The 278,408-nt window shown below is 54.7% G+C and overlaps 6 protein-coding genes and 3 long non-coding RNA genes across 26 annotated transcripts; 5 read left to right on the top strand and 4 right to left on the bottom strand.

The window, feature by feature from the left end:
- Nucleotides 1-18,310: 18,310 nt before the first annotated feature.
- Nucleotides 18,311-21,445, top strand: LOC106021110. The gene is made up of 2 exons (XR_001196456.3): nucleotides 18,311-19,552; nucleotides 20,682-21,445. It is a non-coding gene; the product is annotated as an uncharacterized LOC106021110 (long non-coding RNA).
- A 34,310-nt stretch (nucleotides 21,446-55,755) lies between these two features.
- Nucleotides 55,756-56,882, bottom strand: LOC110340863. The gene is made up of 2 exons (XR_002382691.2): nucleotides 56,279-56,882; nucleotides 55,756-56,172 (listed from the first exon to the last, which is right to left on the bottom strand). It is a non-coding gene; the product is annotated as an uncharacterized LOC110340863 (long non-coding RNA).
- Nucleotides 56,883-57,069: 187 nt separating this feature from the next.
- On the top strand, nucleotides 57,070-109,717 carry Slc38a10 (solute carrier family 38 member 10). 9 transcript variants are annotated; one of them, XM_040750166.1, is made up of 17 exons: nucleotides 57,073-57,446; nucleotides 61,416-61,533; nucleotides 67,492-67,537; nucleotides 68,371-68,464; nucleotides 69,889-70,032; nucleotides 70,963-71,087; nucleotides 74,150-74,252; nucleotides 75,949-76,131; nucleotides 79,269-79,380; nucleotides 80,146-80,252; nucleotides 97,200-97,356; nucleotides 102,801-102,968; nucleotides 103,282-103,731; nucleotides 104,240-104,344; nucleotides 105,428-105,451; nucleotides 107,471-107,644; nucleotides 108,103-109,717. In XM_040750166.1, exons 1-17 carry the CDS (start codon nucleotides 57,348-57,350, stop codon nucleotides 109,176-109,178), a joined length of 3,285 nt encoding a protein of 1,094 aa, XP_040606100.1. In that variant the 5' UTR covers nucleotides 57,073-57,347; the 3' UTR covers nucleotides 109,179-109,717. The 9 variants fall into 9 exon arrangements, with proteins under 9 accessions (XP_021082676.1, XP_040606100.1, XP_005069879.1 ...); XM_005069822.3 differs by having other exon boundaries at nucleotides 107,468-107,644; XM_013113314.3 differs by having other exon boundaries at nucleotides 57,074-57,446; nucleotides 108,100-109,717.
- Nucleotides 109,718-113,667: 3,950 nt separating this feature from the next.
- Ndufaf8 (NADH:ubiquinone oxidoreductase complex assembly factor 8) lies at nucleotides 113,668-114,831 on the bottom strand. Its single transcript, XM_005070182.4, has 3 exons — nucleotides 114,689-114,831; nucleotides 114,481-114,591; nucleotides 113,668-113,912 (listed from the first exon to the last, which is right to left on the bottom strand). The coding sequence occupies exons 1-3, from the start codon at nucleotides 114,770-114,772 to the stop codon at nucleotides 113,883-113,885; spliced, it is 225 nt and encodes a 74-aa protein (XP_005070239.1). The 5' UTR covers nucleotides 114,773-114,831; the 3' UTR covers nucleotides 113,668-113,882.
- Nucleotides 114,832-114,965: 134 nt separating this feature from the next.
- On the top strand, nucleotides 114,966-122,057 carry Tepsin (TEPSIN adaptor related protein complex 4 accessory protein). Its single transcript, XM_005069825.4, has 13 exons — nucleotides 114,966-115,136; nucleotides 116,201-116,273; nucleotides 116,582-116,673; nucleotides 116,779-116,872; nucleotides 117,458-117,525; nucleotides 117,727-117,802; nucleotides 117,926-117,997; nucleotides 118,775-118,966; nucleotides 119,266-119,440; nucleotides 119,929-120,042; nucleotides 120,138-120,216; nucleotides 120,465-120,599; nucleotides 120,931-122,057. Exons 1-13 carry the CDS (start codon nucleotides 114,966-114,968, stop codon nucleotides 121,417-121,419), a joined length of 1,830 nt encoding a protein of 609 aa, XP_005069882.2. The 3' UTR covers nucleotides 121,420-122,057.
- Nucleotides 122,058-126,739: 4,682 nt separating this feature from the next.
- On the top strand, nucleotides 126,740-151,094 carry Cep131 (centrosomal protein 131). Its single transcript, XM_040750164.1, has 26 exons — nucleotides 126,740-126,879; nucleotides 129,006-129,193; nucleotides 131,588-131,682; nucleotides 136,627-136,741; nucleotides 136,986-137,107; nucleotides 138,089-138,202; nucleotides 138,691-138,837; nucleotides 140,520-140,637; nucleotides 141,105-141,221; nucleotides 141,358-141,517; nucleotides 141,930-142,024; nucleotides 142,486-142,668; nucleotides 143,018-143,194; nucleotides 144,018-144,143; nucleotides 144,326-144,451; nucleotides 144,634-144,750; nucleotides 146,364-146,466; nucleotides 147,037-147,238; nucleotides 147,955-148,062; nucleotides 148,163-148,280; nucleotides 148,440-148,514; nucleotides 149,034-149,176; nucleotides 149,366-149,543; nucleotides 149,622-149,785; nucleotides 150,374-150,434; nucleotides 150,513-151,094. Exons 2-26 carry the CDS (start codon nucleotides 129,017-129,019, stop codon nucleotides 150,585-150,587), a joined length of 3,216 nt encoding a protein of 1,071 aa, XP_040606098.1. The 5' UTR covers nucleotides 126,740-126,879; nucleotides 129,006-129,016; the 3' UTR covers nucleotides 150,588-151,094.
- Nucleotides 144,425-149,112, bottom strand: LOC121141591. Its single transcript, XR_005878570.1, has 2 exons — nucleotides 148,977-149,112; nucleotides 144,425-148,628 (listed from the first exon to the last, which is right to left on the bottom strand). It is a non-coding gene; the product is annotated as an uncharacterized LOC121141591 (long non-coding RNA).
- A 12,341-nt stretch (nucleotides 151,095-163,435) lies between the features above and the next one.
- On the top strand, nucleotides 163,436-203,514 carry Aatk (apoptosis associated tyrosine kinase). Of its 4 annotated transcripts, XM_040750161.1 has the most exons (15): nucleotides 163,436-163,673; nucleotides 179,065-179,155; nucleotides 188,862-188,995; nucleotides 191,449-191,596; nucleotides 193,786-193,865; nucleotides 194,179-194,297; nucleotides 194,444-194,531; nucleotides 195,159-195,292; nucleotides 196,982-197,066; nucleotides 197,157-197,278; nucleotides 197,798-197,947; nucleotides 198,239-200,849; nucleotides 200,933-201,080; nucleotides 201,218-201,421; nucleotides 202,402-203,514. In XM_040750161.1, the coding sequence occupies exons 3-15, from the start codon at nucleotides 188,951-188,953 to the stop codon at nucleotides 202,440-202,442; spliced, it is 3,975 nt and encodes a 1,324-aa protein (XP_040606095.1). In that variant the 5' UTR covers nucleotides 163,436-163,673; nucleotides 179,065-179,155; nucleotides 188,862-188,950; the 3' UTR covers nucleotides 202,443-203,514. The 4 variants fall into 4 exon arrangements, with proteins under 4 accessions (XP_040606095.1, XP_005069884.1, XP_005069885.1 ...); XM_005069827.4 differs by lacking the exon at nucleotides 179,065-179,155 and having other exon boundaries at nucleotides 163,437-163,673; XM_005069828.4 differs by lacking the exons at nucleotides 163,436-163,673; nucleotides 179,065-179,155 and adding an exon at nucleotides 163,680-163,966.
- Nucleotides 203,515-204,090: 576 nt separating this feature from the next.
- Nucleotides 204,091-271,947, bottom strand: Baiap2 (BAR/IMD domain containing adaptor protein 2). Of its 7 annotated transcripts, none has more exons than XM_021227019.2 (15): nucleotides 271,781-271,947; nucleotides 258,234-258,309; nucleotides 255,313-255,399; nucleotides 231,048-231,109; nucleotides 230,369-230,440; nucleotides 229,670-229,807; nucleotides 217,588-217,740; nucleotides 214,753-214,977; nucleotides 214,386-214,587; nucleotides 213,775-213,976; nucleotides 212,724-212,792; nucleotides 212,035-212,197; nucleotides 210,379-210,413; nucleotides 207,844-207,892; nucleotides 204,091-204,538 (listed from the first exon to the last, which is right to left on the bottom strand). In XM_021227019.2, exons 1-14 carry the CDS (start codon nucleotides 271,832-271,834, stop codon nucleotides 207,865-207,867), a joined length of 1,566 nt encoding a protein of 521 aa, XP_021082678.1. In that variant the 5' UTR covers nucleotides 271,835-271,947; the 3' UTR covers nucleotides 204,091-204,538; nucleotides 207,844-207,864. The 7 variants fall into 7 exon arrangements, with proteins under 7 accessions (XP_021082678.1, XP_021082679.1, XP_005069886.1 ...); XM_021227020.2 differs by having other exon boundaries at nucleotides 207,848-207,892; XM_005069829.4 differs by lacking the exon at nucleotides 207,844-207,892.
- Nucleotides 271,948-278,408: the final 6,461 nt, after the last annotated feature.

Here is a 278,408-nt window from a genome sequence, read left to right as displayed (position 1 = left end):
CCTTATTTTTTTCACCCATCGGTCTGGTAGAACTCAGGCTCACCACTGGCTTCGGGTCACCTCCTCATGCTTGGGGTCCTCATAATGCTGTGGGTGGGACCCTGCCTTCGCTGTGGAAGGATACCAGCAGCCTTGCTCTGCATGGTGTCCTGGGCTGTGCCTTCAATAAGCTGCTGCTGCTGCAGTCTCCAATCTGCGTGTGGGAACCACCACAAACCCTGAAACCTCTTGAGTAGCCACGGGGTGGCGGGACAGGTAGCCTTCCTGTCCCTCTCCAGGCCAGAGCAGTACAGAATCCGCCCAGATATCTGAGAAGCTGTCAGGTTTGTCTGTCAAAAGGGGGCCCATGGATCATCCCCCTGCTCCCTCCTGTTGGCCCCAGGTCGGCTTCTGTCGCCCCTCTGCCCTGTATCAATGAGGTACAAAACCTTTTGCCTATGGCCCAAGACTTGGGCAGAGCCCAGAGCAGCCTGACCACAAACATTTTACCCCTTGGCTCTGTGGTTTTTGTTTTTGTATCAAGACAAGGTTTCTCTGTGTAGCCCTGGCTGTCCTGGAACTTACTCCGTAGACCAGGCTGGCCTCAAACTCAGAGGTCTGCCTAAGTCAGGAGGTGCTGGTGCACGCCTTTAATCCCAGCACTTGGGAGGCAGAGGCAGGCAGAACTCTGAATTCCAGGCCAGCCTGGTCTACAGAGCAAGTTCCAGGACAGGCTCCAAAGCTACACAGAGAAACCCTGTGTGGAAAAACCAAAAACCAAACCAAAACAAAACAAAAAGATCTGCCTGCCTCTGCTTCTCAAATTCTGGGATTAAAAGTGCACACCATCATAGCTGGCCCTTTCTTTTCGTTTAAAAAAGAATTATTTTTTTTAGGGTGCTGGAGAGATGGCTCAGAGGTTAAGAGCACTGGGTGTTCTTCCAAAGGTCCTGAGTTCAATTCCCAGCAACCACACGGTGGCTCACAACCACCTGTAGTGGGATCTGATTCTGTCTTCTGATGTGCACAAAGACAGAGCGTTCATATCATAAAATACACAAATAAATACATCCTTAAAAAAAGAATTATTTGTTTTAAATGTGTATGTATGATTGTGCACCAGTTGGAGCCCGATGCCTGGGGGCCAAAAAAGTGCATTGGATGTCCTGGAACTGGAGTTAATAGATGGCTGTGATCCATTATGTGGGTGCTGGAACCAAGCTCGGTTCCTCTGTAAGAGCAGCGAGTGGTTTTTAACCAGTGAGCCATCTCTCCAGCTCTAGCTAAGGGTAACTACAAACTTAAGATTCTCCTGTCTCTACCTCCCAAGTCCTGGGATGGCGGGGCACACACCACCACTGCTGGCTGCTTCTGAGGAATACACTTAGGTGTTTCTGTTGTGACTTTCAGGTGTCATTCTTGCCACATCCCCGTTTTGCTCAACCAGTGTCCAGGTGTCCACGCCCCCAAGTACTCAAGCATCCAGGTTCCCCAGGATCCAGGCATCAGCCCTGTCGATAGGACAAACTCAGGCTGTCAGACTTGCAAAGCAAGTTTGGTGGGGCCTTCCGACCAGGCCCCCTTTCTAATCTTTTTTTTTTTTTTTTTTTTTTTTTTTGGTTTTTCGAGACAGGGTTTCTCTGTGGCTTTGGATGCTGTCCTGGAACTCACTTTGTAGACCAGGCTGGCCTCGAACTCACAGAGATCCGTCTGCCTCTGCCTCCCGAGTGCTGGGATTAAAGGCGTGTGCCACCAATGCCCGGCAATCGTTTTCTTTCTATCCTTTCATTTATCTTGCTGGGGATGGAATGGAATCCAGGGTGTGAACTCATTCGTGTAAAGCTCATTCTACCCCTGAGCTACATCCCATATGTACAGAATTATTTCCTCCCCCCAAAAACAAATTTGAAGGACATAAAAAGATCCTAAAGCACAAGAATCTCGCAGGTGTGCATGGCTCCCCCGAAATGTCTGTCGTCGTATACAACGCAGGCCGCACACTTGGGCAGTGGCAGCCCACGTGGCTCAGCATTCTGAAGATGGTTTTTTTCCTCCTAACCCGCCTTCCCTGCTTCTTGTGTTCCACAGAATTCCCTAGCGGTCCGACCATCCCTTGTGCTGCCTCTTTCAGCCCACCCCTCCCTAGGCTCTGCGCTGGATTCCAGGCCCCCTGCGCTGAGCTGGTTCCCTGCGAGCCGCCTTCACACCTTCTTGTGCGATGGGGTATGACTGGAGGAGAGATCCCTAGTGGCAGAGCTGCCGGGTGGGGACACTCCCTCTCTGGAGTGAATGTTACTGGACCCCCAGACGCCTTGCCAGCCTGTCTCACACAGACACGGGAGGACTTGAGAATGGGGCTTACAGGGAAGGGCAGGCCCCTGGCCGGCCGTGGCTCCCAGGGTACCAGTCTGGTGCGCACGGACCCAGCTTTGGCTTCTGCCTGTGGGTTCTCGCAGAAACCCACGTCCGTCCAGTCTTGCCCACAGAGAAGCAAGGGAGCAGGGTGCCTAGACTTCAGGAATGCAGCCCAAGGCAGTGGGGAGGCTCTGCAGACTCCCTGAGCTCGTTGATGGACATGCAATTAACTCGCCTGTGGTTATGTGGGTAACTGAGCTGGAACGGGGAGTCAGTGTGGAAACTGGACCCTTTCAAGTTATGACAAAATCATCAGATGCACGAACCCATGAGCAGCGAGAGTGCCGTGGCCTCCATCGGGGAGCGGCATCTGGTTCAGCCCAGGGGACAAAGCCCTTTCTAGCCCTTTCTCAAAGGTCAGAGACCAGACACCCTGCAGAGGCTGTTTTGGTTTAACGCAGACCCTGGGGTGTGTCTTCTGGCGTCTGTGTGTCCATCTGAGACACCTCTGAGATCAATCTTGTTCTTCTTGGATCCCAGGTGCCAGAATAGGACCAAGACTGCTGACATCGAGCCATGAGCCTGACAAGAGAGTAAGTTCAGGGATCCACGCCCCCCCAAGAAGTGCCAGTACCCAGCTTCCTGCCTGCAAGGGGGAAATGAGCCTGAGGCGAGCATGGAGAATCTGTGCTCACTGTACCTGGGGTGTCTTAAGTTTTATGGGAAGGACAAGTTTTGGGGCTTTTTGTGTGGGTGCGTGCATGCGTGTGTGTGTGTGTGTGTGTGTGTGTGTGTGTGTGTGTGTGTGTGTGTGTGTGTGGTTGTTGTTGATTTGGTTTTTCAAGACATGGTTTCTCAGTTTAGCTCTGGCTGTCCTGGAACTCGCTCTGTAGACCAGGCTGGCCTCAAACTCAGAAATCCACCTCTCTCTCTGTCTCCTGATTGGTCTACTGATCGAATTCCAGGACAGTCTCCAAAGCTACAGAGAAACCCTGTCTTGAAAAACCAAAAAAAAAAAAAAAGTTCTAGATCAACAAGTTTGGTGAGACATCTCACCAAAACCAGACACACAGAGACAGACAGAGACAGCGACAGAGACTGATATTGAGATTGAGGTGCTAACCCCCTATGCCTGTGACTTTGGAAATAGGGTCCTTGGGTAGAACCCAAGGTTGAGGTAGAACCACTGACATTTGAGCCGGGCAGCATGATTGCTGTTAGAACCATAGTCCAGACTCAGTGACGAACATCCTTAAAAGGTAACAACAGTAACTTACATGCAGAGATAAGTGGCCTCAGCGGGGAAAAGGATGGAGCTGCTTGCCTGCAAGGAAAGGGCACCAAGGATCGTCACCCGCACCCCAGACGCTGGACAGAGGTCAGGGTGAGTCCTCAGTCTCTCAGAAGCCTGCCATTGTGAGCACCTCACTCTCCACCTTCCTGCTTCAGGATCCCAGTGAAAACAAATGTCCGTTGTTTTAACCCCCCCCAACCCCCTCCTGCCTGTAGTCATTCGGGGCCCCAAGAACGTCATATCATCCGTCCTTCTTCTGTTTCTTTTCATGGAACCCAAGAACCAGGGAGTGGGTGCTTGGTGACATGAGGGGGCAGGAGGCCGTGGAGAGGTGCTCCCGTGGGCTGCTGAACGCCAGCTGCTGGCTTGGGTCTAACAATGCCCGATGCCCCTTAGAGAGAGAGTGTGGTGCTGAAAGGGACAGCGCTGGGCTGCAGCTGTGGCACCGGCGAGAGCGTGGGTGTTCTTATTATAGACAGATCTAGAAATAGACACGGGAGAGTCTATGTCTAGGTCTGGCCCAAAGGCTGCAAAGTCCCATCAGCAGTGAACAAACAGCTCTGAGACACCTCCTCAATCCTGAGCTAACAGAAGTCAGGGGCTTGCGGGAGGAGCCAGGCCCAGGGCTGGACACAAAATATGCAGGAGGAACCCACACAGCCTCCGTTGAGCTCCAGGAAGCCAGGAAGTGTTCAAGAGAAGATGGAGTCACAGGGAAAGGCAGGGACTGGCCGGAAGGGCTTCCCTTTGGCCAGGCCTGGGACAATCTGAGCAACACAATATAGTAATGGATTGCTATCTTTATTTACCGTGTAAATAATTCATTATTTAAAAAAAAATACATGATTGAATACGCGAATGGGGGAGAAAGCTGACTCCCAAATGTAGGAGGAATAACGGGACTAGAAAGCTTCCATTTGGCAACCAGCTTATTAATAATTGATTCGGAGAGGAATCAGCAGCGGATGCTCCAACTCCTGGCGAAAGGTCAAAGGAAGCAGGCTATTTACTTAGCCTTGACTATCTGCTCTCAGAGCAGTTGCTAATTATTACTTAGTAATTAGTAAGTTCAAAATACTAATTAATTAACTGCACCATGGAGGAACCTGGCAGACATCACCTTCAGCCAAGTGGCAAATATTAGTATCACCAGAGAGGGATGATGACAGACACCCTGGGCCTCCTGACATGCCACGGCAGAGGCATGCAACATCACTTCTGAGAGAGAGACGGGACCTGGTGCGTCAGAGAGACAGGCAGTCTGAACTCAGGGGTATTTCACATCATCTGCGTGTACTCGTCGGGAACGAAACGCACAGAGGAGAAAAGCTCGGAAGCAAATTTACCAAGCTGCACGTGGTGGCACGTGCCGGTCATCCCGGCACTCGGGAATTAGACTCCGGAGGACCAGAAGGGTTAGCCTCAGCTACGTAGCGAGGTTGAGGCAAGACTCGGCTACTTGAGACCCATCTTCAAAAAGCAAGGGGGGTTGCCCTGGTTTTTTTTACAGCAAGCTCCTACGGGCTTTTAGCCATTCTTAGGAAGTGCTCTAACACTGAGCTACAACCTTCGCCCAAAACTAACAAAGATGCTTCAGTGGAGATGTTTAGAAGTGACCCTCTGAGCCGGGCGTTGGCGGCGCACGCCTTTAATCCCAGCACTCGGGAGGCAGAGGCAGGCAGATCTCTGTGAATTCGAGGCCAGCCTGGACTACCAAGCGAGTTCCAGGACAGCCTCCAAAGCCACAGAGAAACCCTGTCTCGAAAAATCAAAAAAAAAAAAAAAAAAAAAAGAAGTGACCCTCTGGCTGCTTTATCAAATGACTGTCACCTCCAGAGGTCCAGCTAGCTCTAGACCTTTGTGGTCTTAAGGAAGAGGCTGACAAGCCCAGGAACCCCACGGTGGACAACTGTGAGACCTTGAGTGAGTGAGCTCCCTGGCTTCCGGCCTTTATGTATGCATCTGCTAGACATCTTCGCCAAGCCGGCCCTTTTCCTCCCAAATCGGCCTTCCTCCCTGGATTCCAAGCAGCTGATTCAACTCTCAGGCCAAACTGTGGAAAGAATCTTCACAGGCCCACGTCTCCCGGGAAGACTGAGTTCTAAGTTGAAGGGCACCGCAGAAGCAAGAGGATAGCCTTGAAAGACGAGACTGTGTTCTTGACTTACAAGAGATTTTAGCGGGGTGGTTGGGGAAGCAAGAGAGGCTCTGGCGTCCTCGGCTGCATCAAGGTCCTGATTTGGATGGCTACGCTGCCTCCGTGTGGGGGGCTGGCCAGGAGACGGCAGGTAACTGTGTGCAACAAACTCCCAAACAATTCAGAAATAGAGTGAGAGAGTGTGGAAAGTGGCTGACACTTTGGGGATCTGGGTGAGGAGGATATAAGGTGCTTTTATTTTTTTTCACTAGTCTAACAACTTTTCTATAAGTTGGAAATTATTCAGAAGTAATAGAAAAAAAACAAAACAAAACTGAATCTGGGGGCATGGTTCTCTAATCCCAACTACTCCAGGAGGCTGAGGCAGGCACTTTTAACAGTCCCAGGCCATGCGGGGCGTTGGTGGCACACGCCTTTAATCCCAGCACTTGGGAGGCGGAGGCAGGAGGATTTCTGTGAGGTCGAGGCCAGCCTGGTCTATAGAGTGAGTTCCAGGACAGCCTCCAAAACAATACAGAGAAACCCTGTCTTGAAAAACAAAACAAACAAACAAAAAACAGTCCCAGGCCTTGTGAACCTCTCGGTGAGGTCCTGTCTCAAGACTGAGTGGAAAGAGGCCTGGTGTGGTGGTGTGGTGGTTAGAGCCATCAATGCCACAGGTTCTAGTCAGTGAGAGGCAAGCCACAAGCCACACCCACTAGGTTCACTGAGGACCCAGCAGAGGAGGCAAACGCCATTCCCCTTGGCTTGGGCGCCAGGCTGCTTCCTTCCTGCTGATCCTTCCCAAGCATGGTGGACTGGGCCCCTGAACTGTCCCCTTAAGTTTGTCTCAACGAACAAGTAAGGTGTCTGGGGATGCAATTCAGTGGTGAAACACTTGGGAGCTCGTGTGAAGCTCTGGGTTCAGGGCCCAGAACTACAAAACCTCTTCATGTATTTGTTTATTAAGAATGAGGCTGGGCTGGACGTTGGTGGCGCACGCCTTTAATCCCAGCACTCGGGAGGCAGAGGCAGGCGGATCTCTGTGAGTTCAAGACCAGCCTGGACTACCAAGCGAGTTCCAGGACAGCCTCCAAAGCCACAGAGAAACCCTGTCTCGAAAAACAAAAACAAAAAAACAAAACAAAACAAAAAAAAAGAATGAGGCTGGGGGGGCTGACTCAGCAGCTGAGAGCGCTTCTAACGAGATTCTTCCTGCCACCCTGGTCCCAGAGCTGCTTCAACCCCAAATAAACACACAGAGGCTCTATTAGTTACAATACTGTCGGCCAGTGTCCAAGGCTTCTCATTGGCTAGTTCTGTCTTAAGTATTAACCCATGACTACTAACATATATTTCTATATGGTCTTATCTTACCAAGGACGCAGCCTCATGAGTCCTCTCTTCCCGGGATCACATGGCGATCCCCTACCCTTGACAACATTTCCCAGACTCCTCCTCAACTCCTAATCCCACCTATCTTGCTTTCCTATTGGCCAACAGCACTTTATTTATCAACCAGTAGGACAAGACATAGATGCAGAAGGACTTTTCCCCCATCAAGCACTCACTGCTCTTCATGAAGATGTGGGTTCTGTTCCCAACACCCTTGTCTGGTGGCTCAAAACTGGCTCTCACTACAATTCCAGGGGAATCTGTTGCTCCCCCTTCTGGCCTCTATGGGCATTGCACACATGTGATCTACAGTGAGACATAGCACAGATACACATAAGTAAAATAAAAATAAGTCACAAATATGATGGTTTAAAAAAAAGAAAACAGTATAGAAAATGAGCATACAGATGGGAGCGGCTGTTTCATTAGAGGTGACACCAATGGCAGAGGAGCAGATGTCGAGGAAATGCAGATTAAAGCCGCCAGAAGATACCAGTGTATTCTCCCATCAGGACAGCGAAAATAAAAGATGGTCACAAAAGCATATGCCGGTGAGGATGTGGAGAAACAGAATTAGTCACTCATTGCTGCAAGAACATAAAATGACACAACTTCGGAGAACAGCTCAGCATTTTCCTTGGAAACAAACACACTGTGAAATAACCACACAACCGCATTCATGGGAATTCATCCCGGAGACATATAGATTCGTGTTCACACAGCATCCTTCGGGGAAATTCATGCAGCAGGGGATGGAGAGACAGACGTCTCTGTGGTCAAGAGCCCACATGGGCTTCCAGACTCTTCCAGAGTCCCAGCACCCACGCCTGGCAGCTCACAACTGTCTGCAACTCCAGGCCCAGGTGCACGCCTGGACCCAGCACGTACTTCACACATATGCAACAATATTGCCATTTTGTTTTGTGTCATTCAGAATAGAGCACATTCTGTGAGTCCCCAGGGTCCCACCCAAGGCAAGACCCAAACCTCCTAGCCATGAGTCTGAATGCTAAACCCATCTGTGGTAGCCACACAGAATCTTGGTCCCTGGGATCAAGGCAGAAGGGTGGAAAAGATTTCCTGCCAGCAGCAGTTTGAAAACAAATGCCAGCCAGCCGTTTTTGATGCTCCCCATCCCAACCTCTTTACGAGGCAGGCCAATGTATCTTCCCCTTGAGTGAAACTGGCCTTGGTGATTTGGAGGAATGGTCTAGAGAAGTTCTGCAGGTTTAGCCCAGCCAGTGGATTCACAAGTTGTTTTTTTTTTTTTTTTTTTTTTTTTTTTTTGGTTTTTCGAGACAGGGTTTCTCTGTGGCTTTGGAGGTTGTGCTGGAACTCACTTTGTAGACCAGGCTGGCCTCGAACTCACAGAGATCCACCTGCCTCTGCCTCTCAAGTGCTGGGATTAAAGGCGTGTGTCACCAACGCCCGGCTGGATTCACAAGTTCTTGACCAGAGCCCAGTGAAGGCATCCTACCGTGAGAAAGTCTATGCTCAGGTCCCCACGGATACAGTATCAAGGGAAGAGGTTTCTAGATGTCTCCAGCCCTGAGTCACCTGCAGTGGTTGAACCGTACACTGTGAGTTCAGGGTTGACTGTTATTCAGCATAAGACGTGAAGAATGCGGCAAACAGGCTGCCCCAGGCTCCTGACCTCGGGAACCCGCCTGTCTACGCTGCTTACCCTCTGACCTACAAGCCAGCCCAGTTCCTTCCCTGTGACCCGAAGGAAGCCTGACCACTGGGCTGGCCACAAGGCACTGTGGATTATCCACGTGGAAGGGAACAAGGACAGACAGAAAGGAAATCAGCAAGTTCTCAGCATGTAGGTGCGGCTGAGAAACCAAACCTCAAAGAGCAACCATCCAGAATGAGAATTCAGGCCGGGCTTTGGTGGCGCACGCCTTTCATCCCAGCACTCGGGAGGCAGAGGCAGGTGGATCTCTGTGAGTTCGAGACCAGCCTGGACTACCAAGCGAGTTCCAGGACAGCCTCCAAAGCCACAGAGAAACCCTGTCTCGAAAAACCAAAAAAAAAAAAAAAAAAACAATGAAAATTCAGAAGAGAGGGAACAGGGTGGAGTAGACAGCCATTTCAGAGCTTTGCAGAGAGAGAGAGAGAGAGAGAGAGGTGCTGCTGTTGAACACGTACCCCAAACTTCATGCTGCGATTTTAATTCCCAAAGTCATCTGAAGATAATATTTTGGAGATCATTAGGGTTAGACGAGGTCACAGAGGCGGCATAAGACCCAAGGTGGCATCCCTGTTCTGTCTTGCCGCTCAATGCCCTTGTCACACTAGGATGCCAGACTGTGCTCACAGACTTCACAGCTCCTGCACCAGGTGCTAAGCACACTTTATAATTACCCGGCCTGAGGTGTTTTGTTATAGCAACAGAAATCAGACTGATGGAGACAACATCAGTGAAAAAATTCGATTGACGGGACAATGCCTATGAAGAAAAGGTACAGAAACTGACAAGGAGTTGCCCAGTGTGTGTGTGTGTGTGTGTGTGTGTGTGTGTGTGTGTGGTGGGGGGCGGGGAGTGCTGAGGAGTTATAGGTCCCCTTTGGGGACTTTCATCAGTATGTAGAGATAGCAGCAGACATTGGGATGTGGGGTGGGGCTGGGGTACAATTCACTCAGAGAGCACTTTGCCTAGCATGCTTGAAGCTGCGCCCCCGGCACACGCGTGGGTGGCACAGAGCAGCTCTGGTGGCCCTGCGTGGCCTCAGACACACGCCCACCCAAGCCGCTGCCTCCTCGTCCACATCAAGATAAGTGGGGGAATTGAAAGCCGGCATTTAGCATTTTTATAGCAGTCTGACAGTGTGCGAGACGCTTGTTGGACCTAATAATAAAAAATTAGGGCCTGCATTTTGGATGTCTTTGGGGATTTTTTCCCCGTTTCTTTTTTTTTTTTCTTCTTCTTCTTCTAGTAATACTTCTTATTTTATTTTTACAAGAGTATTTGTCTGCAATGGATTGGGAACAAAACAAAACAAAACAGAAGCCAAGCACGGTCTATTCTTTCCAGATGCTCTCATGAGAGAGGAGTGGGAAGGCTGGGGTGTGGACCGGAGCTGAGCGGCGTTTGGCATGGAGGGAGATGTTTGGGTTCGATGGTTCACTGTCGCTTATGGCGATGACATTTACCCTAGGGATGGAGAAATTTAAACATGCTTCTAAGATGAGAGAGAGGAAAAAATGGTTGAGAAAAAGACGTCAGGCAGCAGAGAAAGGATTAACCTATGGAACAAAATCGCCTCCTAAGCTGGGGGACAGAGGAAAAACAACACACACACACAAGCATGTCTGTATGTATGCACAAGCATGTCTGTACACACATGTGCACACCCGCACACCCAAGCTGTGTGCACTGGGAACAACAATAAGACCTCAAAACAACAGGGCAGGCTTACAAGGTTTGGGGGAGTTTTGTTTGTTTCCACTTCCAGTGCCGGGGACTGAACCGGGGACCTTGTACTTGCCGGGCAAGTGCTCTACCGATAAGCTACACAGCCCCAGTCTCAGACTCGTCATTTGTTGTTGTTTTGTTTCAAGACATGGTCTAACTGCACAGCTCTGGCTGTCCTGGAATTCACTATGTCGATGAGGCCAGCCTTAAACACACAGAGATCTGCCTGTTCCCCAAGAGCTGGGATTAAAGGCGTGCACCACGATGCCCTGCTTCGGACTTAACATTTTTTTTTTAAGATCTTTTTTTTTTTCCAGTTTAAATTTAGATAAGAAACAAGGTTGCTTCACAAGTCAGTTCCAGGTCCCTCTCCCTTTCCCTCCCCTCCAACAATTTTTTTTTTGAGGTAGGGTTTCTCTGTGGCTTTGGAGGCTGCCCTGGGTCTAGCTCTTGTAGACCAGGCTGGTCTCGAACTCACAGAGATCGGCCTGCCTCTGCCTCCCGAGTGCTGGGATTAAAGGCATGCGGCACTATGCCCTGCTTCGGACTTAACAAATTTTAAGTTGCAGCAATGAGGGATACAGCCGGGCATTGTGGTACATACCTTTCTTCCCATAAGCACTTATCCCTACACAGATACACACACAAAGAATTATATTAATGAGATCTGTGTTCTAGCCCCCTGTGAACACAGACACGAAATCTCTGAAAACATGCTGGGCTTCTCTGCAGCTTCCTACCTGGTTTCTTCAGTTAAAGCTTGGTTTGTCCCTTTCTGCCTTTTCTGTTTTCTGTATGTGAAGCGTTGTATTTTTAACTTTCTCCTCCAGGCTCTGATACGGGTTTTGATATTTGAAAATCTTTTTTTGTTTGTTTGTTTGTTTTTATGTTTTTTGTGTTTTTTTTTTGTTTTTTCGAGACAGGGTTTCTCTGTATTGTTTTGGAGGCTGTCCTGGAACTCACTCGGTAGACCAGGCTGGCCTCGAACTCACACAGAGATCCGCCTGCCTCTGCCTCCCGAGTGCTGGGATTAAAGGCGTGCGCCACCAAAGCCCAGCGATATTTGAAACTCTTGATGATACTTCATCTTTTTTTTAAAAGACTTACTAACTTCCTATTATCATTATTATTAATAATTATTATATATGCAAAATAATACCTGCCAATTGTCGGGCAGTGGGGGTGCACACCTTTTACCCCAGGACTCAGGAGGCAGAGGCCGGCGGATCTCTGTGAGTTCGAGGTCAGCCTGGTCTCAACCAAGGCTACACAGAGAAATGAACCCTGTCTCAACAAACAAACAAACAAAAATCTTATTTATTTTATGTATGTGTGCTGCCTACATGTATATCCACGTGCATGAGAGTTCCAGGGATTGACCTCAGATTGCCAGGTTTTCACAGCACGTGCCTTCTTCACCCGCTAAGGCATCTCATGGGCTCTCCCTCTCCCTCTCTCTCTTGATCTCTCATTTTTCTAAAACAGGGTCTCTCTGTCGTGTAGCCCTGGCTGTCCTAGAACTTGCTGGGTAGACACCAGGCTGGCCTCTAACTCACAGATACCCACCTGCCTCGGCCTCTCAAGCGCTGGGATTTAAAAGTATGTGCCATCTTACCTGAAACTCCACTGGCGGTTTGTGAGGCCCCCAGGGATGTTCCCATCTCCATCACCCCAAGACTGAGGTCTCAGGTGCACACCCCAACACCCGGCTTTTCACGGGTGCTGAGGAGCAAATTCGGGGTCCTGCATGTAACCGACTGGGCTATCTTCCCTAATCTTCCAGTGCCCGCATTTTGAAAAGCGACTTGGCCTTCCCTCTCTCTGCCACCTAGAGCAATCACCCTTCCCCTCCTTCCCAGGGCTACTGCCCACTCTGAGTTCGCCACCGGGGTCCTCCCGGGCTCCGCAGGCACTGAGAGCATTGCCCATATCACCCCTGATGAAAGCGGACCCCGTCCCCGTATCCTTCCTTGGCTACCCCTTGGACTCTTTATTTACGTATTTAGATTGGGTACACTGTCTAGCAATTACTGCAGATAGTATTTGCCGGAAATAAATTCTCTGAACGCTGGGCACGACCAAAAAGGGTGTTTGTTTTCCCCCTGGTACTGAATGGCTGTCAGGCCAGGCACGGATCGGATCTTTAGGCTCAGCTAATTTTCCCCGTGGACAGTGAAGGTGCCCTCGCTGTCTTTGAATCTCCAGTTCCCAACATCAGATGTCGGCTCCTTTCCTTTTTTCTGGAGGTAGCAACGTTTTCCCACGGGAACCTGCATCTCTCTTCCCTGTGTTCTGAAATGTTTTCCTAGTGTTTTCCCTCGGCCCTGGACAGTTTTATTATTTCCTTAACTGTTCCCTCTCCCTTTTTTTTTTTTTTCCATTCCCCGGAATCTCATTTAAATGGCCCGTTTCCCATGTTGCTTAGCTTTTCCTTCACACTTTTTCCCCCCTAGGGGTGGGTGAGTCCTTTTCACCATGTGTTCTAGAAAATTCCTCAGCTTGACCTCCCCCCCTCACTGATGACCCACGGACCAGCCCAACCTCTTCCTTGGCTTGCTAAGAGCATTTTTTTCATTTCAGTGGGGGAAATATCTTATTTCCCAAGACATCTAGCTGACTTTTGGAAAGTATCTTTTAAAGTATATTTTTATTTTTCACATAAACATGATTTTTGTTTTTTCCTGAATACATAAATAATATATCCTTGTAAATTTCTGAATAATACATAAAATCGTAAAAGAAGAAAGCGAAATGCCACCAGAATATTCAATTCCCCAGGTTATTTTGTTATTTTGTCTTTTTCTTATTTTCAGATTCCGTTTTGAATCCTGGGTGGAGACTCAACACACGTTGCTCACACTCTAGCATGGCATTCCATCCCAAGCCCCTGGCTTGATGATTGTTCAGTTTTGTATAGTCTCACCACGTAGTCCAGGCTGGCCTGGCTTTCACCGAGTAGCCCAGGCTGGCCTCGAGTTCATGACGCTACAGTCGCAGCCTCTCGAGTGCTGGGTTCATAGATATGGGCCACTTCACTTGGCTGCATTTGTGCTATAGTTTTTCTCTCTGAAGATATTATTACTAGCGCTTTTTAAAAATATTCTAATGGGGAGCCGGGCGTTGGTAGCGCATGCCTTTAATCCCAGCACTCAGGAGGCAGAGGCAGGCTGATCTCTGTGAGTTCCAGGCCAGCCTGGTCTACAGAGCGAGTTCCAGGACAGCCTCCAAAACAACACAGAGAAACCCTGCCTCAGAAAACCAAAACAAACAACAACAACAACAAATATGTATATATATATACATACATATACATATACATATATATATATACATATATATATATATTTCATGTGTTTTGGAAACTCTCTCTCTTGTGTTAGTACAGACTAAACCTCTGTATCCAGTGGGCCCCCAAGCTTAGCTGCTCATCCCATCAGCAACACTCTCTGTTCTTTCTGGCCTACCCCGAAACAAGCGCTCTGGTTGAGGGGCTGGCATCCCAAGTAGCCAGTGGGGTCTGGGAGCTGGTGGCTGCCCTGCCGTTGTCCGTGTGGCATCTGTGAGTGGCTGTCTGCGCTCCACTGTGGGAAAGGGGACATTAGAGAGGTGAGTGTGTGTGTGCCTGACACAGATTCACCGTGTGCCTGCCACTTTGTGTGGTTGCCACACCTATCACAACAAAACCAGAAATGTAGCCCAGCCAGAGTACCCATGAGGAGTACACATTTGAGTGGAGAGACGGACATCTAATATAGTCTTCCTTCTGGCCTTCAGATGTCTGTGAGGAGTGCCCAAATCCTCAATCACGCTAAAAAAAAATGGCTGTCCTGTCTTAGGGAAGCGGTTGAGTCTGCAGCTTGGCTTCCCTAGGGTACAGAGTCTTTCCAACCAGTGGGGGACACGTTCAGTGAACTGCTACCCTCTCCATCCCTGTAATTTGATTGCTACTCTGGAGTCGTGTGTGTGTGTGTGTGTGTGTGTGTGTGTGTGTGTGTGTGTGTGTGGTTTGTACCACAGTACCCATATGCCGGGGTCCCCATGGGGAGGTCAAAGGACAACTTGTGGGAATCAGTTATCTCTCTCTCTATCTGGGTTCTTGGATCAAACTCAGGGCATCAGGCTTAGCAGCAGGAATTTTACCTGTGCAGCCATCTTGCCCAAGGAGGTCTAAGTCCTTTAACCAGACCAAGCTGTCGTCATCATTTCCCGCAGAACAGTAACCACCCCTTCTTCTACAGGTTTGGAGGTTTAAACAGCGGCCCCCTAAAAACTGGTGATTCTACGGCCCCGGTGGGGATGTGCGTTTGGTTACACCTGACCTCACTTTCTGCCAGGGGCAGGTGGCAGGTTAACATCCTGCTCTCACCTCCTTTCTCCCAGTTTCCCCCAGTTTGCTGTGGGGTAACCAGGAAAATGTGTTGTTATCTCCACCTCCTCAGCTTCCCTGCCATACTCCGTCCAACATGTAGACTGGAACCACATTGTTTTAGGTTCCTTCTGCCCAGTGTCCACATCTCTCTTAGTCAGGACAGGCGTCTTAGTCAACTGCCACAACAGTTGCTGCACAGAGAGTGCCATGGAAAACGGCTCACGGTGCCAAATTCACACTCACTGGCCGAGGTGCTGAGGGCTGCCCTCTCCTCCTGGGACCAGGTCCCACCCGTACATCCTTCCATGAGACTGTCTCCGCAGAGTGGCTCCCTGGCATTCACTAGAACGTGGCTGACCTTTCTAACACATTTCTAGCTTTATCCGCTTGGGTAACCATCCCTTGTGCCAGAGGGAGCCATATTGCCAAACCCAAAGTCAGGAAGAGCGGCAAGGCTCCTTATCCCCGTGGTAAAGAAGTAGACATAGAAGCAAGAGCTACTAGGCTCAGGCTGGGCGGGTGGTGGCGCACACCTTTAATCCCAGCACTCGGGAGGCAGAGGCAGGCGGATCTCTGTGAGTTGTTCAAGGAGAGCCTGGTCTATAGAATGAGTTCCAGAACAGCTAGGGCTACACAGGGAAACCCTGTCTCAAAAAAGCCAACAAAACAAAACAAAAAAACTAGGTTCAGATATTTAAGCTAAGATAAATTTAAGTTGAATTAGCCGTAAGTTTAATTGCCTGAAGCAAAGACTCTGGGCATAAATGGCCAGGCAAAGGCCAAGCGTCCTCTTAGAAGTATGACCAGGGCCCTCTTTCTTTCTAGCTTCAACTGCTAAGGTCACTGGTGATCCCAGACTGGTGCTGACCCTGCCTTCCACATGAAACTTCTTGGGTCACTCTGGTAACGGCTGCTGTTGAATGCAGCTGAGCAAGATGCCTACTCCATTCCTCGTTTTTTTTTTTGTGGGGGGAGCTGTCCACATGATCACACTCTTTGCAAGGGAACTTGAGAAGTGTAGTCCAGGACACGGACACACACACACACACACACACACACACACAGAGGATGGTGGCGAAAGGCTGTCAGGCTTAGAAGTGCTGGGGTGTTAGTGTGTCAGGTTGACCTGTTTGACAATTCTCTTAGGTTAGTGATTACTCTTAAAATTTTTTTTGATCTGTCTATTTTATGTGCATGCAGTGTGTGTGGCTTGGTTTCTGTGGACTCAGAAGAGGGCCACCGGATGTAGCTGTGAACCTGTGTCCTCTGCAGGTGCAGCCAGTGTTCTTAACCACCGAGCCCACTCTCCAGGCAGGGTCAGCAGTTCTGACTAGTGCTGCTCTTTGTGTGTAAGGGTCTGTGTGTCCATCTGCAACTGCGGAGAGCATCTGTTTAGTTTCCGTCCACTGCTGCTGAGCACAGGCCAGGGAGCGAATGTCTCCACAGACTTCCCACCCACCACCCTGACAGCTATCCCAGGATCCCACAACTTCCTCTGAGCAGCTCTCCTGGGAGGGGAGGGGGCCCTCCTACCGGCCAGCAGTTTTCCTCGGTTGTTCCAAGCCTCCTGCTTGCAGGAGCACTGCCCTAGCCTGTCTCCCCAGGCACCGTTCTTTTTCTCTGGTTGTGAGGGATTTTCAATTTTTTTTCCTCTATCATTTCTAGGGATTGAGGGTGGGAAGGGAGGCTGTTAGAAGTTATTTAGATCACTATCTTGATTCAGTCCCTCTTGGTCTCAAAATCCAGCTTGTGTCCAGCCTGGGATGCGTAATCCCTGGGAGCTGGGAGGCCATGATTGATCTGGTCTGTGGCTTGCAACATAGCCGGCAGAGTCCCAGCTCCCGAGTGCTACAGCCTGTCCTTTAGTTAGCCACAGGCCATCTCAGGATCCCTGGACTTTTTAAGAGAGGACTTTCAAAACAGAGCCATAAAGTACTGCCCTTAGCAACAAGGAATTAGATGTTGGCTTCTGTGACAACAGCGTGGGAGATGTGGGGATTGATAGTTTCCAGGTGGAGCCCTGCGGGTCCAGGGATGTAATGCACCTCGTTTACCCGGGAGTTCAGCTTTGCACTGGTGGCAGCAGATTGCAGCCCGCCCCCACCCCCACCCCTGCCCCAGAGCTGTTTCCTTTTCTACCTGGTTTGAGATTTCACTTTGAGTCTAAGGTGTAGGAAATGAGAAAACGCGTTGGGGAAACACGTCCAGGTCTGAGACCGGGACTAGGCAGTGGACTCTTCCTGTTTGTTACTCAAGCCTTCAGGAGGAGACATGTGATGCTTGCTTGTTGAGGATCTGGGTTTTTTTGGTTCTTTTTTGTTTTCTGCACCTGCTGCCCCACAGGGCTTGTTGGAGAGGACGCCTGAGATCCTTCCTTCGCTGCCTCTGTTTTGAGGGCAAACCAGCAACGTAGGCTGTGGTCACTTTGGTCTGAGTCTCCTTCATGACTCGGTATTTCCCCGTTCAGCTTGCCCATTTAAGGTGAGCGTGGTGCAGTGGCCCCCAATCCTGCAGTCCTCCCGGGGAGGGCCTTTGCACCTCTGCCCCAGAATTGGGATGCCTTTGAGTCAGAACATCCCATTACTGACCATTCGATCTCAGGGCACCTTCCTGACTTCGGGGATGCTGCACCCCCTGAATTTCAAAGTGCCAGGCAAGGCGTGACCAGGATGCAAAAGGGCTGTTCTCAATCAAGTCCCCTGAGGCTTCGGGACTGACTCGGTCTAAGCCACCTTCCCGCTCTCCACAGGTCGGATTTCACACTTCCTTCACGACTTTGGGGCATCTTCCCTGACAGCGGGATGGGATCCTAAACTCAAAATTCCATGGCGGAGCCGGCCCGAAGCTGCAGACACACTCTGGCCCCAAAGCCCGGGTCCCACAGCTTGCGGGTTTGCAGTATCTTCTCGGGGGGGGGCAGAGCCTCCGCCTTCGGCCACACCTCCTAGATCATCCATTGGCCAAGGTGCGCACCGCCCTCGCGATGCCATTGGTTTGCACCAGCTGCCCAGACAAAGGGAGCGGCCGCTGCGGGAGGCGATTGGGCGGAGCTAGGCGGGAGCGCTGGGGCGGGCGGGGAGGCTGCCCTGGCGGAGGTGGGGAGGGGGGCCGCCACGTGGGTGGGGCTCGGCGCCCCCTCCCCCCCGAGGGCCGTGGCCGCGGGGCTGTGGTAGCTCGCTCGCCCCTAAGCCCGGTACCCCTCCCGCCCCGGGGCTTCTGCCTGGACCGCGGCCGCAGCCTCCTCTTCCCGGAGGTCTCAGAGTCCGTCCCGGTCTCCTGGCAGATGGGAACGCGGACACGCAGGAGCTTGGATGCAGCAGGGCGCGCGGGATCCCGGAGCTGCCGCGCGATCCGCAGGTCTGCGTCTAGGCCGCCCCACTCCCTCCCGATCCGGAGGGAGCACCCGCGGGGAACCTGCGCGCGGACGGTGGCCCCGGAATTGGCGCGGGCCTTGGCGCCGGAGGATGGATACTGCTCCCGGAAAGGGGGGCCGAGTGTCCCGCTCCTGCTTCCTGGAGAATTAGCTCGGCGGTGTGCGTGGCCGGGGAGGGAGGGACGGACAGGCCTGGGGGCGACCAGCCGGGCAGGGAGTGGCTTCTGGGGGGGGCTCCCTTCGCCAGCGGAAGGCCCGCGAGGCCGCCCTCGGAGCAGTGCCAGGTACGTGCGTTTTCATCCTTGTTTCCCGCGCGCCCAGAGAGCGCAGTCTCTGGGGAGGTGGACGACTGAAAAAAACCTAACCGGTGCGCGCGAGGTTTTCGCAGCAAACGAGTCTTTTCCGAGCTGCCCCGGGATGGCAGCCGGACCCGGGGTAACCCCTGCCGCGCTCCCCACCGCGGGGCTCGGTGGCAGAGCTTGGTCGCCTTGCTGAGTCCCACGGAATTCACCCGGGACACCGTGGGTACTACAGCTCGATTTCCTAGTCCTTCCTACGGCTCTTCCCCCACCCGGAAACCCAGATTCTCGTCTTCGGACCCGGGGTGTTTGCTTTGGAGATTTAGGGACCTCAGCTGGAGGGAACTCGCATTAGGGAAGACCCGGCCTTGGCTACTGCTGCTGGGCGGGGGTCCAGGAACGAACCCCTCCTGGCCCCGGGAACTTCAGTTTTACGCGGTTAGGTGACACCCGTGGCGGACTTTTTTTCTTTCTTTTTTTTTTCCGGGTCAGAAAAGCCTGGTAGCGGCCCCCTCCCCTCCCCCATACCCACTTCAAACAAAAGAGCTCCTCGGAGAATAGTTTTTAGGGAGAGAGCTAGCCTCTGAATGTGGATGCGCAATTTTCCCCGCCCCGTCCCTAGGAAGGACCAGGGTTTTTTTGTTGTTTTGTTTTTTTTTTGTTACGTGTGTTTAAAACAAAGTGGAAGCTTGGGCGCGAGTTGCAGGGGGAAGGGACGCTTTTATTTTGGAGTTCCTGAAGAATTCACCTTCTTTTCTCCCCCCAAATTAGCCGCAGCTGTCTTACCTGATCATGGGATTTTACCCGGTCTGCAAAGGGTAGCTGCTTGAGAAGAACGTTTGAGAAGAGGAAATGGGCCTCTGGCCGGTGGGGTAAAAACCCCTGTGGAATGAAAAACACTCCCAGCCGCTTTGCGGAAGATTGCAGAGTAAGGTGGGTTTTTGGTTTTTGTGTTGTGTGGGGTTTTTGTTTTGTTTTTTAGTTTTGTGCCATTCTCCTCCTCCCTGTAAATGAGAACAAAAGGCCCCCAAGCGTGCAGGACCGGGTGTACGTTTGGAAGCCGCAAGTGGAATGGATCTCGTTGTAAAAGCTCCGGGACCCCAGGCCCTTCGGGAGTCTGTGCGTCGCAGTCTGGGGGTGACTGCCCTGCGCACTGGCGGGGTGGGCACCGATCCCGCCGGGGAGAGAGGGTCCCGGCGTTGGGAAAAGGACAAAGCGAGCCCTCTCTGTGGCCACCTCCCCGAGGCCCCGGCGTCTCCGCGGCGCTCGGCGGATATTCCCGCTTCCACCAAAACTCGAGACCTCGTTTCTCTTAAAAATAAAACTCAACAAGCCGTAAGCCCCCCCCCGGACGCCATGGAGAAGGCGCCGTGGATTTATGGCCACCCCGAATTCCCCACTCTCTAATTATCCCTGTTTTTAGTTGACTTATGGGTAGTGACCAATAAAATTATTTTCCATTTCGAATTTTTTTTCTCTTCCCAACATGAAAAATTGGAAGTCTCTCCCTTCTCTCACCGTCTCGTGCAGATTCTCCCCCCATCCCTGGGCAAGGGGTGAGGGAGGAATAAAAGAAATCCTCCTCGTGCCCCCTCTACCAAGGGTTGATGTTCCCCCCCAACTCCCCGATTAATTGCAATTTAGGGGAAAGCTGCCTCCCAACCCCTTCTCGGGATGCTTCCCTAGAAACCCTGCTGGGCTCGGGCTTTGTACCCCTTTCCGAGAACTGCAACGCCCACCCAGGCCCCGGGGTCGAGTCTCCCAAAGTCTCAGCTCCTGTGCGTGCGGTCACCCTTCCTCCGCTTCCCGGAAGGCTCCCGGGAGCACAAGCCTTGGGCTTTCTGGGGGCTACAGCCTAATAGGGGGACCCCACCACCGCCGCTGCCTTCCTACCCATCCCCCATCCTCATCCCTTTGTTCGCCTCTCCGGACACTGAGTTGAAGGTGGCAGGGGTAAAAAAAAAAATAATTAGATGGAAATCAAAGATTAGACGGGGTGCTCTGGCCGCCCGGGCGAAGCTGGCCCAACACTCCGCCGGCGCCTCATAAATCTTTTTCGCAGGCCTGACAAAAGCAACGTCTGCCGGTTCCCTGGGAATCCAGAAACTTATCGATCTCCTCGACGCCCCCCCCCAACACCCGTCTTTGAGATCCAGGGCGGAGAGTCCTTTGGTGACCCCTCCACTTTGGGCCAGCCCAGGACGCCCCAACCCAAGCCCGGAGTTAATTAATTTTCAGAAATGGAAGAAGATGTTAGGGGAGAGGGGGAGACCTGGGCCCAATCCCCTCCCTGGAAGGGCAGCAAAAAATACCCCCCATACACACACCCGGTTTGTAACACCAAAGTAAATTTCTGGGTGCTACGTTTCCCTTGATCCAGCTGCCTGGAAGAGTGTATTCTCTGAGCAGGGCGAGGGGCGGCTTTAACCCCCTCGTCCGGCTACTCCTTTGTCTCTCAACGGTTCCTGGAACCAGCGGGGCGCCCCGGGGCTGGAGCTGGGGCGCGCGGAAGCCGGGCTCCGAGGCGCCGGTCCCGCAGGTGTGCAGCGCCTATCGCCACCGATGCAGGTCCGAGCCGCGGATGTGTGTGTGCGCGCGGTCCACGTGCGATGCACCCGGGATTGCACCCCAGAGCCCTTCGCCGGAGCGGAAAAGAATTTAAGGAGTCTACGCCGCGTTTAGAGTTTTTTTTTTTAATACTTGAGATAACGGGGGAAGTAGGGTGCCTCCCGACGCGAATGGAGGTGTCTTAAAAATTATATCCCCATTGTTGAACCAGTTATTTCCGACCTTCCTTAGGTATTAAAGAAATGTTGCCACATTTAATTTTGGTCGCCGTGAGATAAAGAGGGCGAGCACAACATTTTGAAGTAATTTGATAAGCCTTCAAGTAGCAAATCCGAAAAGGGAGGCTGGCGGCCCAGGTATAGTTTCTTTATAACCTGAATTTACAATGAAAGCATTCTCCTTTATGGATATAATAGATTAGATTTCACAACTTAATTCTCTGCAATGGCTCCGGTTAAGGGAGCTCCGGCTGATTTTATTACGCTGAGCCAAATTGGATGTTTGTGGTCTTAACGAAAAGTGATTGTGACATAAAATATATAATTTTAAAGTTAAAAAAAAAACAACGGGTTCGACCCTGTCTCCCCCCACCCCCTCCGCCTTCCTCCTAACCCCTGCTCCCTTTTCCCCAGTTTGGGAAACTGGTGTTACTTGGTTTCTGCCTGGGAAACAGACGACCCCGGCGGTGGCTGGGCGGCCTGGATGGCCAGGGACACGCATTGTAGTTGGCCGCACAGGCCAGACCCTTCCCTCTGGTAGCCGAGAATTTGGACACTCGCGGCACAAGCCCGGGAATCTCCGAGTACTCGGGGCCTGAAGCCTCTGCCCACCTTGGCGACTTCACGGCTTCCCCAGGCCGGCGCGCGCTCTGAGCCGCACCGCGCTCACTGTCTCGGGGCATCTCCTGCCAGAGTGCTGCGTGGTGTCCTCCACGCCCAAGGCCACCACCTAGGCTATGCTGGCGCCAGCCGCTCAGTGTGCCCCACCTGAGCTCTCCACCTACAGCCAAGTGTGGTCGGTGGGGACAGGGCGGCGGCCCGAGGAGCTCTCTCCAGCCTCCTCCTCTGTGCGCCCGCCCGGATCCGGCCCTGCCATCCGCAGCCAGACAAGGACAAGGGTCTTTGGGCTCCAGCCGACCTGGCCTGCCAGCGCCCGCGGCCCACTCTGCCGTCATTTCTTATTAAGGTCGGGCTATGCTCTCCTGACAGAGACCCTCATTTCAGAGTGCTTTGTTGGGAGACTGATTCAACCCCCCCAGAAACTCGGGGCAGCAGGCAGCCTGAGTGAGGTCCGCTCACGGCCCCAGGCGACTGTGGGCCGGCCCCAGACTCCCTGCTGAGACGTCTGGAGCTGGGTCTGGTGTGCCCGACTCTCGGTGGATGCGGCGACAGCCTGGGTGCCCCCGGGTTCCCACAGGCTTCGACCCGCACGCTCGAAGGACGCGTGCGTGCTGGTGCGTGGCCCGCAGGCCGCGGGGGCGCACCTTAAATTAAATCTTTGCAGCGCCTGACCTTGTTTTTTCCTGGGGCGATAACGGCAGCAGCTGTTTTTTTCCAGAATTCCTGCTGCTGGGGGAGGGGCGTTATTATTATTATTATTTGGGGTTGTCACTGCCTCCTGGAAATCTTCCATGGTTTTGGAAAGTGCAACAATAGCCCAGCAGATTTCTAGAGGAAGCCCCCTCCCCTGCATACTCCAGGGACTGAGATATCCTCAGAATGAAGCTGGAGCCCCTCCTACTCGGACCGGTTTGCTCCTTGGCCTTCAGACTCCAGTCAGGGTCCTAAGTCCACCTTGTCCCCCTTCTGCCTGCTGGCCTCTGGCCACTCTTGGACAAAGCTCTCGACGGAGAAAACGGGGTAAAGTTAGCCGTGCGCGCCCCCCCCAGCACCGGTGGGGGGTATCCCATCTTAGGTCTGTTCCACGTGGTCCCCCCCCCAACCCTCCTCTTCCCAGCCCCAGTCCCAAGGGAGGTGCCTAGAACTGGGAAGAGCCGGCCCTGTTTGTTCCAGGGGTCAGGGTTAGCCCTGAAGCAGTTAAAGATTAAGAGGCCTGGGGGAGGGGAAGAGGGCCTTCCAGGGACTCTGGCTCCGGTTTTTTTTTTTTTTTTTGTCCCTTCTGGGGCCCCTCCCTGAGAAACCTGGCCTCTGCCTACAGTTCACCAGTGTCAACTGCTGTCGCCTACCCCCATCTGGAGAGCTGTGCGGTGTGGGTCTAAGTGTATGGTTGCTGGCCCTTTATCGGTTGAGGGGGGCTGACAGCCCTGGTTATTACCCTTGGTAACTCCAGCGGGCCTGTAATGTGGGATGGGGCCTTGGCCCTCCTGGCTACCCCTGCAGAGGGACAAGGAGGCCCCTGAGTGCCAGACTGGCTGGCTGGCCTTCTGAATAGGGAGTGCATGTGCCGAGTTGGGGAGCAGTCCTGATGACCAAACCCGGGTCTATGTTCCCCCTTCTAACCTGGACAAATTCCTGTGTGGTCAGCAAGGGGGGGAGGCCATCCTCCCCTAGTGGCAGAGGCTCTTTGTGTCCCAGGTCCCCAAATACATTCACCTGACACTTCTGCTGCAATGCTCTTGCCTCCAGCACTACTCTGCAGCGGGCACCTGGTCCTGCCTGCCAACTTATTTACAATTCTGTTTCACCAGGCCTGTGGTGGACAGGGAAGCCAGCCTTCACTAGAGATGGTGGTAGCTGGGGCAGTCGCTACACTTCGTTAATGGCTGTGTGGTAACAAAAAGACAAGATGGCCCCAATCTGCAATTTGAAAACCCAGTTCGGTCTCTGAGTAACAAGGGGGCCTTTTGGAGCTTGGCGACGGCGAACAGAGGTGAAGTGACCAGAGTAGTAGGACCCGTTGAGGATGCTGGTTCTTTCCTGCCCTGAGGCAGCTCAGGAGGAGACTGTTATGGACTGACTTTGAAAAAGCAGAGAAGGGCCATTCAATCCTCTGGGTTGCTCTGCAGGCCTGGGGTAACATTCCTGAGCCTACATCCGGAGGACACCTGGGGAAGACAGCGTCCAACAGTTACTCAGGCCTTGGGCTAGGTGGTTTGCCTTTCTCCGCTCCACGGTCTGCTGGGCAGGTTCCTCAGGACACAAGTAGCTGGAGAGTGCTCCCTCTTTCCCATCATCAGGACCCCTCTTGGGTCTGAGAGGACCAGGAGGAGGGGGAGGGAATGACCATCAGCACCCTTTTCTGAGATTCCTTCCTGTGCAGTTGGATTCTGTGCAGTTGGATTCCTGATTCCTCTTGTCTCCCCGGTGTCTCCTTCAGGGGGTTTTGCCTGGCCAGGCAGCCACATGCATTTCGTGGCATTCCTGGGGCTCAGGAGCCCATATGGCCACTGCAGGTGTCTCCTTGGTCTCCGTCACACTCTGTACTGCTCCCTGGATCCTGTTGGGAACGGGAGCATTGACCTCCGACTCCACCCTGGCCACACACACACACACACACACACACACACACACACACACACACACAGACCCCGATAAACCCTGATGGTGGCAGCAACGTTTAAACTCAAGCCACAGAGCCAAAGCAAACCGTCCCCCCAAGTGGGTCAGAGAGGCAGGAGACACCAGGAAAGCTTGAAGCACAAAAAGACTGGAGGAAACGGAGCTGGGGCTCCGGGCTGAGCACTCACCTAGCTGGGCGGGGACCTGGATTCTACTCCCAGCACCAAGGAAAAGAAGAGAGAGAGAGAGGGAGAGGGAGGGAGGGAGGGAGAGAGAGAGAGAGAGAGAGAGAGAGAGAGAGAGAGAGAGAGAGAGAGAGAGAGAGAGAGAACAAGAAAAAAAAAGAAGAATAAAGTGTATGAGGGGCCAGGCCTGGGGATTGTTGGGTTGGGCCGTCCTTAAGTGCCATGGAGGTCATAGCATCTCAACCACTGTTGGTCCTAGTACACAGGCCAGCACTGGGCCTGTCTTCAGCCATACCCATAGAACCATGAGATCCGGGGGTCCCACCCAGCCCCCCTCTACATTTGCAGAATATTACCTAGAGCCCTAGAGAATCAGGACTGGGGCAGCCTTACCCTTCCTGTGGGTTGGGGCAGCCTCCTGTGGCCTTGTCCTTGTCTGACCTTCCAGGGTCCTTAGGATGGATCCTTCACCTGCTACCCTTCCCTCCCCAGGGGGGGAGGGGAGGGAGGGGGGACTGGTTTGGGCCTCTGCCTCCCTTTCCCTTTTACTCTGGGTGTCTTGGTGCGCTAAGTTAATTGGCAAACTTTCCCAGAAGTAAACTTGAGGGATGAGAATTAATAATTTTCCCGGTGTTGTACTCATTGCTAATCAGGCCAGCTGGGGGGATGGGGCCTAAGCCTATGAGAGGACCCTGGAAAAGCCATTAATATGAACAAGATCTTCCAAGGGTGAGGAGTGTTCCCCCACCCCATGCAATTTAGCAGTTCTGCAGCACCAGGGCTGGGCACAGCAACATTGGTGGTTGGGGTGCTTGGGAAGGAGTCCAGCCATCCCTGCCCCAGGGCCAGACAGCCTGTTCCCCGCCCTCTGTGATCTGGGTCACCAGGTCACCTCGGGTACTTCCAATGGGCTCTCTCACTGACCCCAGAAAGCCCCTCACCGGTGCCAGCAGACAGGAAGGAGTGGCCTCGACAAAGCTGCAGGCTGGTTAGGAGCTTGAGGAGAGCCAGAGAGACGGTCACCTATACCCTTTATCCTAGCCCTTCCTTCCTGAGACAGGTGACTTCTCCCCGACCTCCAAGGTAGATGCAGGATGTGTGGCAGAACGTGCCTCTGGGCATCTGTCCTGCAGGAAGTGCAGCCCCAGTGTCTTTGGATCTACCCCTGACACATGGCTGTGCCCACAGGACCTCTCTGTGCAGCCAGCAGGAATGGGGTTGTGTCTGAGGCTCAGGTGGCCACTTCCCTGGGCCCTTGAGAGCCACAGCTGAGTTCCCAACAGACGTTTGCTGTCAGCTGCTTTGCCAACTCCTGGCTGCACCTTTGTATCCCCAGGGACAGTTTCTCAGGGACACATCTGGACGGTTTAGCCTACAAGACACAGGAGTGGACACCAAGAACCCTGGACAGTGCTGACCCAGAGCTTCCCCTAAGACCCGGACTGGGCCTGGAGGTAGCTGACCCACAAGTTTAATCCCAGGACTCAGGAGACAGAGGCAGGTGGATTTCTATGAGTTTGAGGCCAGCATGGTCTGCAGAGCGAGTGCCAGGACTTTTACATGGAGAAACACTGACTCGAAAAAAAAAAAAAGAAAACAAAAAGAAGACTTGGACTGGACTGTACGCCAGTATAGGGGAGGAGAAGATCTCACACACACAACACACACACACACACACACACACACACACACACACACACACACTGCTTTAGAGCAAAGGATGGGTGCAGGGATAAAGGGATGAATGCAGGAATGATGGAGGCGTCTGAGGCCTGAAGATAACCTCCTCACCTGTTAACAGGCTACCCCCATGCTGCCAGCCAAGCTGACCTCCAGGCCCTGTCTGGAGCTCTTTCAGGTAACAGAGTCAACCTTTAGGAGACTGTTCTGCTTGCTCACAGTGACAGCTGTGGCATGTGGGTGTCCCCATGCAGCTCCACATGGGTAAATGTGGCCCTGTGGGAGCTGTGACATACTCATGGAGACAGGAGGGATGATCGCATCAGGTGTGGCTAGAGGCTTGACCTCCAGTTAGCAGGCTCTGGGTGAGCACCAGAGCAGGGCAGGGCATTGCCTCAGCCATGCCAGCCTGCACCAGGCGGTCCCAACCCTTCCTAGGATCTGCTGGGTTTGGGGCAGCCCCAGAGTGCCAGCTTTGGAGGCTGACAAGCTTGTGTCCCTCAGCCACAGAGATACAGATATGAAGGAAAGGAAAGCTGTCATTGACCTGCACCTGGTTTGATATATCTATACCAACAGAACCCTAGGACTCCATGGCTATTCTGCAACAGAGACGTATTACTGTACATGAGTACAGAAAAGGTCAGTTACTTGGCCAAGGCCACACAGTAGGATTTGAAGTAGATCTGTTCAACTGAGAAATGCACTCTTTTTGTATGATACACTTTTTTTTTTTTTGAGACAGGGTTTCTCTGCATTGTTTTGGAGGCTGTCCTGGAACTTGCTCTGTAGACCAGGCTTGCCTCGAACTCACAGAGATCCGCCTGCCTCTGCCTCCCGAGTGCTGGGAGTAAAGGTGTGTGCCACCAACGCCCGGCTGTATAATACACTCTTAAAAGGTTAATTAGCATTATCATTATCTTCTTTAGAAAAGACATGTCTCTTCTTTAGAAAAGAGGTGTGTGTGTGTGTGTGTGTGTGCATGTGTGTACACACACATATGTGGCCCGCGGAGGCCAGAAGAGGGTATCAGATCCCCTGGAGCTAGAGTTACAGACGCCTGACATGGACACTGGGAAGCCAACTATTTCTCTGCGCTGGGTGTCACTGGTCTTTAGTCCTGTCTAGCTGTACCCACCACGTGAAAGCACAAGAGACCAGTGCTGGGCTTGTTGAGGCGTCTCAGGAACCCATGTGGACAGCAGAGGAAGAAAGGCTCAGGCCACCCCTTCCCACACTGTCAATGCTAGCAGGCTTGAGCCAGCCAATGTGGCTGGAGCCTTGGGTGCTCCTGAGTCAGCAGTAGGCCGGATCCTAGGGCTTGGGAGACTGGAGTAACAGATGGAGTTACAGTTGTGAGCTACTGTGTGGGTGTTGGGAACTGAAGCAGAGCCCTCTGTAGTAGGAATAAATGCTTTTTTTTTTTTTTTTTTTTTTTTTTTGTTTCTCTGTGTAGCTTTGGAGCCTGTCCTGGAGCTCACTTTGTAGACCAGGCTGGACTCAAACTCAGAGAGATCCACCTGCCTCTGCCTCCCGGGTGCTGGGATTAAAGGCGTGCGCCACCATTGCCCAGCTAATCATTGAACAGGTGCTCTGATCCCAGGATTGGACCTCTTAGCAAAAGTCAGGAAAGGGTCAAAATTCAAAATACAGCTTTTGAATGTGTCCCACTTTCACACCATCGAGAAGACAAAAGTTCTTTTTCTTTTCTTTCTCCCCCCACCAGACAGGGTTTCCCTGTGTAGTCCTTACTGCCCTGGACCTTGCTCTGTAGACCAGGCTGGCCTTGAACTCACAGAGATCCGCCTGCCTCTGCCTCCCGAGTGATGGGATTAAAGGCGTGCGCCGCCGCCAGTGCCTGGCAAGATGAAAATTTTCAAGTCAAACCATCATCAGTCTGGGACCATCTGTTTATTAGGGTTATTCCCAATTCAAAGACCAGAAAGTTCGACAGGTGGTGGCATGCGCCTTTAATCCCAGCACTCAGGAGGCAGAGGCAGGTGGGTCTTTTGTGAGTTCAAGGTCAGCCTGGTCCAGGACAGCCAGGGTTACACGGAGAATCCCTATCTGGGAAAACAAAAAGCAAAATGAACATCAGAAAGTTCAAGTGTCAGAGCTCTAGATGTGATGCCCAAAGGGGTGGGGGTTTAGCTCTGTGCAGTCAGCGCCGCCACAGCCTGCCTGCTTCTAACCCTGAGCAGCCCAGGCATGTGTGCGTCCCCACAGGTGTGTGTGTGTGTGTGTGTGTGTGTGTGTGTGTGTGTGTGTGTGTGTGTGTGTGTTCCCCCGCCACTTCTGCTCAGACACTGCCAGCTCCTTCTGCTCACAGTGAACCCGGAGAAGCACCACACCCCCCCCGGGTTTCCAAAAGTTATCCCACGATTGCCTTTGGTATTTGTCTGATCCATGATGAGGCAGAAAGACATGTATGGTAATTCTAGGTCCAACCTCCAAGCCTGTCACCTTCAGTGCTCTGGGTAGCCTTCCCCGAGGCCAGCAGTTTCAGGCAGGAGTATGACACCCCTAATCTGGGTCGGCGCTATGTCAGGTGGGTGTCCTTCAGGCCCACTGACCACCTGGCCTTACCCCTCCCAGTCTCTTCCTAGTCCACTTCTGGTAATGCTGTCCAGGGTCTCAAGCCCTGATCAGCGCCCTAAACAAGTAGGTATTGCTTTTGTGTGACTCCTGGCAGGCAGCAGCTAGCAGGCTCAGGAGAGAGCTTACATCGCTATTATTGAGTGTGCCTGGTGTGTGCACAAAAGGGAGCATGGTGTGTGCATGCAAGGGAGCATGGTGTGCGCATGCAGGGTGCATGGTTTGTGCATGCAGGGTGCATGGTATGTGCATGTAGGGTGTATGCAGGGTGCATGGTGTATGCATGTAGGGTGCATGGTGTGTGCATGCAAGGGAGCTTGGTGTGCGCATGCAGGGTGCATGGTGTGTGCGTGCAGGGTACATGGTATGTGCATGTAGGGCGTATGCAGGGTGCATGGTGTGTGCATGCAAGGGAGCTTGGTGTGCGCATGCAGGGTGCATGGTGTGCGCATGCAGGGTGCATGGTGTGTGCATGTAGGGTGTGTGCAGGGTGCGTGGTGTGTGCATGCAAGGGTGCATGGTGTGCGCATGCAGGGTGCATGTATGTGGTTGTCAGAGGCTAATGCCAGATATCTTCCCTTATCACTCTCCACCTTATTTATAAAATATGTATTACTTATTTGTGTGTGTGTGTGTTTGTGTTTGTGTGTGTGTGTGTGTGTGTGTAGGCAAGACATGGGTGTCAGATTCCCTGGAGCTGGAGTTGCAGACAGTTGTGAGCTGCCTGACCTGGGGTGCTGAGACCTGAACTAAGAACCTCAGGGAGAGCAACAAGTGGTTTAGCTGCTGAGTCATCTCTCCAGTCCCCACTCCATCTCTTTTCTTCTTAAACATTTATTGATATCAAAATTTCTTTGTTTTTATATAATAATTAACTTTTTTTGAGACAGGGTTTTGTCTGTGTACCCCTGGCTGTCCTGGAACTCACTCTGTCGACCAGGCTGGTCTTGAACTCACAGAGATCCGCCTGCCTCTGCTTCCTGAGTGCTGGGACTAATGGTAGACTCCTCCACCACCTAGCATGATTAACGTTTTTTTTTTCCCACCCTATTTTTTGAGGCAGGATCTCTCACTGAATCTGGACTAGAGCTAATCATTTCAGCTGGACTGGCTGGTCAAGAAGCTCCTGGGACCCCCGCCTAACACACACAGTGCTGGGGTCACAGATAACCTGCCATTGGGCTGGAGAGATGGCTTGGAGGTTAAGAGCACTGGCTGCTCTTCCAGAGGTCCTGAGTTCAATTCCCAGCACTCACAGGGTGGCTCACAGATGACCTGCCATGCCAGGCCTTTATACTAGAGCTAAGAATCTGAACTCAGGTCTTCTTGTGTACTCAGTAAGCACACACCACCCACTGACATCATCTCCTCAGCCAGGAGTGGTGCCTGGGCCGGTACCCAGGTATGCAGAAGCTGCGTGGGAAGCTTTCTCCACTGGTGACTGAAGGGAGGCAGAGACAGAACACATACCTAAACCCATCTCGCAGTATCCGAGTCCTACCTCTATCCTATCACTGGATACTCTAAAATATTAGATTAAACCTGCAAGGGAGGTGCTGGGTATGGATCAAGCCAGCCAGGAGGCACGGACCACTGACCATCCCCAACGTGATCCCTGCCGCAGGTCTTATCTGTGCTTTCCCTTTGCGGAAATTTGTCCTTTGTCCTGCTCCCCTTTTGAAGGCTCCAGCTCCCTGGAACCTCTGTGTTCCTAACACTGCAGGGTCCTGGGGTGACTGCAGCAGGGTTCTGGGGTACCACTACCACTTGTCTGTAGAAGAGAGCACCACAGTCTGGACACTGTTCATGACACCTCCACCTGGCACTGACTTGGTTTCCTGACTCGGAATGCCTGCCCTCATGATCCAGGTAAGGAAGGCGCCTGGCTTCTGGGTTTGGGGGCAAGAGGGAGGAGCTCTGGGTCTCAGGGGCCCACAGGTGATCGTGGGATCAATGAACCATCCAGAGGTAGGACACTGAGGCCCAGAGAGGGGTCATAGCCTGTCGAAGGCCACAGAGCTCACAGGTAGAAGGCGGCTGTAATCCTAGGTCACGGGCAGAAAAAACAAGACAGGTGTTCCCAGGAAAGTTAGAGCCTGAGATGAGTGTGTGTCCCCCCCCCCAGGCCCACCCAGACTCCGGTTGCAGGCCGGGGGAGAGGCAGCTGGTGTTCAGAGCCTGGGAGACAGGCAAGCTGGCCCCAGACACTGGCCTGAGGCCTGTGTGGGTGTGGGAGGGAGGCTACAGCCAGCCACACCTGTCCTGCCGCAGGCCTTGGACTGGGGCTTCTCATCGGCTTCTCACTTCACCTGGGGCAGGGGTACAGGGAAGTGGGCACCTGGCTGGCCCTGAGTCATCCATCCCTCCACCAGCCTGACAAACAGGCAAAACCAGTGGGGAGGGTCTGCAGGAAGCAGTCCTTTCTGGGCTGGGTGGCTTCCAGAGGAGCTCCCGCAGGGCAAGGCACCCTCCTTCCTCCTCAGCCAGCCACCTGCGTCGTGGGAAAGGAGCCGAACCGGAGAGTAGCCTCCCTCAACTTTGTTTACCCAGGCTTGGTGGTCTGCAGACACAGGCAAGGCTTAGTGGCACGTGCCTGCAATCCCAGCCTGGTCTACACAGAGGGGTGGTTCTTGTTTTTGTTTTTTACATTTTGATTTATTTTATGGGTATAAGTATTTTTGCGTACATGTGTGTGTGGTACCATGCGGGTTCTGGGAGCTGAACCCTGACCTTCTGCAAGAGCAGCAGGTGCTCCTAACCACTGAGCCAATCTCTAGCCCTAACAGAGAATTTGAGGCCAGTTTGGACGACGTAGTAAGTCTGAGGCTAGCCAGCGCTACATAATTCAGACAACCAAGACATAAAATGGAGCAAAAACAAAGAGGCACGCATCCCTGCGGTCTGCTTTCCCTGCCCTAGGCTGTGAGTAGCCAGGGCTGTGGCTCACTCACTACTCTCTGAGCCAGTGCTGGCCTTCCCCGCCCTACGCTCATTACAAGAGGGGCCCGGAATCCCAGCACTTGGGAGGCAGAGGCAGGTGGATCTCTGTGAGTTCGAGGCCAGCCTGGTCTACAAGAGCTAGTTCCAGGACAGCCTCCAAAGCCACAGAGAAACCCTGTCTCGAAAAACCAAAAAGAAAAAAAAAAAACAAAAACAAAAACAAGAGGAGCCCGGTGTTGTTCCACCCCCAGCTGACAAAGATAGGAGGAGACTGAGGAGCAGTGGAGGAGCTACCTGCCCAGGCCCTGCGGCTGTGGGGGGTAATTGTGATAATTCTGTGTTGAAATTTTTTTGTTTTGTTTTGTTTTTCGAGACAGGGTTTCTCTGTGGCTTTGGAGGCTGTCCTGGAATTAGCTCTTGTAGACCTGGTTGGCCTCGAACTCAGAGATCCGCCTGCCTCTGCCTCCTGAGTACTGGGATCAAAGGCATGTGCCACCACCACCCGGCATACTCGGACTTTTAAAAAGGGAAGGAAATCAGGACTGGAGAGATGGTTCAGTGTGATAAAATATTATTTTAAGGTGTGTGACTTTTGTTTATGCTGCCTTGGTCTAACTCTGTGAAGCTGTGACTCTTTGCCCGTCTAAAACACCTGATGGTCTAGTAAAGAGCCTAGCAGCCAATAGAGAAGCAGGAGCAAGGAAAGGCGGTGCTGGCAGGCAGAGAATATAAATAGAAGGGGAGGGGCCAGAGAGAGGAGGGAGGAGCGAAACAGAACAAGGAGAGGAGGACATCAGGGGCCAGTCACCCAGCCAGCCACGGAGTAAGCATGAAAGGAAGATACCCAGAAGAAAGAAAAAGAAAAAGCCCAGAGGCAAAGGGTAGAAGGGTTAATTTAAGCAAAGCTGGCTAGCAACAAGCCAAGCTAAGGCCAGACAATCATAAGAATAAAAGAGGCTGTGTGGCAGGTCTCTCAAAAGAGTTACAAAGTAAAAGAGTAAAAACATCACAACTACAGTTCAGGGGTCAGAAGGGCACACTGCTCTTGCAGGGGACCTGAGTTTGGTTCCCAGCACTCTCATGGGGCAGCTCACAACTGACTTTAATTCCAGCTCCATGGAATCTGATGTTGTCTTCTGGCTTCCATAGGCCCCTGCAAGCACATACCCACACACAGACACATATGCATATACATAATTAAAAAAAATTCAAAGCCGAACAGTAGTGGCACATGCCTTTGTTCCCAGCACTCAGAGGTAGAGGCAGGCGGATCTCTGTGAGTTCGAGGCCAGCCAGGTCTACAAAGCTACACAGAGAAACCCTGTCTCAGAAAAAAAAAATTTAAGGAAAGAAATTCTGCTACATGTTAGCACCTGGACCAACCTTGAGGATGTTATGTGAAGTGAGCAAAAACAGGCAAAAATGGGCACCACAGACTATCCTCCTGTGAAATATCTGAAAGAGGCAAGTTCATGGAGACAACGAGAGGATTAGAGAAGATATCAGAACTAGAACACCGTTGCCTAACAGGAACTACATTTCTGTTTGCAAAGAGGGAAAGTTCTGCAGATGGTGCTAGTAGCAGCTGAACAAGGGGGACAGGGGGGACATCTGGTGCCATAGGCCATGCCCTGAAGAGTAGTCCCAATGGCTACTTTTGAGTGTGTGTGTGTGTGCACATTAAAAAGAGATTTAAAAAGAAAATGCCTGGTGCTGGGGTTATAGCTTAGTTGGTAGAGAGCTTGCCTAGCATAAAGTTGCCGCGCGGGCACCTGTTTGTAATCCCAGAACTTGGGTGGTAGAAGCAAGAAGATTAAAAGTCCAAGGCCAAGCCTGGTGTTGGTGGCACACGCCTTTGATCCCAGCACTCGGGAGGCAGAGGCAGGTGGATCTCTGTGAGTTGGAGACCAGCCTAGTCTACAGAGCAAGTTCCAGGACAGGCTCCAAAGCTTCACAGAGAAACCCATTCTTGAAAAACAAAAAAATTTTTTTAAATAAAATTAAAGTTCAAGGCCATCCTCAGCTATATGGGGAGTTTGAGGCTAGCCTTGACTACATGAAACCCTGTCTCAAAAAGGGAAGCAGAGGTCCAGGGGAGGCATGGAAATGCTGCCTGGGGCCTCCACCTGGGTTCCCTCTGAGGGCTGGGAGTCCAGAGCCTCCTCCTAGCCCACGGCAGCATTCAGTTCTGCTTCAGCGGGAGGCTCAAAGCAGCCCTGTCTGCTTTGGTTTGTGTCCAGAGACTGGACAGAAAGCAGAGTTTGCCGGTAGGTGCAAACGGGGTTCGTGCGGGGCCTCTGTGATTTCTCACACGGTGTCCGTTGCTATGGCTCTGCCACCCCAAGCAGCTTCCAGGACCACAGGAAGTGCTGCCTCTGGTCATGGACCAGGCTGGCCTCGAACTCACAGAGATCCTGCTGCTTCCCAAGTGCTGGGATTAAAAGCGTGCACCACCACCAGCCAGCCAGCCAGCCAGCCAGCCAGCTGCATCTTTTCTCGTTACAGCCCACATCTCATTGTTAGCCACTGCCAAGGAAACCTCTCCGAGTTGTCTGCTGTGATCCCGAAGGCTTGCCCTGGCCCATGACTTTGGGAGGCAGTCTCCAGAGTGAGTGTGAGCTTCCTGGGTGCCCCCTCTGTCTCTGCCCACTGTGTGATGCTGAGTCGTGTCACAGCCCTCCTGGGCTGCCTGGGCTGCAGAGACCTGTTCAGATGAATAACTAACTCCACGTTCAGACACACAGGCTCACAGTGACACCTGGAGACGTTGCTCTTCTCTCTGCCAGGCATCCATAGCCATATTTCTGGCACCTGGAGGGAGGCGCCAAGCTTCTATTGGCTTCTCAGGCTCTGTTCTACAGCAAAGCACAGACCTGTAAATCAGCTACTTCGCAGCTGTGCTGCCCCAAGGTGGATTGCTTAGCGGTCTCATTTAAGGATTAAACACAAAAGCAAGCAAAAATACAAATAAACAACAAAAAAAAACCCAACACCCAACTTTATTCCCTTTTGCATGCGTGCCTACACACCCATGCTCACACAGGTGCCCCTGAAGGCCAGAAAAAGGTGTCTGATTCCCTGGAGCTAGAGTTGGAGGTGGTTGTGAGTTATCTGAGATGGGTTCTGGGAACTGAACGCTGGTCCTCTGCAAGAGTAGCATGCACTCTGAACATCTGGGGCCATCTTTCTAGTCTCTCTCGTAGGGAATACTGAGATGAGGTCATGCTGGGTGGTCCCTGATTCCAACAGGGCATGTTACAATAAGGAGAGAATGTCCATGTCAGGGAAAGAAGGCTACTTAAATGCTGAGGCCAAGACTGGAACGGTGCTGACAGAACCCCAGGGTGTACCCGAGACTCACTGAGCTGCTCCGGCTGCTGAGACAGACCAGAGCAGGTCTTCCTGGAGCTCCCCAGGGGCCAGTGTCATCATAGCGCCCTGATGCTGGACTTCCTGCTCCATGCTTGTTAGAGGACAAATCCTGTGTAAGCCACCCTAGGTCTCACATACGGCCGTCATCTTCAGCACTGTGCCCTCGGAGTGCGGTGGGCTGTTGCCTGGTGCCCCCCCAGCTTCCCCTCCACAGCCCGTGACCATCACCACATCAGGTACGCACACCCCTGTACCCTTGCCTTATGGGGTTTCCCTCTGGAAGATCCCCAAGTCACTGTGAGACGCTGGGCTGTCCCCAACCACCTGCCAGGGTTTATTTGTGAACCCATTTGGATCCCTATTTCCCACCTCCTATCACAACCATTAGTGCTTAAGGCCTTGCTCTTGGGATCCAGGAGGATAGTCAGAGCTGCTGGCCACTCTAACGCTTGCTGGTCATTTTCCTGTAGCCTGTCTCCCTGGAGGTCATGCTTCCAGGCTCCTTTACCTGGGGGTGGGGGGGGATGGGGGACTGTGTCTTTGGAGCTCAAGGTACCAGGCCAGGTCCTAGTGTTTATCAATCCCAGCCTTCTATCATTGGGTGTGGGATTCCTGGACCTTCTGTGAGCCTCAGTTTCCTTCCTGGTTACGCAGGGCCGTCCTCAGCTTGCTCCAGCCATGAAGGAGTCACTCCAGTCTCATCATGTATGGATGCAGAGTCCTGGCCTGGGAGTCTTCGAAGCCCCACCTGCTGCTACTGTGATGGGCATCCAGATATTTTCCCCAGGGGGTGAAGACCCCAACACTACCATACTGGGATGGGCTGGAGAGGAAAACAGTAAGACTCCTGGATCACACAACCTGGACCTGCCTTTCCTGACCAAGTTTTCAGCCCTAGTGCAGCCCCTGGCTCCCTCCGCGACCCTCTGATGCCCAGAGTGCTGAGTTTCTACCCCACCAGAGGGCTAGAGGATCGCGGAGGGAGCAAGAGCCCCGCCCCTTGTCCTGACCGCCCTTGCCCTGGCAGAGAGCAGGCCAGACACAGCCCAGCCGGAGTGTGCGGCCCGTTTATCCGGTAGCTTTGCAGCTGATCAGTTGCAGGTGAATGGATGGCACGTGGTTTGTGTTGTAACAATATTTTGGGACAATTAGATTGAAACCACATTGTTGGCGGCCCTGCTGGCGGCTGGCCGCCACACTGCACTCTCTCTACCCTATGCGGCTCCTGGGCTGTGGAGCCACCCCCAACTCTCTGGGGCCCAGGGCTAGCCAGGCCAAGGGGGCAGCAGGGGGGCAGTAGGGGGGCAGTAGGGGGGTTCTCCTGTTGGAGGGGTAGGGCCTCCCCTACCCCGCTGGCCTCTTGGTGACCTCAGGCTCCAGTTGCTCCAGCAAACAGCTGCTGGGGCTACGCATGACAGTGCAAACCTGTACAATGCCAGGACATGGGGGGAGCTGAGGCAGGAGGATTGCTAAAAGTCCCGGGCCAGCCATTGCTGCGCAGTGAAACCTGGGAGTTGCTTGGGACATGTTGGGATGGGCAGCCTGGGGCCTTGAGTAGGGTTTGGATGTGGAGGGATGTCCGGCTCCCAACTGTCAGTTCATGGTTCCATCCCCCTACACACACATACACACACACACACCGGAAGTTTTGTTCACAAAACTCCTTCCATCCCTGCCCAATGTCCCTATCCCACAAGGCCTTCTCCAGGAAAGTGGGTCAGGATCCTGCGGTGTATGGGGGCAGGGGGGCTTCTCCTTCATACTTTCTTTACTCCGAACCACTGGGAAGAGGGGAAGACCGTAGGGGAGCCTCCTTTTTCTGCACAGTCCCTTCAGAGGGTCTGACCTCCTATGAGGAATTATAGCCAACAAGTACTAGGCACTGAGGCCCGAGTGGGAACCAGACCTGCCCCAGGCAGTAGGATCAGTAGCAATACCTAGACAGGACTGCCGCAGTTGGAGTTCCAAATCCAGGGACCACAAAGTCCACTTGGATCTGTGGACCCATCTGGGGCAGGTTAAAGAGGATATTCAATGCTATAAGGAAAACAATATATTTATTTACCAGAGAGAGAGTCGCACTAGCTAGGAGTTAGAAGCGTGGCTGGCTTCCAAGAGAAAAGGGAGGGTCCTTTTCCTTTCACTTCCTTTTATATCTACCTGTGTCAGTTTACATGTCCCTGCCCTCATGGGCAGATAGCTTTGTGGGGTTCACTCTTACAGCAGGTGCAGGGGTTAAGGAATGGAGGCGCACTGTGGAGCAGAAGGACCATGGGGGAGCGGCTGTGAGGGAGTCTAATGTGCCAGGTCATACTGTAGGGAACCAGTCCAACCAGGAGCATCCTGGGGTAGATCCCAGGTGGAGTGTGGGGACCTTGACTCTCCTTGCCAGGGGACAGCTCAGGTATCCCCAGTACCCAGGCAACTTCAGCATGGGCATCCTTGGCTTCCAACGAGGCTCAGGGTTCTCCTTGTGTTCCGGTGGGCTCGCTGGGATCACTACAGTGTCCTGAACAGTAGGGAAGTTGTGAAATAGAATTTTCCTGCTGTTCTCCTCATTGTCCCCACCCCAGCCTTGGCCCCCTCACCTCGAGGATCTGCAGCTCTGTGTTCCCTGCCTGCCCAGAGAGCTTTGCTGTAGGACACCAGCTCATCAGTGACCAGAAGGGAAAGCATGGGGTGAGGAGTTAGAGGGTCAGATGTGGGGGAGTGGTGGGCTGAGCCTGGGTGCTACCATGGGGCCCCAGTGCCCCCTCTCCTTTCTCTGCTCTTCTCTCCTGCCTGGGGGTGACACACCAGCTCCAAATTGAGGGGCCCCTGACTTTGGGGCACAGGGCTTGGGCTGTGGAGCCTACCCAGCCTCTGACCATCCTGACTTCAGGAGAGACAGTAGGGTCAGGTCTGGACTTCGACAAGATCCGACTCTTGTTACTTTCCAGGCCACGGAGCAGCCTCCATGAGACAGCTTTTTCCCCTTTCCCAGCCCGAGCCTTTTCAGGCCCCCTCCTGGTAAGAGCCTGAAGCTAAAGGAGGCCCATGCTTCCCCAGCTCAGCCCACTAGAGCGTGGACTCCATACTGGGCCTGAACTCCTCTGTGAAGCTTCCTGAGGGCTGTCAAAGCAGGAGTGATGTGGCTATCTATACCCAGTTCATCTTGTCCCCGACTGCTACAGGACTTGCCATTCTGAGCGTCCAGATCTGGAGACCCACTCAGGACCTCATGGCTGCTTGTGAGACATTGATAAACCATCTGAGACAGCCCGGAGTCCCACTGAACCCTGCTGGGGCTCTATGAACTGAGTGCCACGGTCTAGGGTAACGAACTGGATTTGACTGGGCCACCCCATATCTATGCCTGGCATTGGGTTATGGGATCTCCACAATCCTTGCCAGTCCCAGATCTGGGCTGGGTCTCTGCCTTCCTGAGCCCTACCTTGACCACTGTCTGAAGCCTTGCTGAACATGAAGGGCTGTTTCCCTTTTTCACTGTGTGTACGAGCTGGGTAGAGACTTAGGATAGATCCACTTAGGGCCAAATTCCTAGAAAGGAGTGTAATTTGGTGAGGCAGACACTTCTGTACCTCCCCTACTCTGGGGACCAGGACACAGGAAGCTAGGGGACATCTATCCCTTGTAACAGGAAAGCGCGTTGGTTGGTACAAGGATGGCCTGCCTGCCCTGCAGACCTGGCAAAGAGCTCTTCCACTCAAATCTTTTTCTTTCTTTCTTTCTTTCTTTCTTTTTTCTTTTTTTGGTTTTTTGAGACAGGGTTTCTCTATGGCTTTGGAGGCTGTCCTGGAACTCACTCTTGTAGACTAGGCTGGTCTCGAACTCACAGAGATCCGCCTGCCTCTGCCTCCCAAGTGCTGGGATTAAAGGCGTGCGCCACCAACGCCCGGCCCACTCAAATCTTAAAGGAGATGACTTGAACAAACGTATTTGGATTCCCTGGTGGCATAGACCAAACCACCCTGCATCACCAGTGTCTAGGCCTCACCATGAATGAAAATAACCCCTACCTTCATCCACACACCCTGGTCCAGGAAGTTGATGCCTGTCCCCCAGGGACAGAGCTATATCCATTATCTATCACGAAAAGTGGATGAGCCTTTGTGACTCTGCAAGTGCCACAGACTTGTGTACAGACAGCCTGGACGTGTACAGACACCCTAGGTGTCCCCAGGTGCCGCCCCACACTTCCCAGGGGAACAGGGAAGCAGAGGTGGTTACCACCTGCAAAAGCTCTCTCCTCGGAACAGGTCGGTCGCCCTGAGACTCCGCACTGGCGACCCAGAACAGTTAGTTCTCTTGGGATGGGTGTGGCCCTCTGGACACTCTACCACAGACTGAGTATGGTCAGAGGCTTCGGGGTCAGGAGTGCCGCCAACTCTATGACTAGGCAGGGCTGGAGCTGTGCTGCACAGGTGGGAAGGGAAACAGGCTCTCATGTCCTCACAAAAGGCTTGATCCAAACAAGATAGCCACGGACAGCTTTTCTTATTGACCGCCGCTTCCTGGTCTGGCTGTCAATCACAGTGTCTTAGCCCACCAGCCTAGTGTGACCCAATCAGAGCCGACTAGGCTTGATTCCTGAGCCAATTAGCCTTCCCACCAGAGAGAGAGAGAGAGAGAGGGAGGGAGAGAGAGAGAGGGAGGGAGAGAGAGAGAGAGAGAGAGAGAGAGAGAGAGAGAGAGAGAGAGAGAGAGAGGAGGGATGGCCAGTAGAGGGCGCCATTTGCGGGATTTGTGGGTGGGTCCAGTAGTTTTGGGGGCTGCCGGTCCTTTCCTGTATGGCAGAGTGGTGGGTTTCTGGGGGTCGTGCCTATAGATGCACCCTCCCCGACCACCCCAGCATAGGCGAAGAGAGAGGGTGTAAGCAGGGCCACCGCCCACATTGTTGATGGCCTCTTTGGAGGCCATGGCCTGGGGCAGTGGTTCTGAGTGTGGCTCCACCGGTTCAGTGTCACTCAAGCCTTGTTAGTGCAGGTTTGGTGTTGTTCAAGTCCCTACCATGTTTGGCCCCTTAAAGGCTGGGAAGACAGGATCCTCCAAGGGGCCCAGACAGCCAGGGCTGCACGGAGCAGGCAGGTATTTTTGTAAAAACCAGACCACACAGGGCCAGGAAATTAAGAAACAAACGTGTCTGAGAAATGCTCTGGCCAGTGTCTGGGGCCAGGGAGGTTTGTACGGGTTACTGCAGGATGAACGGACCGTAGGAATTCCTTCTCCTTTAAGTTGGTTTTGTGAGAGTTTGCTTTGTTTTGTCCGATGTTGTTATTGTTTTTGAGACAGGGTCTCGCTCCACAGCCCTGGCCATCCCGAAACGGAGGAACTTGCTTTGTAGACTAGTTGTATGCCTGCCACCCCAGTAGGAGGTGTACTTGCGGGCCTGGTGTTTGCAGGCCTCTCAGGAGGTTGCAGCCACTTGGCGAGGCTGAAGCAGGAGGGTCGGAGGTTCAAGGCCTGCCAGCTGCGGAGAGTACAAGCTCCGCCTGGGCACCTTTGATGAGACACTGGGCACTCAAAGCAGAAGGTAAAATGAGAGCAGGGACGGAGCTCAGCAGCAAAGCACTTGCCAGCCATCCAAGAGGCCTTGGGTTTGATCCTCCGGGTGACCAGGAGAAAGAGAGTTAAACAAAACCAAACACCAGGTTGTCAGTGGTGGGTAAGGGAGGTCAGACACACTTAAAGGTGCCTACCCGTCCCCCATTTGCAGAGAGAACGTCTAGGCGCTGGAACAACGCGCTCACCACGGAGTCCAGCTTCCGGTTCCCTGTCCCATTGTGTCATCAGACTCGCTTACTCTGTGAGTATATGGATTATAATATATATATATATACATACGTATATGTATGTATGTATGTATACCCCCCCCCCCGCAGGAAGTGTGACCTTGATCTGCAGAGGCAGGTGGGTGAACCCTCCGAGTGACAGCCTCGGTGAGGCAGGCTCTAGGGCGGAGAATCCAAGGTTGAAGTCTTACAGCAAGAGAGAGGAAGGCGGGAGGAGAGGGAGGATGCTTTAAAACTCAAGGTTGGGCAGTCGGAGGCAGACTCCTGTCCTCCTTTTCTTTCCGGGGAGGTGGATCAGGGTCCTGGACCCACCTTCCGGAGGAGGTCGGCCCCTCCTGCTGCCGGCAGCCTCGCGATTGTTAAGCAAATTGCCTGGTGGGGCCCTGGGCCCGGCTAATTCCAGTGTCTTAATGAGCGGGAAGATGAGGTTTTATTCATCACTGGGGCTTTAAAAATTGCAGTAAAGTGGCCCACTTTATAAAAGAAAAAAAAATCAATCGCAAAAAGAAAACAGGAGTATGTAAATGGACGGGGTGACAAAAAGCGGGCCAATTACCCCCCAAAATGAGCCGCAGTTATGGCTCCATTAACTCAATTATATTTTCTAAAGGATTTCTTACGAGGCCCCCACCCCACCCCAGCCGTGTGCCTGTAATTTTTACATCAACTTCGAGCCATTAAGTTGCATTAAACTATTTGTGGGAGAGAGCTGTGTATCTGGGAAGGAAGAGCTCCAGGCAGCCTTGTCCAGCCCCACAGAGGAACAAGAGTAGGAAGGCAGGGGCCTGGTGGGTGAGTGAGAGCAGCAGGCTCAAACTTTCAGTCTCTCTCCCCAGTGACTGAAGCAGAGGCTGCAAGCCCCCAAAACCTGAAACACCAGCTCACGTGAGCTCCAACCTTGCAGGCTTCCCGAGTTTCCTTTTGTTCCATCAGTTAGAAAACTTACCATTTTTGAGATATAGGAAAAAATATAAATAAATTTAAAAAGAAAAACAAAACAAAACAAAATTTGGAGCCAAATGGGACTATGTCCCATGCCTATTTGCCCTACAACCCCAGGCAGGCCAAGAACACTCTGGAACACGGAAGGTCCTGCGTGACCTTGTTTGTTCAAGTACAGCCACCCTTGGGTTTTGTCAGATGGGCTGGGCAGGCCCCAAATCCCAGGGTCTGTTGGTGGCTACTCATTGTTTCTTAGAGCATGCTGGCCTCAGGCCTGGTGGCCGAAACCTGCTTTTCATGTCAGGCAAACCCCATGAGCCAATGCTGCCCTACATAAGTCTATTCCTGGGCTGTGGGGGATTTGGTGCTTAGTGTCCTGGAGTTCAGAGGGAGCAGAGGAAGAAGAGCAGAGAGAGGTGGTGGTGGAGAAAAGGGGGAGGGGACAGATATAAGGACAGTGACCATTATGTCTAGCTCAGGATGATCGGTAGGCAAAGCTTGAGTTACGGTGACCCTGCGGCACAAGCTAGTCCTCCTCAGGGGCGCTGGAAGTTAAAAGGTTAAATCGCACAGCAGAGAGAAGAAAATCTACCCACTATGCCTTTGGGTCAATCCCAGGGAGCCGGTAAAGGGGACCACACACCACACAGGACAGGAAGGGGCGGGTCTGATCAAAGTGGGGCATACAATCTAATTCCCTCCAGCGTTCTGTTGGCCAGAGGTCAGGCAAGGACAGACGTGAAGGAGAAGGGAGGAAGACAGGCAAAGGCACCCTCTCCATCCTGTGCCCCGGGGAACCATCTTGTGGGGGTAGTCTTCACAACCTCCTTGCCTCCATGAATAAATACCCTGTTCTCGCTGAGCACACACAGCTGCAGGAAGAGTTCCCACAAACCTGAGGGCGCCCTCAACCCATATTTGAGAGCCTGAGGACAGAGGACAGTGGGCGTGCATGCATGTATGTGCACACGTGTGTACTTGCATGTATGTGCACACGTGTGTACTTGCATGTATGTGCACACATGTGTACTTGCATGTATGTGTTTTCATCAAGAGATGGGATGCACAGTCCCTGGGGGTATAGGGACAACCAGGCTACTTGGAGTAGCTTGGTAGGATGTGTCCCTGCTAGCACTGGGGAAAAATTCTGAGGAAGGAGAGTAGGTACCACAGGAGACTTAGGTCAAGAGAGAGGGGATGAATGACCAGCTTCCAGGGAAGCTGAGGCTCGGAGGTCAGGAGATTTGGGCTGTTTTAGGGTCCCAGAGACCTCAGCCAAGGAAGCTGGGGGTACTATGGATGAGATTTCAAAACCTGGACCTCAGCCGGGCGGAGGTGGCTCAAGCCTTTAATCCCAGCACTCAGGAGGCAGAGGCAGGTGGATCTCTGTGAGTTCGAGGCCAGCCTGGTCTACAGAGCGAGTTCCAGGACAGCCTCCAAAACAATACAGAGAAACCCTGTCTTGAAAAAACAAAACAAAACCAAAAGCCTGGACCTCTGGGGACCTTGTAGGTCAGTAATTAGCCTATGGCTATGCTAGCATACCTTGGGCATGTGCAATCAGCTAGACCAACCAGACCTCAGAGCAGCTGCTGAGAGCCTGTGCTTTGAGGTGCCCCCTTATTCTTGCTGACGGATGTCAGAATGAGACAGTGGTGTGTCTGATCCCCAGTAAGCACCTGCAGAGAGTCCAGGCTCAAGCCTGGTGAGAACTCTGGTCCACCTGAGATCTGAGAGGGGCATACCTCAGCTCCCTGAGTGGAAACTGGACAGTCAGTCCCTAGAGACTGGACTATACCCTCAATGCCTTACACCTCTAGGCCCAGACCAGACTGGTTCCAGAGTCCTCCATATCCAGACATGTAAGGTTCAGGAGACGCCATGGAGAGGAGGCCTGGCAGGTGTCTCCTTAAGTCTTGGAGACTCACCATACACGTTCAGGCCTGGGAGGCCCTGACCGGGTTTGTGTTGTGAATTCTGCATCTGGGAGGGCACCAGGCTGGCTCAGCTGGGCATAGTCACTGACTTTACCCTCTTGGCCCTGCCCAGCTTCCATGCCTCTTTTTCTGTTTTGTTTTTTGAGACAGGGTTTCTCTGTGTTGTCTTGGAGGCTGTCCTGGAACATGCTCTGTAGACCAGGCTGGCCTCGAACTCACAGAGATCCTCCAGCTTCTGCCTCCCGAGTGCTGGGACTAAAGGCATGAGCCACCAACGCCCGGCTTTCCATGGCTCTTGATTTCTCATCTGTCTGTGTCTCTTGGTAGATCGTCAACTCTGTCTAGCTCTTTCCCTAGCCGCATGGTCTCCACAATCTGTTGATTTGGCCACCCAGCCCTGCCTGGGAGTCATAGGCTCCATGATCCCCTCCCCCAGTAAACTGGCCTCCGAAGTCTGGGAGATTTGCTCAAGTCAGGCACCTTTCTTAGAGCACTCCCCATATAGCATTTTTCTCCCTGAGGGAAGCCCTGGCCAGGGCTTACTAGATGAAGGTTCTCTCCCCTCCCCTTGGCTTTTGTCACTATAGAGACCATTCACCTGGCCCCCTAGAGTGTGAGAGGTGTTGACCCTCAGGCCCTGTAGGCACTGTGGCTGTGGCTCAATGGTTAGAGGGATCAGCTGAGCAGCTCATAGCTGGGGAGCACCATGGAGACCCCAGGAGTTCATGAGGGACGCAAATGGATACTAACAAGATCCCAGTCCAGAGCCTATCCACTCCTCCAGAGCTGCTGGCCACCTTTTCCCTACCATGAAGTGGGCTGACAGCAAACAGCTGGGTTGCATTGGAAGCAAGTTGCGAGAGGTCAGGCCCAGTTCTGCCGAGCTCCTGGAGTCCGGAGGCATCAGCCTCCATTGCCCAGAGGAGTGAGCTGCAAAAGGCCCTTGCCCTTTGTCTCAAGCCTCAAGGGCTCCGTCCTAGGTTTCCAGACCCTCGTTGTGGGCAGCTTGCAGGTGGTGGGTCACCTTGGAGGGGGCAGCTTCCTGCCACACCACAGCCTGCCACCTTTTCCTCCCACACCGTGAGCAGGCTCCCAACACAGATATGCAAGGCGAGAAGGGCGCCTTTGCTGGCTCACACTGAGGTCTGGGCACCAAGGTCACCTCCAGCAACACAGGAAGAGGGGAGGAGTGACTGGAGGTTATGGTCTGGAGGGAGGGAGGAGGGCAGAGTAGGGGAAATAAAAAGAGATTACATTTTTTTTTAAAAGGCACTCTAGCTGTCTCCTGACACCATGCCTGGTCTCCATCCGCTTTACAGCTTTCGGGCTCCGCAGCTGGCCCTGTCTGCCAAGGGTGGGCGGAGGGGAGAGGGTATGGAGCCGAGCCCCCCCCCCCAGGCTGCCTGGGCCATGCCACGTCTCCCTGGTACTGCTGGGCAGTTGCAATCTGCTCAGTGTGGGGGCACACGGTGCGGGTGGGGACCGCAGGGTGACTGGAAGCCACCCTGGAGGCAGTGCTGGCGCTGCCCATCTATCCCCCTGACAGGTCAATTTTCTCCCGTGTTTTACAGGAGCTTTCGGGGCAGGAAATGTGATAGGGCAGCTGATTTATGTCCTCACCTGGTCTTTGTTCACAAACCCTCACTCCTGCCCCACCCTGTCAAAGTCTGAGGGCTCCTCTCCCAAGGGAATTCCTGCCCTGGCTCCTTCCAGGGACAAACGCTGACTGCCGGGTGCAGAGGTCACCTCTGACATGGGACGTGATAAAGCATCTATGGGAGCCCTCGTGGCATGTTTTCTTTAAAAAATATTTTGAAAAATTACTTGTATTTCAGTTACATTAGGGCTTTACCTGCAAAGTTTGTCTGTGTGAGTGTGTTGGGTCTCTTCGAACTGAAGTTACAGACAGTTATGAGCTGCCATATGGGTGCTGGGAATTGAACCCAGATCTTCTGGAAGAGCAGCCAGTGCTCTTAACCGCTGAACCATCTCTCCAGTCCCCTAATTTTTTTTCTTCTTTTTTTCAGGCAGGGTTTTGCTTTGTAACTCAGGTTGACTTTGAACACTTGTGGATCCTCCTGTCTCTGCTCTCAAGTGCTGGGATTACAGTCATATACTACCATATTCTGATTTGCAATATGTATGTTTCCAGGGCTTGCTTGCTTGGTTTCTTTCTTTCTTTCTTTCTTTCTTTCTTTCTTTCTTTCTTTCTTTCTTTCTTCTTGATAGCACCTGGCTTTATGTCACACTCACCTGGAGAGAGACAGGGACAGGATCTAGGATTTCCCTCTTTGCCTGGCTTGGAGGAATACCAAAGAAAGAAGTTTTTTGTTTCTTGAACTTAGGGTTCTGGGTTCTCCTATGATACCTGGCCCCTGCCCATTAAGAGTGATGGGTGGATCCTTGCCTCCCCCCACTTCTCTGAAGGAGGCACCTCCCAGCTGCTCCTGAGAAAAGGGCAGCCTTTGATTGGAGGCCCTGATTTCATTTCTTTTCTTCCTTCCTTCCTTCCTTCCTTCCTTTCCTTTTTTTCTGTTTTTCTCTTTTCAAGACATGGTTTCACTGTGTAACCCTGGCTGTCTGATATTCACTCTGTAGACCAGGCTGGCCTCAAACTCAGAGATCCGCCTGCCTCTGCCTCCTGAGTGTACCACCACTGTCCAGTTTCTTTCATTTTATTTTGTGTGTATGTGTGTGTGCGTGTACCTGAGTGTATGTGTACCACATGCATGCAGTGCCCCATGGAGGCCAGAAGGGGGCATCAGATCTGTGATGTGGTCTAATGTGGGTTCTGGGGATGAAACCCAGGTCCTCTGTAAAAGCTGCAAATGTGCTTAACCTCTGAGCCATCTCTCCACTCTCGTTCTGATTTCTTATGGAGTGGCACAGAACGAACTTAGAAGGCTATTAAGTAGACACTGGGGGGGGGGCGGGGACGACAGCATGGCTCTGTGCAGAGTGTTGCTCAATCCTCTTCTGCCAGCGGCTGCCCCAATTTTTCTCCCAAGAAGAGTTTTAGAATGTGGGATAAAGAGCTTGTTTCTCCCGTAGTAACTTCCTGTGGCTTGTATATGTACTGGGTGCTGACTGGGATTGTGTTGGGCCTAAGAAAGGCTTGAATTCGAGGCCCAGTGTAAGCTCCTGAGCCTGACTTGAGTTTAGGGCTCGGATGTGAGGCTGGCTAGAGTTTGGCCACTTGTCTCTAACCTGTAACCTCCACGTGGGGATGACTCAGCCAGACTGATGGGGACTGATGGGGACTCAAATTCTTGGCTGTGAGAGTATCCTTGTAGCTAAGAGGTCTCTCTGGTGACTAGCCAGCAAGCTGAGATACCAGGCTCACTGTAGCTAGGACCCATGTGTGACCCGGGTCTTTTCTGGTTGGCAGACTTTCCGTGGTTCCTGACTTAAGCCACTAGGTAACACACCAGACAGAATACAGATGGGACAAGAGTCAGGCCAGGCCTGGCATAAATGTTCTCCTGGCTTAAACGTGGCCTCTCTTAGGACCCCTGCCCACTGATCACACCCTGTGCTAAACCTTCTCTTCCTGCCACGCTCTGCCTCCATGCAGGCTGCCTTCCCCTGTTGACTCTAGTGGAAGCCTCTTGGAGCCGTGTGTGCTCAGGCCTCTGTCTCCTTTCCTGCTACAGCTTTCACACCAGCTCTGTCTGCTACATGATCCTTGGCACAGGCAGCTGGGGAGACTGGGGAGCTGGGCCTGGGCCTGCTGCATTCCCGCATGCATACCTCCCCGGGGCCACTAAGCAGCTACCTTTGAAAGCACAGGGCGGTGCAGGGAGCTCAGGGTTGCAGGGGACCTGGATGCAGCCCAACTGTGCCCCGGGACCCTCAGCTGTGTCTGCTTGATCCTTGCGCCCCCATCTCTCAGTTTAACAGTGAAGGGGCACCTGGAGGAGGCCTGGGGGTTTGGCACTAGACGCTTCCACAGTTGGGATCCGGCAAGCTTTCAGGGATTCCCTCACAAGGCACGACTCTCTGAGGTCTAGTCACCCTGTACCAGAAGGTCATCCCTTCCCTGGAGCTATAGGACTCACGTTTTCTAGATGAGTCCTGACTGGGGCACAGTTTTTGTGGGAGACAGGAGAGCCCTCTGATCTTCGGCCTGTTGATGGAACAAGCCAGAACTCAGCAGAAACGAGTCTTCCCAGGTCTGGAATACAGCTCAGTATAAAGTAGGTGCCTGGTACATGCAAGAACCTTGTATTGCACAAGGGATGGTGAGCATCGCGTCAGGAAGTCCTGAGCAAGGGATGGAGAGCATTGGTCCCTTCTAAAGGGGGCCACCTCTCCCTGGAGCCTCTGGGTGTGTGTGTGGGGCTACTACTGCTTTTTTTTTAAAGATTTATTTATTATGTATACAGTGTTCTGTCTGCATGCACGCCTGCAGGCCAGACGAGGGCATCAGATCTTATTATAGATGGTTGTGAATCGCCATGTGAGTGCTGGGATTTGAGCCCAGGTCCTCTGGATGAGCAGCCAGTGCTCCTAACCGCTGAGCCATCTCTCCAGTACTACTGCTTTTTTTTTAATCCCTCTGCCCTCTACCTCACCCCACCATCTGTGGTGCAGTTTCAGGGGTAGGAAGCCTCAGTTCTGAGTTTTGTGACATCTCTTCCCCGGCACTCCTGGGTCACAGGGGCCCTGGGGCAGGGAACATGGAAAGCTGAGTGGATGCTGGCCTGGGCAACACCTCAAGCTCCTAGGAGGCTAAGGTATGTTCATTCTGCCCCTAGCTTGCTGCCTGTGCTGGAGGTGGTATTCCTGGGCCAGGGTTGCCCCTTGCTGAGGGTGTCAGGAGGACAATGTGCTGATGTCCTGTCCTTTCTGTCCCTGTGCCTCTGAGCCCTTGCCTCACAATACATGCATGGCATGTGCATTTGCTGGGGGAGGGAGGTGTTCGAGATGGCACCCCCCCCCTTATCATCAGGATTTGTCTGCAAGAATCTCGGGCAGCTGTGTGTGTGTGTGTGTGCACCGTGCTGTGTTTCTGCAAACGAGGCGCAGACGCCAGGCTCTCCACACTGGGACCAAGCCTCCTCCTTTCTCTCTGGGATTTTAAGAAAAAGGGAAAAAAGAAATGTAGATGGGAGCAGGGTTCTCCCGTCTTGTCGAATTCTCAATGGCCCCCACTAATTACAGCACGATAATGGAGGGTTCAGAGGACATTTCCTCCTGGTGGCCAAGATTATAATCTGCTGCCTTTGTCTGAGCGGGGGACATCTGCAAAGGTCACACTGTCAGGCTTTCCCTGTGTGGCTTTCTGGGTATGAGTGGGAGAAAGACAAAGACATTCTCTGCTGGAAGACAGCAAGCCTTCCTCCCTCTGGGACTGGCAAGGGCTTGCACCTTAAGTCCACTCCAGGGAGGCTCTGTAGGGCCCAGTCCCACTTCAGAGATGGGCGGGCCCCAAGGTCCTAAGGCTTTGCTCCAGGCTGGCAGGATGAAGTTCCGAATGGTTGGTTATGCTCATTCTGTCCTCTCTTTTTCCCTAAAGCACGGGCACAGTCAGTAAGAGACTGCACATGGCAGCGGCCAAAAGGCACTGGAAATCTGCCGAGTTTATGGTAAGGCTTAGTTAGGTGCAGGTGGCCCTGCAGGGAAGGGAACTTCAGAACCAGTGACCTGTGTGGTCTACAGCACCTCCCTAAGCTTCAGTTTCTAATCTGTGGAAGGCTGGGGGAAGGACCCAGCAGCACACCGGGAGGTTGGGGTGGGGCTAAGGGAGGAGAGGATGCTGGGGACATCTTGGGATGGACTGTCCAGGACACCTGTAGGGACCCACCTAGGGGGTGGTTTGGGTGGAGACTAATTAGCATTAGTGGGCTGCTGTGTGGTGAGTAGGGGAGGCCTAGCAAAGCGAGGGCAGTATTGTAGAGAGCCAGTCTTTCTCGGAGAGAGGGAACTCTGCCGGTCAGAGTCCCATTACCGCACAGTGCATCCTAGATCATCAACCTACAAGGGTTAGTTTTGGCTCCTGGTATCCGGGCTTCAGACCATGGTCAGCCTATTGGCTTTGTTGCCTTGGTCTCATGGGGTAAAGTCAATCATAGTAGGGGTGCTGGTCCAGACTCCTCAGCCCCGTGGTGCTTAGGAAGCAAAGGGAGCGGGGGAGGAAAAGAGGGAGCTCTTCCCCTTTAAGGGCACACCCACAACGACCTAACTTCCTCACACCAGATGCCACCCCCTGAAGGTTCCCTTCCTTCTGTTAGCCCCACGCATGACCGTGGTGATATTTTGTTCATGATCTGATAAATGAAGTTTGCCTGAAGGTCAGAGTGCAGAGCTAGCCACACTAAGCAGCCATAGAAGCTGGGCGGTGGTGGTGCACGCCTTTAATCCCAGCGCTTGAGAGGAATATGAGGAGGTGGAGACAGGAGTGCAGGGTATTCAGTCTGCAGTCACCCTGAGGACAGGATCCCTGCCCCTTTTGGTCTGAGCCTTGGTAGAGGTAAGAACTCCCTAGTGGCTGGCTGCTTTGCTTGTCTGATCTTTAGGTAAGCTTTATATTTGTTAGATCGTAAAGAAGTGTCACTGTAACGTGCATTCTCCCCGCCAGCCTGGTCTCAGAGCCACGTTGGTCCCAAATGAATACGTAGGATGCTGTATTATTAATTGTGAAGCTGTTGGCCGTTTGCTATTGTTTCTTAGTGGCTAGGTCTGACTTAATTATTAACCCATAACTACTAATATGATGGGAGATGCCATTCTATAAATCTGTCTCTAAAGCACTGTTGGCCAATAGGGAAGTAAGATAGGTGGGACTAGGAGTCAGCAGGATTCTGGGAAAGAGAAACACAGGGAGTCATCATGTAGCTGCCATCGGGGTAAGAAGTCCGGACCCTTTTCTCCGGTAAGAGAAATACTTAGATTAACAATTATGGAGCAAATACTTAAGTCAGAGCTAACCAGTAAGAAACAAGCAAAGCCTGTTTAATATAGTGTCCTGTGTGTTCATTTGGGATTGATGCAGCTCTGGGACCAGGCTGGTGGGAAGGCTTCTCTCTACACTAATATATATAATATTTATAAGATCTTCTCTTACCGAGGACGCAGCCTCATGCATCCCCTCTTCCTAGGATCACATGGCTGCTCTCTACCCTTGACTACATTTCTCAGAATCCTCCCCGACTCCTAGTCCCACCTATCTTGCTTCCCTATTGGCCAACAGTGTTTTATTTATCAACCAATGAGACAACATTTACACAGAAGGACTTCCCCCCCATCATATCAACACACGTGACCTTCAATATAGAGATGGACCTTTGTGGGGTCATTTAAGATCCAAAGTGTATACGATAGCAAGGACAGCCCAGACCAAGAGACAGCATCACAGAAGTGGTCGTGGACTCTGAATTTGGAACAGCCACGTCTCCCCATTGCTTCTGGGTGAGGGGGTAGCAATGACAATGAAGTCAAAAGGTGATTCCACAGGGGCTGTGAGAACTCCAGACATTACATCTGCTCTCCAGGCAGCAAGAACGAGGAGTGGAGGCAGAGTCAAGGGTAGCTGACCAGTCTTCACTGAAGCCCACCTTTTACCTTTCTGGTTCTATGGGTCAGGTCTTAGTCACAGGACTATGCCTGTCCTTCTGCCTGGCTGCCCTCTCTCCCTTCCATCTAATCAATGGGGCATTCCTGGGAGTCACGATGCAGATGACACTTGCCCTTCTCCTCCTGACAAGACCCTTTCTATCTTGCACCTGTGTCCTGATGCTGCTCAGGGTAGGAGCCCGGGGCTGACAAGCTTATTCCTTTCTTGTCTAAGAAGCCACGGTCTAATGCCGAGGTCCCCCAGAATCTGCAGGGGAAGGCCTCTCCCAGCCTTCAGGTCCCCAGGTCTCACTCACACTTAGGGCTCTCTCCCGGCAAGTGCTTGCCTCTCGCTTCGTGTGGGTGTTGTGAACTTGGCTCCATTAAGAGTGTCAGCTGGGGCTGGAGAGTAGAGGTTCTGAGTTCGATTCCCAGCAACCACATGGTGGCTCCCAACCATCTGTAATGAGATCTGATGCCCTCTCCTGGCCTGCAGGAATACATGAACACATACAGGTAAAACACTGTATACATAATAAATAAATCTACAAAAAAAAGCTGCAGTTGCTTAAAAAAAAAAAAAGAGTGTCAACTGGTTTTGCAGCCAGGTGGTCTAAGTGGTCTAAGTTGTGTTGGGGATAAAGTCAAGTTGGGGAAGGGATGGGTGTAGTTGGATTCTTTCTGCTCTGCCCGTTAGTTCCCACAGCCACTTATGAAATAAACTCTGAGGCTTAATATCAATTGCAATGGTTTGGCCAGTGGCTCCCACATATTGCTGGCTAGCTCCCTCTGAAAAATTAACCCATTCCTATTAATCTGTGTATTGCCACGAGGCTGTGGCTTATCGGCATTGCTCCGGAATGTTACAATGTTACTCCTTCTGTGGCTACATGATGTCTCCATTGCTCTGGAATGTTACAATGTTACTCCTTCTGTGGCTACATGATGTCTCCCTGACTCTGCCTTTTTTGTTTTGTTTTGTTTTGTTTTTCAAGACAGGGTTTCTCTGTGTAGCTTTGGAGCCTATCCTGGAACTCACTGTAGCCCAGGATGGCCTCAAACTCACAGAGATCTGCCCACCTCTGCCTCCCGAGTACTGGGATTAAAGACGCGTGCCACCACCATCTGGCCTTACTCCACCTTCTTTCTCTCCATAACTCTAGTTATATTCTCCCTGGCCACTGATCAAAAACAGCTTTATTCATCAACCAATGAAAACAACACATTCTCAGCAAACAGAAGGACGTCCCACATCACGTGAATGCACAAGAGGTCTTAGGAGGAGTGGGAGGGACAACACGGTGGTCAGGTGACATAATAGGAGGGGCTGTGACAGATGCTGAGGCTGTGGGAGCCATGCGTGTGAGCTGGGACTCCAAGACAGCCATGCTTGGCTCTGTATGTGTACTGAGGATCTGAACTCTGGTCCTCATGCTTAGGTAACACTTGCTCTTACCTGTTAAACCATCGACCCAGCCCCTATTATATTTATTTACTTATTCGTCTCATTCATTCAGTGTGTGTGTGGACATCAGAGTTAGCTTTAAGTGTCATTCCTCAGAAACCATCCACCTTTAAAACAAAATAAAAATTTTAACTTTGCTTCTGGGTGTTTTTCCTATATGAGTCTGCAGATACCACGTGTCTGCAGTGCAGAGGCCACAGAGGGTTTGTGCTGCTGCTACAGATAGTTGTTGGATTGCCATGTGGGTGTTGGGAATCGAACCTGGGTCCTCTGGAAGAGTGATCAGTGCTGCTCTTAACCTCTGAGCCATCTCTCCAGCCATACCTTGTTTTCCAGGTAGGATCTTGTCTTGTTTTAACTTTGGCACAGCAGCTGCACCACAATCTACTGCCATTTCAGCCGGCGATGGCAACTCCGAAGTTACCTGCCTGCTTCTCTAGCAATGGCCTGGCTGCTCAGGCCGCAGCCTGGTGGGAATTCTGTTCCAGAAGGCAATGGCCCTGTCACTGCCGATAAACGTAGCTTTAACTGAGTCCCTGTCATTCTAATTACAAATAAGACTCAGGGTTAAAAGGCTGGGTTGAAAACCTGAGAGCTCAGAGGGCTAAGTAGCAGCTAGCAAACGCTCTAAATCCCTCCCTACTACTTTCTCTCTCTCTCTCTCTCTCTCTCTCTCTCTCTCTCTCTCTCTCTCTCTCTCTCTCTCCTGGAAGCCCTCTGAAGCTCTGTGATAACTTTCTGTCAACTAATTGCCCACTCAGCCTCCTGACTCAAGGTTAATTTTATTTAATTAATACAAATGCAAACTCGGGGTTCACAGTGTGAACGAACTTTCCCCCCAACAGGGGCTCTCGCTGAACCTGTAAGCTCACTGATGTGAATCTCCAGGGATCTTCTCTCTGCCTCCCTGCTACTGGAGTTACAAGCACATGCAATCCCTGCACTCCAGTAACTTTTTTAGAATGATGCTAGGGATTGAACTCAGGTCCCCATGCTTGCAAAGCAAATACTTATCTACTACCCGATTATTGCCCAGTCCCTGAGCCTCTCGTTTTTATTAAGATACCAAGTGACACTGCAGATACCAAATGCCTTAATTCAGAGTGACCCTGCGAACTCATTCATTTTTTCTTTTTTTTTTTTTTTTGGTTTTTACGAGACAGGGTTTCTCTGTATTGTTTTGGAGGCTGTCGGACCAGCCCGGCCTGGAACTCACAGAGATCTGCCTGCCTCTGCCTCCTGAGTGCTGGGATTAAAGGTGTGCTCCACCACCGATCTGCCTGCGACCTCATTCTAACTAATGACATCTCCGAAGAGCCAAGTTCCAAAGAAGGTTGTGCTCTGAGGCAGCAAAGACTCCAGTGTGTGAATCTGGAGGTGCAGGAAGAGGCTCCATATCAATGCTAGGCCCTTACAGACTGGAGGGTAGGAAGCCTGGGATGAGCCCTACGGACAAGGGGCCTGTCAACAAAACTCAGCACCCTCCATGAAAAGGTCACAACCCAAATCATATCATGAGGGCATTTATAGGAGAAGAGCCCCTGGAAAATATGAACCCTTCAATCCCCAGAGCCTGTGACAGCACGCCCACAGAACCTTTGCATGCAGGACTTGAGGTGCTAGGCTCTGGAGGCAGATTCTCTTGGATCATCTGATGATTGCAAGAGGCCCTGAAACCAGAAAACTGTTCCCAGATCTGGAGCCTAAGATGTCACATAAGAGACTTGATTTGTCTCTCTCCCTTTGCTGCTAACTTGGAAGATTGAGGTAGGGACCCTGTGATAGGGAAGCTGGAAACTACCTTCAGCTTTCAGCCAGCAAAAAGAAAATGGGCCAAAACACCAAGGAGCCGAGCTCTGCCAACAGCCAAAAGAGCAGGAACCAGGCCCTCACCTGAGTTTGAGGGGATGAATCACACCAACACTTTGGTTTTAGTTTGGTGATTCCTGACTTCCAGTGCCGACAGGTGAACCTTGCAACCAGTTGCTGAAATGGTACGTGTGTGCTCATATTCACATGTGTGTGGGCACGCTTGTGTTGAGGGTGTGTGCACACATGCCAGTGGTTAATATCAGCTGTCTTCCTTCTCTTTGCTTTTTATGGTGAGTGACAGCCTTAGTTGAACCCAGAGTTTTCTGGTTTGGTTATTCTAACAAGCTATCTTGTTCTGGGGATCTCCTGTCTCTGTTGCCAGAGGGTTGGGATTACAGGCAGAGCCCAGGGATCCAAACTCTGGTCCTCTAACCAGAGGCAAGTGCTTTTACTCACTGAGCCCATCTCCCCAGCCCCCCAGTTAGTGAATTTGTGATGCTTTGTTGCAGCAACAATGAAAACCTAATGTGATGTTGGGAGACAGCAGACAGACAGAAACAGAGGGCCACAGGGGGGTTAGTTATCAGGCACACAAAAAGAACTCAAAATTCCAGAGAACAAATTGCTAAAAAGGAAAAAAAAAGCATGCTTTTCACCAAAAACAATGAATGGATGGCAAAATTACGAATAGATGATTAACCTCATTCATGATTAGAAAGGAGAGACTCAAAGCCCACCAGGACTCTTGTTTGATTCATCCGACTGGCCAAAGTGATGATGACAAATGTTGGGGACAATATACAGCTGGGAGCCCTTAGGCCAGGTTGAGCAAGCTCTTGTTTTTATAAATAAAGTTTTATTGGAATACCCACCCACTTGTTCACACGTTACTCATGGTAGTGTCTGAGCTGCAATGGAGAGCACTGAAGAGTTGTGACAGACTGTAACGTCTGAGAGGCATACGACTCTCCCGAGGAGGCCATTCCTGAGGCGGCCATTCACGAGGCCGTCCATTTCAGTGTTGAACTTAATTGTAGAGCTGGGATCAAACCTCAGACAGAGAGCATGCAGGGCAAGCACCCTCTCTGCTCCCGGGCTACCGAGGAAGACAGGTAGTGCCTACCCAACTCCTAACAGAAGTCTGACCTCTTTTGATGTCAGTCAGGAGCCTTCTAGTGATTTTGAAGAGCAGCTGGGCAAGACTGAGTCAGGTCGGAGGCACGAAAACTGCAGTTCTGCTTCTAGGCGGTTACCTGAGACAAACTCCAACATCCACACATTAAGGAGACGAGTACAACAGCCTTTGTTCACTTACAAACAATGAGTGCAGACATTTATTTGTAGTCAATTACTCTTTACCTTGGTTTTTCCTGTTTATCCTCTCCCATCTGAGGGGAGCACAGCTGTGCACCCAGAGGCTGCTTTGCCTGAAGCTTGAAGAATTTGCTCCTGGCCTGAGATGCATGCTCTTGCAAGAAGAGCCTCAAGCTTGTTTTCTAGGATGGCCTCTTGAAGCGGCTTGCAGTTCCTCCTCGCATGCACGGAATCAGGATCAAGGTGGGGTCTTTCTCAGACCTCAGGTCCCCCGGGCGTTCGTTCGCCACAGTCACTGACAGGTGCCAACAATCCGCTCATGTGTTCGACCTTCCACTCCCCAGGGGCAATTATCACCGTATTAATCAAGGGAGTAGATTATTTCTTCCTGCTGCTTTGGGTACCCAGCTGTCTTGACTTTGGCGGAGTCTCTGAACCTCTAAGGGGTCCCGGAGATTCGTTCGCAGAACCTACCCTCAAGATCCCACTTCTCACCCGTTTCTCTCCTGTCCTCCCAGCTAGTGGCTGTACCCGGAAAGTCACACGTCCTCCGGCGGGCCCAGGCTCCGGGGAAGGAGCCGAAGAGTTCACGAGCCGAGCGTGGAACCCGGAACACAGACGTGTGGAACCCCGTCCCGCTTCCGACCCCACCTACAGCTTCCCTCCGCCCCGCCCCGCCCCCGCATACCTCTTATTGGCTAGGGTTCCTCCTCGCCCCGCCTCAGGGCTCCCACCCAAGCCACGCCCCCTCCGTACAGACCCACCCGCTCCTTGTTGGCTGGCGTCCCGCCCCGTCCCGCCCCCTGACACCGTCACTTCCTGGCTTCCGTACGCCTTGGAAGGCGGAAGTTTGGGTCCCGGAGGCAGTGGAGCGGAGCTGAGGTGTCGCTTACTGCTGCTGGCGCTGCCTGCGGCTCTTCCGGGTCTCTCTCCGCTGCGCTCGCGCGAGGTTGGAGGCGGGAACCGGGAACCATGGCTGTGAGGCAGCTGCGTAGCCCGGCGGGGTCTGGAGGCTGAACTCGGCGACTCCTGTCCGCGGGGCTCCTCCTCGCTCCGGAGGTTTAGGGTTTTAGCTAGGGTCGCGCCGTCCCGGCCCCCCCAAGACCCTCAAAAAATGACCGCCGCCTCCACCTCCAAATGGGGGCTGGTCACGAACGTCGTCAACAGCATCGTGGGGGTCAGCGTCCTCACCATGCCTTTCTGCTTCAAGCAGGTGAGTCGAGGGGCGCGGGGAGCGTCCGTGTCAAGCGTCCGGCTGGTGGGAAGGGTGTGCGAGCCCGGGCCGGCAGGCAAGAGGCTCCCGGGCAGCGTCCTGTCCTGGCAGCCCGTGGTCGTCGGAATCTGCGCGCTCCGTGTGTGCCCACGAACAAAACACCCCCACGGAAGGGCGCAGGGCAAGAGAAACGAGCGGATTGATAGTAGTTTTGTTGTTGTTGTTGTTCGTGCTGTTGTTACTGCACGGCTCAGCTCCGGCTTTCCAGCAGGGGCTTCATGAAGGTGATTTAAGGCGTTCTCTAGGTTTTTACTTCTAAGAGCTGGGGTTGCACAAAAACTTTGTGACGTTGGGTCCGGTCTGCGCGTTAACACCACCCCGGTTGGGAAAAACAAACAAAAAAACAACAGGCATACACACACACACACACACACACACACACACACACACACACACACACACAAGTTTGATGTCCTTCCAACGTCGAGAAGATGCCATGTGAAGGAAAGATGGCCGTCATCTACGTGGCTCTGTTGGATGTACCAGCGAGCTGCGGAAGCCGATGGAAACATCAAATTGGGTAATGACTGTTAAACGAAGGAAGCGAAGGCTGCTTTCCTGTCCCTTAGCCGCTCACTGGTTCATGCCACGTTTGCTGTTGAGACAGTGGGGCCTCAGGGCAAAGGCGTCTGCCCGTTGACACCCAAGAGGTGAGGTGGGAAATCAATCTGTAACAGACGTTTGGAGGTGAAAGTGGGCTGTTGATAATTTAGCAGTAGATTGAAAACCACCTTGCATGTTTTATATTTCACAGCTGCTGGGTAAAATAGAAAAAAAAAGCTTTTTGATCAGGGAATTTCTGCTCCTCCGCCTACTATCCTGGTTGAGAATGCATCTAGGTTCCTGTGCGGGGGTCCGAAGTGGTTGATGTATGCGGGCGGAAGGACAGAGCTAGACCCTTTGGGGTGACATCTGTGTTGCGAACCCCAGTGTTGAGTCAGTCACTTCTGGGTGTTTCTGGAGTGTCCACGTGTCCCGGTGTCCATGGCAACTTGCCTGTCAGCAGAACTGCATCCTGGGACAGGGAGTCTTGGCTGGCTTGAATCTCTTAGTGAACCCTGGCATCTTTGCTGTCAAGTGTGACCCTTCCCTGGGCTCTGTTATAGATGCCCGGGAAGATGGGTGTCTGGGCTCAGGGGATTGAGATCGGAACATTGCTGTGCACGGGTTGCTAGGCCTCTGCTAGAGATCTGCTTGGGAGGGAGCCCAGTGTGCAAGCCAGACTGGAAGCAGTCACAGCATGTGCCTAAAACCTGTCAGCCTCCTCCAGGGACCCTGGGGCAGAGCCACCTGATTCAGTAGAGTCTTGGGGTGTGTGTAACGTTTAGCAGGCATTACCACGAAGAAACTTTGGGTGTAGTGCTAGTTTGGTCAGTGACTCTGGCAGTTTAAACAAGAGAAACATCTTATTGTAACTCAGCATGTAGAAGATGGCGTACACATACAGTGCCTTACGGTACACTGAGGAATTGAATCTATAATGCTGGCACGCTTACCAGGCGCTCCTGCTCACCAGGAGACTACCACCTACTGCTGGCTTGGTGCCAGGGGCTTCGTGGCTTGGTTTGACCTGGAGGAGGTGGGGTCATGGTGGGAATCAGCTTCTGGGTGATATCCCATGCTGTGTGTAGACCACGTCTGTGTTCCTTTGGGATACACACGACAGATAGATCCTACTCTAGGGATCTGAGGGGACTGGGGCATGGGGAACCTGTTAGCGCAGGTGTCCTCTGCAGTGTTCAGTGTCATGGGCCTTTGAACCATTCTGGTGAGAGTTTGATATTTGTTTTTGTAAACGTCCTTTTTTTTTAAATAAAAGATTTTATTTATTTATTAAGTATATGGTGTTCTGTTTGCATGTATCCCTACATGCCAGAGGGTGGCACCGAATCTCAATACAGATGGTTGTGAGCCACCATGTGGTTGCTGGGAATTGAATTCAGGTCCTCTGGAAGAGCAGCCAATGCTCTTAACCTCTGAGCTGTCTCTCCAACCCCGAGTTTGATGTTATCGTGTGGTTTTGTTTTCTATGTTGATATATTTGTTTATTTTTAGCAGTTTTAGCTTCATGGCCAACTGAGTAGAAAGTACAGGAAGCTCCCATGATCTTCCTCCCAGTTCCCCTTTCAGTAGCAGATTGAACTGGTCTAGTGGTGCTAGTATTTTGTTTTGTTTATTTTTATCTTTTAGAGTCTTTTGTAGAGCTGATGCTCTAATCCAAGGCAAGCATTCTACTGCGGAGCTACATCCTCAAACCATTAATGTTGAGGCAGTGGATCTCTGTGTAGCCCTGACTGTGCTGGAACTTGCTCTGTAGACCAGACACTTGCTCTGTAGACCAGGCTGGCCTCAAACTCACAGAGATTGCCTGCCTCTGCCTCCCCAGTGCTGGGATTAAAGGTGTGCGCCACCACCTTTTTTTTTTCTCGTAACTGGACCTCACTATATAGGCCTGGCTGGCCTGGAATTTGCTATGTAGACCAGGATGGTCTTGAACCCCCACAGAGATTCACATGCCTTTGTCTTTTGAGTATTGGGAATAAGATTGTTAACCCTCATGCCTAGCCCAATCCACTGATGCCTTAAATGTCAGAGCTATGGGGGGGGCAGTTTTCTTGAAATAAAATGCACCTGTTTTAGAGTGTGGTTCCTTGGGTTTTGGTATATGTATACAGTTGTGTTGCTACTGTGGTCAGGACATCTGTTATCCCAGAAGATCACCTCTGCTCCTCTGAAATCAACAACTCTCTCTCCCTCAGCCGTTTGACATGTTGCCTGGCCCCACTATTAGTCTTTCTCATGCACGTGGAAACACACAGTGTGTTACCTTCATGGTCCCTTCTTTCCTACAGCATGGTACATTCATGCCATTGGAGGGTTGGGGGTTCTAAACCTGAGTGTTGAATAATACTCTTTGCATGGTTGAACTACAGTTTTTTCTAGTCACTGTTGGAGGCCATTGTGTTGCTTTCTTGCTTGGTGGTTTGTAGCACAAGTAATAAAAACTCAGAGACAGATATTGGGGTTAAAGCTGAAGATCAGAGAAGTAAGGTAGCCAACCACTAGAGAGTTTTCACCTTCACCAGTGCCCAGACTGAAGGGGTGATACATCGAGCACTCCTCCCCACCAAACCTCGGAATGCCTGAACTCCTGTCTCTTCCCGCCTTATATTTTTCTCTTTTTGCACTGGGATTAAAGCCCTGGGATCCCAGGTGCTGAGACCCTTTGTGTGAGTTCTGTTTCTCTTATAGACTGGATCAGTGTAGCTCAAGGTGGCTTTGAACTAACAAGAGATCTGTCTGCCTCTGTCTCCCAAGTGCTAGGATTAAAGGTGTGTGCCACCATTGCCTGGCCTCTATGGCTAACTAGTGTGGCTAGCTTTGCACTCTGATCTTCAGGCAAACTTTATTTGTTATATCATAAACAGAAATATCACCCCAGGGGTTATGGCCAAACCCACTGTAAATATATAGGTTTGTGCTTAGACATTTCTGTTGGGGGAAAGACCTAAGAGTAGTCGCAGGATCACGTGGTCAGCATCTGTTTATAAGGAAGGCACACAAGACTCCTAATCCTTGTAGACCATGTTTCCACACAGGGCTACGGAGAAAGGTAGCTAAGGATGCCGGGTGAGGGGTGAGTGCTGTAGGGAGCGTGGGGTGCTAGCTGATGGTATCACGCAGGAGACCTAGGACTAACAAAGCCCCTTTAAAACAACACTCAGTGTTCCTGCTTCTGTTTTAGGGAAACATTGTTTTCAGATGTCCTCCACAGGAGGTCAGGGCCTCCCATCGATGATACAGATGGAGCAGTGAGGGCCTGCATGAGCCCCAGAGCTATGGATGTATGAGATGGAGGCTTGAGAAGGTCTGGTTTTGTAAATGTGTCCTTTTCTCTCCATCCTGCAGTGTGGCATCCTCCTGGGAACCCTGCTCTTGGTCTTCTGCTCATGGATGACTCACCAGTCGTGCATGTTCTTGGTGAAGTCGGCCAGCCTGAGCAAGAGGAGAACCTACGCTGGCCTGGGTAAGACCCGACTTTCAGAGTGCTGGCAAAGCTGACAGCCCCTTCCCAAGAAGTCTGATGCTCTTGCTTGGGGGCGGGTTCTGGGGAAGTCTGTTTCCTCTTGTTTTCTATTTCGCCTTCTATTTCTTGTTCATTTTTATTTTTAAATATGCATTAGTGTTTTGCCATGGGTTTTGCGCCCCCTGGAACTGGAGTTACAGACAGTTGTGAGCTACCATGGGGGTGCTGGGAGTTGAACCTGGGTCCTCTAGAAGATCAATCAGTGCTCTTAACCCCTGAGCCATCTCTCCAGCCCCTGGGTTTGGGGGTGTTACAGGATATCCCGCCCAGTTCCGCAGCCGCCTTGCCAAAAATGAACACTCAAAAACTTATATTAATTATAAAACTGTTGGCCAGTGGTAGGGTTTCTTATTGGCTAGCTCTGTCTTAATTATTAACCCATTAGTACTAATCTATGTATTTCCATGTGGTCTTATCTTACTGGAGAAAGGTCTGGACCTCTAACTCCTTTGGCAGCTCACATGGTGACTGCTCAGTATCTCCACAGAGAGGAGAGCGATTTCCTGTTTGTCCCTACTTATATCCTTATTCTGCCCAGCTACATCACTTCCTGTCTGGCCAATCAGCCAATTAGTCTTTTATTCATCAACCAATAAGAGAAACATACACAGAAGAACATTTCCCATCATTGGGTTTTTGTTTGTTTGTTTGTTTTTGTTTTGAGCAATGTTTTTTTTTGGGGGGGGTTGGCTGTCCTGGAACTCACTATGTAGATCATTTGGCTCAAACTCACAGAGATCCTCCTGCCTCTACCTCCCAAGTGCTGGGATTAAAAGTGTGCACCACCACACACAGCTTTTTTTTAAATAATTAATTTTAATACAAGGTAAGTGTGTTGGTGCCTGTCTATAATCCTAGCACTTGGAAGGATAAGGTAGGGGGATAAGACGTTCAAGGCCATAGCAAATCTGAGGCCAGCTTAGGCTACAAGAAACTACCTCAAAAAAAAAAAACAAAAAACAAGGATTGCTAAGATAGTACAGTGAGTGACTGCACAAACCTTGCAGTTTGAGTTCAATTCCTGAAACCCACATACGGGTGATACTTGTAGAAGGAGAGAACCAACTACACAAAGTTGTCTTTTGATCTACACATCCACAGTGTGGCACTAATGCGCACGGGCACATATGCACACATGATAATAAATAAAATTACATATAATATGCGAACACACATTGTTGTTGTTTTGAGACAAAGTTTCACTGTGTAGGTATGCCTCGCTTAGAACATGCTATGTAGATCAGACTGTCCTAGAACTCACAGAGATCTACTTGCCTCTGCTTTTTGAGTGCTGAATAAAATAGTTTTTAAAAACATGCAATTAATAACACTGTTCAAAAAAAAAAAAAGCTTAGTGGCGCACACCTTTAGTCCCAGCACTTGGGACGCAGAGACAGGTGGATATGTTGAATTCAAGGGCAGCCTGATTGACAGAGTGAGTTCCAGAACAGCCAGGGCTACATAGATACTCAGTCCACAAAACAAAACAAAGAAGCAAAATCACCTGCTTCAGAACTGACCTTCGATGAAGGAGATAGAGCCTCCTTCTTTCCCGTCCTTGCCCTCATGCCTCTTTTGTACAGATGTACATACTTGCCCTTCAAGTCCAGTAGGGTTGCTGTTCCGACAGCCCTCTGCTGACTTCCTGCCTCTAACTCCTAGTACTGTGAAGCCTTCCCAGGAGTTGCTTGAAGGAGCATCTCCAACTCCTGGAACTCCACGGTGGAAAGTCTTCAGTGCCCATCTACCCAAAGGGTGGGTCTTCCCCCCCCCCCAGACTGTTGGTTGCAGTTCTGTTCCCTCTAGTTCTTTTCAGGGTTTGGCCTTTTTGTTTTCAGAGACAGGGCTTCTCTGTGTAGCCTGGCTATCCTGGAACTCACTCTGTAGACCAGGCTGGCCTTGAACTCGCAGAGATCCGCCTGCCTCTTCCTCCCGAGCGCTGGGTTCAGAGGTGTGCACCACCACTGCCTGGTGAAGCCACGGCTTCTCATAGAAGACTGGCTAGTCAGTTACTCTTCAACAGCCCCTGAGAAGTCAAACCGGTTTGTCCAGACATGAGAGATGGAAAGAAAATTGTTGAATGGACCCCTCTGAATGCTGGCTGCCTGGGGCTCCAGCCCAAACTGAATGTGGTAACTCACTGGGAACAACAAATCCCAAATTGCCAGTAGTCTTAGCTTATGCTTTTTTTCTGTTTTTTTTTTTTTTTTTTTTTTTTTTTTTTGAGACAGGGCTTCTCTGTGTAGTCCTAACTGCCCTGGAACTCATTCTGTACACCAGGCTGGCCTTGAACTCAGAGATCTTCCTGTCTCTGCCTCACAAGTGCTGGGATAAAGGTGTGTGCCACCACTTCCTGGACCCTAAACAAGGTGGCTTAGTTGTGTGGGACTCCAGAGAGTCTTTTAGACTCTTACTCTCCTGGGCCCCCAGTCGTCTTCTGGGCCTTCAGTTTTCCAGGTACCCAGAGCTTTCCGAACCCCTAGATAATTTCTTGGAATCCTGATTTCCCCGAATCCGAGTCTCTCGGGTCCCCAGACAGTCAGGGCAGCACCGGTTTTCTTTTGTCTACAAGGTATGGTGACTGGCTGTATGGAAGCCAGAGCAGTACAGAGGAGTCTCCTGTGCCACCTGCTGCTATGGGTTGACCCTGAATGTAGTGTGGAGCCCGCCCTCCCTCCTCTGTAGCTGGACAGACACCTGCCTTTCTCCCTTGCCCTTCATCCTCTTTTTTTGTTGTTGTTTTGGTTTTTTCGAGACAGGGTTTCCCTGTGGCTTTGGAGGCTGTCCTGGAACTAGCTCTTGTAGACTAGGCTGGTCTCAAACTCACAAAGATCCTCCTGCGTCCACTTCCCCAGTGCCGGGACTAAAGGCGTGTGCCACCACCGCCTGGCTTCCCTTCATCTTCTTGATGGGCCAAGACTCACTGTGTACTTGTGCTGGAGCCCATGGGATGCTCAGAGGTGAGCCCCACATTCCCTCAAGGTATAGCAGACCTGACAGATGGCTGTGTCTGTGAATGCATGAGGGGATTCTGGGTCATGGGCATCGGGGCTCTGTAGGTGACATGTGCAGGTAGCCCATGTCCTCACCTGGAGGCCATGGAAGAAGTCATGTCTTCAGCAAGGAGCCTGCTTACCATGTGTGGTCCATGGGAGTCTGGGGACCCTTTTCTCACATTGGCTACTTTGCACTAACTCTTTAACAGTGTCACCAGCTGTGGCAGTGGCCTCTCTTACCTGACAGACCTCCCCCCAGTTCTGGAGAAAGAATATCCCCCCCCCCAGCAGGGCACAGTGGGGGTCGTTGGTGAATTTGGGCACCAGTTTGCTTTGTTTGTATTTTGCATGGCCTTTTAAACCTCATTTCATTTCAGAAGGTGCATTAGTTAGGGTTGCTAGTGCACAATAAAGCACCGTGGCCAAATCAGCCTGGGGAGGAAAGGGTTTGTTTCGTCTTACAGCTCTTCAGGTGACAGTCTGTCCTTGAGGGAAGGCAGGGCAGGGACTGAAGCAGAGACCACAGAGAGAGTCTCTTCATGTCTCGCTCACTGCTTTCTCACACACGTCAGGACCACCTGTCCAGGTGTGTCGCCACCCACAGTGAGCTGGGTCCTCCCACATTAGTCATTAAGAAGATGCCCTACAGACATACTGCAGGAAATCTGAGGGAGGCATTTTCTCAGATGAGAGTCTGTCTTCTAGATACGTCTAGATTTGTGTCAAGTTGACAAAAACAAACAAACAAAAAACACAGCTAACCGTAATAGACGGTACACAGAAATGCTAGTGGCTCTTGGGGAACTCTTCTGACCCTGCCCTAGGAGTGTGTGCTCTGAGATGGAAGCCACCTTCTCTAGCATCGGAGACTGTGTGACCCCCTGGCCTCTGACTGTTCAGCTGTGAGTGGTGGAAGCTACTGGTTCTGTGTCACCGTGGCTCACGGTCAGTGTGCCTCTCGCTCTTCATGGGCCTAGAGCACGCCTGCAGGGACATGCTGGCCGAATGCCTCTTTTTGCACGTCCTTGAGCTGTGTGGCCTGTGTACCTGCCGCTTGGTTTGGTGAACAGGGCTCTGAAGTGGCGCTCTCTGACACGTGTTTTTTATGCTGTCCCAGCCTCCTGGAGTTAACAGTGTTTATTATGTTTAGTATGCACCTGCCCAGTTCTGCTGGCCCTGTGCCCATGCTGCAGGGGGGAATCCCAGGGCAGTTCCTTCTACACCTCCAGGAGTGGCTCAGCTGAAGTCTCTGGCCAGCCTTCCTTGCCTCGTATTGCCCGGTCACAAGCCCCATTCTCTCCCCTGCCTCCTCTGTGTCCCGTATTGAATAGCTCTCCTTTCTTGCCTTGCTGTTGCGGGCAGGTGGAGGGTGGAGTCATTTCTGCCTGTTGTCCTCTGGTCCTATTTCTCAGGGCTCAGGGAAGACAGGGATAGACAGGTGGGCAGGAAGCCTGGTCTTGGCCTGGACTCTTTTGAGAGTGATCTGGGAGAAGAAAGCACTAGTCCCTGCTGGCCTTTCAGCTAGCTGATGACCTTCACTTTCCCATGTCTGCAGGCATGTGTATTCTGGCATTTTCTAGGCCAGGGTATTCTGTATTTGAAGTGTGCAGTAGGCACACTTTCCTTTTAGAGGGTAAGAAGGAATGAGTAGCGGTTGGAATGGGTCAGGGCTTAGGCCCTCTGTTTCTCCTACTGAGTGTTCTGGCATAGGGCCTGGAGCCTTTGATAGCATGACAGGCAGCTATGGATATCATCACCTCTGGAGATCTTTTAGGTTTTTGAAATTCTCAGTCTAGACTTTGGGTAACATTCTGAACTGGGTTCCAGTCCTTGCTAGATGAACTTGAGGGGTATACTAGGTTCCTTTCCCAACTGAGTCTGGGAAAGGCCAGAGTGACCCCTGGAGGCCGAAGTCTGTTTTCCTCAGGCCAAGCTGAGGCTGATGCCAACTGTCTGGCCTTTGCCAACTCTGTGCCTCTTCCTCAGTTAAAAATAACAAGGATTTTGTTTGGTTCATTCATACCCAGTGGATGTGTGTTTCCTGCTCTTCAACCTCAGAGGGCTGCTGGCCCAGAGTGAGGGAGGAAACAAGGGGCAGGAAGCTGGGGCTGTGACAGGGCTGAGGCCATCCTGTCACATGCACTGCCTTGGGCTGCTCCCAGTAGACCAGGACTTCCCTTTGCCCTCATCTGGCTGGAGTATGGGGGAAACTCTGGGTGACCGGATAACTGTAAAGGTCCTGTGAAGGGCCTTGTTGAGTCAGCTTTTAATTTCCCATCTGCTGGAAATAGTTTTGGGTTAGGAGTGACAGACAGAGAGACCCCTTTCCTGGTAGGACACTGCTGTGGCCATGCATGCTTGCCTCTGTCAGGGTTCTTTACTGGCTGTCCTTCCTTCCCCAGAGCGCCATGCTCGCACAGATTCTGCTTTGTTCTGAAAAATCACAATCAAAGGATAAAAAAGACATCCTCCTCGGCTGTATCCCTGTGGTGCAGGGCATGGACACTGGGTTCTGGGCAGGGCTTGAACCTACTGGGTCCCTTCTAGTTCTGCCTCTCCCCCTGCCCCAGATGAGGCTGTCTCTACTGTATTGTTACTGCCCCAAGCAGACCTACTGGAGGATGCATGGGCTTCTACTGCATCACAGGGTCCTGGCTTCCTTTCCCCTCTTACAATCTCATATGAAGCAACGAGAACCCCTGCCCGTGTTTCCCTTGCTTCGCTCTTGTTTCACGCTGTTTCATGTGAGGATGGTAGGTCTGAAGAAAGTCTAGGGACCAGAGTTTTAAACTGTTTCCTTATCCATGGAACTTCTAGCAACAGGCATGGCAAACTGCCGTTCACTTTTTACTGACGTTTTTTCTCACTGTTGGATTGAGCTTAGTTCTCTTCTCTTTCCTAGCATTCCACGCCTACGGCAAGGCTGGGAAGATGCTGGTGGAGACCAGGTAAGCAGTGTAGCCTTGCTGGGCCCCGCCCTCCTTCCTGCAGCAGTGCGGGCGTGGGAGCCTGTTGGGGCAGGAGCGATGCACTTCACGTGGATTGGCTTGTAGCTTGTGCAGTGCTTCTGGAGAGTTACTTAGCGAATAGCTGGACGTCAGTGCGCTGCTCCCTTACGATGACAGTTGTCAAAGCTGAAAGCCTCATCTGAGTCTTGCTGGGGCCTAGTGCATGAGAATGGGAAACTTGGGGAGCACAGTAAATCAGTTCTCTTGGTATAGTTCATCTCAGGGCTGTTGTTCAAACTGTATCCCCAACTCTACTGCAGAAGAGAGGCACTAAACTGAAATGTCACTTTGTTTTCACTGAGAGTAAAATTTTATGAGTTGAAAAAAATTGCCAGGAAATTACTTTTAGGCTTCTAAATCAGGGAGTTGTAAAAACAGAAGAAAATTTTTTTTTTTTTGGAAGCAGTTGATTATTCCTTTAACTTGTCTAATATCACTGAGTTTTTGTTGCACCTGAAAGAATTTCTGAGGCTCTTTTGGAAGGAAAATATGACACCCCACAGAGAATCGTTAAGTGTGGCTCAGTATTCACCCCAAATGCAGTGGAGAGAGCCCCCAGACATCCAGTCCTGTGAGTGTGGACATGAAAACCTGTCTCTCGCTCAGCCACTTTTCTGGCAGTGTCGTGCCAGCACAGCCCAGGGACTGGCTTTGGCCCTGGGTGTCAGACTGGGAGCTCTTGAGCCTTACATCTTGCAAAGGTGCAGTGTTCTGGTCACAAAGTAGTACTTTCTTTCAAATCTGATTCCAAAGCCTGGTTTCCATCTTCACAGCATGATCGGGCTGATGCTGGGGACCTGCATTGCCTTCTACGTCGTGATTGGTGACTTGGGCTCCAACTTCTTTGCTCCGCTGTTAGGATTACGGGTAAGGCAGTGTTAAATGTCTGGTCTGTTTTAATGCTTGTGGTTGCCGCCCAGGGTCTCCTCTCCTTAAACCAGAGGCCTCAGTCTTCCAGTGCTGCCCATCAAAAGGCAAAAGAGGCCAGGTCCTCGTGTGGCTGCTGACCAGTGCACTGAGGCAGGCAGCTGGGTCTTCACGCCGCTGAGGGAGGTGCAAGGGCGCTGATAATCAGGCCTGTGACTCAGCTCTGCGCATCCTCCAGACCTGCCACTCCCTGTCCCTTAAGGGCCCCACACAGCCTTCCTCTCCTGGGGAACAGAGCCGTAGCCAGTGCCTGGCTAGGGAGGGTGCGCACATGGCCCTGGAGGGCCTTTTCTGTGAAGAGTCCTTCATGTCTGTTTATCAGACGGGTAGAAATGGGTTGCAGTTTGTAAAGACGGCAGCTGAGGGGTGGCCCTACTCAGGAATACAAAGTGTGGGGCTTGCACGGTGCTGGAGAGCTTCCCAGTCAGGGTCCTGTGATGTGAGCCTGGCTCCGGCCTGTGTTCTGCAGGCGCCTCCTTCCCATGTAGCTTTCCGTCTCCCACTCTCCCTGTGGGTCAGCCCCTCACCCAGGTACTCGGGTCCTTTCTCAAAGCCTACTGCCCTGTGCCAGGGCCAGGCATCTTGCCTGCAGTTCTGAGAGCCTCGCAGGACGGGCGGTATCGGCCTCTGGAGCCTTGCGTGTGTCTTACACTCAGTAGGCCCGCATGCGCAGAGCCTGCCTGTCCTCTTCCCCTGTCATGTGCTGTGCTCCCCTGCTCGGCAGCGGGGTTGTTTTAGATAAGCAGTGTCTGTAGCTGGGGAGTAGAAGCTTTCAAGGGTTTCGGCAGAGCTCTTGGCTTCCACCCGTGCTGTCAGCTCTGAAGAAGGATGCAGGAAGTCAGAGTGCTGGCTGCAGTGAGTTGGATGGTAGATATCCCCAGACCTTAGCTTGCTAGTAGATGCCAGTCTGGAGTTCTGTGACGAATTATCTGGATCAGGTTTTCCTTCTGCAGCAGAGTTGGCTCTGAGATGTGTGGAGAAGTGGTAGTTCCTTCTACCACCCCCAGCGCTAGCTGTGCAGGGTATGCCCAGAGCAGGACGGGGCCTACCCAGTCTTGCCACATTCCTTCCCTGTGTAGCAAGGGGTAGCTGACCTTTTTCTTCCAGACTTGTCTCATTGTGGAGCCTGGCAGGGCCACACCAGTGCCAGAGCTGTTTAGTATTTTGATCCACGTGGCACAGCTGCCAGGAGGGGAGCTTTCAGAGTGAACATGCCAGCTTGACCTCCTCCCCCCACCTTCTGTTTAAGGCCCCCCAGTGCTCCCCAGCCTGCAGTGGCTCCTGTCCTGGCCACACTGTAAGCTGAGCCTTGGCAGTGAATAAGCCCAGGCTGCAGACTGTGGGGATTCTGGGTTCCCTTCCAGGTGACCAACAGCTTCCGAGTGTTCCTGCTCTTCACAGTGTCCCTGTGCATCGTGCTCCCGCTCAGCCTGCAGAGGAACATGATGGCCTCCATCCAGTCCTTCAGCGCCATGGCGCTCCTCTTCTACACCGTCTTCATGTTTGTGGTGAGCGCCACAAGCACTGTTAAGGGGGTTGCGGTGGCTGAGTCCCCCCATGACTGTAAGAGTTCATGCCTGAGTCTGGGGTAGCCATCAGCCACCTTGTGGGGCATAGGGGAAGGTGGCTCTGAGTCTTACACGTGGGGTAGAGTTACTGCAGTGTCATGAAGGCAATATGTATGTCTGCCCAGTGAGCATCAGAGGTATGGCAGCTCAACAGCAGGATGAGGGGCTCTGAGAACATCGCCCCTTTACCAAGGCTGTGGAAAACACAACTGTAGTGGCTGTGTGTTTAATGGGAATATCTTTCACGTAGAACATGTAACCTGGTGCATGATGCCACCATGGTGCCTGACCCTGCTGACCCCTTAGGGTTCACTTTCCCTGGCTAGGGAAGAGCAGGGCCACGTGTCCTGACAGGAGGCGAGTACAGTCTAGGCTGCAGGTTTCCTATTGCCAGTGTCCCTCCAGTGCCCCTCAGCTTTCTGAGGCCCAGCCCAGTGACAGTTAGGTCCTTACTCAGGTAGCCACATCCTCAGTGGCCGAGCTCCTGAAAGATGACTGGGCCAGGGTGGGGAAAGGAAGGGCATGCCACATCAGGGGACTGACATCGGGACTGGGATGGTGACTGAGGGTTCGCTTCTGTCTCCACCAAGAGGCCCCTGCTCATGAGCTGCTCTGTCGTGTGCAGAAAGCCCCCTGAGCCAGTATACCCCTCAGTCGTGTTCAAGAAGCTCCAGGTATGGCCTGAGTATGAGCCAGGGCCCAGGGACACAGGCAAGCTGGGGTCCCTGCCCCTTCAAACAGCCCCAGGCTACAGGAGTAAGCCATCTCAGACGTGGAGAAGAGCTGTGTGCCTCCTGTGAGGCACGGTGTCCCGTGGTCGCAGCTACACCCTGACCCCTGACCCTGTGCCCTCCTTTCTCCTCTCTGCAGATTGTGCTGTCCTCCCTTAAGCATGGCCTCTTCAGTGGGCAGTGGCTGCAGCACGTCAGCTATATCCGCTGGGAGGGTGTTTTCCGCTGCGTCCCCATCTTTGGCATGTCCTTTGCCTGTCAGTCGTAAGTACTGTTGAGGTGGAAGGGGTGTGTGTGCGGAGGGGTGGGGAGTGAAGTGAGGCCGTGTGGGGCTGAGAGCCCTGCTTTTCTTGTTTCTTGAGTTGCTTGATCCTGGCCGCTGAGGGATGATGGCTTGTTCCAGTGTGGCCTGTCCCCTCTGGGCTGAGGGGGGATAGTTCTGTGCTAACCTGGAAGTGAACTATCGCTGGGACTAACTGGCAAGGGCACCCACGTTTCCAGATCCCGTGAGAGGAGAGTTGGCCGAGGGGTGCAGCAGTAGCCCAGCCATCTGAATGTGCAGAGTCCCGAGTGCTCTGCCAGGCTCTAGCTGTTTGTCTGAGAATATTTGAAAAGAAGTTGCACAAACATTGAGTTCAAACTGCTGCTAGGATGTCTCTGAGGCTTGTGTGTGCAGGCGGGCTCTCTGGCATGCGGGGCTCTGTGAACAGGAACGGGCTGCCTCACCATCGCAGCAGCGGTGCCTTCTCCATCAGGGTGGCAGGAGCCTGCGATGCATGCCCGGGTGGGAACAGTGAGCATAACTCTGACATCAGTAGGAAAAGACCATTGGCATGTGTGTTGGGGGGCTGGCAGAGGAGCCCCCCTCCTGTGGTGTCAGTGGGCATGGATTGTGCCAATCGTAAACTAGTGTGACAGAGAGAATTTGCTCACACTGCTGTGTTTACACCCACATGCGAGTTCCAAATCGTCATTTCCCACTTACCGGCTCCCTCTTGGCAGCCCTGTCTCCACCAGAACGTGCTCCAGCCTCGCTGTTTAATGTCCCCATTATCCTCGGTGACAGAAGTTACATTCTTGTGCAGCGTACCTAGTTACCATTTGTCCGTTCTGCCTGCATGTTTGCTTTTAAAGAAACGAGCCTGCGGCTGGGCTTCTTTGGCGGGAGCCACCTAGCAGGCAGTGCTCATCTGTGGGTTGGGTCTCAGAGCAGACTGCTGGTTCCTGAAGGGTGGAAGCGTGCCACCGTCTAAGTGCAGGTTTCTTCTCCCCGGCATGAGGACCTGGGGGCCATAAATGTTCATACCCCCCTCCTCCATGTCGGTCACATGCTGTCTGTCTCCAGGCTGTAAGCACTGGAATGTTGGCCAGGTGAGGTGACAAGAGTTCTTCTTCCCTCGGTGGCCTGTCCTGACTGGGATGGCGGCCAGCCTCCTAACTTTGTGCCTGGTATATATAGTTCTTGCTGTCATCGTCTGACCCCTTTGATCTTACTTCGTAGTAAATGAATCTTGGCCACGCGGAACACAGAAAGCCTCCATGGAAGAGAGCGCACCTGGGGATGTCACCTTTAGCCTAGGGGGAGTGAGGGCACCCCAAGAGTTGTGATGCTGCTCTCTGAAGTGGGGTGGGGAGGGCGGGGCAGAGGGTTGGGGAGGGCGGGGCGGGGGCAGTGGGGAGGGCGGGGCAGAGGGTTGGGGAGGGCGGGGCGGGGGCAGTGGGGAGGGCGGGGCAGAGGGTTGGGGAGGGCGGGGCGGGGGCAGTGGGGAGGGCGGGGCAGAGGGGGCTGCTGGGAGCCTGTGGCTCAGCCTTGTCGCTGTGTCCGCTGCACACCCCACCTCTTCACAGCGCCCGCAGTGCCCTTCCTCGCCTGTATGTGCACACGTGTGTTTGTGTATGTGCACGCGTATCTCGCTCAGATTCCCCTCAACGTGGGCCTCCTGCTCCAACTAGAGTCCTAGTCAGCCTGGGCCCGGGCTCCTGCTATGTGTAGGGACACTGAAGCTGTGTAGGGTGTGGCTGCCTTGTTTCCTCCCAGCTGGCTTCTGTGGTGGCCTCTTGTGCTGAGGTTGACCTGTACCCATAGGGTCGACAGGGATTGCAGCTTTGCTTTGCCAAACCCTCCCACTTATCCCTGCCTGCTTTTTTATCAACGTAGTGTGTCTCTTTGTTTTTCTTGAACTTTGTTGTTGTTTTTCGAGACAGGGTTTCTCTGTGTAGCTTTTAGAGCCTGTCCTGGAACTCGCTCTGTAGACCAGGTTGGCCTTGAACTCACAGAGATCCTCCTGCTTCTGCCTCCCGAGTGCTGGGATTAAAGGTGTGCGCCACCACCGCCCCTGGTTTTCTTGAACTTTTTAAAGACATTTTTGGGCATGGCTTCATTGATCCGTGTGCTGATCTGTCTATTGGTTGCTGATTTCCAGCATGCACATGCGTGCGGTTGCACACATACAAACACCCATTTGCATGGCTGTTCCTAGTCTAGCTTCCTTACTTAGTACTCTGATTTTGTCCTGGAAGGCGATAGCCACCTGGGAAGTACTCGAGGGTGGCTACCAGGTTTCCCTCCCGCTCTAGTTTAGTCCCTTACCGGATGTCCTCACCTGCACCATCTCAAATGCAGCTCCCTCTTCTCCTCTTTTCCCCTCTCTTTAGTCTCGATCCCCACGCCTCGCAGGTGTTCAGGTCCTGCATATTCTCCTCAGTTGGGGTTTCTGTCCCAAGTCCTCAGATCATGCTGTTTTCAGAGAGCCTTCGTGAGGTTGTCATAACCCTGTCCTGCCGGCGACTTGGGTCCCTCCCACCTGTCCAGCAGCCGCACACTCTTGGCACCAGGCCTAGGACAGAAGCCAGTTCTCTCATCACACTGGTGAGAAGGAGGCTGTGAGCTGGGGACTGTGTGCAGGCTGCCTCCTTGTCTGCGCTCACCTTTGTGTCTGTTGGTGGTGCTGAGCTGGCTGCAGCCAGCCAGACGTGTTTGTTTAACTTTCCCGTCCCTGGGCAGTGGCGCTGCGTCGGCTTCCTGTTTGTGCCTTACTCAGATCTGCTTCCATCCTCTGCCCAGTCTGCACGTCCCCGCACAGTGCTAATTGTAAAGGAGTCTCCATGGAGCCTGTTAGGGTCTTACCACAGTGCTGCCGTCCATAGTGTCACCCAGCTGCGGTCCTTGGCACCATAGATCATGGTCTGTGGAGAATGTCGTGGGGAGTGCCAGAGGTTTGTTCCCTGGGCCATTTTGGTAGAGGTCCTAGGAGTTGTCAGGAGGGGCGGGTGAGGCTCTGGAGTCTCCTTGTCTGGAGTCGTGTGACTCGATTGTCTTTACACAGCCAGGTCCTGCCTACCTATGACAGCCTGGATGAACCATCGGTGAAGACCATGAGTTCCATATTTGCCTCCTCCCTCAACGTGGTCACCGCCTTCTACGTCATGGTAGGAGCTGTTCCACACCTTCTCCTTGACGCCCACTAGCACAGCACACTGCCTCTTGCTCTCCAGACCCCATGTGACCTTTAGTGTCCCTCTGTCGGGGTCCCAGATATACCATTGGCTCTGACCTTTTCCATGCCAGTGTCTGTAGGTGACCCAGAGCAGCTCAGTTCCGCCACCCCAGGCATTCCAGGCCTGGGTACCCTCGAGCTACCTTTGCCCTGGGTCCTGTTGTATCGTTTCTCAATTTTTAAGAGAGGGTCTCACTTTGTATTCCTGGCTGGCCTGAAACTTGCTGTGTAGATGTGAATAGTCTCAAACTTGGGGTAACCCTCCTGCTTTTGCCTCTCAGGTGCTGGGATTATAGGTGAGCACCGCCATGCCCAGTTGTGTAGACATTATCGAGTCTGAAGAGCTTGGTTCCAGATGGCTCTAACTGGGGGCCCTGCCTCCCCTCTCTGTGGCCTTGTTAACTCTCTGCAGATGGGCGTTCCAGTTTAGAGAAATTGGGGTGCATGAGACGCCAGTGTGAAAGAATACCCCATCCACAAGCATTGTGAACGTGTGTAGTAGTCTCTCACCCCCTCCCCAAAGACAGGCTTTCTCTGTGTAGGCCTGGCTGTTGTGAAACTCCCTCTGTAGACCAGACTGGCTTTGAACTCCTGAGTGCTGGGACTAAAAGCATGTACCACCACCGCCTGGCTCCTCTTCTTTTTATACTTACCGTTTGCGCACGCTCCCCCCCATCCCTTCCTTCTTTATTTGAAACAGGTTCTCATTGTGGAGCCAAAACTGTCCTGAAACTCGATATGTAGCTTAGGCCTTGAACTCATGATCCTCCTGCCTCCTCCTCCCAAGAGCCGGGATTATATCACATCTGGCTTCTATTAGTTGTCTTTAAATAAGAATACAGGGCTAGGAAAGTAGCCTAGTTGGGAGAGAGCTTGCCTTGCATACACGACCCCAGAACCATGGAGGGGAAGATGCTGCCTGAAATGAGGGTGTAACAGGTTGGGGTGTGGCTCAGCTCCTGTCCACTCCTTGGCGTCCGTCGTCCCGAGTGGTCATTGGAGCATCATCGAGTCCTGGGTTTTCTTCCATCCTCTCCACCCTACAACTGTTTGACTAGTTTTATTTGTTTGGTTTTGGAGGCAGGGTCACACTGTGTGTCCCAGTTTGGCTGGCCTAGAACTCTCTCCATCCTCCTGTCTTTGCCTCCCGGAAACTGGGTCACCGGCCTGTGCCCCTGCACCAGCTCCTGACTGGGTTTGAACCAGATTAAGAGGGGCTCATCTGAGTCAGGCAGAGGCAGGCAGATTTGCATAAGTTTGAGGCCAGCTTGGTCTACAGAGTGAGTTCAGGACAGCCAGGGCTACAAAAAGAAACCCTGTCTGGAAAAAAAAAGAAAAAGAAAAAGAAAAGTGTCTCCTCTGAAGGGCTTGGAGGCATTCTAGAATCTTCGGTTCATACAGGCAACTCCATGTCTGCCTCACTGATGGTTCTGTTGAAGTTACACTTCACCAGTCCACCAGACTGAGGAGCTGACGACTGCTTTTGTCCTTGCGAGGGTGGGTCTGTGCCAGCTTCCTTGAGGAGGTACGCTGAGGCCAGTGTGGGACAAAGACAGCCAGACAGGCAGAGTGACTGGTGGTGGACGGACAGACAGCTGACCGCAGTGCTCTTTCACCTCCTCTCACAGGTGGGGTTTTTCGGCTACGTCAGCTTCACTGATGCCACTGCGGGCAATGTGCTGATACACTTTCCCTCCAACCTGGTGACAGAGATGATCCGAGTGGGCTTCGTGATGTCTGTGGCTGTGGGCTTCCCCATGATGATTCTGCCATGCAGACAGGCCTTGAACACACTGCTGTTTGAGCAGCAGGTATGATCTTTCATTCTCTTGGGCTAGCTCTGTGTTTCCATGACAGGGGTAGGTGGAGCTTTTCCTAGTTATTAGCGATAAACAAATTTTAAGAGAGAGAGAGAGTGTGTGTGTGTGTGTGTGTGTGTGTGTGTGCGTGTGTGTGTGTGTGTAAGTCAGAGAACAACATTTAGAGGTGGACTCTCTCCTTCTGTTGTGGGTTCAGGGGTTAAACCCAGATTGTCTGGCTTGTGTGGCAGATGTGCTTCCCTGCTGAGCCATCCTGCTGGCCCACACAGACTGTAGGTGAAATGAAGTCTCGGGTTATCTTGTGGGGGATCTGCTGTGTTTTCCAGGCTGGCCTTGAACTCAGGGTTCTCTCTTGTAGCACCGTCCTCTGAGTCCTAGGATCACATATGTGTACCACCTTGCCCAGCTGAAATGAAGTAGTTTTTGTCACTGTTTGTAATTAAATTTTTTCTTCATTTGCTGAGGTAGTGGGGCTTACATGTCATGGTGTGTGAACATAGGTCAGATTTAAACTGGTGCGGCCCAGTTCTTTTCTGTCACCGTGCGGGTTCCAGGGATCAAACTCAGGTGACAGGCACCTTTACCTGCTGAGCCTTTCTTGTTGGCCCTGCCAGGAAGTTTTTGATAGAGATCGTCCTTCCCTTCCCTTCCCTTCCCTTCCCTTCCCTTCCCTTCCCTTCCCTTCCCTTCCCTTCCCTTCCCTTCCCTTCCCTTCCCTTCCCTTCCCTTCCCTTCCCTTCCTCTTCCCTTCCTCTTCCCCTTTCCCTTTCCCTTTCCCTTCCCCTTCCCTTCCCTTCCCCTTCCCTTCCCCTTCCCTTTTCCCTTCCCCTTCCCTTCCCCTTCCCTTCCCCTTCCCTTTTCCCTTCCCCTTCCCCTTCCCATTCCCCTCCCCTCCCCTTCCCTTCCCCTTTCCCTTCCCTTTTTCCTTCCCTTCCCTTTTCCCTCCCCTTCCCCTTTCCCCTTCCCCTTCCCTTCCCCTTCCCATTCCCCTCCCCTTCCCCTTTCCCTTCCCCTTCCCCTTTCCCTTCCCTTCCCTTCCTGTTCCCCTTCCCCTTCCCCTTCCCCTTCCCTTCCCCCTCCCCTTCCCTTCCCCTTCCCTTCCCTTCCCGTTCCCCTTCCCTTCCCTTTCCTCTCCCCTTCCCTTTCCCTTCCCATTCCCCTCCCCTTCCCTTCCCCTTCCCTTCCCTTCCCTTCCCTTTCCTCTCCCCTTCCCTTTCCCTTCCCCTTCCCTTCCCAGGAATACAAGGTCACTCAAGCACTTAGGGAAGGGAAGCAGCAGTAGTGGTCCCAGAGTATAGAGTCCCTGTCTGCTCCCGTCGTGGCACTGCGGTTGTCTGTGTCAGTCGAGGCCCAGTGCCAAAGGCCGAGTGCTTCTCACACACAGCTAGCTCTTGGTCTACCTCTGCTCGTGTCTGTACCTGGATGCCATGCAAAGTAGGATTTAGGACTTTGTTCCTTGCGTTTGGCAACTTTTTTTTTTTTTTTTTTTTTTTGGTTTTACGAGACAGGGTTTCTCTGTATTGTTTTGGAGGCTGTCGGTCCAGCCTGGCCTCGGACCATGCCAACTCTTATAAAGGAAAACATTTAGTTGAGGTGGTGGCTTACAGTTCAGAGGTTCAGTTCATTATCATCATGGTGGGGAGCGTGGTGGTGTGCAGGCAGACATGGTGCTGGCTACATTTTGATCAGAAGATAACAGGAAATGGTCTGAGACTCTGGGTGGTATTTTGAGGACAGGAAACCTCAAAGCCTACTTCCACAGTGACACACTCCCTCCAACAAGGCCATGCCTGCTCCAGCAAAGCCATGCCTCCTAATAGTGCCACTCCCTATGAGCTTATGAGGGTCAGTTACATTCACACTACCACAAGGGGCAAAGGTGAGACCAGCTCTATGGCCACAGGTTCACCCTACCCCACCCTGGTTCATGCTGTACCACCGTTGTGGGTGCTGAGACTCGCCCTCGATGCTCCATGTGAGCTTGTGTGCGTGTGCTTCAGGGTAAAGCAGTGTTGGTGCTTCTTGCACACCGTGCCCTCTCTTCTGCAAAGTGTAAGAGTGTGTGTGTGTGTGTGTGTGTGTGTGTGTGAGAGAGAGAGAGAGAAGGGGGGGTGTCTTACTATGTAGCCTTAGCTGGTCTGGCCTTCACTGTCTAGACCAAACTGGTCTTGAACTCACAGAGACCTGCCTGCCTCTGTTTCCCAAGTGCTGGTGTCTAGCTCTGTTGTAAAGTTAAATATCAATAATGGAGCAAAGCGAAGCATTAAGAAAGTTTACCACCAGGTGGCGCATGCCTTTAGTCCCAGCACTTGGGAGGCAGAGGCAGGAGGGTCTCTGAGTTCAAGGCCAGCCTGCTCTACAGAGCGAGTTCCAGGACAGCCAGGACTACACAGAGAAACCCTGTTTTGGAAAAACCAAAGAGAGAGAGAGGGGAGGGAGGGAGAGAGAGAGGGAGGGAGGGAGGGAGGGAAGGAAGGAAGAAAGGAAGAAAGGTAGGAAGGAAGGAAAGAAAGGATCCCTTCCCTTTCCTCTGTTTCAGTAGATTTACTGGGGCCTGTCTGTGTATCCATGGAAACCCTCAGCATCTCTACCTGTTGCTCATCCCCTCCTGTCGATGTTCTCCTGTTGATGGCTTTTCTGCCTGTCCACATACATGTTACCACTTCCTCCTTTAGAGAATTTCTTGGCCAACTTGCAGTGCTATGACCAGGATTCCTGGGTTATGGACAGACCATCGTCCCTATTCAGCAAAAGGTTCCCGTTCCAGTGACCTCAGTTCACCCGCATTAATGTCTCTTATGAAACTAGACCTCTTTGATGCTCTAGTTCTGGAAGGTTCGGTTGTTCCTAACCCAGGAATGATCATTACGGTCAATCCTTCCCGTGTGCCAGCCGAGTTGTAAGATGTACAGCCCACACCTGGAGTAAAGCTTATGGCTCCTTGGCATTCTGTGGGCTTCCATTAAAGCTGCTCAGCCAAATCTGATTAGGCTGGAACACTCACCTGCCAGGTGAGCTCCTGCCTAGACTCATGCAGAGATAGGCTTGCTTGGCAGAGCCCGGTGTGGCTTTGTGCCACTGGGAAGTAGTCATTTCGTAACTGGTTGTTTGTGTTTTCTTTCATGTAGCAGAAAGATGGGACCTTTGCTGCAGGAGGCTACATGCCTCCACTCCGGTTTAAAGTCCTCACCCTCTCGGTGGTGTTTGGAACCATGGTTGGCGGGATCATGATCCCCAACGGTAAGTGGGCAGCCCCTGCGGTGCATGGCCCTGCTCCCTCTTTTCTGCCTTTAGTTTTCCCTCATTCTTGTTGGGTGGGGGACCCAGAGATGTCCCTGGCCTATGCTCAGCTTTTAGCTACAGTCATTCCCAAAGTCTCATGCCATTCTCTCTGGTATCCTAAAAACTGCCTAGAAAGTTCAGGTCATACCTATTCCTTGTAGCTCGCTGTCGCCAAACACAGGAGTGATGGCTTTCGCCAGCCAGCACGTCGTAGCCTTTTTCACACATTTTTTTTTTTTTTTTTTTTTTACGAGACAGGGTTTCTCTGTATTGTTTCGGAGCCCGGCCTCGAACTCACAGAGATCCGCCTGCCTCTGCCTCCCGAGTGCTGGGATTAAAGGCGTGCGCCACCACTGCCCGGCCTTTCACACATATCTTAGGACAAGGCACTAGGTTACTTGCCAAGTGATGATAGAGTGTACTAGGCCATGTGGAGCCAACGCCTGATTTTGAGAGGAAACCCCCTGTGTTTGGCCATTTCTGTGTAACCCTGGCTGTCCTGGAACACTGTGTAGACCAGGCTGGCCTCAAACTCAGACAGCTGTCAGAATTTCCCAGGCTGCTCTGTTCTGACACATCTTAGTGTATGAGGAGGAGGAGAAATATGGAGGTGGTGGTGGAGCCCCTTGGATATAGCAATGGGCAGCCTTTTCAGTGACCCTATTTACCCTTATGCCAGGTGAGCAGTCTCCCAGTCACGCCTTGCTGTCTGTTCGTTTGTAGTGGAAACCATCCTTGGCCTCACAGGGGCGACAATGGGGAGCCTCATCTGCTTCATCTGCCCAGCTCTGATCTATAAGAAAGCCCACAAGAGCGCCCCCTCAGCCCAGGTAAGTGTGTCCCTCCCCTGAATGAAGGTGAGTGTTGCCCACCTCATGGCCTGGCCCTTGACCAGTCAGTCTGGTCAGGAGAGGTAGCGGGATACAGTCACCACCCAGCGTCTTTAGACAGTCAGTCTGGTCAGGAGAGGTAGCGGGATACAGTCACCACCCAGCGTCTTTAGACAGTCAGTCTGGTCAGGGAGAGGTAGCGGGATACAGTCACCACCCAGCGTCTTTAGACAGTCTGGTCAGGAGAGGTAGCGGGATACAGTCACCACCCAGCGTCTTTAGACAGTCAGTCAGTCTGGTCAGGGAGAGGTAGCGGGATACAGTCACCACCCAGCGTCTTTAGACAGTCAGTCTGGTCAGGAGAGGTAGTGGGATACAGTCAGCACCCAGCATCTTTAGACAGAATCCATCCACTCAATTTCAGTGTCGTATCACAAAATATACTCGGTCAAGGAGCCGTGGGAAACAGGCCAAGCAGGAGGCTTAGTCTCCGCCCCGTGTGAATCAGGACTCTTCCTCACCTGAGCATGCGACAGTAAAGTGTGCTCATACTGTGATGTGTACCCTCCCCTCGGTACTCCCACAGAGAGCACCACTGCTGACTGGTGCACGGGGTCTCAGGAAGACAACATGTGTGCACGTGAGTGTGCGTGCTCCAGCTCTTTCTCTTTGTCTTGTGGGTATTGCCGCTCCCTGCTGTCTTCGCTCAGCGTCCATAGCAGGTTGCTCCTCAGCCTCGGGTGTGAGCATCCGGTACTGCCTTCTCTTTTAACTGAAAAACTCCATAGCCTAGTTTCCCAGGCAGCCACCTCCTGCCTTTTGCTGTTACAGCCCTCAGGTGTTTCCATGTACAGGAGACTGTATCTATAGAAAGTATTCCAGAAGTGAGATCTCTGGTCAGAGTGGGGAGCCTTTCACCCTGTGCCTGGGGAGGTCACAGCTCCAAGGTGTGTCTGTCACCCTGTCAGCATTTTCATCTGCACTTTTGGCTCCCACAGAGGGAGTGGAAAAGCTGTTTCATGGGCACAAATGCCACTTACGTTCTTTCTCTGTGAACCGCCTGTGCTTTTGCTTCCTTTTAGGTTGGGTGTTTGCTTACTGATACACGCTGGTAGATGTGTAAGTGTGCCCCACTTAGCAGCTCACATCACATCTGTTTGTAACTCCCATTTCAGGGGAACCGACACACTTACATAGACATCCATGTAGGCCAAAACACCGAAGAACATACAATAAAAATAAATTATATATTGAAAAGGGAAGAAGAAGTAACGTGTGGACTTGGACAGTGGCTTAGTGGGTAAAGCACTTGTACGAGTATGAGCCTTGGAGTTCGGGTTCCAGGAACCCACGTAAAAGCCGGGGGGCTGGGGCAGCTGGTGATCCCAGCACTTGGGAGGCAGATACCGTGTCCCAGGAGCAGGCTGGGTAGCTAGACCAGTTAAATCAGAGCTCCAGGCTCAGTGAGAGACCCTGTCTCGACAAAGTAGAGAGCAGTTGAAGAAGACACGTAGCAGTAGCAAATATACATACACATACACTGAAAAAATACAGTATGTATGTAGAAAAATGTAGTTCTTACATACAGCTTGACATATTTCTGCAGCGTGACCCTAGCCAAAAACCATCACCCAGGGCAAATTGAATATCCTGCCACCCCAAAGTTCCCTGTGAGTTCTTCTCATCATCTAACCTTGCATCTCAAAGGTTCCTCTTTTCACTTTGGTGGAACTAGCTTGATACAGTGGGGCCTCATGCCTGTCTTGTGTAGTGGTCAAAATCACTACATGAAGGCTTTGTACATGCCGTTCACCACATTAACCTACCGTGTCAGTGAGGGTTCTCTGAAGAAGTGCAGCTGATAGGACGATGTCTATGGTAAAAGGAACCTGTTAGAGTAGCTTACCAGCTGTTGTCTGGGTAGTCCAACAATAGGATAGTATCTATAGTAAAAGGAACTTGTTAGAATGACTTACTGTAAGATGATATCTATAGTAAAGGAGCTTGTTAGAATGGCTTACTATAGGATAATATCTATAGTAAAAGAAGCTTGTTAGAATGGCTTACTATAGGATAATATCTATAGTAAAAGGAGCTTGTTAGAATGGCTTACTATAGGATAATATCTATAGTAAAAGGAGCTTGTTAGAATGGCTTACTGAGCCAGGCAGTGGTGGTGCACGCCTTCAATCCCAGCACTTCAGCACTCCGGAGGCAGAGGCAGGCGAATCTCTGTGAGTTCGAGGCCAGCTGGTCTATCAAGTGAGTTCCAGAACAGGCTCCAAAACAATACAGAGAAACCCTGTCTCAAAAAACCAAAAAGAAAAAAAGAATGACTTACTGGCCGTTGTTTGGTGAAACACCAGTGGCTGTTTCACTGTGGAAAGGCCAAGAATCTGGAGGTGTTCAGTTCATGAGACTGGATGGTTCAGCACTCCCAGTCTGGTGCTGGAGTTCTGGAGGATTCCTGGAGAGCTGCAGGTCTTCAGTCTTCTTGGAATTCTGAAGAAGTAGGTTCTGATAGTGAGTGGTGAAGGAATGCCAAAACATAGGACAGATGACCAAGCAGGCAAAGGCAAAGCTTTTTGTGTGTCCCATGTGGGCCACCAGAAGGTTGTGGCACAGATCAGGGTGGGTCTTCTTCAAATCTGATCAAGGAAATCCCTCAGAGGACAACAGAGCAGCTCGGGGTTTAGTTGATCCCAGATGCACTCAAGCTGACAACCAAGATCAGCCATTACACCGACCACTGTCCCACTGTGGTATGACACGTCATATCTAGTCAGGCACTGCTCCAATGTCCCTTTGGGTGCCCATGGTGAGCAGATCTGTAAAAGTTGTAGCTGTCAGGTCTGGAGAGACGGTTCAGGTGCTAAGAGCACTCCTAACATGTAACATTCTGACCTAACATGCATACATTCAGGCGGACATATATACACACAAAATAAAGGAATAAATAAATAAATCTAAAGGTTGGTGAAGCTAGGCATGGTTACATACACCTTTAATGGCAGCACTTGGAAGGCAGAGGCAGATCTTTGTGAGTTTGAATCCAGCCTTGTCTACATGGTGAGATCCTGTCTCTAATGCAAACATGCTTACATGCAGACATATTCAGTCCAGCTGAAAGACTGGAGACATCTAGAGGTCTTAACCAAACACCTACACCCTTAATCTCCAGATTTCTAGTGGTGTATTTTTTTTAGAAAGACACACACACACACACACACACACACACACACACACTCACACACTTACTTCATACTTGGGTTTGTTGTTGTTCTTCCTGAGAACATCTCTTTTTCTCTCACTTACATTTATATACTTTGTCTACATGTGCTCTCATGTGGAATCATTTATCTCCTCCCATCATCTGAGTTTCAGAATTGAACTCAAATTGCCAGGCTTTAACCTTTGCATGATGAGCCATCTCACTTGCCCCATCTAATTAAAATTTTCAGATTTATTTATTTATTTATTTATTTATTTATTTATTTATTTATTTTCGAGACAGGGTTTCTCTGTGGCTTTGGAGGCTGTCCTGGAACTCGCTCTGTAGACCAGGCTGGTCTGGAACTCACAGAGATCCGCCTGCCTCTGCCTCCCGAGTGCTGGGATTAAAGGCGTGCGCCACCAACGCCCGGCCAGATTTATTATCAATTAATTGATGTATGTGTATGGGTGTGCCTAGTGTCTATGGAGGCCAAAAGGTGTCAGATCCCCTGGAACTGGAGATATAGACAATTGTGAGTCTCCATGTGGGTGCCGGGAACTGAACCTGTGTATCCCTAGTCTACTGAGCTATCTTTATTTTTGCTTTATGTGTGCTGGTGTTTTGCCTGCATGTATGTCTGTGTGAGGGTGTCAGATCTTGGAGTTACAGTTGTAAGCTATCATGTGGGTGCTGGGAATTGATCCCAGAACCATTGGAAGAGCAGCCAGTGCTTTTAACCTCTGAGCCATCTCTCCAGTCTTTCTCTTGAGCCATCTTGATGGCTCCTATCTTTTTTTTTTTTTTTTTTTTGTAGTCCAGGTGCTGGGTTACAGGGTTAGTTACTTTACTTGGAATTGGACGTCTTTTGGTGACAGAAGTTCTGAATTTTACTTTGGCCCAGTTTATTGACTTTTTCCCCCTTTGGTGCTTTTTTGGTTCTATTTAAGAAAAGTAGAAATGTCTGTCTACCCTAAGTTCTAAAGATCTATTCTGGTGGCTTTTATCTTTCACCCCACTTGGGATCAGCTTCAGTGAGGCAGGACTCATGTGGCTGTCCAGTTGATCCACACTGTCCCCTGCTGTGTCCTCCTCAGCCCTGCTGTCTGTCTAGGCTGTGGGGACGCTTCTGTTCACTGGTGTGCTGGTCCCCCTGAGCCTTTGTGCTTTCCCTCCGTGTGGCTGGCCGTGGGAGGTATACCAGTCTATCCCTCTTCAAGGTGTCCTTCTCATCAGTGGTCCTTTGCATGCTTGACCAACTCCTAGAATGGCCTTTTGGTTTCTTCCAGAATAATTGCTGGCGTTTTCATTGGTGTTGCATCAAGACTGGAATGAAGAGGTGACATTATCCTTCAACTCACAGTATTTTCCTTCCAGTTTTAAATTATGTGCATATATGTGGGTTTGTGTTTGAGCACAGGTGTTAGCACAGGCCAGAGGCGTTGGTTCCCCGGAACTGGGATTCCGGGCTGTCGACGCGGGTGCTGGGAATGGAACTCAGGCCTCTTGAGAGATCGGTGTGTGCTGAGTCTCCTCCTCCCTAGCTCCTCAGTGTTTTCTGACTCCTGTTGCCCACAGCCGCTTACGCTCATCATCACTGTGACAGGTGCTCCAGAGAGCAGCTCAGAAGGGAGATGTATTTTGTCTCACAGTCTCAGGGTTGGGCTGTGGTCCTTGGCCTCATCTTTAGGTATGAATTAAAGTTGTTACAGTGATGGCTGTGTGCCAGAGGCTGCTCACCTATGGCATCCAAGAAGCAGAGAGAACAAGCGAGAGAGAGGGACACCACCTCCCAGTGTAATGCCACCACCTTCTGTCGGACTTCATCCCCGATAAAGGCAAAGCCTTTGTGAGCCTTTCTCCTTTGGTGGTTAGCTTCACCAATCGGAGACCAAGCATGCAACACATGAACCTTTTGGGGAATACTTCAAATCCAAAGCATAACACTTTCTGTGTATTTGGGGGTTTTAGTTAACTCTTGGAATGCACACTGGAGAGTTTCGGCCCTTTGCCATTGGTTGAAGTGTGGTTTATGGTCTGATGTTTGGCCTTTTCTGTGAAGGCTTAGGCCTACGGTCACAGACTGAGGTCTTCAGATTTGACATTTTTGTACTAATATTTTAAAAATCTTGCCCGTTACAAAAAAGGTAAAATAATTCCTAATTCTAGATTGATTTCTCCTTGTAGCTCTTTCAGTTTCTGCTTTTCAGTCTGAAGCTAGGTTATTAGTTGATGCTGTACCTTGTGAAGTGTCCCCTGTATCTGTGGAAACACTTCCCCTAAGGTGGTATTGTAGGGCTTAGCTCTGCTCTGCTCAGGTTAGCTTTGTCTACTCTTTGGGGAGTGGGTGTGTCCCTGTGATGGTTAAATTGATTGTCACAGGATCTAGAATCACGCAGGAGACAAGCTGGGATGTGGCTAAATTGATTGTCATCTGTGTGCTGGGGTCTGGGGCTCTGACTAGAGAGGAGTGAGTGAGCTGTGCATCAGGACTGTCTCTCTGCTTCCTGATTGCTGGTGCAGTGTGACCCTCTGCCATGTAGGACTGCCACCCCCATCCCAAGCCTTGATGTCACAGCAGTCTTTGTGTCCTACTCCTCACACTCCGGTGTGCAAGAGCAAACATGTAAGGGCGGATGCTATCCTGTCAGCTACTTACAAAGTCAAGGTTGTTGGCTGTTGGTATAGGCAAGAATTTCCATTTGTTTTTTTTGTTTTGTTATTTTTGAAATAGGATTTCTCTGTGTAGTCCTGGCTGTCTGGAACTCACTCTGTAGATCAGGCTGGCCAGGAATTCAGATCTGCCTGACAAGTGCTGGAATTAAAGGCATTTACCACCACGCCCAGCTTTATCTATCCGTCCGTCCGTCCATCCATCCATCCATCCATCCATCCATTTTCGGAGCAGGGTTTCACCATGTAGCCTTGGCTGTCCTGGAACTCACTATGTAGACCAGGCTGCCTCTGCCTCCTGATTGCTGGGATTAAAGGCAGCTCCAATCACACCAGGTCATTATTTATCAATGTGTGTACTGTGTTTGCTTGTGTGTATGAAGGCCAAAGGTTGACTTCTGGCATTTCTCCTTTATCATTCTCTACCCTTTCTGTCACTGGACCTGGACCTTGCTCTTTGGGGAAGGTTGACTAACTCTAACCCTAACCCTAACCCTCCTTGTCTTAGCAGAGTTCAGCAGTCAACTTCTTTTGTGCCCTGCTTGTCCAAGTTGAACTGCCCACTGTCAGCTGTGGAGGCCAGGGCAGTTTCTTGCCCAGTGACTAGCTTTATCACATTGAAAGCCAACTCTGTATGGAGGTTCTTTAATGATCATCGTCTTCTCTGGAGAAGATTGGTGCTGTCAGGAGCAGATGTATCTCACTGTCATGAAAAGTCTTATGTCATTAAAACATTTTAAATGCCATACTCTGTAGATCTCTGAAGTGTTTGAAGACTCCCGATCTAAAATGTATCTGTTTAACCTTGAAAACATACCTAATATGACTATTTGATTGTTATAGATGACTAACTGCTAACCTTCATTTCTTAATTATACTAAATAGTTTATAATAGTAGCTTTCAAGGACTAGAACTTTACATTTTAAAATGAACTGCATAGGTACAATACCTTAAACAAGAGTAGAAACAATGTATATAGTATAACAAGAATAACTTTAAATTTGTATCAATATACAAAAATCCATACCAGTGTAAAATATTTGAAACTGGTAGTTGCTTTTTGGTAGATTCAATAATCTACCCTTTTAGCCTGTCATTCCTATACCCCCATTTCTTTCTTTTCATCCCTCATTCCCATTTTCTTCCCTTTATATCCTCACACAGTGTGAACAAATATCCCGCAACAATGGCAAGTTACAACTCCTTTCTAACCCACTACAGAGGAGTCAGTGACACTCAGGGCATGATGGTTAGTGTTGTCAACTCAACAGCACCTGTAGTCAGTCACCTGTGAGACAAGCCTCCAGGCAGGCAGGCAGGCACTCACACACATGCATGCACCACACACACACATGTGCAAACATGCAGGCACGCATGTGTGTGCAAGTGATGGGTTATTTAGATTAGGTCAGTCTCTGTGCGTGTCAGGTGGGAATAAGCATTCCAGTAGTGGGCCAGGACCATCCCTGGTTTTGGGAGCTGGACTGTGTAGAAGGGAGAACCTGGGCTGAGCAAGAGCATTGATCTCAGTCGGCTCCCTGCCCCAGGGTGCAGTCGACCAGCTGCCTCAAGCTCTCGCCAGGCCTGTCTTGTTATGGTGGACTGACTGTACTTGGGAGCTGTGAGTCACGCTGTTGTCAGGGTGTTGTATCACAACAACAGACAGGAAGCTAAGGCAGATAGATGGTCAGCCCAAGGGCATTAGCTGCTGTTTCCAGTGTTAGGTCGTCTCTGGTTAGGTTAGATTCATCAAGATACAACCTCATTGTAAATCTAGGAGTGGCTGCCCTCAGTTGTGATTGATGTTCCATTTTTAGTCTTTAGTTTTCTGTCGTTTAGTCCTGTCTGCTGGCATGTTTGGTATTTTCCAGTCACTGTGGTTTAGGAACTACAGAGGTTCTGAGTGATGTGACCCTTGGTGTGTCCTATAACAGCATGGGTGGGGGCTCTAGCTGTCTGGAGTAAACATGCATTCAGTGTGTCCTCCCTCCTAGGACCTTGGCTAGATGTCGTTAGCCCTCACATAGCTGACTCTCACTTAGCCATCATCTTGGCAGCCGCTCTGCTCCCTGCATGCTCTGCCCTCTGCCAGCTTGTGCCTCCGAAGAATGGTGTACCCCAGGGCAGCACACTTCTGTGGGGCTCTGTTCCCTTCTTTAAGCTGTGGTTGCTGGAGCCCATGTTCCCAGTTCTCAGTGCCCAACCTGGTGAGTCATTCTGGAGTCTAGACTGTGGACTGTGTTGTCTGGTTCTACTGACTGAGTGTCCTGGGCTCTGTCCTGTCCCTGAGTACTTACCCTGTTCTCTGGAGTTGTTTGCCCATGTCCTCCCTGGCTGACCTCAGGGTTTTCCTCTAACTCTGTAGTTAAATGGGAAAACCAGTGTGACACCAGCTTTTTTGCCATAACTTGATGTAGCAATTTGGCAGTGAGGTTAAGGAGATGAACCCATTACCTGTCAGACTGCAGATGGTTTTCCTAGTTTGTCAAGTCCTAGTTTTTAACCCCATTATGTGTTTTGGGGAGGATAGGGTGGGAGGGAATCCTAGTTAGAAAGATCTTGGGGCTAGAGAGTTGGCCCAGCAGTTAAGAGGATTTGTGGCTCTTGCAGAGGACCCAGCACCTGCATGGTGGCTCACAACATCTGTGAGCTTCTGACCTCAGATGACACGAGGCATGCACATGGTGCACATACGTGCAGGCAAAGCCCTCATACATAAAATTTAGAAATCTAAAAATTAAAGAAAGGGGCAGGGGAGTTACTTCTCAGCTGGGTGTGGTGGCGCAGACCTTTAATCCTGGCAGTTGGGACACAGAGGCAGGCGGATCTCTTTGAGTTCGAGGCCAGTCTGATCTACAGAGCGAGTTCCAGAACAGCCAAAGCTACACAGAGAAACCCTGTGTGTGTGTGTGTGTGTGTGTGTGTGTGTGTGTGTGTGTGTGTGTGTGTGTGTGTGTGTCCGTCCCTGCCAAAGTATATTTCTTTTTCAGAGGACCTGAGTGTAACGAAAGGTTCTTTGACCTGATGGGAATCCTGTTGCCCTAGAGCCCCAAATAAACACACGAACGCTATATTAGTTATAAAACTGTTGGCCAGTGGCTTGGGCTTCTTATTGGCTAGCTCTGTCTTAATTATTAACCCCTTTCTATTGATCTGTGTATTTCCACATGGTCTTGGCTTGAAGGGTCTGGACCTGCTACTCCTTTGGCAGGCCACATGGCTACTGTGCGGGCAGTCCCTTTCTGCCTACCTTTCCCAGAATTCTCCTTGTCCTAGTCCCTCCTATCTTCCTGCTTTATTGGCCACAGTGTTTTAGTCATTAACCAATAAGAGAAACATATATACAGAAGGACAACCTCCATCATCTCCTCTTTTCTGTCTAAATAAAAAGAAAGGTCTTGGGGCTGGAGAGATGGCTCAGAGATTAAGAGCACCGGCTGTTCTTTCAGAGGTCCTGAGTTCAATTCCTAGCAACCACATGGTGGCTCCCAGCCATTTATAATGAGATCTTGTGCCCTTCTATGGCATGTAGGCAGAACACTATGTAAATAATAAATAAGTCTTTAAAAAAAGAAAGGTCTTACCTTAAACAGTTATCAAGTAAGAACTATAGTTACAGCCAGGTGGTGGTGTCTCATGCCGTTAGTCCCAGCACTCGGGGAGGGAGAGGCAGGTGGATGTCTGTGAGTTCGAGACCAGCCTGGTCTACAAGAGCTAGTTCCGGGACCAAAGCCACAGAGAAACCCTGTCTCGAAAAACCAAAAAAGAAAGAAAAAAAGAACTATCATTACAATATTTAGTCCATTAACATTTGGCAAAACTTAAAGAAAATATCCTATCATTATCTTTTATCTTAACTAAGGGAATCTGTAACTATAACTATCTGTCTTCAACTCCATCAAAGACCACAGAAGGATAATATATAAACTCTAGAATGGACAGAGACATCTCGATGCCTGGACAGTCACCCGAAGTTCCTCTGTAACATTGGGGCATCTCAGCAAAGCAGGAAATTTGAAACTGTCCCACCTGTATTGGCAGTTTGTCAGTCATTTTTCTCTGTGTCCTGTAGAAGGTGTGGCAGACTCTTTTTATTTATTTATTTTTATTTTTTATTTTTTGTGGGAGACTCTTCCATGAAGCCGGAACTCTGCAGGACGGTCCCATGTTGTTTCAGCAGTCATTTTCCTGTGGGTCCTGTATGCCCAGTTTCTACAGCATATAGTCAAACAGTTCAGGCAAGAGCAGCTTCTTGCTCAAATGGCTATTTCTACCATGTCTAAGAAAACTCCATAATGAGTTTCTTTGATCCCCAGCTTCCTCTCTGAAGTAATTGGTTTTGCCAGGAGCAGTTGTGTCTCTTTGCCATGAAAAATCATAAACCATTTTAAATGCCATGTTCTGTAGGTCTTTGAAAGGTTTGAAGAATGCCTATCCAATTGAAATATATCTCTATTTATCTAGAAGAAAACCTAACTAACATAACTATAAGTTTGGACTATTATAGGTGACTATATATAATCTGTATTTAATTATATATTACATTTTTAAATGAGCTATTTAAACACAATACCTAAACAAGAGGAGAAATATACGTATAACAAATTGATCTTAAATTTGTATCAGTAAATGAAAATCCATTCCAATACAAAGTATTCATTTCTATATCATATTCCCCCTTCTCCTTTAAAAAGAGATTGGTTGTGATCATTAAGCATTTATAACCAACCCAATTTAAATGAAAACAAACATTTATAAACAATATTTGGGAATTTGGGCATACTGCTCTCAAAACTGCTTCCTGCTGTTTGGGGATGCTGTCAAAACCATGGGGATCATGAGAAAACACAGGAACCTGGCCAGCTCCTGGCTGTAGTGGTCTGCAAGGCTGCATCCTTGCAGCTGTTTTTTGGATGTTGGATCACTGGGCCACTGTTTCAGGGGTCTTGCTTCATCAAACCATACTAGTCTGGAAGGAATCTACAGCTTTTCATTTTCTGTAGAAACACTAAAAAAAAATCTCCTTTCCAGAGTAACCTGTCCTTCTACTTAAATTTAGAAGTCAAAGCATTTTCAAAATATGTAGGTTGGATTAATCCAGCAGCATTTATAATCAAATGTCTTTTAGCAGCTGTTGCTCCCCCCCCCAGCAATCAAACAATTCAAAGACAACACAATAGCATACAGTATCCAGACTTTCTGTGTTTTTTCCATCTTTACATGGCTTTTTTAGTACTCATCTTTTACTTTTGTCTTTCCATTTTTTGAGACGGTTTCTCTGTGTGCTTTTGCCTGTCCTGGAATTCATTCTGTACACCAGGCTGGCCTTGAGTCACAGAGATCTGCCTACCATTTTGAAGGTGTAGTGTAATGACTTCACTAGACCCAAAATAAGTGGTAAATGGGTGTTTATTGGGGAACACTTACACGGAAAAGTATCAAGAACCACGGGAGCGCTTCTCTGCCCTTCCTAATGGATTGGCTGACCCAAGAGAAAGACTGTGCAAAGGAAGCCATGTCTTAAGTTTTCTTCCATCCCCTTCTGGCTGCCTGAAGCCACACCCAAATGGGTGTAGCCACCGTTAACAGGTTCACTCACCTAAGTCTCGTTACCTGATTCCCAGCAACACCCACATGGTGGCTCACAGAAAGATATTTGTGTTATATAATATATTCTTGATGTATGGGTTTAGTTGGGACTTTTTTTTAAGGTTTATTTTTTTGCGTGCATTGTTTTGCCTGCATGCACGTCTGTGTGAGGGTGCCAGATATGGGTGTGGCTGGGTCTGAGACTCTCTGGGAGGTGGGCCCTGTCCTGGGGACTCTAGCTGCTCCTACGGAAAGGACAGGTTGAGCATTTGGCAGGTGCAAGGTTTGCTCTCTGCTCAGGGAGCTCATGAGGAGCCAGAAAGGGAGTCCATTCCTGCTGGGCAGCTGGTGTGAAGGTGGCTGGAGGTAGAATAATTAGAGTGTGTGACAATGGCCTGGTGGACAACAACAAAATACCCTGCCTTCACCTGGAGGTGATTTTCATCTCCAGTCCTGAATGAGGCTGAGTGGCCTCTAGTGGACAACAACAAAATACCCTGTCTTCACCCGGAGTTGATTTTCATCTCTAGTCCTGAAAGAGGCTGGGTGGCTTCATCCTCTTCTGCTGTGAAACCAGCAGGGGGTGCCGGAGCCCCAGGGAAGCCACAAGAGGGGTGGATTCCTCCTATGAGAAAGGCCCACAGGGGAGCAGCGTGTGGAGTGTGGACTGCCTGCCACCCTTCCAGGAAGCAGCTGGTCCTGGGCCAGTGTGAGCGGGCACACCTGCAGGAGTAGCAGTGAGCATCAGCAGGTCAGCCTATGTCCTGGAGGCTGCCTGAGGCTGGGGGCCTGCAAACCCACACTGCTGGCCCTGGTGAGGTGCTTGACAGGCACCGTAGCTGGAGCCTGGCCTTGGGTGTATGTTCTGTCTCTGAATTTTTTTATCCAGTACAGAAAGGTGCGTTCTCTGCCTGTCCAGTCCTGGAGCTGCAGCCCTGAGTGGCTGGGGGAGGGGCTGTAGGATGTTTGTGGATGGTACCTTGTTCAGAGCCCTGTATTTCCCAAGCCTGAGCTGAGCTGTAGGGGGTGGATTTGTGCCTCTTCTCCTGGCTGGCTCTGGACTACATTAAGATGGATCGATGCCAGAATTGTCGTCAGCAGGGTGCTGTGAAATCAGATGTCTGGCACACCGGATCCTGCTTATCGACCAAGATCCCCGCTTCAAAAGCGGCTCTTCCGCTGCAGGAAGCTGCAGCACAGTGCTGAGAGCTGAGGCCGTGCTGGTCTTCTCCTGGGCCTGAAGCTACTCTGGGATGGATACCCCTCCCCGACTTTCTAGCCTTCCTTGGGGCTGACTGTTAGAAGACAGGGCTGGAACTCCTTGCTCAGAAACCCAAAGGAGCTTTTACCACTGTGTTGCACATGGTCGGTAATCAGGGACACTGACCCTCAATCTCGTGCAGCTCCAGGAGTATCCAGGACCTCTGGCCCCCCACACTACGCCAGGAAGTTAGTTCATGCTTGGTTGCATTCACTAACAGAAGCCTCGTGTGTGCAGTCAGCAGCACCGAGTGCTGTCTTGGGTATGTTCTGCTCTGGCTGTGGCTCTGGCAAGTGTCCCTGAGAGTTCAGTAGGAGTTTGCCGACAGGTGCACTCACTGCTGAGGCCGTCACCACAGGGGAGGAGGCAGTCTTCTGCCTTAGCCTTGCTTGTTCCTCCGACTCCTCAAGCTGAGTAGCTGTAGAGCTCTCCCCTGGATCTTGCTGCGTCTTCAGAGGACAGGGTGTGCGCATGACCGTGGGCCAGGCAGAGCTGGCCAGCAGTCGCACAGACAGAGGCCAATGCTCACAGAGCCAACAGCTTGCTGCTTCATCTGTCAGGACGAGTACAAGCTCAGCAAGGAGAGGCTGCAGACCGTCAGCTGTGTGTGCGTCTGTGGTGCCCAGCAGACGTCCTTACGGCGGCACGCAGAGCCTGCTTCCCCGGTCTCAAGAAACAGTGTGATTGTGCATCCTGCTGGCCTGTGCTCTTGGGTACAGGAGTCAGCATCTGTTATCAGAAAGGAAATTGGGGGTACCTTAAGGTAGGAGGCCCCTCAAGCACCAGGTGAGCTGAGTCTGTTGTCTGGGTCCAGTAGATGTGGTTGCAATACACTACACAGTTACCCTTCACTGCACAGTCCCTGTGTAAGTTGTGGAACTCGCTGCTGCTTACTGCCCTTCTCAGTGTGTCCGTCTGGTCTGAGCTGGCTTTCCCAGTTGCTCAGGAAGTGGAGGGCAAGTGGGGGTTGGGGGCCTCTTGTTGGCTCCACTCTGTCTTGAGAACTTTGTAATGTGAACTCATTTTTCAAGGCAGATCATAACTGGGATCCCCCTCCCCCCCAGCCTCTCCTCCCCTGCAGTCTTTCAAAACAGAGTTTCTCTGTGTAGCTTGGAGGCTGTCCTGGAGCTCTCTCTGTAGACCAGGCTGGCCTTAAACCCACAGAGATCCTCCTGCCTCCGCTTCCCACACCTGGCCATTAATGGGAGTGTTCCAGGGAGCTTGTCTGCCAGCATCAGCAGAGCTAACGTTTCTTTTCTTCTGGGTGTTTTTTTCTTTTTTTTCCTGAAGGTCGAAATAAATCATTCAGAGTCCTGGATGAAATGCTGCCCTTCCTTGTAGTCTCCATGGGATTGGTGAATGATAGTCCCCCTTGAAAATAACTTGCATAGCCGGGCGGTGGTGGTGCACACTTTTAATCTCTGTGAGTTCGAGGCCAGGCTGGACTGACAGCCTCTAAAACAATACAGAGAAACCTTGTCTCGTAAAACAAAAACAAAAAAACAAAACAAAACAAAAAAAAAGCTCAAGTCCAAAGTCTCTTCTGAAAAGAAACTCAAATCAAATTCTTGGCCATGAGCTTCTATAATATATAAGAATTTTTGAAAATTGCATCCTTGGCCGGGCATTGGTGGCTCACACCTTTAATCCCAGCACTCGAGAGGCAGAGGCCGGAGGATCTCTGTGAGTTCAAGGCCAGCATGGTCTATAGAGTTCCAGGGCAGCCTCCAAAGCCACAGAGAAACCCTGTCTCGTAAAACCAAAAAAAAAAAAAAAACTTGAATAAAATGACCAACAAACATCTTTATCTTTGGTCCAGAGCATTTAGGAGAGCCTGCCTCCCTGGGTTCATAGAGGAGGGCACACCAGGGCCTGTCAGAGTCCCCTGGGCTCTGTTCTCATCAGGGAACCAATTCCACGATGGCAGCGCAACCCTTTGTCTTCCAGCCCACGCGCTGCTCTCTCCCAGGCCTTCTCCACTGGTGGGTGAGAAGTGCATTTTGGGGGAAGTGTTTTCTCTCGGGGCTTCTGCCGTCAGCCAGAGAAACGCAGAATGCATTGAGCTGGGTTAGAGAGTGGCCCTGGAAGACCAGCTCTGCTACCCTGCAAGACTTAGTGCCTGTCCACACTGAGAAGGGCTTTCTGGGTTTGCAGACCATGATGTGAAGCTTCTCTAGGTCCCTTAGTGGTTGATTTAAACCTCCATGTGGATCCTCTGGCCTTCGAGTCCAGAGCCTGGTTTCTGTTCCCTATCATGGCTAGGGGACAGGAGCCTTGAGAAGAGGATTAGGACAAGACAGGACATGGGGGCACAGCAGGGGTCATCAGGGCCCTAATGAATTTCCAATTTCACACCGTGACAGCCTCAGCGCTAAGCCATCCTAGGTCTCACCACTACCTCCTTGGGGAGCAGATGCCCCTGGGGGCTGTGGCCATGCCTGCTTTTACCACCCCATAAGCATTGCTCCCTGACTCTTTTCTTCCTCATGAGGACTGATAACACTGAATTTCAGGAAGGAAGCGGGGCCTCCACAGAGCTTAAGGAAAGAGTTTAGGGTGTGCTGGGGGCGAGGGGCCCTGAGCCCAAATTCTGTGGGACATAAGGGACATGGGTATGATAGCATCCCTACACATACTTTGGAACACTCGCTAACCACAGTTCCTGCCAGAAGGGTCAGGGCTTCCTAAAGAGTCCCCACACATTCACGAGGCACACCAGACTCCCTGCCAAGGTGTCTGGCCACAGATGGGCTTTTCCTGAAACTTGAGAGTGGTGGCTCTTTGTCCCTATGGAGCTCTATCTTCTGTGATCATGCTCTTTGGTGCTGATGGTTTTTTGTTTGGTTGTCTTTTCCGAAACAGGGTTTCTCTGTGTATCCTTGGCTGCCCTGGAACTCACCCTGTAGATCAGGATGGCCTAGAACTCACAGAGATCCACCTGCCTCTGCCTCCCAAGTGCTGGGATTAAAGGTGTGCACCACCACCGCCCAGCTTGTTTGGTGCTGATTTTTGAAGAGTAGGCCAGGCTGGAGAGGTGGCTCGATGGTTAAAAATACTTGCTGCAGCTTGGCGGTGGTGGTGCATGCCTTTAATCCCAGCACTCGGGAGGCAGAGGCAGGCGGATCTCTGTGAGCTCGAGGCCGGGCTGGACCGACAGCCTCCAAAACAATACAGAGAAACCCTGTCTCATAAAAAACCAAAAAAAAAAAAAAAATACTTGCTGCTTTTAGAGAGGACCCAGATTACATTCCCTGGTGGCTCATAATTGCTTATAACTTCAGTCCAGAGCTAACTGGTGCCGCCTTTGGTCTCCTGCAGGTATACCAGACATGCATGTGCTGCACACACACACACACACACACACACACACACACACACACACAACTAGATATGCATGTGCTGTGCACACACACACATGGGTAGACACTCTCACATACATGTACACTCATACATATATGCACACATCTTTATGAGTCAGAAGCCATTCAGAAACGCGTTTTGAGTTTTGGCTCTTATAGACATCAAGGTAGGGAACCAGAAAAGAGCCTTTGGCCAGGCAAGAGGCAGCATAGATATCACCTCTCACAGAACTGTGCAACCAGGAGCTACTGCCTTTCGGGAAGCTTGAGGAGGCCAGGCCAAATCAGAAACAGCAGCACCTGTACTGGGATCATCCCAGACACACAGTGGAGAGGTGACTCAGGCGGTGTCTGGGTGACATATGATGAGGGCTTGTAGTACCGCAGAATTTACCAATGATAGGGTCCTTCAGGAAGAAAAGGCCCCAGGAAAGTCAGCAGCATGTCACATGCACCTAGCATTGCTGTGGGTAACATGATGGCAGGATGCGCAGTCAGTGTGACCCAGATTCCCTGCACAGCCCACCCACGGGGTCCTGTGGGACCATGCACCCTATAACGGTACACACAAGGGGCCACTCCGAGTTACATAGCTACCCAGAGATTCTTGGCTCTCTGCACAGTAGTCGAGAATCCTGACCCCAGCCTGACCTTGTGGTGCACCCCTAACAAGCACTCAGGAGAGGCTGAGGCAGGAAGGTTGTGAGTTTGAGGCTAGCCTGCACTGTGTAGCAAATCCCATGTCAGAAAAAGAAAAGGAGACTTCCTCCTTCCAGGAAGCCTCAGTCCCCGTAGCTTCCAGCTGGGCACAGGGACTGTCATCACGCCTCCTATCTTGGGGTCTTTGGTCCAGGTGGTGCTCTGGGTCGGCCTGGGCGTCCTGGTGGTCAGCACACTCACTACCCTGTCTGTGAGCGAAGAAGCCCCTCTGGACTTGGCACAGGAAGCAGCTCGAAGTGGCCGGAGAGATACCGAGGGCGGGATTAAAGCGGAGGCGGCCCGGCTGTCAGGTATATGCAAAGGCCCCATCCCACCTCCCCTGAACCTTCTTGGTGTGAGTGTCCACAGCGTCAACTCAGGGTCATGGTAGTGCTTTCTAGGAGACCCCTTATTTTCACTTCAAGGACTTTGCTTCCCGGTTGGTAGCCTCTGTCCTATGAGTGATGGAGATAGTGGAGGTTCTAGCCTTGGGCCCCACCAACTCCATGACACGAAGGCATGCCCTCTACATTGGAGGCTGGCAGCGTGCCGCCACCCGTGTGTGGGTGACGGGGGATGGCACAGTGCCAGCTTCGGCTCAGGCCTCCATACCTGGCCATTGCGGACACTAGAAGGTACGTAAATTTATGGGTGTTGCCCACATCTGTTTTTTTTTGTTGTTGTTGTTCAGTTTTGAGGATGTAAATTTGAGCCGGTGCCCCCCTTGACAAAACCAGCTAGGATATCTCAGCTTTGTTCTGTTGTTTCAGTTTTCACTCTTGGCATGACAAGTTTGTCACACACTGGCAGACTACCTCAGCAGAGTCTTGGTGGCACTCCAGCACCCCCATCTGTGGCCACACCACAGGGGGAACAGGATGTGTGTCTTTAGAGTGTCACTTTACGTGTGTGTCTGTTTGGGGTAGTTGATGTACCCCCAGGCCTTCCCAGGTATAGCTAGCTGGTAAGGGGAACACAGGGCCAGTTAGCCAGTGAGCTGAGACCCCATGCCTGCCTAGTGGCTGTAAGGTATGGCCATTGTGGTGGATGCTGTCCTGGATAACGGTAATCCTGGGCTTCTGTCTCTGGCAGTGTGGGGTGTCATACATTAGACTACAAGCCAGAGAGTTTGGGTCCAGATTTATGAAACATCTGTCTAACTCTGGCTCTTGGAAAGCAGGGGTAGGCAAAAGCCTCATCCTCCCTGGCAATTTTAGACTGTTATGTAGATGCTGGCCTACTACACATTGTCACCTATCCCTTGGTAGCTACCCCAAGATGCTCTCCTGGGCCTCCTTTTTCATTCAGCCCAGGGCTTGGAAGTAGCTGTGGGTGCTGTCTTTTATCTTCTTGGATTGGCGAAGGGAGAGAAGAGTTCTCCTGTCCCAGCTGCCAGGAATCACGAGGTCACTGGGGGATGCTGGTGGACGCTGGGTCCTCAGAGGATGAGGACGGGATGTTGAGAAGCTGCGGGGTGCTGTGTGTCATGTGGCAGTAGGTTTGGTGGTTTGGACTGGGAAGAAGTCTGCTTGAGGAAGGAGGTGCGCATCCACGCTCTCCCCAGCTAACGAGCCAGTCTGATGCCACGGCCCATGCCACCGGGCAGAGAACAGGTGTTGACGTGGGAACGGCAACAGGAAAAGGAAGGGGTGTGTGGTGGCCTGGTGTGGTTTCTTGCTGAGGGCAGCGAGCACATCATGGCCCTGTGTACCTTGAGGTCATCCAGGCAGAGCCCGGCGCAGTTCTGTCTCGCCGGGCCGGTAATGAGGTTGGTTCTCTCCAGTCCACACCAGGCCCCTGTGACTGCCGTGCTGTGCAGCCGCTCGTCAGAGCCCGCAGCTGCGTCCCATCTCCACAGCATGTACAGGCCGCCTGCTCACCTGTGCTCTCAGAGGCCACATCTGGTTTCCATTTCTTCGCGAGGCTATAACAACACACGTGGCTCCTCTCAGAACCACATGCCGTCTGTTTTTAGCTAGTTCTGTTTTCTAGCCACCCAACCTCTCGCCTAATTGAGGGCTTGCCTCATCTGGGCAGGGCTGGGGCTCAGGGCCTCCTCTGGCTGCCCTGTCAGCTGCACCGTCAGGGTATGAGAGCCTGTTTATTGGTCTCTTTAATGTGGGGCCACAGAATCTGCTTGCTCTGCTGGGAGCCTGGCGTGTGCGGTGACTCGTACCCTCACGCACGGCACATGCGACCATCAGGTGCAGCCCGGGCCCCATGCTTGGCCTTCTGAACCTTTGGTGGGCCTGGCTGAGTCCCTGTGAAAGCTCAAAAAGACAATTATCCATTTAAAAAGTCTAATTAGGCCAATCGTCTCTGTGCCCGATGGTTCTCTAGATGGTCTTGGGGACGGATTTGGGTTGTGTGTTGTTCCGGCTCCTTCTCTGAATACTGCTGCTGTGTTCTGTTGCTCCCTTCCTCCAGCTTACCTTGTGCACCATGGGGCAGCCCAGCTCAAGCCTGTGCCCCAGCCCCCTCCCGCCTGCAGCATGGAGGCAGCTGTGGGGAGCAGGGTTAGGGGTACATGCTGTGCAGCCATGGGGTTCTACGGGTGCAGGGCACAGGTGACTTGAGGAGCCTCCAGTGGGTAGACCTTCCCCCTGTCTTGTCTTCGCCCCCTCCCTGGGACCGTCATGGTTTCTGTTGCTGCCTTACCTTGGCCACTCTTCCCGCAGCAGCAACAGGCCCTAGCCACTTTGATAGTGTCCAGGAGAGACCCTGATGCTATATGCTCCTCCCCTCGGCTGACTCCTTGACAGGGGCTTCTGTCACCTCTCCCTTGTGCCTTGTGGAGGTTTTAAAGGTTCTCTGTGTCACGTGCTTCTTGCTCCTACTCTAACCTTGTTCAGTTTTTCTGCTGGTGTGCCGGGAGCTAGCAGTGTGCTCATTTCACGGGCTTCCCTGGGGAGAAGGTATTGGTGGGTTAGAGGGACTCCTCTCGTAGCTGCTGGCCGGTGTCAAGTCTGAGTGCACGGGGCTGTGGTGTGGCTCCAGAGGTGCAGCACTGACTCTCCCTGGTCACCCACCACACACACCGGCTTGAGGAGGACCCAAGAAAGAAGAGCAAGGGAGGCTTGCTTGCTGATGTCAAGGTTCCACTGTGCTGGTCGGGGCCAGCAGCCCAGCCCTCCAGCTCCCAGGAGGGGAAGGTGAGCTATGGAGCCCTTCAGCTAAGGCCAGACGATTGGGTTGTAAGTCAGACCTCAGCAAGTGACATTTTCCTCACTAAAACCTGGAGAACAAAGCAGAAGCTCCCTGGAGCAGGGTCTGGCTTTCAGAAAAGTGTTAGGCCATTTCTCTTCCTTCCTCCCTGGGGACAGCCCCTACGGGTGGGGCTGTTCGCTCCACCAGGGGCTCGTCCATAGGCCACGGTGTTTTAGCATCTGGGCTGGATGCCAGCATCCAGGGGCGAACATTCCCATCTCTGCCGACAAGAAGACATCCAGGGAGAGCAAGTGAGGCCGGTGGGCAGCAGGGCTGCCGTCCAGCTCCTAACTGTCCTGAGAGGTGGAAGCGGCCTCAAGCCCAGCAGTCAGGTGGACTGGAGGAGCTTGTCTCCAAGAGGGCTGGAGGACAAGGGATGGGTGGACGAGGGGAGGCCATACAGCCTATAGCAGGAGGCCGGCGTCTCACCGACTGAAGGAGGAAAGGACGCTCTTGAGGGAGCTGCCACCTGCTCTCTGTGAGGCGAGACTCCTATCTGACCCCTAGGGAAGAGCTGCAGCAGCCGAGCGTGCGGCCTGTCACCTCATTGGTCCATTCCTGTGTGTGGGAGAAGCCCAGGGCCTTGCCGGAATGTGACGGCAAGTAGCGACCGTAGGAAGCCCAAATATCGGTCTTTGCCATCAGCAGGTCAGGTGACTACAGGGAATAGAATGCGTGAGGGGTCTGGTGGCCAGGGTGTCGCCACCCCATTGAACACTGGGGCGCATCCTTGGAGTCACACCGGGCCTTTGCTTCTTAGCTGTCAGTTGCCTGTCGCCAGTGCACTGTCTTCACCCGTGGTCACCTTGAAGTTGGAAGCAGATCGCACGGGGGCTCTGATGGCTGCCAGCTTTGAGGGTTGATGTTTTGTTGTGGCCATGGCCGTTGTCAGTATCCACCCCTGGTGGAGGTCATGTCCACTGCTGGTGGGGCTTGGCTGCTGGTACTGCAGGCTAGAAGGCCTTCGAAGCCCCTGGCTGTCAGTCAGACAGGCATGGCCTCCCAGAGGAGCTTCAGGGCAGCTGCAGGTCATTCACACCCTGTGCTGCCTCGTGGAGCTTCCCCAGGACCCCAGACAGTGAGCAGCAGGGTGCCCCTCACCACTCAGGGTAGACCATGCTTTGGACAGGAGAGCTTCTGTTTCATTCTCCCCCTCGGCTTATGGGTGCATCTTACTTGTGCCAGGGGTTACCATGTGATGGAGACTGGTTCATTCCATCTGCCCGGGCCACTTGGTAGCACAGGGGAGCCCAGGCTGCTCCCTGAGAACCAGTGAGTTCCTTGCCCGTTGAGAAGGTGCGACTAGCTGGGTGGTGGCGGCGCACACCTTTAATCCCAGAACTTGGGGGGCAGAGGCAGGTTGGTCTTTGAGTTTGAGGCTAGCCTGGTCTACAGAGAAACTCTATCTTGAAAACAATAAAAAACCAGTCATCTCTTCTCAGAGGCCCAAAACAATCCCTGCCACTTTGACCTGGTGCTGGGAAAGACAAGGTGCCCTAGGGTCAGGAATCCAAGGGACTCTGCGTTTCTGTGTGTGTGGTGGGGGCGGGGGGAGTGTGCGTGTGCGTGTGTGTGCATAATGACCTGTCACAATAGCAGATGTGATAGGGTCACCTCCCTTGGAAGAGTACAATGAGGAAAGCCATCCTTGTTTAATCAGCCTTGTATGGCCAAACTGACATTTGAGTTTAGGGAGCAGAACAGAGAACTGTGTACAAGTGACCACATGTTTTCTGAGCTGGACATGCTAAACAACCCTGCTTTTCTTTGTTTTCCTAGACAGGGTCACTCTGTAGACCAGGCTGGCCTCGAACTCACAGAGATCCTCCTGCCTCTGCCTCCTGAGTGCTGGGATTAAAGGCGTGCACCACCACTGCCAGCGTGTTTTGTTTTTTGTAGCCCAGGCTGGCCTCAAACTCTGTGTAGCTGAGGATGGCCTTGAATTTATAATGTTCCTGAGTCCAACTCCAAAGTGCTAGGATGATGCTGTACCTGGTTTATGCCCTGCTGAGACAGAACCCTGACCAGGGCCTGTGCATGCTCCCAACTGAGCTAGATCCACAGCTCTCAAAGGTAGTCTTCTCCAGTTCTGTGGGCATGTGAAGGGCAGCTTTGGTAGCCTCTCTTTTTGTTCTCACCCTGTGGTGTGAATTTCCTTTACCAGCAGAAAGAGGTTGACAGGCCTTCCCAACCACATCCAGTGTACTCTTTTCTTCAAAGACCTCAGTCTAAACCTTAGGGCAAGCAGTTTGGTGCCTGCTGGGAGACACTAAGGACATTGCTTGGCTGTGTGCTCATACTGCCACCTGGTGGTTGTGGACAAGTATTGCATAGAGTGGCCATCTGCCTATAGTTATAAATTGAATTTTGACTTTTTTTTTATTATGAATGAAAAAAAAACTTTTCTTTGCTGCTTATCTGATAATAATGATTGAACGGGAGGAAACTCACCTCCACTCTGCCATTTGGCTTTGCTGTGTGGCCCTGACCTTAGGAGAATGGCCCAGCCTGTACTGGTTGCTGGCGGCTCACTGTGCTATGCTTGCAGTCCAGGATCCTGTCATGGTTGTTGCTGAGAATAGCCAGGAGAAGCCAAAGCCACCGGAGGACACAGAGGCACTGGAGCAGGCCCAGATCAAGGGTCCTGTAGAGGTGCCTGGAGGGGAGGCCCCTAAGGAGAAGCAAGAGGCCGCGCAGCTGGACCGCCCCGGTCAGGGTAAGCGGCTGGGTGGCACTGGCTGCCTGACGGAGAAAGGATCCTGCAGCGCTGTGCAGGAAGGGCTTGCGTGGCTCCCTCAGCCCAGACCCGTGCTCTGCCTTGCGCTCAGCCAAGGCAACTGTCCACTGCCCTTCCTCTCGCAGCATTAGCATTCCAGGAAGCTTGCCAGTCCTCAGATGGCTGTGGAGGGATCTGAGGCAGTGACCCATGTCAACACTGCTGGGAGCCAAGAGGCCAGTTCAGATTCCCTGGGAAGGTAAAGCGGGGCCTCTTTTCAGCCTGACCTTACGCTGTCCTTGTGTCCTTCCAGGCATTGCTGTCCCCGTGGGCGAGGCCCACCGCCATGAGCCTCCCGTTCCTCATGACAAAGTGGTGGTGGATGAAGGCCAAGACCAGGAAGGGCCAGAGGAGAAAAAGCCACCTCCCAGGCTCACAGCTGAAGGAGACCCTGGGGACAGGGGACAGGTGGCACCACCTGCACCCGAGTCAGAGAGGAAGCAGGAACCTGAGAGGGGGGAGGAAGGGAAGAGACCCGAGCAAGCCCTGGTTGTGAGGGAAGCTGAACATCCCCAGAAGGTTCCAGAAGCAAATGGCCAGCCACCTGTCCAGCCCAGGAAGGAAGAGTTGAGACCAGACAATGGAGATCTGCATCCGGTCCCCCAGTCCAGGCTCTCGGTGGCAGGTGATGGCAAAGAGGCTGCACAGGAGCCTGGAGGGGTCCAGGGGAAGCCGGTGGAAGTTGACCTGGAGAGCCACGAGGGTGAGTGTCAGCCTCCTGGGAGGCTTGGGGAAGCTCCTTTGCTCTCTCATTTCACGAGATTAGCATGTGAATGTGGCAGCCCCTTCCGCAGCTGGTGAGCAGAGAAGAGCCCGGTGGCTTGACAGCTTCTATAATATCTGTCACGCAGTTGTTTGCCAGACCTCTAAATGTCAGGTGCCATGCTGTTCTCGTGTGTCTGGGCGCTCACGGGGGGACAGTGCAGGAACGCTTGACAGGTAACACATTGTTAAGTGCCCGTCTAAGAGCCGGTTAGGACGGTGCGTGCATTTTAATTGGTGAAGGTAGTTAACATTGGCTCGCTGCCATCAGCCTGTGAGATTGTTAAATATTTTTTTTATTACTTCCCTGGTAATCATCAGGTTGAATATAAACTGTACTAGGGGGTGGCTAGCTATGGAGTCATTTTAGGAAACACCTGCCAGCCCCTCACCCCACCCCTGGCTTTTTGACTTTTCAACAAACCAGCTGAGAGTCTCCCTGTGTGCAGGTGGGAAGGCGGAGCTCCCTGCACAAAGGCCAGAGCCTGCAGAGGAGAGGGAGCCGAAGGAGGCTGAGAAACCAGGTGGAGACCAGGCGGGGAGCAAGCTGGAAGGTGAGGCTGCCGTCGCCCCTCAGAAGGAGCCCCGGAATGAGGTTGGCTGGGCTGGGTGCTCCCGGATCCCTCCTGCTCCACAATTTCTGGTCCTTGGCTTTTATGCCAAGGAAGCACCTTCAGCAACCCCGTGCTGTTTCCCATCGGTAGTTTCCCTCTGACACCTCTCGAGGGACGTTTTTATCTCCCCTTTTTCCCCTTAAAAAAAAGTGTCACATAGTTACATGGCTTTTACTTACCATTCTTATTTCATCTTAAAGCATGTATGCTGCTGTTTCCCCTACTCAGGGTGTGCAAAGCCAGCTAGGAGTGTGGCCTTAGGACACCAGTGTGAAGACTCACCCGAAAGCTGTGCCTTAGTGGTCAGCAGCACGCCCTGTGTCCTTGTCACACCCAAAGTCCAGGCCCACGCTGGCATTTGAAGTTTGCTATGGCTGGCTTGCCCCGAGTTCTCTAAACTTTCATGTCCGTTTTGACTTTCTGTGGTGGATCCAGTGGTATCTGTGTATGGAGAAGGTGGTGGTGGCCCTCCCAGGAGCCCTCCAGTGACCACTCACTTGGGTGTTTTGGTGAATCTCCATGTCAAGACAAAGCCCACCTGAAGTGTGACCCCTGGTCTGGTGTAAGGAGCAGGCAGTGGGCTGCTTGGCTCTTCTGGGCCAAACTCCCAGGACTGCCTAGGACATGTCTGAACCAGGCCTGCCTTGCATGTTTATACCCCACCTCTAAGTGGGTGTGGAAAGATCCAGGGTTTGCTTCTCACTCAGCTCTGAAGGCCAGACTTAAGTAGCTGCCCGGCAACTGAGCTGAGATGGGGCTGCTCCAGGCTGACCGTCTCAGTGCAGGCCTGCAAGGCAGAGCTCAGAGGTCCCTTCTGCTTCGCTGGCGCTTACAGATTGCTGGGGAGACTCCCCGCACTTGCTGTTCCTCTCTGGTTTTAGTCTGACTACATTTGTTGGTTCCACTTTCTGTGATCTGTCACTTAAACATGTCTGACTCTTTTGTTTTTTCTTTCTGAAGAAGAGACTTTTCATTATTCCCTATTGTGCCTCTCTTCCAAATGCCTCTCAATGGGATGGACAGCTGAGATTAAAAAACTAGTAGCAGGTATGGCTCAGGACTGTGTTGCAAGAGAAGCATGTGTGTGGAGGCCCCGACAGTGTGGGAACGGCTCCCTGGTGGCACACTCCACCTGTGAGGGCCCTGCATGAATACGTGTCAGTCCCGAGGAGTGCACCCCTCCAGATGCAGCAGAACCCCAGGCGGCATCTGTGGCCCTCCAGACCCCTCTTCCTTTCAACTGTAGTTCTCCTCGGCCCCTGTGGCCTTGTCCTCAGAGGACAGCCGAATGGTGTCCATAAGTAACTTAAGGTAACACCTGAGCTAGGGACAGGGTTGGGGCTGCATGTACCTGCTGATGCTGTGTGTGGCTTGCGTCCATTTATCCCACTGTGTCTGGTGTGGGGGTTTCCATCCCATCTGTACACCTGGTCCTGGTCGGTTCTGGCTGGGAAAAGCCAGTCACCGTGCTGTCTCCCTTTTGCCACGTGGGACTTTAGCAGGACATGACACCTTTCTTTCTCTCCCAGAACCAGTCAGCTAGTCTGCTGAGGAACACGTGAAACACGGGGCCTGCTATCTCAGAACCTTGCTTTTAGCGGCTGGGAAGTGCCAGCAATGTGTATAACTTTGTCTTTATACAGCTGGTAGATATGTGATCATACAGTCAGGGTGAGGCGTGGCCTGTTGGGGAGAGTGCTTGAGCTTTTCCGTGCCAAGGGAAAAGAAAGAGCCCTGTGTTGTGGAGCCTTTCCTCCCAAGCCAGTGTCTGAACCTTCGGCATCGGCAAGAGGGACCGCTGTCTCCCTTTAGGTCGACTCTGTTCTCTTCATAGTGGGCCCCAGTGTCCTCTCCACTGTCCAGCTTGCCCTTCTCTCCTTGCGTTGGCTCCTGAGGAGGCCCTAGGGTGTGTTAAGGGGATTCATCACTGCCCCTGGAAGGACACTGACTGTGAACTTCCTCAGCTAGCTGCTGGTGTGGAGCCTGTGCGCGTGCCCTGCATCTGGGAGCTATGTAGCCCTGGCTGCCCTCTAACTCACAGAGATCCGCTTGTCTATATCTTTTGTGTGCTAGGTCAAAGGTGTGTTCCATCCCCTACACAAGACGGTTTCTATGCTGTGACACCCGGTCCTTCACCCATCATCTTCTAAAGATGTCTAATTTAACAATGTAGGGCTGAAACAGTGAACTTGCCTTGGCTGCTTGCTGTGGATAACTGGCCCAGTGCTGAAGTGCTTGTAGTCAAAGCCAGCAGCACCAGCTGCACGTGTGGGTGAGACTGGGCCGTACCCTACCAGTGTCACCTGGATGGGAAACATCAAATTTGCATAGGAAGGCCTTCATCTTCCCTGTGCTGGTCTGTGGCTTGTCCCTCTTTACCGCCTACCCCTGTCGATGAGATGGAGCTCTCTTCCTTCCTGCGACAGGTTCTCACGTCCACTTGAAGACTTCTTTTGTTTTTAAGATTCTCTTCATCTTGGAAGAAATTTTCCTAAAATATTTAAACTTTAGCCAGGCAGTGGTGGCGCACACCTTTTAATCCCAGCACTCAGGAGGTAGAGGTAGGTGGGTCTCTGTGAGTTGGAGACCAGCCTGCTCTACAAGAGCTAGTTCCAGGACATTAAAACTTTTTTTTTAAAGGTTTTAGGTTTTATTTTCTCTTGTGTTAGCCCTAGAACAACTATGTGAGGTAGTAGGGGAGAATCACCCAGCTTAGTGAACCTCTAACTTTCTGGTACATTCCTTTAATTTTTGTCTGCACGTGCACTTTCAGCCACCACAGACAGGGAACTTGGATCTGCCATTGTGTCTGAACACTGAGGGCGAGAGTAAAAGCAGGCAGCGCTGTTGCTGGCCAGGAAGGCTGCCTGGAGGCTCATCCTGGCGAGGGCTTATCCCGCTCGCTGTGGCTCAGTCCGTGCCTCCCTGCCGTGCCAGTGGGAGGGGTGACACAGGGAGCAGGGTCGCTGATACAGGCGTGGCAGGGCCAGTTCCCCCGGGGGTCACTCTGCATTGCAAGGCCGCCCTCTGTGGAGGGCACCTGACTGTGTGTGTCGCCGCCAGAAGCCGGGAGGGCAGAGATGCTGGACCACGCAGTGCTGCTGCAGGTGATCAAAGAGCAGCAGGTGCAGCAGAAGCGCCTCCTGGACCAGCAGGAGAAGCTGCTGGCCGTGATCGAGGAGCAGCACAAGGAGATCCGGCAGCAGCGGCAGGACGGCGAGGACGACAAGGCTAAGCCAGGTAGGGCGAGCCCCGGGGGCCTGGGGCTAGATCTCAGACTTGGTGGCCAGAAGCGTGGGGGGAATTTATGTCTTTTATTATGTACGTATGTGTAGGCTAGGAGAGGATTCAGATCCCCTAGATCTGGAGTTATAGACCACTGGGAACGTAGCGCTGGTCTTTAGCAAGAACAGCAAGCTTACTTTTGTTTTTCAAGACAAGATTTTCCTGTGTAGCTTTGGAGGCTGTCCTGGAACTTACTCAGTAGACCAAAAGAGATCCGCCTGCCTCTGCCTCCCGAGTGCTGGGATAAAGGCGTGCGCCACCACTGCTGGCCATTAAAGCACTCTTCACTGCAAAGCCATCTCTCCAACTCTTAGTGATTCTTCACTGCTTGAAAGTTTCTTTTCAGTCAGTGCATCAGAAGCTTGTGTTCATAATTCTCTGGCCAAACTGATGTCCACCTTCATTTGCAGCAGACGTGCAGCCAGAGCCTGGGATGGCCGTACTCAAAGGACAGGAGGAGGCGGCCCGGGATGAGCATGCCGGGGAGACAGTAGAAGGTGGCCCTCCACAGCCTGTGCAGCCTGGGCCTGGAGCTCCTAGGGGTCGCCCTGCTCCACCCCAAGAGATGGGCCAGCAACCCCTGGAGGAAGCCAAGGCAGAGCCAGGCAGAGACCTTGCTGACCCTCCTGCCGGTGGCTCTGACACAGGGCCCCAAGGGGCCCAGACTAAACTGGGAGAGGACCAGAAGGGCGCTGCACTCAAGGTGGCTGCAGCTATGAGGGACCTGGTCCCCAGGGACTTGGAACCAGCACCCAAGCCAGACTCTGCTGGGGCACCACCCAAGAGTCCAGAGAAGCAGTTTGCAGAGGAAGGCGCCAGGCAGCACCTAGATGCCTTTGGTGGAGGCTCCCAAGAAAGGAAGGAAACTGCAAAGGAAGCAATGGCCATTGGTGCCGCTATTCCAAAGGAGCCTGCCCAGTCCTTGGCAGGGGCAGAGGCTGAGGACTCTCGCACGAAGTCCAGGCAATCAGGACCCACCATGGTCCCGGCTAGGCCAGCAGATACAGGCTTCCAGCCCCAGGCCAGGTTTCAGCCAGAGCCCCAGATCATCCCTGACAAAGGTCAGGATTCTCCCCCAGAGGTAAGAAGTGAGGACCCCCGAGGGGTTCGCATACCTCCTGAGGAGCAGCACAGAGGAAATGGGGGTGCTGCCATCGAGGAGCCCGAGAAGAGGCCAGATCCTGATTCTGGGCCGAGACTAGCTGTGCCTGGGGCTCAGAAGCAAGAGAATGCCAAACCCAACCGAGACCTGAAAGTGCAGGCTGGCTCTGACCTGCGGAGGAGACGGCGGGATCTGGCCTCTCCTCCAGAGCAGGAGCTGGCTCCGAAGGACGGAGTCATCATCAACTTTAACTCCCTGCCTAATGTACAGGTGAATGATCTCCGCAGTGCCCTGGACGCCCAGCTCCGTCAGGCTGCGGGGGCTGCGGTACAGGTGGTGCACAGTCGGCAAATTAGACAGTTGCCTGGATATCTAGAGGAAGCGTGAGAGCCAGACATTGAACAGCAGCTGGTGTTCCCTAGCGACACCCTGATTGGAGGCCACGCTCTTACGTCCCCAGGGGTTGGCATCTAAGCCCCTCATGATGAGCTGGGAGCGTGTAGCCCCAGACATCTTGTCACTCTGTGGTATCACTTGCCGCAAGGCTTTGCCAAGGCACCCACTGGCCCAAGTGTGGTTTGGGCCTTGAGCCAGCCCAGGAAAGGCAGTGCTGGGGTTGGACTCCGCTGCTCTGTGGCAGCGCTTGTCTGTCCAGCACCGACAGAGACAGCAGGGCACAGTCCTCATCTAACCCGCAGCCTGCCACAGCCGGATTCCACGCTGACTTGATTGTCCCATGTTCTCCATGTGTGGCAGACCTGCAGTAGGCATCTGTGTCCCCATCCCGTCCCGTCACCCCATCAGGCCCCGGGTTGGGTATGTCTTGACTTGGGTTGGGGAAGGAGGTACATGATCCTCCTGGTTTCCCGTCATCCACATTCTTTGAAATTGATTATGAAACACAAAATAAAACACCACTAACATTTGATGAGTCAAGTTGGTTTGCCTAAGGAAAACCTATTCAGGAACCTGGATGGTACCAAACAGATCATGGGGTACCTTCCCCAGCCATCATCACTGGACTCAGGTGGATGAGTACAGTTGGGGGCCCCACAGGGAGGAGGTTGAGCAAGGACAGGCTGGTCACCAGGGCAAGCCTTGGGGTCATGTGCTGCATGGCCTTAAGCTCAGAGGGCAGGGCTGTGTTTCCCAAGTCAGCAGGAACACACAATTGGGTTGTCCTTGAAGAGATGGTGTCTTGCTTTGTCATTCCCTTGCCGGGTTAGGCACTTTTGAGATGGAGGGACAAGAACCTGGTTTGTCCCCAAGCCCTGCCATGAAGAGCTTGGAAGGTCCAGGAGTGCCAATGGATCATATGTGAACCAGGCCACACCCCGCTGTGTGCTGTCTCTGCACTTCTTGAAATATATCTTATTAACGTTTTTTAAAATTTAGATTTATTCATGTGTACAGGTGTTTTGTTCACCCATCTCTGTATCAGAGGCATGCAGTGCCCTTGGAGGTCCGAAGAGGGCATCAGATACCAGGTACAGGAGTTACAAATGGCTTTGAGCTGCCCTATGGTTTCTGGGAATCAAACCTGGATCCTCTGTGACAATAAGGACCCTTAGACACTGAGCCATCTCTCAGGCCCTCATTACAGTTTTTAAAGATGTCTTTGGACAGCTTGGAAAACTAGAAAATGACAGCAGCGGAAACTTCCACGGGCCCTTGTGAATGTGCTGGGCAGGGGTGTGCCAGCGACAGGCAGGTCTCCGTTTCCTGTCTGTCTGACTAAAACCAGCTCCAAATAAGCTATTTGGTGGTTACATGCCATCGGGCCATCCTCTTGGATTGGAACTCTTGTCACCTTGCTGGGACTGGAGTTCTCACACAGCTTGTCATTTTTGAAAATCCCCGTGATTCGGCGTTTGTGGTCTGCTGAGAGTCTGTTGTGGAGCAGGCGGGGCTGCCTCTGCCCTAGTTCTTTCTCCTAGCTGCCTCTAAGCAGCCTTCAGCAGGGGACCTGTTCCTGTACACGTGCTGGGACATCAGGGAGCCACCTGCCAATTCAGCTGCTGGCCTATAGCAGGCGTCTGGTCACCTGGTGCAGGATACTGGGATGTGGTGCCCACCCAGGATGGTTCTGCTGCAGACCAGGCATGCTCCGTAGCAGTGCTACCAGGCCAGGATGCATGCTTGTCTCCAGGATAACAGCAGGGCAGAAACAGAAGCTTAAGTCCTCAAGGGAACAGCAGACAGCTGAGAAGTGGCGGTGCACACCTTCAATCCCAGCACTCCGGAAGGCAGAGGCAAGCGGATCTCTTGAGTTCAAGGTCACCCTGGTCTGCATAGTGAGAGCCAGGGCTACACAGAAAACAACAAAGAGGAACAATAGATCTCATCGGAGACCAAGATAATTTGCTGTGGTTCCATGTGGCCCCTCTAAACTTCATGGGTTCCAAGTAAGAGTACCAGGAAGAAGGTTTTGTTTTTGCTTTTTTTTTTTTTTTCGAGACAGGGTTTCTCTGTGGCTTTGGAGGCTGTCCTGGAACTAGCTCTTGTAGACCAGGCTGGTCTCGAACTCACAGAGATCTGCCTGGTTCTGCCTCCTGAGTGCTGGGATTAAGGGCGAGCACCACCAACGCCTGGCCCAGTACTTAGGATACAAAGGCAGTGCCCTCGCTGGGGCAGCCTTTGTGCTGTGCTCTTGCCCCTTGAAGACTCAGCAGGAAGGTCCCAGACCTTTGGGCCTGGAGGCTGTGAGGAATGCATTTCCATTCTTTGTAATTCCTCGGTTCAGTTTTCGACCATTACAGCCCAAGCAGACTGACAACACGATTAAGCAGGCAGTGCTGTGCGGCTGACACAGCTGCAGAAACTTCCTGCTGTAGCCAGTGAATGCATTCCCGAGACAGTCTGGAGGCCTGAGGATAGTACAGGTGCAAAGGCCCAAGGTGCCTGCACAGCTGTGGCCTGAGTACCTGAAACAACTTGATTTATTTGCTCAGTCTCACTTCTGTGATGCTTGGCCCGTGTGACCAGTCAGGACATCAGAGCACATGAGCATATGGTAGAGGTTTCCCATATCCTGTCGGACAGGAACTGGGGATCAGGCACAACCTACTAAAGCATGATGGCCTACTTCCTGAAGTTTCTAGAACCTCCCAAAGTAGAACCACTAGCGGGGACCAAGACTTCACTGACATAGTCCATGGGAACAGGGTTCGTGTGTAGGAATCTAATATTCAAACCATGACAGCGTGGAAGGAGTGGGCCCTGCAGGCCTGACTGCTGAGTCTGCAGGCCTGGGCCATGGGAAGCGCTGGATGTCTGCCAGCTCAGGGGAGGATGCAGAGGCAGCGAGAGACATTTGCCAGGCAAGCTCGAGGGGCCCGAACTCAGTGAGGCCTAAAGTTGGCAGTCATCAGGAGGAAGAAGCTATAGTCCGAGTGCCAAGAGGGCTTCAGATGCTGTGGCAGGCTGGGTGGACTGTCCAGAGCCACGCCATCAGGTCCTGGAGACCCGGCATCACTGTCCATTGGGACAGACTCTAGCTGACCTGGCTCTCTGCAACAGCCAGAAGTCATGTCTTGAGGTGGCCTAGATATCTATCGCACAGGTTTCCTGGAGGCTGGAGCGACGGCTCAGCAGTTAAAAGCACTTGTTGCTCTTGCAGAGGACCCAGGTTCGATGTCCAGCATCTGCATACAGCTCACAACCATCTCTAACTCCAGTTCCCGGGGATCCAACACCTTTTTTGGGCCTCCCTGGCCACCAGGCAAGTCCACATTGCACATACATCCATCTAAAACACCCAAATTTTAAACAAACAAGAAAACATGGGTTTTCTCACCCTGGTAATAAGCCAGCTAAGTCCAGAGTAGCAGTTAAGATGCCACAGGGTGGCAGATTTTGGCATAAAGTGTAGGGCATGACGGCCTCTGGCCCCGTTCCCAGTACCAAGAATCTGAGACAGGTGCAAACTGTTTCAAGGACAGCATGACCTCCACACGTGGGACTGCGCAGTTCCCATGGTTTCCAGCAGGTGGCACTCACACACATGGAATCCCTTGCTGTCTTTTTAAACTCAGCAAGTGAAGGAGGGAAAGGAAATCCAAGACAGACTGTGGTGATGGCTGTCCCCTCATTGGAAGCCCCGAGCAGAATTTCCTTGTTGGCTTTTGTCCAGAAAAGCCTCTGCCCAGTTCCTGGACAGCCGTCTATCCGCACTTCTTATACAGGGCTCCCTGCCCTGGTGCCGTTGCTGTGTTATTTATTATTGGTGTGTTTTCTCACAAGCATCTGGTGTGCTAGACTTAGACTAAACACTCTTTGATGAGAACAGTAGCGTTTTTGTTTTTAAGCTTTAATTTTAGCTGGGTGGTGGTGGTGCACACCTTTCATCCCAGCACTCGGGAGGCAGAGGCAGGCGGATCTCTGTGAGTTCGAGGCCAGCCTGGTCTACACAGTGAGCTCTAGGACAGCCATTACCGCCACATAAAGAAACCCTGTCTCGGAAAGAAATTATTTAATTTTTCCCGTATTCATGTCTGTTGACCAGCGTGTGCCTGGTTCCTGGAGGCCAGAGGAGGTGTTGGACACCCTGGAACTGGAGTTAGAGATGGTTGAGAGCCGCATGCGGATGCTGGCAGCTGAGCCTGGGTCCTCTGGAAAAGCAGCGAATGGTCTCGCCTGTGGAAGCATCTCTCTAGCTCTTGGTGAGAACAGTTTTAAATGGGGACCCTTTGTGGAGTTCTGTGGTCCAGACCTGCTACCTGCTTTGTGTGTGTGTGTGTGTGTGTGTGTGTGTGTGTGTGTGTGTGTGTGTGTGTGTGCGTGCGCGCACGTGCGTGCAGGTGTGCTCTGGACACACTGTCCTTGGGAGAGACCAGTTCCTTACACCATGCTCTATGTATAAACACCTGACACCGAGCAGGATTAAATAACCTTCATTGCTGTTTCTGTTACATCTTAATCGACTCCAGATACACACACACACACACACACACACACACACACACTGCTGGTAAACACACCCTGCCCTGCCCAGGGTTCAAGCTGAAGAAACAAACACTCCACCACCCACACCTCCTTTCAGTGCCCGGAGCGCTCGGCGTGTGCCGTACCGCAGCTGTGCCCACAGCTGTCCTAGGTGCTGCCCATCAGGGCCTTCTTGGCCTGGAAGAGAAAGCACGTATTTCCAAGTTAGATATGGCTTAAAAGCAAGACACCGACACATCAAATGCCACATTCTTCCAACACCCTAAAGAACCGCGGGCTGCGGTGTGTGTGGAGGCTCCTGACCGAGCTCACCTAACAGATGCAGCCTGGACCCTGTGACAGAGCCGAGGGTCCGCTAGGGGCTGGGCAGGGGTGGATGAGGAATCGCAGTGGAATTCCTCCACCCGGCTCAGGAGGAGGAGCAGAAGGAGAGGGACCCAGCAGCTTGCCAGCCACACATCTCTGGTCAACCACGGAAAGGGTAGCAGAAGGGACAAGAAAAGTACCCCTGATGACTGAACCAGTCACTGGCTGCTAGGTAAGGCTGGGCTGTAGTAAACTCGGGGAGTTTGGTCCAAGGGGGCCCGGCTGGACCCTCCCACGCCATCACACAGGAAGCTCCGCGAGAAGGCACGCGGGGGCCGGGGTCGGTCGGGTCAGGCGCCCGCTACCCTTTCCCTGGCCCGTGCCTCTCCCTAAAGCACCGGGAAGGAAAAAGCCAAGCGGGGCGGCGCTCCCTCCTTACCGCGGCGGCGAAGCAGCTCCTCAGGGCCTCGAACTCGCGCACGCAAAGGTCCTTGCTCAGGCGGCCTCCGGGGGCGGTGGAGGCCTGCACGCACTTGCCGTACGCCGAAGCCTAAGGGAAGACCCCGCCGGTCAGTGCGGCCTAACCAGCCGCCGCCGCCCTCCCCGCTCCCGGCTACCCTGCAGGTCCGGCTCCGCCCGCTCCCTACCTCAGCCCCGCAGGCCGCCAGATGGTCCGGGAAGGCTCGGAGACGGCTCCGCACGCGCCCCCATACGGCTCCGTTGGTGGACATTAGCGCTTCTCCCAGACCCCCGAGGGCGCTGCCATATTAGGTCCGGCCTCTTCCGGCGCCGATAGACGCGAACATCCGGCCCTTCCGCCCGTACTGTCTCCTGGTTGGTCAGCGTCGCCTGCCTGCTCCTCTGAAACTGGTCCTCGTTCTTGTCCGTCTCTAGCTGGGACTTTGGATTGGCTGGGGGCGTCCCATGTTTTTCGGATGCAGCCTGCCCCCTTCCTGCGGACGATTGGCTGGGGGAAGCCAGAGCCGCGCGATGATTGGAGGGGCGAAGCCTGGCGGAAGCGGGGCAGGCGGAGGGGCTCCTCGGACCATGGCGGCCGCGCCGCCGCTACGGGACCGCTTGAGCTTCCTACACAGGGTGAGTGAAGCTCGCAGGGTCGGCTGACACCCGGCGCCCCGGGGATCTGGCTCTATTAGCGGGGACAGGCTGCCGGCGGCTGCTGGGAGCGAGCGGGCGAGCTTGCTCTACTAGTAGGAGGGTGAGCCCAAGGGCGGCGGGCGATCTCCAGCGGGGCCCGACTCCCCAGGCTTCGTTTCGGGGAAAGATCCTGGAAACTCGAACATCTCAAGGGGACAGGAGGCATCTGGAAGGCCATGGCTACCGGGTGGAGAGGGCGGAGCCTGTTGCCAGCTGTTGAGCGCCCTACGGTTTCTGATTGCGGCTTGAGGGTACCGAGTGGCCCTAGGGACCCATCTTAGGTTTTTAAGAGTCATGCTACAGGTCAGATCTCTAAGGCTGGGGCAAGTTCTTACGTACTAAACTCTGCAGATCCCTTTCTCCAGACCCCCGTCAAGGCACTGTGGACAGCACGGTGAGGCTGTGTGGAGCCCTAGCAGTGTCTGCAGACTTGTCTTAAATATTCCTAAGCCCCACCCGCCCTTTTGCCTGGATACCGAGTGATGAGAAATAGGTGTTTCTAGATTTCAACCAAATAAACACTATACCCTTGCAGTAACAGGCAAGCCGGTAACATAGGCAAAATTCAAGTTAGCCATTCTTGAGCCATGAAACCCTCCAAGCCGAGCAGTTCCGACTCGTTGGGGGTCTGGCACCGCGCCCATCCAATACATGGAAAGCCCTGAGGTTGCTTGATAAATGGGTGTGTTTAAAATATCTTTACACTTACTAATGTAAGAGGCTGGGGCTGAACCTCATCTTGACCTTCTTAGAGAGTAGTCCTCATTGATTTTCCTCTTTCCTGGGGCACCACTGGCTCCTGCCAGAGCAGAGCCTGTTTAAATCTGTGCTTTGTGGCTGCTAGGTGGCTCTGGTCCCTCCTAGGCATTCTCCTGGGCGGGTTTTGTTTGTTTGTTTTTGTTTTTAGCACCAGTGAGCTCGAGGGTTGCTTCTGTTTCGTTTGGTGGTGGGGGAACCTACCCTTTGTAAGATGGAAGCTCACCGTGACCCTCATTCCTCTTCAGCTTCCCATCCTCTTGAAGGGGACCTCAGACGATGACATCCCATGTCCAGGCTACCTGTTTGAAGAGATTGCCAGTATCCTTCTGCACCGTCCCCATTGGTGGGGGGAAGGGTAAACAGTGGGAAGTCTTCTGCCACCCCAGGGGCACAAACAACGTCTTTTTCCCAGTATCCAGATGTGTTTGTGCACTGAAGCTGTAAATCCAGTGTCATAGAGCCCAGGACACCCTAAGAGTCCCAGGGTTGGTGAAACCAAAGCCCGTGGTACTGATCCTCAGGGAGTGTGGCCTGAGGAAGGGTCATGGTCGCAGGAGGGCAAGTTTGTCTAGCCAGTGGGTCCCTGTGTCTGCCCTGCTCCTTCCCTAACCCAAATGACTCTTCAGAAATTTCCCATGAGTCGCTGGGCAGCAGCCAGTGCCTGCTGGAGTACCTGCTGAACCGTCTGGACAGCAGCTCCGGACACGTGAAGCTCAAGGTGTGTCCCTGAGTGGCTGAGGGGCAGGCAGCAGACCAGGCACTCAGCGGTGCCAAGTGTCCTGTACCACAGCCACCAGCCCCCACGAACCTGTCCACTCTCCAGGTGCTGAAGATCTTGCTTTACCTGTGTGGTCATGGCTCTCCCTCCTTCCTGCTTACCCTCAGACGAAACTCTGCTCTCATCCAGGAAGCCACAGGTATATAGGAAGACGCAGGCGTGTCCAGGGCAAGTGGGCTTGGGGTCCTGACGGGATGGGGCTTAGGAACGGAAATGCGTCCGTGCTGGAGGTGCCCACTAAGGATTCTCTGGGGGAGTGGTCCTGGAAGGACGAGGCAGAATGGGCATGTGCGGGGGTGCTGTGGTATTTCCCTGTACGTGCGAGGCCCCGAGCCAGGAAAAGCTTGGGGGTGGCTTAATATATAAGAGAACCTGATTTTCCATGATGGAAGCTTTTTAGCAGAGGGGACCAGCCTAGGATCATACCTGAAAGACCCTGATAGAGACCTGAGGTCTAAACCTCTAGAAGGTTCCTGTTGCAGGTAGGTGAAAGAGAATAGTCCCAAGGAAGCAGTTAGACATAACTCCAGTGTGGGTGGGGGGAGGTGGGGTGGTCTCTGGCAGACACAGTGGCTACCGTGGAGGTAGATGGTGGGCTTGCTACCGTGAGTGGTCAAGAGGGGATGTTATAGGGTCCCCAGGAGGGGGTGGGGGCCGTACTCTTCCAGAGGGCTCATAGGCAGTGACCGGGCTCAGTCCGACCCATCTGACTTTTGCCCTGCAGCCTTCGCAGGCCCCCCCGACCCTCTTCATGGGAACAGCTTGTACCAGAAGGTTCGAGCTGCTGCCCAGGTGAGTCTGGGTCAGGGTCAGAGCGTAGAGCAGAGAGTGGCAGAATGTCCGAGAAGTGTTCTCCTGTCACACAGGACCCAGCTCTGTCCTCCTTGCTGGGCCACAGCCCTGGGGAGGGGCGTCTAAAACAGAGCAGAGCCGGTGGGGATGGGCAGAGCAGCTGGCTCTGGAGGGACCCTGAGCACCCACTTCTTCATTCAGGACCTGGGTAGCACCTTGTTCTCAGACGCTGTGCCACCGCCTCCCTCCCAGCCACCCCAGGCCCTGCCTCCAGCAGGTAATGCCACTTCAGTGACCACCCCCAGGCACCGAGGCTGTCCCTCTTGGTGTCCCTGATGTCTCTGTACCTGTGAGCTGGTCTGGAGGGAGGACCACACTGATGCCAGTGCCCCCCTTTCAGGCATGGGCGCCCAGGCCAGACCTCATGGTGCTCTCCAGGGCTTTGGCTACACCAAGCAGTGGGGCCGGACAGGTAAGGTACAGACAGGGCTCCTGGGTCGGGATATGAAGGGATCGGGGTCAGGCCCCACTGGCGTCTCACTAGCCATCCCCCAACTGTACCTCACGTGGACGGACGCCTTCCTCCCCGGTGTGCTCCCCTGTGTTGTCTCCTCTGCCCAGCTGGAAGGAAGGTGTGACAGGAGTGGCCAGCTCTGCTTGATGGACAGGGAGGAGGAGGCAGACTCAAGTCCAGCTGCTTGAGTGTCCAGGACGCAGGCTGTGACAGGAACACAGAGGGTCACCTTTACAGGTTGTGACAGTGTAGTGATGTGGGTACCTGTGCCATCAGAAGTTTAAGTTTGCTTGTTGAACGCCTGCCTGCACAGCGGCGCATAACGGGGCGAGCACCCTCAGCTGTCCTCGGGGCTGGATACTCGGCTGTGTGCTGCTCCTGCTGCAAACAGGCCTTTGTCAGCTCAGGGGCCTCTGCCTGATGCCTTGACTTGGAAGCTCCTTCTTCAAAGGCAAGGGTGGGGCCCTGACACCTGAGTGGACGACCAAGGACATTGTCACTTGTCACAACCCCCTAAAACACCCCTTGTCCTCAGCTGCTGTAAGCTAAGTGTCCAGACCACAATGCCCGGGATTTACAGTAGCAGCTCTGCTACCTGCAACAGTGTCTTTACCTCCCTGGATCTGAGCGGGCAGCAGCCTTGGTCCCATCCTGGAGAGTGTGGCTGGAGGTAGGGGACGTGGGCTAGGATGCTGGCACCACCTCTTCTACTGATGCCACCTCTCCTGTGTCCAGGTTCTGCAGGCGAATCCTTCCTCTCTACGATCCAGAAGGCTGCAGAGGTAGTGGCTAATGCTGTGCGTCCTGGGCCTGAGAATGCCAGTGCCCAGGGACTCTTGCCACGTGGTGACACCTACCAGCCTGCGGTGACGCCTCCATCGAGCCACACACTCCCCAACCCTGGGAATCTAGTCCTCGGGGCCCGAGGTATGGAGGCCAGGGCTGCCACTCTTGCGGATCTGGGCCATTCCTTCATATCAAGTGTTGGGGCAGGGAAGGGGACACTTTATGGATTTGGAGACAAATGTTGACGCCGCCCTGACTGGCAGGAGCTCCAGGCTTCTAGACCCGGCAGGAAGCATGTGCCCGTGTTGTGTGTCTGGGGTTTGTGGAGCTGCCCTGTAAGCTCAGAACTCAGCCTCTTGTCTCCTAGCCCTGAGTCCCTAAGGGGCTGTCGTGAGGCCCATGGAAAGCCCTATGTCCCTGCCTGCTATTCTGTCTTCCAGCTGTGAGACACCAGCCGGGGCAGGCTGGAGGAGGCTGGGACGAGCTGGACAGTGGTCCTAGTTCCCAGAATTCCTCCTGCACCAGCAACCTGAGCAGGGCCTCGGACTCGGGCAGTCGGTCTGGCAGCGACAGCCACTCTGGAGCCAGCCGTGAGCCAGGCGACCCGACAGAAAGGTGTGTGGATGGGTGGCCACCTGTTCCGGTCAGGGTTCCTATTGCTGGGAAGAGACACCGTGACCACGGCAGATCTCATAAATGAAAACATTTAGCTGGGGTGACTCACAGTTCAGAGTTCCAGTCCCTTATCATGGCGGGACATGACAGCGTGCGGGCAGACGTGGCGCTGGAGAGGTATCTGAGAGTCCTACATCTTGCAGGCAGCAGGAAGGGGTCTGAAACACTGGGTGGAAACTTGAGTATATGTGAGAACTCCAAACCACACTGACACGTTTCCTTCAGCAAGACCACACCGAATAATTCCTCTTCCTTTGGGGACCTTTTTCTTTCAAACCACCACACCACCTCTCCCACGGGGACTGTCAACACCCTCTGACCTCCAGGCCTTACCCTTCTCCAGTGTGGGAGCTTACAGGGTGTTGTCCCACCCATCTACCCGAGACCTTGACATCCTGACTTGGCCGTATCATTTTTGCTTTTTCCAGGGCTGAGGCCATGGCCCCAAATGACTGCCAGCAAGAGCTGAGCCTAGTGAGAACCGTAACACAGGGGTCACGCGTCTTCCTGAGCCGGGAGGAGACCCAGCACTTCATCAAAGAGTGAGTCACCCACCCGCGCCTGCCCCCCCCCCCCCGGAGGCGGGAACCGGCTGTGGCTGCCCCCAATCCCTCACCTGTGTCCCCTCCCTGTGCAGGTGTGGGCTGCTCAACTGTGAGGCTGTGCTGGAGCTGCTCCTCCAGCAGCTGGTCGGGACCAGTGAGTGCGAGCAGATGGTGAGGATGAGCGGGAGGGAGCAGGTGCCGCGAGGGTAAAGCAAAGGCAGCCGGACCTCCGCTGCTCAGGGTCCACCCAGGGAGCCCAGAGGATGGTGCGGACTGGGCAGTTAGGTACCCGCTCCTAATCCAAGGCCAAGACAGAGTAGGGTGGGGCCATACACAGGCCTCTGTATGACCTTCACCCCCCTAGTGAGGAAGGAGCCATGGGGAACCGACTTCTGGCCTCCCCTGCTTCCCGCCCACAGAGGGCACTGTGTGCCATTGCCTCCTTTGGGGCTGCCGACCTCCTGCCTCAGGAACACGTCCTCCTCCTCTGCCGGCAACAGCTGCAGGAACTTGGTGCAGGCAACCCTGGACCTGTGACCAACAAAGCTACCAAGGTGGGCATTGGGCCCTGGGAACAGCAGGGTCTGCCTCAGCTACCCTGGCAGTTTCCTCCTGGCTAGCCGTGCTCCCCTAGCTGGCCATGATCCCTACAGCCTGCTTAGTGGGCGGTGCCCACCTCCCTGGGGCTCTGGCACTGTGGGTGCCTTGGCCTCTTCCCTGCCTGGGCTCCCGGCTACCCATCCTGCCTCTGTGTCTGGCTCTCAACCTTGTGTCCTACGCACACTCTACCTTCTCCAGAGAGTTTCCCTTGGCTGCGGTTCTCCCCCGTCACATCTCCGGGCCTCTCCCTCGTGCCCTTCCTACCTACTTCCTGTTTTCCTCTAGATCCTAAGACACTTTGAAGCCTCCTGTGGACAGCAGCTCCCTGCCCTAAGGCCCTGTGCCCCGCCCAGCCCTGCAGCTGACCTTGTGGGCCCAGCCGATCTGCTGACCAGCCCTGTGCCACCCCCTGGGAACCAGGTCTTCCTCCAGCCTCTTAGCCCCACCACAGCAGCGCCCAGGAATCCTGTGCCTGCTCCATCGCCAGACACCGTTCCCCCTGCTCTGGAGGACGCCAGTGAGGTCACAACCCACCCAGTATGTTCCAGTGAACAGGGGACAGACCTTGAGCAGAGCCCGGAGAACACAGACATCCCTGAGGACAGCTCCAGTCCGTGCCTGTGGAGCCCCAACTCTTTGTTTGAGGGGATGGAGCTGGTGGCTGGCCCCCACCTGCCCTGCCCGAGCTCGCAGGGTCTCCAGCCAGGCTCTCAGAAGGCGACTGCAGAGACTTCAGTTGCAGGGCCATCAGCTTTTGCGTTTTTAAACATGTGACTCTCTGGGCCCAGCTGTTCAGAGTCCCCTGGTCCTCATATTGAGGCCCTCAGGACCTCATGGCCTCCAAGGAGAGGTCCTCGTGTGTCTTCTGGCCCCCTCTGGGCTCTCTTTCACCTAGGAAGCTGTGGTAAGGCAGTCTCTGAGCCAGCGGAGCCCCATGTGGGCCTCCAGTGGTCAGACGAGTCACAGAAAATGTTAGGTCTCTTAGTGGTGAACAGCCAAGGAGGGAGTATGGACAAGAGGGTCAGCGGTGTCCCAGAAGATGTCTGCACACCCATCGCTTCTTGGGAAGTCGACTCTGCCCATGCCCCCAAGATTGGTTCCCTCTTCCTCCTGGCAAGAGCCACATGAACCATTTTGGAGGTCTGTCTGCCCATGGCTGGGGGCCACTGCAGAGGCTTCCTGCTTCATGAAGTAGATCTACAGGGCAATGCTTCCCAGGGCTGTTGGCCACGGCTCCTCCACCTCCACCCCATGCTGCTCCAACTCTAGGGCACTGAACACAGAGGCCAAACACACACACACTGTCTCCCTCTGTCTTTCTCTCTCTCTGTCTCTCTTTCTCTCTCTCTCTGTCTCTGTCTCTCTCTTTCTGTCTCTCTGTCTGTCTCTGTCTCTCTTTCTCTCTCTCTCTTTCTCTCTGTCTCTGTCTGTCTCTGTCTCTCTCTCTTTCTCTCTGTCTCTGTCTCTCTGTCTCTCTCTCTCTCTCTCTCTCTCTCTCTCTCTCTCTCACACACACACACACACACACACACCACACACAGGCTACCTCAGTCCCCATCCTTTGCTAGGTACTGGCAATGGTTATATGGACTTGAATTCCTATGGTAGCAACCGGCAGTAGCAGGACTGCGGGGCTGAGCTTGGGTACCTGCACGTGTAAGGGTTGGAAACATTGACTTGGTTCATAGTTAAGGTTCTGATCTCGGGTCCTTCCGGAGGGAGGTCACAGCAGCTGGGAGCCACAGCCTATTGGGGTCGGCCACTGGGGGATTGTACCTGTGGCCATTTCCAGTGTCAGGTCCTGTAAGACCCTTCCCTGGATGCCCAGTTTGTCACAGTTGTTTTCTGTGACCATGGGAGCCTAGTGAACCTGCCTGTCCATTCCAGAAGAGCCTGTGGAGCTGTGACATGCACTTTTCCAATAAAACCAATGTTTACACAGCCTGTGCTGCTCTGACTGGTTTTTTATTCATCAGGGACACACTTCAGGGACTTCTCCTAATAGGACAGATGTTTTCTCCTTAAGTGTTCGGGGGAACTCCACAGTGGTGTTGCTTTGTCCTCACCTTCAAGGGGTTAGAAGGATATTCTGAAAGGAAGTTGTGGTGACACCACTCCAGGATGAGCAGTGAATGTGGCTGGAGAGGTAGCTTGTTCTGAGGAGTTGTCCTAAACCCCACCAGAGTCTCAGGGTCAGACACAGGACCTTGTGTGTATTAGGCAAGTGCTGTCTGTACAACTGAGCTGTAGTTCCAGTTTTTATGTAGTGATGAGCTGAGACCAATGTTTACAGGAAGTATTTTATGTGCATTGGTGTTTTGCCTGCAGGTTTGTTAGTGTGAGGGAGTCAGATCCCCTAGAACTAGAGTTACAGCAGTTGTGAGCTGCTATGTGGGTGTTGGGAATTGAACCCAGGTCCTCTGGAAGAGCAGCCAGTGCTCTTAACCTCTCTCTGGCCCCTGTTACATCATACAGCTCCAACAGTGTGGCTTTTCCTGGGAGTCTTCCTGTTGACCCTGGGAACAGGAACATTTTCACATAGGTTCAGCTGGTAAATCGGGGTTCTGTTGGAGTCGCAGGGGTAGGGGAAGGCTCATGGCAGCTGTACCATGGGAGTTTCCTTTTTCCTAATAACTGTTGATGACGTATGGGGGGGTGATACTGGAGATCCCTCCCCTCCTATAAGGGAATGGTAGCAGACTTGATATTCTGAGGGTCTTCTGTGGCTGCTCTGTTCACCAAAGCCCTGCTCACCAAGACTGGCATTGGGGAAGTCTTAAACAAGTAAGATGATGGTAGAGCTAATCAAATAAGGTGGACAATAGCGTCCATATCCTGGAGATGGAACCTGGGGTGTTATGTGTGCCAGCACCTGCAGGAGTAGTTAAGTGAGGAGGTCGTACCCTCCAGTGATGGTGCCTGGAGCCATCAATGTGTAAAAGAAAGACTTAAAGCATCTTGGCCCACACCTCAGACCTTACACAGGAATTTAGAGTGAACCACAGCCCAAGTATCAAACACGGAGGTGTGGCAGTGTGCTCCTTTAATTCCAGCTCTCAGGAGGCAGAGAGATGGCCCTCTGTGAATTTGAAGCCAGCCTGCTCTACAAAAAAGAGTTCTAGGCCAGCCAGAGCTACATAGTAAAACCCTGTGGAGGACAAAAATCTTTACCAAAGGGAAAAAAGCTTTGAATGTTACAGTTAAAGGTATGGAAACATCAGCCAAAGACAGAGAGACAGTATTTTTAGGTCGCGTGTCACATGTAGACTAACATGAACACCTTGTCAAGAACACACAAAGACCAGGAAGATGGCTTAGGCTGGTAAAGGTGCTTGTCCCACACGAAGCCTGACAAGCAGAGTTCAGTCCTTGCGACCCACGTGGTAGAAGAAGAAAATTGATGCATGACGGTAATCCTTTGACTTCTTATGGCTATCCGTGATGGTCAACTTGACCATATCTAGAATAAACTACAACCCAGAGATTTTTCTGCTTGGTTTGAAGTGTTTGAATCCACTTCTAGTCCAGACCTTTGAGGTAGGAAAACACAGACCTTTAATCCTGATCTTGAGGTGGGAAGGCATAAGCCTTTAAGACCAGAAGACACGGGCTTTCAATACGGGCCACACCTTCTGCTGGAAGTCTACACAAGGATATAGAAGAAGGAAGCTTGGCCGGGTATTGGTGGCGCACGCCTTTAATCCCAGCACTCGGGAGGCAGAGGCAGGCAGATCTCTGTGAGTTTGAGGCCAGCCTGGTCTACAAAGTGAGTTCCAGGACAGCCTCCAAAGCTACAGAGAAACCCTGTCTCGAAACACCAAAAAAAAAAAAAAAAAAAAGAAGGAAGCTTTTGCTCTTTGCCTGCTTGCCCTGGCCTTGGTAGTCATCCATTCCTTCCCGGTCACTGGCGTCTCCTTCAGGATTCCAGCATAAACAGAAGACCAGCTGAGTCCCACCCAGCCTGGTGGGACTGAACAACTACTTTCCATTCACAGCTGGCATAGTTAGAGTAGCTGGACTGCAGCCTGTAAAATTATCCCAATAAATCACATATAGATGTGTGTGTATATATTTATCTAGAGAGAGAGGGAGAGATTCATTCCATTAGTTCTGTGCCTCCAGATAACCCAGACTAAGACACCTGTCTACTTGTATGACATGAGTGTGCCCTCGTGTGTAAACACACCGTTTAAAACTCAAAACTAGAAAACCACCCAAATTACAAAGTGTATAAAAGATCTGGACAGACATGAAGGAATCTGGTGAGTGCATGGCCGATGAGCACACACATCGATCTTCACCATCTGAAATAGGTAAATGCAACTACTTGCCTATTAATGTGACTAAAGGAACAAGACATCAGCCACTCCAAGAACTGAGGGGACACACACCATCTGGAGTTCACTCGACACTGGCTGTGCAGTGTCTGGAAAACATCTTGGCGGTTTCTCAAATAGCCCTGATTTCTGCCGTAGGAATTTACAGCAGACAAGTGAAAAGCTATGTTTACACGAGAGTCAGTCAGTGAGTGTCTACAGCTGCCTCCGTCACATTTACTCAAACGTGGAACAAACCCTGGGTTATTCTTGAGATAAGTTAGGTAACATGTTCCCGCAGGCTGGAGTACTGAGGAGACAGACAACTGGGTGAATCATAGAGCTTTCCGGTGGGGCGACAGGAAGACGCTATGTGCCTCACCCCCTTGACGAAGCCTCCACAGGGATGTGCGTGGAGGTGGGAGAGAGACTCACTACTTCTCAGTGACCCGCAAAAGGATGTGACTTTTAATATGTACAAATCAAAGCTTTCTGTTAATTTCCTAGAAAGCCATCAGTGTTTAAAAGCACGTACCGTTTTTTGCACAGGACCTAGGTTTTGGTTCCCAGCACCCACATGGCATCCTGCAACCATGCATTAACTCCAGGTCCAGGATCCAGCACCCTCAACATGGTGTAGAGACGCAGGCAAAACACAAACACACAATAATCTTAAAAGGGGGAGGGGGAGAGCCGGGCGGTGGTGGCGCACGCCTTTAATCCCAGCACTCGGGAGGCAGAGGCAGGTGGATCTCTGTGAGTTCGAGGCCAGCCTGGTCTACAGAGCGAGCTCCAGGACAGCCTCCAAGACAATACAGAGAAACCCTGTCTCAAAAAAACAACAACAACAACAACAAAAACAAAAAACAAAAAAAAAGGGGGGGAGGGGAGGAAGAAAGGAAGAAAAGGCCAAGTGTGGTAGCACTTTGCCTGTAATTCTAGGCTTGGGAGATGTTCGAGGCCTTTCTCAGACACACAGATAGTTTGAGACCACGCTGGGCTACACGAGACCCCCTTTGTATTTGTTTGTTTTTCGAAACAGGGTTTCTCTGTGTAATCCTGGCTGTCCCGGAACTCGCTCTGTGGACCAGGATGGCCTCAAACTCCGAAGTCCCTCTCCTCTTTCTCTGCTGGAATTAAAGATGTGTGCCACCCTTTCTTAAAACAAAAAATGGCTAATACTTCTTTAGCATGTCCAAGCCCCCTGGGGCCACCATCCCAAACACACACACACACACACACACACACAAATTAATATATGCGGATAATTTTTTTTAAGCATCTGAGTTTATAAAGCTGTTATGTAACTCAGATTCGGTGTCCCGAGCGCTTTGGGCCAAGGGAGAGGAACCCACAACTGTGCACCTAACAGCGAGTGGAGTCATCCGGAGACTCCACAAGCTTCTTTAACGCAGTCAGGAAAGAACGGGGAGAGGCGGCACAGACATCACCTCGAGGTCCTATCAGGCCTGGGCGGGGAACCCGGGGTGTGCGGACCAGAAGCCCTGCCGCAGAAGGCGCAGAGGCCCGCAGGCTCCCCCTTCCTCCTGCAGCCCCGCCCCTTCGCAGGCTCCGCCTCCTGAAGGCCCGCCCCCGCCAGCCTCCACTCCACCTTGCTTGCGGCTGCTCCTCCCACGCCGGAACTTACAGGACAGCCTCGCGGCCCAATGAGCTGCCCGACGACCGGAGGGCGTCCGGAGAGCCAATCCCTGAGCGGCGCGCGTTGCAAAGGCGGGCCGGCGTGACGGACAGCGGAGGAGGCGCCAGGCTGGTTGCTAGCCGCCGCCGCTCGCCCCTGCGGACGGCTCTTTATTGTCACCCAAGGCCGAGGCCAGCCCCGTGGGGCCCCGGGTGGCTCTGCAGTCGAGCCCGCCAGGCCGAGCCCACGGGCCCTGAGCCCCAGGCCGGGCCCGCGCAGGTGAGGGGCATCGCGCGGTGAGGGATCGGGCCCTGCAGCGAGGATGGCCTGTGCCCGGTACCCCTCGCCCCGGGAGATCAGCGTGGGGTCCATTCGGGCGGCCCGGAACCCCTGCCTGAAATCCCGAGAGGCCTGGGAGATGCGGGTCGCCCGCGGTGGAGCACTCACTGCTCCAGGGCCCTGCCTCTCCGAGTCAGCTGCCCCCTTTCCCCACCTAGGGCCTAGGAGCAGGCTCCTGCCCCTCCCGGTCCTGCGAGCTCGTGGCACGGTTTTGTCCAGGGTGAGCTTGGCCTCCCCAGCCTCCTCCCTTTTTCTGGCTTGGAGGTTTCCATGGAGAGACTATGTTTACCTCACTGAGTACACGTGGGGCAGGGAAAGCCATGTCCACCAGCTCCGGAGCCAGCCAGGGTCCACCCGGGTTGTGGCCAGTGCCAAGAAGGGGAAGGTGTTAGGTTTCATCCACATAGTGAGATATGTGTAAGTGAGGACCTACCTACCTGGCCCGACGGATGGCAGAGCAGCCTCAGAGTAGGGACACTGCCCCCCCCCACACACATACACACACACCCGGGTGTCGGGACCCAGGCAGCATCACTTTGGACGCGCGTGGCTCCTTGGACTCAGCAAGGGGATTGTAACCGCTTAGCGTTTGCCCCCTGCCCATCTCTCCTCAGTACTCAACACTTTAGCGCCTTCCACGTGCCAGCGGCTGAGACTGCAGCCCCCCCGCCCCGCCCCCCCCCCCGTCATCGTCCTGATGGACCGTGTGGAGGCAGGGGGATTGCAGATGCAGGGGCGTGCAGGGATGCGCTGCCTGCGCTCGGGGAACAGCAGGAAGGGAGGCTTGGCTGGTGCAAGGTGGAGTGATTGCAGAGGACAGGGTCGGAGCTGGACGTGCCCGGTGCTCAGATTTATTCTGTTTTAAGAAGGCGTTTCCCCCAGGGCCTGACATGAGCGGAGAGCAGTTGGGAAGGATTCAGTGAGGTTGAGCCCTGGCCAAGTAGTGCGTGTGCAACCCGGGGACTCAATGGCTGGACCAGAGAGTGGCCACATGAGCTCTGTTCTGTGGCGATGCAGGAACTTTTATGATTCCGCATCCTGCCGGGGTCGCTGAAAGCTGTTGAGGGATCGCCAGGGTCTAACCTCAGAGTCACATTTTAGCCTCAGGATAGCCCAGAAAGCTGCACTTTTCTTTTCGTTTTGTTTTGTTTTTCAAGACAGGGTTTCTCTGTATTGTTTTGGAGGCTGTCCTGGAACTCGCTCTGTAGACCAGGCTGGTCTCCAACTCTCAGAGATCCGCCTGCCTCTGCCTCCCGAGTGCTGGGATTAAAGGCGTTCGCCACCAACGCCCGGCCAACGATGCACTTTTTTTTAAAATGTGGAGAGTTTCCAAAACAGATAGAGTACCTTGACCAGGGAGTAGGACCTGGGTTGGTGGCTAGCCAGGCTCACCCTCTGGGAGTGCTGGCCTGTGCCCACAAGGCCACGCCTCAGCTGCTCACTTCTCGACAATCAGAGCCTTGTGTCTTCTCATGCTCCTGACTGAGCTCCCACCCCTAATTGTGGCTCCCAGAGTTAGGTGGCAGTTGCAAGGGCTAAGATCCCTCCATGGTGTCTTGTCTCTTCTTTTTTTGTCTCTTTAAAAAAAAATGTGCCGGGCGGTGGTGGCGCATGCCTTTAATCCCAGCACTCGGGAGGCAGAGGCAGGCGGATCTCTGTGAGTTCCAGGCCAGTCTGGTCTATAGAATGAGTTCTAGGACAGCCAAGGCTACACAGAGAAACCCTGTCTTGGGGGACGGGGAAGCAGTTGTGAACCAACGATATGGGAACTGGGAATCAAGTTCCGTGCCTCTAGAAGGGCAGCAAGCGCTTGTGGGTACCAGGTCACCCCTCTAAGCTCCGTCCCAGTCGTCTCCTGTAGCCCAGGTTAGCTTCGAATTGAATTCACTGTCTATCCGAGGATGGTCCTCAATGTCTGGTCCTCCTGCCTCCCTCCCGAGCGCCGGGGGTTACACGTACTCACCACCGTCCCTGGCTGTACGCCACGCTGGCGGTTGCGGCAGAGCCACATCCCTAGCCTCTGCCGTGGTGTCTGATGGTACCTCTCATTTCTCTCTCGGGGCCAGCCTGGTCCACCATGAAAGGTTCACGGGTCATCAGTGCGACTCCCGAAAGCAGTCCAGAAGGCATGGACTTGAGTCTGGTTGGCCTCCCTCCACCCATGTCCCAGCGCCCCGGCAGCGCCTCTGCCACCAAATCCATCGTCCGCTCCATGTCTGTGACCGCGGGCGGTGAGCCGAGAAAGAAGGCATTGGTGAGTGTGGGGGCTGGGGCCCTTTGGGCGTGGCGTCTGGTCTCTGGGTGTACTTTCTCACAGGAGCATCTGTCTCAGACCCTAGTCACCCTGTGGGCAGGGGGGACTGTGCCTCACAAAACCTAGCGAGCTACCCTGGGGCAAACCCACGTTCTTCTGACATCAGGCCCTCCCTCTCTTGCCTTTAGGTTTCTTTTTTTTTTTTTTTTTTTTTTTTGGTTTTTCGAGACAGGGTTTCTCTGTGGCTTTGGAGGCTGTTCTGGAACTAGCTCTTTAGACCAGGCTGGCCTCGGACTCACAGAGATCCGCCTGCCTCTGCCTCCCAAGTGCTGGGATTAAAGGCGTGCGCCACCAATGCCTGGCACCTTTAGGTTTCTTTAGGTTCTTCCGGTGGGTGGACCAGCCTTGTAGAAACTGGGTGGGTGGCAGACGGGCAGAGAGGTTGGGTCTTTGGGGAGAGCTGCCCTTCCTTCCCCGGCGTGCTTCTGTGGGGCGTGGGTTGGGGCGTCACTCAGAAACGCATGAGGTGACCATTCGAGGCCAGGCTGGACCCTTGCCGGCCAGAGCTACGGTCTGCTAGGCCGGGAGAGGCGTCAAGTGCTTTGGGGACTAGGACTGTGCCCAAAACTGGCCTGAACTTCTAGAACAGGGAGGAGCCTGGGCGTGACCTGGATGCTGCCTCCGGTCTGTGCCCTCACCCGAGAAGCAGCTCCTTGCTGAGGGTGAAGGGGCTGGTTGACGGGGCTGAGCTTCCTTTCTAGGTGAAAGGCTCGCCTCCCCCTCCTTCCTGAGGGAGGGGTGTGTCGGGTGGGGTAGGCCTACCTACCCAGGCTGAATTCTGGCACAGGGATGGCCAGATAACGTCCAATAAAGTACGTTCGTTTTGAGTCGAGTCCCTGCAGTGAAGCAAGGTGTCAAGCCAGTCACTAGGCTGCCTCAGCAGAGGGACGGATGGCAGCTCAGGCTGTCGTGACGCCCGGCCCTGCTGCCCTCTGTGACCTCAGCTTTGCTCTTGAATTACTGCTGTCTCCCCCCATTGCCCTAAAGCCCCAAGTACGGTGGCCAGCCAGGGCCATACGTGCGGATCGAAGATCTGCTGCTGCATGGAGACGGTGCTGCATAGTTGCGTGCGGCAGGGCCGGGCTCCCGCCTTGGCTGCCTGGACCACAGCTATCTCTTCCAGGCCTCCTGCTGAGAGCGGTCCTGTCATGTTAGTCTTTCCTTCGGTGACAGCTTGTACGGCTCAGTTGTTGTGTGGAGAAAGCTGCCACGTCCTCTCACTATGGATTGGTCCAAGCTGTTTGTTTCTAGGGATGACCCTAGAGCCCTGCTGCTGTATTTAATGACCTCCTCTGGTCAGGCCTCACCTTCCTAGTGCTGGTCCTGGGTTTCTGGAGAGCATTTTCCCTGGGCGGGCCTTTAAATCCCATTAGGATGCAGACAGCGCGTGTGTGACAATGGAGTGAGCTAGCTTTGTCTCCGGGAGGGGCCCTGCTCCTGGGCCGGTGACATTCCGCCCTTCACACAGATGGCATCTTAGGTTTTTAGCCCATGGCCTTATTTATCTAACGAACACGCCTCCTCCACCCTGATAACCTTCAGTGAGCACAAGACCCGCCCTCACCCCTTTCCCTCGGTGTGAAGAATGTAAAACTGCTGTCCGGAAGACGGAAAAGGAAAGGGTTAACCCCTGAACCAACCGACGGCAGTGTTGGCGCTGTGCGCTGACATCTTCAGCAATCCCAGATTATTAAGAGTAGGTCAGGCCTTCCAGCACTCTGTAGGCAGAGAGAGGCAGGCGGATCTCTGTGAGTTCGAGGCCAGCCTGGTCTACAGAGTGAGTTCCAGGACAGCCAGAGCTATGACACAGAGAAACCGGGTGGGGTGGGGTGGGGTGGGGTGGGGGGCAGGTCAGATGTGCAGAGGGCAGAAGAAGGGAGCAGTAAGCCTGCTGCCAGGGTACCGTAGCCACCCCTGGTCTGCAATGCTTGCCTTCTCTCCCCTCCCTGCGATGCAACACTTCCACCCCTTGAGGACACTGGGCTCACTTTTGGTGGCATTGGTACCCGCAGCAAACCGCTCCTAGTCAGGCCTGTGCTCCTGCAGGGGGTGAAGGACCCCCTAATTTGTGCAATGCACCTCGACTCTCAGAGGCTGGGGCCCTGCCCCTCATACCCACCGAGGGCTAGGCCTGGCATTGCTTGCCACCCCTCCTGTCCTGTGGCCACCCCCTTAATTGTCCGTGTGCCACCTTCAGAGCCTCCCTGCTTGTTTGGAACCCAGAACACTCCTTCATTCCCCAGTGATGTCTTCAAGGCCTGGCCCGGTGCTGAGCCACCTGGCACGTGCCTAACGTCTTCTCCACTAACCGGGCTCTTTTCCTCCCTTCTACAGGAGGCCGCAGGGCCTGGGGGCTCCCGGGCTATCAACAATCTTCGAAGATCTAACAGCACTACACAGGTCAACCAGTCATGGGCCGGCTCCCCCAGGTAGCCTATCGTGACTCCGGGTCACCCGCCACCTCCCCCTACCCCTCTTCCCCTTCCCAGCCCTTCCTCCAGCTCTGTCAGCCATGGTCTCTGCTGGGCAGTGGGGTTTGGGGAAGGTCAGGGGCAGCTAAGAGCGTTCATTCTGTCCTGCTACATCTGCTGGGCATTAGACCCAGGTCCCCCCTGCCCCTCTGCCTCCTGTGGGCCTCTGTCCACACATCTTTCAGCTGTAGCCTCTCCTGCCCTTCGGATGTCAAAGCGCACCGTTAGTGGAGACATCAGTATTGGGACATTCCTGAGCCTTCCCTTGGACCCCAATGCCTGTCTTCAACCCGCGTAGCTGTCTTGGAACCACAGTGCTAGGGAGGCCAGCAAAGAGGCAGCGGTGGCCAGCGCTGCTGAGCGGAGAGGGGCCAGTGAGGCCCTCTTGCACGAATTGTCCCCAGTGAGACCCAGTCACACACTCACAGGCTCTGCGCCGACGGGGTGGATGCAGATAGCCTCGGCACCGCAGTGTCCACCGGGCAGCAGCCTCGGGGCCCAGGGTGTGGCCAAGAACAGGCTGGGGCTGTTGCTGAGACAGCGTGACTTTCTTTCTCTCGGTGTCCGCTCTGCCAAACTGCAAGTGGCTGGAAAGTCAGGACCTGTTGGGGGTATGGGGTGGGCACACACGGCAGTGTTAGAAGTGGGGAGTGTACGGGGGCCGTGGCATGTGGATTGTGGAGTATGCTTCATGCGTGGCGTTCACAGTTTGTGGTGTGTTTGTGTAGTATGGGTGGTGTGAGTTACAGGTGTGTGGCGTGTGTGATGGGATGGATGCATGTAGTGTGTGTGTGTGTCTGTGTGTGGTGCGGTTATGCTTATTAAATGACATCCAGGAAACCCTTTGCAGACATACCTGCACTCTTCCCGCTGGTGGAGAGCAGGCCTGGTTGTGTTAGCAATTGAACGTCTGGCTTAGTTTCTTCCCTTGGTTCTGATAAAATACCCTGACAAAAGCCATCTAAAGAAGAGAGTGTTCATTCTGGCTCATAACTCAGGGGTCCAGTCCCACCCAGGGCAGCGGGAGCCTGAAGCAGCCGGTCACGTCACGTCTGCCGTTGGAGGAGGGCAAGGGACACGCGCTTCTCTGCTCCCTCTATCCCTGTGTGTACTCCAGTCGAGGAATGGCGCTACCCACACTGGGAAGAAAGAGGGCGCATATCTCCCTACCTCACGTTAATGAGCCACAGATAGTCTCACGCAGTCACGCTCAAAGGCCCATTTCCCAGGTGACTGTAGTTTTTGTCACAGTGAAAACAAACCCCAACACGACTCCACCCATCATCAGCATGGTACCCGAATACATCACTTAAGCCACACTCCCCGACTCCTGATCCTCACAGGTTCCTGACCATGCTATAATATAAAGTGTTTGCAGTCCAACTTTAAACGTCTCTGTAGTCTGTAACAGTGAATTCCTGTGAAGTAATAATAATAGTAGTAATAATAATAAAAGACACACCAGAGCACAGAGTGAGATTCCTGCTCCACAATGGGAATCAGGGCACAGCAGAAACGGTCACACCAGTGCAAACCCACAGCCCAGCAGGCATCAGTGAGTACTGCAGCCATGTCTGGCACTGGGGACTCAGTGTACTCAGCTGGGCCCACACTGCAACCATGACATTGCCATCCGTAGCTTGCTCAAGTGCCCCATATAACCTCACTGCACACAGCCTGGTTAACTCTGGCACTCTGCTGACCATGTGGTCAGCACCAAGTTCTGCCAACTCAAGACACTTTACCTGACCTCAGCAGTTAAGTGCAAAGAATGTTTCCCTAGCTGGTCGTTTGGAGCAGGGCATCCCTGGGGTCTGCAGGCTTCTCCCCTTCCCCCGGGTGGGGGGGTCAGAGTTCAGAATAGGATGTCATATCCCTTAGACCTAGAGTTAGGGCTGGATGTGAGCTGCCTTGTGGGTGCTGGGAACTGAATCTGAGTCCCCTGCAATTGCAGTCAGTGCTCTTAACCACTGAACCGTCTCTCCGGACCCACGAACGTCTTTTGAACTGTTTTCATATCCTGGAGCTTTTGACAATGCAGTCTGCCTTCAAGGAACTTTTCCTGTTGCCTGGTGCAGAGTGTTGAGTGTTTTAACTGTAGCTGCTTCATGTGACCCTTCCCCCAGCTGAAGCTCCTTCCTCACCAGCTGTGTGTTCTTAAAAATCCTCTGCTTGCCAGCGGTGATGGCGCACGCCTTTAAACCCAGCACTCGGGAGGCAGAGGCAGGCAGATCTCTGTGAGTTCGAAACCAGCCTGGTCTACAAGAGCTAGGTTCCAGGACAGCCTCCAAGGCCACAGAGAAACCGTGTCTGGGCGGGGGACCACCTAAAATTCCAGGACTCTTGCAAAATGTTGCCAGATTTGTTGCTACTGTGTAACACAGATAGCCTCAGCTTGAGATGAGATCCTTGTTTCCAATCGAAGCCCCATGAGCTATCTTTACTGTCGATATTTCTGTCAGCATTGGCTCCACTCACAGCATCCTAAGGCTTCTGTTGCCTACAGCCCCAAACTTCCAAATCCCTCCCACAGACCGGTTCCCAAGGCCAGCGTGATTGCGTTTATCATAGCAACGAACCGCGCCCCCTCCCAGTTTCGTACCAGTTCTCCGTACGCCTTGCACGGCTATCACCGGACAGCGGCAGCTTGTGGTGGCAACTTCTTGTGCTGTGGCAGACAGGGAATGGGGAGGAGCACTCTGAACTAGAAATGGAACTTTCGGAAGTTGGGGGGCGTGGGTCTGGCTGGTAGAAGTGTGTCAGTAAGGGCGGGGCCTACGGACCTGCTTGTGCCAGTCAGACCCCACTTCCTAAGGGCCCCACAAGCTGGGCACTTGATTGCATAAGGGGCATTTCGTGTCCTAACCGTGACACCGTGCCTTCATGCAGTGCCGTGTCCCCGTGGAGCGCTTCGCGTCCTGTGCCCCCCCGCTCCTGTGTCTTACTGCGGGTGGCCCTTTTCTGTCTCGAGTCACCATACCCATGAAACAATGACTTAGAGAAGAGCCATGCTTGTTCTCAGCCCTGTGGGCCCTCTGACCCTTACTTCTTTGTGAGTGCTCATGAGCTCTGCCAGCTTCCAGCAACCTCGGTGTCCGTGAGAGTCTTGCATATTTCTTGCTAAGATCATCTAGGTAGGACCTTCTTGTCCCTACTGTTGTGTGATGGTTGTCGGTCCCTGCTGTAGTATGCTGGGTCCCTGCCCCCCCCCCCCCCCAGTGCTTCTGATGGGCCCAGCGGCCTTGCTGGATTCCAGCTCTGCATTGTGTCTGGTCTCTTCTACTTGCTTGTGAGTCAGGACACGTTGTTCCTCCCGTTACCTCCCTGCTTTGTGTGTTCATGCAGAATGAGCCCTCCCCACATGGATTCTGTGGTACCTTCCTCTGTGGCCTGGAAACGCGGCTGGTGAGGGCAGCACTGTGCCTGGCACTTTGTCAGGGGTGACGCGTGAAGCCCGTGACAGGGTGGAGTCTGTCAGTGTGGCAGTCTTGGCAGGGGTATGTCTGGGCTGAGGAGAGACAGGCCGCAGCCGGGGAGCCTTCTGGGCCCTGGCTAACCATCATCCCTCCCCGCTCCCTGTGGAGCGTGGACATGGCAGCCCAGAGCCAGGGGATGCCAACTGCTTTTGCTTGCCCGTGTGTCGAGGTGTAATTCCTGTGCCATACAGCTGGCGTTTCAAGGGCACCTCAAAGGAGTGCTTATTTGTTGGTGCTGGGGATGGAACCCAGGGCCATATGTGCACTGGGCAAGCGCTCTCCTACTGAGCCAGATCATTATTTCCCACGCAGCCAGCACCATGGCCCCGTCTAGAGCTTTCACGACCCCGCCTCTGCCCTGGACCTCTATGTCCCCTCTATGTCCTCCAGCTTCTACCAGCCACCAGTCTGCATTCTGTCCCTGTAGCCCGGACATTCTTGTAACTAGACTCAGACGCCACGTGGCCTCTGGTGTCCCGTCAGTCCCCGAGTGCCATGCTTTTAAGCTTCACTGTGTGATAGCATGCCGGTGCTGCACTCCTGGGCATTGCCGGACCGTGCCACCCCGACGCCAGCCTGTGCTCGCCGGGAGATCCGCACGGCCTCGCACAGGGCGTTGCACTGGGTGCTCTCCCTCCGTCAGATTCAGACCTTGGAGCGTGGCACGTCCCTGGCCACCCTCCCACCGTCTAGTTGTTCTTCTTTGTCACCTCTGACTCTCTTGAGCTGACTGCTGAGTGACCCTTTGCCTATGGGGGATGACAGGAGCGGCAGTAGCCGGTAGCCACATATCTTAAGGCTTTTGATTCCCTAGGCTCCATATGGCTTCCCAGACCTCCCCCCCCCAGGCTTCCAGACCTTGTCCCCCGGCAGCATCTCTGCCAGGCAGGAATGTAGGTCAGGGCTAAGAAACATTTTTTATGCATAGGATGCCTGCTCATATGCATATATGTATACCGCTTTTGTACCTGCCACCCTCAGAGGCCAGAAGACGGTGTCAGATTCTCTGGAAACGGAGTTACAAAGGGTTGTGAGCCTCTGTGTAGGTGTGGACAAACCTGGGTCCTATACAAGAGCAGCAAGTGCTCTTAGCCTCTGAGCCAACTCTCCGGCTTCCAAGAAACATTATTTTATTTTATTTTAGGGGGTGGGTTTCGAGACAGGGTTTCTCTGTGGCTTTGGAGCCTGTCCTGGAACTCGCTCTGTAGACCAAGCTGGCCTCTAACTCACAGAGATCCGCCTGCCTCTGCCTCCCGAGTGCTGGGATTAAAGGCGTGCGCCACCGCCTGGCAAGAAACATTCTTTTAAACTGGGCTTGAGACCAGACTCCTGGACTGGAGCTGTGCCCTCCCGTAAGACACAGGCCGGTCCTCCTTGCTGACGTCCCTAACAGTTGACCTTGTGTACTGACTTCTCTTTGACACAGGCCAGCAGAGCCCAGCGACTTCCTGATGCTCTTTGAAGGCGGCACCGGTGGGAGAAGGAGGGTGGCCAGTCCTAGCAAGGCGTCCAGCGAGAAGGAAGCCTCCTGGAATGTCCTGGTAAGGGCGGTGTACAGCAGCCACGAGTCCTGGTATCCCTGCCAGGACCACCGTCTGGCTCCTTCCACATCCTTCCTGCAAGGAGAGGGCGACAGCTGCAGGGAGGGTGTGTCCTCAGCTTGCTGGGCTCCAGTCCTGGCACTCGGGGAGCACAGCTGCTGCCTCGTAGCGTGTAAGAGCCTGCTGCCGCCATTGGGCCGTGCTCCCAGCGTCTCAGGCTGAGAAGCGTCTGTGTGATCCACAGGATGACCAGCCTAGGGGCTTCTCTCTGCCAGCCAGTGTCCAGAGTGCCAGCACCCTTGACGCTGCCTTGGGCCCACGGAGGAAGGAGTGCGCCCTGGCACCCAGCTTCACCGTTAACAACAGGTACCCCTCCACCAGACGCTCCGGGTCCAGGAGCTCTTGTCATTTTCCTCTTTTATGTAGCTGGGTCAAGCTCCGCTGTAATGAATGGAGAAGGCAGTGACTGAATGAATGGCTTCCCCTCAGCCAGAGGGGGGGGGCCGGCTATAAAGTGGTATCGTGCACAGACGGCACCTTGGGCCACCGTTTAAGGGTAGCAGCTGAGCTCAGGCCCAGCAGGCTTTCTGGGATGCCCCTCTCCCTTGGGGCGCCTTTCCTCCTAGAGGCCTGAGTTGCCCAGCTGTGCTTTCTGGAAATCTCAGGTCTAGGAGGCTCCCTCAGGGCTGGCTATACCTGACTTGGAAGGTTCGTCAGACTTGGGGAGGTGGGACTTTGTTACCTTGGGACCCCAAACTGCCTACGCCAGACTGTGTTTGCCACTCCTGGGGACATGACAGACCAAAGCGTGTCTGAGAGCAGTATCCAAGATGGCGGGCCCTGGTGCGGCCATCTCCCTGATAGACAGGAGAAGCCACTAGAGAAAGAATAGGCCACCTCCAAAGCAAGCACGCATCCCTTGACCTGGGGGGCCAGGGGACACTTTCTACCTCCTATTGGTGCAAAAAAGGGTTTTTCTTTATATATATAATTTATTCATTTGTATTTTATGTACATTGCTGTTTTGCCTACATGTATGTGTGTGTGAGGGTGTTGGATCCCCGAAACAGGAGTTACAGACAGTTGTGAACTGCCATGTGGGTGCTGGGAATTGAACCCAGGTCTTCTAGAAGAGCAGGCAGTGCTCTTAACCACTGAGCCATCTCCCCAGCCCTGAGAAAGGGTTTTCCTAACCCAGAAAAGGCTTGACCACTGGGATGCGGGCCATGGGGTCCTGGCGGTGTTTGGTCATTGTCGCGGCTGGCACTGAGGGTTTTTACGTGAGCGTGTGCCACACACCACCTGACTGTGTCCTCCAGACTGACTCCCTCCCTGTCTCTCTGACAGGAGCAACAAAGGAGCTGTGGGCAACTGCGTCACCACCATGGTGCATAACCACTACGCCTCCTTGAAGAAGGCGTCACCTCCCAAGAGCTCCAACCAGACAGCCCCCTCCCTCAAGTAAGTAAGACCCGCTTGCATGCGCAGGGCAAGCACGTGGCCTGGGGGCGGGCCCCAGGTGGGGTGAGCAGTGTGAGCTTGCGAGGATGCTGGCCCCGTGACAGGGCTCTTGGCTCTCAGTGATGTTGGCCGCTCCTTTGGGAAGCTCAGGTCTCTGCTCAGGGTGGAGCCCTGACCCACATACAGAAACAAAAAGGTCCCACAGTTGGGGGTAACCGAGCAGCAGAGAAGCCCCGTACCCTTGGATCAGGAGTTCTTGAGGCCGTCTGGTTCTGGTCTCCCATACTGAGAACTTCTTTCTGTCTTCAAATGTATAGCACCTTTACCCGGGTGGCAGTCAACGGACTCGAGGGTGCCGGGAGTTCTGGGGACCAGCAAGGTGGAGCCGAAGGGCCGACTGTACCGTGGCCTGTAGGTCTCCTCCAGTCTTAGAGGCATGGGTGGCTCAGGGACCCTGCCCAGAGCTAGGGTCCTTTTTGTCCTGTCAGCAATATCATCAAGGCCGCAGCTCGAGAGAGCACCGAGGGCAGTGACTTTGGGAAGCCTCGGAAGAACTTCTCTGGTGGCAATCACTCCACCCGGGGCACCACCAGCCTGCTGAGGCGGAAGGAGGTGACTGAGGAGGAAGCTGAGAGGTGACTACTTATGGGGCGGGGGTGGGGGAGGGTGGGGAGTGGCGGGGGCAAAGGGCTCAGGACCTCTGGCTCCAATGATAAGAGTTTCCACTTAATAGTTGGTTTACGTATAAAATGCAAAGACAAAATGGGTATATAGGGGGGAGGGGGCCGTGGTTGTTCGGGGCTTGCCAGGAACCAGGATGCCACAGGGATTGTTTTTAGGGTGATGGGAATGTTCTGGAATTGGATTGTGCTGATGGATGCACAGCCCCGTAAATTTGCCTTAAAAAGCACTGAATTGTACGCCACAAATGGGAGGGTTTTATAGTGTGGTAATTATACCTCAGTAAAACTGGTAATTAAAAACACATTTAGCAGAAAGAAGATAAAAGACTGAGGAGAACAAAACCACCTGCCTGTGGGGCTGTCCTTGGCAGTGCCCTCTGGAGCTGCAGGGGTGGGCACAGGCACAGCGTTCCGTAGCTACCATGGTGGCACCTTGCCAGGCCCCCGAAGTGGGTGAATAGCTCGCTGGAGCCTCCCAGGCTCCGCCCAGACCACCTGCCTGGCCTGTGACTCAAGGCTGAGTGTAAGGGAGGGGTCCTGCGTGTAGACACCGCCAAGAAGGGCGAGCCGGGGGGTGAGGCCAGGCAGGAGCCGTCTGCTCCCAGAGCCCGGTCTTGGTGTTCCTCTGTGGATGGGCCTCATTCCCCAGCCAGGGCTCCCGTGGTAGGCAGCTGCAAGTACCTGGGCCTCTGCTGTCGTCCTCGGTAAATGGATCCAAATTCACAGCCCTTCTGGTCAGGGTTGCCGTCAACCCTGGTTGCTGACCCAGGGTTGCTGACCAGGTTGTCTAATCAGCTTTATTGAGTTTTTTTTTTTTTTCTCTTACAGTACTAGGAAGGGACCCAGCGACTTGCATATGCTCAGCAGGAGCTATACCGCTGGGCTTTACCCCCCAGCCCATCCGGGTTTAGCTTTAAAAATGTGTGTGGTGGTACATGCTTGCATCCCCAGCGTTTTGGTGGTAGAGGTAGGAGAATCAGGAGTTCAAGGTTATCCTCAGCTACGTGGTGAATTTGAGGCCAGAGTGGAATACATGAGACTCTCTCAAAAACAAATAAGTGACTGGGTGTGGTGGCGCAAGCCTTTAATCCCAGCTCTCAGGAGGCAGAGGAGGAGGATTTCTGTGAGTTCAAGGCCAGCCTGGGCTGCATAGAGAGACCCTATCTTAAAAAATAAATAACACTGAAAATAGACTATTTCAGCTTCCCTCAGTTCCCTCAGCCCACACCTACCCTGTGTGTGTCCTCGTCCGTCCTGACCTCAGCAGCCACTGACCTGTTTGTTTCGTGAACTTAGCACGCTCACTGGCGCTCACTCTTGCTCCCGAGCGTTGCCCGGAAGCATCACTGTTCACACTGTGGTCAGTCGTCATTGGCCGTTTGCACTTCCTGACGATTAAGCACAGAGCCATCCAAACCTGCTATAGACTGACGCTTGTGTTCCCCTGGGTGGCGTCCCAGGAGGGTGGGTTTAGGTTTTAAAGGAGTCCAGAGGGCTGGCCTTCCACATCACACCTGGTGGGAAAGGGCCGTGTGTAGAGCCCTTTCCATCTGGACACTTGACTAACAGGTTCTTGTTCCAGGGCCCAGGGATGTGGGGACCCCTTCCGGTCCTGAATCTGGCTCTTTGGACAGGTTTATCCACCAGGTAAACCAGGCCGCAGTGACCATCCAACGCTGGTACCGCCGCCAGACCCAGAGGCGCCGAGCAGGAGCCGCAAGCCTCGAGCACCTGCTGGCGTCCAAGCGAGAGGTCAGTGTGATTGTGTGGGCCAACCCAAGCTCACCCGAGGGCTGGGCATGGAGTCCTCGGGGTCTCACGGTGCGCGGCGGAGCTGTTGAGACAAACCAAATGGAGTCAGACCCGGGGTTACTCAGAGGTGCACACCCCATCCGTGGGCCTTGCTTGGTTCTTGAAGCTATTGCTGGGGTCCATGTGTCAGGAGACCAGCCGGTGCCAGGGTGACACCCTGAGCAAGCTCCTGGCCGCATGCTGCAGATCTGTCACCTTCCGATATGCCTCTCTGCATCTCAGGGTGGGGCTGGCTCTCTTTTGAGCCAAGGTGGCAGGTCCAGGGTCCTAGGGACCTCATCTCTTCTCTGCTAGTGAACTCTGCAGATTCCCATGACTCTCAGGGTCCTGTGGAGGCCTGCCAGCTGGTCCCAGGGCTCAATCATCTTTCGGTTCTGTAAAGTTCATGGCTTTGGCTTCCCTGGCAGGGGCAGAGGCAACGGCTGGGTAGTGGGAACCTTCTGGACCTGCACCGGCAGGAGGAGGCAGCAAGGAAGAGAGCCCGGGAGGAGAAGGCTCGCCGGGCCAGGCAGGCAGCCATCCAGGTACCGGGTACCCCAGGTAGCGTCCATTCTGCGTGACACAGACCCCTGGGAGCACCGGGCCTCAGGGCAGCTGGGCTGCAGAGGGGTAAGGGGGCACGCTGCTTTCGGCGGCCACTCAGAGGTGCTCCTCCGTCAGGAACTACAGCAGAAACGAGCCCAGAAGGCAGGCGAGGCTGAGCACAGGCCCCCCAAGGACAGACCAGAGACCAGAGCACCAGGACAGCCTCGACCCACGCAGGAGCCCCCCCTGGTGCCAGGCAGTGTCGCCCAACCGGCCCTCAAGGCCAACAATGCTAGTAAGTGGTCCTCAGTCTGTCTGACTCTGGGAGGCTTACGACGGGAAGAAGCCGCGGGAAGAAGCCGCATGCTCTGCCGGCTCCAGTCCTCACGCTGTGGCCAGGCTCGGTGACTTCCACCTGCACAGTCAGGCTCTGGGCCCCAGGTCACCGCTCCCCACCTCTGCTTCTGCCTGGGTCGCTTGTGGCGCTGGACTTGAGGGTGTCCAGACCTTGACAGATGGTCCTTCCAGTAGGACCTGTACAACTAAGGCCCAGCATTAGGGAGCTGCACTCGTCCCCCATAGCTTTGTCCCCTGCAAGGCCAGGGGGCCCCTCAGTGTCTCTTTGAGCTTCTTTCTACCTGGCTCCTTCCCAGGGCAACCTCCACATTCAGGCCCTGGGAGGGATGACCCCGTGTTCTGTTTTTCAGGTGTCAGCGTCTACCCCACAGGCCCTGGAGACCCTTGCCCCCCTGCCCCTGAGCCACTCCCAGAGCCCCAGCAGCCTCCAGAGGACAAGTCACAGGTCTGGACACGGCTCCCATCCCCCTCTGATTTTGACTTCGGGGCATGTCCATGCCTGGGTGGCCTAAGCTGTCATTTCTCTGCCCTCTCTTCAGCTTTGGGGTCTCTTGTGTCCTGGAAGGATGCCCACAGGGCTCCTGTCGTGATTTGAGACAGCAGCCTGGTGATCTCGCTGGGGTGGGGTATCGGAACTGCTCTGGAATCCTGCTGGGAGTTCATGTTCTCGGGGGGGGCTCCTATGTCCCTCTCCATGAAAGAAGGGGACAGCAAGGCCACAAGGCTGCTCAATGTGAGACTGAGCAGGGCCTTTCTCCCCCAAGGACGGTATCTTGAGATACGTGCCAAGCTGTAGACGGGCCGACCGTTGGGGATGGGCACAAAGGCCCCTGCCCAGCAGCAGTGGGTGGACCTCGTGCGTGGGGCGGCTTAGTCACCACTAGCCTACTGATGTCCCTCCCATAGGACATCCGTTCCCAGGATGCAGCAAGAGAGGACTCAGAAGTGTTGGGTACTACCAGGGGCAAGGCCAAAGCCAGGGCAACCCTGGATGAGCTGCTGGACACGCTGAGGCTACTGGAGGAGGAGCCTGAGCCACTGCCCCGCCCCAAGGCCTATCACAAAGACAGATATGCCTGGACCGATGAGGCAAGTGGGCACTTGGTTCTGACAACCATGAGCATAGGTCAGGAGGCCTCCACAGGAGTCAGGGCAGGCTGGTGCCACCATTTTCCTGCTTTAATCAAGACCCTAACAAGGGCCAGATGTGGCCTGTTGACCTCTGTTCCGTCTCCCTTCCCGTCTGGTCCTTGAGGTTGAGACACAGTGAGTGACCCACGCGGGTTCGAAGCTCCCTTGCTTCAGTGATATCTTCAGAGGTCTGAGCAGCAGGAGGCCCTTCTTCCAGTCAGCCTTACTACCTCACTGCTCCACACCCCTGTGTGACCCCCAAGTCCTCAGGCTTCCCTGACAGCCTCCGATGCTGGGCCGCCTGCAGGAGGATGACACCAACTCCCTGACAGCCGACAACCTGGAGAAGTTTGGGAAACTGAGCGCACCCCCGGGCCCACCCGATGACGGCACTCTGCTCTCGGAGGCGAAACTGCAGAGTATCATGAGCTTCCTGGATGAGATGGAGAAGTCAGGACAGGACCGGCCGGCACCCCGGCGGGAGGTAGTCAGCCGCCAGGCCCCGGGTAGCTCCCAGCGGGAAGTGACCACTTGCAAGGCCCAATGCAGCAAGCAGTCCCACTCCCAAGTCCTGAAGGCTGACAGGGCTGCCGTGTCCCACCCCAGGCTCCTGTCTAGGTGGGTCACCCTGTCCAGGTGAACGGAGCTGACATCCCTGGCTCTGGTCTCCTTGGGCTGTCTTTCCTGAGTGAGCAACAGTGACCATGACGAGCGGAGAGAAGTCTTGTTTTCATGGGGCAGGAAGTCAGGAGTGGATAGGTCACGTCTGATGATCTGTGTTAGCGAGTGGATAGGACATGTCTGATGATCTGTGTTAGCGAGTGGATAGGTCATGTCTGATGATCTGTGTTAGCGAGTGGATAGGTCATATCTGATGATCTGTGTTAGCGAGTGGATAGGTCACGTCTGATGATCTGTGTTAGTGAGAGGATAGGTCACGTCTGATGATCCGTATTAGTGAGAGGGTAGATCACGTCTGATGATCTGTGTTAGCGAGTGGATAGGTCACGTCTGATGATCTGTGTTAGCGAGTGGATAGGTCACGTCTGATGATCTGTGTTAGCGAGTGGATAGGACATGTCTGATGATCTGTGTTAGCACGTCAAGGTCATAGCCCTCCTTCTTCTGCACTGAATGACAAATACGGCCTCCATGTGTTGACTTGTCACCCATCGTCCCTCAACCAGATGCCTGTCGTTCCCTCACAGCAGTGTGGAGCAGGGGGCACTTAGTGACTCCCACGGAGGGTGGGTATCAGGTAAGTGGCAGCTGCTGGGTGGCCTGCCTGAGGCTTGTCGTATCCTTAGAGCCTGGGGCTGGAAGCGGGCCCAAGGCCCCTGGAGCTGGGTTCTGAGGGGAGTACATCCATGATGCGGCTCAAGCTGGAGGTGGAGGAGAAGAAGCAGGCCATGGTTCTACTGCAGAGAGCTCTGGTGAGACCACCCCCCACCCCCACCCGGGGCTCTCCCTGGGGTGGGGCCTGCCAGCATCCTACTGAAGAGGCCTGAGCCATTGCCATCCCCGAGGCTACGTCTTCATCTGCTCCCCCACGTAGCCCCTGGTCTCTGGTAGGGACCCGATGCCAGTACCTTCCTGTCCATACCCCCCCCCGCAGGCGCAGCAGCGGGACCTCACCGTCCGCCGCGTCAAGGAGACAGAGAAGGAGCTGAACCGGCAGCTTCGGCAGCAGAAGGAGCACTATGAGGCCACCATCCAACGGCACTTGTCCTTTATTGACCAGGTGACAAAGCTCTGGGAGGCTGTGTGGGGTGACAGGAGTTGGTCTTGGTGTCATTGTCCCTCCACAGGGCAGTGCTGGCTACAGCCCCATGTGGCCGAGGCCCCAGGGTGGTTCTCCAGCTGGCTGGCCTAGCAGAGGTGCCTTGGGGTGGACACCAGAGCCTCACCCCACCCCCATCACAGCTGATCGAGGACAAGAAGATTCTGACTGAGAAGTGCGAGGCCGTGGTGGCCGAGCTGAAGCATGGGGACCAGCGGTGTCAGGAGCGCGTGGCCCAGATGCAGGAGCAGCATGAACTGGTGAGCTCCCGGGACGGTACTGCCTACAAACAAGTTCCTGGGGCGCACGGCATCGTGGCCTGAGATTAGCAGGTCCAGGGGACTGGTGAAAAGATCGCAGTACTTTTCCTTCGTTCCCTTTCCTGCTTCTTGAGAGTTTGTTTGTTTGTTTAGACAGGGTTTCTCTGTGTAAAGGCCCTGGTGTCCTGGACCTCGATTTGTAGACCAGGCTGGCCTTGAACTCACAGAGATCCGCCTGCCTCTGCCTCCCTGGTTCTGGGATCAAAGGCGTGCGCCACCTCACCCAGCTTTTTTTTAAAACCTTTTTGGTGCCTCTCCATTTTCTTGAAGTGTACCTGAGGTGTGGGCTGCCACATCCCAGGTAAGCATGCATACATGCACAGCTTGCCTGGCCCTTCTCACAGGACAGTGGTCACAGACCCAGGAGTCCAAGCCTGGCCCACTCCAGTAAAGTCCTGAGTAACAGAACCCGTCCATCTTGGATGTACCAGGCACCTCAGCTCCCACCTGACTGGCCAGCAATTAAAAGTCTGACTCAGCCACCTGGCCATGCTTCTCCCCAGAGCATAGACATGGCGTCTCTGAAGCCACCTAGACTTGAGCCCAGACCCAAGGGGGTGAGGGGCTCCAGGCCATCTCTGACAGCCCGAGGGGACCCCCCCATCCTTGTAGATCTTAGGTGTGAGTGTGGCTTCTCCAGGCAGAACCGGGCTTTCTTCACCGTGGATGTATGCAAGGTCCCGTAACTGTCTAACTCGCATCGTTAGAGCATGTAATGTGCAAGGCTTAAGGGTTAAAGAATTTCTTTCTGGGCTGGGCAGTGGTGGTGCACACCATTAATGCTAACCTGGTCTACAGAGGGAGTTGTAGGACAGCTAGGGCTACACAGAGAAATTCCTGTATTGGGGAAAAAAATTCTTTTCTTTCTGTAAGTATGGTTGTAAGATGAATATATGAAGACTATTGCTTAGATTTAGGGAGAATTGTTCAGACAAGGTTATAAACCATTTGTACCTTTAGTTTCTTTACTGTCATTAACATTTTTGTTGGTGGTGTCTTTAAGAAAACATGCGCTCGCTGGGCGTTGGTGGCGCACGCCTTTGATCCCAGCACTCGGGAGGCAGAGGCAGGAGGATCTCTGTGAGTTTAAGGCCAGCCTGGTCTACAGCGCGAGTTCCAGGACAGTCTCCAAAACAATACAGAGAAACCCTGTCTCGAAACCGCCCCCCCCCAAAAAAAGAAAAAAGAAAACATGCGCTGTCCCTGTAGTCAGTTGAGGTCGTGTCGATGTTGTCCGTCGGCAGGGAAGGCATGCCAGCTCCCGGGAGGAGGGCTCCCCTTCCTCCCTACGTCTCCTTCATTCTCCACCCTTCAGTTTGGCCTCAGTTCCAGTGGAGGGTGTCATCCCTCTCAGGGGTGAGACCTCTGCAAGTCCATGGCTGTAGCCACCCTACCTAGTGCCTGGGCCTGGAATACATGTGGTAGGGTGGTCCCCACACCTGGGGGAGAGGAAGGAGCTCGGCAGAGTACAGGCCCATGAGGTAGCAAGGGGACAGGGGACTCGGGATGCCCCTCTCATCTCTGCATTCTGACTTCCTGTGTTCTTTACCCAGGAGATTAAGAAACTCAAAGAACTCATGAGCGCCACTGAGAAAATCCGCCGTGAGAAGTGGATCAATGAGAAAACGAAGAAGATCAAAGAGATCACAGTCAGAGGTGGGGGCCTTCCCGCCCTGGCGGTAGCTGGGGACACTGCAGAGAGAGTGGTGACTTCAGTCCCATATGCTGTGGCACGGAGCATGCATGTTCCTGGGTGATGCCCCGGTGAAGGCTGCTTGAGGCCGGTAGATGCAAACGCCGTTTCAGCTGCCGGCTGTCAGTTCACAGAAGCCTGAGGGGAGCGTAGGTGACTGGCACGTAGGTCAGACCCCAGAGAAAGCTATAGAAAAGAAGTACCAGGGCCCCTTAAGCTGACAGAGTCGGTGTGTGAGGGAGCTGTGGACATAGGTGGTCTTACCGCCTTATCATAAGTCCTCCTCCTCCAGGATCCTGCGCACTGTGCCCCTGGGAGGCACACCGAGGGGCTGGGTAGCCGTGTGAACCAAAGGCTGGAAAAGCCACTGTGGTCTGATGGCGTCCCCAGGACACTCCTGGGGGCGGAGCTCTAGGGTGCAGTCCTGGCCTCTTGTCTCTCCGTAGTTTATCCGGCTTTGCTGTGTTTTGGGGCAGTGACTGGATGGGAGGGGCCTCGCAGCCCTGTCTCTGGTGCAGCCCCTGTCCCCGCAGGTCTGGAGCCAGAGATCCAGAGACTCATTGCCAAGCACAAGCAAGAGGTGAGGAGGCTCAGGGGCCTGCACGAGGCCGAGCTGCAGCAGCGTGAGGAGCAGGCCGCGCAGCGCCACCTGCGCCAGGCAGAGGAGCTGCGGGAACAGCTGGAGCGCGAGAAGGAGGCGCTGGGCAGGCAGGAGCGCGACCGCGCCCAGCAGCGGTAGGAGGGCACTGGAGGCTGGGGTCTTAGAGCAGCCCCCCGGTCCCCCGGGAACAGTAGCCGGCTGTGTGGGACTTGTGCGCGGCCCACCTGCCAGGCCAGGGCAGTGAGATTCCCTTGTGGGGTCACATGACATCGCCGTGTGGACACTCAGATGACCCGACTCGTTAAGCTGAGCACACAGAGTTGTGTAGGCCGCTCTGCTGCAGAGGACACAGCCTTATTCATTCCCTCAGCTCTAGCTAGGGTTCAGCACTCTTAAGGCATGACCAGGCTGTGCTGCCAGAGCCTGGGACCTGGTGGCCAAGGGACATGGGATTACTTAGGCACCAGTGGCCAGCACACAGCCCCTCCAGGCTGGAGTCTCCTAGGTGACCCACTGGCCCTCGTCAACACCCCTGGCTGACCTATGCTCTCCCACTCTCAGGAGGCACAAGGCCGCCAGCCATGACAGGAGCCTGCTCAGGTGCCTAGCTCTCACCTGAGACGGGGCCTAAAAGCAGAGAGAGGCCAGTGTGAGGACACCCTGAGCCACAAACCCAGCCGAGCTGAGGCCGTGTCACAGCCTTCTCGGGGGCTGCCGCTGAAGGTGGCCGGCCGCAGCCCACCAACCGCAGAGGGTCCCGGGAGCCCATGTGTCCACCCTGGCCAGCGGGGTGACTGACAGGGAGTGCTGTGGCCACTGCCATGGTGGATGCGTCCTTGCTGCCCTGCAGGTTTGAGCAGCACCTGGAGCAGGAGCACCGGGCCCTGGAGCAGCAGCGGCGGCGACTCTTCAATGAGGTGGCTGAAGAGAAGGAGCGGCTGGGCCAGCAGGCAACCAGGTGCTCCCGAGGGAGGGCTGCTCTCCTCACGGTGACCCCGGCCTGCCCGGCCCCTCTCACACTGACCGACTCTTGTTCCCCGGCTCTTGCTGGCCTGCAGGCAGCGGGCAGAGCTGGAGGAACTGAGGCAGCACCTGGAGGAGAGCAGTGCGACGCTGACTCGAACCCTGCGCGCCGAGTTTGAGAAGAACCGGGAGGAACAAGAACAGAGGCACCAGGTTGGCATGGCCACCGCCTCAGAATGCCAGCTGCTCCAGCCTCCGGTGGAGGAGGGGGTGTCTTCTGTCTTTGGCCTGGCCCCTCAGCAGGGCGGGCAGGGCGGGCAGGGCCTTGGAGTGGCCCTGGGGCTGCTCACAGTGTCTCTCCCCCCACCCCAGATGGAGCTGAAAGCCCTGAAGGATCAGCTGGAGGCCGAGAGGCAGGCGTGGGTGGCCAGCTGCGCCAAGAAGGAGGTAGGAGCAGCCAGGGCGGGCTGCGGTCCCGGCTCTCTGGGCGCTGGCTTCTGGGTGTCACTTGTCGCTGCTTTGGGGTTTGGTCGTTCATCCCTAGCTGCGCCCTGCTGTTCGCTGTTAGAATTAGAGCAGGAGGAAATGGGGTTGGGCAGGTCCCGGAGACCTGAGAGGGCATCCTCTCCAGGAGTCTCCCGCCTGTGCCCTTCAGAGTCGGCCGAGACCCAGACCCTGAGGCCCCAGGGCAGGTCTGCTAGACTTGGCCTGTCTAGCAGACAGTGGTAGTTGATTGTCTTGGGGACAGCCTGTTACAGTGGTGACCTCCTTAACCAAGGCCGTCTCATGCCTCTGTGCTCACAAGAGGCCCTCTGGGGGCCTGGGCAGATCTTCACCCCTGACCTGTGCTTCTCCCTATGGCTCAAAGCAGGGACCGTCCCCCGGAGCCCACGAGGCTACCCTACCTACCCTCTCCTACCCTCTTGTCCTCCTGGTGGCAGACTCTGACTGCTGTGTGTCCTACAGGAAGCGTGGCTGCTGACCAGGGAACGGGAGCTGAAGGAGGAGATCCGAAAAGGCCGAGACCAGGAGATCGAGTTGGTCATCCACCGACTGGAGGCCGACATGACACTGGCCAAGGAGGAGAGCGAGAGGGCGGCGGAGAGCCGGTGAGCTGCCCCTGCCTTCCTCCCGTCCCGCAGGCAGATGGATGGGGGAGGGCCCAGAGCGCGGGGGGGCGTGGGAGGGGCGGTGAGCTGCCCCTGCCTTCCTCCTCCCGTCCCGCAGGAGGGCCCAGAGTGGGGGGGGCGTGGGAGGGGCGGTCTGTCTTCATGCCCCCTCCCGCCCCCGCCCGCCAGCGTGAAGCGCGTGCGGGACAAGTATGAACTGGAGCTCTCGGAGCTGGAGCAGTCGGAGCGGAAGCTCCAGGAGCGGTGCGCGGAGCTGAAGGGGCGCCTGGGGGAGGCCGAGGGGGAGAAGGAGCGCCTGCAGTCCCTGGTGCGGCAGAAGGAGAAGGAACTGCAGGACGTGCTGGCGGTGAGTGTCCCCGGGGCCCTTTCCGCGCCGGAGCCCTCCTTCCTGGTAGCCCGCTCACAGCCTCCCCCTGCTGCCCAGGCGAACACACAGATGTGCGGTGAGCGGGCCAGCCTGGCCCTGGTGGTCCGACAGGAGTTTGCAGACCAACTGGCAGCCTCCCAGGAGGAGAACCAGAGGGTGAAGGCGGAGCTTGCGGAGCTGCGGGCCCGCCAGCAGATGGAGCTGGACGAGGTGCATCGGAGGTGGGTGGTCAGGACTTGAGGTCGCTGCCGGGAACGTGGGGGACGCCGGGGGTGGTGTCACGCATCTTCCTCTGTCTTCCACACGGTGCAGACTTTGCCCACTGGCAGGAGCTCGCATGGCTCCCAGCTTGGTGCTCAGGGAGGCTGGCCCTTTCCCCCTGGGTGCTGCTTAGTTGTGGAGCACTGAGTGTCCCATCAGGGCTGGGGAGGACCCATGTGTGTTTCTCCAAGGAGGTGGGCCAGGGCCCTGACTGGAGCGGGCGTTGTTCAGCAGGGGGCCAGCTTCGGGGAGGGCGACACTGAGCACCCAGAATCTTAGTCTTTCCTGAGGCGGAGGCTGCTGCCCGTGTGGCTGACAGAAAAAGACAAAGTCACCAAGTGACTTCTCACCTATCTTGGTCTGCACCGTGCCCAGCCCCCTCCCTTCCAAGAGCCGCTTAGCATCTGGTTCTCATGGAGATGGTGGCCTAGGGCCAGCTGCTCAGGTCAGGGTCAGCAGGGCGGAGACCAGGGGGTAGGAGGCTGCCCTCAGGCTGCCCTGGGGCCCAAGTTGGGGGCTGCACAGGAGCCCACTGCACTCCACTGCAGGGTGAAGATGGCTCTCGCGAGGAAGGAGGAGGCCGTGAACAGTCTCCGGAAGCAACACGAGGTGGGTCCCTCTGTGGGTCTGTGAGGGTCCTGCCTGGGTGGGGGGGGGCGTCTGGGGCCTGACCAAAATGTGTTGCAGGCTGCTGTGAAACGGGCGGACCACCTAGAGGAGCTGCTGGAGCAGCACAGACAGCCGTCTCTGAATGCTAAATGACATCACCCTCGGGTGAAAAACCCAGCCTGAGGCAGATACTCAGCCCTGCAGCTGGTGTCTCATCCCGGGACAGCAGCTGGTGTGACAGGCACCCCCTCATGGAACCCCAGCGCTCAGGACATTACTGTCAGCATGCCTGCGGTGTTTTATAGTAAAATAAGTTAGCTTTGTTGTTTTTTAAAAAGGTTTCGTGTCACCTGCCTGTCTTTCTCTGCTGTGTTGGGTTTGGGGCACAGGGAGCTGGAGACCACAGAGAGCTCTGACTCTTGCTGCTCCCTCTTCCCACCTGTCCAAGCTGACAGGGAAGTGGCCTGCAGCCCCTCTGCTCTCAGCTGCAATCCCCAGCAGGTGGTGGCCAATTGTTCCCACCCTGGCCTCTCCGGAGAATAATGGACTCACCTCCTGCAAGGAACTGTGTCTCTAGCCCAGTCCAGAAACCTCAGCTTCTCCTCCTCCTCCTCCTCCTTTTTAATGCTTATTTATCCATTTAAAAAGTATACACATGTGTGTGGTTTGCCTCCTTGTATGTCTGTGTGCCTGATACCTGTGGAGGCCAGAAGAAGGCATGGGACGCCCTTGAACTGGAGTCACAGACAGTTGTGAGCCACCATGGGGGTGTTGGGATTCGAACCCAAGAACCTCTCTGTACCCTTTACCTTGCTTGGTGGACTGTCGATGCTTCCCAGCCTAGGGGCCTGTCTACACAGATGGAGGCGAAGGCTGTAGCCCATACACGGAAGGCAGAACCCTGGAGCACTTGGCGTGGACAGAGTCTTCTGAGCAGGCCTCACCGAACCAGCATCTTCCCTGATAGGCCATGGCCCTGAGCCAGTGTTCTGGGAGACCCTTTGCGGTGTAGCTACAGCTGGCTACCAGTCCACCCTGCCGCTTCCTAGAAGCTGCTGCCTGTGAGGGCCTGACTGGTCCATGGCTCCTCTGCCAAGGGCCACCTGCTGACGGAGTGTCCTTAGCCTGCTCTATGCCTGGGTTCCTCAGAGAAGGCTGGCTACAAGATTGCATACGGCGTGGCATCGTCCCCCTGTCTCCCAGTAGCTCAGGTTGCGGGCTCCAGGATCCTCAGCTTATAGTTCAGGGGTGCAGACCAGGAGGGGGAGCCCAGGACCAGGGGTGACGCTGTGCTCATAACTGAAGGCAAACGTGAGTTCAGGGTACAGGTGCTCCAGAGCCTGAGTACAGGAGGAGCTGAGGTCAGTCAGCCTCAGGGTTAGACCAGTGGCTGCGGCTTCACTTTGACTTGATCGTGGTTATGTTTGGGTTGGCAAGATGGCTTATTACATAAGCCAGGCGGTGGTGGCGCACGCCTTAAATCCCAACACTCGGGAGGCAGAGGCAGGCGGATCTCTGTGAGTTTAAGACCAGTCTGGTCTGCAAGGGCGAGTTCCAGGACAGCCTCCAAAGCCACAGAGAAACCCTGTCTCGAAAAAAAAATTCTTACTACGTCAACCTGAGTTCAGTCCCCGGAGCCCACGTGACTACTGCTGTGATGAGACACCACCACCAAAAACAGTGTGGGGAGGAGAGGGTGGTTCATTTGACTCCCACCAAAAAGAAGTCAGGGCAGGAACTCCAGCAGGGCAGGAACCCGGAGGCAGGAGCTGAAGCAGGTGCCATGGAGGGGTGCTGCTTAGTGACTCGCTCACCGTGACTTGCTGGCCCAACCTGCTTTCTTAGAGAACCCAGGAATCTATCAGCCCAGGTGTGGCGCCGGCCGGCAATGGGCTGGGCCCTCCCCCGTCAATCCCTACTTAAGAAGATGCCCCACAGGCTTGCCTGCAGCATGATCTCGTGGAGGCTTCTTCTCAGTTGAGGTTCCCTCCTCTCCAGTGACGCCAGCCTGCATCCAGTTGGCATAAACCTGCCAGCTCACCATGTAAAGGCGGAGAAGAGAACCAACTCCACAGAGTTGTCCTCTGACTTCCACACGTGCACCGTTGTACACACACACAGACACACACACGTGCACCGTTGTACACACACACAGACACACACGGAGCACATACATAAAATACTTATTGCTTGTTTGAAGACATTGTAGTGGGGGAGCGTTAAGTAACTACGGACCGGGCATGGTGCTCGTAAATAGTGTTCAGAGCGTGGAGTCTGGAGATGCCCTGAGCAAGTTGACTGTCCAGACTAGCCGAACAGCGGGGTAAGGACCTGGGGTCCAGCAACCAGGCCTGGATGGGCTTTCACTGAATCCTCACGGCCGAGTAGCCCCAGGCCCTTCCCAGCTCTGCAGTTGTCTCCCGCCAACTGGCATCCCACCATCAGAGCTGGCTGGTTCCACAGCCTGCCACCCCCTCCCCCCACAAGTCCCCAACAACAACAGACCACACAGCCTTCTGAGTGAGAGGCTACTCGGGCATCAGCCAAGGCTGCTGAGTCACAGGCTGAGATGAGAGAAAGGCCTCAAAGGCAGGAGGGGGAAGGGGACAAGGCCCCGGGCCCACCGCCCTACAAATCCTGGTCCCCGGCAACACGCAGTGCCCAGGGCCAGAGTGGTGAGCAAGATCCCAGCTTCCGGCCGCCACCCCCCCACACACACACCCAGAGTTCATGAGCACACATACGAGAACACCAGCCCACACACATCTGATGAAGCTGCCTTTGGGCACGGCCTCTCTGGGACTTCTCCAGGCCCCAGCTCCAGGGTTTCTTACCCTGTAGGCTTACCTTTGCCCCAATCACACTGGGGCGATGAGTGGCCCAGGGACTCACAGTGTCACACACCGGTGTGTCTGCTCGAATCATCTACGTTTGAGTTGCAACCGTTCCACACCTATTGCTGGGCGCTCCGGTTTGACACTGGGATTCCCTGACACTTGGCACAAGCACAAGCACGCTGGCTATCAGCAGCACCGAGCCCCCATAGTGTCTGGTTAGGAGCCTTGCCCAAAGCCATAGATTGGAACCCAGACCTAGAGCCCCGAGTTGGCTGCAAGACGAAGGTACTAAGCAGGAGGGGTCACGCAGCAGGAGCCACCAGAGAGGGACAGACAGGGCTCTGCTGGGGGCAGGACTGGCTGGCACAGTGGAGGGGAGGGAGGCACTGTGGAGAGGTGAGTATCATACTCAGGCTGAGACGTGGGCCGGGGTGAAGGCTCAGCACAGCAAGGCTTTGGTGACTGGTGAGAATCCCAGAGCGTACAGGGGTCAGTTCAGTTTGCTCTGAATGCCCCAGCCACACTCTCTCCCCGGGTCACAGACACACAGATACACACACACACCACATACAACACACACACACACACACACGTGCGCAACGCCACACACACGTGCACACACACACACACACACACAGAAAAGAGGCCCCTGGCTGCCTGTAACACTAGTTACCCATCTTCCAGATGGCTTTACCCTGCATGAAGCCCGCACCCTGAGCCGACCGGGCGAGGAGGGAGAGGATCCGGACTGTGTCCTTGTAGGAGTGTGGCTTTCCCTCAGGCTCGTGGGTGACAGACCAGGCTGTGGTATGAGGGCTCTGTATGCGTTTTTTCCAATATGGCCATAGCAGATGACAATGAGTGTGTGTCTGTCCTTAGTGGGCCCAGCTCCAGGCCTCAGCCACACTCACAGCAGCCTTCAGGCAGACTCCATTGTCACTCTTGAGGGGACACTGCAGGCAGGTAAGAAAACAAGCCCGGTGTCAGGTTCCTGAGGAGACTGAGGCCCAGCCCGGTCATATTTAAGTGGTGAGGGGAGCCACCTAGGCTGAAACGAAGACTACATAGTTCAGAAGAGGGTGGGGGATGTCAGTTCATCCCCGCAGTTCACTTTGCCAAGAGTTGGGCTGTCCTGTCACAGCAGGGACATGAGGTTTAGGTCTCAGTGAGGCCAGAATTATACATGACAGTACCCAAGGTCCCACCGTCACTGACTCAGCTCCAGGCTCTGTGGCCGAGGTCCAGGCTGCCACAGGCTTCAGCCATTCCCTTTCCCAGAGGGAGATTCCTAGGGAAATTTCAGTCCCCTGGGATTCTTTTGTTTGTTTGTTTGTTTGTTTGTTTGTTTTTGTTTTATGAGACAGGGTTTCTCTGTATTGTTTTGGAGGCTGTTGGTCCAGCCCGGTCTCGAACTCACAGAGATCTGCCTGCCTCTGCCTCCCGAGAGCTGCCCCTGGGATTCTTGGTTTCACATTCTGACACCCAAAGGGAGGGACACAAAGAGTGTCAGTGTCTTCACCCCTGCCAGGTTACAATCCATTGCTTCTCAAGTGCAAGCCTGATGGGAGATGTCATTCTGTAAATACATCTGTATTATTGGTTGGTGAATAAAGCACTGATGGCCAATAGGGATGCAAGATAGGTGGGACTAGGAGTCGAGGAGGATTCTGGGAAATAGAGTCAAGGAGGAGAGCTGTCATATGATCTCCTGGGAAGAGAGGATGAGTCAGGAGGGTGTCCTCAGAAAGATAAGTCCTTACAGAAATATATATTGGGCCGGGCGTTGGTGGCGCACACCTTTAATCCCAGCACTTGGGAGGCAGAGACAGGCGGATCTCTGTGAGTTCGAGACCGGCCTGGTCTACAGAGTGAGTTCCAGGACAGTCTCCAAAACAATACAGAGAAACCCTGTCTCGAAAAACCAAAAAAAAAAAAAAAAAAGAAAAGAAAAGAAAAAAAAAAGAAATATATATTGGTAGTCATAAGTTGATACTTAAGACAGAACTAGCCAATGAGAAGCCCTGGACATTGGCCGACAGCATTGTAACTAATAGAGTCTCTGTGTGTTATTTGGGGTTGACCTGACACTAGGACCAGGCTGGCGGGAAGAATCATGTTACACAAGCCTGTGGCCCTGACTGCTGTATCTTGGTAGACTGCCATCCCGTACCACCTTCAGGGAAAGCACAGCACATCCTTCTTTACACTATCGTTAGGTCTTTGGGCATAGCAACAAGAAACGTGAATTATAAACCGTCCTCCTTTTTTAGGGGGGCGAGGCTCGAGACAGGGTTTCTCTGTGTGGCCCCGGCTGTCCTAGAATTCACTCTGTAGACCAGGCTGGCCTTGAAGCTAGAGATCCTCCTGCCTCTGCCTCCCAAGCGCTGGGATTAAAGGCGTTCGTCCTGCAGCCCAGCTGATCGTCTTCCTCTTGGAGTGCCGATTACACAGCGTCCAGAACATTCACGGTGCTGTGTAGCTGTCAACACCCCCCACCCTAGAGCTTCTCACCTTTCCATGGGAAATCTGTTCCTGGTAAATGCTGCATTCCTCACTCCTCTCCCAGGTTCCAGAAACCCCCTTCTACTCTCTGTCTCTATGAATGTGACAATTCTGGGGACCGCCCCCCCCAGGGACACCTTAGGTAGATGCATGGCCCTTATCCTTTGGTGGCTGGGTTTTTTCTATCTGTCGTGATATCCTCAGGAGGTACTTAGGTTGCAGCATGTGTCAGATTCTTTTCAAGATTTCATTTGTATTTAAGTTGGTGCCTGTGGAAGCCAGAAGAGGGCATCATGGGCTCCTCTGGAACTGGAGTTACAGGTGGCTGTGAACCCCCTGGTCACCTGACATAGGTGCTGATCTCAGTCCTTTAGAAGAGACACAAATGCTCTTAACTACTGAGCTGTTTCTCCAGAACCAAACAGTGCCATAATTGGCTTGTCTTTCTATGAGTTTGTTTGCTTTTTTTCCTGTTTTTGTTTTTGTTTCTGAGCTGGGCACTGACCCAGAGTCTTGTACTTCCTAGGTAAGCGCTCTCTACCAGAGCTAAATCCCCCAACCCCTCAGCATTGTTTTTAAGGCCAGGTGAGAGTCCACTGCATGGACGACCACATTTTGTTTGTCTGACCTCGTTTGATTTATTATCCATTGCGCTGTTGTCGACATGAGATTTTCTGTGCCCGTTGGCTCTCGGAACACGGCTGCTGGCATGTCCCGAGTCAATCTCTGTTTGAGAGATATCCTCAGAGTTGGGATTAGCAGTGGTCTAGTAATTCGAAACTTAGTGTTGGAGAGGCTCAGTGTTCTTTTCCACACCAGCTCACTCTCCTGCCAGCAGCGTGCTAGGGCTCGGGTTGTCCGAGGCTCTCCCACGCAGGTTATTTCCTGGGTTTTTTGAGAATCTGCCTGATGGGTATGAGGTGGGATTTTTGGTCTCGTTTTGTTTTCCCTCATGACTGATGGTGCTGGGTGTCTTTCCTGTGCTTTCAAGCATCTGTCTTCTAGCATTTTCCAATCTTTCCGTTCCAGGCTCTTCTAGTCATTGCCCATTTTGTCTTATTCTGTTTTTTTATTATCATTATTTAAATATTCATTTTATGATTTTGATTTATCTCTTGACAATTCCTTACATTTGTATAATGTATTTTGACCAGCATCTCTTACCCGCTCCTACCCCACTACCGTTTCTTCCCAACATTCCCCAAGCCTTCTCTTATGTCTTTGTTTTGAGAGAGCTTCTCTGTGTAGCCCTGGCTGTCCTGGAACTCACTCTGTAAACCAGGCTGGTCTCAAGCTCACAGAGATCTTCCTACCTCATGAGTGCTGAGATTAAAGGTGTGCACCACCACAGCCCAGCCTTTTTATTTTATTTATTTTTAAATAACCCATTGAGCTAAGTAGGATTGCTTGCCTGAGCATAGGTGTGAAGTTATTTACTAGAGTGTGGACAACTTATCAGTGGCTACACTGGGGTTAGCTGTGCATTGTCACTAAGTGAGAGCTTGGGAACTGGAACCCAGGCACCTGCCAAGAGCTCCTTCTGGGTGTGATCTGTTGGAGGGAGATACTTCATGGCCCCTATTTTTTTCTTTTTTGTTATAAGTGTCAGTAGCACAGGCTGCCCTTAAATTTGAAGTGACCCTCTGGCCTCAGTCTTGGAGGATGCTAAGTGTGGTTGACCATGCCTGGCTATCATTGTGTGTGTGTGTGTGAGAGTGAGTGTGTGGTGTGTGTGAGTGTGTATGGTGTATATGTGTGTGTATGGTGTATGTGTGTGTGAGTGTGTGTGTGAGTGTGAATGGGGCACACGGGACACAGTGTGCAAGTGGAGGTCAGAGGTCACCTTTGTGGCGCTGATTCTCCCCTTCTCCATGTGGGTCCCGTGGTGGAGTTCAGGGCATCGGGCTCTATGGCAAGCACTTTTACTTAAGTCACCTTGACAGCTTTAGGCCTAAGACTTTATTCTTTATATTTCATAAATAATATTGTACCCCCATTTTTTTAAAACAGCGTCTTAAGATGTAGCCCTGGCTGTCCTGGAACTCACTCTTTAGACCAGGCTGGCCTTGAACTCACAGAGATCCACCTGCCTCTGCCTCCCGAGTGCTGGGATTAAAGGCGTGCGCCACCACACCCAGACGCCTCACTGATCTTTGCACAGGCCACATGCACTCTGTAGAGTTATGAGGTGACACCCCTCCCGACCACGTCCAGAAGGTTCCCCGACTGTGTGTCTCAACGACTCCGCCACCCTGTGCAGAGTTGTCGCGCTTCTGCCTCAGAAGTACTTCTGCCTCCTTGGTTGTCCTCTCCGAGGCACCGGCAGCTGCCTCTGATAGGCTCAAATCCGCACAGCCCAACCCAATCGTGGAATTCCTTTTGCCCCTGGAAGGAGCCAGCCTGCCATACGCTGCCGTGTGAAAGAGCCTTGGGAATTCCGTGCTGAGTGAAAGAGCCAGACAGGAAACACGACACGCCATAGGACTCTATTTTTAAGTAATGTCCAGAATAGGCAAATCCACAGGGACAGAGCGGAGGTCGCAGCTGCTCGGGGCTCGGGGAGGGGGATGGGCTGTGGGTGTTTTCTGGTTTTCTTCTGGGATGAGAGAACGGCTCTGCGGTGGGCAGGGGTGACGGCCACACAATGGTTCAAATGTGTGAAAGCTACTGGTTCTTCTGCCTTGAGATGGCTCATTTTATGTTATGTGGATTTCACTGCACAGTATGCAGAGTGGGAGGGGATGATTTTATTGCCTTTTATTGTTTTATTCTAGTTTAGGCTGGCCTATATGCACCACTGTGCCTGATTTATAAGGTACTGGGATGGGGCCAGGGTCTTTATGCACTTTACCAACTGAATTCTATTTTTTCTCATTTACTTGGGTCTTGCTATGTAGCTCTGGATAGCCTGGAACTCACTCTGTAGAGCTGGCTTGCCTTGAATTTGCAGCAATCCTTCTTCAGCCTCTGTTCTTCTCGTTGCTGTCCAACAACATACTAGGCTGATATCTTCAGTAAAACAAAAGCCAAAGAGACAAGTATTCCCAGGGGATGCTGCAGGGACATCTCACAGCCTGGCCAAGGACATCAGGGAGGAGATGATGGGGGGCGGGGCAAGAGACAAGCATCATAGAGTCCTTTAAGTTTCCTAGAACTAGCACTGTCCCAGCTGACAGAGGGCCTCTCTCTCTCTCTCTCTCTCTCTCTCTCTCTCTCTCTCTCTCTCTCTCTCTCTCTCTCTCTCTCTCTCTCTCTTCCTCCCTCCTGCTACTTCTTTGTGGGTTTTCAAGACAGGATTTTACTTCGCAGCCCTGGCTGCCTAGAACTTGCTCTGTAGACCAGTCCAGCTGGCCTTGAACTCAGAGATCCACCTGCCTCTGGCTCCCAGGTGCTGGGATTAAGTGCTTGTGCTACCCCCGCCCAGCCCTGATGGCCTGCCTCTTATTGGCTTCTCTAGTTTCACTTCTGTTGAAGCTGCTGCTTCTCTCCATGCCCTGGCCTTGACCTACAAGACCCTCAGGAACTGCTTCATAGCTGTGGGGATGCCACACTATTATTTCCCTGTCCCCCTGGGAGGTTGCCATGCAGCTCACGCTGCACACTCTGACTCCTGGAGCTACAGCAGGCACAGCCTGCCTCCCCGACACCAGTGTCCCCAGAAGCCTGCCCTGTACAGATTGGAAGGGGGACAAGCTCTTTCCTAAGGAGCCCTTGTTATTAAAAGACAGAGCCCTCAAGTCCCAGCCTTAGACCCGGGTTGCCGTCTGTGGGAGAGTGGGATCGTGTCTGGCTAGTTCTGAGCTCCAGGCTGAGCTTTGGCTTCCTGGAGCCACCCAGGCATCTTTGCACCGTGACAGGCTGTCCCTGACGTCTGGTCTCTCTTTGGCCAGTGTCAGCACTTGGCCAAGCCACCGGCCTCTTGAGCACAGCTGTGGTAGGTGGGACTTTTTCTAGGACTGAGGGCTGTCTCCGAGTATGTTGGGAAAAGACAGTCCCCTTCCTGAAGACAGGGACAATATGAGTACAGTGGTCTCTGTAGCATTCCACTGGTCCTCCAGAGAGGCTACAGCCCATGGTGTCAGAATCAAACAGTGGGCTGGGATCCCAGGCCTGGCTTCATTTTGCTATGGATGCGTTGCAGTGCTCAGTTTCTCCATACTCCCAGGAGGTTCACTGGTTGAGTTAGGGATGTGCCCGGAGGTGCCCATGGTGAAATGCGGACCTTCCAGACAGGGGTGCCCCTGGGATGCCCACTGAGATATCCAGCACACAGGTTTGTCTACTGACTCAGGAGACTAGCAACCACAGGAAATGCTAGTACATTGGGGTTTAAATGTTTAGAGCACCTGGAACCAGCTCAGTGGCCAAGTGTTTGCATAGACAGCAAAAGACCCTGGGTTTTGATCCTAAGAACCTTTATATTACACACCCACACACTCATGACACACACACACTCATGACACACACACACACATACACACACAATGCCTGTGGCTTTGTGAGAGGGTACACACAGAACACCAGGTCACCGCAGATGCAGAGGTTTGCTTCATACTGAGACCTGCAACCAAAGAAGGGACACCTGGCCGGGCTGGTGCACACCTTTAGTCTCAGCACTCGGGAGGCCGAGTCAGGCGGATCTCAGTGAGTTTGAAGCCAGCCTGGTCTACAGAGTGAGTTCCAGGACCACCAGGGTTGTTACAAAGAAAAATTCTGTCTCAAAAAAGAAAGAGAAAGAAGGGAAGATAGAAAAAGAAAAGAAAAGAAAGGAACACCTGAATCCGGAGGCAGAGGCAGCTGGATCTCTGAGTTCAAGGCCAGTCTGGTCTACAAAGAGAGTTCCTGGGCAGCCAGGGCTGTAGCTGAGACAGAGAAACCCTGTCTCAAATAAACCAAACCAAACCAAAATCTAACAAAAAATAAATAAAATAAAAACAAGGTCAACACCAACTACATAGTTTGTGTCCAGCTCAGGCTACCTGGGAACCTGTTTCAAAAACACACAAAGAACGTTTTGTTGTTTTGTTTTTCCAGACAGGGTTTCTCTGTGTAGCCTTAGTGGTCCTGGAACTCACTCTTGGGATCACACTGCCCTCGAACTCGGGGATCTACCTCCCTCTGCCTCCCGAATGCTGGCTTTTAGTAAGTGTGTATCATCACGGCTCAGCTTGACATTCTGAAGCCTATAATTCATGGATGACAAGACGACCCAGTGGGTAAAGGCACCTGTCTTCAGCTCTGCCGACCCAGGTTTGGTCCTAAAAACCCGTGGGACGGAAGGAGAGAAGTGACTCCCAAAAGTTGTTCTCTGACCTGGACATGCTTGACATGACACGCACACCCATGTGTGTACAGACACAATAAATAAATGTAGGGTCTCTTTTAAAGTTGGCGATTCAGTAGGGTTTTGTTGTTGCCGACGCCTCTGGCCGGGTCGAGCTGCTTGGTGGATTTGTTGGGCTTGGAGCTGTCACTTTTACCCAATTCCAGACCTTTTTTTCTCCAACCCCAAAAAGGAGCCTTGTGATCACCCTGCACTTCCCCTCCCCAGGGATCCCGACCATCCCCATCTGCTCTGCATCTGGTCTCTGTGGACCAGGCTGCTCTGACAGAACCACAGCCCCTGCTGCTCCCAGGGAAGGCCCCCACGGTATCCCATCACCCCGCATGGGGCCTCCAACATGGGTGTGGGGAACCTCACCTCAATCCTGGTCGGGGAGACAGGAAGGGCCACACACGGAGGGGCCTCTTGCCTACAGGTACTCGAGCTGAGCCTTTCCCCAACCTGGGGGTGGAGCTAGTTCATTATCATGGGATACTCAAGGATTCCAGGCCTGCTTTGAGCACCCTTCCCATGGGGTTCCCAGAGCATCGGAAACTTAAGAGTCCTTTAGTACCTGGCCAGCCATGAGCTCAAGGCCAACTCCAAAGCTGAACTTTGTTGGGTCACTGTTGCTGACAACGTGAGCAGCGATGACTGCTCCAAATTTCACAAGGGCCACGTGTGTTAATGCAGGCCTTGATGCCCCCGACTCTGCTGACCCTAACCATTCTGTCCCTGTTGCCCCAGATCTTCTGCTCAAACATCTCCTCTCCTCCAGTCTTTCAGGCCATCCTGCCAACAGGACCCCTCCAGCTAGCACAATCCCCTTTCACTCCGAGACTGCGGAGCCCCCAAGGGGCTCTGTAACTAGCTCAAGAATGAATGAATTGCGGTATGGCTGTCCAGGACCCGGGAGCTTCAGGAGACACCCCCTCTTCGTGCCTCCGCCTACCTGCCCCGCGCCAGGCCCCGCAGCTGCGTCGCAACGCTGCAAGATGGCGCTGCGGCGGGAGGAGGAGGAGGGGCGCAGGGCACAGCCGCGTCCGTGCCCGGCGCCACCGCCCGCTCCAAGCGCCCTGGCTGCGGGTGGGGGCGGCAGTGCATCGCAGCGTGGCACAGCCGCAGGCGGTTAGTACAAAAGCAGCCTCCCCTGCCTCCACCAGTGCAAGCACCTCCCGACGAGCCACCCCGAAACCAGCGAGTGCCCCTGTGTCCCCAAGCTCCTGAGTACCCTCCATCTATCTCCCTGCACCCCCTGCTACTCAGCAGGACCCCAGCTCCGCACCTCGGTGCTCACTCCTGTCCGTAACCTCACCCAGGATTCCTGGCCTCTGTGACCATCCCCACGACCTCGGTGACCTCAGTGACTCATGCATGCATCCAGGGCTCCATCTCCATCTCTCAGGCCCCTGAGACCTCCGACCTTCATGCCTCCCGCCTTAATCACAGCTCCCTGCCCGGGTGCCCCCTGGCCTTCATCACCCTCATCCATCCGGCTCCCTGGGTGCTCTCACCTCCACCCCCCCCACTGCCTCCATCTCAACCCTGCACAGCCTCAGTGTCCCTGTCCTCCCTGTGCCCTCCAGTCTCCATCCCGGTAGCCGAGGCCTCCGTACCCCTTTCCCTCCGCCCACACCCTTAGTCTGCTGGGACCTGCGTGCCCCCTCAGCGTCTCCACTCCACAGCTCCCGCAGCATCAGCCTGGGTACCCTCTTCCCCACCACCCTGTGTCCTTTCAGCGTCCCACAACCTGTCTGCCTGTCCTTCTGCCTCTGCCCCCCCATTCCTTTCCCCCAGTCCCTGTGGCCGCCCCCCAGCCTTCATCCCTCTCCGGAGCCCCATCATCTGTGCGCTCCTAGTCCCTGCCTTCGCGCCCCTCAGCCCTCGTCCTGCCTACCCGCCCCTCCCCAGTCCCCGCTTCCGCGCCCCCTCTCCATCGCTTAGAGTCCCACGCACCTCCCCTGCCTCTCTGTCCCCCAATCCCGGTCCCCAGCCTCTGCGCCCTCAACCTGCATCCCCCTCATCCCGCAGCCCCCTTCCCCCGGCCCCTGCGCCCCCTCTCCTTCCCCCCATTGTCCACGACCTGCGTGCCCCTTCCCTGCTTTGTCCGGGCTCCGTAGCCCCCCGTCCCAAGCCCCGTGCCCCCTCCTCCCCCTCCCACTCCGCCGCCGCCGCCGTCCCCCCCCCCATCCCCCCGCCACCGCTCGGCTCGCCTCGCGCGCGCGCGCGCTCCCGCGTGTTTTCGGACTGCACCAGCCGGAGCCCCGCGGCGCCGCGGCGGCGGGCGGAGGCGCCTAGTCTGTCGCCGCCCCCACTGGTGCCCGCGCTGCGGCGGTGGCTGGGGGCGCTGCGAGCGAGCGAGCCGGGGCACAGGGGGGGGGGGCTGCCCCGTGCGCTCCGCACCTGCGGAGGCCGCTGGACGATGATGATGCCGCCGGGACGCCGGCCCAGGCCGCGGGCGTTCTGAGCCTTGAGCGCCAACGCCGGCCCTGGGGATGCCCATCGCGCTGCTGGCCCTGGCCATGTCGTCGTCCTTCTTCAACCCTAGCTTCGCCTTCAGCTCCCACTTCGACCCGGGTGAGTCCGCGCGGCGCCCTCGGAGGCGGCCTTGAGGCTGCGGCTGCCACCCCCCCCCCAACCTGTCTTCCCACTGCCGACATGATGCTGCTGGAGCCGCGGTTTCCCATTTTGCCTGGAAATTAACCCCTTCTCTGCCCTGAGCCCCCCGCAGAAGAACAGGGACCGGCGAGGACCCCACTACAGGTCTCCGGAGGTGGGCAGGCCTTGGGGCAAGACCCTGCTACAGCTGGCCCCTTCAGCTTTGGCTGGCAGCATCAGCCCCTGTCTCTTTGGATACCTCCCTGGCACAGGTAACTGGGACAGGAGGGCCTATGTCGGTCCCAGGTGTCCCGGAGAGAGGTTGCCAGGACTCAGGGCCCTGGGGAGGTGAGGGGTGTTCTGCAAGGCAGGGCAGGAGCTCAGGCCCGCTGTGGGAGCTTGCTGGTTCGTGTTTTGGTGTGCAAGGCCCGTTCCCAAAACCTGGCCCTGTTTTCTGCAAATCCCTGTTCAGCCAGTCCCCGCCCCCACCCTGGCAGCCGATGAAGACCCCTAACGTGAGCCCACCTGAGATGCCCCCTCTAGAGAGGTGGTGCTGACCAGCTGTCTGTACAGGACCCAGCGGTGGGGGCAATGTGTTTACCAGGGCTGCCTGACCAGGGGGGACAGCTGTGGTGGGCAGAGGAGGCTAGGCCAGCTGTTTCTAACCCTGATTCTGTTTGCTTATCCTGAGTGGGAGGGAAATGAACCTCTGTCCAGGAGCCTAGAGTCCCACCCACACGTCCCTGTGCAGCCCAAGCCAAAGCCTGGCTCACACGTGATGGCTCCCCTGGGTCTCCCTCCTGGAGTGGGGCCAGTGTGTGCAGAGATGCATGAGTCCCCTGGGCAGGGCTGGATCCGAAGGCATTTGCTCCTAGTGGAGGGGGGGGGGGGTCTGATAAGAGCTGTCTACTGGCTCAGGGCTCTAAATGTCCCTCGCTCAGAAATGACTTCCTGGGTGACCCCAGGGGCTTGGAGGTCACCATCTCACCACCATCCAGCCCAAAGTCTCAGAACCAACCTCGAAGCAACGTCAGTGACCTAATAAACCCAGGGCAGGTGGGAAGAAGCAGCCTCCAGCTCAGACCACCTTTGGGGACAGATATCCAGAGGCCAGCATCAGGGTTCCAGGATGTCCCCCCATGGCGAGCCTTACCCAACACTTGGTCCTTCCTGTGGAAGTCTTCTCTCGACTACAGACAGGTGGCCTTGGAGCTGCTGGGGTAGGGGTGGGTGGGGCCTAGGTTGATCACAGTGGGCACGAAATCCTTGCAGCCTCCCACCTGCCTCTCCAGTAGTCTCTGCAGGGCCCAGATCTGTCCTGGTGGCTTATCACCCCTTCCTCCTCCAGGGTATCCAGGACAGAGGCACCCTTCCCCCACCTCGGAGGAGACAGGCAGGGCTCCGCAGCTCTCGTGCTGGCTTTTGCCCTGTTAATCAGTGTAATTACAATGTGTTGATGGAATGATCCAAAGGGGGAAACTGGAGGCAAGGGGGAGGTCTCCTGTGTGCCTGTGGACATATTGCCCTTACTGCCCCCAGGGTTTGCACAGTGGTGATGGGGGAGGGGCCTTCCTGGGGTAATAAGCCCTGGGCCTGTGGTTGCTGGAGAGGATCGATGGGATCCACTGTCCTCCCACTAAATCTATGTTCGAGGCCCACTCTTCCCCATCAGGGTCCCTGTGTCTGTCTTTGCTTCTCTGGGCTTGTTTCCCCATCTGTAAAATGGGATGGAGATGCCTATGGCCAGGTCTGGGCATAACTGGTGCCCGAGGACCCCTGTGCCCATGGAGTCCGCCGAATGGCTTTTCTCTGCCTCATAGTAGGGGCAGATGGTCTATCTGAAGATGTCCATGTTAGAGCCACCGAAACTCAAAGGGAGGCTCATGTTTGCGGTGGTTGGAGAGTGTGTCTTCGGGTTGCCCAGTGCTCCCCTGGTAGTACCCGGGACAAGCCTTGCACCTCTGGCCAGCTCTTCAAGCGTTATAGGGTTTGAAGTGAAAGCTGTTAGCATGCTGGGCCCCTCGACACCACAGCCACATGGGCAGGACAGGGTACGGGGGGGGTGTGCTGAACATAACCATGGGGTGTCACGCCCATTCAAGCACCCAGCATGGCTTGCCGAGAACCCTGACTCTGTGCCCTGTTCCCTGGCATCCAGGATGTAGGTGATCATGAAGGATTTCTCAATTGTCTTGGCCCAGTGGCCTCTTTGCTGTGTGGTCTTGGGCCTTTCTTTCAACCTCTCTGAGCTCACTCTGCAGGTAGGCGGAGCATGACAGTCAAGAAATAATAAGGGTGGCAAGGGGTTTTCATGGAGGACGGGAGCAGCTGGAAGGAGTAGGTGCCGGTGACCTTGAGGGAATGATAATGGTCCCGAGTTGAGGCAGGGGGCTGACCTTGTTTCTCACGATCCTCCCCAGTGTGCCGGGTGCAGCTAAGATGGGCGGGCATTTTGTTTGCTGGGGCCTGGTACTGTCCCTGGTGCTACCAGCAGTGGTGTAGGGGATTTCACTGAAGCCGTTCACTAGGGCTTGGAGGAACCTGCACTCCCAGGATACCTTGGGGCTGCCCTAGCCTCCGCCTCCACTGTTTGCTCACTTCCTGACTTCTGACCTTCTCCGGTCCTTAGTCTGCTGATCTGTAAGGTGGTTGCGTGGTGGGGTTGAGCTCGGAGCAAGGATGAACTCCAGGCAAGACTGGTTAAGGTGGCCTCTGCCGGGCGTCCTGCCTGAGGCAGGTGGGGTATGGAGTTGGCAGCCATGCTGGCAGTTTACGGAAACTCAGGGGAAGCATTGCTGTCCGGTTCTGCGGTCCGACATTGCCCTGCACTGTGTCCTACTGCTCACTGTCTCCAGTCCCTCAGTCTACGTCTTGGTACCTGCTCAAGTCCTCACCCCATGTTTGGCTCCGAGGGAAGAACTGGCTGTGACTTTCTGGAACGTTACTTCCTTGGTGTCTACGTGTGGCAGGGCGCAGGGCCGGTATTCCTGGGCTCATGGTGACTGTAGCAGAAGAGCGTGGTCTGAATAGCACATGGGTAGGTGTGCCTGGGGTTTGGGCGGCCCTGAAAATGAGCCACCGAGTCCCCAGGAACACTAGCCACTGGCTCACAGATGCACTTGGCATATGGAAAAAGTTGTGACTCACTGAGCGACAAACCCGGTCATCACTGGACCTGGTTGGAGCCACCAGCTCACTGGCCAGGCCCTCATAGTGGCTGAACTTAGGGCTCGTCACCCTGCCTGTGGGCCCAGTGACGGGAAGCTTAGGGCCTGGATTTAAGGCAGACCCTACCTCAGTATGACCTCATCTTGATGAATCATTAAAGCCTGTAGGCTATGGGTGACCAGGTGCCTCAGCAAGGGCCCCGTGTGGCCTGGCTGGCAGTGGTTATATGCAGGCTGCTACTCTGGGAGCAGCCTAATGAAACCACCAGAGTAGTCACAGGACCCTCGGGAGGGGCAGGGGGCATGTGGGGCTTCAGGTATGCCGTGGCTCCTCTACAGGTATGACACGCACAGCACAGACATAAAAATACCGTCAACGTTTGCCTCCTACACCGTGAATGAGGAAGGTATATTTGGGCTCGCAGGACACAGGCATGTCTACATCCAAGTGAAGTGCACCCGCACACATGGACCTTGTATGCACACACTGTGCACGCACCTCTGTGGAGGATTCTTGTGAATCCTTCTCCTGGGAGACCTGCTCTCCAGGACACAGGGGTCTTGGCCTGGGCTCCACTGTCTCGTCTCAAGGGTTCTGCAAGTTTTGTGCTCACGTGAGAGGGGTCACCAGGTCTATGTCCACCCAGAACCTCAGAGCGCACAGAAATGGCAGGAGACAGGGGTGGGATTCTGGGGGAGAGGAACCGGAGACAGGAAAGGAGCTACAAGCAGAAGGCTGCCTAGACCCCAAGTTGGAAGAGCCAGAAAGGCCTCTCCCCAGGCCTCGCTGAACCACCTGCCACCGACAGACTTGTCACCAGGCCAGGAAAGAACCATTCTCACAGAAGCCACCGGTTTGGGGACCTTTATCCAGACGTTGTGCCCCCCAGGCGTAGGGATCGAGACAGGAGCTGGCAAGTCTACAGCTGGCCACGCGTCTGTGTCTGCGTATACTCGGTGGGTCCTGATGAGTAACGTCCTTGCCGTTTCTGGCACTGGTCCTGCACCCACGGAGTGCTTCCTGAGGTAGGCTGTGCCCAGTCTTCTGCCAGGCCCTCCTCCTCCTGGGGCTGTGACCACCTGCCTCTCTCTCATGGCTCGTGGGACGGGGACTGGAGTCTACTGAAGGAAAGCCTGATGCAGGCTGCCACCAGGGCCCCGCTCTCCTACTGTCCAAAGAGCAACGGTGTTGCTGTTTTCTCCCCAGGTAGGAAGGAAAGGATAGGCTGAGTGCCACGTCTATGGTGGAGAGACCCCTGTTCTTGTCGTGTGACAATCTGGGACACAGCACCTGTTGGGGCTCTGATTTCAGGTCCCTGTGGGCTGGGCCCTGCCCGCCTGTCGCAGAGGAACTTGTGGCAGTGGGACCAGCGGCTGTGGCCCTCCCCACCCCCAAGCTCAGGAAGCCAGCAGAGGAAATGAGGGCAGTGGCCGAGGCCAGAGCCAGTTCCCAGGCTGACCGTCTGGGTGGATGGTGGCCCGAGGACTGTCACAGGAGACAGAGTCACGTGGCATCCCCTGCCTACTTCCGTCAGGGCCAGAGCCAGAGCCAGGGTCAGGGGACATGAGAGTGGGGTGGGGTTTAGAGTCCTCCAGAAGGCCGCTGTGGGTGGGGCCACACTGGAAGCTCACAGGAGCAGCACCCGGAGCCAGCCGGTACTTGGGGATTCTGGGAGGGCGCTGGCACTCTGTCCCTGTCAGCCCAGGGTGGGGGAGGACGCGCTGTTTGTCAGAATTCTGACCCAACAGGGACCCTACCAGAAAGTCATGAGCAGTCTCCAGAGTGGGCAAGGCCTCGAGCAGGTGGGCTGGGCAGCCAGGGTCACCTGCCACACAGGTCGATGTGACGAAGTCCGCACCTTTCGCAATGGGCATGGCCGTGCCCCAAGGTCTGCATGAGTCACCACCTTCTCACTAAGGGACAGAGTTCAGCACTGCTTACCCACCGAGATCCCTGGGAAGGTCCTCACTGGTTGACGGACTTGGACTCATGGCAGGGAGTAGCCCCTGACTAGCTGACCTGGTACTTCCTGTAGGGCTCACCTGCCTGCGTGTGAGCCTGATGGGGTGGGGAGCCAGGATCCTAAGCTGGGCTCCGAGACTGAGCTTTGAGGTCCATGGGACGTACCTGTGCACACTCTGTGTCCTTAATCTCTGCGAGGCTGAAACAGTAATCCATGGCTCACGGGGGCTTCTGGCTTCCCACGTCCCTTGCCTCCTAAGCTCCTCCACTCTGTGGGCTTAGGAGGGAACCTAGGGATGGTGTGTACCAATCGGGAACTCATCACTGAGCTGCTCTGCTCGTTCTGAAATTGCCAGTAACTTTCAACAGGGGGCCAGATGCTCTCCCTTCCTACCACACCCAGCCAATCCTGCAGCTTGTGCCTTGCTCTGAGCGGCTGCAAGGTACCTGGCTGGGCTGACCTAGGTGAGGGGCTCAGTGTTTCTTGTCAGCTGTCAGATTTCTCTGATTTGTTAACTGGGGGCATGGAGCTGTTTGTGGGACAGCCTGTGTAGGATTTCCTTGAGTCCCCGGGTCCACTGCTAAACGGTGCATACAGCTTAGGTGTTCATGAGGTCCTTGGCTTTGCTCCAGTTGGACACACCCATGTGGCCATACTCCAGGCCCTGGCAGCCTCCTTGGTCCTGTCCCACAGAGCCACCTTTTGGCTGCCCCAGGCCTCTGCAGGCCTTGGCGTGCTACCCAGGCCTTAAGAACAGGACAGGCACCTGCCCTGGAGGTAAGCGCTGGGTCCCGTCAGCTTTGGGCTGTCTCTCGGCGCGCCTTGCCTTGTGAGTACCATTTGGAAAGGCACCCACAACTTCCTTCATCCCTTCTCCCTTTCTCCCTGCCTTCTCCCCCCTCTCTCTCTCCTCCTCCCTCTCACCCCCTTCACTGTGACTTAATTTTCGTACCATACACTCATCTGTGAGAGCATAGACTTCATGGCTTTTGGTAGTTTTGGAGTTGAGCGGTCTTTACCATAGTTCATTTTGGAACGTTTTGTCTCCCCAGTAATCACCCAACGCCAATGACCACAATTTTCCGTTTCTCTCACCATCCTGACATTCCTGTCCGCCTCATGTCCCATGTCTCCTGGTCCCCTTAGTCTGATTTTGATGAGCACATACCACAGGGGCTGGCCTTGACACTGTCGTGTGGCTTCCCCTAATGCTACAGAAGGTATTGTCCCAGGAGTGCTGTGGCCTGGCCTGCCTGTGCCTGGTAACTAAGGCACTAAGAGCTTCTGTGAGACTTCCTGGCTACCCCAAGTCCGTGTGTGGATTCCATGAACCCCTTTCTTGGTTGCTTTGGGGACACAGCTGTAGGCTTGGTTTGCCTTCAGCTGTGTGTGTGGGGTGTGTGTGTGTGTGTGTGTGGTGTGTGTGTGTGGTGTGTGTGTGGTGACAGCTGTCCACTTCCTTGCCGTTGTGTTCTGTCTGGTGACCGCAGGGCAGTGTAAGGCAGGGTGGGAGCCTCTGCCCAGCCTGGAGGCTGCAGTGGCAGTGTTTGCTCTGGGCTCTGGCACACGCCCCCCTTTGCTCCAGTGAGCAGCGTCTACCACTCAATTAACCACTTCCAGGACACCACTGGGAATAGCCACTGTTTATCCTGATGGTGCCTGGAACCCTTTTTGTCACTCACTCGTCATGGCTGAGAGTCACTTTCTGGCTCCTGAGGGTGGGTGATGGGAATGAATGACCCACAGCTGCCCTCAGGCCTGTCCTGCCCACACAGGGCCTTCTCCTGCCCAGCCCATTGGCATGGGGCTGCCTCATTCTCTACCCAGGGCCTCCTCTCACTGAGGGTGGCACTGTTAGCAGCTGCTCTGGAGCTGAATCTGCCATGTCCATCTGTCTTATTTTCCCTTACAAGTCCTGTCTAAACATAGCCAAAGCCTGTGTTTTCTGTGGGCTCGTCAGTCCAGCGAGGGTTTCTTGCTTGGCCAAGCACAGCTCAGGTTGGGCATCATGTGTGAGAATTGGGGGGGGGGTGCTCCAAAACCACCAGAAAATCAGACTAAGGGGCTGGAGAGATGGCTCAGGAGTTAAGAGCACTGACTGCTCTTTGGGAGATGGAGGTCCTGAGTTCAATTCCCAGCAACCACGTGGTGGCTCACAGCCATCTGTAATGAGATCTGGCGCCCTCTTAGGACTTGCAGGCATGCATACAGGTAGAACACTGTATGCACAATAGATAAATAAATCTTTTTGTTTGTTTGTTTGTTCGTTTGTTTTTCGAGACAGGGTTTCTCTGTAGCTTTGGAGGCTGTCCTGGAACTCACTTTGTAGACCAGGCTGGTCTCGAACTCACAGAGATCCACCTGCCTCTGCCTCCCGAGTGCTGGGATTAAAGGCGTGCGCCACCAACACCCAGCTAGATAAATAAATCTTAAAAAAAATCAGACTAAGGGGTGTGTCTCGGAAGGCTGAAGCGTGTCCTTGTAGAAGGGACAGGCCATGTGTGTGGGACGGGGAGTATCTTGGGAATGGGGCCGTGGGGATCTTGTGTGACTATGACCTTCTCACCCCCATCTGGCTGTCAGGGCTTTCTCAGATGTGGGGTGACAGGTACATACAGAATGACTGCTCCACCCTTGGGCCTGCCTGGGAGGGTCCCCGAGAAGCTAGAGAAAGGGCTGAGGGGCTTTGGAAGCCACTCTAGCTTTGATGTGTGTCAGTGTAGGTGATGTCACCTGTGAGTGTCATGCTGGGGGACCCCCTTCTGTTCTCCTCTTGGTAGGCTTGATTCCAAGGTGACCTCTGGAGGGCTCAGGAAGGCAGGCATTGGGGTCTTGCGGAAGAATGCTAGGAGGCTGTGTGTGTGCGTGCGTGTGAGTGTGTGAGTGTGTGTGAGTGTGTGTGGGGGGGGGCGGGGCTGACCCTGCAACAAGGGGATGCCGTATTAGGCCAGAAGTGGAGGGGGCGGTGCTCACCCCCAGTGTGTGCTTCCCGGGGGACCTTAGGGCAAGAACACATGTGTGGGTGCTCATGGGGGGGAATCCCTGTGAGGAAGTCTGTTGGGGGTGAGTGCTCATATGTGCATACACACCTGCACGCCTGTGAGAGTGTGTGCATGTGTGGAGCACAGGTACCGTGTACCTGTGTGTGTGTGTGAGGAAATGTGAGCGAGTGCGCATGTATTTGAGCACAAGGGCGTGATGGCCCAGCAATGGGCGAGTGTGTGTGTGGCGGTTGGGTACACAGGTGTGTCTGTGTGAGTGCACATGTGAGTGACCGCGAGTGTGAGGACGGAGGAGTATGTGCCCCCAGAACCCCAACATTCCCAGGACACTTCCACCCTCCCTGCCCCTAAGCACAGACGATCATATTATTTCCATGTTCACACGGATGACAGAGAGGGTGCCAACAGGGGTCTCACAAATGACCTACCCTCCTGGAGCTGATCCACGGTCTGGAAATAATGAACCAGGTCAGGCATTCATGCAGTCTTTTTCTTGTATCCACATGCGGACCAGCTGTCGCCATAGCTCTGCCAAGCTGTACCTGCCTCCTGCAGCCGCTCCTCACCAGACAGGACTGTGGGAGGCGTGCTTGGAATGCCCGGTGGCGAGCAGCACGTCTGTCTGCAGAGGGGTGGGTCCTTCAAGGCAGGTGGGCTGTGGCCTAAGGATACTTTGTGCTTATTTGTATCTCATTTGGCAGAGTGACTGCGGCTACTTTGTAGCCATTGGGCGCAGTGCTCTCTGTGTGGGGAGGGGTGGTACCCAGCATCCTTGTACACTGCCGGGCTTTCCACGTGGCAGCCTCTACCTGCCTTGTATGGGGGGAGGGTGGCTGAGAAGGCTGGGAGGTATTGCTGGACAACACAGTCTTCTCTTACAGTTCCCTCGAATGCTGTCTTACTTGCTATGGGGACTGCTACCCCTGCCTCAGTTTCCCCCCTATTGGTAGTCAGGGCAGAAGGGGATCCTAGGAAGAGTCCATGAAACTGTGAAAACACTAACGGACCCCTGCTCTGGGCCTGGGGCGTCGTCCTGCGGAGAGGACCTGAATCCTGGGAGTCTATGAGGACTGAGAGCCAGGAACCAAATAGATCTATGAGAGGACACAGTGGTGCCGGGGGCCTAGGCTCAGGCTGCTGTGCCGGCTTCTGTGTCCCCACCCGAGCAGGAACTGTCCCACCTGGGGAAAAGACTCAGTTAGTCTTCTCTCCTCTGTGGAGGACCCCTGACTTCCACTACACTGTAGACAGAGTTGAAACTCTGTGACACTACCCTCCGGCAGGAACCAGGAAGGGGCTTCCGGCACAGACACTGGGCCCTGGGCCCAGTCCTGGGCACCTAGGATGTCTGCTGCCTGGGCTGCCAGGCTCAGTCTTGTGCCTGCTTTGACTACAGCCTTCTTCCTGTTTGGGGCTCCCTTTGCGTCACAAATGAGAGTGGGGCCGGCGTCAGGGTCCTCAGATGCCTGGATCCCCTGTGTCCCACCCCCAGGTGGAAGCAGGCTGGAGCCTCTCTGCACTGACAGTGTCAGGGATGCTGTCCTTGGAACCCCACAGTGGCACTGTCACAGACCCTGGGACCCTGGGTCAGGGGGGACTTTTGTACCTCCAGGAACAGCATCTGTGTAAGTGTGACTTCTGTTCTAGGAGGGTTTTGGGTGGCTTCTGTGGGCAGACAGTGAAGAAGAAGGCTTGGGACTAAAGGCTTCCTGGAGCAGGACAGGAAGGAGGTCTGGGCAGGAGCCATGGGCCCCGTGGGACACAGGGATAGGGCAGAGTTGGGCCATAAGAACCCCTAGCCTAGGCGGCTACCCGAGTGTTAAAACTGCTCTCTGCAAAAATCACTAGAAGTGACTCACTGCCTGAGTGAGCAGGTTAGTGTCGGGTAGCTTGTTACTCCTTCTAGAACGTCCTTATCATCCGGGAGGGATCATGGTGCCACACTCTGGTCCCTGGTTGCTGCGAACCCGCTTATGTCTCTGTGGGTTTGCTGGGCTTCACACCGTGAAGTCTCCCGGCGCTCACCGAGGGAACGCCAAACCGGGTGGAGCGTTTGGGGGCTCCGAGAGGTATTTTATCCAGCGACCTGGTCTCCTCATCAGCACTGCTCTTCAGAGTGCTGAGCTGCCAGCAGACAGTAGGAATGCATCCTCTGCAGCACTGGGGAGACCGAGGCCCTGGGCACCCACCCACCCAGTCACTTATTCCCCAACCCCCTGGCGTTTTCACCGGTGTGTGAATGCAAGTGTGCATGTGCACGCGTGGAAAGGCTTGTGCTTGTGAGTGAGCGAGCGAGTGCGTGAGCACGGGTGTGTACACATGCATGTGCAGGCAGCATTGGCGTGCGCCTCAGCAGTCGCTCGTGCAGGGGTGGTTTGTGTGCATCGACTTAGCGCGCACTTAGGCGCATGCTGATACGAGTGTGTGCGCATGTTCAAGGGTGGCTGTGAGTGCATTTGTGACTTCACTGGTGAGTGGACATGAATGTAAGTGTGTGTGTGTGTGTATGCATAGGAGTGCCCAAGTGTGAGCTAATGAGTGTGTATGGATGTGCGTGCATGCATGTATCTGTGGGCTCAGGAGTGAGTGTGTGTACATGCCCGTGAATATGTGTGTGTGTGCATGAGAGTATATGTGCCTGTGTTCACTCACACCCTGTCCGGCAGAGGCACTGTCTCCCGCATTGTGCCCTTCTGTGCCCTCTAGGACACCGCAGAGGTCCTGGAGTACCCACAGGGCTCACATGAGCTTCATATGTGGTGTCCCTGGAAGTGTCTGCTTGTCTGGTAAAAGTACCTGAGTGTAGGTCCTTCGGGTTCTGGACCCAAGGAAAGGCTGGTCAGGGTCAGGAGTCTGCAGACCCCAGAGAGGAGCATGGGAGCCAGTTTTACTTCAGGCAGAGGGCCCTGGGCCAATCAGTGGCAGAGGGATGGGTCACTGGGGTACTGAATGTGGCAGAGGTGGGGTGGACAGGGTGCGGCTCTGAGACTTAGGGTGGCATTTGAATGTTATTCTTGGGCACTTTTTTGTTGTTGTTGTTGTTGTTTTTGTTTTTCGAGACAGGGTTTCTCTGTGGCTTTGGAGGCTGTCCTGGAACTAGCTCTTGTAGACCAGGCTGGTCTGGAACTCACAGAGATCTGCCTGCCTCTGCCTCCTGAGTGCTGGGATTAAAGGTGGGCTCCGCCACCGCCGCTTATTCTTGGGTTCTTTAAAGAGGAGTTTGATGGTTGCCGGGGTGGGGGTGGGGTGAGAGGTGGGTTTGGTGGCTCACACCTTTAATCACAGCACTCGGGAAGCAGAGGCAGGTGGATATCTGAGTTCGAGGCCAGCGTGGTCTACAGAGCGAGTTCCAGGACAGCCAGAGTTACACAAAGAAGCCCTTTCTTGAAAACAAACAAACAAACAAACAAACAAACAAACAAACAAAAAACCCCAAACAAATGGGCTAGGTGGCGGCGCACAGCCTTAATCCCAGCACTTGGGAGGCAGAGGCAGGCGGATCTCTGTGAGTCCGAGGCCAGGCTGGTCTCCAAAGCTACACAGAGAAAGCCTGTATGGAAAGAGAAACAAACCAAAAGGAAAAAACAACCAGGCAAAAGCCAAATTAAAAAAAAAGGGGGGTGGGCTGACAGAGTTATGTCTCAGTGACGGGAATAAGTGACACAACCGTCAGTTCCAAACGCAGTGTGCGCAGCTGCCAACACAAAGCGCACGTGGAGCGAGGCCGCCTGGACCCCTGCCACACCGTGCACACCGAGATGCTTCTCCTTGCCGTCCCTGTCGGTGGCTACACAGCGCTGCCTGTGCCCTGACAGCTCTATCACTTGGTTGAGGTGCAGTTGGTCCGTATGAAGTTGCATGTTCACGGTACAGAGCTGGATGAGTTTTGGCTTCCTCCTCCTCCTTCCCCCTCCCCCGCCCCTCCCCCGCCCCTCCCCCTCCAGCCTTGTGCTGGGGATTGAACCTGGGGCCTTCTCAGCTCTCTGCCGCTGACATGCACCGCCATCCCGTTTTTTTTTTTTTTTTTTTTTTTTCTGGGACAGGGTCTTGCTATGCAGCCAGGCTGGCCTTGAAACCTCTGCCTCCCTGCCTCGGTTTCCCATGTTCCAGGAATGGAGATGTGCCGCTGTGCTCCTAACATCTTCAGTTAGATGTTTTCAGTCATTTTATTGCGTTATGTGTGTACGTGTGCACGTGTGTGTGTGTGTGTGTGTGTGTGCACAAATATTTGTGGAGGGGGCTGGAGAGATGGCTCAGAGGTTAAGAGCACTGCCTGCTCTGCTCTTCCAGAGGTTCTGAGTTCAATTCCCAGCAACCACATGGTGGCTCACAGCCATCTGTAATGAGATCTGGTGCCCTCTTCTGGCCTTTAGACATGCAGGCAGAATACTGTATACATAATAAACAAATAAATCTTTAAAAAAAAACAAATATGTGTGGAGGCCAGAAATTAACATGAGGTGTCTTCCTCAACTGCTCGGTTAGCTTTGAAACACGGTCTTACTGAACCTTACACTTATCAGTTTGATTGGGCTGGCTGGCCAGCAGACCTCAGCGGGAGCCTCCTGTCTCTGCCTTTCCAGTGTAGGGGTTACAGGTGTCTTTTTTTTAAACAGAGGGAATCAAGCATACTTTGCGTGTGTGTGTGTGTGTGTGTGTGTGTGTGTGTGTGTCTGTGTCTGTGTGTGTGTGTGTGTGAAGACCCAATTTTCGCTTCTGTGATTTTTAGTTTAATTTAACACTTAACATTCCATCTTCCTTGAGGAAGCTGGGCTGAGGCGTGGCTCAGTGTTATAGCACTCAGTGAGCATGCTGAGGCGCTGAGGCCCTGGGTTCACTGTCAGAGAGCTGCCGCACACCTGCACACTGCCTCCAACATTCCGCTTAGACAGGCTACACAGTTCGGGTGTGACTTGTGACTGACTGCCTCTGCAGTCCTCCTCGGGGCACACTGAGTGTGTGGTAATCTGACCTCAGTCCTGCCCTCCACAGCCCACAGATTGTGGCTGTGTTTCATGGGGTCACCCATGAGTCCTGACCATGTGGGCACCCTCTTGCCAGGTGGTAACCACAGGAACCCCAACTCCTTGAGCTCCAGTCTTGTTTACTACCTTACCTATCCACATACATTTTGGGGGCACTTAGAGGAAAACTTTAGGGTGTGGTCCAGGCAGAGTCTATGTCAGGGGATCCTAGTTACTGAGACCACAAAAGGCAAGAAGGAGGGGAAGCCCTGTACCATTGATGAGGGTCCTAATGTCACTTGAGAATGGTCCCATGACACTGGAGGGCACACTCAAGTCACTGGAGGGGAGCCTTGTATCACTGGAGGTGAGTCTGGTGTCACTGGAGGGGAGCCTTGTGTTACTGGAGGGAGTCTAGTGTCACTGGAGGAGAACCTTGTGTCACTAGAGAGAGTCTAGTGTCACTGGAGGAGAGTTTGGTGTCCCTGGGGGGGAGCCTTGTGTCACTGGAGGGGAGTCTGGTGTCACTGGAGGGAGTCTGGTGTCACTGGAGGGGAGCCTTGTATCACTGGGAGTCTGGTGTCACTGGAAGTGAGCCTTGTGTCACTGAAGGGAGTCTGGTATCACTGGAGGGGAGCCTTGTGTCACTGGGAGTCTGGTGTCACTGGAGGTGAGCCTTGTGTCACTGGAGGGGAGTCTGGTATCACTGGAGGGGAGTCTGGTGTCACTGGAGGGAGTCTGGTGTCACTGGAGGGAGTCTGGTGTCACTGGAAGGGAGCCTTGTGTCACTGGAGGGAGTCTGGTGTCACTGGAAGGGAGCCTTGTGTCACTGGAGGGAGTCTGGTGTCATTGGAGGAGAGTCTGGTGTCACTGAAGTTGAGTCTGGTGTCACTGAAGTTGAGTCTGGTGTCACTGGGAGTCTGGTGTCCCTGGAGGTGAGTCTGGTGTCACTGGAGGTGAGCCTTGTGTCACTGGAGGGAGTCTGGTGTCACTGGAGGGAGTCTGGTGTCACTGGAGGTGAACCTTGTGTCACTGGGAGTCTGGTGTCACTGGAGGTGAGCCTTGTGTCACTGGAGGGGAGTCTGGTGTCACTGGAGGGGCGTCTGGTGTCACTGGAGGGGCGTCTGGTGTCACTGGAGGGGTGTCTGGTGTCACTGGAGGGGAGCCTTGTGTCACTGGAGGGGCGTCTGGTGTCACTGGAGTTGAGTCTGGTGTCACTGGAGGTGAGCCTTGTGTCACTGGAGGGGCGTCTGGTGTCACTGGAGGGGTGTCTATGTTACTGGAGGGGAGCCTTGCTCCACTACAGATGAGAACCCCATCACTATGGTGGACTTTTGTGTCACTCAAGAAGACAGACCTCTGTTAATGGAGGGTCCTCTTATCTCAATTACAGGGAGGGCAACTCCCTGTCATTCACCTCTTGTGGATTGTGGTGGGAATCTTGTGTCACTGGAAGGGCAGCCCCTTGTCACTGGGTAGGCAACATGGATGTTTCCAGCTTCTTCTAAGGGACTCCAGAGCTCCAAGATGCTCTTCCTTGTCTGTGGTGGCTCCCTGGCGCCTGCTCTGGCATGAGGGTAGCATGTGGCTGTAGGAGGCATGCTTTGACCTCCCAGGCGGGCCTGGCTGGTGCTCACTCCAGGCAAAGCCTGCAGAGGAAACAGTGGTTCAGCAGTGTCCAGGCTTGAGGGCTCACACTGTACCCGAAGCTACGGGCATTGCCTGCTGACCAGCAGCTCCCGCAGACCCTGAAGGCCAAGGGCCAGAAAGGCAAGACTTCAATATTGAAAGCCTTTCCTTTCCCCAGAGGCTACCATGCCAGCTTCCTCACCTTGGGTCCCTCCCTGAGTGATCAAATCTAATGTGTAGGTGGCCTGCTTCAGGCCTGCAAGGCCTGGACGCGTGTTCTCCACAGAGAATTCTCTGACGCAGAGAACGGCCATGGTGGACTTGGTGGTCCTGGGGACAAATCAGGCAGAGATGCAGCAGGCCAGGCAACCTGCCCGAGGCACCCCTGGACGAAGGTTCCAGAGGGTGTGCCTGTGTCTGCGGGTGGGCGGCCAAGTCCTCCAGCTATATGTGCCTGTCATCTGCAATGCTGTGGACATCCGTGGGGCTGCTTATGCCGGAAGCTCAGTGTAAGCAGGTCAAGTTCAGACAGGCTGAGGGGACACGGGTCACAGGGTCCTGGAGTAAGTCACTCCATGCACAACACCCTGTTCTTGGGGCTCAGGGTTCTGGTCCTAAGCCACGCCCCTCTCCCCCACCATTAGGGGCTGCACTGAAGAGGGCTTGTGGGAAGCTATCCCCTCAGTAGACCTTGTCCAGGACCCAGGGGACTGACAAAGGCCTTGAGCTCATCAGGTAAGGCAGCAGGGCTTTCTTTCTTTTTCTTTTTCTTTTTCTTTTTTTTTGTTTTTACGAGACAGGGTTTCTCTGTATTGTTTTGGAGGCTGTCGGTCCAGCCCGGCCTGGAACTCACAGAGATCCTCCTGCCTCTGCCTCCCGAGTGCTGGGATTAAAGGTGTGCACCACCACCGCCCGGCTGCAGCAGGGCTTTCGATATGAGAAAACTGGGGTATAGACCAGGCCTAGGTGACACCGAAGAGGGACATGATTTTACTGCTGACTCAGAGCAGTATGGTGGGCAGCCCTGGTAACACGGGACCCTCACTCTCAGGACGGGGAGGCTGAGCTCGGGGCCTTGTGGCGGGCCGAAGGTAGCGGACCCGATCAATATTGGCCCTGGCGCCAACCTCTGTCCTACCTGCCCCTTCTAGCCTGGCAGGACTTCTGGCTGGTGGACCCTGGGTGGAACTGCATTTGCTGGAGTTGGCTCATCCCACCCTGCAGAGGGTAGGTGGGTACTCGTCTCCCTTCTGACCCTCGCCTATGAAAAGGTGTGGAGACCAGTGGCCAAACAGCCTTTTGTACACATTTCTTCAGGGCCGGGGCGGGGGGGTCCTTGGAACACATGGAGGGAGACAACCACAGTGACCAAGAGCCCCGAGACCACGGAAGGCCTCTTGGAGGGGGCAGTGCTTTCTGTAGCTAACGCGCGTCCTAAACACCCTTTCCCGGAGCCACACATGGTGGAGTCACTGGGCTTGGTGAGCAGCTAGCACCAGCCAGCACCCCCTGGCTAGCTGCTGGCCCGGGAGCACTGCCCATCCCCGGGGGTCCTCAGAGGGAGCCTGTCAGAGAAGGGACTGAGGTCTGGGTGCCGCCAACCGCTCTGTGGGGGTCTTGGCTTTCCTTACTGTTCCGGAGGCAATGTCTGAGAAACCAGGTCTGGGGTGTTTGCTGACAGGGTCGCCTAGAGCAGGTGGCCTGAATCCTGGCAGTGCGGTCAGGAGGCTGGGGAACTGCTACACCTCAGACTCCTGTCCTTGACCTTTGCCCCCTGGTCTGCCCATACATTAGATGCTGGGGTTTGCACCCAGCCTGAGGTGACCTCCTGGTTCCTCCACACCTCTGCCAAGTAGTTGAGAGGCTCTGCTGGACCCCCCCCCCCCACACACAACTCATCCATTACTGTGACGTCCAGGGAGCGCCACCTGGTGGCAGGATTGGGTTATCTGATGTGACCTAAATTGGGTCTGTGCAATGAAGGGACAGACCCAGGTGGCCTCTCCAGCCCCCAACCCCCCCCCCCCAGATATTTTGGACTCTGGGCTAGTCAAAAGTTAGGTGTGGGTTTGGGCAGGGATGCACAGTAGAGGTGAGGGCAGGGTCATATCAGCTGGGACCTCACGGGCAAGGGTACCCAGGAAGGTAGGACTCTGGGGGGGGCGGGGGCGGGGGCACCTTGGCCTGTCCTCCTTCCTCTTGCATCTCAGCTGGTCCCCGCGTTCCCAGAGCAGGAAGGACAGTGGAGGAGCGCATGATGCATGTGAGGGGTCAGTCTGGCCCAGCTAACATGCGGCCCTGTGATCTGAAAGGTAAACTGCTCTGCCCAGAACCTTCCCGGGCTGCAGAACAGAGCATCTGCGTAGCATACAAAAGGGAGGGAAGGAGGGAGGCTGGGATGCGGGAGGGAGGGAGGGAGGCCGGGAGGCCCACATCACACACATCAGCACTGGCCACCGGCCAGCCTTACCCATCACATTTCTGAGCCTTGCTTGGAGCCAGTCAGGGCCTCGGTGGACCCGCCCAGCTTGCAAGCCACACCAGCCAGTTTATGGGCGCCTTGTGACCTGTTCTGCGTCACCTGGCCACCAAAGGGGATCTGAGGCACGTGCTACCACCACTGGCTTGCCTCAGAGACCTTCTCCCCTGAGGTGGAAACCTTCTAGAGGGGCCCCTGTGTTTGTTTGTACTGGCCGCCCCGACGACCGGGTCAGAAGATTAAAGTCGATTCCGCTGGCTGGCACTGGGAAGATCTCCTAATCTTACCTGCCGAGTCTCTTTGGCCAGGCATGGTCACACAGCCGCAGGCCCCCCCACCCCGGGGGTGGGGAGGAATATCGGGTGGGCAGTTTTGAGGGTTGCTTTGCCAACTGCAGGTGCGTGCTCGAGCCACCGAATCTGGATGTTGTTGAGACGGCAAAGCCCGTCATTATCCCAACACGGTTCCGTTCCCTGGAAATCTAGGCAGCTGGGAGGGCCACACCGAAAAGGAGTGAGAACTCATGTCCCCAGGACTGGTACAGGCAGATCAAAGGGGGACGGCCAAGACCCCTTGTGTAGGCCACCTCAGAGGTGTGGGTGTGGCACCAGCATGGCTGCCCTGGGCGTCTGAGTGCTGGCGGATTTGGTAGCTGAGACTGGCAGACATCTGGACGGAGTGTTTGGGATGCTGGGTGACCGTGTCTCTGTGAAGCCGAGTCCTTCCCACAGGCACAGCATTGGGGGGTTCTGGTTCCTGACCCGGGAAACACCCTCAGCCAAGTGCTGAAGATGGAGCCTGTCCGTGGGGGCTGGCCAGTGTGGGGGTGCCCGTGAAGTGGGCTCCTCCAAGTGGTTGGTGGTGTTTAACCACCTACTAAAGACACTGTGAAAACAACCAAGCCACGGACGGGTTTCGTTTTATTCAATTGCGTGGAATGGGCGAGGCTGTGCCAGTGCCGATGGCGGGCTTGGTCCTAGGGTGGGCACGGCAGTCCCGTCAGCGTGCCCTAAGCGTGCATGGTTTCTGGGTCTGTGCTCCCGGAGTCTCTGGTGGGCAGAGATGGGAACCCTGTGCAGGCTGCCCACTGCTCAAAAAAACCCCTCCTGGCTTCCTTCTCTCTTTACACTGAGGTGTTGGGTGTGTTTGTTGTTGTTGTTGTTATATGTGTATAAGTGTTTTGCCTGGATGTGTGCCTGTGCACCACGCCCGTGCCTGGTGCCCACAGAGGTCAGAAGAGGGCATCAGATTCTTTGGAACTAGAGTTACAGATTTCTGTGAGCATCCACGTGGGTGCTGGGAACTGAACCCAAGAAGAGCAGACTGTGCTTATATCCTCGGAGCCAGCTCTCCAGACCAGCTCTAGTCTCTTAGATGTGATTTGAGGACAATGTTTATGGTACAGGCTTTGGTAGGGACTGGAGTGGGGGAGGGGGCACACATGTGGGGGAGCCACGCATGTGTGCACCAGTGTTGATGGGCACATACAATGTCTACATGTGTTCACATGGTTAGGTGTGTGTGCTGTGCCTCACTGGGCCAGGCCTCCGTATTGAGGGCAGACTTTTTTTCTGTCCCGGGGAGCTGGTATCCAGTGGTGTTGAGTGAAGCCTTCCTGCCAGCCTGGTTCCAGCGCGGCATCAGTCCCAAATGAACACACAGGAGGCTATATTAATTATGAAGCTGCTGGCCATTTGCTTGGTTTCTTACTGGCTGTCTCTGACTTAAGTATTTACCCCATAATTGTTAATGTAAGTATTTCTCTTATCGGAGAAAGGGTCCAGACCTCTTATTCCTATGGCGGCTACATCATGAATCTGTTTCTCTGACTCTTAGTCCCACCTATCTTGATTCCCTATTGGCCAACAGTGCTTTATTGACATAATCACAGGACTTCCCTGTCACAGTGGGATGGGTGGCAGGTGTCCCTGCTGATGAGAGAGGCAGTCAAGACAATTGGGGGCAAGTGGGACCCAGGGTGGCATCAGCTGGAATAACTCCTGTGGTTGTGGAGGGGAGGCTACGGGTGACTCTAACCAGGTCTCCTGACTTCCATGCTTGCAGGGGTGGGGCCGAGCCTGGGAGAAGGGTCTCTGGGCTCTCCTGAGGAAGTGGGGCTTTAAAAACTCAGGTATGCATGCAGATTTAAGAGTTCAAGACCGCCGGGTGGTGGGGGCGCACGCCTTTAATCCCAGCACTCGGGAGGCAGAGGCAGGCGGATCTCTGTGAGTTCGAGGCCAGACTGGACTGACAGCCTCCAAAACAATACAGAGAAACCCTGTCTCGTAAACCCGCCCCCCCAAAAAAATAATTCAAGACCATCCCTGGGTGCTGGGTGGTGGTGGCACACACACTTTTGGTTTTTTTCCCCAAGACTGAGTTTCTCTCTGTAACACACCTTTAGTCCCAGCACTTGGGAGGCAGAGGCAAGAGGATCTCTGTGAGTTAGAAGCCAGCCTGATCTACAGAGCAAGTTCCAGGACAGCCAGGGCTACACAGAGAAACTCTTTGTCTCGAAAAACAAAAAACAACAACAAAGACTACCCCTGGCCGTGTGGTTCTGGCCGACCCATTTGGCTGTCTTGCCTATCCGACCTCAGGAACTTTGGCCCTGTGTAAAGGTCAGGCCTGTAACCACCATGGCCAGCAGAATGATAATCTGCAGGACACAAGAAGGGAGTTCAGTTCAACGTGACCAAGTAGCCAGTGATGGTTCAAACTCCTGGAGCCTGATCCCCAGTACTTTATTTTAGGCATAATTTTGTTTGTTTGTTTTCCAGTTTTTCCAGACAGGGTTTCCCTGTGTAGCCCTGTCTGTCCTGGAACTTGCTCTGTAGACCAGGCTGGTCTTGAACTCACAGAGATCGAGCTGAGTGCTGGGATTAAAGGCGTGCGCCACCCCACTCTGCTTGTTTTAGGCATGTGTGAGCACAGCACAACTTAGTGGAAAATTTCGTGGTGATAATTGGTGCAACCCATGTGCACAGTAAAACCTAAAGCATGAGTACATTGAAACTCTTTGTAAAGTACGTGTGACACCTTCCATAAAGGTAGGTTCTGCAGATTGACAAGCTCACGATAAGGGCCTGGGGGAGGGTCCTGTGTTGTCTTGGCCACACAGATAGCCCAGAGGTCACCAAGCTATTAGCCACACCTGCTCCCAGCCGTCTGGGTGGATAACAGGTTATGCATTCCCTCCTTTGAAGGAACAACCCTGTGCGGTTAACATTCCTGGTTCCCCTAGTGCTAGTGCCTATCTGTGAGCACAAGGACCTCGTGTCTCCCACAATCCCTCCTCCCCTTTTATTTATTTCTTTTTTTTGTTGTTGTTGTTTGTTTGTTTGTTTTTTGTTTTTCGAGACAGGGTTTCTCTGTGGCTTTGGAGGCTGTCCTGGAACTTGCTCTGTAGACCAGGCTGGCCTCGAACTCACAGAGATCTGCCTGCCTCTGCCTCCCGAGTGGTGGGATTAAAGGCGTACGCCACCAACGCCTGGCTCATTTTATTTCTTAAAGAGAAAACTGTGGCTGTAATAGAGGCCAAGGCTTAGTGTGGTCTCTACATGGTTAGTCTAACTAATACAGGCAATCAGAACAGAATTATAATAGTTAACAGAGGAGCAAGGGGAGGGGAAACCATCTTAAGCATGAAGACCGTTCGAAGGTCGCTTGAGAGATTTTGTTTATCTCCACGTGAAGATTATTGATTTGGCCATCAACAGTATGAGAGAAATCTGACACACTAATGCAATGCATACTAGTTTGACAACCACTATTATGGCTTGAAAAACAAATAGTCCAAACTTCTCTGTTTTGTGAAAATGTGGTTCTTGATCCTTTCATCTCTTGACTAACTTCGCTAATAATTTTTTGCTGTGATATTAGTAGTTTTACTACTCATGCAGGCCACATTTGAAACCTCTCATGGTATTCCAGTAGTTTTTCCTGGGACTGGTAATAGAAAAGACTAAAACAATGCTTCGTGTGGCAAAACAGCATCATTCCGTCTCCCATGTCCTATTATAAAAAGGTGTGGCTTTTATTCCCCCCTGACCCAAAAAAAAAAAAAACACCTTTTGGATTCTGCATTGACAAATTGAGAATTAACATGCAATATTGTCAGAATACGTAACAGCATTATTTTTTCGGTCAGCACTGTTGAGTCCTTGTTGTCGGCTTCCTCTTCCTCTTGGGACATCTCATCTTGATGGGTTTACCTTCTAACTCCAGACGCCTCACCCGTCCAGTGGTCTCTGGGGTGCTCCCTCTCCTGGTCGGATGCATCAGAGTGGGAGCCATCTGGGACTGTGTTCATTTTCTGGAAAAAACACAAGCGTAACCTCACTCTGGTGTCAGAAGAACACCAGGCCCTCTCCATTGATTAGTTTCTAGGTCTTTGCATTCAGCATACGCATTAGGCAATGTCGCCTTTAGGGCAAAACACTTTGGGGCAATAGAAGTAGCATTATCCTTCCAAGTGATAATATTTAAAGTGAGCACGGCTAAATATAGCATGTGTGTGGGGTTTAGGTGAGTGTATATGCCCCCTTTTCATGTTTAACATTTGCTGCTTAAGTATTTGACGGTGTTGTTCCACAACAGCTTGGCCCCGTGGATTGTAAGGATTAATTAATATTCATTCCATAAACTACGGGCCATCATCAGCTTTTAGTTGCCATGGGAGTCCTAGGAAGGAAATGCACAAAGATCTGTTTGACAAAGTCAAGTTCCAGATGTGACACAATGGTATTTTCCTGGAGCCCCCAGGGCCCCCATGCCATGCTCGGGGCTATCCGTTGCAGCTGACTAGTTAGGGAGAGGCACTGTGCATGCCTGCAGTGCACTCTGACACACATCTCTACATACCTGACAGCAGAGCAGGCTCCAGACACATCACCCTAGTCCCAGATGTCAGGCCGATGCGAGAACCACTCACTACTTATGCACTAAGAGCTCGGGATACCGTGTAAAATATGTCCTCCGTAGAGGCTAGGCTCCTGTGAGCTTCCTCTAACTGCCGCCCTTGCCAGAGTCACTTATGTCAGACCCAGGCTAGCACAAACCTAGAGAAACAAACAATGGCTTTTATTGTTTGATTATTGTTTGATTAACGGTGGTCGTTAATGTCTAAAGATTGAAACCTCAGGCTGTTTACAAAAGATCTGGGGTTCTTCAAAATCCAGGGCAGTTTTAATTCTGAGCTCGAGAAGACTCTGCCAACTAGTTAACCGGGTACTTACCCGGGAAATAATCACAGAAAGTCCCGAAAGAGAAAACAATTGTTTGCCCCCAGGCAAGCATCAAAGTGCACACCGGCTGATACTGTAAACCAGACAAAGCCGTGAACATTATCAAAGCACAATAGCTCCATGGAGGAAGAACTTGCTGGAAGGTTCGAGTTCACTGCATTTCCCATAGTCTGTTATGTACCGTAAACAATTTTAGGTGAAAACTGCAGAATCAGCAAAATCCAGTTTTCGGAGGTTTTTGTTCGTTTGTTTTCTCTTTTCAAGGCGGGATTTCTCTGTGTATCAACCCTAGCTGTCCTGGAACTTGCTCTGTAGACCAGGCTGGCCTTGAACTCACAGAGATCCACCTGCCTCTGCTTCCCGAGTGCCGGGATTAAAGGCGTGCGCCACCATGTCAACGGATTTTATCCCCCACCCCCCCATTTTGTGGGCTCTTTTTACATTGGCACCCCTGTGTTCCTAGTTTTCAACATCAGTTGCTCCTTGTTTAGGAAATCAAGGCTTGGATCCACAGTCGCTTGCACAGTGTCGCAGAGCTTTCGCTCTGAGTGTTTTTTTCTCCTCTGGGTCTTAATGAGCGTCTCAGTAATTGTATAAAAAAATGCTTCACCTCAGGGACTGAGAAGAATCCGTGCTATTTGACTCTCACTGTCCAGACTCTTTGGGTGAGAAACTGACTCCCTACTCTCTGCTTTTAGTTAAAAAAAAGGTTTTTTCCCTACCTTCTCTGAGGGTTGTGGGCGTCCCTTCCTTTGAAGGGACGTTCCTGGTCCCCCCAGTGCTTATCTGTGAGCACAAGGACCTCGGTGCCTCCCACACAGGCCCCCGAGTGCTTCTTACCAGCCAGCACCTTGTCACAGGCGGCTGTGGCCCTGGCCTGCTGGACGTCAGAAGGGACCCCCAGGGAGGCCAGAGGTCCTGACGGGAGGCCAGGGCAAGGCCGCAGTGGTAGTTGAGCTTGGCCCTACCTGGCACACGGCCCTGCAGCCCAGGGAGTGAGCCGGGGTGATCTGAGGTTCTAGACGTGTCTTTGAAGACTAGGGGCAGCCCCAGGCCCCAGGGCCATCAGTCGGCACGAATGCTGGTAGCAGCGGGTGTGGGAGGGGCGGGTACTGGTGCCACCGCACGGGACGGAGAACGGAGAGATGGCTCGCCGTGGCAATAGCAGAGTCCGCAGGGGCTCACTGCTTTCCGGAGGTGCAGGAGGGTGCATGATACGTTCATGCCTGTGCGTCCACCCTACTGTGGATTCTGCGCTAACATTCACGTGACCCTCAGGTGTGAGCAGGCAGTGGCATTTGCGTGGCATGGGGTTAGTTCGCAGACATACACGCAGGGCCACACGTATGTAAGGCACACACATGTGCGAGACACACACATGCAGGCATGCCCAGACTCCTTGCCTGTCAAGGCCACTGGAAGGGCATTGGCTCAGAGTGTGGCCCGGTCCCATGGAAAGTGGCTGCCTCCTGTGGAGTTTTAGCTACTGGCTGTTTACCCCGCTATGGCGTCACCACACTCTGCTTTGCTGACCGCCCCCTGTCCCCTTGTTCCTCAGCCCCGCCTGGCCTCTGCTTTGGCCCACAAGCACCCGCTCATCTCCAGGCGTAGGGTGGGAAGTATTCACCGGCACCCAAGCAGAAATATCAGCCTGTGCTTGTGGTCTTCTTCACCTTCGGGTGCACTCTTCCTCCGGGCAGCCCTCCCAGGTGCTCCGAGCCGAGTCTGGTCCCCCCCCGGCCTCCATGACAGAGTGAGTCAGTGACTGCAGAGACTCAGCACCCAGAGTAGCTGGGCACTCTAGATCGCTGGGAGTTTAGTGAGGATCCATGGGCTAGAGAAGGAAGGCCTCTAGGGACAGAGGGCGCCTCGGAGCCCGTGTGCTGAGGGAGGACAGGCCCACAAGGCACAGCCGTTCCCAAGCAGAGGCCTTCGCATACAGCAGACACGCTGCGCTAGCCCCGTAAGCCAGCTGATGTCACCACAGCCGGCTCCCCCAGCCTTTGTCTGCTAAGGGGCGCCGGTGAGGGGCTGGGGGTCGTGTTCTGCTCTCCTAAGCTCCTCGGTGTCCCCAGTCTGAGATGGGGTGAGATCAGGGGCTAAAGAAGGGAGGAGTTTCTGCCGCCCTAGTCGGACGCAGCACCGAGGGAGCTGGGGGCATGTAGAGGGTTGCATACGGGGCCACCGCTGCCCAGCTTCTCAGGGCCAGTGGGATCCCTGCACCTTGGATGGCCTTCAGCCCCAAAGTGGGCAGAGTGGTAGAGCAGGGTCCGGAGACACGAATGTGGGACTTTTTCTCAAATATGTGTTTTTTTTTTAACCTGTGTGGATGTTTTTGCCTAAAGGCCTGTCTGAATACCATGTGTGTGCCTGGTCCAGAGAGGGCATTGGTCCCCTGGGACTGGAGGTGGGGGTTAGTTCTGAGTCACCATGTGGGTGCTGGGAATTGAACCCGGGTCCTCTGGAAGGGCAGCCAGCGCTCTTAACGGCTGAGTCATCTCTCCAGCCCAAGACCCTCATATAACAGGGAGGTGTCCATGAACCTCAGGACTGGGAACGGAGCCCACGCTGGCCACTTCCCCGGAACGGTAGTCTCTGGCTAACAAGGCCATTCCTCGGTCCTCTGGCTTGAGGCCGTGTCCAGGTGCAGGGGCGGCGAGAGGCGGGGGTCCCGCGCCGAGGCTGAGAGGAGGCGTGTGCTCTACTCCCTTTGCAGACGGTGCCCCACTCAGCGAGCTGTCCTGGTCGTCCTCCCTCGCGGTGGTAGCCGTGTCCTTCTCGGGGCTCTTCACAGTCATCGTCCTCATGCTGGCCTGCCTGTGCTGTAAGAAGGGCGGCATTGGGTTCAAGGTGAGGGCACAGGATCCTAAGGGCCCGATGAGCCCGCCCACCACCCACCACCCACCACCCCTCCATCCTGGGGCCGCCACCACAGTTGGCTTTTTTCCTGGAGCCACCTGGGACCAACCGAACCCCTCTCCTGGGGGCTCCTGGGACCCTATGCCCTGCCCCTCATTTAGGAACCCCCCCCTTTGTAGACATGGCCTCATGCCTTCCCATTCCAGCACCAAGTCAGGCCTGTCCACGTCCAGGGAGGCTAAAATGACCGTAAGCAGTCTTTAAGGGCTCCTGGGAGCGCTCTCAACTGGCCCCAACGAGACCCTGAGGTCTCTGCTTTCTGGGTCAGAGGGAAAAGTGAACCCTTCCCCAGCACCCACACCGCCATTTGGGAGATCCCCTAGCTTGGGCGTCTTGGGCTCAAAGGACATCCGTTAGGTTCCAGACACAAGGGGCATCTCTCTGCTGCTGCAGAAGTCATCCTCATTTGTAGCATGGCCACGGAAGGCAGACCTTTGCTACAACCTCCCTAGGACTAGATGCCACAGCTGAGGCCTCCACCCTAGTGAGGGGGACCCCTGGGCATACCTGCATCTTCCCAGCCCCGTGGCCACTCCTGTCACCCTTTGCCCCTGGACAAGGAGGACAGGACGGGAGAGCGCAGAGCTGACCTCCCAGAGTAGGCACCGCAGCGGGCTGCGGCCTTGCCAGTCAGTGCACTGAGGCCTGGCCGGAGCCCTTGTCATTCCTGCACCCACGTTGGGTGGCGGGTTGGGCAGGAGGCGGGGTCTGCCACCCTGCAGAGGTCAGGGTGGCAAGAGGACTTGTATATTGGTGGGGGGGGGACACCTCCTACTGGGTAACCTTTCGCCAAATGCTGTAAGTCTTTTGTGACACAGGCCCCCAGGCAGACAGGGGAGTTGAGTTACTTGCGTGGCAGGCAGTGTGGTGGCTCCCAGAGGCTTCAGGTCTGCCCTGCCCTGGCGCCCCCACCCCAGGGGACAGTCTCCTGACCACAGACTGGACAACCAAGGGGAGTTGCTTTCCTGGAGGACCTTGAGGGCAGAGCGTTGAGGTTGTGGGCGTGGGGGGGTGGTGGGAACCCAGGGTGCGGCTTTGCAGGCCATTGTGTAGTAAGCGCCCCTCCCGGCGCACTGAGAACAAGGGTCCCACACAAGGGCTAGTGGCAGCCCCTCCTACCCATGCCCTTCTAGCCCCGGGAACATGGTGCCCAGGACATTCCAGCACCACTGCGCCTTGGCTGTCGGCTCCCCGCTGGAGCTGTCCTGGGCCGGGGCTGGCAGCCCTGATGCTCACTCTGTGCTATCTGATCGCCCGCTGTGCTGGGGGATCCCGGCTGGCTCTCCAGCAAGGGAAGGTAATGGCTGGAGTCAGAACTAATACAATGGGGGAAGTGGTCGCCGAAGGCCAAGGTGTGTGGAAAGAGAGGGAATTCTAAGGTGGTCTTCTAGACTCTGGGGGCAGGGGAGAGAGGTTGCCACTGATGTCACTGGCTCTGTGTGCTCAGAGTACAGACCTGGGCTAGCCACCAGGAGCATAGGGCCACCCCGCTTACAGGAAGACAAGTGACCTAGAAAGAGGTTTCCCCAGGGTACGTTTAACTGTCTGTCCACAGGGATGTGGCCTGGAGTGGTTAAGCCAGTCTCTAGACAGTACTCAGGTCCTCAATCCTCAGCGCCTCGGCTCCCCGCCTGGGCAGGAGGTGCGGGCGGGACAGCGTGCCCGGGAGGCTTGCCCAGTGCCTAGGACAGGATGGTCTTGTTTTCACGCTGCCCCTGTTGTGTTGTGTTGTGGTTCTAGGCAAGTGCTCTGCCACTCACCCCGTCTTTGCTTGAAACTCTAGGCTGTGTGGCCCTTCCCAGATTGACTCTGCTTGGAAGGTGCTCAGGATGCGGTGGGGTAGGGGTGATCTCTACCCCGCAAAATAGCAGCCTGTCCCAAGAGTGGCTTCCAGGGGTGCCCAGCAGCAGGCTCTTAGGGGGCCTGGGGCACTGGTGGTGGTAGTGGTACCCAGAGCAGAGACGGGAGTGACGAACAAATCCCTGGCTGCCTCGTCCACCCTGTCTAGCTAGGGGCCACCTAGTTACTTTCCCAGGGCTGAGCAACGGAGCCCCTGACTATGAGTCTACTCCAAGCCAGGTGGGGACCACTGGATGGGGTTTGCTCTGTTCCTGTGCCTTGAACCCTGTCTCTAGCCGTTCCCCAGGCAGGACTCAGCCTGAGTTGACTGCCCCAGTGAGGCTGAGGCTTTTGGCCCTCCTGGAATGGCATCCCAGAAGCGTTAGGGACTATGAACAGGTGTGTAGAGGCCACCCAACAGGGTTACACGTCTAGCTCTGTGTAAGCCCAGTGGAACTCTGGGAAGTGGGCCTTGTGCATCCCCCATGTCTCCCCCTGACCCTCTGTGGTGCCTGATCGCCCACCTGTGCTGGCCCAACCTGCAGGAGTTTGAGAATGCAGAGGGGGATGGGTATGTGGCTGACTTCTCGGAGGAGGGCTCCCCGGCCGCAGCTGCGCAGAACGGCCCCGATGTGTATGTCCTGCCCCTCACTGAGGTCTCCTTGCCCATGGCCAAGCAGCCGGGACGCTCAGGTAAGTGGACCCGTCTCTCTCTCCCTCTGTTGTGCCTCGGGGTCAGTAGGCTGTGGAAGCCTGCGAATTTGGTTCTGGATGTGGATGCAGTCGGGGACAGGGACACAGGGGCGTATACGGTGGGGGGTGGGCCAAGTCCTCCTTGGATGCATCTCAGGATGGGTTGGGTTGGAAGGTGCATGAACCCCCTTCTGTTCTGGGGAGCCAGCTGTCAGCAGGCTTAAGAGTAGCCTTGAACCTGTCACTTCCCCATCCAAGGGACAGTACCTGGGGGCAGGTGGCCCAATGCCCTGGTTCTAGGATTATTTGCCCTTCTCTGCTGTTTCCAGGATACTAACCCCTAGACTCCTGCGGCCTTGTGCCTGCCCACACAGCAAAGGGAGTGTGAGCAACAGGAGGGGTCTGGTCCCACCTGGGGGCAAGAGTAGGCAGGGCTCCTGTGACTGCTCTGCCCTCCCAGAATCTTTCCCCCTAGGCTAGTTCCCTGCTCCCACGGACTCTAGACGGGTTAATGGCTGAGTCTTAGAACCCCAGCTCTGGCCTGGTCAAGGCGGTCGCGTGGCACTATGGCTGCCTCTATAGCAGCCTCTCTAGCCTGGAAGTTTCAGCCAGGGGCTGACCCTCAGTGTCCATCTGATGGCTCCAGGGATATTGAGTGGGGGGGGGTCAGGCAGCTGCGGGTGCTGCTGGCCCCAAGGTCTCAACCCTGGGCCAGCCCCACCAGGCTCTCAACACAACCCTTCCAGCCAAGGGCCCAGCCTCCATCAGGGGCTGGGGGAATCTTAGTGCCTGTTTGAGCCAATGGAGACTTAGGTAGACCCTCCAGCCTCCAGCCTGGCCCAACGCTGCAGGCATGCTTCCGTGGTCCTTCATGGTGGAGAGCTCAAAAGTCAGGCATGATCCAGGCGTGGAAGTCCATGTCATGAACACATTTATCCACTGGGTCAGAGGCCTGTAGCTACCCCTAGCACCTCACAAGGGGCCTGGGCCTTCCCAGAGGCCTTGGGCGTCACCTAACTGTAGACACTTCGAGGCTTGAGTGTGGAGCCTGAGGCTGACTGGAAGCATTGCCATGCTGGGCTGCACCTGCGCCTGTCCGTCCAGGGACAAGGATATAATAGCTGACACCCCACAGATCCTAGCCCGCCCCCACTCCTAGGACAGAGAGATAAGGGTGGACAGGGACCCAGGAGAGGGCAGAGGTCATGTTTTCTCCGTTGTTCAGCTGTTTTTTTGGGGGGGCAACTTCTTTCAAGTTGGGAGAAATTCGGAGTAAGGATGGTCTAGCCCGTCTGAGCCTTCGCCCTGCCTGTAGCTCCTAACGCACAAACATTCTCCTCCTCCTGGGGTTGCCCCGGTATCCATTGTCCGGAACCCTGAACCTGCTCTGAGATAACAGGTCCTAGAGAGCCCCAGGGCGGAAGACAGGCATCCAGACAGTCTGGAGTTCAGGGCCTGAGTCCTAGGACACAGGACCCGGTTAAACTCGCCCATGAATTGGGCACCAAGCCGACATTCCCTGAGTCTATTAGTCCCTGAGGGCTGGCCCCCTTCCCCTTGGGCTCTCCCAAACAGCTCTAACTCTGGCCTTCAGGGCTATCAGTGTGGGAGCAGAATTCAGGGAATCTGAGGGGACATGAGTGGGAGCAATGAGCCCTGGCGCTGTCCTCTCTGCCCACAACGACCCTTCTCCTCCACTGACCTCACTCAGCCTGGCCTACAGGGAGAAAGGGCCCAGTGTGTCCCGTACAGGGCTGTGCCAAGCAGCCCCCAACAAAGGCGCCTTTGGTGTGATGGGTGTTTGAATGCCAGCCTGTGGCAGGGGTGGGGGGTGGGTCGCTCTGGTGTCTTCCCAGACCTCAGCATCAGCTTCTTGCCTCACCCAAAGCAGCCTCCCAGACTCTGCTGCCTGGGCTTGGTTTATCCCTGCGGCTCTGAGGACCCTTCCTCAGGCTCGCTCAGAGATATGCCTGGATGCAGGTTGGGACCCGTGCCTCTGCTCACAGCAGTCACCCCGCAGCCTGAGAGGCACTGTCCTTTGATGGCAGCCCTCAAACGTGGCCTCCACGTTAGCGGAGCCTCCCTGGCTGGGGGACTTGGGGTAGCTCCCTGGGCCCTGGAGAGCCTGGTGAGGAAGATGGAGAGGCAGCAGCGGCCAGGTAGTTCCTGAGTCTCGTATCCTAATGCAGTGCAGCTTCTCAAGTCCACGGACCTGGGCCGGCACAGCCTCCTGTACCTAAAGGAGATTGGCCACGGCTGGTTTGGGAAGGTAAGCACGCCTCAGGATGGCCGGAATAGCAAGGCGTGTGGGCTTGCTTCTCCTGGGGGGGGGTCCCCTGGGAAGGGCTCTTTCCCATACACACCCCTGACTGTCCCGGGCACCCGAGCGTCCCTTCCTCACTGTGGACCCCGGCGAGAGAGGAGTGGGAGCCCTCGGATGACTTGGGCCGAGCGTCCCAGCCAGAGGCCTTTGGCGGGCCGCTGGCTGCTCGAACACCCGAGGCACTAGGGGCCAGATGGCCTTTCCCACGGAGACTGGAAAGGGCCCGGGTGATGGATGCTCGGTCGGTCGCATCTGGCAGGTGGTCTTGGGGGAGGTGCACTCTGGCGTCAGCGGCACGCAGGTGGTGGTGAAGGAGCTGAAGGCCAGCGCCAGCGTGCAGGAGCAGATGCAGTTCTTGGAGGAGGCGCAGCCCTACAGGTGCGCTGGGGTGGTGGGGGCGGGGCCAGCACGGCGGGGCGGGGCGCGGCGCGCACACCTGGTGGTTGCGGTAAGGGGTGGGCTGCACTGGGGCCTGGGCTACGCCCCCTCCTGCCCTCCAACTCAGATGCGTGGGCTCTTTCCAGGGCCCTGCAGCACAGCAACCTGCTTCAGTGCCTGGCCCAGTGTGCTGAGGTGACCCCATACCTGCTGGTTATGGAGTTCTGTCCTCTGGTAAGCTGGCTTTCCGGTTCTAACCAGCTGTCCTGAAGGGAAGTGGCGTGGGGGGCGGGGAGCGGGTCTCCTCTGCCTCTTTTTTTTTTTAAAGATATATTTATTACATATACACTAGATTGAATTGTAGATGGTTGTGAGCCACCATGTGGTTGCTGGGAATTGAACTCAAGACCCCTGGAAGAGCAGTCAGTGCTCTTAACCTCTGAGCCATCTCTCCAGCCCCTCCTCTGCCTCTTGGGACCCCTCAGCGTCCCTAAAGCGGAGTCCTAGTAGTCCCCCGCCCTGTGCTCTTAGAGGAGGCCTGCTCAGAGAGGGCGAGCCACACTGTGGGAGCTTGGGCGGTTCAGCATGAGGGCCAGCGGCTGGGCTCACACAGCTCCTGGGGCAGAGCCTGAGTCCTGGGTCTTCTGGTTGCCTCGGGTCCCTTTACCTGCTGCTGCACAGCTCTGACGCTAAGAGCTGAGGGTTCTGTATCGGGGCCACCGTGGCAGCCTCGGGGCACACAGGCTTTGCTGAAACCGCTGTGAGCACCTCAGGCCACCAGATCCGGGTTCTCTCGCTCGGGGTGGGTTTGCAGGGCACCGCCAGCTACAGCTAGCAGGCTGCTGTGTGCTCTCTCTGCAGGGGGACCTCAAAGGCTATCTGCGGAGCTGTCGGGTGACAGAGTCCATGGCGCCTGACCCCCTGACCTTGCAGCGCATGGCGTGTGAGGTGGCATGCGGGGTCCTGCATCTGCATCGTCACAACTACGTGCACAGGTGAGGGGTAGTGACAGGACACAGGCCCCGGCCCCCCAGAGCCATGACCCTCAGACAGAATGCCTCTGTGCGAGAAAGCTACACAGGGCTCCCGCTTTTGGGGTCTCGTGAACTGAGTTCATCTACACACAGCATGCAGTAGCCACTTTGCAAGGAATTTCTTAACTCTTAAAATCGTGGAGACTAGCTGGGTGTGGCGACTCGTATCTTTAATCCCAGCACTCCGGAGGCAGAGGCAGGCAGGTGTCTGTGAGTTCAAGTCCAGCTTGGTCTACAGAGTGTGCTTCAGAACAGCCGGGGCTATGTAGAAAAGACCGTGCCTCAGAATAAAGGAATAAAAACTGCAAAGAGCCGGGCGTTGGTGGCGCATGCCTCTAATCCCAGCACTCGGGAGGCAGAGGCAGGCAGATCTCTGTGAGTTCCAGGCCAGCCTGGCCTACAAGAGCTAGTTCCAGGACAGGCTCCAAAACAATTCGGGGAAACCCTGTCTCAAAAACAAACAAACAAACAAAAAACCCAAAAGAACTGCAGAGACTGAAGTTTGGAACTCACCTTGTGGACAACGAAGTGAAGAAGCCCACACTGTACTCTAGGATTCAGCCACACTTAGGTCCCACACTCAGCCCAGCCTGTTTTCCCTCTTATGCCGTAAAGGGAGTGGCTAGGCTGTGCCTACAGTGGGAGGGGTGGCTCTGCCCTGCCTCTGGCCAGGATGCCCAGCCTCCCATGAGCCGGGGGGAACATTCTGGAAGAAGTGGCGATGGACGAGTGACCCTGCCAGCCCCGACGCTGCACAGGCCGTCCTCCCCAACAACATCCTGGTGCTGAGTGATGGCACAGGTGACTCCAGCATCAGTGATTTTGTTGAAGAGGGCAGCTGCCAGCCTCCTGTCCTGCCTGCCGCCTAGCCCCAGCTGCCCCATCGTAGGCACGGACCCAGGCCACCCCGCCCCGCGGCTGTCCCCTGGTATAGTCTTCCTGGGGGTTGAGGCAGGCCAGGATGGCCCCATCTTCACCCAGAGACCCTGTGCATAGCAGCAGCATGGCAGACGCAGGCGTGTCCCATACCACTCTCTTGTCCTTCGCCAAGCAACAGGATAAGAGCCAGAGCATCCCAGGCTTGCCGCTGAATTGGAGAAGTCCTGGGTGGTGCTTTTGTGGTCCACCCTGCTCTAGACCTGAGCCACAGCCCTGTGTAGCGGGGCAGACCCACACTCTAGAACGGGGGGCTCTGACTGCTGGCAGGGCTCTCGGCCACACTCGATGCCTCGGGTCCCTCGTGCATTCTAACCCGAGGGCTCGGGTGATGGTTCTTGAAGGGGACTTCAGATGCACAGACCCTTGCTCTATGGCATTGGGACTGGTGGGCAGGTCAGGGAAAGGGTAGAAGAGGTTGGGGTTCTAGTGTTGGTCAGGAAGCTCCTTGCCGGGGTGGAGGGCGTGGGGGGTCCTTCAGCATCTTCTAGCCTTATCTTCACGTGAGCGGCCGTGTCCCAAGTGCCGCTGACACGAGCCTTCCAGAATAGCCAGGGTGTGGAGCCAGGGCTTGAACACAGGCAGGTGGCCCCTCAGACCCCTCCCCTTCCTGCCTGCCTCCCTGGCTATGCCCAGGGAACCAGATCACCCAGCTGTGGGTTAAAGGATCACCCAGGCTGGCACGCTTTGCTGACACTGCCTACCGCCTTGCAGTGACCTGGCCCTGAGGAACTGCCTGCTAACGGCTGACCTGACGGTGAAGGTTGGCGACTATGGCCTGTCGCATTGCAAATACAGGGTGAGTGAGGGCAGGCGGTGCCTGTATGCCGTGAGGGGGGGGGCGGCCACTGACTGGAGTTAACTCCCATCCTGTCCCTGGGTGCTGCAGGAAGACTACCTCGTGACGGCTGACCAGCTGTGGGTGCCGCTGCGCTGGATTGCGCCAGAGCTGGTGGACGAGGTGCACGGCAACCTCCTGGTGGTAGATCAGACCAAGGCCAGCAACGTGTGGTGAGTGCCAGCCTGGCTGCCGCGGGAGCCTTGGGCTGCCGCCTGCTCAGGTGCCATGGCAGTCAGGTGCCCTGAAGTGGGGTGCTGACTCTCAGCTCTGCCCCCTGCTCCAACATCCCCCACTTCCCTTCTCTGACTGGGGTGCAGGCTGGCGCCCGGGGACAGTGTGCTCATGCCTGCCACCGTGTGGCCTTCTGAGATCACTCCATGGGCTAACTAGTTGCAACTCGTGGTCCCTGCACTGGTAGAGGGACTGCCTGGGCCGTCGAGGGTATGGGGTCTTCAGGACGGGACCGGGTGACGCCGACACTGGGCCAAAGTGCACATGTAGGTTAGACGCCCACCATGCTCGACTGTTCTAGGCCGTGCGTCCTCATGGGGTACAGGGCCTTGGCTTGCACCTGTACCCCAGGAGAGGGGCAGCTGCGGCGTAATGAGCTCCAGTCCCGGAGAGGCAGGTGTTCAGGGGACACCGTGCAGCTGCGCTCAGCCATGCCTGCTGTGGCTGCCCCCTTGCAGGTCCCTGGGTGTGACCATCTGGGAGCTCTTCGAGTTGGGTGCGCAGCCCTACCCCCAGCACTCGGACCGGCAGGTGCTGGCTTACGCCGTCCGAGAGCAGCAGCTTAAGCTGCCGAAGCCCCAGCTGCAGCTGATTCTGTCTGATCGCTGGTGAGGACCCCGCCCAGGGGGCTGGACTCCACAGCTTGGGGCTGCTTGGTCCACCTCTACACAGCGGCTGGGGCCCCGCATCCTGAACAGGCACGGGGGGGGGGGTGTCCCAGGGAAATACCCCACCCCGGGGCCCCTCCCAGGCTACTGGGTCTGCCTTGGGAGATAGCCTTAACTGCCCCCAAAGTACCCTGAGCATGGGGTACCTGACTGTCCCTGGAGGGCAGGTTGTACCCCTGGCTAGCGTGCCTCTGAGTGAGGCCAGGGCCACCCATGAGGGCCTCCCGGCAGGTACGAGGTGATGCAATTCTGCTGGCTGCAGCCAGAGCAGAGGCCCACGGCTGAAGAGGTTCACCTGCTGCTGTCCTACCTGTGTGCCAAGGGCACCACGGAGTTGGAGGAGGAGTTCGAGCGGCGCTGGCGCTCCCTGCGGCCCGGTGGCAGCGCAGGCCTGGGGTCGGGTCCCGCTGGCCCGGCCGTTGCTGCTGAGCTCACTGCGGCCTCGTCTTTCCCACTGCTGGAACAGTTCACCAGTGACGGCTTTCACGTGGACAGCGACGACGTGCTGACGGTAACCGAGACGAGCCGCGGACTCAACTTCGAATACAAGTGGGAGGCGGGCTGCGGCGCCGCCGCGGAGGCGTTCCCACCTCCGGGGGGCGTGTCTAGCCCCGACGCCGCCGCACGCCTGCAGGAGCTGTGTGCGCCTGACGGCTCGCCGCCGGGTGTGGTGCCGGTGCTCAGCGCCCACAGCCCCTCGGTGGGTAGCGAGTACTTCATCCGCCTAGAGGGGGCAGTGCCTGCCGCTGGCCATGATCCCGACTGTGCGGGCTGCGCTCCCAGCCCCGAAGCCGTGACGGACCAAGACGACAACTCAGAGGACAGCGCCACCACTTCTCTAGTCATGGAGCCGCTGCTGGGCCACCCGCCCCCCACCGGGGGCCCGTGGGGCCCCTGCGACCGCCACTCACGCAGGAGGCGAGAGCCACCCTGCCCTTCACGCTCGCCCTCTCCGGGGACCCCGATGTTACCGGCTGAAGACATAGACTGGGGCGTGGCTACCTTCTGCCCACCTTTCTTCGACGACCCGTTGGGAGCATCTCCCCCTGGGAGTCCTGAGGCCCAGCCGTCCCCCAGTGACGAGGAGCGGGAGGAGGGGAAGGCGGGGAGGGCAGCTCGGTGTGGACACTGGGGCTCTAACGTGTCAGCCAACAATAACAGTGGCAGCCGAGACCCAGAATCCTGGGACCCTGGCTATGTGAGCAGCTTCACAGACAGCTACAGGGACGACTGCTCCAGCCTAGAGCAGACCCCACGGGCCTCCCCCGAGCTGGGCCACCCACTGTCCCAGGAGGATCCCAGAGAATTTCTGCCTGGGCTGGTAGCAGCCTCCCCGGGTCAGGGGCGAAGCCGCTGCTTCAGCCTCCTCCCTCTGTGCCCTGCCAAAGGCCTGGCACCTGCCGCCTGCCTGGCCACACGCCCCTGGACGGAGGTGGCTGTAGGTGGGGGTGACAACCCCCAGGTGGAGCCCAAACTCGCCCGGGAGGCTGAGGGCTCTCCTGCATCCCAGCTATCCCTTCCTTCCGTCCCCTCCCCATCGCACGAAGGAGCCTCGCTTCCCTCGGAGGAGGCAAGCGCCCCCGACATCCTGCCTGCCTCTCCCACACCTGCTGCTGGCAGCTGGGTCACCGCCCCTAAGCCGGCCCTCGCTCTGGACAGCTGCAGCGGCTCTCTGGGGCAAGAGGCTCCCAGCAGTGAGGATGAGGACACCACTGAGGCTACGTCTGGGGTCTTCACCGACCTGTCCAGTGACGGCCCTCACACTGAGAAGCCAGGCGCAGTACCAGCCGTACGCTGTCTGCAGAAGCAGGTCGAGACCCCCGACTCCCTGGACTCCCTGGACATCCCGTCCTCAGCCAGTGACGGAGGCTGTGAGGTCTTGAGCCCCTCGGCTGCTGGTCCCCCTGCTGGGCAGCCCCGTGCTGTGGACAGTGGCTATGAAACGGAGAACTATGAGTCCCCAGAGTTTGTGCTCAAAGAGGCCCATGAGTCAAACGAGCCTGAGGCCTTCGGGGAGCTAGCCTCAGAGGGTGAGAGCCCGGGGCCCGAGACTTTGCTGTCTGTCTCCCTTGGCGGCCTCAGCAAGAAAAACCCCTATCGTGACTCTGCCTACTTCTCGGACCTGGACGCTGAGTCTGAACCCACCTTTGGCCCTGAGAAGTGCGGTGGGGTCCAGGCCTCCCAAGAGGAGAAGGACCTGAAGAGCCCACCTGGTTCAGGGCATCCGTCTGTGCAGGATTTTCCCGGGCCTGAGGTATCCAGGGAGGCCCCAGACACCAGCCCCGGGGAGGCGTTGTCCCCACCACAGCAGACAGAGGAGCCCTTGCCAGGTGGCCCCAAGCCAGAGTCTCTTTCGACTCAAGGCCCCGTCCAGGTGCAGCCTGTGCCCGGCCTTAGTCATTCCAAATGTTTCCTGCTGACCCCAGTCCCACTGAGCTCAGAAGGCGATGGCACGGAGCCCCGGGGCCCCCCAGGACAGCTGTCAGTGCCAGCACAGCTCGGGCAGACGGGAAGCCCTTCGGCACCCAGATCCCCGCTCTGCCTGGCCCTGCCTGGCCACCCTGGGGCTTTAGAGGGCCAGCCATTGGACGAAGAGGACAGTGAGGACAGCGACGAGTCTGACGAGGAGCTTCGATGCTACAGCGTCCAGGAGCCCAGCGAGGACAGTGAGGAGGAGCCACCAGCGGTGCCCGTGGTGGTGGCTGAGAGCCAGAGTGCCCGAAATCTGCGCAGCTTGCTGAAGATGCCCAGCCTTCTGTCCGAGGCCTTCTGCGAGGACCTGGAGCGCAAGAAGAAGGCTGTGTCCTTCTTTGATGATGTCACGGTCTACCTCTTCGACCAGGTGGGCTGCTGCTGTGTGCATGTACGCACAGGGGCTGGGAGGGGGGTGGGCAGCCCGAGTCACACAGCGCTCTGCCCCTCCAGGAGAGCCCCACCCGAGAGACTGGGGAGCCCTTCCCCAGCACGAAGGAATCCCTCCCCACGTTCCTGGAGGGCAGCCCCGGCTCACCCAGCGCCCCTGGCCTGCCGCGGCGGGCTGACCACTTGCCCGACAGCTCTGTTCCTGAACAAGGTGAGCCAGGTGTTGGGGGGGGGGCAGATCGTGACGTCACTGTCACGGGAGGGCTGGGTTGTGAATGTGACGTCACCTGAAGTGGGGGCTGGGAGATGCCATAGGGCCAGTGACTCACACGGCGACCCGACTCGTAGGCAGTAGGTTCGAGTGGGATGGTAACTTCCCGCTGGTGCCCAGCAAGGCTGCTCTGGCGACCGCACTGGACCCTGCAGACCCTGTCCTGGCCACGCCCACCGCCGCGCCAGCCGCGCCCTTGTCACGATTCACCGTGTCTCCCACACCCGCCTCCCGATTCTCCATCACTCATGTATCGGACTCGGAGTCCCCGTCGGTGGGAGGTGAGTGTGGTGGGCGGGGCTGAGGTGGAGAAGAGGGACATTGTGAGTGGGTGTCAGCGGGGTGGGGGGGACCTAGGTGCTCTTGGTCTGCTGGACATTGTCCTCTTCTTTAAAAAAATTATTTAACTCTATTTTATGTGCATAAACTGGAACAGGAGTAACAGGTGTGAGTCACCATGTGGGGGCTGGGAATTGAACCCGGGGCCTCTGGAAGAGCAGCCAGTCCTCTTAACCCCTCAGCCACCTCTCCAGCCCCTGACATTGTCCTCTTAACAGCATTTGGCTCCTGGCCTCTGGGCATAGGCCGTGTCCAGGTACACTTGACCGGCTGCCTCCTGACCCGCCCACCCTCTGCCCAGTCTGCCCCTTACCGCAGGCTCTTCCCCAGCCCCGCCCTGGTTTCCTGCAACTCAATAGAACATTCCCAGCATGGCGGTCTCTACTCCTACCGCCATCTACTGGCGTGCCACCACCTGAGGTTCTTGCTAGGTGTCCCTGTGGGGACTTGCCCAAGCGGTGGTACCGGAGCCCATCCTGTCATGAGCCCCCTCCCCTGCCTGCACCAGGGTAGGGTCCTCTCTGCCAGGTTCCCCTCCCATAGCCCACCCACTGCTTGACAACCCCTGTCTCCCTGTCCCCTCCCCCACACCTCTTCCCCAGTTGCCCTGGCTGTGGTCATCCTCATCCCTGGCACAGGGAGATGACCACGTTGGCCATGACCACGCCTCCTTCGTTTGGACCTCAGTTCCCATGTGTTCCAGACATGTGCTAAGCACTGCCAGCTCTGGGTCCGGCTGACACGGGGAAGAGAAATGGGCCTACCTCCCCCCACCCCACCCCCAACCTACCAGGTTCTACCACCTTGAACAGGCCCGTTGGTGGGCCAGGCGGTTGTAGGGGGTGGGTGGGTTTGGGTGTGTGAGAACCTGGCATCTGGCTCTCTCTCCACAATGCTCACACGTAACACCCCCCTTTACCAGGCCCAGCGGCAAGTGCTGGGGACCGATTCACAGAGGCTTGAGACCCAGGTAGTTCCACCCTTCGGAGGCTGGCGTCACTGGAGACCCTGCCATCCTACCCAGGCGGCAGCAAGGATGGTGTCCGGGAACGAATGAGCGGGGACCCGTCGACCCCCCCCCCCCGCAGTGTCCTGGAGAAGCAGGTGGATGGGAGGCCTGGATCTAGCCCCGGATGTGCTGTCCTGATGGCAGACTGTGTCCTGGGTGGACACTGGGGTTTGCTGCTAGCCTCTGGTCAGACCTGCAGCCCCAGGGCCTGTGAGTGTCTGTAAGCATATACATACACACTCAAGAAGGGACCCCCTGACCCTGGGTGGCTCCCCACTGCTGGGTAGACGCCCCCCCCACCCCCGCCCCGCAGCCACACTTCCTATATGGCTGTTGGTGGTGAACTGGCCTCAGGCCAGGGCTATGCAGTCCAAGGGCCTGCACGCCGTTGGCTACACTCTGCCTCGTGTTCAAGGGACACTTGGCCAGGTTTCGAGGTGGCTTTAAGCCTGCAGGTCCCTTTTGGGTTCTCCGCACCTTTCTGACCTGGGTCTAGGTTTGCTCTGAGCAAGGTCGGACCCCTGGGCTTCAAGCCCTTATGTCAGAGTCTGTGGCTGGCTTCCCTTCTCCACGGGGTCTGTCTGGATGGTTCTGGCCTAGGTCCTGCTGCATATCACGGAGGCTTCCAGGCTGCAGCCGGACTGCCCAGAGTTGCCCTCCCTAGGGCAGTGTGGGCAGCACTCCCTCGCAGAGCAGGGCCCTGCCCCATACCCTACCAAGAGGAGAACAGAGTGTACCCTACGGCCGCTGTGGGCCCCTGCCTGCAGGCAGGGCTGGGAGAAAACAGGGCTGGGGTGGGCTGTACAGGGAATATTTTTGTAACTTGCTGGAGTGAATGGAAATGGGGTGATTCTAAGTTATTGTTGCCAAAGACATGTAAAGTATATTGTCGCTTTGGGGGTGGGGCAATGTTTTTTGTTTTGTTTTTGTTTTTAGTTTGAGGATAGGATGCCGGTGCAATGATTTTCTTGTTCCTTGTTTTTTAAGAGAAACCAAGCTAAAGAAAAAAACAAACAAAAAAACCCAGCCTGTATGCTCAGTGTTTTCTTTCCGGGTCTGCAGCTAACACCCTCAGGGGCATGGTAGATGGGGAACCCGGCTGTCACCTCTGCTCTTTAGCCCCCTTCAGCCCTTTCCTTTCCCTCAAGAAAGCTCTCGGAGGTCAGACGGAAGGGGCCCTCGAAGAGCAGCCGTCCGTCCACTTACCCTAGCCCGTCCTCGGCCCTGCAGCGGTGGAGTGGGAGGCAGGGGAGTGGACTCCTATGCTCCCGCCCCGCCCTGTCCCGGAACTAGCCTATGTGCCTGCCTGCTGGGTAGGAGGCTCCAGGCCTCTTCCTGGGGGAACTGATAAATGAGCTCTGCCCGGATCTCTGCACCCTAGACCCCCGTCACCAACTCAGATGATATCTGGTGAAGTTGTACACAGACCCTGCATCTTAGCTGAAGTGGAAGCAGCCGGGGAGCTGGGCTGGGGCCGGGTTCTCCTCTTCCTGTAGGCACCACAGCACAGCTGTGCTCACGAAAAATCACTCTTACAAAGGTACAGGCGTGCCCTCACACCATTCCCGGCCCTGCCGCCAGGCTAACAGATCACACGCTGCATACAGGTAGGCACATGTTTATTGACCAGACACGTATGAGCTTAAAAAAAAATTTAAAAGTAAAAAAAAAAAATCAACATGGGAACAGGCTCCCTCCTAGCTACAAGCTGACAGAATGTCCTCTTCTGTGTTCAAGGGTTCGCAGTCGGAGATGCCTGTCCCGAGCTCTGTCCCCTCTGTCGGGGGCACCACCCGTGGCCAGCGACCTCTTGCTTCGGGCAGCCACACCTCCCCAGGGACACCTGGGACCCAGCCCAGGCTGGGCTGATGTGAGACATTGCCAGGGAGTGGGCCAGGCTGTCTTCTGCAGACAGGAGCACACCGCAGCAGCTTACCCTCGGTTGCGTGGGTGGGGACGCGGGCGACGCGGATGAGCCCGTCAGCTGAGCAGAGGGGCTGATCTGTCGTTGGTCACTGTTGGTTTCAGATGGACGTTGGCAAAGGGATTCCTGGGGGGAAGGAAAAGCAGTTTCAGTTTGGGCAGGTGCTCCGGTTAGGCTGTGTCACCGGGCCACCCCAGGGAGTGCTCCTCCCCCCTTAGTACTAGACCCCAGTGGCCTATTCTTGGAGCCAGGTGCTGTCTCAAGACCTGTTAGCCCCCAGTGCGATAACCCACTGCCGCCTTACATTGTCCCCGCTGGGCGTCAGAACGGGCATGAGGGTGAGGACTAGCTGTTCCCTTCCCAACTCGGGGTGGATGAGCCCTGACCACGCCCTTTAAGGAAGGAAGGCCCTGCTATAGCTGTCCCCACCCCCAGGCTGAGCCCAAGGCGGTTCTCCCGCGTGCACAGAGGTCAGCAGGTCACACAAACCAGCCTGGGCATGCAGGGCGCCGCAGGAGGGCACACCATAGACACACAGACATGACAGACACGAGGCGCACATGCCCTGACTCCACGGGCTGGGGGGGGGGGTGGACGGACGCCATCGCTGCATGGCAGGTCCCTCTGCTGAGGGACTAGCCACCTCCCCCGAGTGGCGCCTGACCCACCCACGTGCCCCTCGGGCCACAGCTGATGCACGAACAAGACTCAAGACAGGAAGTGGGGATGGAACAGAGGAGCACCGATGGGCCGCGCCGGGCCAGCGCTCCCGGCAGCCGGCCCTGCCCCGCAGTCCCCCATCGGGCTCTGGAGGGCCCACTGCGGTGGGAACAGCACAGGGCGGTGGATGGGAGGGGCCGGACAGCGCCACAGGGACAGCACGGATGGATGGCTCGTGGACACGGGACTCGCGAGGCACAGGACTGCGTGCTTGGCTCTACATCCGTTACCTGGAATGGGGTCACCTCTGTGCCTGGTGGGTTCTCAGAAGCCTGGGGGTTGATGGCAGGCCCAGGGTGGGCGAGCAGGCTCTCCATTCAGGGTCCCCCCATGAAGACTTACATAGGCAGAGCCTCACCCTACATTTTCCTGAAGAGTTTCTAAAAATCTGAGACACCCGGACTGTGAAGTTTTAGAAGGTTAAGTGCAGGAGGCTCAGGCCCCTTGCCTGCCGGCTGTGGGGTTCTGCGGTGTCTGTGGCCGCTCGCTTCTGCTGAGGGCCAGAGATTAAGGGCCACTCTCTGCTCTGCCATGCCGGGCTCCTGTGCTCTGCGGCCCCCAGCCCCTTACTGTGGCTGTTCGAGGTGTGAGATAGGGACCCTGCCAATCAGAGTGAGGGTGCCAGCTGCAGCCTCCGGTGTGGCTAGCTGTCCCTGGCCCACTCCACATTCTACAGAAGGGCTCTCAAGCCCGGCGAAGGCAACAGCTCTGGGGAGACTTGGAATGAGGACATGTCTTTCTCTTGAGGGAATGGGACAGAGCAGAGCAACGAGCAAGCTGCCCCAGGTCCCGGGGCAGGGTCATCGTGGGACCAGGCCTGGGCAGAATGGCCCAGGGATTCACTGACCATGCTTAGCTCCTGCCCATCTGGCTCAAACTTAACCCAGCAAAAGAATCTGTCTCCAGCTAGGACCAGAATGGAAGTTCAGACCCGGAGTGCCCCACCCAAAAGGCTCTCCGTTCTCAAACACTTTCTTCTCTTCTCCCACGAAGCCACTGGGCCACTTAGAGCAGGGAACCATCCACAGATGCCACAGCCACCACCAAGTCCTGCTCTGTACACGTTCTAGTGAGCAGAATCCAGGGGCGTGCTCCCTTTCAAGGACATTCACGCATACTGATAAAATCAACCTGCAGAGGACATGGCTAGCACACGGTGTGCCCAGCGGAGACCAACACCAACGGCGAGAGGACTCAGCAACAGAAGCTGCAACAACGGACCAGGAGGACCAGGCATCCATGCCTGGCGTCTAGGAACGATAGATGGCACTTATGCAGGATGGATCCGGCTGAGGCGGCACGGTGGGACACCAGCTCTCTCCCCAGCTCTGCAGCCGGCCAGCCATGAACAACGGAACGCGATGACCAGAAACCTAGACAGGCTCAACTCGCTGCAGCAGCACAGCCTGCCTTCCCCATCTCCATTTTTTACTACTTTCCTCAGCAACTATGGAATGGCCCTCCATTTCTTCTACCTAACAGGCACCCTCAGAACCAAGGCCAGGGTGGTAGCAACCCTCTTACAGTCCTAAATCCAGGGTGAGCCATGTGTGAGTGGCCGCCCCCAACAACCACGGGAGCTTTGGAGCTGAGTGGCTGGAAGACTAGGCAGACCGTGGCTGGGAGTGTTCAGGGGTGACATGGCAGCATCGGGCTGGCCTGCAAACCTGTTCTGTCCTATGTCCGTCACACCCGAGTCCCAGTCCTCGTGCACACAAGGGACCTGGTCCCAGGAAGGGTTGTGCAGCCTCCCTGAGCCTTTGCTCGGGTCTCTGGCTTAGCGGGACCCGGTGGGCAGTGAGGAAGGGGGTCTGGCAGGCTTGGGCGGGAGATGCAGGCCTCCCAGAGAACATCTTGGGTGGGAGAAGGTGGCCAGCCCAGAGTCAGCCAAGGACATTTCGCCCTCTCGGCAAACTTCAGCAGATCACTACTACAGAACCCCATTATAGAGCCCCCGGGAGAGCTAACACCAGGGTGAGGTGCTGTGGGTCTGCCCGAGTGACCCGGCTGCCCATGGGCTGGGATGCATCACTGTGACTCTCAGGGAGATAACGACCACTCCCGTGAAGGGACACAGGCCCTGGCTTCTCATGCCACCCCCTCTGCGGTGTGGGAGGGGAATAAAAGCCCCTTCTACTGTGGCGGGCAATGTGAAGCAGTGCCCTCCTCTCTGCCCCAATGGTCCACTTCTCCGGCACCCAGGGAAAAAGCAGCCTGGCCAGTGTAGCCACATGAGACGGCAGAGAGGCAAGGTCTGATGGCAGAGGTCCACCTGACCCGAGACCCAGGCTTGGTTCAGCTGTGCTACTCAACAGCTGGGGTCATGACCAACCCTCCACACACACCAGAGGAACCCAGGTACATGCTGAGCGACTGGGGGAGGCTTCCCCCAGGTCGCCCCTTCATTGTGACCAAGCACCTAGCAGGGTTAGGAGAGAAGAGATCCGGGCCAGCCCCGTCTCTGGCAGCGAAGGCGGTGACGGGGCAGAGTTAGACCACAAGCCTCCAGGCAGAGGGAAGGTAGGAGAGCCACGAGGAGGAGGGAACCAGCGAAACCAAGACCCAATGCTCAGAGCAAGGCAGCTTGGCAGACCCCCGGGCCCTGCCAGGTAGCAGACCCCTCCTGTGGAGATACTCCTGACCCGGGCCGGGGGGCCCAGCCATAGCCACTGCAGATGCAGGTGGATGGGCACAAAACCAGGGCAACTTACTAACTCTAGTCAGGGGGCAGCTCAAAATCTGGCCACTTCGACATCAGCACTGTAAGGGAAACACAAGGCTTATTTAGGTAAAGCTAGAGCACGCACGTCTAAGGAAGCAGAAGGGCCGGGCAGGATGGACAGCTCGTGGGGAGGTGCAGCTGCCAGGAAGAGACCCACGGTGGGTCGGTCGGTCCGTGGGCTCACAGCTGCGCCTGCTGGGCGGAGAAGGGGGGTCGAGGAGCATGCCCGCACGGGCCGTGCCCACTCTTGCTGGAGTCGACCCTTTTAGACCCTGCTCTCACCAGGCAGGGTGGTAGCCACCCAGGCGTCATCATTGGAGCCAGCTGAGCTGGCTCTGTCTGCAAGACTAGATTGTCTTGGAATCGTCTGCAAATGAGCAAAGAGACTAAAGCTGGGGTGCACTGAGCTGGGGTCTGACCCACACAGCCCCAACACAGGCCAGGGAGCTGGAAGGAGGCACCAGACCAACTCAGTGCAATAAATAAAACCTTTATTCCAACAGTTGACTGCAGTACAGGGCACAGTTCAGATTCTTAAAAAAAAGGAAAGGAAAAAGGAAAAAAATATTTTTTAGCACTTTACATCTTCATACAAGTTTGCTGCTCTGTGTCTACATTCATCCATTGCACATGGAATCCCCTGGATTGAAACTTTTAGCAAAATTAGAACAACACAGAAAGTTCTTTACACAGGTCCAAGTTCTGGCTGTGTTTTCCTTAAATATAAAACAGGGTCTGTCTGTCTGTCTGTGTCTGAGCTGCTGCATCAGACTGGACCAGCCACGCCCTAGTCCTCGGCAGGCTTGCAGAAGGGTTTTGCTAACCACACCAGAGGCGCGTCTGTGGCTTCCCAAGGGCTCCCGCCAGGTGCAGGGCTGAGCCCGCTGGGCCTTGGGCTCCGATGCCCAGAATTCAGTGTGTGAAGAGACAAAACCAGTAGCCACTGAGTCCAGTGTGCCTGTTTCTAAAGTCACCAAGACACACAAAAGATGAGAGTGCTTAGGAGGAGCTGGGCCAGGGCCTACCTCTCCCCCCGGCCATCTGAAGCCCAGGGGCAACAGGGCCATGACTCCCTCAAAGGCTGGTTATAGAAACGATTCCCCAAAAGTGTGTGTGTGGATGGATGGGTGGGGTTGGTCTCGAGGTCTTTGGAATGTCCGCATGTGGCCGGGCAGCACCTGCTCTTGTCCCCGGCTCCCGCCGGGGCACTGCATGAGGTAACGCCACCCTGTGTAGGGACGCCGCACTCCGTCCTACATACACCTGCCCAGCAGTATCTGCCAAGGAAACAGGCCCGGTGCCTGGCCTTGTGGGGTGGACAGGGCCTAGCTGGGGCTGTAGCCTCCATCACAGGAGTGGCCAGCTTCCTCAGGAGGCTCCCCGAGTGCCCAGGTACGCCCCTTATCTCGGTGCAGCCCTTGGAAGGGGCCTGAGGCAGGCCAAGGTCCCTGGGCCTGAGCCCCCAGGGCCCTAAGCCCCTTCCTGTTCTAGAAGACGCCAGCACTCCGGGGGGGTCAGACGCAGAGTAACAGTACGCACACCGGAATCCATGCATATCTGTTTTTGTTTTCAGGAAAAAAAAAGTCCTTTTTCCTGATTTTTTTTCCTTTTTCTTTTTTTTAAAGATTTTTCTTTTTCTTCAAACTGTAGACCTGGCTCGTGGCCAGCCTTAGAAAAGGGATGTATATCATGAACACCACAGGGCAGCAGGTGAGGACGCTGCTTTGCCACCCAGCCAGCAGGCCCCACCTGGCAGTTAATGCTCAAGGCTAGGGACACCTGTTGGGGGCATGAGCGGGGGGGGGGGGCGCGGGGAGCGCAGGGAGCAGCACCATGGACCCTGGGGGATTTCAGAGTCTGGGATCACCAACCAAAAGGCAGGAGCAGGTGGGAAAGAAACAACCCGGGAACAAACCAACGAGAGCTGAGGAGGGAAACGGTGGAGACGGGGGAAGAGCTCTTCAGAGCGGCTGCCTGGGGTCAGCGTCCTCACACTGTGGACACCAGCGTGCCACTGCCACTGTGGAACAAAGCACAGGACAGCTGCCCAGATGCATGCCCACCGTCAGCCGGAGGCGGCGGGCTCACCCACCACCTGGCAGCAGCCCTGGCCAGCAGCCAGGCTACCTGGCTTCTGGGAGGATGATGAAGCCAGGACAAGACTGTGACTGTGCCCAGGAGCAGCAGTTACAGCCCTTGGCACGGTCCCACCTGGTTTTCGGGAGGCAAGGCCTAGAGGCGGGCTAACGACCCTCCCCGACCCTGCCCTGCCTGCTGGGATGGACAGAAGCAGGCCAAGACACCAAGAACCAGCAGGGAGGAGGACGGGCTCACTCCACTTAGAAAAGAGCAGAGTAGGAACCAGGAGGGGTGGGTGGGTCCAACTCTGGGTAGCAGGCTCAGGGTCAAGCCCCTTGGGTTCCCAAAGTAAGAGAAGTCAGTTTCTAGGTCCCAAGAGAGAGGTCACCTTAACCGAGCCCATGGCCACCCACCCACAGTCCCAACAAAGTCTCAAGGCTCTTACCTGCTCACAGACCGTGCCCCGTAGTCATCCAGACCCTGGGGAGCAGAGACAGAGCAGTCAGGTTGGGCCCCCAGGGACTGAGACCCAGGCCTTTGCTGACAATGTGTCCCTGGCACAGTCTTCATGAAGGTGGCTGTGGCCTAGGGTGGGGTTCCCAGAAAGCTGGCTCCTCCCCCACTGCTCTCTAACTCTTCTTCGGTCACTGTGGTTGGGGACCTCTCCAGAGACTGTTTTGTTACGAATGGTGACACAGATGTGGTGGCCTCTCACATTAACAGGGACACAGTGGTAGACTGGACCACGTGTGCATTCTGTACACACAGGACAGATCACACTTCATGACGTCACTGTAAATGCCTCCCACGAAGTGGGGCTTCCCCCAGAAAGAGTTTCTGTGGGGACGGTGAAGAGAGGTCAGAGGCCTCAGCTGGCAGACAGAAAGATGAGTGATTAGAAGGATGCTTCAGGGGACCACTGCTGGCCAGCTCACCTCACAGATGCCTGGGCTGCCTCTGAGCTGGGTACCCTGCCCAGGAGGGGACACCTTGGGCATGGACTAAAGCTAGCTGCAGACAGCTGTCCACCTCTATCAGGTGGGCTTAGCCCAAGGCATTAAGGGGTGGTGGACTCACTATCCTCGGCTTTCCCAGCCTTGAACCAATCACCTCCCAGAGGCTGGCCTATGTCCAAGGTCCGTAACTCCAATTGCTACTACATGCTCTGAGCACTAACTCCAGCGTGGCCCTGGCCCTGAAGGCTCTAGGCCATAACCTTCTATAATCTACAATCCAGACCTCCTCAGACTCCAGCCCCCCGAGTCACAATCACATTTGCCTAAACTGCAGACCCCCTGGAGGAGGTCCCTCCAAAGCATCACTGTCCCTCTAGGGCAGGATGGGTACAGCCAAAAGGAGGATCTCGCATGCCTCCAAAATGACTGCACATCCTTGGGTCATCTGTCAACAGACACTGGGACACCATGGTGGTCCTCAGATGGCCCAAGACTTGGAAATGGTGGGCTCTTTCTTTCCCTGTGTTCAGGTAGAGGTGCTGCCCTAGGGCTGGACAGAGCTATAGACAAGCTGCTATCCCTTCTGTCCTCAAGGCTAGAGCAGACCAACCTTCACACGGGATCCCAGGTTTGGAGGACCACTATCCAGCCCCACAGGTCCATCCTACACTCAGAGGGCCACCCACCTTGGACGCTCTGGCTACTACCTGCACACGGGTTTGCCAGGAACCCTTCTCAGGGCCTCGAGGCCTTAACCAGTCATCTGTGGCCTTTCACTGACTAGGAAGCTCTGGGCAGCAGCGGATCCACTACCAGCTGGGCACCTAGCACCCTGCAGCTTTCAGGGAAGTCTGAAGCTTCAATCCCCTGGCCCCTAGATAGTAGTGGGTGTCCAGGATGATCCCAGGCCAGCCACACCCAAGTTTCCACAGCACACCAGGCAGAAGGGTGGTGATCATACCAGCTCTGGTAGAGCGTGTGGCTAAAATCGCAAGCCACAGAGCCTCTTGTCTGCCTCGGGCCTGTCAGCCACGAGACCCAGTCAGTACCAGGTTCCAGGCTCTTAGAGAACCCTGTAAGTTTTGCTGGCCAAGTCCGTGTGCCTTCCATGCAGATCCACCTCAGCCCCAGGCCCCAGGGCTCACCTGAGAGAAGGCAGGAACGGCCACACTGTAGGGTCTCTGCTTGAAAGTCCCAGTTGTCTGAGTGGGGAAGGCCCGGGAGGATGTGCCATAGTCAGGAGGAGGGATGGCCAGGTCGTCCTTGTCTAGAAGGTTGCCCGTGCTGCTGCTCTTGCCCTGTTGCAGGCTGTGGGGACGAGGGGCTCAGTGGCTGGCCAGACAGTCCAACACACAGGCCAGTGTTCTCTGGAGATACCCTTTCCTTCCCCATGCCTCTGTCTCCCCCTCTGGCCTCCCCGCCCAGTCTCCCTGAACTGTACATATAAATAAATACACCAGGAGGGAGTGCTTGCTGGCAAACCCTGTGATGGGCAGCCATCCACCTGCCCAGGACAGCTGGGATTCTCCAAGCTAGGAGACGTTGAAGACTCAGACCCTCCCGCCTGCTACAGGAGGTAGGTCGTGGAGGTGTGGCGTGTGATCATGACGGACTAACCACTGTCCTACACGGCGCCTGCTGTCCTTCCCAGCATGCCCAGGGCTCTTGGGACCCACCTCCCAGAACACCTCATGACCCTGCTGTATCCCGCACGCTCCCAGGTGTAGCCTCCCACACACAGCAGGGCCTTCGAGGAGGCTCTGTAGGGCAGAGAAAGATCTACAAGCTCTGCCCACTCTGGTGCCCGGGGGCCCTGCCTAGCCAGTGTGCTTACCTCATGTGCAACCTGTCACTTCCGTCGCTATCCAGGACCCGAGTGTAGGAGAAGGGAAACCAGCCCCGCCTAGAAGAAAGGCCCTAGGTGAGAGAGCCCAGAATCCATTCTACGGGCCTCCAGACGCATGAGTAGGCAGTATAGCAGCCCCTGTTGACCAGCGTCAGGGCCCAAGCCTTACCAGTTCCCTGGCTGTCCTTGTCCTTCTGTGGAAGGACAAGGTGCTCATGTTTCAGGGACACCAACGATGTGGCTGGTGCTGGACCTGCACCCAGTCCCAAGGGTGAGCTAGCCTAGCACAGAGTCGTGGACCTGACCACCTGTCACACAGCCTACTACCATGACGGCCACAGCTCCGAGACCAGGGGACCCACTAGGATAGCGGCAACACAGCCTCCCACTCCTCAGAGGCATCATGGAGGCTCCCTCCCTGGGCCACAGCAAAGCTCTGCTTATGCCTCAATTTGGCCACAGCTGCTTAGCCACATTGGGCCAAAGACACACCCGGACAAAAACAACTGCTTTCCTGGGGATGCGGGCTGCCTCTGGGTGGCACCAAGACTTGGGTGACATTGCTAAAGGTGATTGGGAACTACAGGAGAGTTGGGGGGGTGCGGTGGGTGTCTCAGGCTGAGCCGGGTGGCCCTAAGACTTAGTGACATTGCTGAAGGCTGTACAGACCTACAGGAGAGTTTGGGGGTGGGGTGGGGAGGGGTGGGGGGTTGTCTCAGGCTGGTCAAGTCTGTTCTGCCACGTATATGAGGGAAGCCACACATGGGCCCCCATCTTGAAAATGTCCAGGTGTGACACCACGCGTATACATTCAGAGAATCGTGTCCTGTGCCAAGTAAGCAGCCAATCACGGAGACACAGAAGTAACAGCCATGGCTGCTGCCCAGATTAGACTGGGGGAGGGGAAAGCAAGGACATGTGTGTGGCTACGTGTCCGTCGTGCTTGTTTGTCCCGTCAGGAGACCCTCTGACTTTGCTGCACAGCAGGGTGCCGCCCCCGCCCACCCCCGCCATGTGCTCCCTGCATGTGGGTGCTCACATCTTGGTCTTCTCGCTCTCCCCGTAGTGCCAGCCGTCACGGGCCTCGGGCACTAGCAGCGTGATGAGGTCGCCCTCCTTGAAGCTCAGCAGAGTGCTGTTGTCACCGGCCGCGTGGGAGAAAATGGCCTTGACCCTCATGCGTCCGTTACGCTCTAGGCCGGCTGCCATGGAGCTTGAACGTGGCAGTGTCTTGTTCTCAGCTGCCAGGGCAAACGGGGGGTGCGCGTGTGAGAGGGGGCCAGATGGGTCGGGCGGAGCCGGGAAACAGGCATTAACAGCAGTCGCGGGCCAAGCACAGGGGCTGTCCCACAATCACCCGAGGTCGCCCTCCGCCCTCTAACCTGCCTGTCTGCGGCAGACAGGGCTCCGGTGTCATTCCACCATGCCACACTGCCAGTTAATACACACTACATGCTCACACATGCGTGACACACCCATGCAGTACCGTCCACAGATATTTGTAGACATGCACACAGGCATATGGACATATATTCCATGCACAAACACGTGCTCATACATATATACCTACATACGTACTCCCACTGCCACGTGCACGCACACGCACTCACAAGCCTTGGTTTCTCAGCCTAAGCACCCTCGGGCCCTTACTGGTGGCATAGCTGTTCTTCGGGGTCACGCTCTTGCGCACGGGAAGTGTGTTGGAGTACGAGTCGCTCAGCTTGCTTTGAGACTGCGGAGGAGACAGGGATTTGGGCTGGGCAGCCTTGCGGTCAGCCCAGGGGTTGTAGTCCTCGCTGTCCGGGCCTGCGACGCCATTCATGACAGGTACATTCTCCTGAGCAGACATCCGCTGGAGGAAGAGGCAGGGGCAGGGCGTCGCTGGGAGCCAGCTAAGGGGTAACCCTGCACCCACCACAGGGGCCTGGGCTCAGCACAATGGGCTTGCCCTTTGAGAACATTCCGCCACCCCAAGCAAAAGGGAACACGCCTAAGCTTTTGAGGGCCCAGGACTCACCCCCACAAATGGTGCCAGCTCAGGAGGCACTGGCAAGGGTTTGGCTCCAGGAATGGGGTCTGAGATGACCAGGTTGGACTTGGAGGCTGACAGGGCACTAGGAAGGATGGAGCCATTGCTACTGGCTATCTGTTGCATCAGCTGGACAGCACGGTCTGGAATCTTGTTGGGGTCAGCACAGGCTTGCTGCCATACAGGCAGCTTCTGGGCTAGCAACTCCTTGCCCTAGAGTAGAAGACACAGACAGGAAGGGAGTAGCAGCATGAGTTCCTGCAGTGGGACACAGCCCAGAGGGGTTTCCCTGAGGACCATCACCCTGCATGTGTGTGGCCTTGCCTGGCTCCCGTGTTGTCGCTCCTCATCAATGGCCCCTCAAGACTAGACAGGCCACCCGTAGGGCTTTGCGTCTCAAAAGGGGACACTTGCTAAAGGGTCTGGCATGCACTTGTGTGCTAGGTTCCTGAGAGCACCATGTGTGAGATCAGACCAAGGAAGGCCCTGTTCTGGCAATGCTTCCTGGGGAGGGGAGGGGAAAAATGGATGAGCGTAGACTGCCAAACTCTGGGATAGGCAGCTCCTTTGTGGGCAAAACTGCACAGCATCGAGGAAAGAGCCGTCTGCCAGGCGAATGAAGACTGGAGGCAGGGCAGAACTGCCCAGTCAGGGGTAGACGTGTGCAAAGGCGGCCCCTGTCTGGAGACGGGCTGGCCACTCCTGTCCACCTCCAGGGTCCAAGAGCGTGGCTTGCCTCTGGGGCACACGGAGGCCTATGTGGGATGCAGCCAACCCCATGAGCATACAGGATGTACAGAGGGTGAGGGATCACAGAGGTGACGCCGAATTCTGCTTTAGAGTGATTCGAAGATACTCGAAGGCCTGAATGGGCAGTGCAGCTGGGGCTGGCATCTGGGTACAGGTGAGACAGCCCCTGCCCCCGCTAGCCGTTAGGACAAGTGGGCTTCCTGGGCTGCGGTGCTGCAGAGGGTCAAACCCTTACATCTGAGACGGCCACACTTGCAGAGCAGCATCAAGAACCACGTCCAGAGCCTTACACAGCAGTAAGGCCAGCTGCCCGTATAGGGGGTTAGAGCTCCCCTTCCAGTCCCAGCACACAAAGTCTGGTCCCCACTAGAGGGCGCACATGCCTCTGCCAGCCTCAAAGAGCCTTGGGGGCAAGGGTACCCAGTTAAACTACCAGTAACTTTCACAGTGGGGGTGCCGAGGAGGACACACACACACACACACACACACACACACACACACACACACAAAAGGGAGGAGGCACAGACAGCACGTCTCCCAGGACGCCGGTGCAATTCTGACCGGGCTGTGTACCTGCTTCCAGCTGGAACAGCCCAGGTAAGAAGCAGCCTCTGGGCTTGTTTCCTTGGTGCTCAAGGCCCCTGGGGACCAGAGCAGAGGTTGCAGGTCATGTGTGTGCACGTGTGAGAAGACACATGTCAGTGTGTATAGTGCCAATTTCTAGACCACCTTCCCTCACCGGGACATGACCAGCGTCTCGTGGTTGGCTGGGCTGCCTAGTCACATCTAAGCTCTCTGAACGTTCTTGAATGTTCCAGGGGACACGATCCAACCCCGCTTTAGCTCCTGCAGGTGTAGTGAGTGACGGGGTTCCACTCACCCCAACTGTTTCCAGCAACGGTCTATCATCTGAACATTCCCTACCCCTGGGGGTTACGTCAGCCTCTTTGTGCCCTGGGCCTCTGAACTCTGACCCCCAGGCCCAGGCCACCTGATCAGGGGCTCATGGCAGACCATCCTGGAGGGGGCAGCTCCTTACAAGAACTTTCCTTGTTCAGCAAGGCTGGGCCAGGTCTTGGAATGTGGCACTCCCAGGAAGTAAGTGTGTGTGTGTGTGTGTGTGTGTGTGTGTGTGTATGTGTGTGTGTGTGTGTATGTGTGTGTCCCCTGATGGGATAGGCTGTGAGCATGGAGAGGGAACATAGGGTGTCTAGGAGGGGCCCTCATTAGACTTAGTGGAAGGAGGCTGGCTTCTCAGGGGTCACAGAGGAACCAGGAGTGACTGAGTGCCACCAGAAGCCTAGTGCTTGATGGCACCAGAGAAAGCGGGGGCGAGGAGCAACTCTGAGGACACCCATGTGACCATTCTGGACTCAGAAGAGGCCACCTGGAGCAGTCGAGGGGAGGGACTAAGGGCCAGGGACTTGGGAGCTAGGCAGGACGCACAGCTGCCTAGCAGGCGTGGCGTGGGATGAAGGTGGCCCGTTCCATGTGGGACAGCCACACTACGGCAGCAGGCAGACATTAGGCTACGCAGGTTTGGATGTCTGATGACGTGGCCTGGCCTTAGAGGCTAGGCGTTGTCAGCATCACGGCTTGCAGAGCCACTGGCCCAGAGGCTGTCCAGGTGTTCAGATGAGCATGTAACCAGGAGGACTGAGTAAAGGCGACAGGCTAACTCTTCCAGAGGCCAGGAGGGCTGTGGGTCACTCCCTCTCAAGTGAGCCATCAGTCTAGCTCAACCTCGGCTGGGGCAGAAAAAGACCCCGGGGTGACTCTAGAAAGCCCCCAAGCCTACTCCACTCTGAGATCTCCGAGGGCAGGCAGCTGCACTCCCAAAACATCCACGTTATTTCTAATGTAGGCCTTCCGAATGTCATGGCAATTCTTCCTCTAGAACTCTGTTCCTCGGTCTGAGGTGTACGAGGACGCTCTGTCCCAGCCTGAGTGCCTTCTCTGGGAGCTCAGGCACTCACGGACATAGCCTGGGTCCACGAGCAGCTAGCTCCCTCCCGCAAACGGGACCGGCTGCATTGGAGCAGGCAGGCCGCGCGGCCCTCGGCATGAGCTCACCTTGGAGTGGTAGGCAGCAGAGTTCTTGGCCACAGCACACTGCTTTTCCACCAGGAAGCAGAACCTCCTGCGCTCCTCGGTGAGCGCCGTTTTGTAGCCGTCAGACACGTAGTTCTCCAGCTCACCCTGCTTGTTGCTGATGGCATCGATGTACTGGGGACAGAGGGGACAGGCTGGTGAGCAGAAGGCAGATCCTGCTTGGGTTTAGTTAGGCAGCATATCCAATCGTCCCCGCAGGCCACTTTGGGCACGCCTGCCCAAGCTGCCCAGAAGCTCATCTCCTGTGGAGGACCCAGGTGGAGGGGATCTCTGGGTTTATAAACATACACCGTGAACACACAAGCATGCACATGGATCGACACTGGTGTCTTCCTTGATCACTCTGTTTACTGAAGCAGGGTCTCACGTGGAACCTGGGGCTCCCCAACTCTACTGTTTTGGCTTGCCCTGGGGGATCCTGTCTCCACCTCCCCAGTGCTGGGATTACAGGTACACGCTGCCACGCTTAGCTGGCATTTATGTGGGTGCTAGGGATCAGAACTTACACTTCTGCTTCAAGTGTTCTCTCCACTGAGCCCAATACAAATACAAACTCCCCAGCCCCCATACAAATGCATTTTTGAGACAGGTTCTTCATGTAGCCAGGCTAGCTTTGAGCTATAAAACTCAGTTGTGCCTTGAATTCGCTTCATCCTCCCGTCTCGCCTCTTATGCTGGGATTACAACCAATCCCAGCTTTCCTGGGGGCTTTTCCTGAGAAGGGGAAAGTAAGGTACCAGTGGGCAGGTCAGGCTTCAGCTACATACAGCATAAGAATGTCAGAGCAGAGGAGCTTCTACAATGCTCCCTCCTGTCCTGGCTCCACAAACCACACGGCAGCTTCTTAGCCTCCTGTCACCTAAAGTTAAAGACTGTGGTGATGTGACAGTTTCATAACCCAGGATCTTAGAAGTTTATTGCCAAGCTGGGCGGTGGTGACGCACGCCTTTAATCCCAGCACTCGGGAGGCAGAGGCAGGGGGAATCTGAGTTCGAGGCCAGGCTGGACCGACAGCTTCCAAAACAATATAGAGAAACCCTGTCTCATAAAACCAAAAAAAAAAAAAAAAAAAAAAAGTTAGTCATAGGCAGAAAATCAGGAAAGCGGCAGTCTGAGAGACGACTGTGATAGCCAGTGTTCCAGCCCCAGGTCAGGGGCGCGTGTGGGCTGCACGCTCACACCACCATGCCCAGCTTGCTTTCCTGGAGCTTTTCCTGACATGGGGAAGGGACATGTGTTGATGGCAATATGCCCACCCCTTTAACTTTCTACTGGTCCCTCCATGACAGCTGGCTGGAAGGGTATGCACCCAAGGCCCAGCAGCAGTTTGTGGAACTTGGTTCTATAGCTAACCCCTACTGTGATCATCAGACTGCCCAAACGTTGAGGAAGAAAACCTATTCACATACGGGTATAGGCAGAAATTTTCTGTTACAAAACACCCGAGACACCTCCCTAGTGCACATCCTGCACCCGCCCCACTAAGGCTGAAACCCCACCCGCCTGGAGCAAGAGTGCTCAGCTAGCCTATGCTGCCAGGAGCAGCTGTTCAAGCAGTGCGAGCTAGCGTGGCCGTCTTCCAGCAGGGGGCAGGCCTGAGCTGCCAGGGTGCGCACAGCTGACTCACAGACACCTTGGAGCTCTGACTCAGCGTGGGTGGGCGGCTGAGCCGTGGGCGACAGAGGGGGTTGGAGCAGGCTGTTCCCTTAGCGTCTCCCCACACAAGGCTCAGCTGGAGGGACAGGAGAGGGGGAAGCCCAGCTGGTTGGGGGCTGGTCCTCACCGTGGCCACCGGTGCATGCACCAATTGCCTAACAGCCAGCACTAAATCTCTCCAAGGTATGGTCATCAAACCTACACAGCTTGATGCTTCTGCCCCTGCAGTCCTGCGCGAAACTCTGGTCCTCTCCCCTGGCAGGACCAGCTTGAGGAACAGGTCTTGGTCCCTTCAAGGGGCAGCAGGGCCAAGCCACAGGTCTGCCAGGTGGGGACTCTTGTAAAGAGAGAAGTCAGAAGACCAGGTGAGAGGGACTTAACAGCCTGACTGGGCTCTGCTGTTGTGATGGTGGGGGCCATTGCCTTCTCCTGCTCTCTCCTCTCCTCCACAGCACCAAGTACTTTTCCGCTGGTTATGCAACATGCGCCTACCAGGGCTTCCTGCTCCCTGAACCTCCCCTGCACTCCAGGGTCCTCTGGGAAGTAGGGGTGGGGCATTCAGCCTTGCTGCCCCCAGAGGAGCCGTGCTGGGAGGACTCCAGGGACCGACGGTGTGAGCTCCTTCCTGAGCTTCAGGGAAGACTGGAGAGATGAGACCAGGCATGCTCAGGGTCGGGGAGGCTAGGAGTGCAGCTGCCAGTCATCACGCAGCGTGACACGGGCTTCCTGGGTCCCACTCATTCTGCCCCGGGGCCAGCAACTGTCTGGGACTGGGGCATTGTGGCCCTCAGGGCTCAACTAGGCTGTGAGTGGCTTCTAAGACCTGGCCTCAGGCACAGGGTATATGGAAGGATGGACGGACAGACAGACACACACACTCTCTCTAGCACACATACACGCACGCACGCACGCATACGCACACGCCTCAGCTTGGTGGCCAGCTCAGTAATGTGCAAGGTTCTCGAGGCCAGGGTGGATCACTGGGACACTGCCCTCTTCCAGAGACTCCTCAAGGACATTAGCCAGAAGAGGGCTCAGCAGCCGTCTTACAATGCGAGCTAAGGTACTGAGACGGGGTGGAGGTGGGGGTGGGGGGGTAGGGAGCGCCAGTGACAATGTGCATTGCTTCATTATCTAGGGGACTTCAGAAAAGAGGCTCCACTCGCAGGTGTCACCTAGGACAGCAGTAAAAAGCAGGCCACGAGGCCCCCTGGGTCTCCTTGCCCCCGGAACAGCACCTTCCAAACTGAGGCCTGAAGCCAGCCCACCACTGGCGGTTTCTGGGTTTGTAGGCTGCACACTGCCTCGACACCGAGCTTTCAGCCCCCTGGGGGACTTGGTATGGGGCCCGGCCTCATTAGCAGGTCTGGCAAGCCTGTGAGTTAGGAAGGGCATGGTGTTTTATTTTTAAGATTTCCACTTTACTTATGTGCCCCTAGGAATAAATGTAACCTCACAGGTCACACCTGGACACCTAGGGGTGGTTCAAGACAAAGGGAGAGCGATGGCCTCAGAGCACTACACTTCAGGGACTGTTAAGAGTTCCCAGCTTGGAGGCCCATCTGGGCTGGCATCACCGGCTCCAGTCCGACCTGGGAGACGGTGAGCCTCAGCATTGATCCTGAGACACCGGGCAGCAGCACCGGGAGGCTGCCAGGGCCGTGTGGCTGCTGCCTCTGTCTAGGAATAACCACCGTCTTCCCTGACCTCCTTTTCCAGGCCACTGACTCCTCAACAGACAGACCACACTTTTACCAGGAAGATCCTGGAAATCCGAGTGAAGCGTTCCTTTGCAAGGGAGCCGGTGGAGGACAGGGCACAGGTGGTGGCTGCCCTTCAGGTCTCTAAGCCCCTCCATCCGTGGAGTGCAGAGGGCACTCCCGTGTGTCGGAACAGCCACGCTTTCTGGAAAGCAGAGTACAGAACACAAGCCGAGTCTGCACTGCAGTGGCTTGGCATACGGCCATTTAAAATGGCATTAAGCCTGTCCCCGAAGTGGCCAGGTTCCTGCTGTCCCCACCCACCCCACGTTGCCTCACAGCTCCTTGCTTAGCTGGGTGCTATGGCGACGGCACTATAGAAACGCCCGACTGAGAGCATTTAAGACCCACAGAGAAACGCTCCCACTTAGTCACCCCAGCAGGACAGCCCTGTAATCTGAGACGACAGAAGTGATTGGAAAGTGTGTCTCCTCTGCTCCAGAGCCAGCCGGTGACTCAGAGGGGGGGGGAGGATGTTCTAGAAAAATCTGAAGCTGCTGTGGCTCACCGTAACCCAATGGCCACGGAGGCTTTCCCACAACTGCCCAAGGCCCCCTACAGCTCATGAATGAATTCATGAGGCTTGGTGCCACTGTTACCACTGGGGGCCACGACTCCCAAGGAGACAACTCAGAACCCTGGGCTGTGCTGGGTAGGAGGGAACTGCAAGAGCCTAGCGAGCGCTTCATGTCGTCTGGAGTCACTGGAGACCCAAAGGCAAGGGAAGGCCTCCCCATTCTGAAGGGTCTGGCACCCAGGGCAGTGCATGGAGCCAGCAGATACTGACTGTGGGTGGACAGGGTTGGGGCGATCTTACCCATAGAGTGGCATATGGCGGGGCTGGCAATTCTAATAGCATCCAACACATTTAACATTGGGGGAAATCTCAGTCCATGGCAGTGACTAAAATGCCCCCCAAAGTTAATGTCTTATAAACTCAATCGTCAAAACTGTCTGTCAATGAAACCAGGTGGCTGCCCCTGGGCGGTCCCGAGGGATGGGTGTGGTTATGGGGTGGTCCCCCCAGGACAGCTTTATAAGGACAGGACCTGGCAGCCTTCCTCATCTGACCATGTGATGCTGCAGTGTGAGGCCCTGCTGGGTACCAGGCCTGCACTTGATTGTCTCTGGGACCCAGAGCTGAACGGAACTTCCGGGCTGTCTGCTGGAGTGAGGGCGCGTTGCCTGTAACATATCACACTCCGGGCGGGCCAGCCTCTGCTATTATACTCTGTGAAGATCTCAGCTATGGTTATTTTGCCTTTGCCTTGTTAATTATACAGCCCTTTAAATAGAATGAATTGTTCCCTTCTCTCAGGCCCCTAGAGCAGACAAATCCCACAAAGGGACACAAGTGAAAACTCCAGAGGTGCCAAGTCACCAAAGTGGCCCCTGTGTCATGGCGAAGACACCCAGTTATCTAGACCCTGGAATCCCTGGGAGAGCACTATGACACTCCTGCCACCTCTAAGGCAGGCATCTACCTAGGACATTGACCAGTGCCCTCTTTCAACAGAGCCGGCCTGTACCTTCTTACATTATCTCAGAGAGGACCAAAGACGGGGAACCTGGCGTGCTCTCTACCAACAGTAGGGCCCTGAACAGAGTCCTCCCGGGGCCTTCCACGGGGTCGGATCCGTCTCAGGGAGATCCCGAATGGGGCTGGGCCTGCCGCTCTGTCCGCTTGCAGCTGCTTTTCTCTGGCCTCTTAAGTGGTGGTTGGGGCTTCAGCGGCCTCTCCCTTGGCACTCAGGTGAGCAGAGGGGTACAGAAAGACAAACGGCTCCCCCAAGTCCAAGGCTAGCACACGCGGAAGGTCACTGCATCAGCAGGAACTCTGCCCCCTCTATCCCCTCTCCCCACACACTCTACTCTGGAGGGTGAGGGGATGTCAAGTCACACAGCGGGAAAAGCCAAGGCAGTGCCACCTCCTCAGAGGCCTGTCATCTGCAGACAGCCTCCTACCTGTGCCTGTCTTGTTCTAACGAGAGAGCTAGGTCGGAGGAGGAGTCAAAGGGGGACAAAACCAGAGGGGATCCAGGCCTGAACACAACAGCACACGCAGCTCTGCCCATGAGTGACGTGGTGGAAAGGGGAGCAAATACCATATCCACTCAGCCTCTTCGCTCAGGACCCTGGGATACCAGCTGGCTGGGCGACTGGTTATTAGAATCACCAGAGGCTTTGAGTCTATTGGGCCAGCGTGACCGCTCTCATCCACCTCTCCCCGGGGGGACGGGAGGGAGGACACAGGCTGGATAAAAGAGAGCCAGGCACCCCTCATATTCTGGGGCTGCTCTCCTCCCTCACCTCAGGGTGGCTGATGGGAAGGTGAGAATAGGGTTTGCTTTAAAGTCCAGCGTGACCTTTACTTTCCATTTTCTTAAGAGACCCAAAGGGACGGCTGGGGACAGAGGCCACATCCCAGGGTATACCACGGCATGTCCACTGTTCCCCAGGAGAACACCTTGTCCCGATGCCCAGTGTCAACCCTGTGGTGACAGAATGTGCTGGAGGGAAGAGCCACATCGGGGAAGTACCCTTAGGCCATGAGAGATGGCTTTTAGAACTCCCCCCTTTTCTTGTAAAACCACCCGTCCCAGTTAGTGCCCCAAATGCTGCTGAGCTCCCATTCTCTGACCTACAATTAAAATTAGTTTTCTCGGGCAGTCTCAACATGGAAGCTCAGTTCTGAGCGGTTTTTAACCAGGCAGCTCTCACCTGCAAACCTGGACAGTGAGTGCTGTTGGGGTCTCCCCCATTGTCCCCTCCCAGTCTGGCAACTTTGCATGTCCTGAGGCCTGAGCAGTTCTGTCTCCTACAACATCTGTGTTCAGTGATCACCCTTCTGGTAAACAGTCTGTCCTTAGTCCAGCTTGGGGCAAAGGTCTAAGTGACCCAGCCTTGCCAGAGCCCAGAAGCAGGAGGCTGCAGGGCAGGCCAGCACATGGTGGGGCGACATGCCAGGTCAGCACTCCCGAAGGCTTGGGCCTGTCGCCATGAGCCCCAGAGGCTCGGCCCGCTGGCGTTCAGCAGCCTCGGGCTCGCTCTGTGAGTTCCTGTTCCACGCGCTAGGCTCTGACCACACAGGGACCCTACTGGCAGATCAGTGGAACCAGGTAGGTCAGGAACCAGACATGCTGTTACCTCTCAGGGGCAGGGAAGGGAACCACGTTCAACAAGCACAAGCCAAGGCCAGCAACACGCACACTTGGCAAGACCAGGGCTGCTGGGACCAAGGCAGCTAAACACACCCCCCCCCAATGGTAGCTACTGCTAGGCCCCAGGCTTTGGTAAGGCACATGGACCCTAAGCTGGGCCTCTATGCCTGCCCCTAGGACGTCCTCTGTACAGAAGATGTCCACACCAGCCTACATGTGACTTCCTGAACCCTAAGCTCACCCATGGTCTGACCCTGCTTGGCTCTGGCTAAGCCACTGAGGGGCATACAGGGTGGAGAAACCTCAGATACACAAGAGGACACCTCAAGGAAGCAGCGAGGCCCTCTCCAGGCTGGAACAACTAGGTAAACTGAGTCAAGGCCTCTGTTTCTATGTGACTTGTGAGCTTAAGACATACTCAGGCCGTAACAGGGCATGGGGGTCAGTTCCCACTTCCAGCAGTAAAGTCGCCACCTTCCTGGTTAACTTAGATAGTAGTTCCAGGGGCCCTGGAAGACTGGAATCCTGCCCTCACCCAAGTAACAGAACATGGGTGCCTCTGCTAATGTCGCTAGCCATCTAGAGGTCTAGTGGACACAACATTACAAGAGCCAGTGAAGACCTCTGAGCCCCTAACTGACTAGGGGCTATGGTTACTAGACCCACCTGCAGACCAGCTTGGGAGGAGTTAAAGAATAGGGAACCGTGGGAGGCAAAGGATCTTTCTCTACCAACCAGCACCTTGCCGGAGTCTTGAAATCCACAACAACCCTTGTGAGGCCACTGTGAAGGGTCCGGACCTTGTAGAGGAGTGGGGTTCAGTTTAGCTCACACGCTCTAGCGTTTCCTTGGGGAAGATGCTGCCATCCTGGAGGGGAGGGCCTCGGGTCCCTGCTTAGGCAGCCACACCCTATGCATACGTCAGGTGGGATCCCTGGTCAAGTTTGCAAAGGCTCTGGGAGCCTGTAGGACCTGAAGAACCAGGGACAAGGGTTCTTGAGTAGCCTGGCCGGCTGTAGCCAGCTTGACAGGCTACTCCGATATGGTAGCCAGAGTACCTTCACTCGGCCCAGAGGAACCAGACACTCTCTGCCCTCAAAGATGTGTGTGAGGTGAGAGACTCCAAGAATATCCCTGCCTGTCTGCTTGGGCATCAGAAACCTTGTCTCTGATGTTCCCTCGCTACTATCAAGCAAGCAGTCAGGGCTGGTGGAATCCCAGGCCTGAACACAGCTGGATGAGGCAGAAGAATCCAAGTTCAAGACCAGTCTGCATTGCACAGTGAGTTTAAGGTGAGCCTGGACTTCATAGGTAACCCCCCCCGCCAACCCAAACTCACACAACTGGGAACTACAAGCTACCCATGAGGGACTGGCGGCCCCACTGTGCTCAAGACCAAGAAACACAGGATGTGGGTCTTCCCTGGAGGAATAAACAGACAAGGAACGTTTTGCTTGCTAAGGGTCAAAGCGCTGTTTCCTACAGAGAGACAAGGAAGAGGGGGCTTGGAGAGGCAGGAGAAGGAGTAAAGGGAGAGTGGCACATATATGTCAGGGGAGGTGGGTGGGGCAGGGGTGGGGTGGGAGGGTAGGGCCCTTCTTGTCCATACGCAGAGGAAAGGGGCAGACCAGATGGCTCCACCTCAGCAACAGGGAAAAAGGTTCAGAGAGGACTTGGAGGCCGTGCCCAGGAGAGGACAGGCCAACCTGGTGCCATCTGCGGCCTTAAGGAAGGCAAAGAGCTAATTCTTGAGCAAAGAGGCAGCTGAGTGAGCCCTGGGGCTCGGGCAGAGAAGGGCCTGGCAGAACGAGGCAACCATGCTCTGGGACAGGCCAGAGGGAGCCTTGGACAAGGCTGACCATCAAAACTAGGGAGAAGCTGGCATGAGGCATCTTCAAGGGAGAAAGCCAGGAGGCGCCCAAGCCTGGGGTGCTACCATGGCCACAACGCTCCTTTGTGCTGTCTCCAGCTGCTTGCACTGGACTCACGAAGAGGCCACCTTCTGATCACCCGAAGCCCGGTGCCATGCTCTCACTGTCTCAGTCACTGAGGCTGGGCAGGCACCACTTAGCCACAATGTCACTCACTACCCTTTTCCAGTATAACAGCATCTGCTCTGACCCATAAGGACACCTATCGCAGGGGCATAAACACCCTCACCCTGTCAGAGCTAAGCTGCTATGCTCAGTCATGGGAGCCTGGCCGTCCTGGGCAGGGGGGGACGCTCTGTGCCTGGTGTCCTACAGCATCCTCACAGGCAGCAGGAACCACGTTTCATGTGCGTGAAAGGGAGTGCTGAACTCACGAGCACCAACACGGACAGACCTTGAAAGCATGTTCAGTGCAAAAAGCCGGACACAAAGTCCCACGTGTGACTCAGGGGCTAGGAAGCAAAAGGCCTCGCCTTGCTCAAAACGATGAAGGGTTGGGTCAGACCAAGATATCCAAGTCTCTTCCACACCCAGCCTCTGTCCAGTTAAACCAGGACCCACCCAAGAGGCGACCACTACAGCCTCATGGGAAGCAGACACCCAGAAAGTCCTGGGCACCCCTTGAAGTTGCTGGAGTATACAATGGCAGCAGGCATTTCTTTCTGCAAGAAAAGGCCTTCCCAGTGCCATAGCCTCAGCCATATGGGCAGCTGAGGGGAGCAAGTTCTACCCTGGGTTCTGTGACCATCAGTAGAGACTGGAGGGAGAGGGTCAGGACTTTTCTCAAGATGGCGGCGGGGAAGGGGTGGGCGTGAGAGAAAGAAGGGAAGCAAAGCGAAGAGGAGATGAGCTGTCTGAGCCACACCCAAATAGGATGAAAATGGAGCCTGCAGCTTTGGCCTTCACACCTGGCCCTGCCCTTTCCTGAGCCCCAGGATGTGTGAGCTAGGTCTTCCTAGTCATATCACAGCCTCAGACGGAGACTCACAGGGTGACTGTCAGTGATCTCGCCACAGCGCAGGGCCAGCGAGCGAAGGATGGGCCTGGGACTGAGGAGGAGAGGCACCAACCATCCGCAGAAGCAGGCCGTTCGCCCGCGGACAGGAAAACGCTGATTTGGCAGTGACAGACTGACGAGTTCACGCTCAACGTGGACAGACCCTGAAAACAGGCTCAGTGCAAGAAGCCAGGCTCAAAGTCACACGGTGTGACTCAGTCACAGCTGATTCTAGAACACGGAGATCTACAGAGACTGAAAGCAGGTAGGTGTTCCCGAGTGGGGAAGAGCAGGTGACGGGGGTGGGGGTAGATGATGGGGGGTGAACGCTGCTGGATATGGGATTCTGTTAAGGTTGGCAAGCTGCTGCAGGCTGGCGCGGTGGTTGTACAGTTCCACAAGCATACTGAACCCCACCGCACTGTAGGTTTTAAGTGTATTCTGTAGCACATGTCTTCTGAACAAGGCTGTCTCCAGGAGGAAGGACAAGGCAGGCCAGCCCCCATTATCGGGCTGCTAGACGGTACCTGGAGGGTTCCCTCTAGGCTGTGGACTCACACATGGAAATCCCTCCTGCATGACCTGCACTGAAGGGCCTAACCCCCTCCCAGGCAGCAGGATGATGTCAGCTGGCCAGGTCTTCTGAGAGTAAGATGACAAAAGGCACCAACAGTGGGACACTAATGAGTGAGTGTACATCTATCTGTTTCTCAATCCCGCAGCTCACCCGAGGACTCTGTGCAAGAACAGCTCAAGACAGCCCACAGCATCCCCTGTGGGACAGCTGTAGCCTGTACGTGTCCTTGGAGGTAGCTATGGGTCACAGATGGTCACTAAAAAATACTAAAGTAAGCCGGGCGGTGGTAGCTCACACCTTTAATCCCAGCACTCGGGAGGCAGAGGCAGGGGGAATCTCTGAGTTCAAGGCCAGCCTGGTCTACAGAGTGAGTTCCAGGACAGCCAGGGCTGTATAGTAAGACCTTGTCTCAAAAAACAGAAACAAAATACTAAAGCAGGCTGGGAGCCATACTATTTGTTAAACTGTTTGCCTTGCAAGTATGAAGACCTCAGCGTGGGTCTCAGAACCGACACTTAAAAAAAAAACAACAACAAAAACCACACACAAACCTAGGTGCGGTGGTCTGCACTTGCAATCCCAGCACTGGGGAGGCAGAGGCAAGGTGGACCCCTGAGGCTCACTGGCCAGTCAGCCTAACCTGCTCGACAAGCTTCCAGTCAGCCAGACTCAGAAAGAAGGTGGAGAGAGCCTAAGAAGGAATGACCTAAGGTGCCCTCTGGCCTCTACACACAACACACAACACACATACACACACACACACACACACACACACACACACACACACACACACACACGTGTGCCTGCACATACATGTGCCTTCACACACACAAACATGCATACGGATGATCAAAACAAAGACCCTGGACTCAGAGAAAATGTGCCTGAAGTGGGGAGGGCACACCACTGTGAAAGCTGTATATGAGAGACAGCGGTGGCGGGGGCTACAGGGACCTCAAGCTCTCTGCTATTACAACCCTTGCACACGAAGAGTGCCGTCCAGGCCTGCTCTCTCATTTAGGACAGACGGACTCATGGCAGGATCCCCCACAGGCCTGTGAGATTCCCCCATCAGGCCCGCCTGTGCTTAGAGACAACTCTCCTAGGACACCTCAGAGCTGCTGCCTGGCTAAGCGACACCGTGACCGAGAAAGCACAGCTTGGTGCTCTCAGCCTCCCCACTCTTCTGGGCCCAGGGGAGAAGCCAGCGGCACCGCAGGCACAGGAGGAACACTGTGTGCCTTGGGCAGGAACTCACCTGGGTGGTGGGTGCTGTCTGACGCTACAGGTAAGAGTGTGGACCCCAGGCCTTGGCGCCACATCTCGTGCTCCTCTCCAGGCCCTGTGACTACACTTCCTGGTGCCTCCTCTACAAGTACTGAGTGTCCTGTTGTGTCCCTTTTTAATCTGTGCAACGAGGGCTGCAACGGTAGCTGAGGGGTTCCTTGGCCTGCTCTGTGTCAGGGCGCTGCCTGTGGTTCTGACGTAAGTGTCAGTCTGGCCACAATGTCCTAACCCTCATCAGCACACGGCACCTGCAGTGCCGGTGGAATGCTAGAGAAAATGGCAACGAATCCGGCCCTTGGAAGCGTCCAGGGCCATCTGCCACAGACGACCTTGACTGGCCAGCCTGGGGTGGGTGATCACGGGCTGATTAGCATAGCAGTCTGGGGTCTGGCTCCTGGGCAAAGAGTCCGGAGGGACCAGGGGAGGGCTTAGCCTGAGCCTCTGCATGGTAGCTGAGAACCTTTCCAGCATCTTTGTTGAGTTAACCATCCCTCCAGCCCAAGGGCCTGGGATGTCACTGCCCTGCCCTGCCACGCCTGGGGGCTTCTCCCTCCCTCGACAGACACATAGGAAGCTCGTGGGCAGGTGGGGAGGCCTGTCCTTGCTGAGGAAGGGGGTGGAGTCACAGCTGCTGCCTGGGGCTGTGAGTTCCTGTGTGCGGGCAGCCGCCCTACCTGAAGCTCCTTGTCTGAGTACTTCTGGGGGTTCTTGCTCCCTTGGCTCTTCTTGCGGAGCTTCTTCAGCTCGGCCTGACATTTGTCCAGGGCGTCTCCTTTGCTCCTCTGCTCCGTTTGGTATTTCTTCAGGGCAGCCTGGGGGAACCCATGATACAACCAGAGGGGCCCGTGAACCTCACAGGCAGCTTGGTGCTCCCTCCACAGTCCGTCCCCCCCGTCCCCCCCCCCGGCTTCCTAGCGACAGCAGGCTCCAGCTGGTCGGAGTGAGGCAGGGGGTCGCAGCTGCAGACCTCCTTCTCGTCTTCCTCTGGCAGATTCCCAGTCTCCAAGACCAAAATTAGACCTGGGAATCAGCCCGGCCTCACTCTCCGACCCCGATAGTAGGCGCAGAGCCATAAACCCATGGGGTGAACGCTAGAGCAGCCTTAGCTAACGGGCAAGGACGCCGAGGCACGGACAAGGCGCTCACGTGGGTTCTACAGTACCCGCCAAGTCTTCAGCTACATGACAAGTGGCTGAGAGGCAGGGAAGCTGCACAAGGAGCATCAGATGCAATGGGCTCTTTTCTCGGCCGCTATAGGCTGAGAGTCCAGAGGGGGAAATAAGCCCTTCAGGCCTAGGAGACAGAGCTACAGGCAGAGGCAGAGCCAGGCCTGGCAATGCTGGCCGAGCAGGTGTGGCACGGGGTGTACTTACACTCAAATACCTGGAGTCCAGCTCCACCTTCTGCTCCAGCTGTGTGAGCAGCTCATTGTGGAAAGACTTGAGCTAGGCGCAGAGAGGAAACAGACCATTAAGCAGCTGTGAGGCGTGGCGCGGGAGATGGGGGCAGAGCCAGCCTGGGCAACGTACCACGGCAGGGGAGAACCCTCCAGGGCCACGCGGGACCCATGGAGCCAAGAGGCTCGCTCCTAAGGGTGAGCACTGGACAGAAGCCCTTTCAGAGCCTTGACACCCCATTCCCACCACCCCTCCCCCTGCTGGTCATTCAGGCTACAGTCAAAGGAGCTGAGCCTGGATCTGGAGGAAAAGTTGACTTTGCCGCCCATCAGCAGCAAGAGCTGGAACCTGGCCAGGTCTATCATCAAGACACTCTTCATGGAGCTGACTGTCACTGACCTGTCACAGGTGGCCAACTGAGCATGGGACCCTGGTTTCCTTTCTTTTCCAAGTCACCTTCCTGGAGGATCGCTGTAAAACTCCTGTACCCTGTGCTCCTGTCTCCCTGAGTGCTGACCACATGGCTACGCAGGCCCCAGCGGGCCCACAGCTAAAGCACGTAGCCAGTGTTCTTCAGCTGCCACCTGACCTCCCTGCTCACCTATGTCTGCTCCTTGAACTCAAGGAGGAGGGAGGCCCCAGAGGCCAGACTCACCATCTCTTCCAGTTGGTTCTGGATCTGCCGGTGGACTTCCGCCATCTGGAAGAGCACGTCCCCTGGAGGAAAGACAGGGGGTGAGATACTTCCGATCACTGAGCCTATACCAGGGCCAACCCCTGGACGCCACAGAAGTTCTGTGGCTCTAGGCAGACAGAGGAGCTTCTGGAAATCAAAGCCAGGTGGGAGGGGAAGAAGAATCGGCAAGGTCTAAAATGACGAGGGGCTGGGATCTGAGTTAGAGCGCCACGCATCCTCTCGGGGAGCCCGAAAGTCCACACTGAAGCGCGCGGTTAGGACAGAGAACCTGTGCAGACAGGCCTTTACCTGGGTGCCACACAAACGGGCGCCTACCCAGACCTCACGCTCGTTCAGACACTGATTAGCCGACGGTGTGCTGTGGGCCCTACACCAGGGCAGACACAGCTCCCGGTGAGGGCACAGGAAACTGCCCTCTCTGACCCAAGGCCTCACTGCCAGAGTTCAAGAGAAAGTAAGCGAATGCCACTCTAGGCCCTGAGTCCTCGCCTGGCCCTGGCCCTGGGAGGACAAAGTGGTCTCAGAATCACTTGCCCTGGCTGAGTGTGCCCTCTTCACCGTTGGCTCGCCAGTGACTCTGGAGTCAGCAGGGCTGGTGGGCCCAGAACGAGACCTGGACCAGCGTAGCAGGAGACCTAGGTTCACAGGCCACAGAGCACTGGGCACAGCTATGGCTCCGTCACCGTTTCCCTTGGCCTACCCGTAGGGTAGGCTGAGACAACAGAGGTTGGCAGCTCAGCAGCCAACACCACCCAGGACTTTGCCAGCTTGGACATCACCTGGTGCACACCCCCTTGCCTGTGGCACACACTCCAGGCTGGGCTAACATCTGGGTTTGCCCAATGCTGGGGTGAGCTGAGTCCCCCAACAGTCTGCGGAGTCATCACTAAGCTGCCTGCCACATACCCACCTCCCGCTTTGACAAGTATACAACAGAAAGAGAAGAAAGGAAGAGCCTTGGCGACCGAGGGCCAGGCACTTTCTTTAAACCCAACAAGGATCAAATCAGATCCCAACACCCAGCTCCCACTCCACACCTAGGGACGAAGGCATCAGGCCAGGCAGCGGCCCTAACGGTTTTGTTAGGTGCCCTGCACATTGGACCCATCGTGTATCTCCTGTTGCCAACTGAGCATGAGCTCCAAGCTCCTTTCTTTTTCCAGGGGCCTGAGACCCCCACATCATGCCCAGGACCTCATGTAACGCACCTAACCAAGACCACCAAGGCTGCCTGTCCTGTTGCAGTTTGTCTGTAGAGCAAACCTCCCATTTCCTCATGTGTGGAGAAGCCAGCAGTCCAGCTCCGCTTGTTAACTGGCAACTGTATAACTCCTTTTTAGGGGAGTCTGGGACACTGCTAGGTGCTATGGACATAAACAGAGAAGGAGGGCCTATGCCTGTGCCTGGAGGCTGAAATATATATATATATGCATGCTAATAAGCCACACCCCTCTGAGTCCTTCCAGATGCTGGACTTTCCTCCCCAGGAGTCCCTCTCCGGCACCCACTATCGCCAGCTAGAAAGCAGAAGAAATGCTCTGACAACGGAAGCCCTGGCTGGAAGGTACCTTCCTCTGGGATATCAGATTTCACCTGGGAGCTCATCTGGGACCTGGGAAGGTCAGATTCTCGGGAACCCTCTTAGTCCCATGAGCTTTGTTTTAATTCCAATGACCACAGGGACACCGAGCACTGGCTGAAGATCAGACACTGGACAGATTTCCTGCACCAGTTAGCAGAGCTTGCAAGGCCACGCCAGCCAACAGGCCACAGTCAGCAGAGAAGGGCACCCCAAGTCAGCAGGGTGGTCAGCGCCCAGGTCTACAACTTTCCCTGCCAGCCCCACCCGGCTTGCTTACCACCTCCCTGCAGGTCAGCCTTTGTGGTCAAAGAGCAAACTCAGTGGTTGCCTGGAGCTTTGCACAAACCCTGAGTCACCTGGGTAAATGTACCTGGATGCCGGGGGTAAAAGCTTCGGCAGAGATGCCTGCCCATCACCACACCCTAAGTGTCTATGACCACAGGCCTGGATGGAGCCTAGCACTACACGGGAAGTGACAATGACCACTCTAGAGACTGCATCCCTAGAGATGACAGGGCTGTCATAACTGTGTATGGCCAATAGGAAGCTGTGGTCACAGAGTCAGGGACAACCCACACACAGGGACAGGGCAGGTAGCCTCAGGGTTGCAAGACACCTCCAAAGAAGATGAAGCCCTACTCCTGGCCCACCCTGGACCTGGGCTGTGATGTGCTTGAAGGACCTGGGGACCACATGGGGACAGAATTTAATGTGAAGGAGCCTGGCCCCATATGACTGGTGGAACAGAAACACTGGAATGAATGGGTGAGGCCAGGGGCGAGGGGCAAGGCCACAGGCACGGTCCCCGTGGGGAAGAGGCCTTGGCTGCCACCAGCACACATGCACAGGCATGTCAGCTATTCAGCGGGTCATCAGGGCAGTGTCCCACATGCTCAGGACAAGGCTCACGGGAAACCCAAAGCCACAGATCAGAGCTTTCTACACTCAGACTAGAAGCCACCAGCGTGTAAGCAAGAAAAACAAGCACTAGGGGGGCAGAGGCCGGGGTGGGGGCGGGGGGAAGCCCCAGGGTCCTCTGTGCTTTTCTGCATCTGTGAGTCTCCACAGGATGGAAAGCCATGGCTCCGAGACAAGGAAGCACCCAGGGAAGTATTTGGGGCTTTGCTTGATCATATTCCTATGGCTCAGGGGGTCTTGGGCCTACCTCCTGGCTCTCATAGGGAATGGGCTATAATTATACCCAAGTAGAAATCAGGAGACCACAATGAGTACAAAGTCTGGCCTGGCAGGGGAACCCATCTGAGCCTTTGGCAGCACTGGCCCTACTCTCTCAGCTTGGGATTACACACACCCACCCTTCCCGAGGACAATGCCTGTGCAAGCAACTCCTCAAAAGGACCATGAGGTCAACAGGAGGAGGAATGGGCCAGCAGCAACCAGACAAACTATGCACTTAGCTAGAAATCTCCCTAGAGGTTGCTGCTTTGCTGCCCTCCAATCTGGCCACATTCTGTAGGCCCAGAATTACAAGCTAATGCCAAGACCAAACAGAAAGCTTTCCCCTACCCACAGAAGCAGCACACACCAATTCAAGAACCTTGGAAAGCAGTGTAATCAAACGACAGATCCTTGAAGGGAACTAGTGATGCCCAAGGGTGTGTGAAGTTTCTCACAGACCCAACAGGAACAGCAGTCGCCACTCCCTCTGGGATGTGTCAACCCTCAGACACAGAGCAGTGTCCTGATCGGCTAGAACCCTCGGCTCAGAGCCCCAGATGGGTAGCAGGTTCCCAGCCCCACATAAAATGGGTACGCTTGCAGGGGCCTACCTAGGCAAAGGCACAGAACAGAGTACGTGTGTGTGCGCGCGCGCGCGCGCACGTGCGGGCACTAGCTGCTGCAAGCTGGCGCTGTGCAAAATCAGCCCACACGGTGAATCTCCAGGCTGCATTTTGCAAGCAGCTGCAGGAAGCCACGTGCAGTGGAGCTTGAGCGTGCACAGCCACCAGCACTTAACTCCTGCAGAGCCGTGAGCACCGCGTGCAGGAGAAGCACATCTAGCCATCCTGAGCACATGCAGCAGAGGTGGAGTCCCTGGCCAGGGGTATTGATTTCTGCCAGAAGCTACTCCAAGTTTTGTCCATTGGCCCTTGAATACTTCTTGCATCTGAAGGACTGCAGGCCAGCAGGGACAGAGAAGCAGGGGCTGAGCCCTCACTGTGGACGCTGTGATCTCCCACCCTCTCCTTCTCTAGGAAGATCCCCCCAGGCGTGCTATGCTGCAAGGGAGAGGCTTGCTTGCTTTCTTAAAAAAAGATTCTTCTTCTTATTTTTTAGATTATTCTTATTATTTTTTATAATTATGGTGGGGAGTGTGTGCACATGAGTGCAGTTGCTCTTGGAGCCCAGAAGAGGTCGCCAGATCCCCTGAGGCTGGAGTTAAAGGCAGTTGTGAGCTGCTGACGTGGGTGCTAGGAACCAAATTTGGGTCCTCTGTAACAGCAGTATGGACTCTTAACCACCTCCAGCCCCAGGAAGAGGCTTTCTATCCAGGCTTAGCCAGGATAGAATCCACCCACCCCCTGGGGACCTGGAGCTCTGGGGCCACAACACAGGTGGGCCCTAAGCTTGAAAAACCGGATCAGATTGGGAAACGAGGCCCAGTGTGCCAGAGCAAACAGTGAGTGAGGGATGGTAAATCTTTACAGACAGCTGCCACCTGAGGAACCACTCCAGGGAGTGGAGTATCGGGGGTGACTGGCAGCGGGTGGCCCATCCCAGGGCCCTGGCATGTGAGATCCCAGAGGGTTGGAAGCCCCTGGCATGCCAGGGCAGTGAGTCAGCCTTAGCTCATCCAAGTAGATAAGAGGTAACTTAGGAGGGGTTGAGGACAGCTGCGGACAGGATTCCAGGACCCCAGATATCTGGGAACTTAGGAGCTGAGACCCCTAAAACATGTGTGGGTGCCAGAGACAACACTTGTTATTTGGGATAAAAGTAAAACAAAACAAAAAAACCAAAAACAGGCATCCATAGCAGGAGACCACACCCTTCTCAACTTCTACCAATGTACAGTGTGAGTCAAGCAGCTGAAAGTTCAGCCACCAATGAGTCACCCTGCGTGTCACCCCCCTGCGTGTCTCGGTTTTAAAGATTTCTGGTACTATTGGTAACCTGGCTTCATGTTTGGAGGGTTAGTGTACAATTTGGTCCACGTGGATATACCCCCCTTCTTAGGGGTAAAACAGGGACTGGGGCACACTTACGATGTCTATCCGTGCTACAGCAGGGGCCAGCCAGAAAACCCTTTTTGTTTGTTTGAGCTTTTGCTTTTATTTGCTTCTCTGAGATAGGATTTCATGTTTCTCAGGCTGGCCTCAGGCACAAACTCACTACATAGCTTTAGAGAGCCTTGAACTCCTGATCCCCCGCCCCTGCCTCCTGAATACCGGGATCACCACACTCAGCAGACTCCCCTTCTGTGGCCACTGAATACTCCATGGGTGGAAAGAACACTGGATGTAGGCTGCTTGACAGTCTGCTCCCACTGGCAAGTCCATCCCCTCACTGACATTAGAGCACACTTCTTCAGCATATATTCTGGTGTATACTGAAGACCAGCTAAGAGATCCAGCTTCGTGAACGGAACGGTTGGTTAGAGGATTCTTGGGCCTTCCATTGGTAGATAGTCATTGTTAGACTAAATGAACCACAGCCTGTAAACTATTCTAATAAATCTTTGTTTATATATATATATATATATATATATATATATATATATATATATATATATATATCTGTGTGTGTGTGTGTGTGTGTGTGTATCCTATCTCTCTATAAGATCTGTTTTTAAACCCCACTCCTGGTACCAACTTCTGTCTTATTTAGTCACTACTGCTGTGATGAAACATTGTGACCAAAGCAACTGTGGGTTTATTTGATGTTTACACTTCCACATCGTCAAAGGAAGTCTAACCCCGAGTTCATCATTAAAGAAATTCAGGGCAGGAATTCAAAAAGGGCAGGAATCCAGATGCAGGAGCTGATGTGGAGGCCATGGAGGGGTGCTGCTTACTGGCTCGCTCAGCCTGATTTCTTGTAGAGTCCAGGCTCATCAGCCCAGCACAGTGGGCTGGCCCTCCCCCCATCAATCACTAATTAAGGAAATGCCCTACAGGCTTGCCCACAGCCTGATTTTTTTTTCCTTTTGGTTTTTTGAGACAGGGTTTCTCTGTATTGTTTTGGAGCCTGTCCTGGAACTCACTCTGTAGATCAGGTTGGCCTCGAACTCACAGAGATCCGCCTGTCTCTGCCTCCCCAGTGCTGGGATTAAAGGCGTGCACCAACACCCGGCCACAGCCTGATCTTATGGAGGCATTCTCAATTGGGGTTCTTTCCTCTGAGATGACGACAGCTTGTGTCAAATTAACAAAAAAACTATTCAGCACAACTGTTTATAAACTGCAGATGTGACAGAAGGTCTGCAGGTTCATGACAGCCCTGAGTGCTACTCACATGACCAGCCAGTCTTCCTGCTGTGCATTTTCAGACACTCTGTGTGTGTGTGAGTGTGTGTGAGTGTGTGAGAGTGTGTGAGTGAGTGTGTGCGTGTGTGAGTGCGTGTGTGAGTGTGTGAGTGTGTGTGAGAGTGTGTGAGTGAGTGTGTGCGTGTGTGAGTGAGTGTGTGCGTGTGTGAGTGTGTGTGAGTGTGTGTACAGCTATGTAGCTATCCGTGCACCACTTGTGTGCCTGGTGCCATGGAGACCAGAACTGGCTGCTGAATCTACTGAATAGAGGGTTGTGAGCTGCCATATGGGTTCTGGGAATCAAACTCAGGTCCTCTGGAAGAGCGGCCAGTGTTCTTAAAAGCTTAGTTATTTCTCCAATGCTTATGACATACATTCTTTTGTTGTTGTTTTAAGACATGGTCTCACTATGTAGCTTGATATGTGGGCCAGACTGGCCTTGGACTCACAGAGATCCACCTGCCTCTGCCTCTTGAGTGCTAGGACTGCAGGTGTACCCCACCATGCCCGGCATGATGCACATTCTTGGGGCCTTCTTAGCTATATAGCCAGCAAGGGTACTGGCAGTCAGAACTGTGTCTGGGCAGTCTATGGGATCTCACTTCCTCTGACACTACAATGGCCATCTGGAAGACTGGAGGAACTTTAAAAAGACTCAGGGCTTCCACACACACAGGCAGAACCCCCCTAAGATAGGCAAGGGGTTTGAACTGGGACAGATTCTCCCTAAGAACCTTGTCCTTGTCCTGGCTAGTCCTGGACTATCCCGAAGATAAAGCAAGAACACAGTTCTCCCTGAAGGCGCAACCTCCTCCTCCCAGTGGGTGAACTGGGCACTCCTGGTAACCCTCAGGAGCCCAGTCTTGGCTTGCCCTCACCCGGCAGGAACTGGGATGGCCGAATGTTGGGATTCTGGGGTTCAGGACTCAGTCCTGTCTGCTTCTGTTCCTAACTGATTCCACTGCCGCTGAGAGAGAATCAGGCTGACTTCAAAGTCACCCAAACCCAGTGTGACACACCCATACTGCCAGGCACTGGGGGGCTGAGGAAGGAGGAGCATTTGAAACCAGGAGTTCAAGACCAATGTGGACAGCATGCAAAACCCTATAGGAGCCGGGCGTTGGTGGCTCACGCCTTTAATCCCAGCACTCGGGAGGCAGAGGCAGGTGGATCTCTGTGAGTTCGAGGCCAGCCTGGTCTACAAGAGCTAGTTCCAGGACAGCCTCCAAAGCCACAGAGAAACCCTGTCTCGAAAAAACAAAAAACAAACCAAAAACAAACCCTATAGGAGAGGTAGAGATGAAGTGTGAGGCTGGCTAGTAGCTGGGAAACAGAAGGGTATGTGCAGGCAGCACTGGGTGCCCAGTGTGATCAGAACAGTAGGGAAAAAGACCACAGAGCACACAGACTCTACAGGAGCCCTCATACCTAAGGCTTAAGGTGAGTGGGGCAGCCTGCAGAGTCAGTGCAGGGCACAGGATCCAGCCCTCAGAGGAAGGGCGGGCACTGGATGTGGAAGACAGATACTCCCATGCAGCAAACGCACACAAAGAGAACCTCTGGAAAGATTAAAATCGAGGAGCAGCCCATGCAGAGGTGTCTCCATCCAAAACCAGGTGCATAAAACCATCCTAATGGCATGCTTTATGTTCAGAGAAGCCTGGGAATGGAAGGTCATAGAGACTTGGAACAGAGTGGGGGGGGGGGCGGGTGGCAGGCAAGTTCAGCACAGGAGACGGGCAGGGCATGGATTCTGGGGATACCTGTGGCTGACGGTGGCAGAGGCCTCAGGGACAGCAGTGGGACCTGCCTGCCTTGCTGCTCCTCCCAGTTCTAAACCTAGCCTAGGTGCAGACACCGCCTTCCACTTGAACTTGGCAAGCACCAGGAAGTCTCCTGGGACGCTGAGTGCTGGCAGTGGGGACTCAACCACGCCATTGGCTACAGCTGTGGGTGAATCCCGGGCAGGCTGGTTCCACAGCCGCTCCCAGGAGCTCCCAGAAACAGTGTTAGGTCAACATGGTGGGAGGTGGCCTGGGGATCAAAGCGGGGATGTCACGGCATTGTCGCTTCTTCTCTGAGGAAGACAGGCACGAACTCTTCCCACCCCACCCTCCAGAGCCTATGGGAAGGCTGCAAAGACAGCACGGGGACACCGCTGGTTTCACCACAGTTCCAAGTGCTGACCAGGCCCATTTGTTCAGCGATAGCTGAGGTGTCTGTGCATCTTTCTTTCAGAGCCAGTTACTGACAATATTAACTCTTGCTTCTAGCTCAGCGTTTTATTTGTGTCCTAGGAGCAAAGACTTCTTGCCACATTATGACACCTCTACCCTGGGAGTGAGGTCGCCACCAATACCCTTTAAATCCACGGAGCACAGAAAAATAGCCGTTTCCTGGCCCGGCGCCTCACTGAGGCTTCTTGTTGGGCACACCTTCAGTTTTCTTCCCCGATAACCCAGCGCTCCATTTGCCTGCACTCTGTGCTAAGCGAGCCTGCGGGGCTGGTTGGAGCAGCGCACCAGGGCCCTAACCTCTCGTAACTGAGTAGTGTCCCCCACATTGTACTTCTCATAACAACTGCACCTTAAAATGCTCAGTCTTGGGCCAGTTAAACCGCTCATCAGGTAAAGGTGTTGCCAACGAGCCTGACAACCCGAGTTTGATCCTGGGGGCCACATGGAACAAGGAGAGACACTCTGGGGACACACTTTGTCCTCTGACAGCACCTCCCACAACCACTATGTATGCTCACGTGCATACAAAAGCAAAAAAAGGAATGAAAAATTTAAAACATTCTTACTTTTTTCTTTCAGAAACTACCGTGTTCTTACAACGTGCAGATGACGACACTGAAGGGAAGGATGAGCCCGAGGGAAGGAAGGAGGCAGGGAACGGAGTGTAGATGTGGGCCTGGGCTCAGTGCACTGCAAGCAACCACCTGTAGACGTGTAGAGAGGCCAGGGCAGACCAGACTCCACCCACGGTTCCTCCAGGCCCCACATGAGGGACCCCTGATCCTCAGGGAGAGAGGATGACATTTCCAAAAAGACCTGAGCTTAAATGAAACATTTGGTCAGGGAGATACTCTTCCGGTAAAAGCACTGACCACTAAGCCTAACGACCTAAGCCTAATCCTCAGGACCCACATGGCGGAAGGAGAAAATTAACACCTGTAGGTTGTCCTCTAACCCTCCACACGCAAATGCTGTGGAGCATGTATGTGAATGCACACACACACACACACACACACACACACACACACACACACACACGATAAACACACGTAAGAAGCAAACTTTGCTATCAATGCAGTCCAGACCCATGAAGAGACCCACAGCAAAGCAATGGTTGGGATGCAGTGTGAGGGGCTGGGCTGCGGGGCTGGGCGAACTCTGTGGAAGACCAGGATGCAGGCCACAGATGCACCCCACTCTGCGTGCAACATTGAAAGTACGGGACTCACTTGTGTCGTGGGCCTGGGCCGACAGCCAGGCGGGTCTGTCAGACACCTGCATCTAGAAGGCAACTCGGGTGACCAGAGTTTCAAACATGCCCTGCTTGTGACACTGGAAGGAGCAGGGCATCAGCATCAGGAGAGGACACAGGGAGTCAGCTTCCACCACAGGGCTTACGGCAGTGTGAGACTCGAGTGAGGGGACGCCTAACACCACACACAAAGGAGTCGTCGTCCAGCAAGGGTCTTTCTGAGGCCATCGTCTCTCAAGCAGACTGCCTTCCCCAGAGGCGAGGCCTTTGGTCCGTTGCTCATCGGCTGGCTAGGGCTGTCGCCATGATGGCTAGAGCTGTCTCCATGAAGAAAGGGGCGGTTTGAGTAATAGACCTCAATTAAGACAGGGCCTATAGGGAAGGGCTGCAGGCCCTGACAGACAGCAGGTGTCCAAGCAATGAATGGATATCATACCTGGCTGCCACAGTCACTGGGACTAGGTCTCCTGATCCTGGGGAGGGGCTGGTGAAGCAACCGTTCAGCTGGGCAAGAGCTTAATGATACTTGCCTGCTTTACCATAATAGGTGCAGCACCCCCTCCCCTGCTGAGGACTGGGCCTCCGACAGCCCCCTCTTCAGAGCAGCCAGAGTGGATGAGGCATGAGTAAAGAGAAAAGAGCCCCCGGGGTCTCCAAATGGCAGGTCCTTTGGTGTGTCGTCCCTCCCCATTCCATTCCCCCTCCCGTTCCCTGCTTCTAGAGACGAGGTTGTGCATGCTTCCACCAGGTGCCAGGATGAGCGTGGCGGCAAATTTACGGGGATTTCAGCTAGACCCCCAAGACATGCATTGTCCAAAGACCGTTATAGTGAGTCTGGGGAGAACTGCTCCTGTGTCCTGGATCTCGACAGAACCCCTGGACCAAGGACTCTACATACACCTCATGGAGGAGCCTGGATAGATGGCTGGACTCAAGATTCAAGGAGAGCTACGTTTCCTTCATGCCATTGGGGTCTCTGCCCCCGGACACCCCCACCATATGCAAAGCACGGGCAAATAAAACGAGATGAACTGGGCCCAACAGCTGCAGAAGCCCACGTGAGCCCAACCTCATCCTGCACGGGAAGCCCATCCCAGAAGAAGAGACCTGACAAGCACTGTTTGACTTGGAAGCTGTAACACTGGCAAGTGTGCCATCATGCTGGAAGCCGGACCGGCCTCCCTCAGACCCTCCTTGGCACGGAAGTGCCTGACATGTTCCATGTGTCCTCGGCAAAGTCTTAAAGGGCGGCAGACAGGACACCAGCTCCTTGTAGCCAGCATCCCAGGTGGAGCTTCGCAGGGCCTGGAAGAGGGGGCGTCTGCATCTTTCGGGTGACCTGAGCTGCCCTCATGGAGGTTAGCACCAGTCCCCAGCAGGGGTAGAGAGTCCGACAGCAGGACCCTTGTGCTATGGAGTGTCATCAATGGGTACTAAGACACAACAGGGCTCGACTGCTGGGCGCCCCCGTCATTCTGGGAGGAGCCAGATCTGTCATCCTCTCTGGCAGTGGCCAGGAGGGCTCTATGCCAAGGGGGGGGGTCAGCTGCTCAAACTTGGCTGTAGGCACACATCACCTTCCAGAGCCTTCTGAAGCAAATATCCATGATGCTCAATTATTCTGGGGGCTCCCAGAGTGGAAAGGCACCTCTGAGAGCTAATTAACATACGCCTGAACAAGGCCCGAATATAGAGCTCTCATTAGGTGCAGACAGACAGCTGAGGGGGCTGCCAGGGCACCGTGCTGTTAAAACCACCGGGAGGGAAGAGGGGCGGACAGGAGGTGAGGTAGTCAAGGGCCACCCCACCCCCCCTTGGACAGTTACCAATCCTGCCTTCGCTCAGCTCCTCCAGACACCAGCTCCTCACAAGGACAGCTCTTCTCCTACCTATGGAAAGGCCAGAGTGGAACGCAGCCAGGGGGTGACCAGGAGAAAAATCGATGGCTGTGTTGCCATGGTGATGGCAGCAGACAGCAGAGCTTACGGGCATGCTGTTCTGAAACAAGACAAGCCCAAAGAGCCACCCTGGATGTCCGTGTTGTGTCAACAATTGGACGTGGATGCTAGGGTTTTTGAGAAAAGCAGAGAGGGAAGGGCCAAGCCCAGGCTTGTCCTGAGTCATGCACCACTGTTTGCTTTCTGTCTGCTCAGATCCCCCTGGGCCAGTGTCGCGCAGGGGACTGCTCCCGTCTGAGGATTTGCAGGGCACCCCAGCTGGTCACAGACTGCACGTGTTTGAGTCACGGGCACACAGAGTAGCTATAGGCTCTGAGGTGGCTGCTACACAGGACAAAGATGGTGGGGCTTTAACCTGATGTCCTCCCCACGTTGGGGAGTGGCCGGAGCCTTAGCATGGATGGCTCAAACAGCATAGGGAACAGACTCTCAGGACCCCTCCCTGCCCTTGTCCGCCAGAGATCATCTCGCCAACCTGATGGTCCTCAGTCCTGGCTCCCCTTCTCTTGCACCTGATGCCTATGAGGACCAGAGAAGGAGGTCACCATGTCCCCACTGGTAAAGCAAACTAGACGGCAGGCCGGGAAGCTGTCTGACACCCTCAGTATTAGAGGACAAGCTCCTGCCCACAGCTTAGCGTAGAGTCTATTGCATTCCTTCTGGGCAAATCTAACCCTTAGAGCCAGCTAATCCAAGGGAACAAGTGTACCAAAGACCCTGGTTAGTAATGCTGCTCCTCAACCCTGTGAGAAGGCACCCTAAGTGCTGGAAAGCAAACGTGCACTCAATGGTATTCACACACACACACTGGACAGGCTTGGGATGGCATGAGGAAGTTCCCTCACAGGACAGAAAGGCCACCAGGGACAGGTACCTGCACCTCCACACAAGCTCAACAGCATAAAGGCCTCACAGCTCCCACGTCCTGTGCAAAAAGAGGTGCTCCAGAGGTGGAAGACCCTGGAAACTTCTGCTGAACATCCCCTAGTGCATCTGGGGGTCCAACCATGCTCCCGATCTGACAGAAGTTCCTGTCAGGACCAGCAGACAGACGGAGGGTGAAAGGCAGGTAGGCAGTTCAGACAAAGTCTTCCTGAGGGATGCCGGCCCAAAGACTACGCCTCTCCGATGACTGGTGCCCAGTGTCCTTTTCATCTCATCTCTCCAGCATTCACTGTCCTTCGATGAGCTGGCACTCCTGGACATTGTGTGGATGTGGGACTGTCTGGGACATGCTAACTTCAGCTGCTTCATCTAGCTGGGACATGGCCCAGCCCACTCTTAGTGACATGACTACTCTCATGAGACCTCTGGTCAGTGATGAAATGTTCCCAACGTACAACATACATCAAGGATAGCGTAACAAAAGCCACAGAGTTATTAAGAGCCTTCAGTTATTAAAAAGTTTGGACCAGAGCCGGGCGTTGGTGGCGCACGCCTTTAATCCCAGCACTCGGGAGTCAGAGGCAGGCGGATCTCTGTGAGTTCGAGGCCAGCCTGGTCTACAAAGTGAGTTCCAGGACAGCCTCCAAAGCTACAGAGAAACCCTGTCTCGAAAAACCAAAAAAAAAAAAAAAAAAAAAAAAAAAAAGTTTGGACCAGTTACTTTTAGTTAAATGTTTTTAGATTGTGTGTGTGTGTGTACCACATGAACACCTCCAGATGGCTGGGAGCCACTATATGGATGGTAGGAGCTGAACCCAGGTCCTCTGCAAGAACAGCAAGTGCTCTTAACTGTTGAGCCATCTCTCCAGGCCCTTTTCTTTTAGTTGTGTTTGTTTTTCAAGACAGGGTTTTTCTGTGTAGTTTTGGATGTCCTGGAACTCACTTTGTAGACCAGGCTGGTCTTGAACTCACAGAGATCTATCTGCCTCTGCCTCCTGAGTGTTGGGGTTAAAGGTGTGTGCCACCACGGCCTGACTTCCTTTAATTTTTTTGACATAGACTCTCATCTCGTATAGTCCTGGATCAGACTCGAACTTGTGACAATCATCCTGCTTCCCTGACGCTGGCATTATAGGTGTAAGCTGCCAAACCTGGCTTGGCTGCTTCTCTCCCATCCCCTTCCGGACCTTTTGACTTTAAACTACGTCACAGAAACATGTGATTTCAGAGACCCCTGGATTGAGGCCACCTCACTTCCCTCCCGTATATAGGCCAAAGACGCTCATGACCCAACCCCTGTGACAACTGCTCTTCAGGGGACAGGGCTACCCAGACCTCTCCCGTCGCAGACTGCACTCTTGACTGGTCCTGCTACTGGCCCTGAAGAGCCCCGCACGGTTTGCCACCTAGGGCTACTCGAAGGCCCTTGGCCCTCTCTGTACCTGCCCATGGTTCTGACTGCATCCAGTGGCTAACACTCTGCTCCATGCAGAGGTCTCTTGGGAAGCCTGGGATCCCACTGTCTCAGCTATTGTGGTCTGTATGTATGTGCCCGACGAGCCCACGCCCCTGACAAACAGTACTCTGGGGAAGCCCAGGGAAGGACAGAGACCTGCCCACAGAGGCCGCTGGCTGCGCCTGGAGCACCCCGTGCCAACTGCTGACCGAGAAGTGAGCAGCTGGTACGCTCCCTCATTAGCCCTCCCTGGAGCTGGTGCTGCAGCACGGAGCAGCGGATGTGGTAAACAGACTTTGACTTGAGGGCACACGGCTGGCCACAGATCTGTGAGTCTCCGAGGGGCTCCCAGAGCTGTCCAAATCTTTATGATCTGGCTTTTATGTTCGGTGGTGTCCCTGGGGGCCTTTGGGCTGCTGGGAGGGATCATGAACCCCAACTCTGGGTGACCCCGGGACCCAGTAGAGTCACACTTCTCAGAGCAGGAGCAGAGCCAGGGAAGGTGACCCACGGTCTTCGCAGGGCCCGAGGATGGACTTAGGGCCCTACCCTGCTCTGGCCAGGTGACAGTGCCGGAATGGAAACCACCAGTCAGGAGGCCCCTGCCATCACCAGCCCAGCCACTGTTGTCCTTATTAATGTTCCCACCACAGAGCAGACCCGGCTGAAGAACACAGACACCTGCTGCGTCTTCTCCGGCTACCACACAGCCACTGCCCAGGATTCAGCAAATCGAGTGCAGACAGACGGCTATTAATCTCCCCGGAGCCAAAGCGAGGCCTCGGCGGGGCCCCATAGAGCTCTCAGCAGGGTGGCCAGGGATGCCACATGAGAGGCCTCGCCACCTGAGCCCACCCTGCTGGTGCCCCAGGGCCCGACACCTGCCCAGCAACTCCCACAGTGTACTTGTAGGGTAAAGCATGTGACCCCTGTGATCCTTGTGTTTTTTTTTTTTTCCTGTAGAGATGGGAGGAAGGACTAGGGGAGCTTGGTGTCTTTCGCTGGGAAGCGGGGGCCCAACCATTCTGGCGTTGCCAAGCCCTTCGGTCCTTTATTGTCCCTAAGCTGGACAGGCAGTTGGCCCGGACAGGACCGCAGAGTGAGGCTCCCCAGAATGTGAACCAGCCACAGCTCCCTGTGAGTGGGTTTCATGACGGCCTCCCAACAGTGCCTCTCAGGACTCAGCAGCCTCTTTTCTGAAATGGGAGGAGGATGGATATACACCCTGACCACCCAGACCACCTCACAGGCTCACAGACAGCACTGGAACCCAAGCAGCCAGCATTTTCAAAGCCACCTAGGCCAACAGGCACCACTGGGGACAGGCGGAAGGCCTCTTAGGGTAGAGGTCTATAGACACACACATTCCAGAGACCTGCGTGCCCAGGGCCACACGGTACAACTGGCTGAGTGAGCCTGATACAGGAAAGCAAGTGACACTATGACCTCAGGACGGACTCAGCCCACTTGAGGAGACTCTTCACTTCGGGCAGGATGTGACCGGATCACACCGGGCTCAGAGACTCAATGACTGAAGCCAGGCCCACACTGAGGCAGGGTTGGACCTGTCTGTCTACGAGCATCCCTACTTGGAGGCTGTGACCAGCAACAGAGCATCTGCTAGTTCCCCCTTGGAGCCTTGAGAGGCGTAGAAGACAGTAGGGCCCCAGCTGAGGCTCGGGGCTTCCAGCAAGCACACACAAGTCCCTGTGGTCACAAACAAGTATACTGCAGGCCCCGGCAGGCGCAGAGCAGCCCTTTAAAGGAAAAGCACGGAAGCAGCCTCCAGAGACAGGCGAGGGTTGAAGAACAGTCAGCTCAGTGGACAGTCCCGAGCAGAGCCTTGTGCAAACACGGAAGCACGTTCTCGCTGAGAGGCCTTGGGACGCAGGCCGCCTTACTCAGAGCTCGTGAGCACGTGAGGGGGGACGAAAGTCCCTCTCAGGCAGGCTGTGCCTTGCTCACCGTCATATGAGGCTGCCTATCTTCAGACATCGCACCTTCCCAGGTTCACAAGACGGTAAAATGCCCAGGGCAGGGTTATCAACCCTTGTTCCACAGGGGCGAGCTGAGTTCAGAACCCTTGAGAACTTGCCCACCTGCTCGGGGGGTGCCCATCAGTATTTGTCTGATGCGCACACCCGGGTTGGACCTGACGCGGGCTCTAACGCAGCCAGTCGCTGGGATGAAGAGCTGACACGATGGCCAGCAAGTTGGCGGGTAGTCTGCCGGGGGAGGACATGAAGGACAGACAATGCTGCTGCTGCTGGTGAGACAGACAGACTGGACAGGCGCCGTCCGCCTACACAGAGCGCCAGAGCCACATCCATGGCGGGCGCCCTAAGGCCCAGCAACAAGACGTGCAGTCACTTACGCCCTGCTCTGTGTCCTCCACGCCGGCCCCACAGCTGCAGGTAGCAGAGTTACGGATCAGAGGGAGAGATGCTGTCACATCTTAGCAGATCTCAGATTTCAGTCAGAGGGCCAAGGTGTGCGAGCCTCCGTCAGGAGTTCAAGAAAGAACACAGCAGAGCTGCCGTCTCCAAGCTCCACCACCCTCAGGGCTCCTTGGCCACGGGAACAGTGCATATCTCCACAAGTTAATGAGTGCCTTGGAGCTCAACCTGAATGGACACTCACCATCCCAAGCACACGCAGGTCAGAGCGACAGGGAAGCAGGGGGGCTCACCTGCCCATTACACCTGCTGCGGGCTGTTCCTGGCACCAGGGCATGCTCCGACAGAGGCAGAGGATCCAGAGACGGGAGGCGACCACAGACAAGCAAGGCTACCAGCTAGGGCATCTCAGAAGGGCTGTGTGAGGATGTGGAGCTCAGAGCTGCTCCCCATCCCTGACTAAGCAGCCAGCTATATCAAAGCAAAGGTCTAGCAGGCTGCAGGCTTTCTCACGGCAGGGGAAAAATAACACTCCAAGCGGAGAGGAGAGGACGGTCCCTGCATGAGTCTGCAGTCTGCAGGCCCCTCCCTGGCTGTGAGGCCAGAGTCTGTAGTGCAGAAAGACCGAAGATCAAAGGCAGGCACTGCCCAGGCCATTCGCTTACTCCAAAGGAAAGAGAAGGAACAAAGGTGGTTCTAGGGGATCAGCAGCAGCCAGAATGACTCCCTGGGCACTGGCTGTCCAACATCAGGGAGGCACTCTCTGCAGAGGCTGGGATGTGGTGTGTGTGTGTGTGTGTGTGTGTGTGTGTGTGTGTGTGTGTGTTAAAGGGAGGGGGCTCCTTGTCACCCTCGTGACTCATAAGAAGAATCTGAAGCACAGAGTTCCAAAGGGGGACGGGGGCAGATGGGTGGGGCAGATGTCCACAGAGTGGGAAATCCTACACAATTCTAACAGGGCTGTCTGCCCAGTGAGCAGAGCTGGAGCCGTGGGCAGCTCACCCTGACCATCACTCTGTGTGGAAGAGCAAAGACCAGCAGCACTGGGTGGAAGGAAAGAATTAGCCAGGCTAGGTCTCCTGTATGCTTGACAACCAACCCCACCCTGGGCAGCCAGGGCCTGGGCCAGAAAGGCCTGGAAGGAGGTCCTCAGTGAGAGGGCCGGCTCATGGGCTCCATTCTCCTGGATGCCAAGATCTGAACACTTAAGCCAGGTGTGGTGGTTCATTCCTACGGTTCCAGCTACTTCACAGGATGAAGGAGGGTAGAGCTCTTGCATCCAGGAGTCCAAGACCAGGCTAGACACTACAATATAACCTTGTCTCAAAAGAGAAAACAACTACTAGGGACCAATAGAGGCTGGTCTGGATAGAGTGTTTCCACACTTGGACAGACCTGAGATCCCTTGACATTCCCTGAGGGCTGATTTACCTCTTAAGGCAATGGGGACCTCACATATCTAGATCAGGCTGTCTTAGACATGCTGACCAAGTGGTTAGAAATGAGCAAAGTTGTAGACAGGAGGAGAAAACCAAATGGTATTAAAAATAGACTACAAGCCTGGCAGTGGTGGTGCATACCTTTAATCTGAGCATTTGGGAGGCAGAGGTAGGAGGATCTCTGTTAGTTCAAGGCCAACCTGGTCTACAGAACAAGTTCTAGGATATCCAGGAATATACAATGAAACTCTGTCTTGAAAAACCAAACGACTGCAAATAAGAGCTGGGCTTTGGCGGCGCACACCTTTAATTCCAGCACTCAGGAGGCAGAGGCAGGTGGATCTCTGTGAGTTTGAGGCTAGCCTGGTTTACAGAGCGAGTTCCAGGGCAGCCTCCAAAACAATACAGAGAAACCCTGTCTCGGAAAAACAAAAACAAGAAAAGACTAATCAGTACAGAGAAGGTCGTCTCATCTCAGGATAGTATGGTCTACCTCACCAAATACAACATGTAACAGCACATGTATGCACTTGGTAGCACAGCCACTGGGAAGCAAGCAAGCTCTATTTCACGGTGGTTGTTGCCAAAGGCCGCGGAGTCTTAGAGCATTTATCTTCTAAAGGGGCTCAGTCTGTTCACATTCCCCATGAAGCAGCTTTCTCAGAGAAGCAAACGCACTGGGAATAATTCAATGATAGCCAAGAGAAACAGATGGTTAATTGTGTGTTTATGGAATATTCTACTGCAGTGAAAATGAGTGCGCCCACCGCTGACAACGATACAGATGGATTTAGGGGAGAATAGCAGGCTGTACACATCAGTCTCCCCGTGGCTGACACTTGTGGCTCAAGGATTACAAGGTCCTGTTTATCTGAAACTCTGCGTATTCCCTCCTGGGCTCTCCACCCTGTCCCAGATTAGGAACGCTTGTGCAGAAACGCACCCTCTGGCTCCTCGCCTCCACCCTGCTGAGTGGCCCCCTGGTCCTCTTTACTCAGGGTGCCAGGCCACGCAGATCATATGCCACCCCCACTGCTGAGGCTGCCACCATTCCCAGCCCCACCCAAACGCAACCGGGATGATCTTAATAGCTTCCAAGGAGTGAAGACCAAGAACACAGAGCCAAATGACAATGGCAACGGACTGGGTGGCGCCACTGGAAGCTGTTACGGTTGAGAGGCTGACATGTCAAACATTAGCGACGATCCTTCTACACCTGGAATTTATCAGCCAAGCCAGCGTGGATAGGAAAGCATCAAAAACCATGTCTCATTTCCCTGTGTAGAACCTTAAAAGGGAGCAACACAGGAACAAACCAGACGGGCTACCCAGAGGACAGGGGCTCTACTGTGAGGAAGCCAGGTGAACAGAGAGGTTCCAAGAGGGAGGAACCCAGAGAATGGACAACAAAAATGATCCCAAGGGCAGTCAGGGATCTGGGAACAAATCAACTGACATCGAGTGAAAATGTGAGGGGCTATAGTATTCCAGAGGAAAGAAAATTACAATAAAAATAATGACCAAAATCATAATAAAAAAAACCCAGCAAGCTGGGGCTGAAAAGAGATGGCACAGCAGTTAAGAGCACCGGCTGCTCTTCCAGAGGACCTGGGGCTCAGTTCCCAGCACCCACACGGCAGCTCACAGCCGTCTGTAGCTCCAGTTGCAGGGGATCTGACACCCTCACACAGACATACACGCAGGCAAAACACCAATGTACATAAAACAAAAGTAAATCATTAAAATTAAAAAATTAACAAGCTACCAAACTAAGTCAGCAATTCAAGATTCAAATGGAAGTGTTTTTCCTCCTAAAAATTCCATTAGGCCAAGCTTGCTAGTGTGCTCCTGTAATCCCAGCTCTTGAGAGGTGCAGGTAGGACAAGGCCACCTTCTAAACATAGTAAAACAAACAGATTAAGAGATAAGGTGCATGAGGCCCTGAGTTCCATCCATAGCGTCAGAAAAAATAAATCACAAAATGAAAGGCCAGGGCAGCAAGATAACTCAGCAAGTCCCATGTCACCAAGCTTGACGAACTGTTAGCTCCCAGGGACATGCTTGGTAGAAGAAACCAATTCCTAGAAGCAGTTTTTGGACTGTCACACTAACTCACCCCTCCTCACCAAATAAGCATAACAAGCTTTGTTTATTTATTTTCAAGACAGGGTTTACTCTGTGTAGTCCTGGCTGTCCTGAAACTCCCTCTGTAAACCAGAATGGCCTCCAACTAAAAGATCTGTTTGCCTCTGCCACCAGAGTGCTGGGATTAAAGGTGTGTGCCACCACACCTTAATTTATATGTCTATTTTTTATGTGTATATATGTTTTGCCTGCATGTATGGGTATGTACTATGTGTGTGCTTGGAGGCAGAAGAGGACATGTAATTTCCTGGAGCTGGAGTTACAGGCAGCTGTAAGCTGCCATGTGGGTCTGGGAATTGAACCCCAGTTCCTCTGGAAGAACAGCCGGTGTTCTAAACAATTGAGCCACCCCCTCCTGCCTCAATTAATTTTTTTTTAATGAAAGGCTGATAAAATTCACAGTAAATATTTTGTTTTTTGTTTTCTGAGACAGGGTTTCTCTGTGTAGTCCTGGCTGTTCTGGAAGTTACTTTGTAGACCAGGATATCCTCAGACTCACAGAGATCCCTGCCTGCCTCCCAAGAGCTAGGATTAAAGGTGTGTACCACCACACCCGGCTCAGAGTAAATATTTTCAAAATAAACATCTGACACAAGATCTAGAATATATGAAGTTTTTGTTTGTTTGTTTTTCCTGAGATAGGGTGTCTCTGTGTAACAGTCCTAGCTATCCTGGAAATCACTCTGTAGAGCAAGCTGGCCTCAAACTCACAGAGATCCCCCTGCCTCTGCCTCCTGAGTGCTGGGATCAAAGGTGTGCACCACCACGGCCCTGCTTAGAGAACTTTTATAAACCACTATAAAGACAAGAACCCAAATGAAATAAAGGACGCAAACACTTGAATTTACGTCTTAGTAAAGATAAATAAACAGCAAATAAACACTCGAAAAGACGCTGAGCATCATCAATTAGCGGAAGAGGATATAATGAGTTGTGCCAAACTCCATACAGTATGGCGTGGCCTAAGACTGTACAAGAGGGACCAGAGGGAGAGCCCCCCCAGCCCTGATGTCAGCACCTCGTTCACACCAGTCCTGCAGTCACAGAGGTGGCCTGGAGACGGGGCGGGGCTGTGGGGAGGCCTGCGGACAGACTCGCCACCATGTACACAGGAAACTCTTGACAAGCCATGTTCCAACATGCACAGCTGGTGCTCCATTCCCAGTAAAGTGGAGAAGTCAAGCAGCCCCAATGGATTGTGGGTCTCGGCTACTATGATAAAACACTGTACTGATTTTAGCAAAGATGTTAATGGTTATGTCGGGTAAGGTAAGAGGATGGCATCAGAAAGCAAACCTGGTCCTAAGAACTCCTCAGCATAAAGTTAAAAAGAAGGAGACAGCATGGACCTGTCTTTTAGACACTTGGAAGCAAACGGCACATGGAGCAGAGCAGCTGACTGAGTGGGAGACGTGGGCGGGGAGGGGGTGGGTAACAGGGCTGACTTATTTTTAAAGCAAGGCAGAGCTGCTCTGATACAAATTCCAACCGTTTGCTTGAGCAATTCCACTCCCCGGCATCTGCCCAGGAGAAATGAAGCATAAGCCCGCAACGATAACCCCACACTCGTGTTCGACGCAGCGCTATTCACAACAGTCAGGCAGAAGCCACTCCAATAGCAGACGGGTTGAGGCCAGGTGTGGCGACACCTGCCTGTAATCTCAACACTACCAACACTTGGTGGGAGGGGGCAGAAGGATTGAGGCTCCTGCCAGCCAGGGCCAGAGTGAGACCCTGGCTCAAAACAGAATGGCTCTATCACACAGCGGGATATTAGCTGCCGCCGGGATGCCAGGTGCCGCACCGTGGTCAGGCCTGTGGGCTCAGCTGGCTGGTGAGGACAGCGGGTGGTGGAGGCCTTGACTGCGGTGGACAGACAGATCTGGGTTTGGTGGCCGTGTGGGGGTCCCATGGTGGAGCTCCGGGAGCAAGGCCCAGGCTTGTTTCTCTGAGAAGTTACTCTTCTTCGCAATGTAGCTTTCTAACTCCTCAGAGGACACCGCGGGGGGGGCTGTGTGAGCCCTACGTGTCTATAGCAGAGCCCTATAGTCAAGATGCTGTGACACAAGCCACCACAGAAGAACCTCAAAAAACCACACTCTGCCAAAGAGTCAAGCAGGCATGAGCTCACACACTGTAAAGTTCATTACAGGCACATCCAGACCAGGCAAACTCAAAGGCCGACCACAGGTGCGTGGCTGCCCAGTGTTGTCGCTGCTGCTGCTGCTGTTCCGGGAATAGACTACAGTTTCCTCTAGGAGTGATGGAAAAGTTGGAGCTAGAAACACAGAATAGGAACGAGCTCACAGTACGCCAAGCCCAGTGAATTGTTCACACTCAGCGGTGAAATGTACGGCGTGTGAATCGTACCGATAATCCTGTTAACTGAGAGATCTGAGCCAGGCCGACACCTGGCTGACCAGCCCTACAGCACAACGGAGTAAAGACCTCTCCACAACCGTCTTGAGCAAACACTGAGGAGACCACACACTAACAGACGCTCCCGGTTCAGGTCAGAGCCCTGAGCCTCTCTCCCCTGCTTCCCACCCAGCTCTGGAGTGCCACGCGAGCCCAAGGAACACCAGCAAGACATGCTGGAATTTCCCAGCAGTCCCAGGGACACCCACTGCTCGCTACAGGGCATTCAGTGCCTGGCTTTTTCTCTAAGTATACTCCCACCCTCCACGTGACCAAGGAGAAAACACTTGGTGGTCTAGCACAGAATAAGAAACGACCCTTTCAAAAAGACACGTAGGGCTCACACAACCCCCTGCGGTGTCCTCTGAGGAGTTAAGAAAGCTACAGTGCGAAGAAGAGTAACTTCTCAGAGAAACAAGCCTGGACCTTGCTTCCGGAGCTCCACCGTGGGACCCCCACACGGCCACCAAACCCAGAACTGGCTGTCCACTGCAGTCAAGGACTCCGCCACCCCGCTGTCCTCACCAGCCAGCTGAGCCCACAGGCCTGACCAGTGTGGCAACCCCACTTCTCAGGCAGCCAGAGGCTCCCCGGGTTAGCACCTGCATCTGCAAGAGGGAACGGGCTCCCTTTAACAGCGCCATCATCTGGCCAGAGAGAGCAGTGCGGCCTCACTCTCCTCCCCACGGCAGCTGTTGTGATGGGACACATCCAAGCACAGCCTGGTCTTTGCCACCCAGGCAGGCCCCGTGGTTGTGTGGGTCAACATAGCAGCCTCTCAAGAAATCTAGAGGTCTGGGGACCTGCAGTGCTCTGAAACAAGGCAGGGGCATGGCTGAGTGTGAAGCCTGGCTTCTGTGCGGGGTGAGGTGGGGGTGGGGTTGGGTTGGGAAAGGCGTAAAGCGGGGTGAGAGCAGGCAGAGCCGAGCGCGTACACAGGGTCTCCGTCTGCAAAGTACCGCGTGAAGGAGACAAGCCTTTGAGCTGGGATTAACACATACATAAACAAGCCCAGGTCCCCTCCTGCCAAATACAACCCAGGCCTCTTTGTCAACCCGGGGGAGCTGCTGGCCCCAAACCTGATCCTCCCAGTACAACCATCTGCTTCCTTCTGAGCACCTCTACCTGTCCTTGCCAGACAGACAGACAGATACAAGGACTGCATTCTCGCATGGTCCCCACAGGGAGGCCTCCGTGGACAAGGAGCCCAGAAGTAGAAGCTTGCTTGTCCTCTGCCCATGCCTGGAAGGAACCGAGCGGCTCTAGGCCAATTTCATTTTCTCAGTGTCCAAGGCCAGCCTGAGAACTGCAGATAAACAAGGGCCAGCACACCACAGCCTGCCTCACAGCCCAGCGTCCCTGTGAGTGGGGGGGAGACCTCGGCCACATCGGCACATCCCCCCGCCCCCACCCCCCACCCCCGTTCCGGCTTGCAACATCACCTCGCGGGAGCAGAGCGAGCGTGCATGAAAACACAGGCGAGCATAGGAACAAGGACCTCCTGGGAACTCCACATCCCGGCGCGTCCTAAGTCTCCCATATTATGGGGTTTGGAGAAGTGGGGGTACACCTCCCAGGGGTCCCTCCCCTTTCACCTGCCTCCATGACAGAAACAATTCAGTGTGTTAGTGACCACTTCAGTCCAACTTTCCACATGGGTCCCTTACGTCTGCCACTTAAGTGCTGGCCCCAACGCCTTTAAATATGGCTTTGCCTGTGTCCGTTTGTGCCAGACATGATCTTCAGGGAAGACAGCAGCCCACCACGGTGAGCTCCAAGCAGCACCCTAAGGCTGCATGGGACATTCCACTTTCAGTGGTGAGTGCCCCTCGCCAGCTGTGCTACTTTAAAACTACTTTTCTTATTTAACAGATAAAACCCAGTTTTCAGTCTGGCGCCCAGCTCTCCAGACCTGCCCGGGTATGTCCAAGGATTCTGGGGGGGCCTCTTCCCAGTCAAGGGTCTTACCAAGTTCCTTAGAGCCCTGGCTCTCGCTGGCCAGCTCCCCCATCTTTACCAGAGCATCGAAATAGCCTTTGGCAGCGAAGGTGACACCTGAGGGGAGAGGAGAGAGGGGTTAATTCCCCACACAGAACCCAGAAAATGCCTGCTGCTGACACGGATGGCAGTGGCGCCCACCCTCCTGGACAAGCTCAAGGAGTGCTCTGGCTTCGTCGTTGCTGAGGACGCCATTGTTTCTTGTTGATACTCTTATTCCACTGCCATCACGAGGGTTCCTTTTATTTGTGAGAACACAGTGTACTGTGCAGGTCCAGAGCTATTCAAGTAAAACTGCAGAGCGTGGCGCCCTGTCATGTGCTGTTTGACTGAGGGGGAGGGAGCGAGGCTCTAAGTGGGCTGTACCAGACAAGGCGCCTGCAGACCCTGAGCAAGATCCAGGCAGAGCTGAGAGGCGGGAGGCCATGGGTTCATCCAAAGATCCCCAATTTGGGAGAGAACCACTGCCCTAAGTCTCAGAGCACGCCTTAACCAGAAGTAGGTGCCAGGGTCCAAAGCAGGCTAAAGGCATCCATCCTATCTGCACTTCGTGGTCAGAGGGGCTTCTGGGTGTCAGTGGCCCTGGTGACCTGGGTGTGGAATGCTCAGCACCTGCCTTGTCCTCCCAACAGCCCACTGGCTGCCGCTGACAGAACAAGCATCCCCCCGGCCACAAGGTCTAGACTTCCTGGAGTGCCCGGCACATTCCTTCACCTGAGGAGGGCCCCACCCACCTATCCTCCAGTGTTCAAAGCAAGGAGGACAGAAGAGGCCGTCCATTCTGGAGAGCAGGGCCACAGGAAGTAGCCACCAGTTTCTAATTCATTTCCTACAGAGCTCAGTAAGAGGGCTGTAACTGGGCAGTCTATCAAACTTCATATGGCTTTCAATTAAGTGCGCACAGTTTGTTCTGTGGTACAAGACCATGTTCCTGGGGGGACTGAGGAGTTTCTGTTGCCTGGGAGGGTGGACCTTGGCCACTTGGAGGCTGAGGTGGTGTGGGCAGCCTGTGAGATCGAGCCCAGCCTAGACAATCAGAGAAAACAGGAAGGGGAAATAACCATCCAGACTGTCCGCACACAGCCCTGACAGCCACACTGAGGAACACAACGGGGAGCCGGAAGGGTCTGGAAGGAAATCCGTGCCTGAGCATCAAGGAGCTGGAGAACAACACCAAAGAGGAAGGGTCTGCTACCGGCTTCCATTCTATCAGAGAAGGTGAGCCTACGCCTCAAATGCAGGGAACTTGGACACAGAAATCCACCATGGAGGAGAGCCGCACCAGGGCGGAGAGAGACTCCTGATGGCTAGGTCACCAAGCACCACACAGAATGGGTTTGGAAGGGGATATCACAATGTGGAATGTGTCAGTTTCATCCCTGCTTTTCATGGCACAGAGCCATCTAAGCCTTTCAGTTCACCAGACACAGTCCACCTGAAAAAAAAAAAAAAAAACCAGAGCAAGACAGAAGCAGCGGGCTACATTCAAGGCCCTGGAAAGTTCTTTTGCTGGGAGAACTGGAGCATCGTGTGCTGTGCCTGGAGATAACAAGGCCACTCAGGACACAGGACAGAAGCCTCATTGTTGGTCTCCTGGCCTCTTCCGGGGGGTTACAACCAGACATAGCAAGTCGGAGCCTCTTCCCACATGGAAGAAGCTGAGGGCAAGCAGGCACCAGAGCAGGGGAGCAAGGGCTGGGTGTGGTGGGGGAACATTTGAGTGTGAGACCGGTCTCTGGCAATCCGAAGGCCAACCCTCAGGGCCTTGGGCCAGTGCTGTGAGCTCCGGCAGACCAGGACCATTGAGTGCTCTCCTCCCACACCTCACCTTGGTGTGGTCTCGGTGACTTCTGGGAATACGCAGGAGGCTGTTGCCACGGACCTACTACAGGGTCGGTCCTATGAGAGCAACTATCCATGGAATAGATGAGGGTACCTGGGAGGACTCAGGTACAGGAGAACACTGGCAGGACTGTTCAGCTAAATCGGGAAAGCCCTGTTCCCACACCTGAGGAGGGGAACAATGATGGCTTGACAGTTCCAAGTGTGACCAGGATCGGGTCCATGTCACCAGAGATCAGTCAGGGGAGGCTACAGGGAGCATAACAAGACCCTGCTAACTAAATATAGCGCCTCTCTCTCTCTCTCTCTCTCTCTCTCTCTCTCTCTCTCTCTCTCTGCTGCCTTGAGCTCAAAACCTGTAACTGAACAAGGGGCTCGTACCCCACGTGGGGCCACAGCTTGGTGAAGCTGCACAGCAGGAAAGGGTACGGTGCACATTTGGGCTAACAATGGCCTCGAGCTTTACTTACAAAGATGGTGGCTGCTGCAGCCCTGCCTTTACAGGTGAGGTCACAGGTACAATGACTCCAGGGCCAGGGCCCAGGAAGAGTGGCTCTCTTGACGCACACTAGAACCAATGGTGGGTTTCAAAGCCGTTTCCCTCCAATTGCTGGGGGGGGGAGGTGGATGGTGTCCAGAGGATTTGTGAGCCAAGGGTCTATCGCAGCTGCCTCAGTTCCCAAAGGAGCTGTGGCAGGCCTACTTGCCAGAGTGAGGACACAAGCCCTAGACCCAGGGTCACTGCGGTACCAGCCCCAATACTGAACTTTGCATAAAATTCTAAAGAGCTTCATCCACACCCTTGTCTCTAAGTAGCCTGCTTGTTACCACAGCTGTGGAACAAAAGCAGCCTGCATGGAGACCGGCCTGCATGGGTCTGTAGTGACAGAGAACACAGGGTCATGTTCAGAGCACATGGGTGCACACACCCTCTACCCATCTCAACTAGATGTCTCTGGAACAAAAGGCCTGGCTAGTGGCTTCTACCAGGGCAGTAAGAGGCTGAGAGGAAACCCATCTGGGAGCCAGGTGACAGAGGCCGGCTGTACCTGCCAAGGCTTTCTCGTAGTTCTTCCCCATGGCGATGAAGTTGCGGAGGCTGGGGTTGAACTGCTCCATGATGGTCTGGAAAGGAAGGAAGGAAGAAAGCAACGTCACCTCACCACCATCCACCCACGGCTGGGAGGACTCAGCCTGGATGGGAACCAGAAACATGGCCAAACACCCCCACCCCCCCACCCCACCCTGAGTCGAAGCCCCAGCTCCGCCCGTTGTGAACACCACAGCCCGGGGTGGGCAGGGACATGCTGTAGAGGGCTGTCTGCAGAGCAACAAGGGGTCTTTTGCAGGGCCACACAGCACGGGCAGCACTCACAGGCATGGCTTCTGAGGCACCAGTCCTCGGCTGGCGGGGTTGAGTCAGCCGTGGGAGGCCACCCGTCGGCCGCACACAAATGCTCGGCGACGCCCCCCCACACCACCACCCTAACTCAACACACCAATTACCAACATCAGCTCTGATTAGAGCGGTGCACAGCCTGATTTACAAATACCATACTATGAATAATCCAACAGGCTCCGGATCTGTTTGCCCGACGGACGGCAGTCCCCGTGCCAATATCGGCAGTTCTTAGACTCAAGAAATTAGATTTTCACTGTGAAGGCCAAATAAATGTTTTAATTAACATGGCATAAAAACAGGCGCACACAAACAGCAGCCAAATGAGAATCCTACCGGCAGAAAACCCACAAACTGTCAACAGCCTAAACCAAGCAGGGAAGACACGGGAGGAACTTTGAAAGAAAACCTGACCGGACCACATCCTAAGCCAATGGGGAGGGTGCCGCACTGGGAGCCTGGCAAGAGGATGACAGGAAGGGGAGACTCCTGGACTTAGACCAGCTCAGTCCAACCTGTGGCCCTACTGAAGGAGCAGCGAGACAAATGAGGACATTTAAGGACACCGGGGCCAGTCTTCACCATAGGGCCTGGCTCCAGAAAACCCAGCATGGGACACATTCTGCATTGGCCTGCCCTGCGGTATAGCAGAGTACCCCCGCCAAGAGGCATCAAGACCCTCCCTCATTCTTGGGGAAACGAGGACTCCAGTTCTAAGCTGCCACCACCCACCCTGTCGCACGTGGACCTGGGTTACTGACCCCTTCCTTCAGGAAGGGCTCTTAGCCCACAGGACCCTCAGACAGCAACACTTCTCGGCCAAATCTACAGGGATGGTGGCGCCGCCTTCCCAGACACCTCTTCATGCTAGCCCAGAGTCCGCACGCATGATGAGCATTCAGCAACCAACTAACCCAGGTCCAAGCCCACAGCAGCAAGTAGGGAGCGGAGGCAGAAAGGCTCTGGCAGAGCTGGGAACGGGAGGGCAGAGCCCAGCGAGAGGCAGGGAGGACGGATTGCCATGACTAAAAGAGGAGGCAGCCAGGCAGGCCAGAGCCGTGTAAATACCCCAGGCCAAACCAAGCTGTGCTATAGGGGCTACAAGCGCTAACAGGACAGGAAGTGAGTGTAGTAACGTCCCTGAGACAGGACAGGAAGCCGGAGGACCTGAGCAGAGTCAAGCTGGACACACGAGGAAGGCTCTGGCTGCACAGATTTTAGTCAAGGGTCAAAGAGGAAGTAGAGAGGAGCTTCCCTGCTGCTCAAACTCTGACTACGAGGGAGAGCCAGGGCTGGGTTCCTGTGTTCTGTGCGCCAGGCAGTGACTGAGGACAGCTGGGACCTGACTGGGGAGACGAGAGGCAGACACGGGGCCAGGACGTTGAGGTGGAAGTGGTTGCAAATTGGGTAGGGTGTAATGCAGAATACTGCATGAGCAAAACGCTGGAGACGCCAAGTCTAGGCGGCAGAGCCAAGAGCCTGGATCTAAGAACACCTCGGGGATCCTGGGAGGAAGAGGAGGGCCAGCGCAGGTCAGTCAGTCCTCTGAGCTTCACTGACATCCTAAATGACGGGGGAGTGTGCCAGAAACCACCCAAGGCCAAGGAAGGCAGACTGCCGAGGCACCTGTCATGTCTCCTGTGACACAGGGAAGCTGTAAGGTTTCGCTTCCTCGGCGCAGCTGAGCTCACGCAGGAGGAATGCAACAGGAATTAGCTGGGCGATACAGGCGGTGAAGGCCAGCTAGGACACCTAGGTACAGCCACAGCCTCCACCTGCTCAAGAGCAGACAGTCAGCCAGGGACACATCGGCACTGCCGTCTTGGCCTGGAGGAAGTGGCAGGGACACGAATGCCATTAGGCTGACACTCTGAGGGAGGCCTCGGTTGGCCATAGAGAGCCAGTTTCTTTCCAGGTCTGCATAGCAACACCCGTCCTGGCTGGGAAAGTGGACCTGCTCTGAAGGAGGCTTATTTCCAGGCTCCTGGCCAATGTCACAGCCTTCCTTTGGGTCACTTGACTTCCAGCTACCTTATAAGAAGCCCAGTGACTCACAAAGGGGGAATCATGTGAGGGGGAGGAGTGTATACAGGTGCACACATACATTTGGTTGTGTCAGGGTCTCTCATCATTCTAGGGTTCATGCAGAAGCCATTCTGACATGGTATGTCATACCTGCCCCACCTCACCCAGCCCTGTGGCTGAGTACACTCCCCGCCCTCCCGCTATAGACTGGCTCCCCTATCAGAGAACAAGCTCCCACCTAGGACCATGCCAGGAAGGTGCCAAGCGTAAGCACTCCAGGGAAAGGGCTCGGTTCGCTGGGGGAGCGATCATATCCCTCATCAACACCGAGGAGCACAAGAGAGAAACGCAGAGCTGCAAGTTTTGACCTGGCGAAGCCTGAAGCCAGCCATGCAGAGGGCTAGGTGATCCTGACAAGCAACTCAGGCCAGCTCTCCTGCCAAGACAGAATCCTACTCAATGAAGAGGCATCACACTCTCTTCAAAACCCATGCCAGTGACCTGCCTGCCTCCAAATGTGCTGTGACTGTGGGGTGGCTCCTTGGATAGCTTTTCTGGACCAGGAACTTTATTTAGAAGCACAATTCTTTCATTTATTCAACTGCTCATTCAGTAGAGACACCTTCCAGGCTCTGGAGTACCTGCAAACTCATGGGAGACTGTACTACAGAACATGTCCCAGAAGGGCTTGGGGCTTTGGGAAGCCCACCAAAAGATTGCCCGAGCTCAAGCCAAGCCTTTCTGCAGGACTTTCACAAGCAGGGTGTTCTACAGCTGCTCCAGCCTCGCCAATGCCCTCTCTAAAGACAAGTTTTCACTATGTAGCCCTACCTGGTGGCCTGGAACGTTCTATATAATCTAGGTTGGCCTGGAACTCACAGAGAGCACCCTGCCTCTGCCTCTTGAGTGCTAGACTAAAGGTGTGTGCCACCACAGCCAGCTCAGGTCCAATTATGTGGCTGCATTCCTTCCACCAGGACTCGAGAAAAACAGGCAGTCATTTGCTCTGTGGCCCAAGGCTCTACCCAGGTGAGAGGGAGCCCCCACAATGCCCTGCACTCCAGTACAAGTTGACCCAGCAAGACCTGCCTAGGATGTCATGTACCTAGGGAATAAAATCAACTCCAGGTATTCAGTGAGCACAGAGAACTTTCTAGAGGAGGTTGACCTGAGCTGTGCCTTGCTTGGTTAAAGTCAAAGATGGTGGGATGTTTACATACTATTTTAGATAAAAAGAGGCATGGGTTTCTAAGAAGGAAGCAGGGTGAGAAAGGGAACATGAAGGGAGGCAGGGGTCTTGGACACAGGAGCAGGGCAGTCCAAGCAAAGATTCTATACACTGAAGAAGGACCTTGGCTGTGGCCAAACCACTCTGGTCGGGAGAAAAAGAGACAGAGATACCCAGAGAGAGAAAGTGAGAGCATGAGAAAGAATGGGCGAGAATACTCCTGGCACACAGGCCTCCGCCAGAGCCTCTCAGCAGTCTGTGTAATCACTCTGAAGCTCATGGAATAAAGGAAACCTGTGTCTTTCTGTGAAGCAGGAAGAGAAGCCTGGGCTGTTCCAGAGCAGGGGGCTGGACTTCTTACTCCCCAGGGAGCAGGAGTAAGGTTCCACCAGACCCACAAGGCCAGTTCAGTTCCCTAGGGAGGTGGACAGGCATCAGAAGAGATGGGCAGACCCCAGTATCTTCCAGGAGCTGGAAGGAGACCCAGATGCCACACAATGGGCTCCAGCAGAGTTTGAGCAGAACCCCCACCCCTGTAACATGGTGGTTCTAGTTTCTCAGTTCTGGTAGCTGCCCTGGAAAAGCTGCCAAAATTAAGAAAGAGACTGTGTGTCTTTGGCAGGGTGCCTAGATGTGATAGGCACGGTGGCCTCCCATCAGGAAGAGGCAGAAGGAGGGGCCTTCTTCCTATCTCCCTGACTGCCCCCCCCACGCAGCTGCCCCCCCCCAGCTGCACTGGAAGCACCAGGAATGACCACCGAGACTGCAGCAAATACTTGGCTGATGGCGGTCACAAAACCAGCCCTGAGCCTGCTTGGGGCTCACCTGGCCTTATGCCCCTGTGAAGGATTGCCAAGTCCTTCCCGGGGTGAGCACAGCTGTCCCAAGTTGCTCTCCTTTTAGGGACTTCTGGCATCTGAACCCCTTTCCCCAGCTTGTTTCCGGAGACTCTGAAAGCTTCTCCAAGACTGACCTCTCCTGCACAAGGTTCCCAGGGGTAAGGTCCCCAAAGGCAAAAGCCACACCAGGGCCTTGCAGCTAGCCTAGACCCTGTGAAAAGAAACCCTTGGTCAGCATGTGCTAGAGGGACGTAGGCAGCAATCCCCAGGAAATCCAGAAGCCAGGTCTGTACTGTCTGCTCTGTGTGACAGCCATCCCTACAGGAACCAGTCAACACCCATCATTCCAGCAGCCTGGACACGAGACAAAACAGCTTAGCCGTGTCTTTCCTGTCTGCAACAGGAAGGTGCTGCTCGTGTCAACCTCCACAAAGGCACAGCTTCCCAACAGACGGCCCCCAAAGTTGGTCCTTGGAAAGATGGGTGGCCAGTGCGGGGAGAGACACATTCAAACTATTAAAGCTAGAGCCAAACTTCTTTTTTTTTTTTCTTGAGACAGGGTCTCTCAACGTAGCCCTGGTTGTCCTTGAACTTGTTACATAGGCCAGGCTGGTCTTGAACTCACATAGATCCTCCTGCCTCTGCCTGTGTACACCACTATGTCCAGTTTTTGGATCCAAATTCTTGATCGGGTACTGTTATAATGACATCATAACATGACACCGTGGGGATCCACTGACATGGGCTGAAGGCTGCAATTTGCTTAAATTGGAAGGAACAAGAAATACAATTAGCCTAGAAAGACAAGTCACCGTGATAGAGACAGACAGCCCCCAAGATGACACTCCCTCCAACTGTGGGGCAGATGTTGCCATGGCTGCATGTGCTGAGTCTGTCCTCAGGTCCCATTGTCTGAACGTGGACAGTCCTTAAAGAGGTCACTAAGGTGAAACAAGGTCACCAGTGAGGGTTCTAGGCTGATCTGGCTGGTGTCTTTATAGAAAGAGACCATGACACAGGGGGTCAGGTCTGTCTGCTGGGTAGGGAGAGGTCTCAGGAGAAACCACTTGGCCCCTAGCCTCACCTCCTAGGGCTGTCTGAGGATCACTGTCTTGCTTAGGTCATATTATCGTATTTCAACACTGAGCTGACCAGTGCTGGGTCACTCCCACTTCCAGCATGACAGGGCTGGACAGTCAGTCTTTCCATCACTACGGATTATGGAAGAGGCCTGACCACTGTGCTTCTCTGAGAACACACAGGGTCACTTCACTGGTCCATGTCTCCCGTGACTGTGCTGGCTGAGGATCAGGGCCAGGCCCCACTGGTGGAAGTAATATGTAAGCTTGGAGGCAGACTTGGAATGCTCTAGTCTACCCCTTTTCTAGCGACCTCAGGTCAGGCAGTTACCATGTGCTGGCCCGGCAGATACGGCTACAGACAGGAACACAGGACCCTTGGTGCCCACCCCTGCCTGAAACACCAGAGCCCAAACCTAGTTTCGTCTGAATCCCAGCTCAGTTTCCTACCAGGTAACAAATGTTGATGTCCTTCTTCACCCCACTGATGCTCCCTCACAAAGCAGGTACGCACATGTGACTCAGAGCTGTGCCTAAGCAAGCAGCGAGAAGGCATCCAAGACAGTCCACAGACAGCAAAGCCACAGGACTGACTGGGGACACAGTACCCCAGGCTTAAGCGCCTGGCCCTCTCCTGAAGCAGGGCTGGGATTCAGGCTACTGGTCTGATCACAGTCCAAAGCTCCCAACGCCTCCTCTGCCCTCAGCCCTAGACCCCTGGTCACTAAAGCCCAGGATTCCCAGTCCCAGGGCAGGCTAGGTTTGCCATGGAACAGGAAGAACAGCAGGCCTCACCTACTTGGGACACTCAGGGTAGCATCAGGCTCCACAAGCATCTATAAAAGATGAGGAGGGGTGGAGTGTGCAGAGGGGACCTAGGTTTGGTCCATTTCCTCTGTCTCCAGCTCCCTTTCCCTGCAGTATAAAAGCCCAGCACGTAAGTAACTACGCACTTACTCTGCTAGGAGCAGGCTCTACCCTGGCTTGACGGGGGTCCAGTAAGACCAAGGCTCCTGTGGGTGGGACACCTTCCTCCCAACATCCCATCTCATCCCACTGCCACTGCACGGACCTGGCCCTATGCGTGACAATTTCCACATTCCAGCAGGGGCAGCTGGGGCATGTGTGGGCCACTCTGCACAGTCCCCTTTGGTGACTTTCCCCTGCCGTGTCTGTATATCCCAGCCTGCAAACCAACAAAAGATCATGAAGAGGGTAAGGAGGCCTGGCTTCTGGCTAGAAATCAGAAAGTACCAGCAACAAAAATGATAGCACCGTGGAAGCTTGAAAGGCAATCCCTCTGGACCAGAGACACGCCTAAAGTTTTTTATCAATACCCCTAAATGTTCAGGGGTGAGTATTGGGGACCCTCAGATGCTGACATCCCTCAGCCGAAATGCAGCTCAAAAAGATCTGATTTCAAAGGCAAGTAAGTTTTGCAGAAATCCTAACATTAAAAAACGTCCCATGTGTTTTTTTGAGACAGGGTCTCACACTGTAGCCTGTCTGACTTGGGATTTATTGTGTAGCGCAGATTGGCCTCATTCTCACAGGAATCCTCCTTCCTGGGCCTCCGAAGAGATGGGATTGTATTATAGATATGAGCCACTATGCCCAGCTCCCCCATCCCCACCCCAGCACTGTGTGGAACATTGGAGTCTAGAACATGCTAGGAAAATGCTCTGCCTCTGAGCTATACTCAGTCCCTAAATAGTCCTAAAAGAATGGCTGCAGTGTGCTGGCCCGTGCCTGGGGAGGCAGAGGCGGGAGGATTTCTATGACGGTTCCAGGCCAGCTAGAACTATAGAGTGAGACCCTGTCTCAAAAGCACACGTGTGTGCATGCACATACACGCACACATGCACACCACTACAGTAAATGCAAAATCAAAATCCCAAGCTAGATCCCAAGCCAGAGGAAAACTTTCTCACTTCCTCCAGAGGTCTCTTGTGTTTGGACCAGAAGGTATTCTCTAAAGAACTTCTCACACCCTCTTCCACCAAAGAGAGTAGGACTCGGGGCTTTCACCTCAGGCTAGGACATCAAGACTGGCCTCGCCAGGTCCTGGAGTATCTACGGACTCTGTGATTATTCCAGTGTTCATGCCACAGCCCAGCCACACAGCTCAGACTAAGCCGGGAAAGGGCCAGCAAGGCTTTCGGCTGCTGCCCAAGTCCAAGGAAGGACCAGGCGCTGTTTTATTGTGGCCCACTCTGGAGTGTGCAGAGAAGACCCTAGCTAGGGCTGGAAGGCAGGGGACAGCTGAGGAAGCTGGGTGTCAGGTCCCATCTGCGCTACAGCAGGAAGAAAGGGGTTCCTGTCAATGCTGGCGGCAGGTCAGCTGCAGGATGTCCACACAGACGCAAAGCCTGGGCCTGCCCCAGTTTCTCAAGGAACCTTGGGAACCTTCAGCTAATAATGCCTCACCTCTTCACCCGCTCCACGCCACCCTGGCCACTCCCCCCACACACACTTTCTCATCTCTTTGGCAAGGGACCAACCACAAGGGACTCCAGTACCCAGCAGGACAAAGCTCTTGCTGCTAATGTTTTTGACCTGCTTTTCCAGCCGCACACCTGGGTCATCACCTCCAGGGAAACGGCACACGATAGGCCAATGCTCCTCAGGCCCAGGGCTGAAGAGCAGTCCCCGAGTGTGGGCAGATGGCAGTTCCAATGTCACCTCTTCAGAACCAAGGAATAAAACTCAGTCAGACCCAACCGCTGTTGGGTTCCCATCAGAACCTGGCCACTGTTCCGGGCCCTGGGGATATGTCAGGGAGATAAGTCACCCTGGTCACAAGGCCAAATGGGTCCTGAGTTTTCAAGCCTGGGTCTTAGGAGTGAGCAGTTCAGATTTGCCAGGCCAGCCTCCCACACTGGACCTGCAATCTGAAGCTTCCGAGTGTGCAGTTCAGGGACGCAGCTGTGCCCCCTCGACCTCCCTAGCACCCCAGGTTGAGGCTCCTCGAGTCATCACGCAGCTGTACTTGCACAATTGGGCTGGGGATGACTCAGAGCAGGGGGTGGCAGAGGGTTGGAGGAAGGTGCCAATAGTCCACGCCCGTCGGTAATTATTCCAGGCACAGGCAAGGATCACAACGCTGCGCAGTGTAACGCTGTGCTCGACGGGGTAAGCTGACAGTCGCCCAGTTGCCCCGAGCACAGGTCTTTCGGGGGAGTGCAGTTTCTCTACCTTGAGCCCTCAGGAGAGCCCTAGGCCAGGCACAGGAAGGCAGCATGGCAGGCCCAGGCTAGGAGCACTGGGATCTGAGACAGAGCACAGGAATCAGCCCTACTCAGCAGCAAGCAAATGTCCGGGTGTTGGTACAACGACAGCCACAGGCAGTGCTGGTCAGGGTATCTAGCACAGAAGGGGCCACGAGGGGCTAAGCAAAGACACCTTCCCCTATTCCTGCAGTGACACCTAGCTGTCTTGAGTGGGGCTCACATTCACTCACCAGTGAGGAGCTGGACGGCCCCTCGGCCTCCCTGTGGCTTGCCTCCTCGTGTTCCTATCAAGAAGCTGGGGCCTCCCCTGCAAGATCCTTTCCCTGTGCGGAAGGGTAGGCTGCAGACCTCAGGGGCTGGCCCTTCAGAAGCTGCGATACAGGAACACGGCAGCTCCTAGCAGCACCCATTCACCGTCCTCTTGCTGACAAAAACTGGGAGCAGCACCAGCCTTTACTGCGACCTCGGGGCCAGTCAGTCAGTGTGTACAGTAAGCCAGCCTCCCCTCAAAAGACTGACACTCCAGGAAAGACCCACCACCCAAGCAGGCACAGGCAAGCACTCTTCCAAACCAGCCTGGTCATAAGGATCCCCGCGCTCTAGAGACCCCGGTGCCACTGGGACATCAGGCTGGCCCCCATGGTAAACACCAACTGCAGGCAACAATGCAGTAGGCACTTCCTACAGGACAGGGCCTGGAGACACGGGCTGCGGAGCTGGTCAACTCAGTGTCAGCATGACAAACAAGCTGCCTTTTGTTGCCCTGGCTGACCTACGAAGGAGACAAGATCTGAACTGCCATCCCTAAAGTGCTGGTGTTGGACAAAGACAGGTAACACACCAAGGAAGTGCTCAAAGGACAGGCCCAGACAGGCCCGCGCAGCGAGAGCAGACCCAGCCTCCCTACGGATGGGACAGACCCGGAAGTACCTATAATACACATGTGCACCCAGAAAAGAACTGTGGCCTCCCTCCTCTCAGCCAGCACGCCCTGCCAATTAGTGCCTTTGAGAAACCCCCCTTCATAGCCACCACCCGGCCCACCCTTCTTAAAACAAGGGAAGGGTACCACTTTGGTTTTGGCAGAGAGGTCAAGGTCCCACACTTCCATAGTTCCCCAAAACATCCTCCTAGAGAAGTGAGAGGGATGTAGGAGGAATGGGGGGGGGCTCCTCCCTGCTAGATTTGGCCAATCATAATTCAGCGTTCAGCGCACCTGCTCCAGGAACTTTCTGGTACCCGCTACCTTCACTAGACGGCTACAGCATGTCCTGGCCCAGCTTTCTGTCTATAGCCACAGTGTGAGGATGACGAGGTAGCTGCTGGCAACAATCCCAGCCATGCTGCCCCAAGACCCTGGAACCACAATACCATGAGTGGCTTCTGCCAGGCTGCATACCAGGTGCTGTTCTTGAAGAATTGACTGCCACCCTCAAGGGCCATGGGGATACCCAGGCTCCAGGGCTTCTCCTGGACTACAATCTTTGAGAGACCACTAAACTCAGCCAGGCATAGAGGTACCAGCCTATAGTCCTAGCACTTAGAAGGTGGAGGCAGGAGACTCAGGAGTTCAAGGTCATTTTCATCTACACAGTGAGGTTGAGGCAGGCCTAGTCTACCTGAAACCCAGTCTCAGAAAACCACCACCACCAACAACAACAACAAAAACCCTACTTGAGCTGTTGAGATGGCTTGGTAAGTAAGGGTGCTGGCCACCAAGCTGACAGCCAGAGTCCAACCAAAACCCACTTGGTAGGGGAAAACATATTCTCACAAGTTGTCCTCTAATCACATGCACGCACATGCATACATACACATACGCAGCACTTAAGCACACAAATAAAACTTTGAAAAAAAAAAAAAAGACCAGGCAAAGTGGTACACACCTTTAATCCCAATACTTGGGAGGTAGAGGCAGGAAGAGCTCTGTCTGGTCTACAGAGAGTGTTCCAGGACAGCCAGGGCTACACAGTGAGACCCTGTCTCAAAAACAACAAGTTAGCTGACCTGACCCCCTCTTCTCATCCCACCAGAATCTTGTCAAAGAGGCTAAATAAAGCCAGTTCTGAGCACTCAGAGGGACCCACAGAGGCTCTGAGGCTTTAGCCTGACCTCTCCTGAAGTCCACACTCACTCTTTTACCTGGGCAGCAGACCCTGCTTCCAGTAACCTATGCCCAATCCAGGTGCCACCCAGGGTGGACACCAGTCAGACTCCAGTTTCTGCTGCCAGTGTATGGGGAGGGGGCGCTTCTTTGCCTAAGCCCCCCGCCCTTCTCTGCAGGGCCCAAAGGCCTATGGAGAAGCTCCTGGTGAACGTCACAGCTCTGTCCTGTTTTCCTTCTCTTCACCTTTCATGAAATTCCCCGAGGACACAGCTCCCAAGGGAACTGAGCCACCGGGAAAGAGGTCAAAGACCGTGTTCTTCCAGGAGGAAAATCAAAACTGTACATTTTATTCCTGAATTCTTAATCAGCACGGCCAAAGACAAGGCCTCGCTGTGCCAAGGCAAACACCACCCAGAGCCGCGGCTGAAGCCACGCAAGGGCCGAAGCAAACAGCAGGGCTGCGTGGCAGCGGGGACACTGGACGGAGAGCCACATCCCACCCAGCCCCAAGAGGTACTGCCAGCAGGTCTGCAAAGCACCGGCCAGTGTGGGAGCAGCCCCTCGGAGCGAGTCAACCACCACACGTCCCAGGAGAAGAAGAGAGCATGGCAGACTGGCTGGACCGGCCTACAGCTGCACTCCGGTGGCTCTGGCTCTCTCCTGGTTGTGCCTCTGTGTGGGCCGGGTATCTCCTGGCCCAAAGCTGCCTAACCTGTACTAGTGCCACCACACACTGGACTCCTTAGCGACAAAAAACAAAACAAACAAACAAAAAAAAAAGGGAACTGAGCAAGGAGTCAAAGAGTCAGTAGTTAGGCCCCCAGAGGGTACAAGAGCCACCTGCCTGCACTACTGGTTACCTGTGCCCAACACCTCAGAACTGACGAGCATCTCATCGCCACACATGTTCACCCGGAAGAAGCGCCAACCACTGCCCCAAACAGCAAACGACCCCACATGGAGTTCACCGTTGAGTCCCCAGCCACTGCTGGACGGCCCCAAGTGCCCAGATCCAGATGAATTACAGTAGCGTGTGGGTGAAGCCTGGAGCTGTGAGTGCAGGGCTGATTGCCCAGGCGTGAGCTTCATTGAGGTGGGATTCTCCCAGGGCAAAGCTACTCCTCACACCCTGCAGGACTCTCCACGGGGAAGTTCCTGTTTAATGGTTGCAGTGAAGGAGCAGGAAAAATGCGGGGGGGGGGGTGGCAGTACCTCTCTCCTATCCCTACAGTAAAGAGCAAACTGTAATGGAACTAATGACTAATAATTTAATAAGCCTCCCTCCCCTGATAGCATGTGCCTCCACAGAGCAACAAGAGGGAGTCTACAGATAACTAAACACAAAAACCCAAAGGCTGTTCGCAATCCTGTTTGCCAGCAGCTAGAACATGGCTAAGAGCTCCTTCAGCCCCTCCACCCACCTTCAGGATTCCTCCAGGCTCATGTAAACTACAACTTTAAAGCCTTTATTAAACGACGATTTAAAGTACAATCTGCCCCCCGGACTCCAGCTGAAACCTAAGGGGCCACCCTAGAAGCGTCCATCTGCTGCCGGCAGCCCAGTGAGCTTCACAAGGCCACTGCTTAGAAAGGCGCAGCCATGGTTGGTTCATACAAACAGAAACTGTTGCTCTGAAGCAGGCACGATCTCATTCAGCCATGAACCAGCAACTCCATGTTAAAAAAAAAAAAACTGACTGTAATCGCGAGCCTTTCACTTACCCTTCAGACACAGTTTTGAAATAAAGCATAGCTTTGTAAGAGGACTGCCATGGACCGGTCAGGGCAGGGATTTCTCTCTTGCGAGAGGAAAAAAAAATGTCACTGGGAACTGCAGTGGGCCCGGTGCCATCAGGGAGCCCCAGGTTGTGTCCTAGGAGGTGGGGGGGGGTGCAGGACTAGGAGAGCCCATACTGAAGAAATGGGAAACGGCCGGCCCACATGTACCCAAGGCAGACATAACACGGCAGCCGAGGGCTTTCAGAGGGGGGCTTGAAGAAGGCTCTGCAGTTCTCCTAGGAGCAACTGTCATCTCACAGATGAGGATGTGAATGCGACTCTTAACACATATCAGAAGCAAAAGCAGGCGCGTCAGCCTCCTACACAATTAGTCTTCTCCCTCTGCGGTTACATAAGATGATGGATTATCTGTCCACCCATCCAACCTGCCCGCGCTCGACCTCCCACTTTGGGCCACGTCCATCAACGCCCCGTAAAGGAGTTGTGGGAAAGGGAAAGCCTGTTGAGGAGAAAGTGCCCAGAGGCTGGCATAACAGCGCCTAGAAGAGCCCCACGGTGCCACCGCGCCAAGCAAGCGCAGGGCGACCGACCGCTGCAGTCTGCAACCCCCACGCCGCCCCCGCTCCCGGTTCCCCTCACTCCGGGCTGCAGCGGACCAGACCGGGTGGCAGAGCAGCCCAGGCCCGCACCGCTCGGTCCCTCCGGACGCCGGGGCAGACAGGCGGACTGAAGGGAGCGCGCGCGGGGGCTGTGAGAGCCGTCGGGGTGGGGGGCGCCCACTCGTGCTCGGGGACGGCGCGGGCCGCGGCGGGGCGTAAGGACCCTGGGCGGGCGCGGCCACCTGTGACCACAACCAAAGATCGGCCCGCCACACCCGCAGTCCCGGAGCCGGTGCCCAGCTCGGGCCTGAAGACTCAGGGGCGCACTCCGGGCCGCGCTGGAAACTCACCTTGTAGACATTTTCCGTGAGCCGGTGCATCTCCTCCGAGCGTGAAAGCGACATGGTCCTGGGTCCCGGCTACACCACAGACCAGAGAAGGGGCACGGGCGGCGGTGAGGAAGGCGTCAGCCGCAGCAACAGGAAAAGGCGCGCAGACCAGGACCACAGAGCGCGGCGCCCGGCGGCCGCTGCCTTTATAGCCGCCGAAGCCCCACCCACCCCGTGTAGACCCCGCCCCGGGCCCCGCCCCCGCCGCGCCCGGATCACCGCCCCCCGGCTGTCCGCCCCCGCCCAACCCAGCCGCTGCTAGGCAACCGCCAGGCCCGCTCCCGGGCCGCTCTTCCCATTGGTGGGTTTCGGAGGCGGGGGCGAGGGGCGGGGATAGAGGCGGGACTCGGAGGCTGGCTGCGGGCGGCGATTGGCCGGCCGCTGGGGGTGGGGGGCGGAGGCGCGGCGCGCGCGGAGGCCCTGGAGCAGCCTGAGGGGGCCGGAGCGACAGCCGGGCTGGGGGCGGGAAGCGGGGGCGGGGTGGCGCAGGAAGAGCGAGCGCGGGGTGTGGGCGGCGCGGGGGGCACCGGCGCTAACGCGCGTGGAGGCGGCACTCGGGGAGGCAGCGGCACGGGCTGCAAGGCCCTCGAGGGTCCCGCAGGAGTGCGCCGGTGGCTCCCGCGCTACTGCAGGTGAGTCGGCGAGGCGTGCGTCGACCCCCCACCCCCACGGACGGTCTTCCGGAAGGGAGGACTCCCGGGGCGGGAGTGGGTGGAGACGGAGGAGGGTGCTGAAGTAGAGGGAGGACCCTGAACCCTGGAGGGCAGGATCGGGACAGGGTGGGCCCTGGGGCGGGTCCTGGAGGTGGGCAGACGCCGGACCGAGGGTGGAGGTCGGCAGCCCGGGCTTTAGGGTTCTGAGAGGGGGACCCAGGAAGAGGGGCGAGCCGGGCGTGGAGAGAATCCTAAGGGGTGGCATGGCAGGGGATGGGGGGGTCGGAAAGCTCCGGGGGGAGGAGCCTCCCAGCACAGCTCGGAGCTGCCCAGCGGCTGGGGGTTTGGGTACTGGGTAGGGTTTGGCTGTGGCAACTGACCAGGTTGGCACACGGGGTTCCAGCACAGTTCCTTTTGGAGAAATATTTACACAAACTAGACGAACACAGAGGAATTATTTGCTTTACGTTGTAAAACACCAGAGCTGAATGTTTCCTTTTAATTAAGCGTTAACACTCCAGCATCCATTTCCTGGACAGCTGGTCACTCCACTCCTTCCACAGCCCAGAGGACTCAGATCCGTGGCGCCGCTGTCAGGACTCGGACGGGTCCCTGGTTCGCTTTGCCACACGCGTTCAGGGGCAAAGGGTGGGATTTAGAAAGCGGGACGGAGATTTGTTTTCCTGAGCTTCCAGCCCACTGGCCCTGGTGTCCTCTCTTGCCCAATTGTCTTGTGTCGTTTTAATGTATACCCCTGTGTATCTGTTTCCTTGGGTGCTTTTGGTTGCAAGTGACAGAAAGCCAGCTTAAACTGGCTGGTCACAGTTGCCCCCTCCCTCCCTCCCTCCCTCCCTCCCTCCCTCCCTCCCTCCCTCCCTCCCTCCCTCCCTCCCTCCGGATTCCTGTTATCTCGACCAGCATGGCATAACGCCTGCTCAACCCCACTGCCACACATTGGTCCCTCGCTGGCCTGAAGACCCACAGGGAGCTGGTGCCCAGGGGGAGAGGCAGCCCCTCCGTGTTGCGTGTTGTCCCCCAAGATTGGGGAGGGGGGGACGGCACAGAGGAGAATGAGAGGTGGAGGCTGGCAGCAAAAAGAGGAGGTCTCTCTGGGAGAGCGGGAAGGGGTGCCTCCAGAAAAGTTCCCCCGTAGTCTGGGCCACTCCCCCTTCTGCAGCAAACCCAAGGCTCCTTCCCTGGGCCTGCCTCACCATGGCCACCCTGTTTCTGTCCGTCCAAGGAGCACACTCACGTGGGTGACAGACTCAAGCCAGCTGGCTTCTCAGGCCCATCCGTTGGCAGGAGGCCGGGCAACTGCAACAGAAGTTCACAGCGGGAAGAGGGCTGTCGGGACACTTCAGTGGGGATGAACCTGCACCCTGCCTGTGCCTAAGTGCACCGTAACTGATGGCTGTCAGGGACAGGACTACTTTGGGAGTGGGGCGGGGACAGGAGAGAGACACTTGTCCAGCCTACAAGGACATGTTCCCTTCAGCTCTCTAGCGGGACGATTGTAGCCTGAGTCCAGGCTTCATCGGTTTTCCCTGAAGCCTTTCTGACCCAGACGGCAGTTCCTTTAATGGCAGGGGCACCAGGGGGTCAGAGTGCAGGTTACTGAGTGGGTGGGCACATTCTAAGCTGGGCACTCACAGATCAGCCAAGACACTGGCTCCAAGTGCGGTCAGGAGGCCACTCTTTCCCCTGACTACTCATTATCCAAAGCCCACTACAGGCCTTATCTCAGAGCTTTCCCTGTTACAGTGGTGGCCGAGGAATCTGCTTACCTTCCTAGAGGTTCAGCAGCCTGGTAGCTTGGGAATTACGGCCCTGTGGGTGGGCTTGCACCCGTCTCTGTCCATCAGGGGTGGAGGAAACCCTGGTGAAGGTGCAACCATCGTCCATTGGCTCCCCAGGAGGAATAGTGAGAAGCACCACCCAGGGTGACGGCTGCCACCCAGCAGGCCCTCCCAGACCCACGCTGCGCCCCTGCTCTTCTTGTCCCATGCTGAGGCAGGAGTGGTGCTCACTAGTCCAAGTTCTGGGGTGGATGCAAGCACCTCCAGGAAAGTCACCAAAAGGCTGGCAGACAGACCAACAGACGACAGACTGACCGTCGTTCACCACAAAGCCGCAGGCTTTCCCTCTCTCGGCGCTGTCAGTCCCCCCCTGGGTAGAGACCCGCAGCCCCCAGCCGCCATCCGTGTGTCCACTGCCCTGAGCGCCAGCCTTAGGTCATAACGCTGGGCCCAGGGGTCCAAGGCAGGAGTCACCTCCGATCGGCAGTGCTCAGGGTGGGCGAAGCCAGAGACGGGCTGGGGGTGGGGAGCTCCAGTGTGTATGTCTCCACAGGCTTATTTTTAGTTTTGTTATATAAGTGGCTTCAACCCGGCGTCATGTAGGAAGGGAGGGGGTCTCGGATTTAATTACAGAACGACAGCCTTTGCATTTCAAGCAAGCTGTTCTCCTGGCAAGACGGGCACGCGGATCGGGAGTCTACTCCGCAGAAGCTGCCCTTCGGGAAGTGACCCCCCCCAGTCAGACTGTCACCCGGCCCTCACCTCCATCCTCGGCCGTTTCTCTAAGGTCTCCAGAGACGGTGGGAGACCTGTGCCTGCTAAGGGAGAGCTCTCCACCCCCACCCCACCCCACCCACCCACCCCCACCTGGCAGATTTCTTCTCTCTGAGGGAAGGCTCTCCCAGTCAGAACTCTTCTGTTTTCATTCCCCGACTGAAGCTTTTGTAATAGGTAACCGGAAAGTTCTAGTAGGAGAGACAGAAAGGCTCCCGGAGCCTGGACTTCTGGGGCTTCCGTTTTTCCCCCTCCACACCCTGGTCGCCCATGTTAGCTGCTTCCTCCCTGCTTGGCAGGTGCCTGGGCCAGACCCGAGGGCAGAAGCACTCTTGTATGTGGGGCGCACTGCTCTGGCTTCAGGACCGTCTAAATGGCTTTGAGCTCCAGGTGGAAGTCTCATTCCTACCAGCAGGAAGTCTCGAAACTTTCAGCTGCCACCAGCCACTTGGGTTTCCTCTGGCCTTCAAGGCATAGCCTGACACGGTAGAGGGAGGGACAGGTTGAGGCCTGACTCTGGCAGGCTCGGGGTGTAGTGTGAGGAGAAAGCCCGGGTTTAAGGAGTCAGTCAGCTTGTAGGCAGGGCCAGGGCAGACACTATGTGGTTCTGGGCAGGCCCCCCTAACCTCCCTGAGCCCTCCCCCCAAAGCAGAGATTAGAGTGCCGAGCAGTGTTGGGAGGGGTTGAAATGTACAATTGAGAGGCCGGCCCTGTCCTGAACAGGGTGCTCCTCCTCCTCAGGCTCCCCACCCACCCACCCAAGCCCAGCAGGGACAGTACAGTTGACCCCTGACCCCTGACAAGTGCCCAGCGTACTGTCATGTCCCCATCATGACTGAAGGCAGAGAGAGAGAGAGAGAGAGAGAGAGAGAGAGAGAGAGAGAGAGACTGACTGCAGCCCAGGGACGAAGCCTGAGGAGACAGGAAGACTGACGGTCCCCTGACGTCCTGCTGGGTCCTGGACAGGAAGAGGAGGACCCTATGTGGAAGGCGGAGAACTCCGGAAGGACTGTGGACTTTAGTGAATGCATGGCAGCCGACCACACACTAAGGCGGCAAGCTAACAGCGGTAGCTGGGTGGGCTCGGGGCAGACTTCTGGATGTCTGAGGCCCCGGGCTTGGTCCCTGGCACCCCTCTCCAGAGAAGAAAAGGACGTGGAGCGTCTCTGCTCTGGATGAGGAAATATAGAGCGAAGGAGCTTGCACGGCCCTGGGCTACAGGTCAGAGGGTGCTGGGAGCTGGCCCTGGACAGGGCCCACGTCTGCCTTGCCTGTGTGAGCCGAGGTCTGGCGAGCAGAGGCGGTGCTTCCCTGCCTCCTGCCAGGCTGTACCTCACTCAGCTTTGCTCTAACCTGGTCGAGGCTCAGCTCAGCTGCCGCCGCGTGTCTCCTGCTTCCTGCTGTAGGAGGCAGGTCAGCCCCGCGCACCTGACCGCTTCTTGAGTGTGTCCTGTTTCCTCTGAAACACATGGTACGACTGGAAAGAAGGGGACCGGGTTGGGCACTCGCCTGGGGGATGGAGGTGTGAGCGTGGTCCCGTGGTTTTTCCAGACTGTCACCTGACCCTGCCTCCGTCCTCTTAGACACATGGCCTAGAAAGTCCCATTTGCACTGTGGCCTCCCACAGAGCCTCCCCTGCAGGCAGGCCCAGGAAGGCAGAGGTGTGCCCCCCCCCCAGCCTGCCCTGTCGCCCTGGCAGAGGGGAAGCCTCCCCAGCAGCCGTCCCCTTATGTAATCTGCACATCACATCGGCATGACTCCAGGTGCCTGTGGGAGGAACCGCGGGGGTGAGCGCAGGGGCGCCAACAAGCCTCGAAGTTTCCTTGGGTGCTTCTCCTCTTGCTACATTTCAGCGTCATCCTGCGTCTGCCAGCTTGGTCACCCACTTGCCTATTGGAATGCACTAACTGACAATGCAGACTTAAATAACTTGGGCAGGTGACAGGCCGCAGTGGAGCCCTCTGTACCCAACCCCTCCGCGGCTGGCCCAGTGAGCTCAGAGGACTGTGGTCCAGAGAGAGATAGGTCCCAGCACTCGGAAGGCAGAGGCAGGCGGATCTCTGTGAGTTCGAGGCCAGCCTGGTCTACAGAGCGAGTTCCAGGAGCCTCCAAAACAATACAGAGAAACCCTGTCTCGAAAAACCAAAAAAAAAAAAAAAAAAAAAAGAACCAAAGAGAGATAGGACCATGGGTGTGGTGTACCCAAGGTTGGTGGGGAGTGCAGCCTGCAGACCAAACTTAAGAGTGCGGGGATACGGGCGTCCTTTGTCAACATGGAAAGCCCGCCCCACATCAGGCACACCCGTTCCTTCTGTGCATACCCAGCCTATGGCGGAATAAGAACACTGAAGAGGTGGTGTTCCTGTCATCGGAGAGAAACCACGCTGTAAACCGGCTCTAGCAGCCGAAACCTCGCACAGGCAGACCTAACTGCTCCACCAAGTGTCCTTTGTAGGCCAGGATGGTCCCTTAGCTTCCCTGGGGAACAATGAAAGCCAAACCTTGCTTCCTGTTCACTGTACTGATTATCTTGTCCCCAAACAAAAACAAAACATCCCTTTGTTTCCTAATTGCTTTGCCTCTTAACTCCCCCCCCCCCCACAGGGTTTCTCTGTGTGGCTATAGAACCTGTCCCGGCATTCTGTAGACCAGACTGGCCTTGAACTCCCACAGATCCTCCTGCCTCTGCCTCCCAAGTGCTGGGATTAAAGGCATGTTTCGCCACTGCCCAGCCTGCTCTGCCTCTTAAATTAAGTTGCCTTGAACAGGTCTAAAGGTGTTTTCAGGTTGTGGCAGAGGAAGTTGTTTTCCAGACCCTGAAGTCAAAAGACACCGAACCCCAAGCCCTGGGGTGTTCCGCCAGGTCCTTCCCCGCTGCACCGCCGCCGTCCCCAGCTGGTCCTGCCAGCGTGAGAAGCCCAGACACGTACACGCTGCTTCGCATGCTCACAGATGGCTTCCCTGCCCAGGGCTGGCTGCTGCTAATTTCGGCTGCTGGAGGCTCCGTGTGCGCTCTCTCTTTTTTTAATTCCGTGTTTATTTAAAGCCAGATTTTGAAATCTTGTCTTCAACTCTGAAATCTGAAATTTTCTTGTAGCAGATCTTACACCCCCTTACCCACAGGACACAAAGTATAGGGAGACCTGGTGAACAACTGGCCAGGGCCCCCTCTTAGCAACCCTGTTGCGTCAGCAGAGAGCTCAGGAGATCCCTTGAACATGCTCGGTGTTTCCGTGTAAACAGGGGAAGCCGTGTGGAGTGTCTGATGAGAGGCCAGAGGCTCGCCTGCCGCCTGGTGCTGCTGCAGGAGGGGCCGGCTGGGGACAGACAGTACTGACTCATCTTACCCACAGCCCTGCAACAGGG

Source organism: Mesocricetus auratus, unplaced genomic scaffold (genome assembly GCF_017639785.1).
Source record: "Mesocricetus auratus isolate SY011 unplaced genomic scaffold, BCM_Maur_2.0 Super-Scaffold_100007, whole genome shotgun sequence".
NCBI classification, from domain to species: Eukaryota; Metazoa; Chordata; class Mammalia; order Rodentia; family Cricetidae; genus Mesocricetus; species Mesocricetus auratus.
The sequence above is the reverse complement of the archived record's forward strand: the minus strand, read 5'-3'. Positions and strand labels throughout refer to the sequence as shown.

Coding starts and splice junctions, on each gene's coding strand:
- Slc38a10 (XM_005069821.4), top strand. CDS start 57,348: ATGACCGCCGCCTCCACCTCCAAATGGGGGCTGGTCACGAACGTCGTC. Junction 70,033..70,962: donor ACACCGTCTTCATGTTTGTG/GTGAGCGCCACA, acceptor TCCTCTCTGCAG/ATTGTGCTGTCCTCCCTTAA. Junction 107,645..108,099: donor GGACGACAAGGCTAAGCCAG/GTAGGGCGAGCC, acceptor CTTCATTTGCAG/CAGACGTGCAGCCAGAGCCT.
- Ndufaf8 (XM_005070182.4), bottom strand. CDS start 114,772: ATGTCCACCAACGGAGCCGTATGGGGGCGCGTGCGGAGCCGTCTCCGA. Junction 114,592..114,688: donor TGGCGGCCTGCGGGGCTGAG/GTAGGGAGCGGG, acceptor GTCTTCCCTTAG/GCTTCGGCGTACGGCAAGTG. Junction 113,913..114,480: donor GGAGCTGCTTCGCCGCCGCG/GTAAGGAGGGAG, acceptor TTTCTCTTCCAG/GCCAAGAAGGCCCTGATGGG.
- Tepsin (XM_005069825.4), top strand. CDS start 114,966: ATGTTTTTCGGATGCAGCCTGCCCCCTTCCTGCGGACGATTGGCTGGG. Junction 116,873..117,457: donor TCTCATCCAGGAAGCCACAG/GTATATAGGAAG, acceptor TTTGCCCTGCAG/CCTTCGCAGGCCCCCCCGAC. Junction 119,441..119,928: donor CCAGGCGACCCGACAGAAAG/GTGTGTGGATGG, acceptor TGCTTTTTCCAG/GGCTGAGGCCATGGCCCCAA.
- Cep131 (XM_040750164.1), top strand. CDS start 129,017: ATGAAAGGTTCACGGGTCATCAGTGCGACTCCCGAAAGCAGTCCAGAA. Junction 129,194..131,587: donor AGCCGAGAAAGAAGGCATTG/GTGAGTGTGGGG, acceptor TCCCTTCTACAG/GAGGCCGCAGGGCCTGGGGG. Junction 143,195..144,017: donor GGCCGGCACCCCGGCGGGAG/GTAGTCAGCCGC, acceptor TCGTATCCTTAG/AGCCTGGGGCTGGAAGCGGG.
- Aatk (XM_005069827.4), top strand. CDS start 163,592: ATGCCCATCGCGCTGCTGGCCCTGGCCATGTCGTCGTCCTTCTTCAAC. Junction 193,866..194,178: donor GCCACGGCTGGTTTGGGAAG/GTAAGCACGCCT, acceptor CGCATCTGGCAG/GTGGTCTTGGGGGAGGTGCA. Junction 197,279..197,797: donor ACCAAGGCCAGCAACGTGTG/GTGAGTGCCAGC, acceptor GCCCCCTTGCAG/GTCCCTGGGTGTGACCATCT.
- Baiap2 (XM_005069829.4), bottom strand. CDS start 271,834: ATGTCGCTTTCACGCTCGGAGGAGATGCACCGGCTCACGGAAAATGTC. Junction 231,110..255,312: donor CCAGGGCTCTAAGGAACTTG/GTAAGACCCTTG, acceptor TCTTTCCTCCAG/GGGACGTGCTCTTCCAGATG. Junction 214,978..217,587: donor CTGCTGCCTACCACTCCAAG/GTGAGCTCATGC, acceptor CTTCTACTCTAG/GGCAAGGAGTTGCTAGCCCA.